The 262,029-nt window shown below is 33.9% G+C and overlaps 9 protein-coding genes across 12 annotated transcripts; 4 read left to right on the forward strand and 5 right to left on the reverse strand.

The window, feature by feature from the left end:
- The first annotated feature begins 1,240 nt into the window (after positions 1-1,240).
- On the forward strand, positions 1,241-21,698 carry LOC105329071 (rhamnose-binding lectin-like). The gene is made up of 8 exons (XM_011430226.4): positions 1,241-1,369; positions 1,534-1,569; positions 1,791-2,081; positions 2,611-2,895; positions 13,260-13,403; positions 13,605-13,631; positions 15,226-15,513; positions 21,615-21,698. The coding sequence occupies exons 1-8, from the start codon at positions 1,321-1,323 to the stop codon at positions 21,644-21,646; spliced, it is 1,152 nt and encodes a 383-aa protein (XP_011428528.3). The 5' UTR covers positions 1,241-1,320; the 3' UTR covers positions 21,647-21,698.
- A 25,867-nt stretch (positions 21,699-47,565) lies between these two features.
- Positions 47,566-50,956, reverse strand: LOC105329072 (transcriptional repressor scratch 1). The gene is made up of 2 exons (XM_011430228.4): positions 50,572-50,956; positions 47,566-48,482 (listed from the first exon to the last, which is right to left on the reverse strand). Exons 1-2 carry the CDS (start codon positions 50,729-50,731, stop codon positions 47,716-47,718), a joined length of 927 nt encoding a protein of 308 aa, XP_011428530.1. The 5' UTR covers positions 50,732-50,956; the 3' UTR covers positions 47,566-47,715.
- A 10,889-nt stretch (positions 50,957-61,845) lies between these two features.
- LOC105329073 (cleavage and polyadenylation specificity factor subunit 5) lies at positions 61,846-77,895 on the reverse strand. 2 transcript variants are annotated; one of them, XR_004604278.2, is made up of 8 exons: positions 77,740-77,895; positions 76,431-76,631; positions 75,498-75,561; positions 75,287-75,376; positions 74,889-74,964; positions 74,283-74,397; positions 64,811-64,920; positions 61,846-62,038 (listed from the first exon to the last, which is right to left on the reverse strand). XR_004604278.2 is itself a non-coding variant. In XM_011430229.4 (7 exons), the coding sequence occupies exons 1-7, from the start codon at positions 77,850-77,852 to the stop codon at positions 62,017-62,019; spliced, it is 681 nt and encodes a 226-aa protein (XP_011428531.1). In that variant the 5' UTR covers positions 77,853-77,895; the 3' UTR covers positions 61,846-62,016. The 2 variants fall into 2 exon arrangements, 1 of the variants encoding a protein (XP_011428531.1); XM_011430229.4 differs by lacking the exon at positions 64,811-64,920.
- A 233-nt stretch (positions 77,896-78,128) lies between these two features.
- Positions 78,129-94,349, forward strand: LOC105329074 (N6-adenosine-methyltransferase subunit METTL3). Its single transcript, XM_011430230.4, has 16 exons — positions 78,129-78,301; positions 79,864-80,161; positions 80,440-80,509; positions 81,276-81,325; positions 81,825-81,903; positions 84,314-84,403; positions 85,215-85,251; positions 85,582-85,701; positions 85,814-85,869; positions 86,045-86,170; positions 87,317-87,504; positions 87,960-87,998; positions 88,282-88,390; positions 88,791-88,856; positions 89,285-89,397; positions 90,961-94,349. Exons 1-16 carry the CDS (start codon positions 78,193-78,195, stop codon positions 91,076-91,078), a joined length of 1,668 nt encoding a protein of 555 aa, XP_011428532.3. The 5' UTR covers positions 78,129-78,192; the 3' UTR covers positions 91,079-94,349.
- On the forward strand, positions 93,666-95,599 carry LOC105329076 (uncharacterized). The gene is made up of 2 exons (XM_011430231.4): positions 93,666-94,241; positions 95,444-95,599. The coding sequence occupies exons 1-2, from the start codon at positions 93,666-93,668 to the stop codon at positions 95,597-95,599; spliced, it is 732 nt and encodes a 243-aa protein (XP_011428533.3).
- An 18,677-nt stretch (positions 95,600-114,276) lies between these two features.
- On the reverse strand, positions 114,277-154,455 carry LOC105329105 (uncharacterized). 2 transcript variants are annotated; one of them, XM_034482959.2, is made up of 80 exons: positions 154,343-154,455; positions 153,136-153,159; positions 151,906-152,469; positions 151,193-151,786; positions 151,037-151,078; positions 150,802-150,930; positions 150,476-150,637; positions 150,078-150,195; positions 149,602-149,744; positions 149,367-149,481; positions 148,973-149,112; positions 148,570-148,698; positions 148,396-148,422; positions 147,985-148,099; positions 147,194-147,438; positions 146,731-146,845; positions 146,221-146,480; positions 145,653-145,767; positions 145,266-145,453; positions 144,716-144,830; positions 143,861-144,045; positions 142,992-143,106; positions 142,075-142,292; positions 141,069-141,183; positions 140,647-140,885; positions 140,326-140,440; positions 139,758-139,978; positions 139,243-139,357; positions 138,907-139,081; positions 138,389-138,467; positions 137,949-138,063; positions 137,479-137,681; positions 137,195-137,309; positions 136,706-136,902; positions 136,285-136,450; positions 135,426-135,670; positions 134,963-135,077; positions 134,599-134,873; positions 134,297-134,411; positions 133,980-134,173; positions 133,384-133,498; positions 132,911-133,158; positions 132,341-132,455; positions 131,876-132,081; positions 131,367-131,481; positions 130,706-131,061; positions 130,159-130,273; positions 129,605-129,774; positions 129,030-129,144; positions 128,542-128,720; positions 128,207-128,321; positions 127,677-127,809; positions 126,302-126,353; positions 125,963-126,080; positions 125,587-125,846; positions 125,383-125,494; positions 124,790-125,131; positions 124,178-124,464; positions 123,955-124,069; positions 123,487-123,803; positions 123,022-123,136; positions 122,438-122,694; positions 121,784-121,898; positions 121,237-121,490; positions 120,928-121,042; positions 120,395-120,621; positions 119,916-120,030; positions 119,518-119,777; positions 119,092-119,226; positions 118,454-118,600; positions 118,151-118,195; positions 117,365-117,537; positions 116,841-116,998; positions 116,427-116,599; positions 116,081-116,131; positions 115,908-115,946; positions 115,673-115,790; positions 115,237-115,361; positions 114,874-114,988; positions 114,277-114,529 (listed from the first exon to the last, which is right to left on the reverse strand). In XM_034482959.2, exons 1-80 carry the CDS (start codon positions 154,398-154,400, stop codon positions 114,400-114,402), a joined length of 13,167 nt encoding a protein of 4,388 aa, XP_034338850.2. In that variant the 5' UTR covers positions 154,401-154,455; the 3' UTR covers positions 114,277-114,399. The 2 variants fall into 2 exon arrangements, with proteins under 2 accessions (XP_034338850.2, XP_065934769.1); XM_066078697.1 differs by lacking the exon at positions 151,906-152,469 and having other exon boundaries at positions 154,343-154,415.
- A 7,328-nt stretch (positions 154,456-161,783) lies between these two features.
- Positions 161,784-183,084, reverse strand: LOC105329078 (von Willebrand factor). 2 transcript variants are annotated; one of them, XM_011430232.4, is made up of 39 exons: positions 182,927-183,084; positions 181,948-182,508; positions 180,197-180,433; positions 179,448-180,011; positions 179,282-179,320; positions 178,845-179,150; positions 178,288-178,545; positions 178,143-178,172; positions 177,455-178,024; positions 177,274-177,306; positions 177,041-177,169; positions 176,202-176,339; positions 175,721-175,750; positions 175,292-175,409; positions 174,854-174,993; positions 174,507-174,621; positions 174,166-174,305; positions 173,791-173,928; positions 173,660-173,686; positions 173,157-173,271; positions 172,606-172,835; positions 171,977-172,091; positions 171,155-171,423; positions 170,403-170,520; positions 169,761-169,906; positions 169,373-169,487; positions 169,046-169,257; positions 168,777-168,891; positions 168,440-168,666; positions 168,093-168,230; positions 167,931-167,966; positions 166,998-167,027; positions 163,696-163,728; positions 163,390-163,500; positions 163,131-163,274; positions 162,765-162,882; positions 162,464-162,669; positions 162,107-162,230; positions 161,784-162,021 (listed from the first exon to the last, which is right to left on the reverse strand). In XM_011430232.4, the coding sequence occupies exons 1-39, from the start codon at positions 183,009-183,011 to the stop codon at positions 161,895-161,897; spliced, it is 6,387 nt and encodes a 2,128-aa protein (XP_011428534.3). In that variant the 5' UTR covers positions 183,012-183,084; the 3' UTR covers positions 161,784-161,894. The 2 variants fall into 2 exon arrangements, with proteins under 2 accessions (XP_011428534.3, XP_011428535.3); XM_011430233.4 differs by lacking the exon at positions 166,998-167,027.
- Positions 183,085-187,296: 4,212 nt separating this feature from the next.
- Positions 187,297-217,757, reverse strand: LOC105329079 (HEAT repeat-containing protein 3). The gene is made up of 16 exons (XM_034482963.2): positions 217,367-217,757; positions 211,288-211,460; positions 204,753-204,840; positions 200,559-200,659; positions 198,658-198,767; positions 197,572-197,715; positions 196,721-196,935; positions 192,885-192,978; positions 191,902-192,002; positions 191,121-191,183; positions 190,973-191,031; positions 190,351-190,487; positions 189,789-189,871; positions 189,388-189,543; positions 188,032-188,205; positions 187,297-187,578 (listed from the first exon to the last, which is right to left on the reverse strand). Exons 1-16 carry the CDS (start codon positions 217,505-217,507, stop codon positions 187,471-187,473), a joined length of 1,947 nt encoding a protein of 648 aa, XP_034338854.2. The 5' UTR covers positions 217,508-217,757; the 3' UTR covers positions 187,297-187,470.
- A 6,190-nt stretch (positions 217,758-223,947) lies between these two features.
- Positions 223,948-238,518, forward strand: LOC105339160 (uncharacterized). The gene is made up of 4 exons (XM_011444592.4): positions 223,948-224,186; positions 227,253-227,363; positions 230,716-230,838; positions 238,190-238,518. The coding sequence occupies exons 1-4, from the start codon at positions 224,021-224,023 to the stop codon at positions 238,393-238,395; spliced, it is 606 nt and encodes a 201-aa protein (XP_011442894.1). The 5' UTR covers positions 223,948-224,020; the 3' UTR covers positions 238,396-238,518.
- The last annotated feature ends 23,511 nt before the right edge of the window (positions 238,519-262,029 follow it).

Genomic DNA, 262,029 nt, shown 5'->3' on the forward strand with positions numbered 1-262,029 from the left:
TTTCAGATTTAGATTGTCATGTTGTGAATTTTGTATTTACTGCCACCCAGTGAATTCAAACTTTACAACAGGACAGATGTGTTTTTTTTTCTCTTTGATGTCGCTTGGTGCGTGTTTTGATATTCAAGTTTTTAAGTTAGTTGTTTGAGTTTCTGTCGACAAAGGGGAAAATATCAAATAGAGCTTGATTTATAAGTACAATTACAATATCATCAGATATATTAAAATTTTCTTGTAGCAATTACTACTAGCTAGTTTTTCTCACTTCTCGTAGCCACCTAATAGCAGTCTGTTACTAGTAGCAGCTATTTTACCAATGTAATATCAAAGGCCAGTAGTATTCCAAGGCAAGCCACTTAATATGTATAATTGCTGCAAATTCCGATTATTCTTTGAAAAAAAATAAAAGTCATCCGAAATAGTGCTTTTAATATACATGTACTATTTTGCTAAAAATATTTATGATAGATTAGTTGAACCACGAAGTAGTTTATTACTGGTTTCACAAGTGGATTGCATTGTGCATGCAATCTTAACTTATCTTAATCTTTTTTATATTTTTATGTGCTACTTTTACCAAATACAAATATTAAAATAATGTAGTCCAAGTTATTATTTTTTTTCAGCAGTAAATTTTAAAGTGTCTTTTGAGTTTATACTTGTTTGTCTGATCAATGAAATCAGAATTAACAGATAAGTTGAATCAGTACTTTCGAACGAGTCTCTACGAACAAAACTAGTGTTCATGTTAACAAAGTTTTAATTTGGCCGAAATTCTAGTTGACACTTATCTGCGATTTTTCATCAACAACGAATATTATGCCAATTCTTATCACTCAATTTTTTCATGTAAGTCTTCATAGTTTTGATACGCGTAAACAAAATAATATTGCAGGTCTAAACTAATTCATTATAAATACGTTGCATAAAGAGCAGAAAAATGCCACCAAGAGAATGACAGTTCGTCTAAATATGTTTGCTGGTTTACATTTGTCCAAACTTGCAAGATAAATAAAAATCAGCATACAAAAATAATATGTCTTAACGATCTCTTGCTTACCTTAACATTAAACATTACAAATGGTTGAATGCATCAAATTGTGACACACCGCATCAGTTACAATAACAAATTATAAAGTAATATTGACAAAATAAAATCAATTAGAATTAATCAGTAGACATTTTTTTAGCCACTGCCAGGTGCTTTACATTTTACTGGATAGGACTGTTACCTTTTGTGCAGACTTTTGATAGTATTTGGTATAAATGTAACTGGTAATACCGCTTCTCTCTCATACCCTGATCACTTCATATAACAAGATGTGGAAATGCTTGGTCCTCATTGCTGTGTTTCTTGTCTTCCTCCAAGGTAAAGGTTTTGCTATCAGAATTATTTGAATCGACAGTATTTCAATTATTTGACTGTAATATTGTTTAAACTGTGGCAATATCGTCCTTTTTTATATTCTTTCTGAGAGTGAAACATTTAGCTACCTGATGGAATGAAATTAAAATTTTAAATTGTTACCTTAGTTTCAGAAACTGAAGGATGGTGTGGTCGTCCTCCAGGTAAGAAATGAAAATTAAGATTAAACAAAATGAAACTAAAGGAACAATAAGAGGGAACAGTGATTAATGAGGGTTCGACATGACTACCTTCTATGCGAACAAAAAACCCACTTGAACTAATTTAATTATTCCATAAAGAATTAAAAAGAAAGATAAAAATTGATAAAAGGGGGACATTATAAAAAAAAATCATGACTATGTACTTTAATCTTTTTTTCAAGGTTATGCCCATTCCAAAACTGTTTGCGAACACAAACAACTGCATTTACGTTGTGGGAGACATAGACGAATCCATGTGGTATCTTCAATGTATGGGCGAACTAATAGACATACGTGTGGACATGGGCGTGTAGGGACTACAAGTTGCAAAGCAAGGCATGCGTCTTTTAAAGTTAAAAGAAGATGCAATGGGAAACGATCCTGTCGTATCAGAGCTTCTAACGGTGTATTTGGAGATCCATGCGTCGGAACCTTTAAATACCTGAAAGTTCGCTATCAGTGCAAACGTCCGCGTGAGTAGAATGTAGTATCGAAAAAAATCAAGTTACAAATTCAATTATGTTCTATAATTACATTTTTGGCCACCAAATCTTCCCATATATATTAATATTTGCATTTCCAAGAGAAACATCTTATTAATTTTGCCCAACTCTGAGCTTTGTTGCTACAAGTAATTTTAGCCAATACAAATACCTGAATCAAAATTATTCTAATGAGTCCAAGTTCATTTGCAATGAAATAGAACAACAGATTGCGTTAAAGGTTCTTTATTCAATGAACCAAATTTTGAATTGTTTAAATTGAGAACAAAAAATTAAACAAAATAAATTATTAAATAAAATGACAAATCACTAGTAATTTGCAAAGGTGGGGTAAAAAACTTCCACAACTGAAAGACCTTGGTCTTGAGCAACCCCACTAAAAAAAACCATTTAGATTCTGTTAAATTATTCCATAAAGTATTAAATAGAGAGATAAAAATTGATAAAAGAGGGACATTATAAAATAATCATGACTATGTACTTTAATCTTTTTTTCAAGGTTATACCCATTCCAAAACTGTTTGCGAACACAACCGGTTGCGTTTACGTTGTGGGAGACACAGACGAATTCATGTGGTCTCTGCAATGTATGGGCGAACTAATAGACACACGTGTGGACATGGACCTATAAGGACTACAAGTTGTAAAGCAGGGCATGCGTCTTTTAAAGTTAAAAGAAGATGCAATGGGAAACGATCCTGTCGAATCAGAGCTTCTAATGGTGTATTTGGAGATCCATGCGTCGGAACCTTTAAATACCTGAAAGTTCGCTATCAGTGCAAACGTGAGTAGAATGTAGTATCGAAAATAAATCAAGTTAAAGATTCAGTTATGTTCTATAATAACATGTATCAACTTTTTATTGAAAAAAATATTTCTGATCATGATACTTATTATTGTTGATAAGTATATTTGAGCCTTTATAATTTCAATATCTTCAAAATATTACAATCACGTTCGTTTCTAATTCAATGAACACTTAAATTTTGAAACCACAGTAAAGTTGATAGAGATTTAGTTATTATTTATTCATAAAATTTATATTATCATGCATATATGAAGCTTAACTTCTCTTCATATTTACTTGTAGGTAATCACCGTGGCTGAGCAAAGGAAGAAATAAGGTGGTTAAAAATTTAAAAAGAGTATTTCTTAAATAATACTTACCTCTTTTTTAAAATAAAAGAAGTGATAGCAATTTTTTGCTTGTTGTTTTCATTTGAACTTGTTTGTTCAACTCATGTCACAAGAATTATGCATATATCCAATTCTTTTGCGGTTTTCTTTGTATAAATAAAGATCAAGGGGCGTTCATTTAGATATGCCTAAACAAAATGCAATAGGTCTCCAAACTAATACCTTAATTTAAAAATGTTTTTTATTTGTTTTATGAAGTACGCAGATTTCATATGATTGAAACTGCTTACTGTTGAGTGTTGACATAACATAACATTTTGGATTTCCCAACAGATTATTCTTTTTTCTAATTAAGGAAACGACAAGTAATGTCGATATCAATGCGTTGAAAATATGATCATGTTTTGATCCTTTAAACTCGCGACAAAAGTATAAATAGCTATGTTAAGTGTCAAAAGAAAAACAAGACTTATCTTTTGACTTTTACTTATGAATATGAATTTTCCATTATTGATATTTCGATCATGTAAAACGATATCACTCAATTTTTGTACTAGCTCTCGTCTTTTAAAAAAGATAAGGAACTTTTGTTCAATCTAAATCATCTGATAATATATCGTTAGAAAGTAAAACAAAAATTAAAGTTTTGTTTCACCGAAATTAGGTTTTTGAAGTTCATATTAAAATTGGCACAAATAAATTTACAATTATCGACGATACCCTACACATGTAAATATAACATGCATTTTAATGAAAAATGTCAACTTTTTAGAAAAAGAAACGTGTGAAATTTTGAGCATATCAGAGCATAAACTTAAAGAAAGTACACCACAATTATTAGGGTCTTTCGTCTTCAGCGGAAGACCCTACTTTTATTCTATTGTTTCTTTTTCACTTTTCTTATTATTCTTTTTATTCTTTTTTAGGGTCTTCCGTCTTCAGCGGAAGACCCAACTATTATTCTATTGTTTCTTTTTCACTTTTCTTATTATTCTTTTTATTCTTTTTTTGTCTTACAAATTTTGTGCAGGCGATTTCTCGAAGATGGCTCATTCGATTTTTTTCAAATTTTGAGGGTTGATGCGTCGGTATCTGAAGTTTGTACCGCCGTTTCAATTTTTTGATAATCACTTCCGGTCGGAAGTTATCGTCCGTTTACGATTTTTAAAAGTCAATTTAGTTGGCTAGAGATCTAAAAAAACGAATAAAGATATAAGGCTGAAATTTTCAGTGAAGATAGACATCCACTTAACCTGTTGCAACATGGTCATAAAATCGTCCGCCGTCACTTCCGGTCGTCACCGGAAGGAAAGTTAAAAAATCGGTTTTTTTCAACTTTTTGCTTTATATATATTTTTCTAACGGGTTGATAGAGACTCTTTTACTCATTAAAAATATGTAATTTTTTTTTAAATCGATTGATGCGTTCCCGAGATATTAAGCATCAGATTCCTGAAGCGAGAGTCCGATTAGCTCAGTCGTTACAGTGGTGGACATGTGCCCAGGCGACCTGGGTTCAAGCCCTGGGTGCCGAATTTTTTTTTCCCTAATTTTTTTGGCGTTGATTAACAATTTAGTCTTAAAAGTGAAGGATTTTATCTCATTTACTCAAAAATCGGACGGAAGACCCACTCGTTGCTCGCAACGAGAACGATCTAGTCTTGATTCTATTATTCACAATGAACATGCTTGTTATGTCAAAAATGACGATGTATAATATAATATAATGTTCGATAATTCGGCGTTCATTGGTAAAGGGGGCGTCGCGATCATGTATAAGAAATCTCTAATGTATTCTGTAAAAGAAGTGACATGTTATAATACAAGACGAATTATAGGAATTCAACTCAATGATTATTCTGGTAACATACTACATAATTGGTGTATATTTGCCATCTCATAGTAATATTGATGCGTACACGCAAGAACTTAACGCAAGAGCATACTTGAAAATCTATACAGTCACATAGTATTCGTGTACGGGTACGGTACAGTTATTATTGAAGGTGACTTCAACGGCAGTTAAGTTGATTCATGTGATACAAACCTGATTTAGGCATATTTATTTTCTGAGTTTGTCTCAACCTTGACCCAAATGATCATAACTTTAACTGATCTCAATTTAGGGATGTAGCATTGTTTTAGAAAAGTGGCGGAGAATAGAAATCTTATCTAAAAAATCTTGACATGCAAAAAAAAAAGCACGGACGATTTCTAAATTCATAAAATTCCTAATCCGTAAGGGGGAGGGGGTGGAATCGCGTAGTATAACTATAAATCCATCGTTTAATTATCTTGCTTTAACTTCAATTGTTTATATAATCCCCAAAAGTGCAGGGGGGGGGGGGGCTCAATTATTGTTATCGTTCATTTTTTAGAACATCTACGATGTAAATAATTTATGACATATGTTTTTTCAGCTGTTGCTCCTAGTTCTTACTCAAAGTAGTCGCATGTCTAGATATGTCTCTTATTATCTTACCAGCTTCAATACTAACAGTGCGGACATAGACCAGGTACTCTTCTCGAGTTATGCTGTCCACTATAACGCTACGTAAATATTTATTCGAGGCTATCATTATTTCTCTCTTAGAAACCTTCAAATGTACGTATTCATGAGATTATCGACCTATTATTACAAATATGCATTATCTTGGCGAAAACTTAGTAAATGAGATAGGTAGAGTTTCGGTTATATTTTGAAGAGTTTTTTTTAAAGTGCTCTTTTAACTATTACAAAAAGTTTAAATGTAACATTTATTTTCGCAAAAAAATCTTAACATTTAAAAATCTATAAATCTGATTAGACTTTCACAAGAGTAACTTTGACACCATGAAAACTACATTTTCCCGTACTTTTCATAAAAATGAGTAGAAGACACCGATTTTCAAAAGTATTTTGAAAAGAAAACCATGTCCGCGGCCGTCGCTCATGATAAAATTTACAAAATACCTTTAACATGTGATATCACATGAAATATATTTATATAGTTTTGGGCTGCGGACATATTTTCACACAAAATTTAGTGTATTTTTTTTCGTCATTTTTTGTAAGTAAATCTTAGAAAAATGTAATAATGATGAAGTCTTTTGAAAATATAATAAAAGTAAATTACATATCTCTGTATACAGAGGTGTGTTCAAGATGGTATCCGTGTTTTCAGAAAATATAAACATCTTTTGAATATTAAGGCATATATTGAAAGAAACTGTGCCTTCTTCTTTTTGTTTTCATCGTGAGTTCCTAGTCTCCATTGTATTCAATATACAATAATATGGCATATCTTGGCTTGTCAAAGATATGCAAATATATCCAAGGACCTATAAATAGAATTTATGTTTTTCCGGAATTTTTCCGGTTGAATATACTCGCTTTAAAATTAGGCCTCTTTTTGCCTCATTTCTGGATTATTCTTGAAACTGGTAAGACTTTTTTTAATTCTCTGTAATAAAGTATACTCTTTAGATTAATTTACCCTCCCTTCCTCTCCCATTTCCTTTGCTTAGAACCACATACTGCTTTTCTTTACATTATTTTTTTCAGGTCAATTATCATAACCTTTGTGATACCTTCAGTTCCGGTGTGACACCCACATAATCTTTGTGATACCTGCAGCTCTGAACAAAAAAATCGTCGCAGTGACACTCGTTCTATTCCTGACATTGTCGTTGATTTATGGCGCTATCGTCGCACCCCAACTCCAATGGAAGAGTGCAATCATTCAAATTATCATAGGATACAGTTTTTTACTGTCAATATAATGTGTTTATAATGCTGTTAATGTGTGTGTTTAAAATGCTGTGTATTCATGCTTGTGCATTCGCGCATATACTTGCTGCACAAGAACTTTGACAATTTTAATGTGTTTTGAACTTTGAAACTTGTGCATTTGCGTTTACCTATTCGCACAAACCTTGTGTAAAACTTTGTCATTTGTATGTCTGTGCATTTGCACTTACCCACTGTATAGAATATTATATTTTGTGACGTTTGTGCATTTGCGCTCACCCACTGCGCAATGAGCCTATTGATGGGCCGTCACGTATTGTTGTATTGTTTGAATTGTTGTGAGGCAGCCCATTGGTAGCCTAAAGTCACTGCGGCCAGTAACGCCAAACCATAATAAAGTATTTAGTCCTAATCAATCTCTCTTAGTTTATTCATCAGGTATCTTGGATAACGTTGCTTATTTGTTTATGAATAGAATATTAGGTAACCATATATTGTACGTTTACATGCAGGTGTCAATATCCATCTAGATATGATGCAGCCTCAGTATTTCCTTCACCTTTAAGTCAAGATGTGACAAAGTACTTAAATATGATTCATACAGGACACATTGCTTATCATACAGTTTAACAATTAAAGTAAAAAAAAAAACAATGTCCCACGACATTTGACAGTCGTATGAACATTTTACTTTATCTTAAACACAAATTGAGTTTAGATTTTTCAAAATTTATTTTATTAAATGTCAAAAATGATCAATTTGGAGGTTTTAGATGCTCCGTTAAAATATAAATTTAAATATTGAGTAACAAGCGAGTTACAAATGTTATGATTATTTGTTTTGTTAAGGGGGATGTGCGAACATTTCTTGAACTGGCTTGTTTCTGCCCAAAACTGATGCCAAAAGACATAAAAACAATAAATATGAGATTCTACATGATGTTTTGTATGCAAATTATGCATACAAGAACAGGGCAATGCCTTTTTAATCACTTAAAACTGCACAGCTACAGTTTTGACGATTTAAAACTTTGAAAAAATATAGAAGGGGTTCCTTAGTGTCCTCTCTACTACCATTTGTTGAGAATACGTTTGAATCTAGTATATTTTGTAACTTTGCCTGAAAAAAGGGTACCCTTTTTATCAGTCAGCATTGGATCCACTTTTTAGAACAAGAAAAATCCAGTCTATACTTAGAATTTCTGTGTTTATGAAGACACATTTACGTTAGATTTTTATAGAAAAAAATAAATGTCAATTCAAAACAATCTGTGATGAATTTGATATACAAGTTTATACTTCTCTCATTTTTGTTAATTTGGGTGTGGGGGGGGGTCTTTAGTTCTTTATGTATAAATATATTTTGCAAAAAAGTAAATTCTTTTAAGAAAGGGGGTAGGTGTTCAAAAAAGCGGTTGTCTTAAATTGAAAAAGTAAATATCATATTTCAATGAAAATATATCTTAAATGTACATGTACCTTCACGGACACAGACAAGTATATCTTGTGGAAATTGATACTTTTTGACGCCCATTTTAAAAATAAGGTACAGCTGTATCCTACTTTGAGACAAAGTTACATCTTTTCTCAACAAATGGTTGTAGAGGGGACAACAAAGAACCCCTTTCATATTTATATCAGATTTTTTTTAAATCTTCAAAAAAAATTCTGTAGCTGCGTAGTTCGACTGTTGTTCTAAGTGGTTAAAAGCATTATCTTGTTCTTGTATGCATACTTTTCAAACAAAATAGCATAGGACTTCGTATTTATTGCTTTTATATCTTTTTGCAACAGTTTTGGTGAGTTTCTGGCAAAAACAAGCCAATACAAGAAATGTTAACATTCTTATCCCCAAATCTACAAGATAGCGGAACATCCCCTTAACAAAGTCTGTGTTCACATCTGTGTGGTTAAGGTAGAATTTCAATCTAATGTCGCTTTTGTGATTTATGAAAGTATCTATTAACACAGTTCATCAGTTTATCTTGTTAGCCTTGAGTCATTTTTTCAAAGAAATTGTAATTTTTATTACTTTACAATATTAGTAAACAAATATGAGACTCCAGCTTTGTTTACATGACATGGACTTTTTTCCTTCGTATCTCGCCTGTAACTTGACTTCTAACATTCAAATTTTCGTGAATCGTTCAAAATACACAAGTAAATCATTTTATACTAAAAAAATGAAAATATCATGTTCATAGCTTTCTTCAATTGGGTCTCGGTCCTTTTAATGGTCTGTCGAAAATATGTGAGGCCATAACTCTTGTTTGTTGTGTTTAGAATGATGCCACAGTCAAAGTATAAGATCGTGTGTTAATTGTTGTGGCGTCACAAACAGGCTTTAATGTTCACATGTATATGTGCATGTTTGTCTTTTGTTTCAGTACCACTATTTTATAAAATCTCTTAGGACATTCATATTTATCTTAAATGCAGCTATGGCAATGATACGTATCAATTTTTGCGGTGTTAATAAAACTTAAACCATTATAAAATCTAATTTTAGGCCATCTGTTACATAGATCACGTAATTCAAGAACAACATTACACCCTGTTTTACACATTTGGTTGTATTATAAAATTGAGAATCCATTTTTTTTTAAAAGAAGCAGGTTGTTTTTCATTGATTAAAGCAACATCGATAGATGGCTTTTCTTTATAATATTCGAATTTTTTGACAGGGTTTTTGTTTAGATGTAGATGCACCATGTGTATCTTTAGTTAACATTTAAATTAATGTTGTGAAAAACAATATGAATACAATAAATCAATATAATTAGGTAGCTGCATTATTTTAAAACAAGTGTTGAAACTCTGTAGATCACATTACGTGTTCAAATAGCCAACCCACGCATACTGCGTGCCTGCCTACATCTTTCATTCGTATATTTTAATATGTTTCTTTTGAATTTTGTCCTTATGTTCACTTAGAATTTTTTTTAACAGATTAATTAATGAAATGCAGACATCAATTTTTTTTAGTTCTTGCAATAAACAATAATTTAAATTAGATCCTAACTTTAAATTACTTTTTCAGTATTTTTACCTTTTTTTTCACTCTTCATTTCGTAAGAACCTACATGCATGAACTATCAAGTAAACTGTAAACCTTACCTAAAAAATTGCGTGTAGATATTTTCAATTCTCAAAACCATTTAATACGTTCTTAGTCCGGGAGATGAAACACAGATGAGACAACCATATTAACATGTTTTTTTAGTTTGCTCCCGCGATAAAAAATTTAGTACCACAAACTTTGTTGACAAAAATCTTTTAGTTTAACGAATTGTTATGATTTAACGAATATTTTTAACATATCAAATTGCTTATGATAGTTTGAATGTCAGTGGCTTAGCCACATTGAACACGTGCTTACAATTTTTTTGTCAATAATTATTTTTAAAAACATTGTAATTTTCAACGGCAAATCTTGACAACATAGTGTAGGAACCTAGTATGCTGAAACATTCTAAACAGGTTCGCAATAGTAGTTGGCTTTTCAAAATATTGACTGAGTTATAAGTTCACGATTTTTATCCATACAGTACGAACTAGATGCCGTCATTAGACAGTAATACCTGCAACAAGTGTTTGCCCCTAAATAACACTGTTTTGTACCAGTGTAATAATGCCGGCTTTAGATTTGCTTCTGTGTGCCTACATGTACATCATCGTGTGCACGGATTTAGAGAAAGGGTCCAGACCCTCCCCCCCCCCCCCCACGAAAGTTCATTTATATCAATAGTAAACCTAAGTGATCTCCCTTTGCTAGCATACTGTATCGTCATCTTTTTATGTTTAAATAAGCTTATTATCGTTACATATCCTATCGCATTTGTAAAGTTTTTGTCATTTTAATTGCAAAAGTTATATTTTTTCATTTGTCAGACTTGCACTATTGAGTTGACCCCATATTGACCCTGTAACAATTTCGTGTTAAATTTGTGTATTACATGTAAATAAGTGTAAAGACTTATCATTTCATTTTTATGTAAGTTATAATAGCGAGCGCAGCTCGCCGGCGCCCAGCGCCGGAGCGAAGCGAGCTCTACCGGCAAGGCATGTGTGAATAGAAAATTCGGACAAGTTGCACATTCATTCAACGGATTTTTTTGGCGTCAGATAATCGGACCAGTAATGCATTGTTTTAATCGTCCCAGTAGTTCCCTGTAATCATGGCAATTTTTATCACTTCACACTCTCACGAGAATCAGCAAGACAATATAAAAACAATAACAATTTATACGACATACAGTCAATGCTACCTCTAAAGTTCACGTCAGTACACTCTCAATCAAAAATAATCGAGTGACGTCACAAAGGTTTACACATTGATCCGATAGATTTTTTCGGCGTCAGTAAATGTTGACCCACAATTCATAGTACCAATGGTTTCAAACTTCACGTTCAGAGTACAACTTTTGAGAAGCAAATGTGTGTAATGTGTAATGTTAAGAACATCATGCTTTTTTAAGTGAATAAAACAGTATACTTCGCGTACTTTTATTTCTATGGGGAGTTTTAAAGAGTCATGCGACACTTAACCAACGTCAGCTTTGACGTCACAATAAGCACTGATAAGGGGAAATTACTCTAATTGAAGTTATTGTAAATCTGCTAAAATGACCAAAATCCTCTCAAAACCTTGCGAAGACTAGCTAAAGAACAGCTGAAGAATAAGGACATTTCTTCACATACAGGAAACAGTTATAAATTGCACTCATTTGGATGAAGGCTCACATTTATTTTATTCACTAAAATTACGGTAAATTCCTGGAACGTACACGTAGTGCTCATCGCCTTTTTTTAAAAGAGGGTTGGTGGGTGGATAGGTAAATGGCAGCCTCATCCAAATAATCTTTGCAAGCAAAAAGAAAAAAAAATCATGAAAATTCTAATCCTTCAGCTCTTTAGCAGTTCAATGGTTTCTTTATTTTCACTTCCATTTATTACTTGCAGAAGGGGGGACATCATGTTCTTTTAATATGATAAGCAAATTTTTTTTAAGCGTAAATTTAAAAAAAAAATAACATTATTTTTTTTATAAGTGGAGGGGGCAACTCCATGATAAGTCGATTTTCTATGTGTAATATGAAAAAAAAAATTTAACATTGGGGGGGGGGGGGCTTCTATGATAATTCAATTTTTCAATGGAAGTTTAAGAAAAAATGTCTACTGCAAAATAGGGGATGAAGTGACATACGTTACAATCACTTTAAAAGAGGAGATGGAGGCAATGAACATTTATATTAAAATCTTTATTATTCAACAACATTGTATTTGAGACGGAACTATTGTTCTATTTATAAATAAATAAATAACAAAGTCTTATAAACTGTGAATAATGTAAATTTACTGAAAAAAATAGGTATGTTTTATTTTATTTTGCAATCAAATTTATTTACGTTGTTAATTTTATTTTCATTGATTTATCATAATTTATTGTTTGATCACATGCTGCGCTCGCCCCAACGGTCGCACCGTAAAACATATTAGGAAGGAAGGGGTCTTTCTTTCTTAATGTATTATAATGCATCAAATACAATGTAGTTCATGACCCTATGGAATTGTTCTGACCCCATGAAACCATCCTCACAATGTGAGGGGCCCTGAGTCCACTCGTGGCCACGAGTGGACTCAGGACTACTGACATTGTGAGGATGGACCAATGATTATTAATTAATTTCTCATTGTAAGAGAGTCCATGATGAATAATTTTCTCTTCCCCAGTTTTCTTGGTATCAGTTCCTGTTTACAATTTGTACGAGTTTTTTATTTAGATCGATATCGTTCTTATCTAGTCACGGTTGTACAATGTACTTTAGTAAAAGAAAGATGCTGAAACATTACGTAAGAATAATCAAGACCAAACACCTTTTAAATCTTGTGAATTTTTGTCTACTTTAAAACTTAAACAAACTCTATTTATACATGAAAGTTTTGAATTAGTCTGTCCTCCTTGAACATTTGTACTCTTTTTTGTCATATTTTTTCTCTAATTTGTATTGTACATGTACCTCTGACTCTATATCTACATTTGTAAATGTACATGTAGATGTACCTCTTGTACCGTCACATTGACGGTTTGAGTGAATAAATTGAATTGAAATAATTGAACAAATGGTTGAATGCATTAAATTTTTAAAATTACAAATTGTAAAGTATTATTGACAAATTAAAATCAATTATGGTAATAAGTAGACCATAATCAATTATGGGCAATAACTAGACAATTTCCTAGCCACTATCAGGTGCCTTAAATTCTACTGGACAGGACTGATACCTTTTGTGCAGATATTTGATAATATTTGGTATAAATGTGATTAGTAAGACCAGTTGCCAAGCTCATAGCCAGTTCAATTCACATAACAAGATGTGGAAGTACTTGGTCCTTATTGCTGTGTTTCTATTCATCCTGCAAGGTAAAAGTTTCAAAACATATTTTTGCTCATAATTTGATATATCTACAATAATTCTAGAACTATAATTTTTTTAATGTTACAGGTTGAATTGCTTTTATTGTCCTTCTTGATTTTTTTTTATATTGACCCATTAAACTTCTTGAATGGTTAAAATAATTGATAAATTCTAATTTTGACCTTGGTTTCAATACTTAATTTCAGATACTGAAGGAGTATGCAGACTTCCAGGTAAGAATACAGTATAGAATTTTAAAAAAAAAACACAAACCGGAATTTAATTTAAGTTTGTCTCGTGCAATCATCTAAATAGTCCCAATGAGCCTCTGCACTTTAAAAAGCACTTGAAATGATCAATTGCGAATAACAATTGAATGGCCCTAAAGGGGGGATGGATTTCCCTTTTTTGTTATTTTCTGTAGTACTTATTTCAAACTTTTTCGAATTTTCAGTTTGAACCTATCATTTTGCTCTTGTAGTTTTATTACTAATCTTCAAAGTCGGCGAAAACAACATTTTCTCAGTAAAATGGTATATTTTTGCATGGTTTATGGCCAAGATATCCTTCAGAATCAGTCTGCCCCTAAATAAAAGATAAAAGATAGGTGTTGTTCAAAGGAATAAATTAAGATAGATTTTTAGGGGCACCCTTGCAAAAAAAACGACCAAAATTTGGAAACTAATTTCCATAGTGGTCTATATTTACAACGAAGAGTGTAATTTCTAGATAGCTCAGTGGGTAAAACCATTAACTATGTAACATGTGATGTTTTTGTGCCCTAGTTCGATTCCATCTATGGGCATACTTATTCTTTTTAAAAATTAACGGAATTTATAGACACCTTTTCTTTTTACGCAGAATTGTGCATTTTGTATATCTAATTTCGATCTCCTTCCTTAAATGAACATTTGCTCTTTAAATTAAAGATATCGATGGAAAAAGTATACACTTAACTACATGTAAAAGCAATCATCGGGACTGTACCTTAGTGGAAGCACGCTTAGTTTGAGAACAAGAATCCTTCACTCTGTGTTACTCAAAACAGGTACCACGTCAAACAAAAACATGCCGAGCAAAAGCTGTTGCGTTTGCTTTTCCAGAACATCTATCAGAAATGGTACAATTGTGGTACTGCAATATAGCTTCGGTTCGTTCGTTGCAAAGAATTTGTGCATTGATGCAATCATGGCTCTTTGAAATCAACAAAATTCATCTTTTGGCTTTTGAGCTAATACTACGCAATCGGTGGATATTTTGCTTGAAACTGCGTCATTTTAACTTGTTTTAACGCAAGAAATAGATAGCTACGCCCTACTGAAAGCCCAAGCTCATGGTTCTATTTGTACCAAAAAGTCAAAGGGTTTGCAACTTTTAACATCGCGTCACGCTAGACTTTCGATAGTTGCATATATGTCCCTGGTTGTAAATGAATGCAGATAAAGAACACGTATCGTAGTATAGATAATCAAATAAAACAAGCGGCCATAACTCAAACTGCTCGGAGAATGACTGTGAAACTATTTTTTTTCAATCACTATACATGTACATTATGAGAACTAGAACCTAAGAGTTTACTGCGTATGGCCTAAAATCAAGAAGTGGAGCACCTTTTATAAAGACAGAAACCAATACCGGCCCTATAGGTCAATTCAATTGTTATTCGCAATAGATCCTTTTTAGAATATGGTTACTATAGTAAAAATGTTAGATGTGTTGGAATTTACACACACTTGACCACAAAAAATAGAAAAAATACTATGAAATGATCTCGACAATCAAATCTACCTAGAAACGAAATAGCAATTATTATTTCTTATTTTCAAGGAACAATCCAGACTGCTTGCGAAAATAAGGGAATAATTTTACATTGTGGGATGCACCAGGTACTGCACGTGTTCGATGCAATGTATGGGCGGGAGGATAAGCATACGTGTTCACGCTCCGGGAAACACAAGAGTACAAGTTGCACCGCAAGAAATGTACTCAAAAAGGTTAAAAGCAAATGCAATGGAAGACGCAGCTGTCGTCTCAGAGCACGGAACTCTGTATTTGGAGATCCATGCCACGGAACATTAAAGTACCTGAGAGTTCGTTATGAGTGCCGAAGAAGATGTAAGTAGTGCTTTCAAACTCTTGTTTACAAATGAGATACGTGGTATATTTCTTAGCATTGATATTTTCAAAATTTAAATAGTAAAGCTATTTTCTTTAATTATTCCATCTTAAGAATTTTATTGATGATGCATTATTTATTAAGATAATGATGACCTCTGTAGAATAATGACCGGGGGTCAGGGATGGGGTAATGGTAATTTGTAATGGTAATTGAGTGTAATTAATTACAAATTTTGATGTAATTGAAAGTAATGTGTAATTGACACATTTTTCAATTACATGTAATGGTAATTTAATTAATTACTTTCAAAAAAGGCATGTAATTCAAATTACTTTTCAATTACTTTCAATTACACTGATGAGTGTTGATAGGAATAAGAAAGCTGTCCACGATCCATTGTCCCCCACACTTCCAATAGTATAAAACAATACAAATACAAGATCAAATTAGGAAGAGTACTTAAATGCATTTAACTTTTATCAAATATACATGTATTTTTTTTTTTATACAAACTTATTCACTATCTAATAATGAGGTTCCTAATTTTAATATGTCAGATATGAATATCAATCTTTTTAATATTTATTAATTTTGATGGTACACTCAATATCTTTTACCTAAAACTTTTATTATTCTATAGGAACAATTAATGTTTCCAATTATTAATTGAGTTTGATTAAAAAATATAGGTTTATTTTACAAATAAAATCAATGTTATCTGAATTGTATAAACTATTAAGTCATGCTTTTTAATTGCCAGTTTGCCTAGAGATACATGTATGGCTTCAATAAGGTTTTTAAGTTTTTGTTGCCAAATCTTGGTGGGTTTTCTTAATGGCCAATAGACCATTAGGTGTGAATTGTGTTTTGATAGCAATTATTGTCTGCTCTCAACCCCAGATTTACCTAATAACCTGTATTTTTCCTATTTTTAAAGAAGAATTTAGTTGAGATAAATGTTTACTTTCAGTGTCCCAGAAAAGACTTGCCAATGTAGACATGATAGGAGTAGGTTAACGATCTCCGATCCTTAGCAATCTTTGATAACTTGGATTTTTTTTTATTTGTACCATAGATCTGCCTTTTATATCTAGACAAAGTCTTGTAGTGTTAATATTACACTTAACTCTTTAAAATACTGCTTGGCTTAATGGCTCCACGGAGACCTACTACATACAGGTTAAGGGGTTTGAACCACCGATGCACCAGTACAACAGTCTTTTCCTCTAATTTGATCTCAACTTGTATATTTATTCCATATATTTATCCATCATGGCCAAAGTTGCAAAAACTTCGTAAAATGCATGGATACCATAAAGAAAATCTCTTTCTATTTTATTTCATTTTAATATAAAGTTTGAACGATAAATAACATTTTAATGATAAAAAAATATACTTTGAGGCTGAGAATCGGAGAACCTTAAGGAATACTGAACAATTAATAATCATTAAATGAAACTGTAAACATGTGTAGGTGTTAATTGTTGCTAAATAATTACCGGTAGTAAATTTTCATGACAAAATTTGTACATGTCATATCTGCTTTAATTCAATAGATGTATTTTTCTCAAATGTAATGTGTAATTTAATTAATTACATTTGCGAAGTAATTGTAATTTAATTAATTACATTTGAAAATCCTTGTAATGGTAATGGTAATTTAATTGAAGGTTTTAAGCAAGTAATTGTAATTTAATTAATTACTTTCAAATGTAATTGACCCCATCCCTGCCGGGGGTCATTATTCTACGCTGAAAAATGACCCCGGTCATTATTCTACGTAGAAAAATGACCCTTTGGTCTCATGAATAAGTGTCATTCCATAAAAATTAGCAAAATCCTCATCAAGAAAAGTGACCCTGAAGAATAAAGGCCCCCTTAGAGATTAAAGTTGTTGAGTATATTTTATTTTTTTTGTGAAATAGTCTTTACAATATTTTAACTTTTACTGCAGTTTACAGAAATTAACAAAAATGAAATTCATATTCAAATAAACTTAAACTGAAAGAAGGGGTTTATCTCAGAAATCAAAAATCCTCCCGTTATAACAAGATACTGACGTATATAGGTATATGGTTTTCATCTTAGGGAGTTACATTTACATGTATATATCTCATTATAACGAGTGACAACACATTAGAATTATTTTGAGATACAAGACACTTTAAAACAAAATTCGGTTTATTGGCGATAAAAGAGTAGACTCGATATTGTTCATGAATTATACTTACATTGACGATTTTTCCCTACTACAAACTCCTGGGTATGCAAGTGCATCACCAAGAATTAATGATGAAACCAAAATTATTAAAAAGTTTACTCCACTGTTAGGCATTATAACCATAGTGAAGTAAGCAGCCACTTACAGCAGCCATTCAATAAGGAAATCGTCAAAGTACTGAGAGTACTCGAATCGAAAATATATTTTACTTTATCATCGGCATACTATAATTAGCATGAAGATGATTAATACATCAATAGTTTGTAAGAGCATTGACAACTTCGGAGGCAGTAAAAATCGTACGCTCAAGAACAAGGGAGATTTTAACTCCTCGGATTTACCTGGTGGTACCCGTACAGGCCAAATTTGGGACCAGGAAATAATAGCCCTTTAGGTCTCCTGCACTGTCCTGTAATTTGTTTGATTTACACTGTAAAGAAAAGAAGATAACGGCCCACCATTCACCACAATAGCGTTGTGAAGAGTTAAAAAAAATAGCTTGTGAGCTAATTGGACACATTTAGATATGACAAAAGCCCTCAGACCCTTGTTATAAATATTAAGAAACTTTCCATACTTAACGCGTGTGTTTCTAAGTTCGTGTCATCAAAATCAACGGGAATATTAACCTTCAAAATGAGCCCTTAACCCATATCAACGATTTTGAAATAATCACTTATTATATTCGATCAGCGTTTATTTTTCTATTTAAGATTTACTATAATCAGGTTCTCTTGACACATTTGCTCTAAAAAAAAAAGTATAATCATGATCACAAATACAACATTACAACAAATGTTTAGAATATCGATGTATATTTATTAATATTCTATATTTATTATTATTCGTAATATATATAAATATACATATATACATATATATATATATATATATATATATATATATATATATATATATATATATATATATATATATATATATATATATATATATATATATATATATATATATATATATATATATATATATATATATATATATATCGCATAGCCCCCTTACTCCGTCACTACCCTAACTCCGTCACTTTCGGGAAACTCCTCGCCGTTTGAAATCAAGTACGATTATGACGTCATATTTTACATGTCAAAAATCTTTAATCAAATGTCAACAATTTGCAACGGTTAAATTTAAGAATGTGTCAAAAAATAACAGAATTAAACCTTGTTCATTTTATGCACCATTAATTGAGTAAAATCAGCTAAATCCTTTTCACAGGTGCACTAAAATATCGATATTTCTGACTTGGGGGCCCATTCGATGATTTACGGTGGTCAGTCATTTTTAGATAGGTCAAGATGAAACATTTTACATGTAATACATATTTGATTAAGGTTATTAATACATTTTTTTCAGTCCGCAATAGCCTTTATGCACTACTCTTGATGATAACGTCAAATCGCTCATGCCGATACTTTTGCCTTATACAGGGTATAGATATATCCGGTATATCGTAATTAAGAATGTGCTACATTTCTAAAAATGTAATAAATAAATAATATAATAAGTTATATATTAATTAATGATATAAAATATTTGAAATATGTAAGGACATAAATCAAACGGCATCCATAAATACTGAAAAGGCCATTGTGATTGCTGTTACATGGACCCGTTTTTATTCTGGCGATCATTTCATTTCGTTGAAATTAAATATAATTTAAACTGTATGCACCATTTTTACTTATTATAACTTGGCCTAGATACAAATTGAGTTTTAACTAAATTTTTAATGTGTCTTCATTCCCTGCCATATCATAGAGCATGTGGGTGACGGAGTTAGGTTCATAAGATATAATAGGCACGCGTGATAAACGTCGTATTCAGAGGGCTAATTTGAATAAAAATAAAATTATTTTTATTAATAATTTTATAAATTATATTGCTTCAAATTATATTTAGTGATTGCAAATGATAAAAACCACAAAAAATAATTTACAGAGAAACGCGAAAGGTTTTCTGCTTATGGTGACGGAGTTTGGGTACTCGGGGATATATATATATATATATATATATATATATATATATATATATATATATATATATATATATATATATATATAACGAATAAGTCCTTGGTATAGGTAACGATATAGAAAAAGGTTTTCAGTAGACGATAACACAATAATCCATTTCTCTCAAATTTAATCTAGAGCGCTTTCGCCTGATCGGCTCTTCAGTGGATTTCAAATTGTAACAGAAATACCAAACGTTGACGTCGTTATTATGACGTCATAAATAGACAACGTCACGAACAATGTAAACAATATTTGGAGATGGCGGCAAATATTTTTTACAAACACATGTAAACGTAGTAAAATATGTACAATTGATATTGTTTTAAAATAAGACATGATTAAAATGAATTGTTTACACTGTTCGTGACGTTTTCTACTTTATGACGTCATAATAGGGTATAGTCCACTAATGCATTTTCCATAGGCGGTAATGTTAACGTTATGGTTCATAGCTCCGGCCCTAATTTTCGTTCAGCAACGAGGGACCTCTTGAATGAAAGCTCATCAAATTGTCTCTTTCCTGTTAAAATTTCGTGGTTGGAAGTCAGATTCGTTTTCCGGCAAAATGCATCTGTATTGAAAAACTCTGGAAATGAAAGTAAAAGTAGGGAATTTCTCAGTTTGGAAAGGGTGCACATCAAACAATTTCATTTCTTTTCTTCAAATGATAATTCAATTTTGACACTTGTTTTTAAAATTGCAAAGCTCCTTTCTGACATGTGTCAGCATTCTGATTTAAAATGTCCCAATTAATGTATATACACTCTGCAAGTATAGGGACTATTTTGCTTAAAGGCGCTACTATGTTGTCCTACCGATTCTAAAAATAGTTAGTTCGTTAATTATCACACAATTTTATTCCTCAATTTGTTTTTCATTTGTTTTCTTTTTTAAACACGGAATGGCTTTGCAAGAGTACCACCATCGGCACAGACTTCTAAACGCACACGTGCAGACCTGGCAATTTGTTACCGATGCAATTGTAATATCGCGATATATAAAGTTAAGCAAGCTGTGCATACATTTTGTAAATGAAATATTGTCCTTCATTAAAAAAGCGATATAATGTGTTGTTAAGAATAATTCATGGTAAGAATCAAGTACAGTTCAGCAGATTTCTACTAAGTGCAGCGTTATTTTCCGCTAAATGTCGACGAGAGAAGAGACATAACTGTTAACAGTCGATCTGAGGCAATGTAACTGTGTTTGTGTGTGTGTTTGCTACGGATATGAAAAACTATACACCGCTTTTTCTTTACAAGTTCGGTGTTTACAACTTCAAAATCAACTGAACAGAGTGAAAATTCCAATAATTTTAAAGTCAGATACCTTGTCGAGATACTGGGTAACCAATTTTTATTCATGTTTACAGCGGGGGTCATTTTTCTTCACGTTTAATATGAAGAAAAATGACTTCTGGGTCTTTTTTCTTAAAAAAAAACAATTATTCTACAGCAAAGGGGGGGGGGTCATTATTCTACGTCAATAAATGACTCGCGATCATTTTTCTACGGGGGCATTATTCTTCATTACACCGGCTACAATTTCTACAGAGTTGGACATATAAGTCATGATGATATTATTGCAAGGGAGAGCTTTGATAACGGCGCATATTACTAAGCAAGCTAAAATATACGCTATTATTGTGATTTCCCTTCTTTTGTGAACATTCAAGTTTGTTGATAGGCTCTTTTAAAAACTTCTTTCATTATATTTGTGATTAACATTCAATGACTGTCTATGAAACCACAGTAAATTTAAAAGAAATCTCATTATAATTCATAATTATAGTTTATAAATAATTTTATCATATTAAACTACACTTTTTTATATTTTACAGATCGTTTCCGTCATGGCTGGTGGCACGGTTAGTAAGAAAGTGACGATGAAAAATAACTGAAAATTAAAAAAAATGTTAAGTGATTGTAATTTTTGTTTCTTGTTTTCTTAACAAGAAATTTTCTTGATTCAATTCAAGTTACCAGTACTTGGCAAAGGGCTTCAGCGATATCTGCCCAGTCTAATCGACTGATCTCATACTTGTGCTTTATTTTGAAAGTTGTGCGGACTCAACCGACATTTTACCCTATAGCCAACCCTACTAGTTAAATCTGTCAGTAAAATTTTTCCATCAATTAATGACACAAATTATTGGTTTCTGCAAACCCATTAAGAATATATTTATTAAGCATTTACAACTGTTTGTATAAGAAGGCGTTACCCAAATCAACGTAAGCAGGGTTTGGTTATTATTCAACACTTTATTATATTAATTTTTTTACACATATGCTTAATAACCAAATTGATACCAAAAAAGCTTTCTGTCAAAACTAGGAACTGGCCTTCAAAATATTTTATCTCGTATTATTTAAATTCAGTGTATATTTCCCCTAATTATATTTTGGAAATTTGCGACGTTCAATCTATACTACTATATTAAAATAATAGACTCGAATTTTTGGGCTTGAATACCGAAAATTAGAAGAGTACTGTCTTTTTTTCTATATTTTAAACATAATTGGTACTTGAAGATTATCAATTTGTTTTTATTTTTATTCAATCAAGCTTCGCTAATTAATAATCAACGAAAATTACTTTAAAAAATCTGAAAATCATCTTAATTTTTTTATTTTATAATCATGCGCATTACATTAACGCTAAATTACGGGAGGCTCTTTAGTTAATGTTTCCATTATATCACATTTGCATGGATAAACTCAGAAACGATAATACAAATACGTGTAAATTTTCATTGACAATTTACTATTTATTCTGTTCATCAGCAAAATACGAGAGATAACTCTAACTCAGTGCATTTAATATGAAAAATCCCCAGAGTGCTTAATGTCAACATGGTGTGTAAATTTAGTGTTAAATTCTTCATTAACATGAATTGAATTTTTAGATGAAAGGTATTTACAGACGCAAAATAGTTTGTTATGAATAATTTGATTGTCATTTTTAATGCAGCTTGATTAATTTTCTCGAAAATCGTTTCGGAGCGATTCTTCTTTTTTTTTTTGCTACATTATAGGTATATGAGAGGCATTTTAACTGTGGTGAAGGCCTGTCCCGAAACACAGTTAGATTATTCTAGCTAATGCCCCAGTCACACATTCACGGATCAACTCCACGGTTCTACTACGGAATATTTTCTACGGTTGACGCCGGAAAATCAAATAATCGTTAATGCCCTAGTCACACATTCACGGATCAACTCCTAGGTTCTACTACGGAATATTTTCCACGGTTGACACCGGAAAATCTAATGATACGGAGTTAGTATGGATGCACTACGGAATGGAAACAAATTGATACATACGAATTACTACGGATTTATACGGAGTTAAAACGAACTTCTACGTTCTAAAACGGTTTAGTAAGTTTTTCTAAGGAAGTACTACGGTGGTTTCATTCGTAGTGGAATTTTGAACATGTTCAAAAATTGTCGCAGCTATACAAATATTGATACGTTTGGATACGATAACAGACGGAAAAGCCACGGGTCAATACAAATCGCCACGAATGATTCCGGATCGCTTCCGTAGCTAATCCGGCATTTAATCCGTGAATGTGTGACTGGGGCATAAGCAGAGTGTAGTGAAATAAATAGCATTATTGTAGGCCTAAGAGCTGCTTAAAGCTTGGCTATATAAATACAGGCACGTAGCATCGATTTTGAAAGGGGGGCCAGACTCATCCAAAAAATCTTGACAAGCAAAAAAAAAAAAGGCAATTTCCCAAAATCTTAATCCGTCGTGTGTGGTGGGGGGGGGGGGGGGCGTAGTATATCTATAACTTCCATTTCTCTCTCTGATAATTCAATTTTTACTATGTAAATCAAAGAACATTATTTGCTTCGAGAAAAAGTGTGGGGGGGGGGGGGGGGCAGGCCCCCCTGATGCTACGTACCTGAAATATCAACAATACGGCCGGTGTATCGATGTATCTATTTCGCTAATGTCCGATTTCGTATGCATTATGTCAACCCCTGCACGCACGGGTCAAAGTCTCCTGTGAAAACACTTCGGCACATGAGCATAAATATAAACGCCATCACGCGGTTGGAATATATTATAATTATTGTAAGATAACCAGTTTGATATGTACTTGTGAAAAATAATCTTTAAATCATATCTATTCCTTAATTTAAAAAAAATATTTTTTTCTACAAAGTTGCTGTCACTATTGTTTAAGGGGATGTGCGGCCAACTTGTACATTTAAAAATAAGAATATGAAAATTTTTTGAACTGGCTTGTCTCTGCCCGAAACTGGCCAATAATGTTGCCAAAAGATATAAATTAAAGCAATACATACGAAGTCCTTCATGTCATCTTGTTTTAAAAGTATGAATATAAGAACAGAACAATGCCTTTTTAATCACTGAAAACAGCTGTCGAACTGCGAAGTTACGGATTTTTTTTGAAGATTTAAAAATCTGAAACAATATGAAGGGGGGTTCATTGGTGTCCTCTCTACAATCATTTGTTGAAAAAAATATCTAAACTTTCCTTTTTGCAGCTGAAACTTTGTCTCATAGTAAGGTACCCTATTCTTAAAATGGGTCTAAAAACCACAAGATATATTTGTTTGTGTCTATGGAGGTACACATAAAATAAACATAGGACAGGTATAGAAATGTATGTCAGATTCAAATCGGGTTGTTTTAAATTGACATTTATTTATTTTTTTCTCTATGAAAATATAACGTCAATGTGTCTCCATAGACACAGGAGTTCTAAGTATATGCATAGACTGGATTTTTCTTGTTCTAAACTGGATCCCATGCCGACTGATAAAAACAGGGTACCCTATTTTGAGGCAAAGTTACAACTTAAACAAGCAAAATTCAAACTTTTTCTCAACAAATGGTTGTGAGGAGGACGCCAATGAACCCCCTTCATATTTTGTCAGATTTTTAAATCTTCAAAATAGGTCTGTACTTGCTCAGTTCGACAACTGTTCTGAGTGATTAAAAAGGCATTGTCCTGTTCTTCTATGCATACTTTTCAAACAAAATGACATGTTGGACGTCATGTTGATTGCTTTTATACATTTTAGCAACATTTTTGGCCAGTTTCGGGCAAAAACAAGTCAGGTCAAGAAATATTTACATTTGTATCCTTAAATGTACAAGATGGTTGCACATTCCCTTTATTTTGCGGAAGCAACTGAAATAACATGTTTTATATTTCTGTTCCATGCATGTTTCATATCCATGACTAAGAGCGTAAATACTGAATTTAAAGCGACGATACACACATTCTTCATACAAAAAAAAAACAACAATAAAAATGTAAATATGAGCATTGAATGCTTGTTTTTTTATGTTTCGGTCCTATAACAGACATGCTATGCAAACAAATGAATGGTATTCAACTTGTATGCACGGTCTGTATCTGTTGTAAGACCGACGACATCCCCAAAAACATTCAATGCTTCATTGAATGCAAGTTGTTAGTACGTTTACGAAAAACGGTTTTAATTGTTCTGTGCAATACGCAGATTTCTTATATCTGAAACTGCTTGTAACGAACATTTTGTATTACTTTAATATTTGTTTATTGTATTATTGAAGACTGATCCATGATGTAAAAAAACAAACACTCTCGTATTTTTAAACAGGGTATTTTTTTCATAATTATAGAAACGACAAAAAAGACAGGTAAACGAATTTAATTTTGAACATTGTGCGACTTTTGTAAAGATGTACTCGTATAGAACGAAAAGTTATAATGTCAAATATGGTTTTAAAACAAGCAATTTCAATTATAAAATTAATGTCTTGGCGCTTATATTTGTACAAAAATATGAGAGGCTGTGTTATGAATTTTTCTATCTTGTGTAACATAATTCCCTTGAATTTCTTAAAACATACTACAATAATATAATCGTTTTATCAAAACCCCGAAATTATAAACAAAATCTTTAACCGCAGAGAGTAAACATAAAAATGATCAAAAGTAACGGCCCGAATGTAATTCCTTCAACAAATGAAAGATCTCAAAGAACAAACCTGAATATAACGAGAACAGAGGCTAACATTCCTTAACTGTCACCTGAGTACCACAGCCCATCCACAGATTTTAGGAATGGGGGATCACTCTTTGAGTATTATGAGGTGATAATTTTGGTCGAGGCGTGGTCAAATCAAATAAAGATTAGACCACGCTCCGACCGAATTTATCAACTCATAATCAAAGAATGATTTCAAGTACTTATTATAATAATTACATTATTCACAAAGGTTAGTTATTAATCATTAACAAACAAGAGATAAAAACTTCTTTAACTGTTACAACCCCCTACCCAAAGAACGTTTGCCATAGGCTTTCACAATATCTTAACTTTGAAGACAGTTGTATTCAAACATTACACCCCCACCCACCCCCACCCCCAGCCAGAACCCCTGTCTTGTGTTATGAACTTTGATTATAGATGACAGCTTAATGGTCGTCCTAATTATAGAGTTTCTCTTCTATATATGCAGTCAGTTACAATTTATTTTCATTAGGGATTAAGAAAAAGAAATTGTAACATTGTATATATTAACACTACATGACCATTTTGGCCCACCCCCTAGAGTCAGAGACTCTACCCCCCGAGGGACATGAAAGTTACATTTTTGATAGAGGGCTTTTTAGCCTTTTTTTAAGATGCCGTCAGTTTCTATTCAATGCAAGTAAGAATAAAGAAGAAGAATTATAAACATTAAATGCATTAACACTATACGGCCAATTTGTTCCCACCCTAGTGTCAAACCCCTATACCAGAGGACGTAAAATTTACAGTTCTTGCAACGGGCTTCCTGGTCTACATAATTTTGCATTCAGGTTTGTTTTCCTGTATGAATGTATGGGAGGAGAGAAGATTTTCAAACATTAACTGCATTTAAACTATATGACCATTTTGGCCCCACCCTTGAGTCAAAACCCCTACCCCGTGAACATGAAATTTGTAATTTTGGTAGAGGACTTACAGATCTATATCATTATGCGTTCCGTTTTTCTAACAGATTTGTTGGAGGAGAGAAGATTTTTTAAAATAGTCAAATTGTGTAGTTGTCTATAATCATCCATCTAGTTGTACTAACAGCTCCCATACTTTCCTAGCTTCGACCCTCTGCATCTGCTCTAAACGTGCTGAAAAGGCCGTTGGTTGATTCGTTGTTTCTCGGGTGTTCAGAAACATAAACGGCCTGTTTCAATCATTAACCATCATTATCGATCTCACTCCATCAATGATGTCGTTATTGTACACTACATATGGTCTTAAAACTGAATACGTGTATATCCTTGTCTCACCTCTATGGGCTCCGGGACACAAGCTAACCTCAGCGGCCTTTGCATGACGTTGCGTATGGTTGTACATTTCTTTTTAAATAGCTGGGGCATTTGCAGAGCAAGCACAGACGAGTCGATTTTCAAAATAGTTGATGTCAGAACAGCTAGTTGATATTTTGTTCGATCTTCATTTTACATGAAAAATTGTGAGGAAAGTCTAATGTTTTCCAGAATATAGCGTTAAAGTTCATGAAGTTTAAGAAGATATTCAACTTTTGATGAAGAACAAATACATGTACGTTAAAATGACTTTCCGTTTATCCTGGATCCGTCTAAAGTCTTCGGATATGTAGAGAGCAATCACCATCCAGACTTTTAAAAGATCCCAAACAAGCAAAAAAACAATGGGGTTTTTTTTCTAGCCATACAGGAAGAGCCTGATGTTGGCAATTATGTGAAACGTTGTACATGTATCTACAAACACAGATTGGCGTTCTATAAAAAACAATTTATAGAGAGAGATATGCATGCAACAACTTATCGTAATCACATTTTTTAAAGTCTAGAATCCGAAACCCATACCAAGTGATTATAAACCTAACAATTTGAATTTAGCTTTATTTTATTGATAAATGTACATCCAAACAGCATATCTTAAAGATAGTCAGGAATAAATACGATTATTAAGTCAGTGCAAAAGTTCAAGATTCAGCTTTCTGCGTCATTGTTATCATAGATTTTTAAAATGTTTGAGTCTATCACATACATTTTGTTAATATATTCGTTTAAAAAGACGATGAAGTAAACAATTAGTTAAATTTCAATTAGATTGTGTATTGCAATTGGAATAGCCCAACAAATTAGAGGAATTGTGATAAATATAATGATTCCTACTAAGTTACCCTACGCTTTTTTTTAAAAGTAGTCCGAGTATCGCACTACGTCATAATACGGATTTTACAATATTGGTTCGACTTTTACAAAGCGTTTTAGATACCCGGTATTGGTTTTGCTCTACATCGCTGTTGAAACAATGGCAATAATAAGCAATTAGAACGGTTATATATGTATTCTATGAGAGATAGAAAAGATTAATGTTCAGAAACTCGATTTTGTTAAAGTAAAATGAAAAACAAAGTTTCTGATTAACCAGGATCTCAGGTATGCTTATATCTTCTTTGTTTTGATGCCCCCCCCGAAAATTTTCTTTTTCTTTTACTAAAACCGGTTTAAATGTAGAGACAGATGCTATTTCGAATTTAATCAATCGTCAATTAATTAATGTTTAAATGATATCTTACATTCATGACATATCTAGGCAGAAAACTGTAGCAAAATGTGATTTTTACGGATTTTTTCGTCAGGGTCTACTTGGTTTAGAGCTTATAGCGTGAAAAGTAATCCGTCAACATATAATTTATTTTACCAAATCTTTTTTCTAAGATGTCAATCTATAGAATAAACACTATGAATTTAAGTTTGAGTCCATAAAATAGTAAAAATATTACCAAACGCGATACTAGCATTGCATTTTTTGTATTCTATTTTGATACATCAGGTCCATAAAGCGTTCTTACTTACAAAAATTTGCGCAAAATTGTTGATAAGATATGGCTTAAATAAATATTTATACTCTATTTGTATGTTAAGTTTTAATTTTCCCAAAATTGGTAATTATTTTTAGGAAAAACGGACGTCTGGCAAATTTCATAATTGTCAATAATTTTCGCAAGGAGGTACACCCGTCTGAGAGGTGATAAAAAAACAAACTAGCATGTAAACATGCATATTTTCTTTTGCATATGTATTGCTAGAATGTATATTTATCATTTAAAGCTACGCTTTTAATGATTGAGCCCATTTAGTGCCGAGTATAGGACTACCTTAATTTTATCTTTCTTTTAGTAAATAATGAATGTTGGAAGGGCAAAAAATTAATGTTTGATTCTACTTCAATATTCACTGATAGTTTGTTATTGTCATTTTTTCATGGAAGGCATCTGACATGCACATATGGGGATATTTTTAATTCAGATAACAAAGAATTTGATGAGTCTTAAATAATATACTATACTATCAAAAACATTTCATAATGTTGAATTATGAATTACCATCAAACAGAAAAATCAACAAAGCAATTATTTCAATATGTCAATAGTGAATATTGAAGTAGAATTAAACGTTTATTTTTTGCCCTTCCAACCTTCAGTATTTATGAAGTGAACGATAAAATTTAAAAAAAGCGTAAGGGTTACTTAGTAGGATTCATTAATTATATTTATCACAATTTCTTTAGTTTTGTACGGCTATTCCAATTGCAATACACAATCTAATTAAAAGTATTAACAAAATGTATGTGATAGACTCAAACATTTTAAAAATCTTTGATAACAATGACGCAGAAAGCTGAATCTTGAACTTTTGCACCGACTTAATAATCGTTTTTATTCCTGACTATCTTTAAGATATGCTGTTTGGATGTGCATTTATCAATAAAACAAGCATTCTGAGAGTATTGCATAAGCAATACACGTCCCCTACCGGTTTGAAGAAATTTGTGAAAACAATGCACTGTTATGCAGAATATCATTTCTTACCATCTTCTGTACCCCGATTCAACAGACCAACCCGATAACGAACCCGATTGTAATTAAAAAACCATGTCGATTAAATTTACAACACAAAGCTTGACACTTTTTTACAGAACCTATTTGTTTGTTAGAAAAAATAAAAGGAATGGTCCAAGTAATGCACGATATTATTACTGACTACATACTTTCCTTGTTTATCAATACACACCGAACCCGATCATTAAAATATTCGAATATTAAAAAAATGAATTTTCTCGAAAATATGTTAACAAGACGCTACAAAAGTGTAAACTTGATCTGTAGTTTAACACCTTGAAGCTTTTCAGCAAATTTCATTTTGTTTCTCAAACGCATAAAGAAAAAAATTGTGGAAAACTGAAGTGGGGCAGATAAACGGACAGACAGACGAACTGACGAACGCAGAGGAGATGGGAGGGCAAAAAATGAACGTTTAATACTACTTAAATATTCACTATTTACATATTTAAATAATTGCTTAGTTGTTTTTTCTGTTTGATGAGTAATTTATAATTCAACATTATGAAATGTTTTTGATAGTATAGTATATTATTTAAGATTCATCAAATTCTTTGTTATCTGAATTATAAAATATCCCCATATGCTCATCATGCCACATGCATTCAATGAAAAAAAAATGACAATAACAAACTGTCAACCATCTCAATAATCCATAAAACGAAATACAAATTCAAAACAGAGCAACACGGACCTCTAAAAACATAGAGGTAGGATCAGATGCCTAGGAGGAGTGAGCATCTTCTACTGACCGGTGTCCCGGTCACACCCGCCGTGTGCTCTTTGTCGTAATCGGGAAAAACAGAAAAGTTTGTAGACAATTGGGTGATCATGGTCTAACAATTAGTATGAAAAAACGTCAGTCAGCATGCGACCCATTGGAAGATTGTATTTGCCGACAAGGTCGTTGTATCGACCACAAAACTAACAAAAAGATGACTTCTCGGGTGTTCAGAAACACAAACGGCCTGTTTCAATCATTAACCCCAATTATCGCTCTTACTCCATCGATAATGTCGTTATTATATGGTCTTCAAACTGAATACCGTTATATCCCTGTATCACCTCTATGGGCTCTTAATCTTCGGGACACAAGCTAACCTCAGCGGTCTTTTGCAGTGACGACTTTAATGGATCAGCATGACGTTGCGTATGGTTGCCTATGGTTGTCCATTCTCTTTAAAAAGCTGGGGCATTTTCAGAACAAGCACAGACGAGTCGATTTTCAAAATAGTTGATGTCAGAACAGCTAGTTGATATTTTGTTCGATCTTCATTTTACATGAAAAATTGTGAGGCAAGTCTACTGTTTTCCAGAATATAGTGTTAAAGTTCATGAAGTTTAAGAAGATATTCAACTTTTGATGAAGAAAAATACATGTACTATAAAATGACTTTCCGTTTATCCTGGATCCGTCTAAAGTCTTCGGATATGTAGAGAGCAATCACCATCCAGACTGTTAAAAGATCCCCAACAAGCAAAAAAAGAATGGGTTTGTTTCTAGCCATACAGGAAGAGCCTGATTTTGGCAATTATGTGAAACGTTGTTCATGTATCTACAAACACAGATTGGCGTTCTATAAAAAACAATTTATAGAGAGAGATATGCATGCAACAACTTATCGTAGTCACATTTTTTAAGTCTAGAATCCGAAACACATACCAAGTGATTATAAACCTAACAATTTGAATTTAGCTTTATTTTATTGATAAATGTACATCCAAACAGCATATCTTAAAGATAGTCAGGAATAAATACGATTATTAAGTCAGTGCAAAAGTTCAAGATTCAGCTTTCTGCGTCATTGTTATCATAGATTTTTAAAATGTTTGAGTCTATCACATACATTTTGTTAATATATTCGTTTAAAAAGACGATGAAGTTAACAATTAGTTAAATTTCAATTAGATTGTGTATTGCAATTGGAATAGCCCAACAAATTAGAGGAATTGTGATAAATATAATAATTCCAACTAAGTTACCCTACGCTTTTTTTTAAAGTAGTCCGAGTATCGCACTACGTCATAATACGGATTTTACAATATTGGTTCGACTTTTACAAAGCGTTTTAGATACCCGGTATTGGTTTTGCTCTACATCGCTGTTGAAACAATGGCAATAATAAGCAATTAGAACGGTTATATATGTATTCTATGAGAGATAGAAAAGATTAATATTGAGAAACTCGATTTTGTTAAAGTAAAATGAAAAACAAAGTTTCTGATTAACCAGGATTTCAGGTATGCTTATATCTTCTTTGTTTTGATGCCCCCCCCCCCCCCCGAAATTTTCTTTTTCTTACTAAAACCGGTTTAAATGTAGAGACAGATGCTATTTCGAATTTAATCAATCGTCAATTAATTAATGTTTAAATGATATCTAACATTCATGACATATCTAGGCAGAAAACTGTAGCAAAATGTGACTTTTACGGATTTTTTCGTCAGGGTCTACTTGGTTTAGAGCTTATAGCGTGAAAAGTAATCCGTCAACATATAATTTATTTTACCAAATCTTTTTTCTAAGATGTCAATCTATAGAATAAACACTATGAATTTAAGTTTGAGTCCATAAAATAGTAAAAATATTACCAAACGCGATACAAGCATTGCCTTTTTTGTATTCTATTTTTATACATCAGGTCCATAAAGCGTACATACTTACAAAAATTTGCGCAAAATTGTTGATGAGATATGGCTTAAATAAATATTTATACTCTATTTTGTATGTTCAGTTTTAATTTTCCCAAAATTGATTATTATTTTTAGGAAAAACGGACGTCTGGCAAATTTCATAATTGTCAATAATTTTCGCAAGGAGGTACACCCGTCTGAGAGGTGATAAAAAACAAACTAGCATGTAAACATGCATATTTTCTTTTGCATATGTATTGCTAGAATGTATATTTATCATTTAAAGCTACGCTTTTAATGATTGAGCCCATTTAGTGCCGAGTATAGGACTACCTTAATTTTATCTTTCTTTTAGTAAATAATGAATGTTGGAAGGGCAAAAAATGAATGTTTGATTCTACTTCAATATTCACTGATAGTTTGTTATTGTCATTTTTTCATGGAAGGCATCTGACTTGCACATATGGGGATATTTTTAATTCAGATAACAAAAAATTTGATGAGTCTTAAATAATATACTATACCATCAAAAACATTTCATAATGTTGAATTATGAATTACCATCAAACAGAAAAATCAACAAAGCAATTAATGCAATATGTCAATAGTGAATATTGAAGTAGAATTAAACGTTTATTTTTTGCCCTTCCAACCCTCAGTATTTATGAATTGAAAGATAAAATTTAAAAAAAGCGTAAGGGTAACTTAGTAGGATTCATTAATTATATTTATCACAATTTCTTTAGTTTTGTACGGCTATTCCAATTGCAATACACAATCTAATTAAAAGTATTAACAAAATGTATGTGATAGACTCAAACATTTTAAAAATCTTTGATAACAATGACGCAGAAAGCTGAATCTTGAACTTTTGCACCCACTTAATAATCGTTTTTATTCCTGACTATCTTTAAGATATGCTGTTTGGATGTGCATTTATCAATAAAACAAGAATTCTGAGAGTATTGCATAAGCAATACACGTCCCCTACCGGTTTGAAGAAATTTGTGAAAACAATGCACTGTTATGCAGAATATCATTTCTTACCATCTTCTGTACCCCGAATCAACAGACCAACCCGATAACGAACCCGATTGTAATTAAAAAACCATGTCGATTAAATTTACAACACAAAGCTTGACACTTTTTTACAGAACCTATTTGTTTGTTAGAAACAATAAAAGGAATGGTCCAAGTAATGCACGATATTATTACTGACTACATACTTTCCTTGTTTACAATACACACCGAACCCGATCATTAAAATATTCGAATATTAAAAAAATGAATTTTCTCGAAAACATGTTAACAAGACGCTACAAAAGTGTAAACTTGATCTGTAGTTTAACATCCTGAAGCTGTTCAGCAAATTTCATATTGTTTCTCAAACGCATAAAGAAAAAAATTGTGGAAAACTGAAGTGAGGCAGATAGACGGACAGACAGACGGACTGACGAACGCAGAGGAGGTGGGAGGGCAAAAAATGAACGTTTAATACTACTTAAATATTCACTATTTACATATTTAAATAATTGCTTAGTTGTTTTTTCTGTTTGATGAGTAATTTATAATTCAACATTATTAAATATTTTTGATAGTATAGTATATTATTTAAGATTCATCAAATTCTTTGTTATCTGAATTATAAAATATCCCCATATGTTCATCATGCCACATGCATTCAATGAAAAAAATGACAATAACAAACTGTCAACCATCTCAATAATCCATAAAACGAAATACAAATTCAAAACAGAGCAACACGGACCTCTAAAAACATAGAGGTAGGATCAGATGCATAGGAGGAGTGAGCATCTACTACTGACCGGTGTCCCGGTCACACCCGCCGTGTGCTCTTTGTCGTAATCGGGAAAAACAGAAAAGTTTGTAGACAATTGGGTGATTATGGTCTAACAATTAGTTTGAAAAAACGTCAGTCAGCATGCGACCCATTGGAAGATTGTATTTGCCGACAAGGTCGTTGTATCGACCACAAAACTAACAAAAAGATGACTTCAAACGAGACTGTCGTTAGTCCTGTTTTATCAACTTGTTTGTCAGTAGCTTGCATGTTTCATAAATGTGCCGTAAAGTTGCAAGTTGAAATTTGACGTGCTATTAGGTTTCTATCAGGAAGATGAGTAACAATTATAATGTAGCAGTCCTGTTGACGAGTCGTTAGGTGACGTTTTGATCTTCATCGTCGGTCGTCAGCACTTCCAGTTGCAATGAATTTCCGTACAAGCCTTAAAATGGTTTTGTGGTTTATTTAAACCTCTTGCGACCTTTAATAAGTATTATAAATTGAGATAAGTTATCCTATTGTTTAGGACATGCAATATTTTTAAAGGTTATAAGTAAATATTTGCATCTACCAAATAAGATTCTCTCTATTTCTTACGGAAATTTATTGTAATTCGTGGATCTGTAGAAACTGACGTGTTGAAAGAACTGCGAATGCTAACGCCCGTTTCCAGCCTACATTTTCCATCCAAATATTTCGGAATTTTGTCAGATAATCAAAAACTTTTTTTTCCAAAAAGTATAATCAAATCCTAATCAATTTATATCAAAATAAAAGTAAACCCAGAAAGTAAACCCAGGGTTTAGTTAGGGTTTACTTTCTGTTAGGTTGGGTCTGATCAGTACTGTAGGTCTATAAACATATCCCCCCCTCCCCCGTGAAACAACAAACCCTTTGGTATAAATATGATATAAAGCAATATATTAAACCCCTCAAAAGAAATTTTTGTTTCACGGGGAGGGGGGGGGGGATTTATCAAAAAAAAAAGCAAATTTCATAGAACAATTATCAAAAAATGACTTTTAGTTAGGCGGTTACACAATGCTATCGTTCGCAGTCCTTTACACATCCCGTTTATCGATCGGTCAAAACTTACAGCAACCTTTGAAAAATCAAGGACTGCATGAAATAATCTTGATGATGTCAGACTCAAGTTCCAATATATGACTATTTGGCTGTTCCTTTTATCTTGTGTACTGATGTATATTGACAATATTTTGTTTCTTTGTATGAAATTTTCCGACAATTTATTAATTTGTTAAGAAAAGAAGTAAAACTAATTCAAACAATAAAATGTTTTCTTCGACGATTCATGCGGGTTATAAAGAAAGCAATGTTGCCACCTTTTTATCCCGCATGAATCACCAAAGAAAGTATTTATTGTTTAAATAAAGCATATATTGTGAAAGGAAGCACATTAATCGTGAACCGCGCCCTGCTTGGACCATGCCAATTGCTCTTGCACGTTCTTGGGCAGACTGTGTCGCATTTTACTCATTTGGTTAAATGTTTTTTATAAACAACTAAAGGCAGGGGACCGATTGAATCAAGCTGTTTTAATCACACACACAAAAAGCATTTGAAACTCGCAATCCACGCTTTTCAACAAGTACGGTCATGGTCAAGTAATTACTCTCTAAATTACAAATTTTTGACATGAAAAATTGAGCATTTTTAAAATCACCCAAAAGTACATGTAAATAAACAGTAAATAATGAAGGTGGGAAGGGCAAAAAATGAACGTTTAATTCTACTTCATATAATTCAACACTAAATGAAATGTTTTAAAAGTATAGAATATTGTTTAAGATTCATCAAATTCTTTGTTATCTGAATTATAAAAAATATCCCCATATGTACATGTCAAATGCCTTCCATAAAAAATGATAATAACAAACTGTCAACCATCTCAAAAATCCATGAAACGAAATACAAATTCAAAGCAGAGCTACACGGACCTCTAAAAACATAGAGGTAGGATCAGGTACCTAGGAGGAGAGAGCATCCTCTACTGACCGGTCACACCCGCCGTGTGCTCTTTGTCGTAATCGGGGAAAAAATGGAAAAGTCCGTAGGCAATTAGGTGGTTAATAATGGGCTTACCATTAGTATGCAAAAAAACGTCAGTCAGCATGCGACCCAGTCGAGGATTGTATTTGCTGACAAGGTCGTTTTATCGACCATAGAACTAACGAAAAGATGACTTCAAACGAGACTGTCGATAGTCCTGTTTTATCAACTTGTTTGTCCGTAGCTTGCATGTTTCATAAATGTGCCGTTAAGTTGCCAGTTGAAATTTGGCGTGTTATTAGGTTTCTATCTAGAAGCTGAGTAGCAATTATAATGTAGCGGTTCTGTTGACGAGTCGTTAGGTTACGTTTTGATCTTCATCGTCGGTCGTCAGCACTTCCAGTTGCAATGAATTTCCGTACAAGCCTTTAAATGGTTTTTGCGACCTTTAATAAGTACTGTAAATTAAGATTAGTTATCCTTTTGTATAGGACATGCAATATTTTTAAAGGTTATAAGTAAATATTTGCAACTACCAGATAAGATAGTCCAATCCACACTTTGCTAAAGCTGTTCCCCTTTGCGGGGTCAACCCAAAGGTCAAAAGGGAAAAAACAACTTTTCCCTTCTTTATGCAACCAAATATTTGGGCGTCCTGTGAAGAAATCTCTTTAAATTAAATGTATTCCTTCAATATGTGGGTTGCCCCATCTTGTGGCAATCAAAATTCACACCGAAAACGGATTTTTAATGTCAAATGACGAAGTTACAACCCTATAAATTACAAACTAAAGGCTACTGTGAGAAATATATGGGTTTTTCCCCAAAGATGGCGGCCAAGGGACATAACTTTTGTAAAGTGTGGATTGGTCTAATAGACTCTCTATTTCTTGTAGAAACTGACGAGTTGAAAGAACTGCGAACGCTAGCGCCCGTTTCCCGCCTACAGTTTACATCCAAATATTTCGGAATTTCTGTCAGATAATCAAAACTAATTTTTTTTCTAAAAAGAATAATCAAATCCTAATCATTTAATATCAAAATAAAATGTGTAATCATTTTATTAATATTAATTATAAACAAAGGTTTTGCTAAAGCGAGATATTATGAATTTTTTATTGAAATCGGTCTCTATGAGTGTGGAAAATATTATTTAGCAGCCGATATGTGCATAAAAATTTAATAATCACATTACTGTTTACGTTGGATATTCAAGTAAGTTTTCATTTTAATTCATATATGTTAATTATATTTTGAACGTTACAAAGCAAAATGCTTTTTTGGGGATGTATTTTAGTCTGTAGACATACTCCTCCCCCCCCCCCCCCCGTGAAACAAAAAAAAACCTTTTGTATAAATATGCTGTAAAACAATATATTAAACCGCTCAAAAGGAATTTTTGTTTCACGGGTGGGGGGTTTTTTATAAAAAAAAAGATGTCCGTTTCTTCTATTACGAAATGAGGTATTTTAACCCAAAATTCATAGTCATCTCTCTTTGTTTGAATAAATCATTTATATTTAATGAAAAAAAAAAGTAAATGTTTACATAATTGTAAAAAAAAAATTAATTTTATTAGACAATTATCAAAAAAAGACTTTTAGTTAGGCGGTTACACAATGCTATTGTTCGCAGTCCTTTACACATCCCGTTTATCGATCGGTCAAAACCTACAGCAACCTTTGAAAACTCAAGGACTGCATGAAATAATCTTGATGATGTCTGACTCAAGTTCCAAGAGAAGACTATTTGACTGTTTCTTTTATCTTGCGTACTGATATACATTGACAATATTTTGTTTCTTTGTATGAAATTTTCCGACAATTTATTAATTTGTTAAGAAAAGAAGTAAAACTTATTTAAACAATAAAATGTTTTCTTTGACGATTCATGCGGGTTATAAAGGAAGCAATGTTGCCACCTTTATATCCCGCATGAATCACCAAAGAAAGTATTTATGGTTTAAATAAAGCAAATATTGTGAAATGAAGCACATTTTAGAGAACTGCAGCCTGGACCATGCCAATTGCTCTTGCACGTTCTTGGGCAGACTGTGTCGCATTTTACTCATTTGGTTTTATGTTTTTTTTATAAACAACTAAAGGCAGGCGACCGATTGAATCAAGCTGTTTTTAATCACACACACAAAAAGCATTTAAAACTCGCAATCCACGCTTTTCAACAAGTACGGTCATGGTCAAGTAATTACTATCTAAATTACAAATTTTTGACATGAAAAATTGAGCATTTTTAAAATCAGCCAAAAGTACTTGTAGCAACGTCTTTAAAAAACTGATGCTAAGGTGTCTTGAATTATAAAATATTAAAAGTGGGGCGTTAGAAATTTTAGTGCCTTAATCTCCAGGATACAAGCTAAACATTAACTGATTTTGTTATGAAGACTTCAATATGTGTCTCGAATCAGCTTGACGGGGCGTACAATTCACCCTTCTCTTTTATTATATTGCATTTGGGGTCCTTACCGAGCAAGCACAGACGAGTCGACTTTAAAAATAATCTGTGTCAGAACAGTTGATATTTTGTACATTTTGTTTTTTGTTATTTTGTTTATTCTACAAGCAAGATTGTAAGGTAAGAGTACTGTTTCCCAGAATTTAGAGTGTTAAATTTAAGAAGAGTTTTCAATGAATCTTTTATAATAAACTTATACATGTACGATTAGTAAAACGATTTTTTATTAATCCTGTAGCAATCTAAATTTAGATTGCTTCTACACAGGTTTGAACCTGGGTCCTTAAGCACATAAACAAATCACTGAACAGATCGAGATATAAAAGGTTCACTCTACTAAGAGCTAGATGGAATGTCACAGAGAGAGTTTTGTTTAAAACCAAACAACAACTGAATTGCCTGAAGTTTGCAGATTTGTAACACAGATATATTGCTTCTGTTGGGTTTGCAAAACGGGTGCTCTGGTATATAAATAAACCACTCTCTAGATCAAGATAAACGGTTCACCCTTTTTCCAGCGCGCAAATAACACAAAGAGCTTTGTTTGAAATAGATGTATAACCTGTCGAACCCAATGAATGAAAAATAACACCAAAAAACGAACTTTTTCAACCTATTTGATTAATATTTTATGATTTATTTCAAAAAAAAGTACTGGTCGCTGTATCCATTTCATGTTAATGTGATATTTATAGCTCGCTATTATATTTTCCTTTTTTTTAAATCCAAGAGAGGAGTCTTTTAAGGTCCAAAATTAAAATAGTTAAATAAAATAACAATGTTCTTAGGGGGAAATTAATATGCTTACAAAAGATAGGCAAGACAGACAAGAAAAGGGCATGTCTGTTAAAGCTCGAATCAATATTTTAACGCTTAACAATGCACTAAATTTTAAAAATAATTTAACCTGAGGTAAAATGCACTTGCAGAAAACAGGAATATGTTGTGATGTTACTCTTTATCTTACCTATCTCCTTTTTTTCTCCAACCTTAGTATTTGTCGAGTCATCATCAAATTGTTTCTATTCTTATCGATCATCTGCCGATTTTCTATGACATATTCGTCTTCAGTGCTTTACCTTCTCAATTTGTTTATTCCAATCCTTATACTTTATCCTAGAATCTTTTCTCAAGTAAGTGAAGAATGGTAAAGGGACTTGGACACGATTTGAGCTCAAAATTTTTTATTTTATTTTTACATTTTTTATGTTTAGAATGGTTGATATGAGTATTTTTAATGCTTTATCAAAATTTGAAATTCAGATATTCAGTTATAAGCAAGATACAGAGTTTGGAATTTTTTGTCTTGTAAACAAATGTCATGTTGTAAATTTTGAATTTACCGGGTGGCAGTAAATACAAAATTTACAACATGACATGTTGTAAATTTTGTATTTACTGCCACCCGGTAAATTCAAAATTTACATTACAACATGACATGTTGTAAGTTTTGTATTTACTGCCACCCGGAAAATTCAAAATTTACAACATGACACAAAGCTCGAGCCTTGTTATTATTAACAAACGTGTTTTATTGGTATAAGTTTCAATCAAATGTTGCTATCTTCCATTGATAATATATTTTACAAACACATTGAACAAGTTTGATTTGTTTCTTACGAGTTATTTTTTCAAAGAAATGGTAATTCCATACTTTAAAATATTTGTTAACAATTATAAGACTCGAGCTTGTTTACATAACAGCGAATTCTTACCTCTGTATCTCTCTTATAACTTAAATTATAACATTCAAATTTTGGTCAATCATTTAAAATGTGCAAGTAAACCCTTTTATATCTAAAAAATAATTTTTTTTTATCTAAAATCGTGTCCAAGACCCTTTAAATTTGGTTCGAGAGTCACTAGACGTGACATTTTTCGAGTAATGTTATCCTTCTCGTGCCATTAAGGCGCATAGGGTCGTTACTTATCCGGGGGTCCCATGGTGGTAAGCGGATGAGAGTCATCGACTCATCTAACCCGTTTGATGGGTACCCAATTTCAGCTGGGTGGACTGAGACCATGGCAAGTAGATTAAGTCCATTGTTTAAGTGCACAAGACACAACATCAAATGACAACAGGGGGTTTAAACTATTCAGTTACTGGTCTACGCCTATGACCATCCAGTCATTTGCTCTTGGGTGATGTGGGTATTTATAAACAACATTTGTTGTAAAATGTTTGGAGAGAAAAAAAAATTATTAAGATTGTTTCAGAAAATTAGAGAAAAGGTCTAAAACTAGCTAATATTTTTGCGCGCAAAATGCCTCAACAGGCAACACGCGCAATCCATAGCTATTAGAGTGATACTTGCATATTCAGTATAGTGTTTTGAACCATATTTTTCAAGAGTACTTTCTTTTCAAAAAGTTTAGTAGTTTAGAGTACATTTTTTGTACGTGTAGTTTGGAGCTCTTAATTTGCAGACTTGTCCTCCCCAGTTTTTTGGAGCCCTTAGTTTGCAGACTTGTCCTCCCCCAAGCAATAATGCCAGTGCTATTGCTTTTTCTATCAACTGTTCTTTCAGTCCGTCTCTTGAACTGAATCTATCTCTGGTTCAGTTTGTATATCCATTAATTTGGCCAAAGTGCTGCTTTACCATGGTTCCACTCTTTCTACGAATCCTGCAGCTTAGTTTTTGCCTTAGTCTCTAATGTACAAGTCAACCAATGGTCTTTTCTCATAAATTCTACTTCAGTAGGATTTCGCTCCCTAAAAATTCATCTTGCTTCAATTAAACCATTCTCTGATGCTTTTGGTTGTGATACATGGAGCCACTTCATATACTGTTAGTAGTTTTGATTCCACGGTGTTAAAATTTCACGATTTTTCGAAAAATACCAATCATGGTGGTTTTAAAGCTGCAAGAAAATCAATTGATCAAAGTATAAGCATTAAAACGTTTTTAAAAACTAATTTTAGTATTCACGATAGGTTTTTTTCGCAAAAAAGTAATAAATCGTGTAATTAAAACCAGTATGATTATTTGCCAATATTCAGCATGTGTTCGAAGTTCAATGAAATAAACATTCTATTTAAAGTTGTTGTCTCTCTTTATGCACAGAGAGAGAGAGAGAGAGAGAGAGAGAGAGAGAGAGAGGGGGGGGGTTGTATGCGATCAACGAGCGGTAACTCGATCATGCTGATATCTCGCTCCTTATTGCAAACGTTTATAAATAATCTTTGTAGGTTACAGCTTTTCTTGGATATTATACGATTGTTCGAATTACTAGCAGAATAAAGGAATAATTTACAATAACATTATCAAGCTACTTTGACTTCATTTTATATAAACTCACAAAAATTGACTGATTTTATGGAGATCATATTCATTATGACACGCAGAGTTGTCCATCTTATCATGATATATACCATTTCAACGCCTGTCTTGTTTGTTGTTAGTCTGTACAGGTAAATTCAATTTTTGTTAATGCATGCTAACATTCAATACAAATTAATTCTACAAATTACAAAATATAGTTCCTTATCATGAACAAAATTCCGATACCTATATTCTTTTTCATTGCGTTGTACATGTTCTAAGTAAGGAATAAAGAATCATTCTTTGAGTATTATGAGGTGATAAATTTAGCCGGGGCGTCATCAAATCCAATAAAGTCCGAAAGGCTTTATGATAGATTTGACCATGCTCCGACCGATATTATCACCTCATAATATTCAAAGAATGATTCCATATTACTTACATTTATATAATTTTAAACCATCGTACGATTAAATATTAAAATATAAATAAGCAAACCCCGCTGGCGCCTCAATTTGGCTTCATTTGAAGTTATGGGTTTTATAGTACAAAATATATACGTAGTGTTATCACAGGCAAAGACACAGGAAAATGTAAATGTATATAACTATTATAAGCCTTGTACTGTAAATTCGAGTCGATGTCCAATTCTACAGGGAAAATTATGATATAGTTGGTTCACTGTTGATATACAGCCTGCTGAGAAAGTTCAACGAGATCGAGAGGGTGAACATCAGTATTGCAAAGTGAGACTTCTCTATCAGTGAGTTTCCTCGGAAAGAATGTTTCTTTTGAGAAAGTTTTGCGGTATTGAGAGGATTAAGGTGTTATGGGACACCTCCAAATTTTACGCTCTTCCTATCAAAATAAACAATAAAAGCAAGTATAACTTTATAAAATAAAAAAAGTCTTTCACAAAATTGTTACCTTGCAGCATAGCGCAGTGGGTTAGAGCATTAGCGAAACTGTTCAGTCATGAGTTCGAATACCGCTGCGGCTTTTATAACTTTTAACCTTTCCCAAAAAAAAATAAATACGTATTTTTTAATCAAATATAGTAAAGCTTAAAAATTCTAAAACGTGAAAGTATTTTGATTATAATGAACTTTTATCCACTTTAATATCAGCAGGTGTCCCATACCATTTTAAGACAAGTATTGCAAAGTAAGACTTCTTTATCGGTGAGTTTTCCCGGGAAGGATGTTTCTATGATGAGTGTCTCTAATCCTTTTGGAGGAACTATCCGAGAAGTGGTTCTATTGTGACACCCCCCCCCCCCCCCCCCATTTTCTATAAACAAAAATGAGTTTTTCTCCACCGTAATTGGTTTGAATTTTCTTCATTTTAATGTAACATTTATACTACCGAGTTTTATCCTTTAATGGGATTTTAAGGGGGTATCTATTGGATTTAAGATTGTTTGATCATGCGAAGAATATTTTGATTGGCAAGGTTTTTGTGTGTGTTAAAATAGAAGTTTGAGATTCTAATATTCTTATCACAACATTTGACAAATTTTTCATTTTTAAATTTAAAGTTTTGCCGATTTGATTGAGAATAAGGTCAGCTATTTATTTTGTCTGAGACTATCTCTGGCTCGAGAGCGTCTTTCTTTACCTTCAAACTTAGGCATATTATAAAGTTATATGTATATGCTTACAACAACGAATGTAAAATCCGCTTTTGGTTGATCTGTTTCCACTGACTTCTTAAATTGTTCGCTATAGAAATAGTGATAGAGACTAACGTATGGTGATCATATAATTACAAAATAAATGTACAACATAAAGGTAATTTTGTTGGGAGTTGTTTTTAATTGAAGCTGATAAAAAACATCAAATGTGACTTCGATTTGAAGACTTTTGAAATGACCATTATTTTTTTTTTATCAAACTAGACATAAAAGAGCTTCGAAAAGTGTGTCCAATGAAAAAGACCAAAAGGTTTGAGCTTTGAACTATGTTCGTCGTGTCAAACCTGGTCGCGGGACCTTTAATCATTCATCCCCCCTCTCAATGATAAAATCGTAATCTCACCTCCGCGCAAATACATGTACATATTTCGTTAGCCGACTACTGGTATATGAATAACCCAAAATACATTTGTATTCATTTCTTACAATATATTATTCAAAATAACCTTGGATGGAATATCAATCATACAAAAATCATAAAAAAAAGATACCTCAGTATCATTGAATTATTCATTTCTTTGTAAATAGTATTAGATTTTTATGTGATTTTCAGATGTAATTGGAAAATGGGTTGCCATGATGTCCTTTGCTTCAAATTGCAACTGAGAGTTTTAAGATCAAATGTTCTTTTTCGAATCTTTCCCACACCAATTTGATCAATTTGTGACATTAACACCTTATTAGGAAACCATCTCTTTTTCGAAAGTCTTTTCCTCCAGATCTTTTCCTTTCTTTTCTTTTTCAAAGCATACCAAACAGTGACGGATTTCATCTGCCAACACTATAAAAATGACTAGTGTAGGAACTCTATGACAATTAAATAAACATGATTACCGGAACTTAATTAGTTAATCGATGGAAATCCCCAACATCAACCTGTAGCTAGTCAAAAGAGAATCGGCGTTAGGGCCTCGTTATGGCAGAAATGTTATGTCGTTTGTCTAATAAATCGGATCCGGTGGAAAGGTAGATCCTCCATCTTCATGCCATGGGATTGGGGAAAAAAATCTATCGGCGATTGATTCTATCACTTGATATATATCCAGTCTACCATCACCTGACTACTTCCGATCTTTTGGTCTGGCCGTTTGCCATAAAACACAATGATAGAATTCCGATACAGAGAGCGAAATCAGTGAAAAGGGTTCAAAATGATGCCTTGCTACTCCTAACAAAGTGTTTCCTCGACTTTTTCAAAGCCTCCGTTCATAGAACCTTTTTTTGTTGAGAAAAATGTGGTTATGTCAAACCTTAATATTTTAATATAACAATTAAAATCAAACACTTCTACTTGGGACTTATATATTTTCGTTCGAATTTTCATGATTTCTTCATTATTTAACAATTAAATGCAGTCTGTGTGTAAAATACTCTTGTTTAAATTTTCTTTTGTAAAGTTGCACAAAGTGCAGCAGCAGTAATCAATTACACATATTGTGTACTCAGTGATCAATACTTTGCACTACCAAGGAGGAAAAAGAAGTATATATTGATTGGGGTTCATCAAATTTTCATACCTTCGAAAGCAGTTTTGGTTTTTTAAAATACATCGCAATGTACAACCTGTTGAAACTTAATAAAATGAACGAACATCAAACAATTGAAAAACTGTGGTCAATGTCTTTTGATTTTCAGATAGACTTCAAAAACATTTACGAACTGGTTTTAGACCCAATATTAATTATATTAATTACAACGACTCGCCTTGTCTCAGACACATTGGAAAACATTTTATTTTGCTTCATTCGGTAAATACATGCATTTGATACATGTGCGTTCTTTCACAGTTTGTGGGATTAAATATGTTGTGATATTTAAAAACGGGTGAGTCAAGACCCCTAAAACGTCTGATAAACTTTCCTTGAACCGAACTTCTTACATAAATGATATGACTTAAAAATCAATACTTCGATAAATGTATTGTTTACATGTATATTTTATTGAAGAAAAGAAAAAAAAATCGGGTTTTTTTTACACAATTTGAATTCTTACAATTTTTCTAGAAGTGCTTGATATACGATTAAATCGTACAGTATTAATGATATATCTTAAGCAGGTCTTAAAAAAGCTAAGTTATGTAACACGGGAAAGGGGTAGTTTTGGGTTTTTTTCTTCAAAGACGAGTGTATGGTAATTTGTAAGTATATTTTCAAGAATGCGTGGAAAAGCTAAAGACATTTGTTTTTGATGTGAAAGCTACTGATTCTTCCATCCATTGAGGCGACTTTACGTATAAGGTAAAAAAAAATGTAATTTAGGAAATAAATATAAGAACTATTTCATAATACAATTCGATTTTTACCCAAAACCGACTTCAATGGTTCACCTCATCTCCACAAAATGTGGCGGTCCGATCAGAAAACAGACAATGGAGACAAATACGGGATTTAAAAGTCTTTGAAATTGGTAAGGTTCTTTATTGGAAAACTGAATTGAATACGTTTTATTCTCATCAGAATACGTTCCGAGGAACCTTGTAAGCAACAGTTGATCAGTATTCTCTTTATCGATAAGTATCTAACGCAGTGAAAGCAAACCTCTTGCAAATATTGGAAAAATTTTAAATAATGTGTTTAGCTCCACAGGTACCCAACCGAGGATCGAATTTTCAATTTTAACGGTGAGGTGATATTTAACCAAAGATCGATATGCTCACAATAGAGGGCTTTGGGTCTCCTAGAAAATTTTGTATGGAACCCAAAACAGGTGCTGGTCGATATTGTGGGCAGTGTTTTACTGGTTGTGTGGGATAAGAGGGTGGACTAAGTAATTTGTATATTCATTACCACCATCATGTGTACTAATTTTTTTACGCTTTAAATTTATCACTCGATTTATAATAGGTAATTAGCTTTTCCGGTAGGGTATTCTCTCTCTCTCTCTCTCTCTCTCTCCCTCTCTCTCTCTCTCTCTCTCTCCCTCTCTCTCTCTCTCTCTCTCATCAAAGTTTGCCAAATACACTCTGTATTGTTACCAGATATTTCTGTATTTGCCAGCTAGCCAAGAAATCAGCTGTATTTTAAAGTGAATGATACCTGTTTTTAAATATGAAGTCTCGCACAGCCTCCTTATTAAGAAGTTACTAAAAGCATTGGTTTCTTTTAAGTTTATTTAACATTAACGTTGAAAAAGACATTCATAATACTGATAGCGGCTATTGCACAAGTTCCAGAAAAAATATGCCCCAGTTCCTATGTGAAGTCTGAGGAAGTAAAATATAACAATTTCAGACAGTGCATCATAGATAATGAACAGTGTTGCATAATATATAAAGTTACAGAAGAAAAGTTTTACAACAGTACAGTTAACTGTTGTTTGATATGATAGTTTGCCATTTTAATCGATGTACATTCTCAACAAAGATCTATATACCATCTACTGAAACCGACGATCAAGTGTGCAAAATGACAAAATGAAAGTTATCTACAAAGTCACAACCATTATGAGAGCATGATAAGAGCAAAACTATTTAACTAACACCAGAGGCAAGCAAAACATTGCGAACAACTTCCGTTTCGCCGCCATTGCAAATTGATAGAGAAAAAAATCAAGAATTGCCTGCACATTGAAAATCACATAATATTGCTTGTCTTCTCTTTTTGTATTTTGTAAACCTCAAAATTCTTGCTAACTTCATTGGTCAACGCAAAAACATTGTTTCTGCATGACTGACTAGACAGTTACAATCGACTAGATAACTCATGGTTGCTTTGGTACCAAAGCGAAGCAAAAACAACAAAAGCTTTACAGACACAACAACAACAAATGTTGTTCAGACACCTCTACGTGCAAAGTACAGATACAGACGGACATACATTCTTAGAAGGCAATTAAGAAGGAAAAAACAGTACTTAATAATTGACTTATCTCTATTTCCTTAAAACTGTTGTCACTAATAGTTAATCTACGAAAGTTATATACATAAACAACATTTTTGCAATACGAAGACACAGTGGTGATCAAGTTGACAATGAACAATTGTAAAAAATACTGTAAAATGTTCTACGAAAATAAGAAATGATCTTTTTTGATATGAAAATCTTTAAGATTCTACATTCAAAGATTAACAAGAGAGTGATAGGAAATCTAACATACACATATATTGGCACGGGGATTTCAGTTTGTATGTACTGTTAATTTGGTCAGAGTACATTTTAGCAGTCGGAATTACAAGAAACTTCTGAGAGGGCAGATATCTCGGATATAACAGAGCCGGTCTCGGATTCGGTTCCATCTTTTATGCAAGCAGACTCATAGTGCTTGTTCAGGTATGATTTTAGCGCGAACGATTTGTCACATCTCTTGCATTTGAAATGTTTGAAGGCGGAATGGGTCTGCATATGGGCTCGAAGATTTGATCTATCAGCAAAAGCCTTGCCACAATGCGCGCAACCGAAGGGTTTTTCGCCGGTGTGGGACCGCCTATGACCTTGTAGTAACCAGGGTCTGGAAAAAGCTTTGCCGCATATGTCACACTTATGCTTGAGTTCATGGGTGAGAATGTGCATGGATAGAGCGGGCATGCTGACGTACACTTTGTCACAGTGTGGACACTTCTTGGCGGAATGGCTATCCAGACTTCGATGTGTTTGCTTATGGCGTGAAAGATTCGATGACGTCGCGTAATCTTTCCCACACTCGTTACAAGTGTAACGCTGTTTCTGCGGTTTAGTCGGAATACCAAAGGCATTCTTGCGTGACCTTCCGTCGCTGACAAAAAATGCATCGTAGGTGTACCCTACTGTATGCAGACCCGGAATGGACGTTCGGACCTCGACTTCAAAATTATTTTCTGGGACTGGTTCCGGTGAGGGTGTCTCTTGAAGGCGCCTTTCCTCGTATCTGTCGCGTAAATCGACATCTGATAGGATGGTAGCAGAGTTCTGGGGCAAAGTTGGAACCACGACATCTTGAATGTAGCCTACAATATACAGAACAATACAGAGTATTTATCAGGCAATAGTTACTATAAACAATGTTCATCCTATTTTAAAATGAGAATCAATCTGAAAAGTAGACAAGGAAATAGACTTGGTAATTTTATTAATTTATTTCAATTTTAAGAAAAAAAGAACTTTTTTCTTTCTTTTTTTTTCTTTTTTTTTTTTTTTTTTTGATTTTATTATTATTCATTAATGGTGTCTTTTTAGTGTTAAACTAATGAATTAAAATTCAGATGCAATTTGAAAACAATATCATAATTCATAATGCTCTAATAAAGATGATGAGTTCTATCAAAACTCACAATCACTCAAATGAAAGAGGCACGACTGAAATATTCTTACTTTCCAAATTTCATTTGTTCTGAAACCTTTGGAGAACATAGCCGACTTCATCTTGACAAAGACAAAGATTAGATCAAGACAGTTTACTGTTGCTTGCTACTTAAGCAAGCTTGATGATCGTTTCAGTAATGATTAGGAAAGTTAACAATTGCAACTTATCTAACTCCTTTTACACGACTGGTCGTAAAGTGTGGGAATTATGTTACATTCATAACTCAATTAGATCAATATACTGACAGGGAAGTGGGATTACAGGGACAACAATTGCATCTTTGGAACATTACCATCCGACAGGCGAATAATTCACGTCCAGATCATAATATCAATTATCAACAGATTTAGAAGATGATGTTCCCTTAGTTATTTGTAAGTGTGTCTCTCTGCACAATAGGGAGCAACTGGCAGCTCTGTTGAAATTTAGCAATTTTGAAAGAGGATGAACGAATATTTTTTTCTTTCTGTTTCGTTACTTTGAATGCCTTATATAAAATATGAGACGGATTATTTTTTTATAATTCTAAAGATCAAAGCTTACATGTCCGATCGATATGAATGGACATGAAATGAATAATGATATTCGTATTTAAAGTCAATATGAATCAAAGTGGGTCTGATTTATAGCAACCGAACGGTCGTCAAAGTATCCTCGAGCACAGGAAAATTTTGAAAGATTCGACAGATTAAAAAGGCAACCTTAAATGACCCCAAAGCTAGCAGAAGACCAAGTCGCGCGTGCAATGGCTATCTGCAACAAAAAAATTAATAATTATGGGTAGGCTACCCACGAGAGCAATGACCAGAAACCCTCATTGCCCCCGCGTTCTCGTGTCACTGAACTTGGTCCCGCGCTCCCCCCGTTGTAATTTCATTAAAACCTGGATTATTCAACTCTTTCACAACAGAAGAATATATTATGCACAACTTTTGTTCCGACTTGGTAGTGCTCGGCTTCTTATGGTAATACGAACCCAGTTCGTCGTGGGTCTGAAGTGGTGGTTGCGTTATGTTACAAAAGGGTTGCATCTGTAGCGCGATACATTCTCGGGTGTGTTTCATTTCTTGACAAGTAACCTTATAATTTTAATTATTTATTAATGTCTTTTCACTTTTTTTTTGTTCCGGTGAAATTCTTGTCAAACAATAGATGATGCGGGTTATCAAAAATTGATTTCTCCTCTTCCGTTTCTACAGAAAAGAGTCTGACATGAAAACGGTGCATTGCACAGGAAAAGGGTCGGTTAGAAATTGAAAATGGAAATGATAGAAGAAACATGAAAAACCACCAAGACATTAAGTTATATGTATACAAAATTGATATTTTTTATACTAAAGCTTTGAAAAAATTTATATGCAAATTGTTTAATTTGCTTTGATGGTTCGTTGTTGTCCCTCTCACTAAGTGTAGCTTCAAGTATTTGTGCAGAATTTTTATTATGTGTGCTTATTTTTTAATTCTCCCAAAATAAAATTCAAGATATTCTCATGAAAAAATGAAGATATTTTACATTATATCTTTCTTCTATTAGACTTCTTAAAATATGAATTGTAAAGATTATTTTAATAATTTCTATATATTTGCACAAACGAAGAAGACCCCTACACAGTTACAAAAAAAACCTCGACAGTTAAAAGTAGTAAAATAGACGTCAAATTTTGTACTAACTACGTGTAGCAGTTTCTCTTCATTTTCTGTAAAAAGCAGTTTGACAGTGAATAAAAAGTTACCGTTGCTGATGCGGACTGACAGAGGCTGGAGGGCCGGGGTGAAGGGTGTGGCTGCTTTCAGACTGACCACCGAGTCCTCGAAGGCATCCCGGATCCTGTACTGATTGGGCTGCCGATCCTCGTCGGATTTTACTTTTTTGACTAGAAAGGACCTCGGCATCGTTGTTTTTCATCTAAGTTAAAGTCCCATGTCAAAATCCGAACTTTTTTACATTTTTTTTTTCGAAATTGCACAAAATTATTTTCTTGCTCCTAGTCTTTCCTTTTCTTTATTTCAGACGTATCACTTTTTGTTGAAAAAATTCTTTCATTGTTACTGAAGAGGAATGTTAGTATTTGCCTTTAAAAATGTTGACTTTCACTGGCACGAGTATGGGGCATTAGTCGTTCTCACGCTTCCATAGACCGTCTTATATACCCGGTCGTGTGCCAATCAGGCGGCACGCGCCTCCACGAATCGTTGCGAAGAGTCGACAATATTTGGTATGAATAATTGAACTCGACCCGAACAATGCGACGAAAGTGCTATAGCGCTTTGACAAATACAAACATTTACCATTATTCCATTGAATCGTTATTCTAGCTTCGTCATCTGGTTCTTGAATGGGATTTCATTATTTTAATTAGGTGGCATCGGGACGTTGCCTAGACATGCGCAGAAGAGTTTCGTTCGCGTGCTAGGAAACCAGAGATTTAAAAGATTAAGCAAGTGTACGAATTTTTGAATTATAGGAATCAGTGATTTAATAAATGAAATGAATGTTTTGTAATTGATAACAAATATTCTCAAAATAAAATTTCAAATTGTTGGATGGTTAATTTTATGTTAACCACGGCCACTAAATGTTTTGTGAAAAATTCAGTTTTTCCATTGTATCCTTTTGAAGTTATTTTAAACGAATAAATATTGGATACGGTTGGTGTATTTTACGCTTAAGCATAAAAGTTATCAATACCTTTGGCATGATATGATACCACGACGTTTTTGCTATTTGTCACCTGACAAACTTACCTGTATTTATTAATTATGAAGCAGGTCTTTAGAAAATGAAATACCGTTACCATTGATTCTTGTTTCATCTCGTTTCTCCTGAATAAACAACCACCTGTTGTGGAAAGTTCCCTGTCCACAGAAACTCAATAGTGTTCAGTCTACCTGTAGCAGAAATTGTTTGTCTATAACGATTTCCTTTGCAATTCAAACTTTAACGCAAATATCTTTGTGTAGTGGAAAACCCGCTTTTTTAAATAGGTTTTTTCGTTCAGATGTGTTTCACAAAAAGATTATTGCAAGTCCATTTTCTTTCAAAATATTACTATAATAATATCAAAATTAATGCAACTATTTGTTTACCAATTCACCAATTTACAATTAATTTTTAACAATCAAATTAAACATTTCTGTATTAACAAAAACAAATATAGTTTTTAATAAAACAAAAAAAAAGCAACTAAGAAAAAACATAGTTCTGCATTAAATAATTATACTAACCATGCTTTTTACATGTAAATCTAAGAGACATTTTTCAAGGGTTTTTTTTCAAACTCAAATATATTTCATTTTCAGAAGGATAAAATTTGATATTTGGACCATCGCGCAGGTGCCCAGCTCATCAAACCCAACAGTTGGTGAATATAATGCATAACATCTCATTTGCGACCAATGCACTCAGGATGCACGTAAATTGAAGCATAATTTATTAAGGGCAACAAAAGAAACCTTTGATGGCGGAAGACTGCATGCACCGAGGATGACGAGGAGAATCGGTCAGTTAACCTGCATCAGAGGGGACAAGCGCATAACAATTACACCGCGTTATGAAAATAGTCCACTGGACAATGCCAGGTCCTATTTATACCACTTAATCGTCTTGCACAAGAAAAAGCTCGGAGCTGCACCGGTTGCATGGTCTGCATGTCATACCCAGATTAGACCATCTGCCTTCCTGAATGGTTTTGTTCTTTGAATTATCCTAAAATTAACTCGGATATTATTCGACCGAAGTTTGTTACACAAAAAAAAATTCGCAACAAAAGGCAGGGATCAAAATAATTTTCCTTTTGTCGCAGTAAGGCTGTATCTATAACGGGTACAAGAGGAGCTGTAACAATATTTGCTTTATAGTCGTCGCTGGTTAGACAGACGGGTAAACCTTTGAAGTGAAACATTTCTCTGGCACGCGGCGTTCATCGTTTCGGGTCAACTTAGCCACGCGCGACGAGAGACCTCCATTTTGCCTACTAACCTTTATTTGAAGTTTTTAAAAGATTTCGGAAAGCACCCGGGACAATGATGACTTGTTACATCAGCTCGCGCAACAGTTGGGGGAGAATGGTGACAAAAGGAGGCCGCGGCGTTCGAATACAATGACATAAACGAAAACAGATGCCTGAAGCCATTGTTCCGAAAGAAATCGAGAGTTCAACAGACAACCTAACATTGCCACCCGAAATGGGAAAATTATGGAATCACAGTATTAGGTTTCAAATAAATTTTATGATGAAGTTGTAAGATAAATGCCTCATTTATTTCAGCATTGATCAAAAGACCATTAAAAGACGGCACAAAGTTACCGCTGATAAAAGTATTAAGAAAACTATTGTTCCTCGTTTTCTCTTTTAAAAGTGTTTTATTGTTATTTGTCGCCTTTAAACTTCAATATTTACTCTTGGTTTTTTCTTTCCTTACTTTGACATCCGATAACGTATATATATATATTTAGTTTTTGTTTGATATACACGTGCATGTCAACGAATATATTTCATCTGTCTCCTTGTTTTAATTCAGTCAGGAAAAAAATTGAATTGTGGTTGATATTCATCTCAATGTATTTTGATTTACATCATTTAATTTGTTGTTCATTTAACAACCATTTTACAAACAATTTTTCAAACCTTTCCTTGTCACAAGCAGTTTTAATAGTCTGATTTTTTTATTTGATGAAGTACATTAAGTACGCGTGAGTTACTTAATTTCAAGATGGGTTAATGAGTAGTTTTAATTGTTTTTAAAATTCTTTAATTACAAGTGATTGTGCTCTATTTGGACTTCAAAGTGTAATAATGGCCGACTTAACTAATTGTAGAAACTTAGAACATTGAATAGTTGAACGATTTAGCCGATTCCTCCTGCTTATTTGGAGATTAACTTTGAATCGATTCCAAATGAATCGAGATATCGGAAGGATAAGAGCAGAACTTTTATACAAAAACACGTGCCCCTGTCTTTCAGGATTCATATTTAATTTTATCATTATGATTATCATTAATACATTACTAGAAAAGATACAATGGAAGAGAGACAGACAGAGACATACAATTGTCAATTTCACTTGGTGAAATTCCGCGGGCAGATTCTTCCGCCACCTGCAGCAGACGATACAGTGCAGTCTGTCTTCTGCGAAGAATTCACTTTTATCTGATTTTGCTGCTACATTTTTTATCTTTCACTTTAAAATCATAATTTTCATGTACATATTGTTTGTGCATGGAGTTACGACAGCTGCAAGAGACTGGTTCACCTGGCACTTTGTAAATATGTTTGAACACATATTTTTAAAAAGAGCAATGCGTTTTTTGTGCATTTATTGGTCCTTAACTGTGTACTTGAAAATGACCTCGATATATGTTAAACATCATATCCCTTCCTTATAACAGCAAAACTAATATAACGAGGGTTGTATCCTTATAGGGACCTGCAAAAATGGTTATGCTATTCACTCTTAACGCATAAGCATTCACATATACACCTCAAAAAGTAAAATCCCAAAATCAAACGCATTATTTAAAACTCAATCTTCAAATAAGTTAATCTTAACAAATTTTAACACTGGATTATCTCAGATTTACTCTCGTAGAAATGCAAGTTTAAATGATGGTTGAAGATTTTATAAACTAGTAATTCGATTTTTTTTATTTCTAGAGATTTAAAAAAGGCCTGATAAATCCAATGGATTTATTGAACGATGTCCGGTGCAATTTTTGAAATGCTTCTTTAAAGGTTTTTCAAACTCATTCCAATAAGATGAGAGATGTCCAGAAAAATACTGCACTGTTAATTGCAAATAAAACTGCAGGCCTGCTGCGCCTGTCAATGCTAGAAATATCATTATTATAAATGTACCGACAATAGAATTTTTACGAATACAATAGGCACATGGCCAAGGAAGATACGGTTTAATTTGAAAGAACATTTAATATTAAAGAAACTATCTGTCCATGCGCAGCTGCCTTTGTCTTGTGTGAGATGTCCGAGCCGGACTCTTCATTTCAATAAATTATTCATACATTCGTCGAAAATCGCTTAATTTGATCTTTTCGCATTCTTTATTTAAGGAATTGTGTTCTGATTTTAACACTTAAGCTCCTTGAAAGTTAATTACGGCGAAGGAAGCTGGATTGTCACCGAGTTATGAATATTTAACGAACGCTCTACAAGTCCAGTCAACTTATATTGGGCAGCTGTTGCATTGTTCCAAGACGATTTATTCTTAAGACAGATCATTGGAAGAAATTACTGATAGATGGACGACATGATGGATAATTATATGACAATTCACTGTATCAAATAAAACTAGCAAATGGTTCAAAGTATAGCAATTAAAACACTGAAATATGTTTACTTCAAAGACTAATGCTCGGTTTGCACGCGATTTAATCTTTATAGGTCGTAAAAATTTAAGCTCAAATCACTATGTATTAAAATAAAAAAAAATTATCTTAATTTTTAAAACAAATTTTCTCTAATGTAACCAAATTACAAATGTTTTGAAGTAGATTCATTTTTCAATCTTTATTACGGAATAATAGTGTTTGCAGACATAAGTAAAGCAATACTACAAAACCTTAAGAATTCAAAAGACCCAAAAAGTCTCTTTCATTTAAAAGCAACACGAGCTGCATATTTCATGTCAGAAAATTTTACCGTAAAATTGCATGGTTTATATATAAACTCTCATTCATGTTTTCTTGAGAAATGTTATTTACCGTCTCTGGTTGACGCAAAATTACATTATTTTCATTTAGAACAAATAGTGGCTCTATTTTCCACAGTAAATGAATTATTCAATGCTTTGTGTAAGTTTCATTTTTGTTATTAAGTTTAAAGTAATCCACAGATCTAGAATTGCCGTTAGATAACGCTTTTGCAGCAATATAAAATCATCAGTGCTTTGATCGGCTGATTGATTTAGAATTTTTAATTCTGAGATATTAAGAGGGTTCAATGGTTGTGGCCATTTTCAGACTGTTTTGTTCTCCTTTAATAGAAGAACTCAAATTAATATAAAATGTAATAAAATGTAGAAAATAATCAAATATAAAAAGTGAAATACGTGAACTTTTCCTTTGCTAAATAATTGTGTGTGTGTGTGTGTGTGTGTGTGTGTGTGTGTGTGTGTATATATATATATATATATATATATATATATATATATATATATATATATATATATATATATATATATATATATATATATATATATATATATATATATAAACAATATCTTAAAATCTTAGGTAGATCTGATGGTTAATTTGTTGACCATTCAGCCTCCTTAACAAAAATGTTTCACCATTAAAACCAAGTAAAAATCGAGAGCCATGAAAGTAAATCAAACCTTGACCTCCACCCTCCTACAGAAAACCCCCATTGTCTCGGATCATTGTTCCCTTGTTTTAAGTTGTAATATAACGTCTTTGGAACCATAATAAGTTATTGAGACACATTAATTTTAGAAATGAAATTTTTTCGTCATATATGAGTAAATCCGGGGATAGCGCATTTAAGAAGGATATTTCAAGTTGAGAGTCAATCCCAAAAACTTTCAACGATTGTTTAGTTTTCTACGCGTTCGTTACCAATTAATTGCAACGATTACTATCAGAAATCTTGCTGATCTTAATTAAGCCATTTACTTCAAGTAATTTCTTATAAAATTTTAATTTCAAATGTTTTTCGAAAAGAAAAATACCAATGTTTTATTTGTTCAGAGAAAAAAACTTTCTCCCTCTTCTTTATATGTATTTTCAGACCCCACCTATTTTTTAAAAAACTGCCTGTAAAAAACATAATTAGTGAAAATAAACATATATACAGTGACGTGCCATAATTGATGCAACTTTTTCCCGAACTTTTTGTCACTCATTTTAAGTGAGTGTATACATGCATAATTATAAAATGAAGTGAATCAATCGGCAGAGTATGAAATTCGCCATAAATATCACGTAATGCATGAAGTTCCTTCTCGATTTCTGTCCAGACATTCCTCTCAAAAACAATATCTTAATTTAAAAACCCAATACGCCAACAACCAATACATAATAAACTTGCTTTAATTTCTCATTCAGCATTTGTTTAGTGAAAATGTTGTTAAACCGGTTGCAAAAACAATGTCGTCTCGACTTCATTTAATATCGATGGAAGATTTTTTTTTAAAGAGAAAACACTTCATCATCCGAGAAAACTGTAAGACCATCCGATATATTGCATAACATCTCATGCTAGATAAAAAGTTGATTATTTTTAAAACTATTTGACAGATTTGAGACCTTGGATATTTCACAGACGAGTCTGGGTAATGAAAAATGGGGAGGGAGGGTAAGTGTCTTCAAATGACAAAAGATGCATAGTTACATTGTATACTAGTATCAAAAGTTTAAAATTTATCAATTTAAACTTCAAATAGTTGAATTTCAAATAATAAATGTGAAACATTCAGCGCAACAAATTTTAGCTCTCCTAATATATCTATCAACGTGTTTCAAGTGCCAATGGCTTTAATGCAAATACGTCGGTCCTAGCTGCACAAGTGTGGTTAAGCATGCTTTATTTCGAACCAGATTTTATACCATTTTAAGAAAAAAAGTCTCTGTCATTTTGTACAGTATTTATGGTGGCATATCTCTGCCCCTTGTGTGCAAGTTATTTTTCTATCAAATATGTCGACATGCAAGATAAATATGTTGACATGCAAGATAACTATGTCAACATGCAACATAATTATGCAGACATGCAAGAAAATTGCAATCAGATAAGAATTATACAAAATCTCAAAAAATCTCAAATATCGCCCACCTGTGACATCTAAAATGCTAAATGCCACCTTTTTCTGTCGACATACAACTTATTTATGTTAACATGCAAAATCAATATGCTGACATGCAACTTATTAATGTCAACATGCAAATTATTTATGTCGACATGCAATTTATTTATGTCAACATGCAACTTACTTATGTTGACATGCAAGATGAATATGTTGACATGCAACTTACTTATGTTGACATGCGAGATAAATATATTGACATGCAACTTATAAGTTGTATATCAACATAACTAAGTTGCATGTCGACATAAATATGTTGCATGTCAACATATTCATCTCGCATGTCAATATAACTAAGTTGCATGTCGACATAAATATGTTGCATGTTAACATATTTATCTTGCATGTTAACATAACTAAGTTTTATGTCGACATAAAGAAGTTGCATGTCGACATAAAGAAGTTGCATGTTAACATGAATAAGTTGTATGTTGACATCAATAAGTAGCGTATCTTAAGCATCTTCGATGTCACATGTTGGCGATATTTGTGATTTTTTATAATTAATTTTACATTTCAATTTTCTTGCATGTCAACATAGTTAATATGTTGTATGTTGACATAACTATCTTTCATGTCAACATATTTATCTTGCATGTTGACATATTTGAAAGAAAAATGACTTGCACACAAGGGGCAGAGATATTTGATCATAAAATTTTTTTTTAAATATTCATAAAAAGGTAAAATTTTTCAAAATCTTTGGCGGGTTGTGAACTTTTGAGTTCCAAAACATTGAGCGTTAGCCAGTTTATTTTTCATTCATGTACATGTTCTTTTGTTACATGTAAGAATATACAAGGTGTTTATGAAACAATTGATATAATTATTAGTTGATTTATGTTCAATCGAGATTGTTTTCGCTGCGGTTAATAGAACATTTGAGGTATTTTGAATCACTGTTTTCGGAAGTTCGAGGTGAAGTGTCGATATGCACAGTACAAAATATTAACAAGTGAAATAATCGATTTAAAGAATTATTTCCTGTTTTATGTCCCATCGAGATTGTTTCTGCAGCGGTTAATAGTACCATGAGTACAGTGATTTGATGAATTTCTAATAACTGTTTTCGAAATTTGACGTGAAGTGTCGTTATGCAAAGTACAAAATATCAACGAATGAAACGACTCTTCCGCCATCATCAGTTCGAGTTCCGTCTAGATTGTTTCTGCAGCGCTTACTAGAACTGTCATTTGAGGTATTTCGAATCACTGTTTTCGGAAGTTCGAATGTGTCATACGCAAATGGAATTGTCCTACAGTCATCATCAGCAATATAACAATGTTATCTATACAAAACTTTAAAGAGGATATATCATACGTTATTATAAAAAAAGTTTGTGATTTAATTATTGTACTCGATGGGCTCAATGGCGTAAGCATGGTTCAAACGCTGTTCAATGTGTCTCTTTTATGCTCTAGATTTAATAATTGAAAGAAGACAAACTGTGTTTTAATAATTCGACATGATAATATATTGTATCATGTTATAATACAATATTGTATCATGATATGATACAACATCGTATCATACAATATCATATCATTGCAAAACCACGTACTGACTTCATTTTGTCTCTGATGAAAAAATTTTTTTTAGACAGAACAATTCATCATTCGGGAAAACTGCTAACAGATCTGACTTATTGCATAAAATGCTAGAATATGAACTTATTGGAAAACCATTTGATATATTTTAAACTTTGGATATTATAATTAGGTGAATCTAGGTAATGAAATAAAGAGGGTGTCTTGTAGTGACAAAATATGAGGATGCGTAAAGTTACACATTGGGCCTTTTATATTTAAAGTTTAAACTAAACTCTAAAAATTCAAACAAAAAATGTTAACAAACTGTAATTTTAGTTAAGTTCAAATTGTTAGATTTCAAACATTAAACGTAAAACACTGAATGCTAAGCACGATTTATTCCGAACCTGACAATCCCATTCTAAAAACGTTTCATTTTGTAAGGTATTAGGTCAGAAAAGCAATTTTCAAAATATTCTTTAAAAGGTAAATATTCTAAAATCCTAAGCGGATTTTAAACTTTTGAACTAAACGTGTAGTTAATTTTATTGTGTATTCCGATAGAAATGATGGCGTCATATATACCTTGTTTGTTTGTATAACCAGACCTGTTAAGCAATGAAATCATTTGCTGACATTGAATATACTTAGACATGTAGGTAAATAATATGCCGTATTATTGAACAGATATTTTCTTCTATCCAAACTAATTTTTAAAATAGTGTGCGTGTGGTTGTAACTGCTTCAAACGTATTTCAAAAACATTGAAAGTTTTTTTTAACACTCATGTAAATGTTCTTTTCTTTTATTAATGCAAGAATGAACAAGGTCTTTATGAAACCATCGATTTAATGATCGTTACTGGTTTTATGTCCCGTCGAGATTATTTCGCTTTTAGTAAAACGTTTAAAACCAATTGAAAAATATGGCCTGTGGGTCTGATGCAGATATAGAACTTCACTTTTCGACATGCACGTTTAAGAAGCTTAAGAAGACAGTGCTATCGAGACATGGGCCCCACGCAATTTTCAATTGGATAAAAGGCATTTCGATGGCTTTTTGGAGGGACGGTTATTTCCTGTTTCTAAGACAGTCGCTTCTGGGGGGTCGAGCTAACTATATATAAAATTATGAGACCCAGCTGCTTGCGAATTCTCAGCCTAAAAGATTTTATAATTAAGGCTCCTCCGAGTCAAATTCCGTGCACAAATAAAAAAAAAATTCACGTTGAGGTTCGAGGGCGGGGTGGAGTCCTAGACCATTTCTGGTAATACTAATTTGTGAATTTAAGTTTCAATTTTCCAAAAAGAGGTTAGGGGGAGGGGCAGGACCCCCGACAACCACCCCCCCCCCCCTTAAATCCGCACATGACGTATCTTACAAAATATTTCTTAAAACCAGCACCGAACTAGTTCAATAATTAAAGATGGTATATGTTGTTGCATGAAAGACATGAATAATTATAATTTTGAACAAAATTATGATTTTATCAAACCCTTCTCCGAAATGAGTGGATCATGAAGCAAGGGGAGCTGTAAGATTTGCAACAGTTTAAGAAAAATCAACATAGAAAAAAATATCTAAGCTAAAAGGTCCTGAACACAAGGTTGAAATTGATGTCAAACATTTGATTTAAAATGTCTCCATTCAAAAGAAAATAATCATGCAATATTTAATCATGTTTTCCACCCACTTATTTATTGATCTTTTTCTTTTTCGCTTTCCTTTTAAAAATCAAATGCCCAAAGTATCTACAATAGATAGTGTTTTCTTGCGTTGGCTGAAATTGGTCTGATGATTCACAATGTGTCTGAATGTAGGGAAAATATCAGCGGATGTATCAAAAATGATCTACTTTTCTCCAGATTTTCACCTAGTTCAGCTAATGCTACCTTGGTTGCTTTTTTATCATTTCCTGCATAGTATTACATGTAATTTCCATAACATGTTGAGAAAATCAAATTTAAATCAATTAAATTAAATTTTGTGCCAACTATCTGAAGATCACATATTAGTTCATTTGGAAACAAGTAATTAATGCACACATATATATATATATAAATGTCCCGGTAATCTAAACACAATGTACATTTGAATTCACTTTACAAATGCTTGTTGTCTAATTCCTCTCTTCTTCTATTGTTTTTTTTTTCATGGAAAATTAATAAATTATTCACACCCAGTAGGTTAATAATACAAAAGGGATAATATACCCTGGTATCTATAAAAATAGAAAACGAAAATATTTTTTAATATTAAAAAGTTTTTTTTAAACAGTTACAAGATCTCAACTGTTTAGTTATATGCATTCATGTATAATTATCTGCCCAATATGGGCTACATGTGAACTGACCCATTTAATGGTGACACAAAGTCTCTAAAAAAAAATTGCTAGCCTTGTCTTGAAATCATGGTGTGTTTCAAGAATTAAAATAAACCAGAGAACATGTGTAAATAACACTTCATAAAGAAGTGATCCATTCTTGCAAAAATTACTTTAACTACATACAAGTAGCTTAGCTGCCAAGTTGAAAAAAAATACATGTAGCTTTGCTACCAGTTAAAAATAAATATAAACTACTAGAAAATACAGTCTTCTTTCGTTGAAGGCATATCTGTCAACTGAAACAAAAGCAAAATGTTTGAAATTTTTTTTATTCCTCAATGAAACTTTCGACATGATGAATCATATAATTATATGATGATATGATCGTGATACAAAGTTGACAAGCCACAGCTGACAGTATTACAGACAGAGTAATAAAAAAAGTCACAATAATATTGTTGTACAGTTCTTCGCATCTTCCCACTCAATTGTATATGAAGTTGAACCTGTAAAATAAGAGAAAATTGGGTTAAAACTAGAATGCAAATCAAATTACATAAAATATGATTACAGGCTAAATTCATCACCCAAAATTACAATAATTAATGAACAACATGTAATTGTTGTTTTATATACATGTATGTTTTAAAAAAAAAACCAAACCCTTAGTGTCCAAACTCCAGTGAAGGACATTTTGCAATTGAAATTGTATAAATCTGATAGGATTTCCTTATATTAACAGATCATAATTGTTTTGATCTTGAACAGTTTAAATTTGTTACACTTCAAAACTACTTCAATATGGCGTTAAATGCCACAATGCCATCCGAACCCATTCAACAAATTATTGCCATGATGTGCTTTGAAACAAAACACTCCACTTTAACACCTCTTACTAGGCTCAACAGAACTAGTTTATTGTAACAGATGGGAACCAATTTGATAGCAGATATAATTTGCATTACAATAATAAAAATCATAATTCAACATTATAGCTTTTTACCCAAATCAATAAATGAACACTACAAAAATAGCATAAATTAATTATGATTAAACTGGGACGAAAAAAAAAAACATTATCAAAGGTTAATGTTACAAAATAAAGTCTTATCATTCTACAACATAAATTAAATCTGATAACAATAAAATAAAACAACTATATTTCCCTGTGAACTTCAAATACCCAAACAAGCAACACAAAAGCTTCAATTACAGAGGCTGCAACATGCAATTAACATCAATTAAATCAGTCGAGTGACCCTACTTTGACCTTTTCCATAATATCAATCACAGAGCCGAGATTTCATCAGAATGGGAGATTGCACAATGATTTCTTTTGTGCAGCGTTTGATTTATGTTGAATACCACAGTTTTACGTATCACCAGTGATGCTATTGGTGAACACTAAAAAGGGGTTTTTGCAATGGAGTGGGACCGATGATTGAATTATTCGGTGTGACTACTGGAGATCGCTGCCAACGGCAGCCAGTCCCAGAGTGTGGGGGCCATCTGTGGCATAGTTTGTGTTCCGTGTTGATTCTACTGAGGCTCAGTCAGTATCTGAATCCAAATCTAGTTTCAATAAGATTCAGTGAAGGCTGACACACCCTTGTAAATACTGTATCAGTGTATCACATGTAGAAGTTAATATTAACAGATGTATCTGTTGTTGAAAGTTAATTCCCATCTAATTTTATGTGTAAAGAATTTAACCTCTACTGATACGTTGTTATAAGTTTATTCCTATCTTATTACGAGTAAACTGAAATCATTTGTATACTGTGTGATGTTATCTATGACCAACAGATTATTTAGTGAATGACTTTCAATGAATATTAATACAATTGCAAGTTCAGCAGAGTTTCTTTAACTTTCCTTCTTATTTATGTTACGTTTTATTTATATAAACTCAGTTAAAAGAAATGAAGAAAAAATAAAGCAACACCTTTCTTATGATTTAGCTTTATGATAATTTTCATAATATTATTAAATTTAAACAGTTCAAAAGTACAAATGTATGTCCATAAAAGCATCTCAAATCATTGGTTATTCAAAGATGTAATCATTCATTATCTTATTAAGAGACTGCAAGCAAGAAAATCAAATCATGCAAATGTGCTAACTCTTCAAGTTCTTTCATCACATTAGAGAGAGATCTGGAAAATTATCAAGTTATGCCAATTAAACAATGGAAGTATATTCATTCCTGCAAAAAAAAAATAAAACCCAAAATTTGAAAATCGTTACGATTATGCTAAGCTGGAGAAAATTATTTGATCTCAAAACTGGATGAAAGCTGAATGTTCCTAAGCACTCCTTTAGTAATTTAAATTAAAGCAGAAAATTCAATTTTCTCCCATCAACCCCCATTAAAATACATCTCCTGTTCTTCTTCTTGAATTTTGCCACAAATCAAGAACACAAAACAGAATTAATAATTCATCCTACTAACTCGATCACAACACTATACGTGATGGAACACACAGTTACTTAAAGCAATAATTACGCAAGCTTCAACTTCAAGAAGCTTCGATTATGTCAATTTTCATTTTCAATTTTATTTCAACACATGTAAAACTGTTGACTTTTCGATTTAGGATTCTCATTTGTTCATCCGTAAATCAAGTCGAATAACTTCCTTAGAGCAAAATCCTGGTATGTTTGGATTTACAATGATTGGCCTATATGGTGTGAGTTTCTAATGATATCATTAAATGGTTCACCCATCAGCAGGGGAATACTATTAAATCCATTAAAATGCACAACAATAAATAGAGATTTATCACTTTATTTCCAAGTGAGGTTACCGATTCAGCTTAGTTATTATCATGTTTATTTCCCTTTCTCACTGATGTAACACCATTAAATTAAACAAAGGGCACTTTTTGCTTCACTCTTCCCAAATGGTGCACCATGACGCATCATAGTAACTTATTCCAAGACAAGATGTAGCCACAAACTACCAGGAAAAAAATCACTTTAGCCATAAAAATTTCAAATTTGGCAAGAGAACTCCAAACAATACCAAATGCGTTCAATTTATGTACCATATACAATGTGAATATTTTCTAATGGTTTTGGGATGAAGCTATAATATATTTACAAACAAAATATTTATTTGGGTGTTTTAATTTTAGTTTTGAATAACCAAATAGATTTATACAGCCTCTCACCTTTCCTGCAGGTGGTACCCTAAAATAACCCTAGGTTTGGAACCTTGTGAGGACAAAGCTCAAGCTGACCACAGTAGTGGTCAGTGTCGAAAACAGGTGGCTTACCCTGAACTGACCCCGCACTGACCAGGCTCCAGGTACAACAGGTGAGACCTGAAATGACCCGCTAGTGACCACTGGTCATCTGCCAGCACTGAATGGACGGACACTGCCCACTAACAGAAATAGAAAGCTCTTATTGACTTTGCCATTATGGAAATTTTGATTCCGAAATAATTTATCAGCAGCAGCTTTCACCTAACAGTCTCTTTATTATATATTTCCAATGCAAAGATTTTTGGAAGCTAATTGGAGATTATGTAACATGACTTTATGCTTCCTTCTGAGTATATACATGTATGAGGAACCATTTAGATCATGTATTATTGACTCTAATGTGAGTAGAAAAAAAACCTCACAATTCTCCCAGGAAAGTAGAGAAATAAAACATTTAAAATTGTGACATTGCAAAAATGAACTCATTTCTTGTCAAAAAAGGTCCATACCAAGAAATCAATATATCAATAGTATAGCTTATACGTTAAAACAAGAAATGGAGAAATTGAACGTGACAGGATCTAGGATTAAAATCTGACACTACTCCAACATGGAGTCTGGCAGAGATCCTTCCCTTCATACACTGACCAGAGCAAGCCGTCCTGGGATGAACTGTTGACCAGTGGTCAACACGTGAACTCGCACATCTGCTGTCCGCTGGGTGAGCAAGGGTGCATACCCCTATTGTGTCCATCTGATCTTTCACCTGGAGCAACTTTTGCTGGTCAGCTCAGGACGAGTGACCAGCACTCTCTAAACAGAAGTCTAGATTGGCTTGTCACAGAAGCAAGAGGTCAATGTGAACATGCAGCCATACAAATGCTTCTTGATTAGGCCGATATAATTTGCATGACTCCTGGCTTTTAAGTTCCACAGCCAAAACATGACTCTTGACCAATCCTTTTTGAGAATGTTAATCATCAGATAAATTTCACCATTTTGGTGGTTAAAAAAGGTAAAACATTCTATCTCAAAGTTAATGGGAGCAAAAATTAATAGAAAAGGAGATAAGACAAGTAAATTTATTTTATTATACCAGTATACGAAAATTAAGATTACTGCCCAATATCAGATATACAAGTGTACAGAAGTAAGAAAAAAAGAAATTTTTAAAATTATAAAATATCTTTCACTCATATTACCTGAGTGGTAATGATTATCTTTACAGTGTAATTCCAAGACTAAATTTGACATTTAAGAACCTCTTCAGCAGAGAGGTCAAGCTGGACTGCAGACCTCTGAATAATTTATTCAATGTATGACACCTGTAATTATCCAGCTTCTAACTAAATAGTCAACAGACCTGAAAATCTGTTCAGAGAAAGTGGAACTTGGGTCAAAATGTCAGCCCTATAGCCTGCAATTTTTATTAATCTAGGCTAATTTGATAGAGAAGATTCAACATGGTCATTAGTGTCTTCAAGACAAATTAATCTGGGTAGATTCAATGATGTCTGGAGGTTGAGGGTGCTGTGTGTGTCTCATTTAACAAATGTTTCTACTGTAGGCAAGAATTTCAGAAACATCTAGATTAAAAAGCTCAAATCTTTGATATTAGTTGGCTGAAATAAGATTGTACTGGTAATCCTGTACAATGTTCTTCTATTTTAAACACTGGTATGTATCCACCAAATAGTTTATATGTATACACATAACCTACAAATTGATTCAATTAGTTCATTAAAAATCAAGTTGATTTTTAGCTGTGATTTTTAGGGTCATATTTATCTTAGTCTATTAATATTGGCTTAACTTGGTAATCCACAACAGTTCAAATTCCTAGAGTTTAAACCAAAATTTGATTTATATCAAGCAGACTTGAAATATCATTTCCTGACTAGTTATAAAATTTGTTACTAAATACCACTGGGATATATCTAGGGGAAACCTAATGTCTAATACATGTATTGTTAAATGTCTCAGAGATACATGTACAAAATTTAAACATAATATCAGTTCTTAATCGTTTATAAAAATAAGGACATTAATTATCCCAAAACCATCTTTGTCATACTTTAAATTATTGGGGTTTACAGCATGTCAAGTCTATAAGTACAAACCATCATTTCATTATTTAAACTAGAATCTATTTAAGGAGAAAAGAAAAAATGAAGTATCCAGATAAAAATCAAGGCTCCATCCCCCAAGTTCCCCAGGAAAAGAAATGGAAAAGCGTTGGCTTAATTCAGATTGACAGAGGTTCCTGCTTAACAAAGGAGCCAAAAGGAAGGTCGAGAAATTATCAATTGTCACCGAATGACTTGTCTTTGTTAGGCGATGACAAAGATGTCTTAATAACAGGTTGGAGACTCAACAGAAACAAGGAGGGGTGCGGCCTGGGAGAATACTATTAAAAGATGTTGTCTTAATATTACAATCCTGGTTATAAAATGGATTAAACCTTTCTTTTTAGCATCCCAAGCGCCATATTTACATCAATCTCTTAGACCATCGAGATCTTTGAATGTGATCAACTATTTTAATATTTCTCCACTTTAAATTCTTGCAATTTCATTTTCTTAATTGAAATTTATAGGAAACCAAATTAAAATGGACCATTGAGCAAGACCAATAGTCTTTCTTGATTTTTAATGTAATCTAGATATTACTTGAATGAATATAGTTAAATACTAAAAAAACAAAATTTCAATTTAATAAAATGGTACAATGGCTTATTTTATTACCGCTTGGTGTCAAGTATCATATTAAATCAGGTCTACATGTTAAACAGTATCAGACTATCCCTGTAATATCAGACTATCCCTGTAATATCAGACTATCCCTGATTCAGACTATCCCTGTAATATCAGACTATCCCTGTAATATCAGACTATCCCTGTAATATCAGACTATCCCTGTAATAATTTATTGAATATCATTTAATCACCTAGTACATGTACCAGTGTACCATAAATATGAAGTATCATATCTTATCATGTACACATGTGAATCAGTACACTCAAGACTATCCCTATAACATTATATTAAAAATAATTTGAATTTAAATTCTTCTGTCTGCAAGAATTTACAAACAAGTATAAACTTGGCTGCCTAAAAACCTAATCATGAACTACAGTTTATTTTCATAAAAGCAACAGGCAGTCTGCTTTGCCCACCTTGAGTGCAGAGCTGGTATTGATTTCCTTGCAACATTACCTGCCTCTCTACAGGTATCATAACAATTACCTGAGCCAGCTCAGGTATTTGCCAGCTGTCATGATCAGGTAATCATTCAAGGCTAATGTGCGGTAATCATGGCAAATCTCTCTGCTCTATTACAGATGACTCTGCTGCTGTCAGCATCAAAACAATTAGACAATTATACCTCACTACAGCTCAGGTGATTGAGGGCAAACAAGCTACTATATGTAGCATCATGCCCCCCCCCCCCCACCCCCAAACCACAGCAGAGTTTATTGGGGAGGGGGGATTTCCCAAATATCTGGGGTTTATCTCATTAAATTATTTAAGTTTATATTGGCAAATACCAGGTACCGTAAATACTGAATAAACATTTATAGCATGAAAGTTCTTAAAATGTCATATTAAATTTACTATCAGAAGTTTTATATACTTTTAGCAAATATCTCAAAAGACAACATCCTGTGGTTGAATTCACTACAAGTATATTGAATATTTTGTTGCTGTTTTTTTTTTTCAAACTAAAGGTTAAATTGATATCGTATGATAAAATTAGTCCAATTAAACAAAACACTGATAGAAAAGTACTATGGTAACCAATTGTTCTGAAATTTCTTATATTTTTACCTACAACACAGATTTCGTTACAGGATCATTATTTTCCAATGAAAGAGTCACCAATTCAGAGACAGAAAAATTAAATTCAATAAGTAATGTGCACAACTGTGGTCTAATATCAAAGGAAAATACCTGCAAAATTTCTTAACATTTTGTTGTATATCTATGCAAATTTCTTCCACTTTCAATATTTATTGCTATGATGTGAAAAAAAAAAATTTCATATGCAGTGAAAATGTTGAAAGATAATGTACAATCAGCCTGTCGCTACCTAAAACAATCAAAATCTTCACTCTATTCATCATTCTGTATCAGCATCTTTATTTTGAATCATCCACAGGTATGTTCCACATTAATCACCTGTCAATTACCGATTGGGATACCTGAGCAGATTACCTGTCAATGACAATGGAATGTTTCCCAGGTGTTACCCAACCTTGACACAAATTACCCATAATTCCTCAGTGTCTGATTACTTGAAGAAGAAAGAAGCCAGCCAAGAAGATTCGTGAGGCGCAAGGCGGCAGGCTGGTGGGCTTCAATAAAGGATGTTCAATTATCTCAATCAAGAAGACTGTTGTATTAATTCTTAATTAAGGAAAATGATTCATAATCTTTGCACCCTCAGAAATTCTGCTTTTCCATGAGTGACTTCAGCTCTTCAGAAAGAGAGAAAGAAAAAAAAGCTTTCGCCTGATTTGCATACAAAGGAAATTATCTGCAAAATGATTTGTAGAAATTTATGGGGTATTGTGTCTTTTGACAATGCTCAGCTGTAAAGACAAATACCCTAAGATGGCTGACTCATTCAAACTCGCTTTTTGTTTCTCTTACAAGAAAGATGACTTTCGCTCTGGGGGGGAAAGGATTCTTTTTTTTAAACGACGGCTTCATTTTAATTATTCCAGTAACCTGATACATCTCTAAGTTTGGGATTCCCAAAATACGATGGATGAACAATCCAAGGAACCTAATGTATGCAAGGGTATCTCTTTGTCTCTTAATGTTAAATGCTTTTTTTCTAAAACAATACATTAGGTTTCTATATAGAGACAAAATAAACAACAAATGTTTCATTGTATAAAAATTGTTAAATCAAAACGAATTTTTTAAAAATAAATTTATTGTGTTTTGAGATCTTAATTTAGTAAGAATATTCAATGAAATGAGGCATTCTCCATAAAAACTTTTTATGGCCTTTTTTTATTTCAATTTGTGTGATTTATTTTGTTTATCTTAATATTTAATATTTATCTTAATATTTGTCTTAAAAATTTGGCACACAAATTTAACCCTTGATCAGTCTCAAAAACAAAGAAAAAACATTTTAACTTCTTAAAAAAAAAAATCAATTGGATTAATTATCAAAGTAATTATTCTTAATTTCTGATTCAATTTAAAGGAGCAAACACCGAAATAGGATAATGGTAAGAGAAATATAACAAAATAAAGGACCCGGAATGAAAAAAAACATTGAGAGCACAAACATTTACTGCCAGATGGGTACGTAATGAGTCACAACTGTTAAGCCATGTAAAATGTTACAATATCTTTTCATTGTATGCAGATGAGCTATAATTCCTTCATTACGCCTCACCCTTGTCAGCTCTGGGAGACGGCACAAAGACTTGTTCTTTCATAATTATCGAAATCAGCACACACTCACTAATTTAGAAAAACGAGAATGGTCTGTCACTTTCGTTCCTGGCAATAGACTGGTGCGTTTAAGAACGTCTGAGTCACTCGAGTGAGAAAAAGGACCAGGGGGTCGTAATCATGAGGGCTCAGAGAATCGGGCATTTTCCCCAAAACTCACAGCTTAAATGGCTCTAATTAATATTTTCTAGATTAATTTTTTCCTTCTTGGGATTCAGATTCAAGAAATCTTTTGTATAGCGTTTGCTGAACACTCGAATCTCAGGAAATTCAACTTGGATGACTGCACACTGAATTCAATATAACCCAAATGAAGATGTTAACCATTAATTGCCACATAACCCCATCATCCTAATAGGAATTCAAATTCACATGCAGGTGCATGTATGGAGAAGTATTTTTTTTAATCACATGTAGGAGTTCTCAGTTTGTTTTCTTTTTTACAGGTTAAATGTTGGTTAATTCTAAGCATTATTACATTGGTAGTGCTAAATGAGTTAAATTTCAAACTGTCTACAGGAATTGATTACTTGAAAATACTTAATGAACAAAGACATTCTTCAATGACAAATTTCTGTGTTTCTGAAATAGCCTAATATTTTGATGGGAAAAATAAAAAAAACTTAAAAACTGTGAATTGCATTTACTTTATTTCACAACTAGGCCACTTTTTACCAGATACATGAAAACTGCGCTGATCAACACAATGTTAAAATGAAAAGAAAATAGTTTCTTATTCTCAAAATTACAACATGGGTCCAATATAGATGAAGATTTCAAGATAACCAAATAAATTCTTCATCTACAGACATATGTAAAACCCCTGTCACACCAGAGCTGCGTCCTCACGGCATTCCCGCTGCGTCCTTAAATAATGTAAAACACCAAGGTAAACGCAGTAGAGTATCCTACAGCACCGTAAACACGCAACGGCATCTTCGTCCCTCGCGGTGGGATCGCCTTGAACATTTTAGAACGCCATGCGACGGCACGCATTTTGAACATGCACAAAGTACATGCCGTGGCTCTGCGTTCTGATAAACACGCCGTAGAAGCATAGTGAGGTCGCCATGAAAGCGCCGTAAGATCTCCAACAGCGCCACGAAAGCTCCGTCGGCGTGCTCAAGGAACGCAGCTAATTGCAGTGAAGACGCAGTGACCTCATAGAGTCCTATGGGATCTCACTGCGTCTCTATTACGCTCTCACTGCGCTCTTACTGCGCATCCACAGCGTTTGAACATAAAATCAAAACGATTTTTTAATCATTTATTTGCTAGTTGTAAATTCTTGTTTGTTTCCCGTACAAATTAATATTAACCTACCAAGAAGTACAGAACGTCTTGTGCAGCAGTCAGCGAGCAGAGCACGCCGTGGATAAAAACTCGGTAAAAACTCCTAGCATGTCATGAGCGCTCTGCGGAGACTCAGTGAAAGTGCAGTTAATGCCAAGTAGAACTCCTTGGAAACGCAGTTACACGCCGTGAGAGCTCTGTAAGAACCCCTCGGTCGCCGTCAGCTTTGTGTGATAGGGCGTTAAACAAAACTTTCCCATGTTTGTTGGAAACAAGGAATCTACCCTATTTTAATTCTTGTCACTGTTTTATTCCCCCTACCGTTCATAATTTTTCAATAAAAATTAAAAATATCCAAACATGTGTCAGTAAATGTATGATTGTCGGTTTATAAGATCAATGAAAATTTATGTTTAATTGGTTGCTTGGAAAAATTTGCCAAATTTGCCCTCATTAACAGAGCTCAAATTTTAAGCAACTGCAAACTGCAAAATACTTTCCTTCAACCATAACTGTGTTCAGGGAAATTCAAAGGTAGGCAAGCTCAAATCTTGGCAAATCTTTTACAACTGTGACTCGGCGAAAATAACACTGTGCAAAAATAATCGAGTATAGAGTAAGGTCAAGGTCAGTTGTGTACAGGTCATTTAGTCCCCTTTTTTATATTTTTAAAATAGTTCTGTATGCAAGGCTGGCATAATTGCTTCAGATCACACAAAAAAAACCCACTTAACTTCATGGCCATGGTTAACCTTCAGGAACAGTTGAAGTATATGATAAAAAATAACATGACACTCTCTATGAGCCAGATAAACAACTTGGAACTATTTTAACAAGACCATGGATTTTTAGTTGCACTATCTTTTTCATGTATCAAAACAAGTTCAAAATGACACTAATTTCAAGTGAAATATGCATTGATTGTTATTCTTATTCCAAAAGCCAGACAAATCATGTTGATTTCAAAGAGCCATGGCTGAGTGGCCAGCAATGAAATAGACATGCCTACATCACATTGCTGTTTGACACAACTACTTAACGAGGCTGGGGGGTGGCTGCCATATTAAAGCGTTTTTATCTCTACACAAAAAAGATTTTCACTTTAATGTTCTATAACTCTTACATCGTACTGAAATTGTTTTTGAAAAAAATGGATATGATGGTACTGAAGCATTATTTCAAGAGTCAATTGATGGTAACCAAGGGATACAAGATGCCAAAAAATCATGTTTTTCAGCACCTTTTTTACTATTCAAAGGGAGGTAACTTGTAAAACTCCAAATATTTTGTTCAAATATTTTCTTTCTTTTTATTTTTTTTTTTAATTTCACCATCAAAAATCTTTTTTAATGCTCAATCTTTATTACCTATGTAATGATTATTATCCTGTTAAAATTTGGAAATAATTTTGTGGCTACTTTTTTTTTGCTTTACATATTTGCATTTGTGTGTCAAATATATTTTTTGGTAAAATTGTAAAATTTTTCTTTATAACAAATAATGTTAAGTTTTTGTTATTGTGTAAATTTTTAGTGATGTTATTGGTATCTTTTTTTTGGCCTTTAATAATTTTTCTTATATTTTTCATATTTTTTTTTTTTACATAATGTGCAATTGTTTCAGATGCAATAAATGATAAAATTAACGATGATTGTGATTTGGTCTTTCACATTAAAATGTAAATTAAGAGTATATGAGACATTTCTGCAAATTTGGACCCCCCAGCCTCCTTAAAGTCCAAGCTCCTGTTGAAATGGTTTTAATATCTACGTAGTTTTACAGTTTGATTCACGTCACATGAATAAAAGTCCATGCAGTGATTTTAAAGTAATACTGAATACTCGGTAATTGCGAAGTCCTAAGGATCAGTGGATGTTCTTCCCTGTATCTACAATTCATTGTATTTATATAACAAATATCGTCATAATAGCTACAGTGAAATTGCTATATAAATGTTTTCCTTCATATGACTACCATTTTTGCCTATTATACTTATATAGGGTGAAAAAAAAATACCTTCTATGGAGACTAAAAATAACGGATGAAAAGTTGAAGGATTTAACGCAAAAATGATTTTTTTAAACAATAGGTCAATCAATTTTTGGATGGCTGACTTGGGAGCTACAGTTCCACATGTCTTAAAAAGTTGCAATTTACAGTGCAAAAATATTTGGACTGATTAACCACTGATAAAATAAAAGTGACTGTAAACCAAGCATGTTATCCAGAAACAGTTGTATACCTATTGCACCCTTCATCAATATACTGGGCCCATCAAAAACCTTTAAAGTATGTGTTATTTTAAATCAAATTTTATAGAAACATAAGTTAAACGACATAATAAAAATAATTCTGTTGCCTCTGAATATGTCCTTTAAGTTCTATCTTGATAATCAATGAAACATACATTACTATAGGTATATAAAAATAAAAGCATTAGTATGAAAAGGCATTTAAAATCCTTTCACTTTTCAAAGGGGATAATAAGATAAGGATATCGCTATTCATGATTTGTGGACATTTGAGGTCCAAGAGAAGTAACTCTAACAAAACACATCAACTCATTCTTGGACCTTTAAAAAATTCCGATTTAAAAAGGTCACCTCTCTGTTAAGAGGCAATCTTTCAATATTGAAAATTGCATTAAACTCTATGATTTATTAGCTCTGCTTGAAATATTATATGGAAGAAATCAATTCTTAAGCTTCTACCATTTGATACATGTATACAACTTGAAGAGAGCTATGCTCATGTGCACGATATATGTACTTACCGACTTAGAGCTTGAGGTAAACTTGAGATGATTGGCCCATATCCTGCACTGTTGTCATATAGTTCAAACAAGGGGGCGGCCACAAGTTTATAATTTCTAGGAACAGCAAACAATGCTGTGAAAAAGAATCAAATATCTTTCATTACTAATGTCTCCTGCTAACAAGTGCTGGGTTAAAACATGAATTAATAGATAATTTTTGACAGAATAAACTTTGATCAACATCTTCTGTTCCCTAAACTCTAAAAAGACTTGACCATCTACATAAAGAAATACTATTAAATACTTCTGTATAAAGGCAGCTTAAAAAAATATTTTCTCTGGCCAAAAATTTGAAATACAAAGTGGCAAGCAAGCATTATATTTTTAATTTTTATTTCAAGATTTGAACAGGGAAATAAATCAATTTTTATTTCTTTTAAATTAAAATTAAGAAAATGAGCTCTTTTCCTTTTTAAAGGGCGATAAAAATAATAAATACGGAAGTATTTGACACAATGCAGCAGTGCCAAGGATATTATTTTTTTTTTCAAATATTTTCTATTTTTAAACATCATGATCCAGGAGATAAGTGATCCCAGTCAACACTAATGTTCAGGTACTCACCCTTTTCTGGTAGCTGTACAAGGAAAAGTCTTTTGTGTTCCTTGGGTTTTGTGATGTGTGCTGGGATGTAAGGGTACTAAAAGGAAATATAAAAGCCTGACATTACAAACTGATATGATTATAGCAACATAATAACTAAGATGAACTGTTGCATTGCCACTCCATGATACCATTGAGCCACAGATTTAGTTGTTGATTCACATGTCATATGATCATTGTGAATATAGTTCACATATTTTAACATAAAAAATCTACGATACAAACAAATTCCAGATATTCAAGAGGTATCAAACATTTCTAAGGATTAGACATCAGAAAGTTTCAATCAATAAAACTCTTTCTTAGCACACAAATTGACTCTCATAATTTTAAGCTTTTCAAATTGGATTTTTTTTCACCTGTGGGGGTTCAAAGTTTGGTCTCCACCAGTTCCCTATAGTATCCTCCACTACCCACTCCATAGTCCCACCATCTTGTCTTCCCAGGGTCTAAATAATTTAAAACATTGGGGTTTTTTTTATGTTAAAACAGTCTTTTAGTCATTTATATAATACAAAGTCAGGGAATCTTCATTATTATGGGTTTTTTTTCAACCTTAACTACAATTACCTCTGTTAATAATCTTTTCAAGCCTTCTACTTGATCCTCGCCTGAATTCAACTCTCCCCCAGGTCTGAAGTATACACAAGCATTCAAAAGATATTATAAAATGAAACAAAGATTTTATGGTAATAATGTAAATATAAATTGAAAGTTATCTGCAAGTACATGTAAGTCACCTGATTAAAGCTTGTAGTATAAAGTCTTCATGGTATTTGAAATAAAATAATATTCATGATAAAACTATAAGCATGTTATCCCATTTATTCATGTACTTTCCATTGCTTACACAAACTACAGCTTAAAGGGACTTGGACACGATTTGACTTAAAATTTTCTAATTTTATTTTTCCATTTTTAATGTTTATATTAATAAATATAGAAGTTTATAATGTCAAAATTTCAAAGTCAAATATCAAGTTATAAGCAAGATACAGAGTTCATAATTCTTTGTCTTGTAAACAAAGCTCGAATATTGTCATTTTTTACATTTGTGTTGTATTGGTGTAAGTTTCAATCAAATGTATCTTTCTTTTGTTGATAATAGTATTTATGAAGATACTGAATTAGTTTAAATTGTTTTTTACATATCATTTTGTCTAAGAAATGGTAATTCTCTACATTACATTTTTTGTAAACAGCTATAAGACTCGAGCTTTGTTTACATAACAATCAGTTCTTACCTCTGTATCTCGCTTGTAACTTGACTTTAACATTCAATATTTTGGTCAATCATTTAAAATGCACCAGTTAACCATTTTATACATAAAAAATTATAAAAAAAAAGTTGATCTCAAATCGTGTCCAAGTCCCTTTAAATTATCTACTTGGCTGAGCAACAGATAACCATAAATATTTGAACACTAACAGAGACAAGCTACTTTAGTTTTGGATGAGCTAACTATATGCATTCCAAAGCTATCAATGATAAAAAAAAATTACAATTTGAAAAATGTGGTCCCTAGTTGTAGAAGGAGAACGTGGGGAAGTCCGTGCTCGTGTACAATTAACACTCCCTCAACAGATCGCCTCATTCCAATCTTCTCAAACTCATCTCGCATACGCTGAAACCGTGCTGGGACTGAGCTATCCTTCTCATACAATGGCTCTTTGGTTCCAAATGTGTAATTTGTTAATGGGTACCTGAAAATGCAGAAGTAAGAAATTTTATATTGCTGACTTTGCTGTCATTCTTTTTCCTTTATCTACCATGAGCAATAAGCCAAAAAAATTATTTTCTCTTTAGAGAAATGCACGGGCAAAGCCTTCATCAACCTCTCTTCCCAAACTCACACGAGTTTTCCAGAATCTAAAAACAAGGGTTGGTGAAGAGAGGTAGATGAAGGATTTACCTGTCCTCTTGATAGAGGACAGGTAATGCTCTTGCATTCAATTTTACACATTTAACAGAATTAAAAATGAGGCTCTGAAAAAGAAGTCGATAAATGGTCATTATTTGATGCTATTCATTTCAATACAATAATAATACAGGCAAGTATAATCTCTTGATTAAGCTATATAGTTTGAATTAGAGCTTTATTATGCTATCAGGGTATCTTGGTTTAGCTATTTTGTCATCCTTTTTTCTTAAATGTGTAATTCTTTCAGCATGTATAAAAAATTGCACTTCGGTGCAGTGATAGTTTTCAACTTTGAACTGTTCTGTAAACAATGCATGTAAAATTACTCTGTCTCATCAAATTTTGCCTTCATAAAGGTCTTATACACACCTGGAAAAGGTTCTGCATACAATCCCATTCTTTTTAATTACTTTAGAACATTCATTTTTAGCATGTGTTTGACTTGAAAATGACACGCAAAAAAAATTATTGTTGGAGAAAAAATCAACTTTTTCAAGTTCACGGCTCTTCGTGTTAACATGATGCGCATTATCTAAAAAAAAACGTAATCTGAGTTGAACGAAAAATGCGTCCCATTTAGTAGGTAAAATAGGTATATCATTTAGGCATTTAACCATCAAATGGAACTCAAACCACCAAACTGGGGTTGGTACCCAACCTGTGTATTAGAGACTTCAAATGACCTAAATCAAACCTTGAAATCAAGAGGAAACATTCATTATACAAAGTATGGGAATACTAAGTACATTATACAAAGTATATATAAATGATATATGATCAAGGCAAATGCTTGATCAGTTGATGCATCTCCCGTGTAGATGAATGCGAGCAAAGAATACCCCAAACAAATATAGTTATGCAAAAATGCATCAGTTTATATGAATACATACAGATTGATCGGGCGATCTAACGTAGGCGAAGGGTTCGTTATGCCATATTTAGCTGCATAAGACACTGGATTTGTTCCTTTTGGCCAGCCACTAGTTCTGCCGTGTGTGGTCATTGTCCTGCTTATGATCAATGTAACAAGTGCGCTTGCATATAAATCAAAAATGCTAATTAAAAACGGTTGACTTATTCCGGAATAAGATATTTATTTCCATTTATAATCATCAAAAATATTGATTGGACATGTGCTTATGTTACATTACCCTCTAAAATATTTAGCAAAAAAGAAAAGTTTTTAAAACATCAATTTTAAAAATATTTTGCTTTTGTAATCCGGAATTTACCCTTCAATATATTTTCTTTTTATACAGAACTGACAGCGTCTAGTCTTCAAAACGCTTAAAAATCTTGATTTACTTATTGAATGTTGTAGACGAGCATTGAAAGTAACCACAATGTCGATTAGTGGCATGCGAGCGCGTATGCTTCAGAGGAAAAAGGAGAGAGAAGGTTTAGAAGCAGAAATATCAAAATCAGTTTCTAAATCACAACCGTCTGTCTCGGGTATGTTGTGAAAATATGCACACCTTTCATTTATGAAATACTTTCTGGTTGTCACTAATAAATCAATCTTATCGTGTATTAACAGTACAATGTTGTATACTATGCACGTAACCGAATGCATTGTAAGGGTAATTGCATGACAATAATGTGATGACATATAATTTTGAATTATATATTCTACTGTCAATAGTTAACATTTAATATAAATAGGCTAAACACTGTACCAAGTTTTTGCTTCCACCACTTTATTTTGATAATCATAAATACGTTTGTACCCAAACTACGATCGACTAAAATGAAAAAAGTCCAGATTATCTGTTTTAAAGTTGAAACACTCCCTCCACCGCTTCATATACGAACCAAAAATAAAAAGTCTTCGGAGATTCATCTTTGCAAGCCAAGGGTTTATGCTCCTATACTACTACAATCCACACTGCTTCTCTACTACTTGAAGTGGAGCAGAGTGGATCGTTAACCCTTGGCTAGCAAAGATATTTGAGATTTTGCATTGCAAATTCTAGATAGAATGTTCTATCGTTAAAATGACAGATTTCCTACGGACCCGGTTTAACGATAGAATTCGTCCCATATACTCGCTTTGTAGCAAATAAAAAAATTACATCGCACTGTATCTTGCCTAAATTTTCATATTATTGGTCTCAAATGCCTTCAATGTTTCTCTTTTATAATCCCTTATTACCACATTAACTGTATTTGCAAAGAAATCATTGCCACTTTTAACATCGTGTTTCAAAATTCGCTGTTTATGGTCGCCATGTTAATGAAAAAAATCCGAGACATTCCGAGTGCGATTTCAGACAAAATGGCAGGCAAATTCAAACGTGTATTTTAACAAAATGTCTCGGTAAGACACATTACATGAATATTTTGTGGACTTAACTACATATGCATGTTCAAAAAGGTTTGTAATGTATAAAAAAGTGTTTTTCCCCTGCAGATTATTTTTAACAGACTTAAAATCGACGCAAAGCTGATCCGCAGCTGCTACATTGCAAGTATATGGGACAAATTCTTACTGTGACCTGAGTGTAGCCTGGTCACGGTAAGATTATTCTTTCTATGCAAATTCATGAAAGTACCCAGATGATAATGTTGAAAAATTGTGCGAGGTACATTTTTATTCCAAGTGCTTTGGAGAAAGGAAGTAAACATTTTCCATTATAAGTTTCTGTTTTTGTTCCTGTGAATTTTTCCCAGTGAACATTAATAATGTGTCAATGATGATATCTAGGATATTTTCCCTTTTGTCAATATCAGTTGTACTTTTTTCACAGGTATATGTAATTTTATTTTAAAAACGTCCAAATGTGATGGAAACAATAACTTAGAACAGACTATAGATAATAGATTGATTGATCCTGCAGTTAATAACATGAGTACGGTATCTTACAATCAGATAATATCTGAAGCACTCAATTTTAAAATTATCTTGTTAAATGTTAGTTGAAAATATATTTTGAGTATTTAACAGATGATTTCATTTTGATAAGTGTCTTTTGTCCTTTTGTTTTTTATTTTATTAATGATGTTATTTTGTAAAGATGGTCCAAAAACTGATAGTAAGCCAGAAACAACCACAGCCAGTACATGCTCTGCTCCCACACCAAAGGTAGCAACAGTCTCAGTCACACCAGACATAGTGAAAGACAGCCAGGAACCGGTCAAAGTAGACCCAGAGGTTGAAAAGAAGGTTCTGATGGTACTATGTGATATTAATCTTGACATCCCCTGTAATGCAGCTGTCATTGCAGACCATACCACAAAGGCTCTGGGAAGAGGCATCACTTTGGCTTCCATTGAGATCTTACTACAGAACTTTGCTTCTCAGCAGCTAATAAGGTTTGGATGAATATAACTATTACAATGTATTATATATGATGAATTAAAGATTACTTGCATATCAAAGTATGTGTTTACATTTCTGTGAATTATATAAATTAAAGTATATATAATGCAAGATTGACATTTGCTAACAAAATTAATGGGTAAGAATTTATTTATTTCATTTCTTAGCTAGAGTAACAATTTGATAAATACATTGTGAATAACAAATTTAAGTCTTTGTAACAGAGAAACCTTCTCCTAGTATTCACAAAGTCAGTATTTGTTTTATGCAGCATTATCACTGAAGAGAATCCTTCCTCTGGAAAAAGTAAATATGTTGTACAAGACCTAGATCTGACAAAGGTAAGATTAAAAATATTACATATAAATAATATGCAATAACTTTCTAATAAATTAAGGGTTTACTTTAAATCTTTATCTGTATTATAATGACTTTAAGCTGGTGGTTAAGTACGCGTTTTCTATGGTCAAACAATACGCTACGGCGTGGTTGGTAAATACCAGGTTGAATGATTTACCATTCTAAATTTTTGATTATTTTATTATATGCATGGGGGTATTATGCAGTTGTAAGCTTACTGCGTAACTTGTGTAAATTTTCCCCACATGTAAATAACTACTTTTACAGCATACTACATGTTCATGTACACATGTAGTAGTGTAACTGACTATCTATGTAATAAGTCCACTTGACAATAGGACCAAAAGATTTATTAATAAATGAGAGGTACACAATTTTGTGTATACATTTTGTCATATAATACAATAATAATATAATATAATATTATATTATTATTATATTGTTATTATATTATTATTATTATTATTATTATTATTATAATACAATATGTAATGTATTTTGATATACTGTAGAAACACATATTTTCGTTGGGTCAAAATTTCGTGTTTTTTTAACCAAATAAAATTCCGTTGGCATTTAATTTCGTTATATTTTTATCTTTTTGTATTCATTAATACTTTGGTTAAAAATTCGTCATGGATTTAATTTCGTTGATTTATACTGCCAACGAAAATAACGAAATTAAATCCTCAACGAATATTTCTGCTTCTACAGTAATCACTTTTTATTGCCTTGTTGTATTTGTAGCTTTTAGCTGTGATTAAAGACCCAAAATCAAAGAAAAGAAAAAGAGAAGAGTAAGTGACTGAGAAATCACCTCGATTATTATTTATCTTTTTAGTGATACATGTATGTACACCAAAATAGAAGCTGCAGATTTGTAGCTCTTTGGGATAGATGACCAGAGAGCTACAGTGCCACCCATTATTAGTGATATTTTGGGATTGCAGCTTAAATATATAGAGAAATAAATCAAGAAACAGGACACTTTTTTAAAATAAATATACACACTTTTCAATGGGTGGCACCGTAGCTCTAAGACTAGTGAGCTGCGGATCTGCATCTAGTATTAACTCTCAGACTCTTCTCAGCAATGTCATGCTGCCACAGGGCTGCTTTTGAAGATATGCCAAAAGAATTATATCGAATGTTTTAATAATGCATTCCAAACTGATTTAACTATATGTAGGTCAAACTTTGAGTACGTACATTGTATTTATTTATAAATGCAAATTTTACCACATCTGAAACGTTTTCACTGTATTATTGGTTGATGGGTTGTTTTTTTGAAAACAGAGAGGAAGATTCAGAGAATGAACCACCACACAAGCAGTCCAAACAACAGGGTGCCGAGGGAGGGATTGATGACATTGAGGTACAATATAACAATGCTACATGTAGCTCTTTTAAAGTCTCCAAAACAGATTTCTTTAGACATTTTGATTTTCTAGGTATAGTTTCTCAAAAATGGCTGTTTAAAATAATACAAAACTCTAGGAGTTGAAAGAACCTTATTTCTTTTGTGCAACTTTGTATTTTTGGGGGTGACCATGTTTTTTGGTATTTTATTTTTGGTTAGGGATGTGGGATCTAAAATTCAATACTGAAACAAATTTTAAATTATATTGTACTGGGAAGTGGTTTTAGTGTAAAAAATTATCAAAAATATTGACTTGGGATCTTTAAAAGCAATGTATATCGGACCACAGGCAAAATTTGATGTGTTACCTTGAACCTTGTCCCTGGCATTCTTGTTCTTTGTGTCACGATGCCAGGGATGGGGTAATTGAAAAAAGTATTTGTAATTGAGTGTAATTAATTACATTTTTCAAAGTAATTGAAAGTAATTGGTAATTGAGCCTGTCTTCAATTACAAGTAATTGAATGTATTTAAATACATTCCAAAAATATTGTGTATTTTCAATTACTTTTCAATTACATCTCAATTACTTTTCTCCAAGTTTAAGATATAATAAAGGTATCTTATAATGATAAATAGATTTTATACATGTTTGGCATGGACTTTTGTTTATACAATAATTAAATGTCCCATAATGTTTCATATGTTTATACAGTATGACACACTGCCCAGAGAAATAGGTAAAGATCTAATTTTGTGGAGGTGTGAACTCCTCCAATACCCAAGAACCCCAATTGATTTTAGACTCAAGGGAATCAAAATATCTCATTCTTGTGAATTATAGCAATTATTATTTATATACTGATATGCTGTAATGCCAAAAGTTGTACTTTCTCAATAAACATAGTTTTAATATGTGAATAAAAATTAATTCACTATAGAGAAAATATTATTCTGAACCAAAAATGAACTCAATGGTACTTAATGAATTTAATGTTAAAGAAAATTTTCAAGAAATCTGATCTGAACTGAACTATACAACCTTTAAAAAAAAATAACCGTACATAAATCCCTGTATATCTTTATGTCGTTAATATATGTTCTCAAGATTAAAAAAAATAAAACTAAAGTAATTGAAATGTAATTAATTACATTTATCAAAGTAATTGAGAGTAATTAATTACATTTTAAAAAATCAATGTAATTGTAATTGCAAGTAATTGATAAAATTGGCAATGTATTTGAAAGTAATTAATTACTTTTCAAAGTAATTGACCCCAACTCTGCACGATGCATTGTGATCAGTTGATATGTAGGTCATGCAGGGTTTGACATTAATTTTTTTAATTACTAGACCAGTGGTGCTACCTCAGCAATTTTTAACTAGCCCTGACTCTTTTACTACTAGAATAAATTAAAAGTAATGACAAACATAAAATATTAAATACCTGTTTCTGTTTAATTGTATTGGTTTATCTTTACCAATAATGAATCATTCAAACACTATTTAAGATTTTGATTTATTCAAAATGTACTAATAATAAGATAAGACAGACTCAATTAATTAATCACAAGAGGGTAAACTGAGTTTGTGAAGACGTCTTTAGAATTAAATAATTATCATTTTATTGCCCTTGGGGTTAATTTACACTATTATGAACTCCGTGTAGAGGGCGATTTAACTTTTGGTTTGGAGGAAATTACGACGAAGTTACCGATCAAAAAGTGAGTATTTCCCCCACTTCATCCTCTAGGTTAGTCATTGGGTTGTACTTAAATTACGGTTTGTAGAATTTATGCCTGTTATGAAAAAGTGTTTTTACTTCTATCAATATGAATATTACAGAAAAATTATGGGCACACTTTTTTTTCACACGACTAGTCGGGCTAGTACACAGACATTTTACCCCGACCGGACCTATCGTTTACTAGACAAAGTCGGTCAGACATGCCTTAGTGTCAAACCCTCTCATGAACCCTTGGAATTACCGTATTTTTCGGATGATTTCTTAGACAACATGCCCTCACCTCAGGAACCAAAATTAATCAACAACGTTAAGATTCCCATCCATAAACTGTATATATATCTTTGTTCCAATGTCATGGCCCATCAAATGATGCAAAGGTCATGGGAACTTGGGGTCACCAGATCCCCACCCCTTGGTAACCGGAAATAATTAAATATTTTGAAAGCAATTGAAATCCCTACCCCATAACAATGATAACCATATACAATATACCGGGATATTCTTATTGTGAAATGCAGGTATTTTGTCATTCCTCCTCATAAGCTTATGTACAGTTGCATAACTCATACACTGGTCATTTGAACAAAATCTTTATGTACATGATTTCTATGTAAAGCAGTGTAACTATGAAAATCATTAAACCGGTACATGATTGTGAATGTATTTAATATTGACAGAGTTTACTCTCCATGCAATCAGCCAAGGAAAGAGTCAGCAAACAAGTCAATGAAGAAATTCAGCAGCTACTTACACACCCTACTGCAAAGGTACATGTGCACCGTAAAGTCTTTCCAAACATGTAACTTCCTTTTGTACAAATCCTTGTTACTAACAAACTTGGTTTTGACAAAATTTGGGAATGTCTAGCTTCTGAATGAATATTAGTCTAAAATAACTATTAATAATTTGCATTCTTCTCCTTATATTAAGAACTGCGAATGCTAACGCCCGTTTCCCGCCTACATTTTACATCCAGATAATACGGAATTTCTGTCAGATATTCAAAAAGTTTTCTACTAGAAAGTATAATCAAATCTTAATCAATTTATATCAAAATAAAATTTGTAATCAAATTATTAATTTTTAAACAAAAGTTTTTCTAGCGCTGGGTCTTAAAAAAATTTCATTGAAATCGGTCTCTATGAGTGAGGAAAATATTATTTAGCGGCCCATATGTGCATAAAAATTTAATAACCACATGTTTACGTTGGATATTAAAGTAAATTTTCATTTAATTTATATTTGTTAATTATATTTTGAGATGAAGATGTTTTATAAAAAAAAAAAATCCGTTTTCTGTTAGTTTCTATTATGAAATGAGCTATTTTAACCCAAAATACATTGTTATCTCTCTTTGTTTGAACAGATCATTTACATTTAATGAAAATATACATTAATGTTTACATTATGATTAAAAATAAATTTAATTAGACAATTATCAAAAAATGACTTTTAGTTGGGCGGCTAGACAATGCTATCGTTTGCAGTCCTTTGATTTCTGTGTTTATATATTACTATGATTGTACAAAGTTCATGTGTATTTGATTAGTCTTAACATTTCAAATTTTTTCTTTGAAGGAACAAATTTTGGTATCAAGATTCAAATCTCAAGGAGGTGAGTTATTTTTGTCCCAAAAATTGTTGAGGTCTTTTGTTATCATTCACATGCAGATATGCCATGTATGCCCAAGAAAATATTTATTGCAAACATTGTACAGTAAAACACGCTTATAACGAAGTGCCAAGGACAGGCAATTTTGCTTCGTTATAAGCGTAATTCATTATATCCATTAAGTTTACAACATCTAATAAAGTCACGGGGAATACAAATTACTTCGCTGTAAGCCTCAATTCCTTATAAGCATGTTCGCTATAACTGTGTTTACTGTACTTATATTGACATTTATCATACATGTACATGTATGCTGTTTTGAATTTGTTGTAGGTGTTGCATTGCAAGAGTTCTGCCAGTATGGAACCAAAGAAGAGTGTCAGAAATTAAATGAATCTAAAGAGAAATGTGAACGACTTCATTTTAGAAAAATCATCCATAAACACACAGATGGTAGGATTGTATGATTGTACTTCTTTTAACAATGCCATTGTTTTTGTGCAGTACTGTATGAATTTTTAAATAGTAAATACAGTTATCATATTATCTGAATTCTGGTTTGTAGAATCCCTTGGAGACTGTTCATTTCTAAATACATGTTTTCACATGGATACATGCAAGGTTTGTTTCATATCAGTCTAAAAATCTTTAGATAAATTTTTGTAATCTTTAAACATGAATAGAATTTTGAGTTACTGGTGTGTATTTATGGTTCTTTAATTGAATTCTTTATAATTGTTTCACCTTGCAGCTGTTGATTAATAAAGTTGTATATGTACTATAATGGTTATTTCAGTACGTTCACTATGAAATTGACTACCCAGCCAAAAATGAAACAGCGGGTATGAAGAAAGAAGCCTTGCTGGCAAAGTCTGCTCTGGATAAAAGCAATGAGGGAGAAGTCCACATGTTTCCTCCCCAGGTAACTCATATTCTTTGTTTGACAACAAAGAAGGCTGGATGTGGTAGCCATGTAGAATAGCTGCAGGACTGTAGCTCCCGGTCTGAAAAAATTCGGATGGACGACCTGGGAGCTACAGTGCCTCCCATAGTAAAAAACTGCAATTTACGGCGCACAAAAAATTGCGCTAGTTTTGGACTTATTAACCTTATTTTCACACAAATTCTGTAACAAAAATTAGTACCATTAAATTCTTCAGCAAATTTACTACTGACATCGTCACTTAACTTGTCTCAGATTTTCTCTTAACATGATAACCGACCTCGGAAAATAAAGTATGTTCATTTACGTCGAGATCGAGAGTCGCCATTTTTAAATGTAAACAAACTTGCACCACTTCAATTCACAGGGCTGGTGATGGTGTTTAAAAGACTATCAGAAGTAAGTGAAGTGACGATATCTGTAGTAAAATGTCCGAGGAATTTTTTGGGATCAAATATTTGAACAGAATGTGTTCGTAAATGAGATTAATCAGTCCAAAACTAGCGCATTTTTTTGTGCGCCGTAAATTGCAGTTTTTTACTATGGGAGGCACTGTAGCTCCCAGGTCGTCCATCCGAATTTTTTCAGACCGGGAGCTACAGTCCTGCAGCTACCATGTAGAATATATATTAATTTCCTTAATATGGAAAGCTCTGAATAAATTTATAAAAAACTAATGAGATTTTAAAGTTGAAATACATGTGTTTGGAGTACTTTTTTTCTTTTATGATACATTGTAATAGTTTTATGGCTTAAGAAACTCTTGTCTAAAATTGTACGGTAGATCTTATGGTACCGTAATTTGTTGACTATCTAGTCTTGGTTTAATATTGAGTTGTGGGAAATGTGTCATTGTAATAAAATGGCTTTGTATAATATAATGTAATTGTTGCAATCTGTAAAGCAATAATGGGTGTGTTGAAGCATAAATGTAATGGTCAACAAGTTGAATATAAGAATTTTTCTTCTGTGTATAAAAAAACCCCACAAACTTGCAAGCATTTAAAAGATGCAGTAAATCCAGAAACAGATATGAGAAATTGTTTTGACTGTCAGAGTCTTGTGCAATCAGATTGTGGTAGGCAGAGTTAAGAATTTATCAGTGTTTCTATTTTGATATTGTAGTGGGTACAATGTGACCTAAGAAACTTTGACATGTCGACCCTGGGGAAGTGTGCAGTAGTCATGGCAGACCCTCCGTGGGATATCCACATGGAACTTCCCTACGGAACCATGCAAGACGATGAAATGAGAAAACTAGATGTTCCAGTCCTTCAAGACGATGGATTTATATTCCTCTGGGTTACAGGAAGGTTTGTTAACGTTATTGCGTAAACAATATTACATAGGTATTATTATTATTAAAACGGATTTGGTGTGCTTTTTCCGATAGCGTCACATTCAATTCTGTCAGCAATTCTGTGAAATCCACAAGCTCTGGAATTGCGTAAGAGAGCATAGTTAACTCGATCCGCCTAAGAAAACGAGCTGACCAATCATAAAGTTTTAATATCAGGAGTGTGTATTGTTTATGCTTGACGTAACAGACAGAGTTGATTGTGACGCTATCAAAAAAAGCACACCAAATCCGTTCTGATAATAAATATCTCATGAAATATAAATACCAGTCAAATGCTGGTATCTGTTTGTTCTGAAATTTGTTCAATGTATAGTGTGAACGACTACCATTTAGTACAGTTCTGAAATTTGTTTTCAAGCAAAACATCATTATCTTATTAATTGTAAGCCTTATATTACTGTGTTCCAGAGCCATGGAACTGGGCAGAGAATGTCTTGACCTGTGGGGGTAAGTTAAATTGTGATTGTTTTCTTTTGAAAGTACTGGTAGTAAATAATGAATAGTACAAATCATGTACATTGAGTACATGTACATTTAATCAAACTTTAATGGCCCTATTTGTTTGACAGCATTAGAATTATCAAAATTCTTAAACCCATTTACATTATATAATACTTGTAAAACTCTTCTAATTCATTGATTTTGGATTCGTTTTTCAGGAAATAACAAATAAGCTTACAGGTTATAAGATATATGCACTAAAACATTGATTTCATAAATTTATCAACAGATACAAGCGTATTGATGAGCTGATTTGGGTGAAGACCAATCAACTGCAGAGAATCATCCGAACGGGGCGAACCGGGCACTGGCTAAACCACGGCAAAGAGCACTGTCTGGTCTGTTCTTATGTCACATACGACTCTTTGAAATGAATGCTTGTTGTATTCCATGCAGTGATTCCTTGTTGATTCAGATTTTTTTGGATTCAGATGTACTGTGTATGCATTGAATCTCAAAGTGTTAAATGAGCATAATGTAAAAGAAAATTGAGGTCTTCATGCACGGTCACTTAGCAAGTAATTCTTCCATGTTTCCTGGTGTTTATTTTTCTTTTAATGTATTTAAACACTATAAAAGTAGAGTTTTGTTAATGGTACATGATATATGAACATATGTACTACAATGAAAATGTTTCACTGAAAGATTTCCTATTGATTTAAAGAAAAAAGAACTTTTATCAACCTGTACAGCACTTCCCATGACCTCTTCTCAGGCATGTTTTACTTTTTTGTTTAGGTTGGTGTAAAAGGGAATCCCAAGGGAGCCAATAGGGGTCTAGACTGTGATGTGTTGGTGGCTGAGGTAAAATACTTCAGTACATTATCTTAACATAAAGAATGTTTTTTCTGAGCAATCAATCATCATAATGGTTAGGCCTATAAAAAAAAATTGTGTGTTAAGGGTAACACTGATGAAAAAATTAGGTTAGGTAGGTAGGGATTTTTTTTTATTTTATCATATTTTTTTCTGCATGAATCCTAAGAATGTTTGTTTGTGTCACATTTAAAAAATGATTTTTTATAGAAATAATGTAAAATTCACAATCAGATAAAAATTGACATCTAAAAATGGTAAGATAGGGGCATTTTTGTAGGTTAGGTCGGATTACCCTAAACACACAACTTTTTTTTTTAGGCCTTATATATATATGTACATGTACATATCCAAAATCCATGGATTTTGGAAATGAGATTTTTCCACACTATAACATAGGGGTATTGGTTTTGCAGGTGAGAGCAACCAGCCACAAACCAGATGAGGTGTATGGTATCATAGAAAGGCTTTCCCCAGGGACTAGGAAGGTGGAGCTGTTTGGGCGTCCCCATAATGTTCAACCCAATTGGTGAGCAATCTTATTGGATCTGATTTAACTTAGAATACTTTAAATTCCTAATTTAATAAGAAGAATCATTAATATCTGCATACGATCACCAGAAGCTCCCATGGCGGATTTAAATCTTGGTATTATTTTTCTGACAGTTGTAGACTATTGTACGTGTATATAAAATACATGTATATTGAAACTTTGTTGTTTGTGATTTTGCATGCATGTATATTATCTTGATATGGATACAAAACAGCGGTATCGCAGAACTAAGTACACATGTAAAATAATGAATCTCATTATTTTTATATATGTTGAACCATTTAATTATGGTTCTTCTTTCCACCATACACAAAGATAAGTTTCAGTGGTATTAATGATTTTCCAAAAGAAATCAAAGTTTTGGGTCTTATGATAAATAATGCACATTACCAGTATTAATTGGAAAATATTTCAACTGAAAGACATTTTTGAAGAAATAAAAGGGAAGCTTTTTTTTCAAGTGTACTGCTTTTGTCCAGTAAAAATCACTAATGGCATCATAGTACAGTAAAATTTGGTTATAGCGAAGTCCTAGGAACTAATGGATTTACTTATATCCGTAATTCGTTATATCCATATAACAAATTCCTAATAATAATTATTTCGAATTCCCTATATACATTTTTTCTTTCACCAGACTATAATTTTTTATTAATTGAGGAAGAAATAAAAATAATTTGATACCTTTAATAGGCGGATTGTGAATTGAAAAATTAATATGAAAATAAATTCATTCAAACTTTTATGTTAAATGGCAGTGCAAACTTTTTAAATTTTAAAGAAATTCGTTATATAAGTATTGAATTTCGTTATTATTCTACTCAATGGGACTCAAAATCAGTTCACTATATCCGTAATTCGTTATATCGGAATTAGTTTTACCCATAAAATTTTGCAAAGATTTGAAAAGAATTTTATTGGGGACTTAAATAAACTTCGCCTTATCCGAGAATTCGCTATATCCATGTTCATACTAAACAAGTTTTACTGTACCTAAATTCCTTGTAAAACAAACACATTTAATAGGATCTTTGCACTGTGACTGTAATGATGTTGGAATAAATTTCCACAACCAAAAAAAACACAAAAAGGAAACTGTTTACAAGATATAGCTCACTTAATTGTTGTCATATCATAAGTAATTTTTTGACCATTTGAAAACTGGCAGACCAGACGCTATACCCCATTTAGCAATCTATTGAAATTAAGCTATTGAAAACATCAAATATTGATATATTTGAGAAAATGTATCAAAATTCTGATGATGTAATTTTATAAAGTTTACAGATGTGTATCTTTTTTAACAATCTGGTTTTTATCCAAATACTGGATGAAGCAGTAGAGATATCTCTACAGCAGTCCACAAAAATCTCACTGAATTCTTTACCTTTGGCTCTCTTTCATTTTACCTTACAATTAATGCATTTGACTTCTTTGCTTTCTTTTGCTTTTACTGGTGGTTTCAAATCCATAATTTCAAGCCACATTGATAATGGTTTTCCATTTTACCTACATTAACACATTGCATTCCTGTTACAGGATTACTCTTGGTAACCAGCTAGAAGGAGTGAGATTGAAAGACCCAGACATTGTGAGCAGATTCAAAGAAAAATATCCAGATAGTAATTGCTTGGAACCCCCCAAGCCAAAGACCTGAGACTACCCCAGAAGAAGTTGAAGGCTCAAATTTCATGTACATGTACCTGACTCCATAGATAAATAATGGTGTCCAGGCTATTCTACACCTTCCACAAACACATACATTTGTTTGTACTTGTGTGTATTTGAGTGGGGGAAGCAGACAACTAATTGTTAAGTTGTTTTGTTATGAATCTTTCTGTTTGATGTACATTTCTTGGTTTGCAATAAATATACATTTTGTGTGTTGCAGGGAAGACATAATGTGTTTCTCTTTCTGTCCTTTAATATTCACTAAGGTTGCTTATCATAGGTAGCTAATGCATTTTCAATTTTAAGAATGTTGAATTTTGTTGGCCCTTCTACACCTTCAAAGGTGACACAGTGTCAGAGAATAACTAAGAGATACTCTGTTTAATTAACACAGTTGTTTGAAAATTGTTTTGAATTTACCCAGTCTTAAATATGCCCACTTACAAGGAGGATGAAAGGGGCAAAAATAAAATGGGTGAATACTTCCCTGTATACAGTAACAAGTTAAGAAATAGGATGTTATTAATGATAATACAGGTACAGTACATGTAGGAATTTTTAAGGGTGCTAAACACAGCTTATATGTATGATGTAATTGAATGAGGGATAAGTAAAACTGACCCATTTAGTATGAAAGAAGGATGTGAAAATTTCAACATAGATATCTTAGGCCACACCAATATAATTTTTTGTTTGTCGGACATCCAGTGAAAAAAGGTTTAACGAGGCCGGGTCTAATTTGTTCTGCCCTAGATTTTTAACATGAATTTCTACTGATATAATTATTATTTTAAGATAAAAAAAAATAAGACATTTACCACACCGTTTGTTTAGGAGGGCATCTCAAAGTTTGTTCATTTTTAACATAGGACCCTATGGGATTTTGCTTGAAATGTATAAATTTTGCACATTTTTTACATTTTTTTAAAACTTCTGCACTAGGGATTTCTTTTTCTGTTCTACATATTAAAGTTATTGCTAAAAGGTATCAAATAGTCAAATAAAAAAAGCCTTTTACCTCCTGGTTTGTTCCAGGGGTCTTAACAAAGTTGTTTTTTGTATGCCCAATTTCCCAGATTTGTCAGATAATGGCTATTTTTTATTTGACAAAGGCGGAAATGGTGATCTTTATAGTATTATTAAAACATTCAGACGTATTTAAGTAAAAAATAAATATATAACATCACATATTAAGGGTCATTAATATAAAATACATGGTTACTGTCTTGTAATATATAAATTAAACTATAAGCTATATTCAGGCGGGTTAAGAAAACGTGATAAAGGGCTAGGCTTGCTGAACCCTCTTCACGTTTTCGACCCGAGCCCAAATATAGCTTATACTTCGAGACAGTTATGTTTATTCCACAATATAACATTAATTTTACCCATCAAACGAGCTATTTTTAACAAATTTTGCTGAATATCTGCAGTTGAAACTATCACGCCATGGCGTCAACCAAGCAAAAAGATGACGTCACAATACAAATGAAACACTGCGCGAAAGCGTGCATACTCGTTCTGTACTCGGCCTCGTTAAGCGAGCGAGCGATTGTAAAGTTAAAAAAAAATTTATTTCTAGGCGATAGTTTTAGGTGGTACATAAATAAATTTGTGTGGACAGTTATATTTTCCCTACTTAATAAAACAGAATTACCTGGATGCGGGAAATTAAATAATAATATTATTGTATAGTTTTATTTAAATACAAGCGTGCTTGGTTCGACAAACAAGAAATTTTATTGGTGTGGCCTTAATATCAATGGAAAGTCACAAGAAGAGCTGTCACTAATGTGACAGCAAACCAGGTTTTCTTTTGGTTGAACAGTAACCATAATCCATTCATCAACCCTGAATTAATGAACACTACATATCCAGAGAAATGGGGTTAAATAACCAAGTTCAACAGCTGGTATTTTTTTTCATAAATAACCTGAAATTAAAATCATAGCAATATGCACACCTCTTATATATGTACAATTGATCTGCAAAAGAACAACTTTCTATCTTGAAAACTGTAGAGGGAGTTATCCGTACAAGGAATATATTTCAGCCTTCTTGGAAAACGTAATTTAAAGTCGGAGAGGACTATAATATTTCAGCTACAATACATTGATAATGTTAGTGATATGGTCCATGGGCCTCTTTAAATTTTTTAATCCCCAAAAAAATTCGAGTACCAAAATGATGCATTAATTTTATTTTTTCATGCAGTTTTTTTTTTAGTTATTATTTTTTAAATGTAAAATGCAATAAGCATTACTATTACACACTTCTTAAACATTGCGCAAGTTTCGGGTAATTATACTTGGTTCTTAAATTCCACGTCTCACAAACTCTTGTTATAGATGAGATACGATTCGGCCGAGGTGTGCCGAGTGCTTATACAATAAGAAAGTAAGGTGAAAAGGAAAATGGAAACACCGTGAAGGTTGTCTGAAATGTCTGTCATGTAGCTTAATTGTCGTTTTTCGTTATTTTCAAGTATGATTTCAAACTGTGTTAGGACGAAACTTGTGCATTCCCGAGTAAGTCCGAGTTTTACTTGTCTGATACATACCTCAACGATCTGCATGAAAGATCACTACAAGACATTGCAAGTGGAGTCAGATGCATCTTCGACAGAAATAAAGGAAGCATACTTGAATTTATCAAAATTATACCATCCAGATGTGAACCCGGATGAAAATGCGAAAAGAATGTTTCAGGAATTAACAGAAGCATACGAAGTGCTTGGAAATGAGAAAGGAAGGCACGCTTATGACAATAAATTTATCATGAGATTTAAGGAAATTCGACACAAGAGTGCCAAAACCAGCAAGAAAGACCCTGATCGCCGTAGCAAGAAAGACCCTGATCGCCGTAGCTATAAAGAAATTCATGAAAAAATCAAAAAAGTATATCAGAAAGATGAAGAACTGTTCAAGGAATGGGTACGTAAAGATGAAGAAAATATTAGGAGGTTTTTTGAAGAACACATGTATGGGGAACGTAAAGATGAAATAAGAGAAAGGGAGAGGATAGCTAAGGACAGACACAAGAAGAACGAAGATTTATATAAGGCTATGAATGAAAGAGACCAGGGGAAAATGGAAAAAATGGAAATAAGATTAATGAAACAATTTGCAAAAGTGCTTGCAATAGGACTCGTAGGAGCGTTTCTTCTTGAAAAACTTTCAGAGTCATAAATGTTGAAAACAGTTTCATTTTTTTTAATGGAGTATATTTGTTTTAGATTATTAAAATGGAAGCTTTGATCTCTAGTTTTATTTAAACACACCTACTGTTTTTCATGTTTGTCTATTTTGTTTGACGCTTTGTAATATTTTTAGCTACGTGTAACTACCAAACCAAATTTTACTCATTCCTTGTTAAAGGCCAAGATCTAGTAAATGAAAGGTGCCTACAGGTTTATGAAATTCAAGGTATTAATTCTTTCAATGATGCTTCAAAAGAATAGCTTTGTTTGATAAAGTGTATCGGGACTTAAATTTTTGTTAAACACAATGGAAAATCATGTTTTGAAATGTCATTTTCTACAAAATATGAAGTAAATCAGGAACAAATCTCAGAGTTTTGTCCACATTTTTATAAAACTTCTGAAATATATCTAGAATGCCTACAGTCTCTCCAAAAATGGCATCAAACAAGCTCCTGACCTCCTCTTTAAAATGATATGTCAAATTGAATCTAGGTATCAGGATTACTTTTTCATGATCTGATTAAGAATGTAAGAAACTGTTTTATTTTCTGTATAATTCCTTTCAAGGGGAAAGTTACGGGAAAATTTTCATGACATCAATTATGACACCATAATGGCTCTAGCATCAAAAAGACACTCTGGAATCATTTACTGGTACATGTGTAAAAAAAAAAAATACATTATATAATATATCTCTAGATCTATTACAAATTAACTGCTAACTTCAGGTTCTGGGTGGGATTAAAAGTACTTTAGAGGAGGTAATGTTAAAAAACATTATACCTCCTCTCAAGTACTTTAACTTCCACCCAGAACCCAAAGTTACCAGCTTAAATAATATACCGGTATATCCATTCCAAATTGTTCCACCATAAGCTATTATTTACCAACTTTTTCACAGAGTCAATTCACCCAAAATGTGAAAAAAGAATTTTTGAGAAATGCAAAGTCAGTTATTTTGATGAATAATTGTATTATCAATTTTGGAGACGATCGATGTGACCAGTAACATCTGTAAATGAGAAATTGCTTTTATGTATCATTTCTCTTTGTGCCTGGTTATGAGTTGAAATTTTTTCACCCATTAAGATAATTTTGAGGGTTGTTTTTGTTCTACATGCAGGTTGTCTATCCAAATTTTTTTTTTAGACCGGGAGCTACAGACCTGCAGATAAGAAAGGCCATAAGGACCTCGTATATTTCATGACCCCAACTGTAGGGGTTCTGATTCCAGGGCATCCTCACATTGTCAGGGTCCTGAGTCCACTTGTGGCTGTGGGACGTCAGTGGATTCAGGACCCCTGACATTATGAGGATGATTCCAGGGTGTCATATAGTATGTGTTTATTCATATAATGTTTAAAAGTCCTCTAATTTACTTCAACTGATAAGAAAAGGAGTGCATATTTAGAAAGACCATAAAACACACGTCTTCTAAAAAAAGCCCCCCCTCCTCCCCCCAAGGTTTGGAGGTGCTACAGTGTTTGAAAATGTCATTCTATTGTGCTGCTATTGAATTTGAATAAAAGATGAAGAAAACACATTTAGAGAAGAGAGTGAAGCTCTCTATCAAAGTTAAGAAGATGTCATGATAGTCTTTAGGGCAAGAGTTTGGGAAGTGGGGGGGGGGGGGGGGGGCGGGGGGTTATTCTGTTCTTTTTGCTGACATCGAATGAAAAGAAAATTTAGAGAGGAAATAATTAAGGCAGTCTACCAATTTTTCTTAATTCTAAATGAAGTGGGGGAAGGGTATGGATTTCAGGGGTGGTGGTAATACTATGGACTCGGGTTACTGTTAAGGTTTATCGACCTTTTGTACTCATTTGTATATGGGGGAGGGGTTATAATTGATTTTGGCGTAAAAAAAATAATATTGGATTATGTAAGTGCATCAATTTCGAGATGACGAATAAAAGTAAGACGAGCTACATAATGCTCACAAATATCGGATATGCTTTAATAAACTACTAGTAACATATCGCCTTTGTATGCGATGGATCAGCATGTGCGGTTCCATGTTTCCGGAGCAGGAGGGGTGGGTCTGAGGAATATTTAGATATTTTTGTCGGAGACGATGCCTCGAAATCTTTATATTCACTGCTCCAATGACACCCCTGCTAATGTTTATAATTGTCATTTAGATTTTAGACCAAATGGTTTTATTTAACCATTTCAGTTTCGCAGTAAAAATCGTACCTCGTATTTATAATCTATTTCATAGAATCTAGGTACTTGTAATCAAATATAAAATCAAGGGGTTTATTGATTTGAAACTTTATCTTCATTACTGTAATTGGTGGATAAAATGTGTTCTAGAAATAAATGTGACAATAAATGTTGCAACAATTAACATGCTTAGTAGAGATTCCCCCTGAGGATAAGTTTTCGATCCGCGCCTGACCTAGTAATAGTATCAGTAGTGAAACAGACTATGCTGTTTTATGCAGAATGTTTCTTGAAAATGGTTCAATTTACCAAGTTTTTATGCAAAATAGACACCCATTATTTTTTTAAAAACTAATATTGCACACCACAAGTATCAAACATGACTATGATTTTATTAAGTAATCCAATGTTTATATTTTCAACCACTCTACATGTGGTTGAAAACGAACGATAACTCTGTTCTGAATATTATTGTTTAATATAAATAACCGCTATATGGTGAAATAAGACATACATCTTAAAAGATTGTCATGTTTTAACATCAAAATCAAAGTAGGATATGATATGAAAAACGACCAGTATTTACGTATTTTGAGAAGATTATCCGAACACTTTTACTTCCGCTCGAAATTTTACAGGAACTGAACAAATCTCGATGAAGTCTCGTGGACTTTCATTCGAGCACCTCTGGATTTATTATATACTTAGCAACGATAAAGAAAACATTCCGAACACATTCGCAGGGGTGAATGAGTACGTCGTCAGAATGTTATGTACTCTTAACAGCGGATGTGCCATTGAAACAGTGAAGAAAAAGTAGATAAAATCAATTGTACTATTTTTAAAAGATTTAGAAATTTGTTTGAACAATTTAAGATAAGTGTACTGCTGTACGCACGATTTTTTTTCAAATGAAACCTATATATAAAAAAAAAAGATGCTTGTCAAGTATAGTTTATGATATAAGCTATGTCTAGTTCTTTGATGATAAACAACAGAGATTTAGTGAAGAAACAGTATATGCCGTCATATTTTGCCGCCACAAAATCAAATATTTTATTATATTTACATCTACCGAGTTCGATTCCCTCTGTTCCTTACAGAAACCTATAGAACCAGCCAGACTGAAATTTACATGTCCAGTTTATCGATCAGTGGTCAAAACCTATAGCGACTGAAACTGACAGGACTGAAATCTACACGCCCCGTTCATCGATTGGTCGAAACCTAGCTACAGCGACCAAAGAAAAATCACGGACTGCAAGAAATAATCATGATGATATCAGACTGAAATTCCCATAGCTATAGGAGACAATTTGGTAATTTCTTTTAGCTAACGTACTGGTGTACATTAACAGTAATGTAGTGAATTTTACTTACTTTTTACAATCAATTTATTATAATTTGTTAAGACAGATGTAAATATAAACAATAAAATGCGTTCTTTTATTATTCATGCGGGTTATGTAGGTAGCGATAATTCCAGAAAAAATTTATATCACCCGCTACGGCGGGTTGTGTATTTTTTTCCTTCTATGTCGCCACCTTCATTTCTCGCATGTATTGATGAAATGATTTCTTCGAGGATAACTGTGGGTTATGAAGGTAGCGATCATTGCAAAAAAAAAAATACATACTAGTAACCCGCTATCGGGAGTTATGTATTTTTTTTGCAATGGTGCCACCATATCTCACACGAATCACCAAAGAATCGTTTTATTATTTTGTACAGCTGAATAAATAAAATGAAATTCGTTTTAGATTGCTCCACAATAATCACAAAGTCTTTCTTGTATTGGGATAGAGAAGTGTCTACCATTTTCTATTCCATGATTGTGTGTACTTATATCAAACTGTCTCTATTTTTAACTCACCTAAATGACCTTTTTTTTTATTTTTGCATTGTCACTCTTCAATTCATGCAATGTATGTTATGTATTTTTGGGAGTTGATTTTAATCAACTCTCCTATGCATTTACTCGGGCAAACCAAACGTGAAACAGTGTTTGGACCTAAGCACAAATCAATACCGCTGCCAACACTTAGTTCCTGAAAATAATCGATAAAATTCGATGCAATGTATTCTGAAGCATTGTTTTTCAAGAAAACTCATTTATCAATACCATGAAAATTGTAAGATTTTAAATGGTACAAACAGTTTAGATATTTTTTGAAGTCGTATGCATGTATACATACGCTAGACTTCAATGTACTAGTCTCGTTCAACCAGACGCTCGGCTGTCTCCGTTAATATGCGACAAAACAGAGAGTCTCTCTTGCTTGTCGGAGATAAACGGAGACAGTCGAGCGTTTGGTTGAACAAAACTAGAGTTTAATCTTGCCTGGATCCATACAATTTCTCAGAAATAGTTCGATTACTGATACTACTTGCCATGCTAAATCACATATCATTGATTTTAAAATAAACGATAATCGATAAAATCAACTCCCGTCAGCAGTTCAGTACTTTGATTGTTCATTTGATTTTAAAAACAATTCACCGGGATATGAAGTTGGTTGGTCACGTGATCAAATCCTGTGAAACCCGAAGGGCTTCTCGGTAGATTTGATCACGTACCAACCAACTTCATATCCCGGTGAACTTTTTAACATTGCTGTTTATTACTTATATTTACGTTTGAAAAAGAAAAATCGTCCAAAACTATTAAAATTACCGAGATTTTAAGTTTACAATAAAGACAAGCGATAAGCGCATGCTATGATCATTGTGACGTCATGAAAAAAGATCATGCAGAATTGAACGTTTTCGCTATTCTATAGGTTCATATACAAATGTAAATATAATTTTGTAATTTATGCAGTTGAGAGAATAAAGAAATTGTCATTGTGTATTTTTTTTATGGTAATTGCTGGGTGTCATCCATTAACAATTTTAACTTCATCTTGAAAACCACATGGTAAATTGTCACTTAGCAATATTGAACTAAATATGTGTCTATTTTAGGAAATCTACTTAAATTTCCTGCATTGTATGCTCTTAGAAATAAACTCCACGCATTTTTTTTTAAGTATAAGTGAAACTGAAAATTATAAAAGATGATTTATGGCATGCGGGTCTCCTTTACCAAAAGATGTCAAATCCAGTTCTCTCCCATCACCCACCCCCCTCCCTTTTTATCGATCAAATTCGCCGCCCCAGTATGAAATACCTTATAGTTACTCCCCTCCAACTGTACAGATAATTCCCTCTACAGTTTTCCAGTATAAAGGAAGTTGTTGTTTTGCAGATCCATTGTAAATAAATCAGAGATGTGCATATATTGCTTGAATTTTGATTTTTGATAATTTATGGAAAAACACCCACCTGTTGAACTAGTCATTTTTTGCATAATATTGCATATAGGGTACCTGAGTTGCACGGTTAAGCTCTTCTGCAGTTTTCAAGATAGAAAGTTGATGTTTTGTAGATCAATTGTACAAAATTATATCAGAGATGTGCATAGTCCTTGGATTTTGATTTTTGATAATTTATGAGAAAAAATACCACCTGTTGAAATTAGTAATTTTTGGCAAAATATTGCATATAGTGTATCCCTATTGTATGGATAACTCCTCCTACAGTTTTTTTTTCAGATAGGAAGTTGTTGTTTTGTAGACCAGATATTTGCATATTATTTGAAGTTTGATTTTTGAGAATTTACAAGTTTAGCTTCTTTAAAAAGAGCTTACCGTCTTTATCGCAAACTCGTGACAGCAATCGTTTAAGTTATGAAAGAAAATTTAATTCAATGTCGTCTTTCTCTACATGCCATGGCGTCGGAAATGAAAAAATACCGCCCGTGGAACTTATTTATTTTTGGGCAAATTATTGCATAAGAGTACCCTGTTTCTCTGGATATGTAGTGTTGATTAATCAATTCAAGGTTGAAAATGGATAATGGACTGGCACTGAAACACATTCGTACGTACGTTCACACAAAAGAAACCCCGGTTTGTTGTCACATTGACAGCTTTTCTCTTGTTCAAACATCAAATAATCAAAGCGGGAGTAACAGTCAGAAGAGTTTCAGATTAGGGTTAAGACTTCACAATGAAGCTTAAAATGCAAACATGATACTCTATGACATGTAATCTAAGGGTTGTGGTACTTATAGTGACCGTCATAGCCTGTGAGCCTCTCCACACCGTTCAACTTCTTAAAATTTTAGCTTCAATGTATTAAGTATGTTCGTACATTCTTCTTCTAAACACTGGTATTTAATTCTTTGTTTTTACGCTTGTTAGAAGTGGTTTTTTAAATTTTAATATCATATTCCATTCATGCATCTCTTATTTATTTCTTATTTTTTAGCAAATTATCGGGGCGGCGGTCGCCACTGTTCAGACGCCCAAGACTGAGTAACTACATCCCAACAATGACTTTGAAATATACACCATTCTTATAAAAACTTTACTGTAGCTTAAGGGAGGCTCGATCCTATGTCGATGGTCAATAAATTACCAATCAGGTCTAATTTTAGATACTAAATACTAGTAAAAAAAAAATCTATTTTTTTTTATTTCAATGTTTTCCTATATCTTTATATCATTATAGAACTCTTCTTCTTTAGGGAATTAAAATAGAATTTTAAAAAATGGTCACATCCATAGCATTGATACTTAATTTCAGCATATCTCTCATTTCAGGTCATCCAGATTTTCTAGTCATTAGTTTTTCAGGAGTGTGGCCTTCACCCTTATGTAAGTCATTGATCAGTGTTACACAAACGCTTATGAATGACTTTCGTTATTAGTAAGTGACCGTCATACGGTTATTCAAATATGACAAACTTCACAAAGTCATTAAACTGTGCTGCGTCAAGATTGGCACATCTACGAGTAAGTCAAAACTTTGCTTGTCGAATCCACACAACTAACAGATGTATGAAAAATTACTACAGAACGTTGGGACTGGAATACAATGCAACTGATCACCAAATAAAACAAGCCTACAAGAAACTAGCAGTAAAATACAGCCCAAATAGAAATCGGACAGAGAGGGGGGCAGCGATATTTCAGGAAGTAACAGAGGCGTATAAAGTGCTGGGAAATGAGAAAAACAGGCAGGAATACGACAGTCGACTCCCCATGAGATTAAAAATTTTTCTAGCAAACCCAATAGCGGCTATCTCTAGGCGTGTGTATATTAACGCAGATGAAAACGAGGAACGAAGAAAAATAAATGATAAGGAGAAAATAGAGAATGAAGCAGTTTCTAAATATTTTTTAGTTGTGGGTCCATTCTTTGCGTTTTTGTTAATACTGAAATATTATGGATATTGAAATACCGTGAACCACCAATTTTGCACTTTATTGAGCAGCTGTTGAGGCAGTAGGGATATCTGCCTGCGTTGCTCTATAAATACTGTGAAAGTACAAAGTACATTTGGTTAAATATTCTATATAGCTTTTTATGTATGTACTGCTACTGCTAAATGATACATCATGCACGAGATGATATGTATGTATGTATGTATGAATTAATTTGATTAATAAATTTAGAAATGATCGAGTGATATCTTGTCTATAAGCTTTCTAGTTGGCGATGGTGCATCATTTTACTCAAATGGACCATAATGGCGATCAATATCATATATGTTAAATATGTAAATATGGTACTGGTAGCATGTTAGTTTTAATTTAAAAATCTGTTCATAATTTCTAAGGTGTTTGCAACTCTTATTTTTGTACTGTACCTGTCTACTACCATTCATGGTTTACCGGTGTATATTTTCATTTACAATATAGCAAGTAAATGTGTGGATAATGGGCCATTATGGGAGGGGGGAGGGGGGATTCAGGAACCTTCCTGGAAGTGGAAGCCACATATTTTTTCATTGCATGCAAAGGTATTTAATTTCTAATGAAAAAATAAATTACTTAATATTTACATTTTACCACTAAAATAAACTTCAATGGATGCGGGCTTTAAGACCAACATTCCCTCTGGCCCACCCCTTCTAGATCCATACATGTGTCGGCCTTATTTATTTGTAATCTTCCTTGGTGTGATTGACTGCCCAAGTTACATGTATATAGTTCTCAACACATTTGATGGTTTTTTTTACAAATTAAAACATGTTAATTAAGTGCAATTGAAAATTTGAAATAGATGTAAGGGAAAAAATCCAAAATTTTGTCATTGACTTATCAGTTTTATGTGCCTACAGTCTCTCCAAAAACCTCGCACAAATTTTGAAGAATTCAAAGTTTTACAAAAAAGTATGACATATCACAGAACACTGGATCTTCTTTAAGGAAATGTTTGATTTTAAAGTACATTGTACAATACAACACATTTAATGTGTTGCATTATACAATGTACTTTAAAATCAAACACATTTTGACTTTTTAGTGCACTCAGTTTCCTACAATATTAATCAAATTCTACATCTGAACTCTATTTCACATGCAGATAGGAATGAATAGAAAAAATAAGAAATCTGCAAGCACACATAAGAAATATGGTATGTTATTATTTATTCCAATTCCTACCATAATAATTCATCATAATTATTTTATAATTTTATAGATAGTTCTAAAACATTAGATTTAAATTAAGGTGGTATGGGACACTACCTTCTATGTTGTGACATACTATTATTCGAAATTAATAAAATCAAGTGTTAAAATAGTGTCTTTCTTAAAGTTATTACCCAACAGTGTTAAGCACAGTGGGTTTGAGGGTTCACAACAAATCTGTATGTCGTGAGTTTAAATCCATCTCGGAATGTCACAATCTTTACCTTTCCAAAAAATTTAAAAATAGTTTTAGCTCACCTAAGCTGAAAGCTCAAGTGAGCTTTTCTGATCACCTTTTGTCCGTCGTTCGTCCGTCCGTCTGTAAACTTTTCACATTTTTAACTTCTTCTCTAAAACCAAAACTTGTCCAATTTCAACCAAATTTGACTCAAAGCATCCCTATAGAAAGGCGATTGTAAATTGCAAATATGAAAGACCGATCTTTATTTAAAACGGAGAAAACCGCGAAACTGTAGAAAAAGGGGGTTGCATTTTAAAAAATCTTCTCAAGAATTACTGAGTCAGATTCAACGTAATTTTGCATAAATAATCGTTATGGAAAGGAAATTATAAATTGCAAAAATTATCAACGAATTCTGTTTCAAATTTGAGTAATTTACGAAAATAAAAATAAAGAGATAATCGCTGTCAATCAGTTTATAACTTCGGGTTCAGTATTCCATATCGAAAACGAAAGTTCATTGTTAGTCTCGTTCAACCAGACGCTCGGCTGTCTCCGTATATCTCCGACGAGCAGACTCTGCTCGTCGGAGATATACGGAGACAGCCGAGCGTCTGGTTGAACGAGACTACATTGGTTTATATTTCTGAATAGATTAATTATAAAATAAGAAGGCACAGTGGTGTAATGGAATTGTGCTGGAGTGGGGTCTCAATTTAGAATTGTGAATCTAGAGTGATTCTATCGGCAATGGCATAGCTCATTGACTGTGCCTTAATCATTATGTATCTACTGTAATTTCAATTTCGAAGAACCATTGGTACTGTCATGCAGCAATCGTATCTTCTCGGGCCTTTCCGACAAGCTCGGAAAACATATCCGGGGTTGTTTTCCCAGTTTGAAGTAATTTTAAGATAAAGCTAGCTATTTATTATAAAACATTGTATTTAAAATAACTTTGCATTACAAGACCTAAGCTACTGTTAGGTGTTTTTTTACATTTACAATAAACACACAAAACTTCAAGTGAAGATTATAAAACGAAATTCAAATAGTACAGTTTATCTACAGTAGTACAGTATTCCCAGAATCCCCTACAATGGAGTCGAGCATGCGTATTCCAGTGAAAAGGACTAACGTAGTTGCTAGCGCTCGAGAGCGGTAGCAATAAGGCAGTCATGTATGAATGTTGACGCATGACAAACGGATCAAACTGACAAAGATGATTTTGCTTGTTGTGCAACAGTTTACGTGCGAAGGGATACATGAAACAATTGCTAAATATATTTGTGCCGATTTCGTGAAGTGAATTGAGGTTAAATCTTTAAATGCGTTGACATTTTCACTCGTGACCGTGGATTTAGTTCATTTACGTTGTTTTGAATTTCGTTTATGCTTTTTAACTTGAGGGGAAATATCGCCTGTATTTTGGAATTTTTACATATCGAATCAGATATAGACTTTGGTAAACCAGACAGTTAATTGTTTACCTGCGCAAAAAGAGCAAAATCTGATGCACTAACAACATATTATATTATAAATACTATACATTCTATTGGTAATTCGGTACGATCTCTACGTTATGGTTGATTATAATGCAACGTGCTTTGTTAAGATGCTCTGCATTTTCAGTCTAAACGGAGATTGTTTTTTCTGCTAGAGATATATAGGTATATATATTTTACATGTTTCTTCTGTTTTAATTGTTTACAATTTTCTCTTTACTAACCATTTTCAGCTGTGTCAAGTTTCGAATTATAAGCAGGATACAGAGCTTTTGCTCACACTTTTGTTCATTCTGAATAGGAAATTATAAAGTTGAATGTAATTAACTCTTGTGAACAAAAAATTGACTCAAACCAAGCAGAATTATGAGATTTGTATATTGCTTGTAATTCTACGATTGACGCTGAAATTTTGATTTATCACTAGAAAAGTCTCACTAAACGTTAAATACTTGTACAGAAAAAATAAAGGATGATATGCTCTAACTACTTTTTGGTGCCCCCTCCTAATACGATGAATCTACACCAACTTTGTTGGTTTTTCAGCCACAATTAAATAAAAACGACCTCTTTAAAACAGTTTAAAACATTACTGTTACGGGGATAAATGTATTAAATTATCGCTATTCTTAAGAAAAAATTACAGCGGAAAATCATCTTGATTTGTAGCCATTTGTTAACGTTGATTTTGAATAAAGATGAAAATAAAGGGTGGGCCTTAGTAAAATAGAGCGATATGCCTGTCAATGCATTGCAGTCTGAGGCTCATTGAGAAGGGGGGGGGGCTAGACCTTATATGAAATCTTGACAAGCAAAAAAAAAAAAAAAGAATTTGAGTACGGCTATGTCTAACTTTGCAAAAAAAAGTGTGGGGGGGGGGGGGGGGGAGGGCGACCCCCTCCCCCTCCACCCAGTTCTGACGCCTATGCATTGATTATTCATCGATCAAGTGAGTAAGGTTATAAAACGTAGCACGAGTTCACGCCTGGTAAACAACAATCGTTTATAATGCGGAAGACCAATTAGATTTTTTAATGTTTTTAATTTGAGCGTCTTGAGGTACAATTTTCCTCTTTCACTCATAGGAATTTTTTTTAATAAAATCAATAACTAGCTAGTACAATGCAGTTGAAGATGAATATGTACCTATATGCATATTCTCATATATAATTTGATCGTTTTATAAAGTGAAGGGGTAGAACTAAAATAAAGGGAATTGGAAGTTATGAGTGTACCCCTACCAAAAATTTAGTTTTATATTTTGCATATGGTCTTATTTTTGGTAAAAATGGTATTTCATAAGGGTACCATATCAACGATTAAGTGTAGGAAAATAAGTGTAAAATTTGGATACAGTTTATTTTATGGTAATCTTTTTTTGTTTTTCTACCGAGGGGCCTTTGGAACAATATTCTTTGAACACCCATATTAAGCCATTGTTGCTCAGGTGAGCGATGTGGCCCCATGGGCCTCTTGTTTGGCTAAGTATTGTATTATTTGAAAATTCTAAACTGGTGAAAGTATTTATAATTGAAATATAGTACTTTAATTTACGTAAATATCGTCAGATGTTCGAATTACCATCTTAATTCTCCTGTTAGCTCCATTTTTTTTTCATTTGGGTCAAATATTGTGTTTAATCAGTTTGAGTAAATGTCAGACATATACTGCCTGGTTTTGCTACCAATTCAACTATACATACTTTTCCTTTGACCATCAGGCTGATGGGCATGCAATTTTTGGTTGATTTGTCTCTTGGGTCAGACATTTAATAAAAAAGGAGAAGTTACTACATGTATATAGTTGTTGAGACTAAATCAACTGAAAAGCTCAGTAGTAGCTACATCTAGCACATGCAGGCTGGGGTCTAAATTTTGCTGTAGTGATTCGGGCCCATGAACAACAAACTTTCCCTACACTTTTCCTATGACATACCTGCAAAAGTGTATAAATAAGTTGAGTGACTATTGTGATAAGTATTGTGTAACTGTCAATCTTAAAAAATCAAAAATTATAGTATTTTGTAAAAATAACTCAAAGTCGGTTCAAACATTCTTGTTTAAAAATCATGTAATTGAACAAGAGACATCATATAACTATCTAGGAATTGTGTTTAGCTCCTCAGGTACATTTACAAATTGCCAGGTTGATCTCTACAAAAGAGCTTTAAAAGCATATTTCAAACTTGTAAAGTCTTTTGGAAATATTAAACCAAGTGTCTACACTCTAATACATTTATTTGACCATACTATTAAACCAATTTTATTATACGCTTGTGAAATTTGGGGAACAATAAATACAGATGTAAATTCTACTAAACGCCCCAATTATTGTTTAGACAACTTCTTCAATAAGATGCATTGTGAAAAATTGCATGTTAAATTTTTGAAATATGTAAGTGGTGTACATAAAAAAGCTTGTAACCAAGCAGTTGTTGTAAACTTGGTCGTTTTCCTATGTTTGTTGATATCATAAAGTGTAATCTAAAATATTTACAAAGAATTGAAGCTCTCCCTGAACATTCTTTATTAAAAAATGCAATTGTATGAAAACAATTTCTTATATCAGAATAACAAAAGCAGCTGAAGTAGCAGGATTAATTTTATCCTAGATAAACTACAGTTACAACACCTTATACATGATAGAAATATTGCGTCAATAGCTTCAAGCAAATTTTGTGAAATATATAAAAACACTTGGAGAAATGCACTTCCAGACAACGCAGATAAACAAATTGGTAAACCCAGAATATATGCCCTTTTTAAAACAAGATTTTGTAGAGAAAAATATTTTTCTGTCATTCATAATCCTCATGTCTTAAAATGTTTTACCAACTTTAGAATTAGTTCTCATTCATGTAAGCCATTGAAACTGCTCGCTATAATAAAACTCCTGTTAACGAAAGAAAATGTACTGTTTGTAAATCTGAGGTAGAATATAAATTCATTTTGTATTTTCTGGTCCCTCAAATTAGGGGTCAAAAGGGCTCTAAATTCTTTCTTCCATAGCACTTTACTGAGAAATATTTTGTGATACATGTATGTTTAAGAAGCAAAAATGTTTATCTTTCACTTATAAAACTATACATTATAAAAAAAAATTATCATGCGTTACGTAATTAGGGGTTTTAAGGGGCCAGAAGTCCAAAAACTTCGATCAATTATATCTCATAAAGGACAAATATTTTGAAAAGAAATATAGAATAAATGATGCTTTAAATGATGTTTAAACAATATTCAATCATAAAAGTTTCGTTATATGGCCCCAATAAGGAGATAAGGGGTCGGCCCCTAAAACGTCCTATCCCAGATAGCCCAAAAACGGCAAAGAATTTCTAAACACTTGTTGAACAAAACATCTTTGATATCTAAAGACCTTTCATATAATGCCAAGAAAAAGGGGCTGGCCTTTTAATTTAGGGGCCAAAAGGGCTGTAAAGTCTTTCTTTCTTCCATAGCACTTTACTGAGTAATATTTTGTAATATGTTTAAGAAGCAAAAATGTTCATCTTTTACTAATAAATTTATACATTATAAAATTTTTATCATGCGTTACGTAATAAGGGGTTTTCAGGGGCCAGAAGTCCAAAACTTCGATCAATTATATCTCAAAACGGACAAATATTTTGAAAAGCAATATAGAATAAATGATGCTTAGAATGATGTTTTAAACAATATTTAATCATAAAAGTTTCGTTATCTGGACCCAATAAGGAGATAAGGGGTCGGCCCCTAAAACGTCCTATCCCAGATAGCTCAAAAACGGCAAAGAATTTCTAAACACTTGTTGAACAAAATATGTTTGATATCTAAAGACCTTTCAAATAATGCCAAGAAAAAGGGGCTGGCCTTTCAATTTAGGGGCCAAAAGGGCTGTAAAGTCTTTCTTCAATAGCACTTTACTGAGAAATATTTTGAAAAGCAATATTGAATAATAAATGCTTAGAATGATGCGCTTGTCAATATTCAACCATCGAAATTTTGTCATATGGCTCCAATAAGGGGATAAGGGGTCAGCCCCTAAAACGATCTTAACAAAATAGCTCAAAAACGGCTAAGACTTTCTAAACACTTGTTGAACTAAATATATTTATAAAGACCTATCTTTATATTTTTAGGGGTCATAAAGGCTCTGAAGTCTTTCTTTTATAGCACTTCACTGAAAAATATTTTGTTATATGTTTAGGAAGCAATAATGTTCATCTCACATTTATTTAACAAAAGGTTATAATTATTTGTTCATGTGTTCCGTAATTAAGGTTTTATTAAGGGGTTTTAAGGGGCCAGAAGTCCAAAACTTTGATAGCATATTTCAAACAGAACAAATATTTCTGAAAGCATCATTTTGAAAATCAATATAGAATAAAAATGCTGAGAATAATGTTCCTAACAATATTCAACCATCAACATTTTTTGTTGTTGCCCCGATAAGGAGATAAAGGGTCAAATATCAAAGTCAAGGTCATGTAACCTTAAAAAAATTGCACGGAAGACCTCCTCGTTGCTCGCAACGAGATCGTGTCTAGTTATTATTATTATTTTTTTTTTTTTTACATGTACCTTTGTATGCCCAAAAAGGCCCAGAATTTAGAAATAAAATTATCTTATCTTACAGAATGATTTTGTAAATTTTCTCGCGAAGGTGCCAAAAGTGTTAATTCATAGGCATGGAACACTACTAGTTTATGTGAAATGAGACAAATAAGTGTGGGTAGCTAATGCTATACTCTTGCCATTGGCGTCAGGACCTGGATAAAGGTTTTAGAGCAGGTCCTGTATTTAAATTACTGGTCCTATCTCCATCAAACTTGCATGGATGATGCATCTGGCCTACTTTTGGACTTACCAGATTTGGACGCTGAATCTGAGCCATAAATTTTAGATGCAATAGGAGGTTGAGGTTTTTTGAGCAGGTTAAAGATTTTAGCTCACCTGAGCTAAAATGGTCAAGTGAGCTTTTCTGATCACTTAATTTTTGTCTGACGACTGTCTGTCCAAAACGTTTTCAGTTTTTACCTCTTCTTTAGAACCACTGGGCCAATTGTATCTAAACTTGCCACAAAGCATCCTTAGAATAAGAGGATTCAAGTTTGTTATTAATATGAAGGGCCACACCCTTTATTAGAAAGAGATAATATATGGAAATGGATTTGAAAATTTGAGGACATTTTAAGACATTTTTTCAAAAACCGTTTGTGTGGAATCATTCATAGGTAGTACTAAGATTCAAAATTGTCCAGATCACAATCCCCAGGTTCAGTGGGGGGTTGAATTAATTTTTACATAGGAATAATAGAGATAAATCTTTTGGCTAGATAACCTTTTTAACTTTTACATCACAAATGCATTACAAATAGGAAAATCTTTAAAAATTTCTTATAAAAAACCATTTTTCCAGAAAAACTGACACTAGTGTGGAAGCATCATCAGGTATTGAAGATTCAAGTCTGTTCAAATCATGATCTTATATAATATACTTTCTTATATTATACATATTGTACCATATGATACTATACATATATTAATATATCATATAATACAATTTCATGTGATATAAGATATTTATGTAACATTTTTGAATAAGTTTTCTCGTTATGTCACAAATGAGATAATTTTATAACTATGCCCTGAAAATTGCTAACTCACACCGGAAATAGTTATATCGTCGACGTCAATTTGGTGTACAAACAGCTTGCGTAAAAATGCCAGGGAAGTTTATCAGAGAGGGAATATATAAACACGGAGCGTTTTATAAACAATAATAATTCATCACATGATGGTTTTTATTGTTTCTTTGATATTTTTTATATGTACATATATGATAAAAAAATCATAACATGGCAATTTTTATATCGCATCCTATATTAGCCCTCGGTCGCTTTATATCAGCCCTCGAGCCTGACGGCTCTTGGGATGATATACAGCGACCTCGGGCTAATATAGGATGCGATAAAAAATTGCCATGTAATAATCTATATATATTATATAGAAACCAATATTGTACCATAATATACAATACTATACATAACAATATCATGATACAATATCAAATTATGAAATATCAAAAAGTGATACAATATCATATCGTACCATTGTTACAATATAACATATGATATTATATTGTACGTATCATTATAAACAATAGTGTATTATATTATACAATACTTTATCATAGGAATCATGTTATATCATTTAACAACATACACATCTATCTATCAAGCAGGTTTGAGTGAGGTAGGAGCTCTTTTAGCATCCTTGATAATGGAGATCAGGCTCTGCATCTGAAGCTACCTCAGCGTTTCATTTATAATATATTTAAATCAACTATCCGAGCTGTTATCTATAAAACATGTGACCTGTTCCAAAAAACTAAACCTCATCCAGCATCCGAAACCTATGGCTCAGATTCAGCATTCGAACCTGCCATGTGCATCAGTATCATAAGACGCACCATCCATGCAAGTTTGGTGAAGTTAATTAGGACCAGTAATAACTATAAGATATCATCATCAGAGGGCACCTAGCTATTTCAAAAAATATAACCAGATCTAAAAACCTTAACCTCCTCCAGCATCCGAAACCTATGGCTCACATTCAGTATCCATGCCTGTCAGGTGCATTAGTATCATAAGACACACCATCCATTCAAGTCTGGTGAAGTTAGGACCAGTAATAACTATATAAGATAATATATTTTTAAGCATCGTACCTTGATAATGGAGATCGAGCTCTGCATCTGAAGCTATCTCTGCGATTCATTCATATTATAGTTTAAATTAATCAACTATGCAAGTTTGAAATAGTACTACTATCTATATATTAAACATGTGACCTGTTCCAAAGAACTTAACCTTATCCAGCATCCAAAACCTATGGCTTAACAGATTCAGCATTCTTGCCTGTCAGGTTCATCAGTATCCATGCAAGTTTGGTGAAGTTAGGACCAGTAATAACTAAGATATCATTATCAGAGGGCACCTGTTTCAAAAACTTTAACCTACTCTTTAAACCTTAACGTCATCCAGCATCCAAAACCTTTGTCTCAGATTCAGCATTCAAGCCTGTATGTTGGATCATTTCTTAAGAAACACCATCCGGGCAAGTTTGATGAAGTTAGGACCAGTAGTAACTAAAATATAATCATCAAAGGGCACCAGTGATTCAAAAACTTTAACCAGCTTTAAAAACCCTAACCTCCTCCAGCATCTGAAACCTTTGGCTCAGATTCAGCATTCAAGCCTGGCTGGAGCCTCATTATCATAAGAATTTAATCCATGCAAGTTTGGTGAAGTTAGGACCAGCAGTTACTTAGATATTGCTATCAAAGGGCACCTGCAATAAAACTTTAACCTCCTCCAGCATCTGAAATTTGGGACCCAGATTCAGCATCCAAGTCTTTCAAGTCCATAAGTAGGTCCAGATGCATCATCCATGCAAGTTTGGTGAAGATAGGACAAGTATTAACTTAGATACAGGACCTCCAACAAAAACTTTAACCAAGTCCGGACGCCAATGCCAACGCCGGGGGTATAGCATAAGCTCCCCTTGACCTCGTCTCGGTGAGCTAAAAAGTTATTCTAAAAATTGATTTGGCAGGAAAAGCTTTAAATTTGGTGGAAGCATCTTCAGGGAGAGTAGACTAGATTCAAGATTGTTCAAACCATGATCCCCAGGGATACAGTGGGGCCAAAATGTGGGGTTAGGTTGAACTTTTACTTAGTAAGGAAAAGAGAAAATCTTTAAAAATCTTCTCAAAATTGAAGCAATTGAAGGGGCTCAAAGTTTTACATTTATTTAGAATATGCAGAGAAATATTTGAAAATCATTTTAAACAAGATTTTTTCAATTATGTTGTCCAGATATTTTGCATTTTATATTTTACGGTGGCTCTATACACCACTTTTTGATGACGCAGAACGCAAAAAAGTAAATCTGGAAGCATGCAATTCCGGTACTGGCTGATTTAAACCGAGGCGAATTGTATGGGGACCGCTCTATTAAAATTTGTTTTAAATGTATAGTCTAAATTTTAATTTGTTAATTGGAAAAATCATTACTTACAAGTAATGTGACACCTTCACGTTGTGTCGTATTATTTATCGTAAAAAACAATAAAATCAAGTATGATTTTTTAAATAGGTTCTTTCCGAATATCGATATCTTACAGAGTAGCATAGTGGGTTCACTACAAACCTGTAGGTCATGAGTTCGAATCCCGTAGAGGACAATAAAATGTTTAACTTTCCAAAATTTTCTAAAACGTATTTTTTGGTTGAATACTTGTTGAATACTGTGAAAGAAAATTCTAAACCGGTGAAAGTATCTTAATTATAATATACATTAATATTGACAGATGTTCCTAACCATCATAGGGGGATAGGAGGGTGAATTTCTCTCAGGTTGGGATAAATAAATCCTATTCGTTAATTTTCCCCTTTATTTATTTGACTTTTTTATTTGCATTAAAGCGAATAAATTCACATATATAGGCCTATAATGAAATATGTATTTATTTATCATTCCATCGTGATATTTAGGAAATTTTCTTTAACTCAGAAATGAAAAGTCCACAAGATGTTTGGGACTTAGGAACGATAACTCTAACCTGAGGAACTTTCATACCAAATAAAATTTAAAATATTTTTTGTGTTTATTTGCAATGATTTTTATTCAATTTTTTATGTCACAGTTATTAAAATATATTTTCTTATAACATGCATCAAGCAGCTTTTTTCAGATGATTTGTCAACAGAGTAAGAAAATATGAAAAATTATGTTTTGAGAAATACTAAAAAAAATTGCAATAATAAAATTTTTGAATGTTAAGAAGTAGGTGTCCGAAGGAAATATCCATCATATGACAAAAAAATTTCTCTCAATTTCTTAATAGCTTACATTTTAAAAATTATTTTACAAAAACACGAAAAAACATTTAAAAATTCTTTAAAAATACCTATTGTATCCCTATCATCATTTTAATATTTGATAAGTACACTTATATGTTTTGTGGTCTTCTATTGAAATTTGGAATAAACTTTGGGTGTAAAGAGCCACCTTAAAGCTGATTTGTTCAGGGTAATGGCTATTAATGCTAAGGTGAGCGATGTAGGCCTTGGGCCTCTTGTTGTAGCAGGTGCCCTTTTATGGCCGTATCAAAATTATTAAAGGTCGTATCTTCACAAAACTTGCATAGATGGTGCGTCTTATGATGATATGCACAGGCTTGGATGCTGAATCTGAGCCATAGCTTTCAGTTGCAGAAGGTTATGGTTTTTGGAGCATAAATGTTTTGGGGCAAGTGCCCTAAGTCCCTGATGCTTTCAGTTGCAGAAGGTTAAGGTTTTTGGAGCATATATGTTTTTGGGGCAGGTGCCCTAAGTCTCTGATGACCTTATCTATATCATCGTTGGTTTCTCAGGTTTGATCAGTACCAACCAAGTTCATATCCCAGTGAACTTTTTAACATTATACAATTATTGCTGTTTTTGAGGTCAATACAATGATTAGTTACCTGAGAAGTACAATCATTTACTCTGCAGCTTATTTTACTTTGCATGCAAAACTGTATGATATAGTTCTTAAGATCTTAATAAAAGAAAACAATACATGTCATAATAACAAAATATAATTTTATTGTATAATAATAACTAACAGTACAGTGTCTTCATGCACCGAATAAATATAGTCTTTGTTATCATTGCACTAAGAAATGATCAAATAGAAGAGGAGTGTTTATTCTATTTTGTAACCAGGGGGGAAATTGATTTGGACATTGGAGGGACATTTGGGCTGCGGGCAGCACAACCCTGGGGCAGGGGCCTGGAGAGAGCACACACTTGGAAGGTTAGGCCAGCTCAAGCATCTACAGGAAAGAAAAAAAAACATTTGATATATAGTACATTAGTACGAATAAGTAGCAACATACAAGTTTCCAGTGGTAGCAAAAGAATTTTACTGACTGATTGGCACTTAGATTGTAACAGTAACATGAGTAGTAGAAATAAGAAGCAACATACAAGTTTTGAGTTCTAAGGAATAATATGACTGATAGGGTTTAGATTGTTCACTGTAGTATCTATCATTCCTTTATAAAAATCTGGAATCTGCTGCTTTATTGAAAATTTGTTCTACACCTGAACAAGATCTGCCATTAAGGTTCATAAAATTGCTCGATTCTGGAGACGTTGCAGTTCAAAGTGGACTTACTTTGGATTACACTGATATCTGCCCAAGGTGGCATCCAGACAGGTACACTTGTACTGACAGCCATCATCCCATTGCTCTCCCTGGGAGTACACATCTCCTTTGTAGTAACACAAACCTGAGGGAGATAAAAAGAATTTTTAATCCATATCCCTAAGATTAAAGACTTTTGAATATCACTGAATTTATTACCAATCAACATTTGATCAAATATTCGATCTTGTTGGCTTCCAGTTCCATTTGTTTACACATTTAAAGATATCCCTTTCTTGCATGAAAAATGCTTAATGACAAGTTTATAAAAAGTAAGTGCATATCAAAACGTAACTTGATTCTATCAATATATTTTGAGCAGCCTTCGGTTACCTCTTTCTGCTGGGTTATTGCTGTTGGGGTTGTAGACATGGTTACCACAGTTTGGCACAGCACAACAAGATCCAGGGCTCTTCACCAGGGAGCAGCCTTGTGGGAGTTGTGAATAGGTTGGACATCTGAGAAAGATATTGCTCATATTATAATAGCCAGGCAACATGCAAGTTTTGTCAGATTGACAAAGAGTCCGACAACAAAAAAATAAAAACATGTAACTTTTATATATCTCTTTGAACGATGGTACAAAAGTAAAACGTAAAATATTGTACAAGTCGAAACATTATCATGACATAGCTAGTGCATATTACAGTGTAAATCCCTATCTTTATTAAATCTGTATGTTAAATCCATGGCTCCAGATCTGTACTTGTTTTGAATCTGCTAAAGTTATACCCCTTCTAAAGCATCAGTTGATATCTAACATACTTACAGTTCTACACATTGATAGTTTCCATTTCTGGCATCTGTGCATGTACAGTTATATTTACAACCGTCGGTCCAGGAGTCTCCTTGGTTGTAGACCTTGTTATTGTATACACAAGCAGCAGCTAAAAGGAAAGTGTAATAGAATTTAAGAACTACTCACTTTCATTGAATTTGAAATAAATGTGGGAATTAATTTAATGAAATATAAAAGCAGAGAAACAAAATATGGACATGCTTACTGTTTGTGACTTGGAAAGTGGGTCTCACAGTGACGATGCCTAAAATATGAAGAGGAGAAAAGAATAATATTTCTTGCAAAATCACCGGTGTAAGATTGGTTTGTCCAGTTATTTTCCATTCTTTTTTTTTTTTTTAAATGTAAACAAAACAAAGTTTCAAAAAATCTACTCACATGTTCCATGGTGGCCCATGATAGCAAGAACATCTCCAGTTCCAACTTGGGCTGCAAAAATGAACAGAATCATAGATCGTTTCTATTTATTTTGTGGTTGACTTCTGATAAAATTGATGGTGGTAAATAAAGTTTCTCTATATTATAAAGTTTATGTTTAAAATTTAAATGAATAAATCAAGACATCTATACTATGTTAAACTGATTTGCAGCAAGAACTTAAAGTGACAACATAGTTTGCAGGATTTTCTTTCATGCAAATAAAAGTTGCCAGACATTATATCTGCCTTTTAATTTGTATTAGTTAATCAGCAACAAAAAAGGGAAGCTCTTAATTTATTCTCACTCTGTTCAAAGTGGGAGGATGTTTGGCCAGGAGAGTAGAGGAAGGCAGGCTTTCCACCAGCACTAGCCTCAAATGGACAGTTGTTCTGGGTGGAGATCATGATCCATCCATAGGTATCGCATTGAGTGTTAGAGTGCTGACTCATCAGGAACTCCCGCCCAGTGTTGGTGTCACTACAAATAGCCACAATTCCCTTTGAGGCAAAATTCTTATTGACCTGTAATTTCACATCAGTTTTGGAAGGAGGAGGAGGGGGAGGGGGGTTTACAATTTCTTTTCTCATGTCAAGGGACTTCTTGCTTGTTTTATTGTTTGTGAAACTAATATCACAATGGTTGCAAAAATCATGTGAAAAATAGATTGTTGTGAAAAAGTTAATAATGTATATAGGGTAATGTTTGTATGTATACACACCCCATCATGCTGAAAACTTCCTTGGCTGCTGTCTTGATGTCTGTGTAGCTGGAAGCAATGATTCTGCTAGGATCAAACCAGTTGTTCTGATTGGCTCCAATTGAATTGAACTCGATCCATGCCTTCTCTTGTCCATTCTTGTAGATAGACACTCGAATCTGCATAGAGGGATATCAAATGAGACAACATTGATCCTGAGAAGTACACGTACACTGTATCTGAACTGTCAAGAGTTACATTTAAAATGTTAATGATTACAACTTACTATAATCATTCATCATTGATAATTCAATTCTTATTATCTACATAATCAATGAATGATGTCATAGTTTGATTTCATATATTCAAGCACTATATCAAAGGTTTCAAAATAACCATGTATCCAGCATGAAGTATATAAAATGCATTCTAAATCCCTACTATTCCTAAAACATACAATTTTTTTTCTTTGCAGTTTTTTATATTCTAAGGGTAATAACATGGAGCAAGGAGAATGTGTGTAAGAAATAAACTTGTATATGTACCCTATCAAGACACATGCTGTTCCATTGTGACAGGTCAGTTTTGTAGTGACCCTTGAATGTGTTGGTAAGATACATAGCCTGTTGGTTGTTGGCGTTCATTGTAGCTGGGCTGGTCCAGATCTGGTACATGTCCCCTGGCACTCCGGCCACACCCTTCATCAGAGTTGTGTACCCTTCAACAGACATCACACGCATATAACATTCATTTTCATGATTAAAAAACACTGTGCTAGTATTCTACTGGTCATAGACCAATTCTCGCAATGAACCACTTCTTGCCAGTGAGTGAATTCCTACATCACTATATCATACATAGAATTATATGATAGTGATGTAGAGATGAACGAGAGAGAAATGGAAATTATACATGTATGTCTCTACTTTAACCTTTCATCTCTTACTCAAATAATATGTTTTACAATGACTACTTGGGATGAGTGAAGAAGGAACTTTAACATATCTTGTACAATTGTCAACTATATCCCAAAGACTTGCCCCAACCTAAAACAACACTGCTTTCTCTCAAATTCTTTTACCTCCACTCAGAACCCAAAGTTATAAAATATTTACTGGTATTCCAAAAATTTTCCTCTGTTACATAAATTTTGTTTATGAAGTTGTACATTTTTGTGTACTATATATATGTTGTAGGCATATTCCCCCATTGTTTAGGTGTGTGAAATCCCATTGACCATATGCAATTTATCTTCTTATGTATTTTGCAGATATCACTATGAAGTTCTCTATTTTTACAGTGCTAACACTTTTTATAAAACTATTACTTACCTGTGGGAGGCTGAACTTGGAAGTTAATGACTGATCCGGTGGAACCTTTAAAAAAAAAACATTCTCAAGTATTCAACACTGCAATAGTCTTTTTCTATATTTACATTCTTAATAGCACATTTTTTCAAAGTAAAGTAAGGACATTTTAACATTTGTAAAGAGTTTGTTAAACTCATGTAACATAAAGAAAATGACTTTTGAGTTCCAAGTCCTTGTTTCTAGTCTTTTAGTATACAGTACATCAAAAATACTTTTAAAGCAAACTTATAATCATAGTATTTTCAAATTTCTGATTTTACGTACTACAGAATCCACAGTAGAAACGGCAGTTGTCACGCGCCCAGGGTTCAAACTGTCCGGTACAGCTGGATTTACCATATGCCTGACAGTTGTCGAGCTTATCCTGGCACACAGTGCTTGGGGTGGGGGCAGGAGTGGTTGGAGCAGAGTCTAAATGATTAAACAAACACATTTTATTTCTAAGTCTAACATTTGTATTAAGTTTGAATACGGTTTACTTTATTCTTCTCACATTCAAAAATACTGTGAAATACTGATTCCTAATTAAAAATAAATAAATCAAGATCTGCATTTAATTCAAAGAAGCGTCCCTTGCTAATTTTAGATTCTCACTAACATTATCCTGACAGATATGGACCGTATGAGATTATAATAAAAGTTTGCATTGGCAATTTTTTTTATTCCTGCAATTTGATACAAATCAACAGAATCATCAAATAAAGTACTTGTTTAAAATAATCAACAGTATATACCAAAAACTTCTAATCAAATATAAAAAGCTCCCATTATAACTTACATTTCAAAGAATTTCTCTTTTTGTCAAATGTTTTGCTAATGTGAGTACATGTAATAGGAACTTCATAATATCAAATATAAAATTAATCAACTTATCAATAAAAAAAATCTCATTTTGCACTCACTTGTACATAAGTTGCAGTATTTTGCACAGTTGTCTGTTGCCCAAGGTCGGTAAGTACCAGTGCAGACAGATTTACCATACAAATCACAGTTGTTGATACGGTTGGCACAAACTGGTTGCACGGTTACAGATGGCGCTAGGGAAAAAAAAACAAGACTTCAATCACTTCTCACCAATTAGATATACACATATTAAAAAACAATTAATTATAATGTCATCTGCGTTTCTTGTGACAGCTCAGTATGAAAAAAGAATAGAAACAATTATATCATTTATCTTTTTGACACGACCTTAAGCCTGTTCAACAGAGCGGATGGGCTTGAAAACTTCCATTAAAGAAAAGGGAATTTGAACGGGCATTTGCAAGCTACCCGCTCTACTAAACAGGCCTCGCATGTTTCATTTTAAGTACAACTGTAGTCCTTACTGCAGAAGCCACAGGTCAGGTTACAGTGCGATCTTGCCCATGGTTCATAGGCTCCACGACAGGCCACCTCCTTCTGGTAGTTTTTGCAGTTGTCGATGGTGTCGTGACAGAGTGGATCAAGATAAGGCCTAACAGTGGGTCCACCAATGACTGGGGGTGTGGGTGAGCTCTCAGGGGTCTTGCAACGGACCTCTGCACAACACTCACCAGGAACATCGTACATTTTACAAACTGAAGGGAGGGAGGTGTAGGTCTTACATCTGTGGAAAACGAGAATTTGATTACAGTTTCTGCAGTTACATGCATAATCATTACGTAAGACCTTGCACAGCTACAAGCATAAAACACACATGGAACTCCTTAGAAAAACTTATCCTAACCGTCCACTGGTTCATTACCTGGCAGTACACTGGTACATTCCCTTGGACTGATCCACGCAGGTACATTTGAAGTCACATCCATCCTCCCATGTCTCGCCTTGTCTGTAGATGGATCCCTTGTAGATGCAAACATCTGGCAAAAAAGAATTGGTTTATTATTAAAAATTCACAATCTAAAACTGAATTTTTTTATAAATACATGTACACTGCTCTCTATTGCAACGAAGTACACAATTTGCTATTAATTAAATGATGAAAGATCCTGTTTATGTACAAGATCAATTTATTAACAGTCTTTTAAGTATGTTCATAGCATGTTCATATGGTAATACATTGCAACTGTAGATTGTAAACAGCAATATCCATGTAAAAGAAGACATCCCTTACCACACTAACTTAAAAATAAAAATAATCATCATAGTCTTAACTTGTGTGAGTTAGTGATCGAAGAGATTTCCCTGTGTTGAAATGAGAGACAGATACGATGGTAAACTTACTGGACTGATTGCTGAATGAATTGCTGCCGGTGGCGAATGGCTGGCTGTATCCCGGTCTGAATCCAGTGAAGCCTCCTGGGTAGGTTCCGTACACTGGGTACTGGGAGCTTGGGCTGGTCAGTGGGTTGATGGTCGATCCGTCGGGGTTTCTGCACATTGGTTGTGGGCAGCAGTCTCCACCAGCTCTCATCAGATAGCACTCGGTGGGCAGATTGTAGTTGGGACATCTGGAAACACAGTTTAGTTTTATTTAAATTCTGAAATTATTCTAAAGACTTCTTAATTCATTTATCAATAAAACATTGTAAACATACTATATTTAGCGTGTATGATATTTGGCAGAATATAATTTCAACAAGTGAGCGTGGATTTGATTTAGCACATTTCTAAATGTACCTATTTATCTATTTATATATTTTACATTTGGTAATGTACTTGATTTAGCAGACGCCATTTTCTGCCAAAAACACTAAATAGAATACACAGCCATATCTAATATGTTTACAGTACATGAGGTAAGCAAAACGTCTTACTTTGGACTACACTCGTAGTATCCACTGTTTGCATCCTTGCACTCGCAGGAGTATTCACATCCATCATCCCATTTGTCTCCCTGGTTGTACAGTTTATTCTTGTAGATGCACAAGTCTTGACAAAGAAAAATGTAATTCAAAAGAGAATCAATATATGCTATTAGAAAAGGAGAATGTCTCTAATCTTTGATCTGTTTTGTAAACCAAGGTTTTCAGTACTTTAGGTTTGGTTTGAGAGAGAGAGAGAGAGAGAGAGAGAGAGAGAGAGAGAGAGAGAGAGAGAGAGAGAAATGACCATGCAGAACTTACTGTTTCTGCTACCAGTGAATCCTGAGGCCACAGTTCCAGGAACAACCTGACTGCCAGTCACACTGGGGTTGTATCCTGGGTTGATGATCTGGGGTACCTGAGAGGGTTGGATCGCGGGTGCTGGGGTAGGGTACAGCTGTGGGGCGGGGTTGTAGTTGCCGAAGTCTGGACTGTTACAGCTGAGAGTTGGGCAGCACTGACCAGGGACGTTGGTGAAGCTACAGTAGCTTGGCAGTGGTGGATAGGATGGGCATCTGTCAGAGAAATTAAATATATTGCACTGTGTTGTATAGAACTTATGTTCATTGGTTTCATTTTATTCATTGATCATCAATTTTCACAGACTTTGTTGGTTTGGTAATCCATGAATTTTAAAGTTAAATATTTGTAACAGGAACATGTATTATCAAAACGACTATTGTCCATCAATTTATGTTTCCTTAAAACTGTAAATTTTACTTAATCCACATAAAATTTATACCCACAAGTATTAGTTATATAACAGTCTTCATTTGAAAACCAAACCTTTAACCAAAATAGTCCTTACTTAGATGTACACTTGTAGAGACCGGTGGATTCCTCCATACAGTTGCAGACATATTTACAGCCATCATCCCAGGACTGTCCTTGGTGATACACTGTACTCTTGTATACACATCCACCTAGTACACAAAACAGATTTTATAATACCAGTAGTCTTCGACATTTGAAAATGATTAAGTAACCTAACCCTTTGTTTTAGCTGACTGAAGCTTGTTATTTCTATGAGTTAAATGAAGAATCTAGTGTTTTCATGTCATAGATACTGTAAATTCCTTATTAAACATGAGGAATTAATATCTGCCTAAAATCTTGAAAAGCATCCTTCGTGGATTTTAAAATCTCACCATTATTTTCTGAGAGTTCAAAACTATAAGAAATAAGGAGAAAAGTTCAACGTTCGCTATTTTATATTCTCGCGATTTGATACAAACCAGCGGGATCGCGGAATTAAGTACTCGTATAATATAAGGAAATTACAGTATGGCTCAATACATATTGTATGCAAAATATACAATAAATCACTTTGTAACTTATATTTCTTTCTCAATAACAAAGACCCTTTCAGAATCCTTTCAGAATCCCTTAACTGAGGAACCCCTAATTAACAACTGTAAAACAAAAACATCAATTCATCCATCAACTCTAAATTTGTCCTTACTTCTGGTGCCTGAGGTTCCAGGAGCACCACTGATGGGGTAGCTAGGCTGTCCAGATCCAGTGAACACCTGGTGGGTTCCCACGGGGATCACATGCTGAATGGTGGGTGACAGGGTAGGGGAGACTGTTGGTCCGCTAGGAATCTGGGGAACCAGCACCTGACCGTTGGGGGCTGTGCATTCTACTTTCTCACAGCACTGATCGGCTGGATCAGGGACCAAGTGACAGTAGGATGGGAGTGAGGAGTAGGTCTTGCATCTGTTATCATGATGAGAAGTCCATACACACAAAGTTACTTTAAGAGATATAGGCATTTGAAGATATGAAGTTATATCAATGGTTATCAATTTTTTGCACTCAAGAATTGTCTCATGCCTCAATCCTGCCATGATGTTTCATTTCCTTTACAAAATGTTCAATAATTGACTTTTTGGGGATTATTCTTTTATCTAATACCGAGCTAATAGCAAACACACATTTTATTTTTAATTTTTGTTTAAAGAACATGTCAATCATATTTTTACCTTTAGCCTCATTAAAAAACTTTAAAAATAAGGATACTATTTGGTACATAACGACACTGACCTTGCCTGACATCTGTAACTGTTAGACATGGCATCCACACAATAACAAGTGAAGTCACAGCCATCCTGCCATTTAGAGCCCTGGGGGTGGAGACCACCCTTGTAGAGACACATATCTAGGGGGAAAAATCACATTTCATTAATCAAACCCTCCTTTTTGTAAAACCAGGAAAATACAATAATTTGCCCCCAAGAATGTTGAAATTTCTAATTAATAATAAAAACATTTAAGAGAACTCGATGGTCATGGCCATTTCTAGACTAAAATACTCTCCTTTAGAAAAAAAGCTCTATATAAAGATATAAAAAAAACAATTAAATTAGCTAAAATATTTGGAATTTTTTCTTTACTTAATGACAGTTTATGGCTTAAAGTATCATATCTAAAAATTTTAAGTAAGTTTCTGATGGATTATTTGTTAACCATTCCGCCTCCTAAGTCTGGACGCTGAATATTTTAACTTACTTGAGGGTTTGAGTGTGGTTTGGGAGCCTGTGTTAGAAGGATTGGTGTTGGGGTTGATGACAATGGGGTTCTGAGTGGTCTGTGTCCCAGTGACACCTGGGTTTGTGTTGGGGTTGATGATAATGGGAGCTGTGGTCTGTGTTCCAATGACTGGAGTGTTGGTATTGGGGTTAATGACGATCGGTGTGTTAGGGGCTAAAGTCACTGTTGGACCATAGGTTGGTATGAATGGTGTACACTTGGCGACTTGGCAGCAGACATCATTGGGATCACGTTCGTAAGAGCACTGGGGTGGAAGTGGTGGGTAAGTGTAGCATCTGTACGAATAAACAATAATCTTAATTTACTCAATCCAACCATTACCCTCTCCTAAAAACTACATGTAGATTATGAAGTATCATGCAGTACTGAATGCATGTCAAAATCGTAGGTTGTTTAATGGATTTGTTCACTGACAGAACCTCTTACCTGTCGGTACACCTGTATTGTCCTCTTGAAGCATCAATACACTCACACTTGTATTGACAGTTATCGTCCCATTTGTCTCCCTGGTTGTAAGCAACACCCTTGTAGATACAGGCCTCTGTTAAAAAAAAGGAAGAGTACATGTACTTCCTAAAGCTAAAAAAGTCTTGCATATTGAGAGTATAAAACAAAATCTCTCTCTCTCTCTCTCTCTCTCTCCACTAACTTGTAGATCCAGTGATAATTGTTCCAGGGTAACTTGAGCCAGCTCCTGGGACGATGCCACTTCCAATGAAGCTACCAGTGGGAACAGGTGAGGGGTAAATCATCACTCCACTGGTGCTGGGGTTCATCTGAGGGTTGAGGGTGATGCCACCGGGTCCTGGTGTGGGGTTAGGTTGTGGGGTAGGGTTCAGGATGTTAGGATTGTTACAGTCTGGGGCCACACAGCAACTGTCCTTGGGATCTGTTCTAAGGACGCAGCCAGCTGGTACACTATTGTAGGTATGGCATCTGATTGGGAGAGATAAGATTTAAATTAATATCATGACTTATTAAAACTTCTTAGAATAAGTTCATTAGAAAATAAAATGTAAAGAAGACAAGCCTACAAAATTAAAATGTCTTTACAAAATCATAAAACTATTCATTTTTGCTTTGCACCATGTATCAAACATTTTAAAGCAGATAAATTCTGTGAAATGTGCTTTCTATTTTTATCTATTTTTAGCAATATATTTAGGTACTTGCTCTTGCAGATAATTCCAGTTATATGGTACTAGTTACGCTTTTGAATTAAGGTATTAGACGTGTGTTTAAGTCCAGTTTAAGGTCTGACCTTGGATGGCAGCTGATGTAGCCAGTGGTGACATCGTCACACTGACAAGTCTTGTCACATCCGTCATTCCAGGTCTGACCCTGAGAGTAGAACACACCCTTGTACACACAGGAGCCTGGGGGTGGGGCTCTGGTGGGGTTAGGATTTGGGGTGGGTACAGTGTTGGGGGCCACAGAGGGGTTTCCTGGCAGTGGTGCTGGGGTCATGATGGGCTGTGGCGTTGGGATACCGTTGGGGAATGGTGTGGGATTCACAAAGTCGCAGTATGGTTTCTGGCAGCATGGATTGGCAGTGTCTTGTAATAGGACACAGTGGCTATCCAGATTTGGGTATTTGGTGCATCTGAAATGGAATGAATGAATTTTTTTTAATCTAAACTAACTAGCGTAAAGAGCAATTTTGGAACAGAAAAGAATAATCAGTTGTAAGAGGGTAGGATCAAGATGGCAAGGGAGGTACCTACAGCCCAACAATTTGGCAAAAAAAGAGGAACAAAATCATAATATCAAAAGTACAAATTAATGGCCTTTTTTTTTAAACTAAGGGATAAAAAATTTACAAAAGATATGCAAAACATAGCCATCAAATCTTACTTTTCTGTACACTGGTACTGTCCAGACATATCATCCAAGCACACACAGTCAAACTGGCATCCATCGGACCAGGTCTGTCCCTTCTGGTAAACGACTCCCTTGTAGTAACAGCCTACAGCAGATGGGGAAAGGCAAGCCAAGTCAACGCATTTCATGTACATTGTCTTTCAAAAATGGATCAAAATAACCCGAAACCCAACTGACCTGCTTTGGGTAGAGGTGGTGAAAGGGTTGGTGAAGGAGTGTTTCCTGGAAGTGGGCTAGGAGTGGGCTGAGATGTAGGTACAGGGGCAAGGCCAGTCAGTACTCCAGGCTTGGCAGTGACCGGTGTAGGTACATATCCTGGTGTGGGCACTGGGCCGGCTGTGGGCTTAACTGGGCATTTTGGTACCTGGCAGCAAGAAGGATCTTTGGGATCGGGAACCAGAGTACACTCAGCTGGCACGCTGGTGTATCGAGCACATCTTAAAAATTGAATTAGGATACAGATATTGAATCATGAATTGTAAGTAAGTGTATCATCTGTCATTCAGTTATTCACACTGATCTCGCCCCTCTGTAGGAGCACTCTCAGGTTTACCTCTCCTGACATCTGTAGTAACCGGTGGCAGCATTCTCACAGCGACATACAGCATTACAACCGTCATACCATTGCTGGTCCTGTCTGTAGTACTGGGTGTTCTTGAACACGCACACATCTAGAAGTAGCATATTTTACACAATGATGGCAAAATGTACACACATTTTTATACTAAATAAATAAACTTTCCTCCCCCAAATAGCATTTGATGTGATACTTCAAATGAATCTTAAATAACGTTCTTCATCCCATGATTGTGACTTAAGTTTGCTATCTTCAAAAAAAAAAATTGCGTGAAATTATCACCACTGCACCTCTGTGTCAAAATATATATATTACCTTTAGGCTTTGGAGCTGGTGTTGGATTCATGTTGGGTCCTGGGTTTGGTGCCTATTGTAAAAAATATAAAAGAAATGTAAAAAGGCAAACAAGAGGCCCATGGGCCACATCGCTCACCTGAGGAACAATAGATATGATAAAATCAGCTTAATGGAGTCATAATACAAACAATCTGGACAATGTACAATAATACATGTAGATCCTGTATAAATAAAATCCATTTTTCCCCCTGGATATTCTTATGTTTATAATCATTAGTCCCTTTTCTAACAGGATGATTTTATAGTCATATATCACATGGTGAGTATTGCAGTTCTCAAAAAGATCCTTAACAATTGTTTATATATGGGATATAAAGCTACATCAAACTCTGAACCTTCTTGTGAGGCCGAAAAATTGTCCTGGAGCCAAAGTCTTAACAATTATAAAGAATCATCTGGCTGATTAGTTTCTGAGAAGAAGATTTTTAAAGATTTACTCTATATATTCCTAGGTTTATATTTCCCTGGGGGGTAAAACTTCGACCCCCCCATTGTGGCCCCACCCTACCCCCAGGGATCATGATTTTCACAACTTTGAATCTACACTACCTGATGATGCTTCAACACAAGTTTCAGCTTTCCTGGCTGATTAGTTTCTGAGAAAAAGATTTTTAAAGATTTACTCTATATATTCCTATGTAAAACTTCGACCCCCTTCACAACTTTGAATCTACACTACCTGAGGATGCTTCCACACAAGTTTCAGCTTTCCTGACTGATTAGTTTTTGAGAAGAAGATTTTTAAAGATTTACTCTATATATTCCTATGTAAAACTTCGACCCCCCCATTGTGGCCCCACCCTACCCCGGGGGTCATGAATTTCACAACTTTGAATCTACACTACCTGAGGATGCTTCCATACAAGTTTCAGCTTTCCTGGCTTTCTGGTTCTTTAGAAGAAGATTTTTGAAAATTTCTTGAAATTTTTAATTTCTAATTATCTTCCCTTGAAAACGGTGTGGCGCTTAATTTTCACAACTTTGAATCCCCTTTGCCTAAGTATGATCTGTGCCAAGTTTGGTTGAAATTGGCCCAGTAGTTTTTGAGAAGATGTTGAAAATGTGAAAAATTTACGGACAGACAGACAGACGGACAGAAGAACGACAGACAAAATGTGATCAGAATAGCTCACTTGAGCTTTCAGCTCAGGTGAGCTAAAAAAACCAAAACAGTTTTATCATAGTAGTTTATCCATTGTAATGAATCTGTTCATTCATGACATCATTTTCCTGTTTTTGCCATCAAAAAATTTACCCCTTGCAGTCCAATATTGGTGATCATTAACACTCCAACTCTGTTCTTAGAAATTCAGAGAAGAAATTGCATGCTTACCACTGTGGGTGATCCATTGGGTGATGGGTTAGGTGTTGGGTTGGGGTTCTGGCAGTAAGGCATCTGACAACACTGGTCATTTGGATCATTCACCATTGTACAGTATGGTGGCAATTGTGGCACTCTGTTACATCTATTATACAAAATTTGAATAGGCGACTTATTTTTGTTGTTTACTTTTCTCCGACATTCGCACATGTACATATATGAAAGTAAAAAAAGAGAACACATAAATAAGCATTTGCATTTTGAAGAGGTAACAGGTTATATTGCATTTTTAATAAGATAAAATGCTTGTTTAGGTAAAAAAAATTCTAATATAATGTAAACAGAGTATTGAATACATCATTGTTTTGGCTAAACAAATCCAATTCATTCTGATTAATTTCCTTGAGCAAATACCCATTTTTCTCATTTTCCCTTTACATATGCACAGAAATAAATTATTAGTTAGTGATAATGAATATATCCCCTATATGAGGTTGCAGGGCAACGTCACCAATATTTATCCCAGGTGTTAGTGTTCTCACCTTTCAGTACACTGGTAGTGTCCAGTGGTGGAGTCCAAGCACACACAGTGGTAGGTGCATCCATCGTCCCACTGCTGTCCCTGGGTGTAGATCTTGCCATTGTAAACACACACATCTACAAGTAACCAATCAATACTGCACTGAAGAGCACCCTGAGGTTTCATTCATTAAAAGAAGGATGTCTTTTCATCAATGTAAATATCAGTAAGTAAATTAATATGGGTTTTTTAAAACTGTAATATCCAAGATGTTTCTTAACAGGTCTGACCAAATGGGAAGTTAGGAGGCGACTCCAAAAATATTAGAAGATTTGGGGTAACACAAATTTTCCTTACTTCTAGTTCCACCGCTGGGGGATCCCGGTGAGGGAGGTATATTCTGACCATTGATAGTACCGCCGGGGCTGTATGGCACCAGGGTAGTAGAGTTGACACAGTTTGGCACCTGGCAGCATTTGTCGTTGGGGTCGGTGACCATTGTACATCCACTCTTGAGGGGTGGGAAGGTTGGGCATCTAAATTAATAAATCACATACAATATGTTACTCGAATACCAGCGTCATAGTCCATGGAAGTAATAATATTGCAGCGTTTTTGATATGCTCATTTTCAATTGGAAGATCTAACTTTATAGATTTAACTCGAGAGATGACAACTGAAAATATTAAAACCCACAAAAAAGCAGGCCAAGTTTTAAGATCAAGTTTAGTATAGACTGCACATCTATTCGAAGGAGACTTCAAGGAAAAAGAAACCAAAGACAAGAAAGATGACACAAAATTTTTTTTATCCAACTTTCATATGTAAACACATAACTGACTGACCTGTCCTTGCAAGTCACATGACCCAACATGCCGTTCTCACAGGTACAGATCTTGTCACATCCGTCCTCGAATGTCTTGCCCTCCTGGTAGGGGATTCCATTGTAGATACAGAAACCTACAAAACAAAGAGAGGCGAATCTCAAATCAGGCCTTTATCTTAATGTCTACAGTATTTAGCTGAAATTAATTTTTCAACAAATTAGCATTGAATTGGTTTAGGGCATTTCTGTATCGATTCATTTAAATGCTTATGCAAGCATTTAGAGAAATACTTTATATATTGTAAATTGCTCTCCATTTAACAGACACACCCTAATGTAAAATGTTTACTGTAATTTTCTACATAAATTGAAAACAGATTCAATAAATTCCCTGGTTTTTTTTTTCTATTCAAACAATGTGTTTGTCAATGTAACAGTTATGAACTCCCTTAGTCAGTATTCTCAAACTTATATCCTTTCAAGATGATTTTCTTTGGAGTAAAATGAAAAATAAAAATTTAATCATGCATGCAACCAACAATTTTCTCCTTTCAGCTGTAGCTGTACATTACAAATATTGTATAATTTACATACTTGGGGCTGGGGTGTTGGTTGGACCTGGTGTGGGGTTGACTCCTGGACGTGGGCTAGGGGTCAGGACAGGGAGAGGGGTGGGGTTGCTGCAGTCAGGCTTCTTACAACATGGGTTGGCTGGATCATTGACCATTACACAGCCTGCTGGCAAGTTGGGATACCTTGGACATCTTTGAAAACACAAAAGTTCATTTACAACATTCAGTCTGTCAGCAATTAGAGACTAAACCTTTATACATTTCTTTGAATGAATTGTTCTGTTGTGGATAATTTGTGTACTTAAAAGCATTTTCCAATTTCAGATTGCAAAATACTAGCTATGAATAAAGTTTATGTAAACATTAACCACTATTAGTTAATATTCATAAACTTTTAAGAATCTTTATTAAAGATCAACCAATTGTAACTCAACTCTTTATTTCCTAAACATAGTTGGTTTACAAAGGCTTCACTGCCTATTGCAGCTGATTGAACATGAAAATGACACCCAAGTTTTTTTGGACATTGAGTAGTAAATCTTAATCATTAAGCAAAGTATCAAGCTAAGCACTTACATTTCTGTGCAGACATATCGTCCTGTCATGCCATCTTGACACTCACAGTTGTAATCACAACCATCCCTCCATTTCATTCCCTGGCTGTAGGCCTTGCCCTTGTAGACACACATATCTACAAAAGAGAAAATGATTCATGTACTTTATGAATGACAAATGCTTTTTGTGAGATTCTTTACCGGTACTACATCCAATTCTACACCTATCATTAGCATATATACGTGTATGATGTGGTTTCATCAATATCTGTTGAGCAAAATTTTTTATGGGTATTGATTTATGCTGACAATAACAAAATCAAATTTTCATTGAAGTTAAAGTACATGCATGCCAAAAAAATTGTATTGGGGAGAGTCATTGTCCACAAAGTTTTGCATTTGTGGATTTCTAGCAATCCATGGACATTCATTTCTCACAATCCATGAACATTAATGCCCAGTAAATTACTGGAAAAACAGAACACAAGTTGTTCTATCGTGCTTAATTATTGAATAGCTTCAAAATTGAAGAAATAAAGAGATTAATTTCATTGAATGCATAAACTTACTTGGCTGAGGGGTAGGTGGCATGGTTGGTTGTTGTGTAGTCTGCATTCCTGGGGCTGGAGTATTGTTAGAATTGGGAGATGGGATCATGTAAGGAGGATAGGTGCCTCCTGGATATGGTGTTGGATATGGATAAGGATTAGGATTGGGATTGGGATTTGGGTTTGGATTAGGGTTTGGAGATGGAGTGTAGTTAGGAGTTGGTGCCAGTGTTGGATTGGTGCCAGTGATACTGCCAGTTATTCCCGATGGCTGGTTAGGATTGGTCTGGTCACACTGTGGGATCTGGCAACATTTGGGATCATTGGGATCTGGGACCATGATACAGCTGGGGGCAATGTTAGGATACTGAGCACATCTGGAACAAAATTTAAATATGCTTTGAACTATAATTTTTTTAATAAATGGAATAGAAAGCATTTTTTGAAATTAGCCATCAGTTTGTACAGGTATATTTCTATTAAGATTTCACGAAGGTCCAGTGATTATTTCATCAGATTTAGCTAAATATTTTACAGATGATTTTTTAAGCTTATTATAAACTATATTACATGTAAATGTACAAATTTTCCTGTATCTTTTTACAGAGCTCTTTTTCTTCAGGAGATTAATACAGTCTAAAAATGGCCACCACCATCCAACTCTCTTAATATTAATGCTGACCTTGATCTACAGGTGTAGTGTCCAGTGGCTCCATCATCACATACACAGATCTGTTTGCATCCATCATCCCACTGCTGTCCTTGGGTGTAGGATTTTCCATTCATAATACATGCATCTAAAATACAAGTTAACGAATAGTCACATGCCATTGGGTAAATGTTTACAAATTGTTGATTAAAACCATGATGCTGACAGAGATACTGACTCAATACTAGGACTGGTCAAAGCTGATAACAAAACCCATCAACAACTCATACAAAGGAAAGAACTCAAACGATCCCTGTCAGCAAGATACTATGCTCCAACCTTTGTTTTTACATATTTGTATAAATTGCATTTTATAACTTGGAAAAAAAATCTCCAATATGATTGCCAGAGTGAAAAAAAGGAATACTAATCAGTCAGGGGTTTGCAATGATCTCAAAATTTCTGCAGAAATTTGTATATCTGTTGGAAAATTACATCCCTGTAGTGTGTAAACAAAAGCTGTAATGGGCAGCCCTACTCACTCTTGGGTTGCGGTGGGGTGGGTATGGGTCCTGGGGTGACAGGAGGCATCAGTGTTGGTGGCAGGGTGGATCCTGGCAGTGGGGTGGGGGCACCATTAGGCTGTGGTGTGGGGGTGACAGTGTTACACACTGGTGTCTTACAACAGGGCTCCATGGGATCCTGGGCCATGATACAGTAGCTTGGGATCTGGGGGAATCTTGGACACCTTTTCAAATTCAAAAATATTACTTTATTGTCTTGAAATATAAATCAAGCGCCAAAATAGATTTCACATTATACATGAAATGTCAACTGAAATTATATCGATCTATCTCAAAATTGATGTTAATTCATTGAGAAATTAAAAGGCATCTAGATTAAGATTAAATGTGCACATAGATTTATCTATAGTCATGGCAATTCACTTTCAATCAGGAACAAAATTTTGTTATTTATGATCAAAGCTACATTAACTTTTCACATACTTTTCAGTGCATCTGTACTGTCCAGTTGAGCCATCAATACATTCACAGTCGTATTGACATCCATCTTGCCATTTCTGTCCAGTGGTATACTTCATTCCCTTGTAGTCACACACAGCTGCCAAATTCAGAAATGCAAGTCAGTTCTTAAATGGATCTTTTATTAAATTCAGTTTCACATCTTATTTTTTCATATTAAAAATTAATACTAGAGGTACATGGAATAAAACAGAAAGATTTTTTTCTTGTTTTGTTAACTATTCAAAAATTACAGAAAATGAGTTGCAAATTGCCATTAACAGTCAAACATCATTATCTTAAACTTGAAATGAATTTATGAAAAAAATAACCAGATATCCGACTTATCCATGACATTCAAGATATTAATTTTCAAGACATCAAATTTCAACTGCTTACAAGTATATTTAGATTCACTCAAACTCATCATAACATCAATATAATTTATAACATGTAGATGTAAATTACTTTATTTAATTACATAACAACAAAAGACTTAACAACTTGTACATAAACAACATATCACCATAATTATATGATCTACCAAGTACTGACCCCTGAGTGGGGGAATCTGAGGTTGACCCACAATGGTTCCTACTTGTCCTGTGGGGATGGGGGATGGGTAAGCAGAGGGAACAGGGGTGGGTACTGTTCCTGGGACCACGGTGCTCACTCCTGGCATGGGGGCAGGTGTCTGGATTGGCGCTGGGGTGGGCACCACAGTGCAGGAGGGTACCTGACAGCAGGGGTCATTACGATCCGTGGTCATTACACAGCCTGGGTTCAGTTTGTACGATGGACATCTACAAGGAAAGGATTTGTATCCTAATTTCAATTCGCTCTTTTTCTACATCTCAACCTGCTTATCCGTAGTTGTAATTTGAAGGATGGAACAAAGCATTTTCATTTCCATCCCAAAAACTAATATCTGTCTGTTTATGGAGACAGTAAAGCACTACAAGATATTGTACATGGTTTGTCTCATTTGAAACCTTTTTCATGTAACCCATCCTGATATAGACTTTTACCTGTCAAAGCAGGTATAGATGTTCTTGCTGGCATCGTCACATCGACATTTCTTGATACATCCCTCGTTCCAGGTATCTCCTTGTTTGTAGGCCACTCCTTGGTACACACAGACCGCTGGAAATACAACACCAGACACATGAAATAAAACTACTGTGAATTCATCATCGGCTGTCTTAATCAGGAGAAACTTTAGATGAAAATTCATCAATATTTGATAATGCACTACATGTCAATGCATGGAGACTATAATAAAACAATTTTTATTTTTTTTTTATTAATTTGGTGAGATTTGAAATGACTTGTAGTTGCAATTATTTTTCACAGTTTTTTAATATGTCTTAATTCATTTCAGATTTTAAACATTTTAAACTTGACATTCAGAGCAAATGCTTTAGTCATCACAAACTATTTTATCACAAGTCAATTGCAAAAATGAATTTGTCTCTCATAAAAAGTTGGTTCAGAGTATTCTATTATTGTTTATAAAATACATATAATAAAATATTTATAATATTAACACACTTGCTAGACGTGACATGTGTTCCCACACCATCAAACTTTTCATTCTATGTTATGTTTGCTCAGAGGAACTCACCATTGGGGTTGGGTGCTGGTGTGGGGTTGACATTAGGGCTAGGTGTGGGCTGTCCTGGGAGAGGGCTGGGGGTCACTGGTGGGGGGATAGAGGGAGCCTGTGTCTGGTAGTTACACAGGGGCTGTTTACAACAGAAGTCGTTGGGGTCCTGTACAAGGGAACAGTATGGTGGCAGGGCTGGGTAGGCTGCACACCTGTCAGGTGATAAAAGAGAACCCTTTAATATCAAAAGACTACAACAAATTCAGAATAATATTATCAAAGACTACAAAATAACACTGAAAGTTATACAATTGAAGAGGTAAAATAAAGCTGACCTGTCTGTACACTTGTATTTGCCAGTCATTCCATTCTCACAGACACAATTGTAGGTGCATCCATCTTGCCATCTCTGTCCCTGAATGTACTCAACTCCCTTGTACACACAAACATCTACATAAAATGAACATAAAAACAGAGATAACAGAAAGAAACCATGTCTGTTGGGTCAATATTATTTGAATTAAAATTAGCATGAAAAGATTTACAAAGCTGAACTAGTCATGCAAGCATCAGCATTTTGAGCAATCTGAAGGCCAACTGTCTTTGGATTTAGTCAGAACATTACTACAGATCTAACCTCTGGGAGCTGGAGTTGGCATGGGTTTGGCGGTGGTTCCTCCTACAGGCACTGGGGCTGGGGTGGCAGTGGGCGTCGGCTTGGCGTATCCTGTGACCACACCCACTGGCACATTTGTGATCAGTTCTGGAGCCACGGTGGATCCGTCAGGTCCTGGGGTAGGAGTGGGGAATCCGTTTGGTCCAGGAATACAAGAGGGAACTTTGCAGCACTGTGGGTCATTGGGATCAGCCACAAGAATACAGTTCTGTGGTACGCTGTCATATTTGCTACATCTGAAAATCAAAGGGATGATTTAAATACACCATGTATTTATTACATGAATTAACTTTAAAAAGAGCTTGTGATAGTCGGAACTACAGACCTATCTTGGCATCTGTAAAATCCAGTGCTTCCATCCTCACACCTGCAGATTCTATCACAGCCATCATACCATTGCTGTCCCTGAGTGTAGGTGCGGCCATTCATGGTACAGATGTCTGAAATCACAAATGTATCACAGGTTAACAGTCAGTTAGGTTTCTGATATCCTGTGTTAGGAAAAGGGTTACAACTGTAACAGTTTCAAGGTGCTAGATTGATGAACAGCTGTTGATAATGTTTATAAAAACTGGTGCTGGTTCAGTTTTTAAGTTTTCAGTTGATGGTAAAAACTAACTTGTATTTATCTCCTATTTTTTGTTTGATAATAAAATACAAGAGTAAGAAAATTTCAAGAGAAAAAATAAAAATATTTTGTCAGTGGTATCTACAACCACTTTAAAAGCTAACAATAACTGTTTAAGCTATTCATGTTCATCTAATTGCAATTTTTTTCTCATTCTTACTTTTAGGTTGTGGAGCTGGTGTTGGTCCTGTTGGGTTGGGATTAGGTGTAGGATTAGGGTTTGGATTGGGATTAGGGTTAGGATTAGGTGACAGAGTAGGATTGATTCCTGGTGCCAGGGTGGTTCCTGGGTTTGGAGCTGGGGTGGAGACTGGATTTGGCTGACAGAAGGGGACTCTGCAGCACTGGTCATTGGGGTCATTGATCAGAGAACAGGATGAAGGTAGGCTGGGGAATTCTCCACATCTGAAAGTGGATACAGTGTTACAATTGTATTTTTAAATGCCACAATGATAATCAAAAACAAGAGAATACAAATATATCATATATCAACTATTACCTGTATATAGGCAATTATGATTATGAAGAATTAAAATAAAAAGTATTAATCAACTTTTATCAACATGTTAGGAATATTTTTATTATTGTGATTATTTGTCATTGTGGACAACTGTATTGTCATGCAAAGATACAAGTTTGTTGTTGTAAACAATTTCACATCAGTAGTAGTTGCTTAAGCTTACACTGTGGATTCCTTATTTTATGCAACTAATTAATTCTGCAATCCTGCTGTTGTGTATAATATTGCGAACATGGTACTTTTATCCTAATATCTTATAGTTTTCAACACTCAGAAAATAATAGCCAAATTTTAAAATTTGCAAGAGATGCTTCTCTCGCAATATTATGCTAACAAAAAATCCCTGCATTTAATTTGGAATTTTCAGTATTTAGTTAACAATTTTTTAAAGAACCTCAGTTTTCAAATCAAAAATGGCAAATACATGTACGTCAAAGAATTGAATTTCACATAATGAAAATGAAGAAATCTCATTGATATGATATGTCAGTACATGTACCTCTTAGTGCATTTGTATTTTCCAGCACTGGCATCGATGCATTCACACTTGTATGTGCATCCGTCATCCCACCTCTGCCCCTGAGTGTACTGCACACCTTTGTAGACACAGACAGGTACTGGGTTGGGTGCAGGGGTCTCACCTGGTTTAGGAGTGGGGGTCACACCTGTGAAAAGATTGTATATTAAGTCATAATTGTTATTCAACATCAATTAAAGGAAGGAAATGGAAGCTCTGAGGATTTGCTAACTGAGCATTGCTGATTCCCTTCAGGACAAAATCCAATTCATGGACATAAAAAGTAATGAAGCCTTAAAATATTTTTTACTCTCTTTGTAAAACCTTTTCCAATTCATGGACACAAAAATTAATGAAGTCTGTATATCAATGTAATGCATGGAATGAACCCAATCTATCCTACCTATTCCAATGATGGATCCAGTGACAACAGGGACCTGAGGTGGGGTGGGGTTGGGGTTTGGAGTGGGGGCGGGGTTTCCAGGCACTGGGGCCAGTGTGGTTGCTGGCTGTGGGGCACAGACAGGGATTCTGCAACAGCTGTCCTTGGGGTCTGTTGTCATTGTACATCCAGCTGGGACAGAGTCATAGCGGGCACACCTGTCATCAAGATAAAACGTTCTCATCATGCATGTATATATGTATGACATTCTTGTTGTATATTCATGTAAGACATGCTTCTTGGTTCTAGCTTTTGGAATTCTTTGGGACTGCTATTAAACGGTATTTAAAGTTAACACTTGCTCAACAAGTAGCACAAAAAAATAAACATTGTAAATTTGCTGATCATAAATGTCAGCTCTCCATCACTTGAAGGGCATGTTTTTGGAAACAGAAAATCAGGACCCATACAAAGCTTTATCATGTGTGTCAAGATTAAAAAATAAAATACCTTTCGTTACATCTGTAGAAACCTGTCTTTCCATTTTCACAGACACAGTTCAGAGAGCATCCATCTTGCCAAGTGGCTCCTTGTTTAAACTGGACTCCATTGTAGACACACACCTCTGAAATAAAGCATAAAAACATCACATCAAAGTTTTGTAACTTTAGAGCTAAAGGAGATAGTACCAAGTGAAATAAAAGCTTATTATAAGTTTTATCTTTCATACCAGCAAAAGGTAAGAGACAAAGTGACTGACATATTTTCTAAATTTAAGAACAATGAGGGCAAACCTGGTGGAGCAGGGGTAGGGAACAGAGTTGGTCCGCTTGGGTTGAGTGGGTTAGGAGCAATGGTTGTCCCCATGTTAGGAGATGGGGTATTAGTGACCTCAATTGTCACACCCTGGAAGTTACAGTAGGGCTTCTTACAGCAAGGCTTGTTGACATCAGTGACCAGCTGGCACTGTGGTGGAAGGCCATTGTAGTTGGGGCACCTGGAGAAAGTCATGTCATGTACTACTTTTATAACATACATGTACAATGCATCAAACATTATTAGTACATGTATTTCATTATTTATTTTTTTCATTATCAAAAAGCATTACATACACCTAAAGAAGTTCTGTCATATATTACAATTACCACATACATGTACATATATTTCCCAGAGTAATATTTCATCTTTTAGATAAAAAAAAAAACAACAACAAAAACAAAGCACAAGTCAAACTTTCAAAAAAGGGGGAATCCTGTGTACATACATTTCAGTGCATTTGTAGAATCCAGTCTGAGCATTGGTGCATTCACAGTTAAAGTCACAGCCATCTTGCCATCTCTGTGACTGTGAATACTGATTTCCCTTGTAGATACAGACAGCTGAAACATTTTTCAATCTCAATAAATAACCATGTACTCATCGAAGAGATGGAGAATACCATATACAGGGAAATATTCGGCTCAGATATATTTTGGCCCCTTTCACTCTTGTTGTCAGAGGATGAATCTAGGATGAGGAGAATTTTAATATCTCAAACTATATCTCTTTTCACACAACTATGTCTTGGCGAATTCACAATGGGGCTTAACCATTATAAAGTGTAGAAGGGCGACAGTAGCACTGTATACAATACATTGGTGGCCATTTACTTTTCTTTCTTCATACATACTATAAGATGCTCAGAGTGCTTTCTGACTGACTTACGTGTGGGAGCTGGTGTAGGATTGAGTGTAGGATTGGGAGTTGGTTGACCTGGGGCTGGGTTTGGAGCCAAGGTTGGTGCCTGAAGTATCAACTCAAAAATATATTATAACTGCTACAATATCAATGTACCTGTATTTTAATTAATTCTAAGATAAAAAATTAACAATCTCTAAATATTTGACTTCAAAAAGTGCATCGATCTATATATTGCATACAGTATTATAGTTATTAGTATATAATATATACTATATATATATATCATATAGTATTAAATTCAATAACAATTAATTTAAATCTGCAAATTTTTTATCAAAATCATTAAATACGTGTAACAAATATTCATATTTTTTTTCTCTGTTTGGGGACATATTTGCAAGCATTTCAGTTTCAGAAATTCATCATTTATTGGTGAGAGTTACCAACAAATTCCATGAAAAGGTACCACTACAAATTCTATTCCACAGTATATACATGAACAAAATTACCATAAAAATGGCTCATTCATTGAAATCACTGACCTTTGTGACAGACCCTCCAGTGATGACTCCTGGGGGAGGGGTAGGAATGTTGATGAAGCCTGTCTGGTTGCTATACTTGGGTGGGACCTGACACTGAGGCACCTTACAGCACAGAGGGTCTTTGGAATCGGCGACAAGGCTGCAGCCTGGGGTCATTTGTGGATACTCAGTACATCTGTCAATGTAAAATGCCTGCATTATCTGTCTACCTCCCTTTTTCCAAGTTTTACATAAACTTCTAAAACACTCAGTATTTCATAATTCGCAATACATGAGGAGAGTTTATCTAATTCTGCATCAAGTTTATAGAGGGTGGAAGATTTAGGAATAGATTACCTCTTGCTACATCTGTAGACTCCTTGCATGGCGTCCTCACATGTACAGGTGTAGTCACAGCCATCGTACCACTGCTGGCCCTGAGTGTAACTCATTCCCTTGTATACACACACAGCTGTTGGATAAAAAGACACAAAACTGTACAATTGTAAGAATTCAGTTTCTGATTAGAATTCTACTTCATAAAACATTTTATTAGGTATGTAAAAAAAAAGTGAATTAAATTGAACAAAAATCAAGTTTTAGCTTCACAAAAGTACATGTATTGACTTATGTTCCAACAGAGTCCACCTACTTAATCTTTTTTAATTTTATTTTTCAGCTAAAAGCAGTCTCTGTTCTTTTGCCTTTTGCACAATTCTAACTTCTTTTTAAAAAACAGTGCTCTATATTTTCATCAAAGAGTGCACAATTATTGGTAAACCTTTGTACAAGCTGTTCCGTGACCTTACAAGTAATGATGAGTTTTAAAGAAGAGTGAAACTGATTTTGTAAAGAAAAGCGAGACTACTTGCCTTTGGGGAGGGCAGGAGTTGGGAATGGGTTGGGATTTGGCATTCCAGATGGCTGAGGGGTAGGGGCATTGGTGGATCCAGGGAGGGGAGCTTTGGTAGTGGGAGCGTTGGTGAATTCGGCCACATTAGGGTTGAAGACACATTCTGGTTTCTGGCAACATGGGTTGGCAGGATCCTTTGTGAGGTAGCATTCACGTGGCAATTGACCATATCTTGGGCATCTATCAAAAAGTTTGAAGTTAATTTCCAATCAAAACTCAAAAAAACATCGTAGGGGCCTATATATTGTATATCTGAATTTCATTGCAAATCATTAAATTTGTTGAAATGGTTTAGATCCATAACCCTTTTAATCTAGTTTCTAATAGAATAGAATATTATATATTTTGCAATGTGAAAGTGACCGCGAAAAAGCAAAAAAAAAGTGTTGCATAAATATGATTATCAAATTCTCCGTTATCTGAACTTGCCCAAATTTTACTTGATACTGTCAGTTCACATGTGGAAAGAATAAATAAAATGATCATCACTATGAAAATATAAACAGCATAGAAATTTCCAATTTTACTTCTCTGTGCAGTCATAGTGTCCTGTAGTTCCATCAGTGCAGACACAGGTGAAGTCACAGCCATCATCCCATCGTGACCCTGTGGCATACTGAAGGCCTTTGTAAACGCAGAAGTCTACAAAAGTCATCACAAACATTAAGATCAACAATTCTCATACAATCAATTGTTCGGTTATTAAACTTATTTCTTTAGTTTTCGAATTCTATTTAACAAAAAGCAGTTTTCCATTTAAGTTTTTTGACTAATCTAGCTGAGGGGGTGGATGATTGCATTTTAGTTAAGGGGAGGGAGGCTGAAATTTTTTGAAAGAGACATCTTACTAATTGGCTTTGGAGCCAGTGTAGACTGTCCTGGAGCCTGAGGCTGAGGAGTTGGAGTATTGGCATAGCCTGAAATTACACCAGGTGGAGCCAGTGTCGGGATCATGCCAGGGGACAAGGTTCCAGTGATGTTGGCCAGCAGAGAAGGAATGTCACATTGGGGCTCCTGACAGCAGGGGTCGGTTTTTGAGGTCACCATTCGGCACTCCTTGGGGAGGGCCTGTGTGTACTGAGGGCATCTAGAAGACAAGGGCTAGTTTTGAGCAGTGGTAATCAATTTTTCACAAATTCTGCTACTTATCAACATGAAATGATATTTGGAGGGTTTTTTAAAACTTCTTTGAAAGCAGTTTGAAATTAAACCAATCAAACCAACTGCTAAAAAATCTTGACTTCCACATCATTTAAAAGATAGGAGTTACCTGTCGTTGCAGGTGTACAGTCCTTCTGAGGCCTGGTCACACAGACATTTCTTGTCACATCCATCTTCCCATGACTGTCCTTGGAAGTATTTCACTCCCTTGTACAAACAGTAGTCTGAAAATTAAAAAATGAAAATCATAGTGCAAGAGGTTACTGAATTATCAAATGGCTTAAAATATGCATTATAGCAATGTACTTTGAAAAAATTATGCACTTTGAAAAAAAAAAAATTCAAAGTGTATGAAATTTGGGACTAAATCAATGCACTTTGAAATGTTTCAAAATATGTTAAATTTGGGACCAAGTCAACACACTTTGAAAAACATTTTGAAAGTGTGTTTATGAGTGTACATTAACTTTTTTGATCATGGAGACACTTTATGCACTTTGATACAAATATGTATAAATCACAAATTCTGGACCTTGTTTATATTTCTCTGCATACACCAATGAGCACTATCTTCTGTCATTGGTAATGGGGAGGGAAACACCAAATATAAAGTCCAATATTTTTCTTTTGAAACATTTTAGGCTTAATGTAAAAAAAGCTTTGCTATAGAAAAGTACAGTCATATTTACAGAAAACAAGCTGACCAATAATGTGTTCTCCAGTATATATCCCAATGAGCTTAAACAATGTTAAAATAATTATTCATCATTTGGACTTCGTCTCAAATCAAACGCACATGGAAAAATTTTTTCAAAGAGAACTATTTTTCAATGTGTGTTGAAACAGTGCATCAAAGGGCCTACAAAATACATAAAAACCGTTATGGTATAGAAGAAAAACCACTGCAGTTTTACCAAAAGCTGATTACTCTCTGATAATTTGCTAGTTTATGATTATAATGTTAACCTTCAGATAATAAAAGGTGATAGAAAAGCTAGCTATTTTTTGACACCTTAATACTCAACTTGTAAAACTGCACATTAAACTTTAATACATATATAATCCTTAGCAAATTTTGAGTTGTCGATTGATTCTGATTAAAAAATTGCTCTTACTGAGAACAGGTACTCCTATGTTTGGTGTAGGGTTGGGGTTGGGGTTGAGGGGGTTTGGAGAAGGGGTAGGCTGTCCTGGCATTGGAGGAGCCAGGGTATCCTGACCGCTGATGGAGGTCAGAGTTCCATCAAATCCACAGTCTGGAACTTTGCAGCAAGGGTTACGGAAGTCAGGGATCAGTTTGCACTGAGCTGGAAGGTCACTGTATCTTGGGCACCTGTGAAATACCAATTTTAAGAGTTGTAAAATTAATCTCTTCTTTGAAAAATATGTATAAAGACATCCCAATATTATGTGCTTTAGACAAAATTCTCCATTTAAGTTTAAGCGGTATACCAATACATGTATATTTCTTGCTTTGTTTAAATAAAACTCTTAGACTAATACAATACTTGCACAAATGCATAAAAGCTAGTACAGCATGTAATGGATGCTTTCAACATTAATTATTTTTTATCTTGTCTAAAACAAGAGGATGGATTGTCTCTGGAGAAACAAAGTGTACATGCAGGGTTGTCTCCAAGACCCGAGGGGCGGGGAATTCCCCCGCCTATAATGCCTTAATTACCCGTCTATTATTGCACTTTAAACACAATGTAGCTATAAGCAAAACCCCCCAGACCCCCATTCTACTTTTTTATTTCTTCCTTCTACTTCAATTTTCAGAGACAACCTTGACATTGATAGTAAACAGCCAGTTAACCACACAACTCCAACACAATTTCATATCATAGTGTGTACTGTAGCATTTTGTGAATAGCTGGGTCATGTAACTTATGAGTGACCAGAATGTGTACAATATATAGATAATAGAACATGACCTCTAGACATTTAGAAAGCATAAAATTATATAAGATACGGTATGAGAAAATATCACCGAGTCAGACTCAAAATTGAGATATTCCAAAATACTTACATATCAGAACAGACGTATCTTCCAGTGCTCTGGTCTTTACATTCGCATCTGAAATCACAGCCATCATCCCATCTTTGACCTTGAGTGTACTGTTTTCCTTTGTACAGACAAAAACCTGGGAAACATAAAGAAAGGGTTTTAATATCCTATCCTCATTAAGCTGTCTGATTTCAATTTTATGTGTAAAATCACTTAAAAATTCTAAACTTTCAAGGGACGGGAAAATTTTCAACAAAAATGTTTTTGAAAAAATTAAGGAGTCATTTATTTACAAAAATTAAAGACATTCTTGGATAATATTCCAAACAGACTCCATAAAAAACACCAATATTTTCAATTCTTAGGAAGTACAGGTTTTCGTTGCTTAAACTGTAACCAAACAAATAATTTTTATAAAATTTATAAGGATTTATTGAAATAAACACTTTCTTCTTAATTCACCCAAACAGATTTTTATAAAATTTATAAGGATTTATTGATTTATTGAAATAAACACTTTCTTCTTAATTCACCCAAACAGATATATGTGTACATATATACACATGTATAGCTACATTGTGTGTTTTGCTTATAGCTACATTGTGTTATTGAAATAAACACTTTCTTCTTAATTCACCCAAACAGATATCGAATAAACTTTGGACAATTTTATCATTGAAATTCTATTCTTAGTGGTTCAAACTTTGTGTACTTGAACATGTAGCTCCAAATTACTGGTAAGGCCTAACAAACTGGTAATATGTTCTGAATAATGACCAACTTTCAGTGTCATTCAATATCATGCTGATAATTCAATGCTAACTCCGGTACCTATTTCTTACAAGACTCTTGGGGCTCTGTGTATGTTTATTTTAATTTATTTATTTTACCGATGTTGACTCCGGTGCCAATTCCTTGGTAGGTTCCTGGAGCCAGAGTGGACACGCCTCCTCCCTGTCCGTTGACTGTGTTGTTGACCGGGGTGAAGTTACACCTGGGCATCTGGCAACAAGTGGGGTCACTCTGGTCAGGTACCATAGTGCATACATCAGGGACGTTCTGGTACACTGGGCATCTGGACACAGAAGTAATAGTGCATGTTAATTCAAGGTACCTCATTACATTAAAACAGTTTAAGACACTATGTCATAAGATGGCAGATTTTGACGATTTGTTAAACTGTTTGTATCGATCGATATGGTTGAATAACATCTATGGTCAGTCTTTAAAGAAACAGGCTTTTATTCATATTTACTACATAAAATTGTTGTACATCATGAATTATCCATAATTTCAAATATTTTGCTATCTGACTTTTAAACATCTTATGCATTATGCTATCTATCATATCCAAGTAATTTTTCTGCTGATTTGAGAAACTTTTTCAAAGTATAGTGACCCACCTTAACAATTTTTTTTTTATTTGCAACATTATTTGGACTATAAATTTATTTATTTATTTTTTTTTTTTTACACATTTCATACTTTTTATTGACTACAGGTTTTTAATCAATGATACATGTATGATTGTGCGAAAACTATTATGTTTTATACCAATTCATCAAAGAATTTATTTCTAAATTTTTCCTAAAGATGAAGGTGTATACAGCATAGTGAGTGCTCACAACTACCGTACTTGTTAAAATTTGTATGACAGGTATAGGAAATTTTGACGAGCCCTCATTAGCACCCACTCTGGTGAACATGTGCACCTCAGGTGTATAGCTTTAATATCAAATACACACCTGTTGACACATCTGTAGATTCCACCATAGGCGTCATCACAGGTACATTTGTAGTTGCAACCATCATACCAGACTTGTCCTTGGCTGTACTGTTTGCCATTGTACACACAGACATCTGAAAGGAACAAAGGAATGTTATTAAAACCAAAAACTTACAATTAAAATATCAAAGATTTACACACATATTTGGAACATTTTTGAAGTGCTTAATTTGTAACTTTGTTCCACAGAAAGTAACCTATAATCATTTTGAATTGTATTAGTTGAATTTCTAATCTGATTTATTCAAATAATAAATTCATTTAGCACAGAAAATTTGAAGAAAAACTTTTCATATAAATGTAGTGAATAGTTCTAGCAATTTTTATATATATTTTATAAATCAATTTCTCCTTTGATGCTGAATAAATATAGATAACGATAATCAATTTTTGTCATCTGCAGTCTCTAAATAATGATGCCTAAATCCAATTTTCATTAAATATAAATGGTTAAGAAAACGCTATCTAACAAATAAGCATGCTATAAATAGAATCTCAGAAACACTTACTAGGTTTGGGGGTGGTGGGGCGGGGGGTAGTTGTGGGCCTCTGAGTGACGGTAACGGGGGCTGAGTATGAGCCACTGTGGATGTTTGTGCTAGCGGTGAAGTCGCACTTGGGCGTCTGACAGCAGGCATCACTTGGATCCTGGATCAGGTAACAGTAAGGCTTGGGCAGATTGGAGTAGACACGGCATCTGTGTACAAACAAAACCCACAATACTTTTATTAACAATATCAGTACCTCTAAATGTAACACATAGTACATTAACACCAGTTTTCCCATTGCTTCAAAGTATGTATTTTAAAACGAGCTATATTTCTATTAAAATGTCTTATAATTGTTCAGAATAAAACAAAAAAGTTTGCTTCAAAAAAAAAAAATGTTTTTCTGACCTCTGGGTACATTTCCACTTTCCTGTTGAGGCATCTTCACAAGTACAGATGTAGTCACATCCTTCATTCCATTGCTCTCCTTGTAAATGTTTCTGTCCATTTCTCAGACAGTATCCTACCAACAGCAAAGGTAAACCATGGAACAGTGCTATTACATGTACTGTGGTTAAAATTTTTCTAACACATAAATGTATTAACTTTACTTTGAATTTACAAAACAGAACTTAACACAAATTTCTGTAATCTTTTCTATCTTCTTTTATAAGTTAACTATTTATCAAATATTGTATTTATTTAATAAATTAGGAATCATTCTTTGAGTATTATAAGGTGATAGTGATCAAATCCAATAAAACCCGAATGGCTTTATGATAGATTTGATCACACTCCAACCGAAACTATCACCTCAGAATATTCAAAGAATGATTCCTACTTATATTTATAAGCAATCCCAGCTTGCACCCAATGATGTGCTATCGCAGGCAAAGGCACTGATAAATGTAAATATTTTCATTTTGACTCAGTAAGTCCTTCCATGGGCTAAAAAGTGTTTCTATGGGCCACTTACCAATGGGGACAGGGTTTGTGGCAGAGGGTGCTTGAGTGGTTTGTCCGGTGTTGTAGATGACAGTGTAAGGTATGGGACTGTAGTTCTGGTACAGGTCTGTGGAGCTGGGGGGCTGGACTATTCCGTGACCAATGTTACTTTGACCAAATGTGGGCACAATGGGCGTGTTGGGATCTGGACATGTGGGCTTCTTACAACAGGAGTCATTGGGGTCTGTTACAAAGGTGCATGCAGCTGGCAGGTTGAGGTAGGTTGGGCATCTGTTATGTATTTATTAAATAAATAATACAGTTATGTACATAACTTTTGTAGATAAACTTTAGCCACTGCTAAATCATCGCATTAAGGTCAATAATTTATGTACCTTCACAACATAAAAATTATAAACTTAACACTGACATACACGTAAATTAACATCCAATCTGTGTTTATCATTTTATTTTTCTGTATTAATTTTGAAAGTCTTATACACCAAATGAATAAACATGAACAAAATAGACAATGACCCACCTTTCATTACATCTATACAATCCAGTGCTGGCGTCCTGGCACTCACAAGTGTATTTACATTCATCATTCCAAATCTGATCCTGGATGTACATCACTCCCTTGTACAAACAACCCTCTGTAAGAGAAATTCAAAATAAAAACTTGATACACTTGTTTTCCATGTTATACTTATTTTTGTTGAAAAAGAATAATGTACCTCCCACTGTTAATTTCACAAATTGGCATGAAGTTAATTTTAGATAAGTTTTTCAATGTAAGGACAGTAATTCAAATTTTGAAAGAAAGAAAAACTTTTCAATTGCAGGGAAAGGTCTTTAAAAAAATCCCCAAAAATTTCTACAAATACAATAGAAATGATATCTATAAACCAACATTCAGCATGTTAATTTTTTAGCATGTAAACTAACATAGTTTTCGGTAATTCTAGTTCAAAACATTAAACCCTTCATGAACTTGGACGTACTGAGTGATGGAGCCATGAAGCCAGTTCCTCCGGTTCCTGGGAGAGGTTGACCTCCACTGGGGAGGGTGGGGACAGCCTGGGGGACAGGGGGGTGAAGGACACTGATCAGGCCTCCGCTACCAATAGTCCCCAAGTTGTTCGTGGATGTGAGTAGAACTCCATTCTCACACTGTACTGTTGGGCAACACTGGCCAGCTTTCTTTACTTCATAACATCCCTTTGGTAAGTTGTTGTATGTGGGGCATCTATGTAGGAAAAAATGAGCATATATCAGCATTTTCACATATACCAGTAAATACAATAAAAGAACCATTATTTGAAGTTGAGTACTGTAAACCAACTTATATTTGCATGCGAGAAATTTTTGTGAAATTCCTGAGATCAAGTCTCGTTGCTGTGAATATTTCTCATTGTGAACCATTCCTTGTCATTCACGGTACTTGTTTTAACATCACAAATGTTCATAAGGCTTGGTCGCAAAAATTAGTCGTCATGAACCAGTTTTCCCCAGTACATAGCAAATTTTTTTCTATCTAGGTTTCTTGTATTTATAATTTTATTTTTTTAAATATTTTTTCCCACAGCAATTTTAAGAAACAAAATGGGAAGGGCTATGTCATTGCAACTAGTGCTTAAGGTCAAGGAGTTTGACAAATTTAACTTTTTCTTACCAATAAAGATATACATGTAAGATTAGATCATAATGCTTCAATATTTGGAAAGAGTAACCAAACATTTCTAAGCAAGTGCAAATATATTTTACTTGTTTGTATAATTGGAAATGGACATACGTATTGGTGCATCGGTAGTATCCATAAATAGCGTTCTCACAAACACACTCTGTGTCACAGCTGACCTTCCAACCTTGACCCTGGCTGTAGGCATGACCCTGATACATGCATCGGTCTGAAACAAAGAGTTAACCAGTTCAGAAAACATTTTTGTTGATACACTTCTGAATACATAACAAAGTATATCAGAAAGGTGGGACGTTCCAAAGAACTGTGTACTACTCGAGTGATAAGTGTTGTAGACCTATATATAAGTAATGACTAGATTTCTGGTACAGTTTATAATTACACTGCAACATTTTCATTGAAATGGAAAGATATATATATGTATCAAACAAACCAATATGTCACATCCTCACTGAACTTTTTGGAACAAAGTCAAAAGGATATATATCATATAAATTTACTCACCTGTTGGTGCAGGTGTTGGTTGAACATCTGCGACAGAAAGAAAAAAAGATATTCAATGTACACATAGTTTGAAACACTAATAAAACTAGTATCACAAATAGCACATTTAATAGTATTTCTAATATGAAACAAGCATTACTAAAAGCCTAATTGTTAAAGGCATTTTTCACTTACTGCACAAATTGCAGTACTTTCTGCAGTTTACGGAGGCCCAATTAGAGAACCCTGAGCAGACATCTTGTCCATATCTCTCACAGTTAGATAGCTGGTTAACGCAGGGTGGTGGTGTGGTTGGTGTTTTGCCTTTATATTCAGAGCAATTGAATATATATTCATATATACAGTCAGAGACATGAATAACATGTTATTCATGTCTCTCAGTCTGATGCAAAATCATTACCAAGCATACTTCCCGCGCAAATGTTAATGTAAAAAACGAAGTTTGAACGTATATGTACTAGACAACTGGTTCCGGAATATTCATAAAAAAAATCTTTCTGCTGTTATTTATTAATTTTAGTGATCAGAACGCATAAATATTAAGCTGAATCACGTGATCACGAAACGGAACACCTACCAACTCCGCCTCCACTGATGGATCCGGTTCCTGTAAAAGATCCGCTCTGTGTGTTAAATTCGCAACTTGGCTGAGCACAGCACTCTCCGGCCTTTTTGACCATGTGGCAATATGGAGGGAGAGACTGGTATTGTGGGCATCTAGATTATTGACAAAAAAGTACAGGTTGTACATCTTACGTATATTGTCTTGTCTCATCCATGATCATTTATTTGGAAAATCAAAAATATGGGTTTAAAATCATGAAAAATAATACTGAGTGCGCATTTCCCCATTTACAATTTAAACCAATACGTGAAAGAAAAAATGTGGAAATTTTAAATCTGAAAGGAACTAAAAGATCCGACAGTTCACGAAGATTATTTCTACCATTAGAAGACTCGTGGTAACTCACAAAGATTGACATTTGTACAGTCCTGTGTTTCCGTTGGCGCAAGTGCATTGGTAGTTACAGCCATCCTTCCAAGACTGACTCTCATAGTATTGTTTTCCTTTGTACACACATACACCTACAAAAATCAACCATTGTTTCGTAACTTTTAACTTGGTATATATGCAATATACAACACAATGTGTGTGTGTGTGTGTATGAGAGAGAGAGAGAGAGAGAGAGAGAGAAGGGGGCGTACCGACGCCTGTTGGAGTTCGGGCAGGACTAGTCTGCTCGAATGTCTGGAGATTCTGGTTGAAGTTGCAAACAGGTCTTTGACAACATTCCTGTGGGTCTCGGACGAGCGTACACTCAGCGGGCAAGTTGTAGTAGAGAGGACACCTTAAAAACGGAGCTTTGGTTTATAAATGGCAAATACTTCGTCAACCATTAAAGCTCCTATTTATTCATTGAAATTTTCAACCTGCATTCACGGCATCATAGAATTTTTTGATTGAAACTACTGTCTCGAGCAAACGCAGTGCATTCCAATACATTTTTAGAAGTAATCTAAGATATTTAATATCAAATACTCATAATTGCGACCTGATATATAAACAAATAGCAGATCGAATTTTGCTGAAAATTTGAGCATCTGTATTTATATCCATCCATCAACATTCCAATCAGGTATTCTGCTTGGACAAAAATAAAGTGCTTAATATAATCATGCACCTGTTGTAGCATTTGTAGCGACCGCTTGCTCCATCCTCACAGATACACTCATAGTCACATCCATCAGTCCATTTCTCTCCGGGGTTGTAAGATTTTCCTTTGTAACTACATTGTCCATCTGTAAAGACGTACGAAGAAGTTGTCTTTGGATTACCTCATATTATTCGAACACGCACACGCATTACACGAACACACATTACACGAACACGCATTAACCCCGAAATATTAACACATGTATTTGCTAATCTAAGAACCAAAACTTCCGATCAGATTTATCGTCTCTGACAATTTTTAGCACTGTTTTTTGCAATGTCAAGCGACAACCGATGTAACGATCAGCGTTCATTGAGCAAAGATGGCTTTAATAATATTAAGTAAATGTCGGAATGAAGACTCACAGAATCCTACAGCACTGACACTAGGTCCGCAGAAGCCACAGAATTTCCTACAATTGTCCTTGGCCCATCCTTGATACAGGTTGTTGTTGCAGACGGCAGATCCGTAGTTAGGACAATTGGAGAGGAGATCCACGCAAGGTGGAGGAGCAGTGGTGTACAGAGCTACACAAGCGATATCATGAAATTATCAGTATATTGATTCCATAACTCTTTTTTGCAATAATGGTCTTATATATTCATTTTTCTAGACTATTTTTAACTATGATGTGTATTTGACGTTTCCATACTTAACATTAATGTGTGTTTGAAATGGATTGACGCCTTACGATTACAGAATCCGCAGTATCTTTGACAGTTGTCATGGGCCCAAGGAGCGTAGTCAACACAGACGCTCTCTCCGTATCGTTTGCAGTCAGCAAGAGAGTCTTGGCAAGGATCGGGTGGCAAGGTGCCTCCTGGAAAGGTAAAGGATTTTTTAGTTGTAAATTTTACATCATAGAACTTTAATTGCCTACATTGAATTTGAAGAAAACTCTCATATAACAGCATTAAAAGACGCACCGGCATTGTTGTTACTGGAAACTGGAGGGGCTGTTGTTCTAACTACAAACAAATTGAAACTTCTGTTCAACAGTGTCATAATATTAACTCTTTTACCAAACAAATATTTATGACTTTCATAAAATATCAAAAGAAGTATGAATGCTTGGATCTAACCTGAGCAAGCTTTCTGAATGATCTGGGCAGTAAGGGTGTTGAGCTGATCATAGCTGTTCACAGTAAACGTGTTGGAGCTGTCTGGATCATCGGCGATGCTGTGGAGTTCATTGATGTCGACACCGTTTCCGACGCCAACAGCGATCAAGGAGATGTGGTTCTGACGGGCCTGGTCGGCGGCGGTAGCGGTGGCGGCGGAGCTGGACGATTTGCCGTCAGTGATGACCACCGCTATCCTTGGAACGCTGGGACGAGCACCGCTTGTCTGGGAGAACATCTGCTGCGACATGTAGTCGATGGCGCTTCCAGTGTTGGTGCCACCGCTCATGTAGTTGATGTTGTCGACTGCCGAACTCAGGTCAGCCTCGTTTGTGTGCATATTGAGCGGGAACTCAATAGACGGGTAGTTGCTGAACTGCTCGACACCAACATGAATCTTGTCAGCGCCCACGTCAAGCTGACTGGTGATACCCTTCAGGAAGGTTTTCAGTTTGTTGAAGTTTGTTGGTCCAATACTTCCACTTCCATCAATAAGGAACACGATATCAGCCTTCGGAACACATGCTTGTTTCTGAACTGACGTCAAAGGAGCCTCTGCGAATTAGTAAATTAAATCAAGTAACATTTTTTGTGCATCTGTAAGTAATAAAACAGTAAAACCGAGAGGAATATAATACGAAAACAGTAATTTTTTTCATGTGGTATTTACATACCACTCATTGTTCGGTATGCGAGTGGATATGAAAGATCGTTAAGGGTCGAGTAGCTATCGGCCACTAGAGAATAGCGGCTGTATGGTGAGCTAGCAGCAGTGGCGAACTGTTGCAAATGTCCACCTGTCCCCACTCCCACTGTGTACAATTTGATGCCACTCGCTTTAACCTGTTGCGCCGTTTGCAAAAACGCATTTGTATTGGCCGGTAGCCCGTTGGAAACCATGATCCCGATGTGTGGCACGTTGTTTCGTCCACCATGCAAGGACATGAAGCTGTTGGCCATCATGTACTTGAGGCCCTCGGTGGAGTACCGATGCGGGGCCGGGGTGTACTGTATATTGTCTATGGCATTGAACAGCGCTGCCTTGTTGGCATACTGGTTGAGGTAGAACTGGTTGTAAGCACCATCACTGAAGGTAACCAAGCTCACTCGCGTGCATTGGGGTGCTATATAGTAGTTATTTATAGTGGATTTGATGAAGTCGAGTTGCATTCTGAAGTAATCGGCTCCTACATATGATGATGAATCTACCAGGAACGTTACATCCTCAGGGATGCATTCTGTAATGTGTGTTTAAATAGTTTATATAGATATTTCATTGGTACTGAGGTGACATAATCCTTGACCAACAAAGACAGCAGAAGCATGAAATTCGTTGCAGCCAAAATGAGGCAAATTTTGCCATGCTTCAAAGGCAATATCTGTCAGTGTCTCAGATGTATTCCAGTCCAAAGAAGCTAGTGAGTTTGTACATATGCGAAGAACGTCGGTAAAGCACCAAAAAGCGAAAGTTAAGCTCTGAATTCTAACGGCTGTTGTTCAGCAATGAAAGCGGATTGAAACTTGAAAGCAACATTTCCAAACGGATTCCACCAACAGTTTCATCTTCGTGTCCACGTAAGTCCATTCACCACAAATAAGCACTTTTTTCTCTCCAAAGCTTTGATAAAGTCAATTGCTGTAGTCAAAGCCAAGCTCTTTTTTGATTTTACTAGGTTTTTAATTTGTTTTTTTACCCAAAGCTATGCTTTATTTTTAGATCACTACCAAAAGCATCGCCATTATGTGCGTGAATGTAAGCTGAAGCACACCTCTTATGTAGAATAAAGCAATTTATTTGACGCTTTATATTTTTAACATTTATTCATAATTTTGATATTTTGTTGCTTGATTGAATTTGTAAAAAAAAAAATACTCAGGTTAATGTTTATTTTAATCATACTTACGTTGGGAAGCTAGCTGCTTCCGCACTGAAATTAAAATTAAAACAAACAATTAAATATGGTAAGGAAATGTCGGTCATATTCAATTAGAGGACAAATAGTTCAGTTCATAAAAAATGTCATTAGAACCATTCCTTCTTTTAGTTGGTGTCATGTGACTTGTTATCTATTATGTAAAAAGAGATCATGGGTCACTATATTATCAGTGATTCAATGTGAGCGCTACACGTGACATGGTATTTATGGAAACTCGCTATCATTCATTTAGTGCACATTTATTCCTTTAACTCAATTCATTCATTTTAATTCTTTTAGAAATTTCTATGATATTTGTTCCCCCATTTTTTTGTAGTATGTTCACGGAAAAATAATATTTGAATTATTTGTAACATTATGATTAAGCTCAGCCAATATGGGTATTATCGTCGTAAACAGTTAAAAAGGCTAGTAAGAACTGACAATATTGTTTAGTAAAACGATTTTTTGATAGCCAGCATACCGTCCAAGCCACATTAAAATATTAAACGAAAATCAGTGGCAAACATGAATCGCTATACAAAAATCGTTTTTATAAACAATATTGCCATACTATAGGTGAGCGAGGTTTGTGCGTGTCTACGATATAGTGTACCAGAGATGGTCAAGGCTGATTAAATGTCTCCAAGTCTGAGAAGTGTCCAGACGTTATGTCACATAAGGCACGGATTGATAGATACACTATATAGTAGCATAATTATCAGATATCCTCCTCATTATATTGGCATCATTTAATCTAATGATACTGATTGAGTTACTCTACCACTGAGTATAATTTGTAAAATATTTCGTTGGCTGTTGTTGTTAAAAATTAAATATGACCGAATTATTTCTATTTCAATTACAATTTTGGAAATAAAATTGCATTAATATTTCTATCAATGTACACCAAAATGTTGAAAGTCTACATAATATTCTACGGATTTTATACAAACATAAATTCATGTCAATTAGTGAAAAAAATAAATGATTGCATAACTACAATTCGCTAACCTTATGGCCCAATATAATTTCAATTTTAATTACAAATTCGGAAGAAAAATAAATCAAATTTTTAAAACTGTATACATAAACTTTTAAAGGCTATGTTTACATAACAATATACGAATAGATACCATACAAGTAAAAGTATATAGGTCAATTAGTAAATAATAATAAGTGCTTGCATATTTACCATTCGCTGCATGAAGCACTACGAAAAGTGCCAGAAGAACGCCGAAAGACCGGTACATCCTTAAGGCAAGTCGAAACGAAAGAATAAACTGTCCTTGGATAGAGAACTTTTATATAGACCTAACCAACAGGGGGCGCATTGCGCTGGAGGATTGGGTCTGTAGTGACCTTACACCTAGCGTAGTCCTTATCTTGCAGTGGAAATCAAGCAAAATGCCGAGTCTTGAATACAATCTGTGAACTTTTAATATACGCTTCTTCAAAATTTACGCCATACTCAATTGGACAACAAACTAAAACAATGTAAATAGAAGTGGGGGTGTACGGGGAAGGGCCATATGTCTTTGCCTCCCGAAGCTTCTATTTTTTGGAACTTGCGTAATTCAGTGGTTTGGGATATTGTGAGAATAAAGTTGAACGGCAACTTCACGTTACCGAATGTATTATAAGGTACTTTGTGTATATGTTCTCTGGAACCATTTACAAAACCTCAACTTTCAGACTTTTTTGTAGAAATTCATATTAAACATGCATATTGTATAACCAATATTCTCTTGGTATGCCGGAATCAAGTTATACAACTGTATATATTCGTTCTTTCGTGTTTATTAATACTACATGAAGTACATGTACATATACAGGTTTTGCAATTGTCATGCAATTACGTTTAGTGTACAAAACGGGTTTTCTATCTAACATTTTAAAACACTTGATAAAATATCTGATCACCGACTCGTTGATTTTCAAAGTTCGATTACCACTGCTAGTTTCATTTCATACTCCAGCTAAGCATTTGATAACACAAAAAAAGACAAAACAAGATGTGTAGCATTAATAACCCTCTTTTCTTTCAAAGAATTTTTTATTGTGTCAGTTTTCAAGATATTGTTACTTAATTATAGTCGAAGTCGATCGCATGGCATACGTAAGAAATGCAGATAGAATTTGTTAAAGTTAACTATTGTATTTTGTGCTGAAGTGCCAAACTTACATCGACCAATAAGTAAGACTTTATGTTCGTTTCGAATGATGGATTTTGTTTTTTGTGTGTTTTTGTTGTTGTTCTGTGTGTGTGTGGTTTGTTTTTTTGGGGGGAGGGAGGGGTGCGGGTGGGGGTGGGGATTTCAAGCAATAATAAATTCAAATAAATAAGTTATTTGTCATTATCACAATTGAAATGCGTTGGAAATCGTTCAATAACATATCCATGCATAAAATGAACAGTTTTTCTGATTTATCGATCAAGATCTCATTTAGTCAATTTTAATAACAATCGATAGACTAGATCGACTCTGGAGTCGTCAAAAGTTGCAAACTACAGGAGGCTCGATAGTCAATCTTAAAATTTTTGATACGATTTCTGACGCAATAAATTATCGTTACAGAGAGAAAAGTTCCAAATATATAAGCTTTAAAATTGGAATATATTTCTACATTAGTATACAGGGTTCTCCAGGAGGCTCAACATAGTCTGAAAGTGGCAACAACCATCCACATGATCCAGCTCTCTTAAGCCGCTGACACTTGCTACTGTCTGGCAATAGTGCTTGCTATTTCTGACCCAAATTCTTCAGCCTCAATATATTCTCATCTAAAGGATTTCAAACTGTTATTTTCATTTTCATATACACATAAAAGGAATGTTTTCGTGTTTGAATCATGTTTAAAGGTGAGATTTCTCCAAATTGATGTTGAACTACATTGGGAATGACTTAAGCGGACTAGGTGGTCGTGACAATCAGTAAGACTATATTTTACGAAAATTATGGTGGAGACCTCGTAAGTTGTCAAAACTTGTGTCCGAATCCTTTATATTATTTGACATACAATAAAACTTGTTCAAATCAAATCAATTTCCTGAAGAAGAAGAATTCTCTATAAAAGATATACCCAGGTATTCAAATTGTAGAGTTCAAATATTTTTGTTTTCATTCCTTAATAATAGTTTATAGCTATTCAAATCATTTTGAAACATTTAAGGTAGATCTGATGTTTAATTTTTTGACCACCCAGCCTCCTTAAAATTGAACCTGTATCGACGTGAATCAGGTAAGAAATGGCTCTGTCTCGGTGAATAACATTACATATACATGGATTGTTTAATGGGGTTGTCTGTTCCTTTAAGGCCAGCGACACGGTCACAAAGGTACAGGTTTATCAATCAGTACATGTCCTCTCTACAGTAGATCTCTGCCAGTACATGCTTCAAGAACCGGCCCATTTTGTATTGTATTGTTGTGTTAAGTGTTGTCAGTACATGGAAACATGTATAATCATATAATTTTAAAATTCTTGTTCTTCTGAAGACGGATTTTTTTTAACGGTTTTAATATAACAGAGGCCTCCACCTCGTATAGCATTTATCTAAGAATTATTTATTCAAAGTACAGGTAGCATGTCTTACTACGTTACATACAGTTAAATGTATTGGAGATATATCACAAAGATACATGTACATGTAAGTAAATATCTGTCCCAGATACAAGGTATAATAATTGACCCAATATAAACTATTCGCTGATGAATATTGATAAACAATGATTTTGTTCATACTCAATATATGAGACAAATAATACAACAAGATGTAAAAATGAAGAGTTTTACTTTCCAATTTTATCTTATTTACCGCTCAAAAAGTAGACGTAAAGATGAAGAGTTTTAATTTCCTATTTAATCTTCTTTACCGCACATCTTACTCTTTACATATTTCATGACCGTGTAGGCGCGACCTGTTATCTCAAAATCATGTTATCTTATATAATTTTCTTTTTCGCTTTATAACATTGACCGATCCTAAAATTAAAATATTTAGAGACTGTATGAAAGATACGCGGGGGGGGGGGGGGGGGGGGGCTTAAGGCGAGAGCGATAGATGGAGCTCGACCATGTACTGTATCTCTTAAGTACGTGTATTCTAAATGACTTGTATTATGTCCTTTATAATGACCGCAATAATTTACATGTGAACTTAGATAGTATTTAAAAATCCATCGGATTGTTCTTCAACACTTTAAGTTTTACACTCGCAACTAAAACGCTGAATGTGTTCGACGTGTTACTAATTATGTGATGATGCATTCAAATACTTTATCGTTCTAGTATCATTTGTGCATTTTAGTAAACATTGAAAGCGCTAAAGAAAGCTAGAGACATACATGTGTATTTCAATCATCGCCACAAAATAATGTACGAAATCATTTAGTACAGTTTTGCTGTACGAAACTTCCACAAAAGTGTGTCCTGTATCGTAGATATTGTACTATTGTTTGGTAGACTTCAAAGGAAAACATACCGAATCGTGTCAGAACCTATTGGTCCACATAAAACTGGGGCTATGGTATGAAAATTATTAAAACTAGTTTGTCTCTTCATCAGTTTTGCTACTAATATTCTCAATTTTCACAAGAAGACCAGCCCCCATCCACTCTGACCCCAGGGTGTTTACAATTTAAATTACCTTTAAAAAAGAACATTTTTAACCATATTGGGTTTTTGTAAGCAGTCTCTTTTGTTAATTTTCATGCTCATTGAAATTACATTCACAGGTAAATGTTGATCTTCTGCAGTATGATATTTTTGCCCCTTTGGCCGCCCTTGTAAGTTAAAAGAGCCAAAATCAATGTAGTGATAAGACGTAGAAGAAATACATTGTAGACCAAACGCACAAAGTTGAGTGGTGGGCGCAGTTGCAATACTGATCTAAATCTACGCGACATGGAATTATCTCGTCAATACGATTCCATTCTGACTTTTTGTAGTGCTTGACTGTCTGAATATTATAGATAAAATTTATCACTAAAGTTCACGCAGCGAGATTGCACATTGGATTTGAATTATGGAATCTCCATGTCCACTACAGGAATGGCCCAAAAATCGAGTCTTTGTCACAAGCACTTGTTTCTGAGAGACTTTTGCCGAATAGTATCGTTATAACTGTTATTATTATACTATGCAGTAGTTTTTATCTCAAAAGTCAGTTGCAAGTGACTGTTGTCTCTTTTGCAAAAATCATAATAACGTTTTGCTGCGATGACGTTGACGATGTCCAATCAAGAGCTTTATTGTTCTTAAACAAGAGTAAGAACGGATATAAAATTTTAAAAATAGTAAATATCCAGAATGAAATCACAAATTGCTCCGATTTCTTTCAATTGGAAAATCATATATAAACTTTAATCAATAACAAAAGTGTTTGCCAAGCCGCGAAACGTGGATTACAAGTGTTATCGATGACTTTTACAAACTAACAATTGACGATCAAAAATGGTAAAGTAGTATGAGTTGGATACACACTTTTCTTTTTAAATGTTTGTGTTTTGGTAGAGATTTTATTCTTTCAAACGCCTATCAAACTTATAACAATAATTGTGATATTGAAAGCAATTTCTTTTGAATATACCTTTGCGTTAAAACTGTGAACGATTTTCTAGAATGCGATTCACTTCTGTATTGCAAAACGCAAACTGTCTTAGAACTGCAGATTTTTTTCAGAGATAAACACAGGTTGTAATATCACGATATTTATACACGGGCATGTATATGCAATATGTAACATGAAAGATTTATAAACTTTACCGTAAACATCTTTTGATTTTAAACTTTAAAAATAACAAACATAATGTACATATGTATGTAAAAAGGAAACGTGTATGCAACGGCTTTACATATTTGTTAATTCATGATATTTTTTTTTGGCTGTCCTGGCACAAATAAACTTCAAATACTAAGTGTCCTTCCTGATATGTTTTATTTTACAAATAAAATCTGCAATTTTAGTAGTCATATTGCAGATTTTATTTGAAAAATAAACAATGTCAGGAAGGACATTCGTATAGTGACATGGTACTTGTAGAATAAACAGTTCTTCAGATTAACTTTTAAAAAAATACTTTGATCATTTCATAATAACTTTAGGAGGGAGGGAGATTCATGTAGTTATGCTGTCTTGGATAATTATTTGTCTGAATTTAAAGTAATAGTAGTTTGACTAGCGAAGGAAAGACAACCAGCAGGTCGTTATAAAATGTATTGAATATAGATGTATGATTTGTTTAATATGGAGTATTGTTTTTCGGCCCTTTAATGATTAATGGTAGAGAAAACGGTTTTGAATTTCTCTTTGAAAAATAATTCCACTGTCTGGGAAAATTACCACAAAAAAAAATGGAGGCTCTTTTGTCAACAAATTTAAGGGGATGTGCGGCTATCTTTTACATCTGAGAAGAAAAATGTAAACATTTCTTGAACTGGCTTGTTCCTGTCCAAAACTTACTAAAACTGTTGTCAAAAGATACAAAAGCAATAAATATGACCTTCAACATGTTGTTTTGTATGCAAATTACACACACAAGGGCATAACACTGCATTTTTAATCACTCAGAACTGCGCAGCTTCAGACTTGAATTTACGATTTAAAAATCTGAAAAAAAATATTAAAAGAGGCCATTAGTGTTCACTCTACAACCGTCTGTTGAGAAAAAATGTCAAAGCTTCCTTATTTTAGTTAGCTATTTTGAGACAAAATTCCTACATAAACCCGCCTTTTTATTAAACCTGTAAAATTTAACCTTTAAATTTCTCAACAACACATGTAGAGAGCATACCTATGGTGGCATATCTCTGCCCCTTGTGTGCAAGTTATTTTTCTATCAAATATGTCGACATGCAAGATAAATATGTTGACATGCAAGATAATTATGTCAACATGCAACATAATTATGATGACATGCAAGAAAATTGCAATCAGATAAGAATTATACAAAATCTAAAAATAATCTCAAATATCGCCCACCTGTGACATCCAAAATGCTAGATGGTATCTTTATATGTCGACGTTCAACTTATTTATGTTAACATGCAAGATAAATATGCTGACATGCAACTTATTTATGTCAACATGCAACTTATTTATATCGACATGCAACTTATTTATGTCAACATGCAAGTTACTTATGTTGACATGCGAGATGAATATGTTGACATGCAACTTAGTTATGTTTACATGCGAGATAATTAAATATGTTGACATGCCACTTATAAGTTGCATGTCGACATAAATATGTTGCATGTCAACATATAAATCTTGCATGTTAACATAACTAAGTTGCATGTCGACATAAATAAGTTGCATGTCGACATAAAGAAGTTGCATATTTACATAAATAAGCTGCATGTTGACATCAATAGGTACCATATCTAGCATCTTGGATGTCACGTGTTGGCGATATTTGAGATTTTTTGCAGTTTTCTTGCATGTCAACATAGTTATGTTGCATGTTGACATAACTATCTTGCATGTCAATATATTTATTTTGCATGTCGACATAATTAATAGAAAAATAACTTGCACACCAGGGGCAGAGATATGCCACCATACACACCAATTAACCCCTTTGTTTCTTTTTTAGAATTTTCAATCTTCAAAATTAGTCTGCAGCTGCGCAGTTCTACAGCTGTTCTTAGTCATTTAAAAAGCAATGTTCTGTTCTTGTATGCATAATTTGCATACAATACAAGATGTAGAACCTTATGTTTATTGTTTTTTCATCTGTAGACAACAGTTTTTGCAAGTTTTGTGCAAAAACAAACCTTACCAAGTCAAGAAATGTTTACATTTTTATTCTCAAATGTACAAGATGGCCGCACATCCCCCGTGACCATCCGATCTACCTTAAATTTGTTGATATAATTCATTTAGCTATAAATTATTTAGCAAAGGAAAATTCATTTTGTTTACTGTTTTATAAATTCATTTTGTTTACTGTTTATACAGAGATTTTTGGTTTGCTCTTTTAATAATTATATAATATGCAATTACATTTTATTTTGAACTTCTCTGTACTTTGGACATCATCATCAATACACTCGTAAATGATGTATATACAGAAAAGAAACCCGGTTCTTATTGTATCGTTTAAAGTCCGTGAAAGTGGACGAATTTGAACTACTGGGCGTCATTGAAAACTTCAAGACTACTTTTTAAGGACGTTGGCTGGTAAACAAATTAACCATCAGATCTACCTAAAATTTAAGATACGCCTTGATTAAGCAATAAAAATTCATTTGGTAAATAAAAAGTCCATGAATCTTTCCTTTAAAATTTGGGTATTTTCCTATAGTTTTAGATAGAGCTCTCCTTCTAAAGGAGATCAATACAGTCTAAAATGGCTACGACCGTTGAGCCCTCTTAAATTACTAGTTATCTTTAACCACGACTGTATAAGGGCTAGTTATTTAAAACGGAGCGAAATCATTAATATAGTTATGTTTGAGCTGTGAATAAGCAAAATTGACACCCACCAGGCAAAAATAACCCAGTATACAGTATGTATTATTTCTTAATGTTTCAGTTACTGTGGTGACTCTCTTTTATTTATTTAAATCAATTTGTTCTTTTACAGAATACTAGCTATGGAAATGAAAAAACAACAACAACAACAACATATATTACAAACCTTTCACAGTATAAATGTATTCAATTAATAAACACTCGATACAAATACAAGAAATACTTTTATTGATGTGATTTCTTGACACTTATATTAATCTAACTGTTACTGCTCCACGTAGCCAGGGGGATAGTTGATGACGTATCCTTGGGGACAGTTTGGCGTCTTGCAACATTTACCTGGGGCAGGTGGGTTCAGTGTGCAGACGGGGGGCAATTGCCAATCAACACATCTGTCGAAAAGATTAGATACTCATTTATAAAATAAAATTAAAAAATTATATAGAAAGTGAATTTGAAGACATTTGAAACTCTTACTTGTTCTGACACGTGTAATAGCCTCTTGATGCATCTGCGCATGTGCAGGTGTATTTACAACCATCGTCAAATTTCTGTCCTTGTTGGTATAATGTTCCGTTATAGAAACATCCTGTTCCTTGGCCTAGAGAAATATACTTTTTTACTTAGCAAAGTATTTAACATTTAAAGGCTTTAAGATAGACTGACAGAAATCATCAACTCAAACTTCATTCATTGGAAACTTAAAAATGAATGAAGACCTGACAAAATATTTCCAGTAGAAGTTTTAGTTGTGTTGTTGGAATTGTTTCTATTCGTTTGCAAGCCTACATGAATATATTAAACAATGTTTCTTTCTACATTTTTTGGTGATACCTGTCATAGTTCCAGTTCCGGTTCCTGTTCCTGTCATAGTTCCAGTTCCGGTTCCTGTTCCTGTCATGGTCCCAGTTCCGGTTCCTGTCATAGTTCCGGTTCCAGTTCCAGTTCCGGTTCCTCCTGTACACTGAGGTTGTGCACAGCATTGTCCAGTTGGCTTTACAAGAACACATCCTTGAGGGAGGCTGGTGAATTGGGGACATCTAATATTTGAACAAAACAGAAGATTAGAATAAAACAATTCAAAACAGATGCTTGGGGGAAATTTGTAGGCAATTTTTTTTTCTCTCATACTTACAGTGCCCTGCATACGTAATAACCACGTGATGCATCAGAACATGTGCAGTTATATTCACAGCCGTCGTTCCACTGTTCACCTTGTTGATACAGTTGTCCCTTATACAAACATCCACCTCCTGAAAAAACATAATAATCGCAGCAAATAATATGCTTTGTAAATATGACAAAAGGAGAGTTATTAAAAAAAAAGAAAAGACAGAGGAAAAACAAATGATACGGTTTGAAATTTAGGGATGCACAGTTTTATATTTTAATAAATTAAAATTCACTTTAATACCGAAGCAATCGTTATTTCCAAAACAAAAACACTTAGATTTATATTATCTGGTATAATAAAACTAGTTTATATAACATGGTTCCTTACCAACTCCAGTGAAAGAGCTTCCTGGTACGGACGTCACCATTCCAATTCCAGTCATGCCTCCCTGTGTTCCGGTTCCGGTTCCACCAGTTCCGGTTCCAGTCATGGATCCTGTGTTTCCAGTTACAATTATTGTACCATTGGGTCCTACAAATTCAGCAAAACATTTCTAAGCCCATTAGTAATAGAATCGCTTTTGCATGCATCTAATTGAATGATGAGTCGTTATTAGAACCATTCGACCGAATGGCGACTGTCTTACCACAGAAGCCACAATAGGCGGGGCAGTTCTTGACAGCCCAGGAGATGTATGGCTCTACACACGAGGACCTAGTGAACTCAGCACAGTTATTAATGGTATCCTGACACGCTCCTGTGTAAAGAAATTATCAGTCTAGATTTCATCTTGATATGAGCAATGCCATTAGAACTGAAACTTTGATTACTAATATGAACAAAAATAACTGTGAGAGATTTTTTTTATAATTAAAAAAAAATAATTTCAACTGTAAACGTTAAAATCACAGACAGAGAGAAAAAAATTAATATTATGTGACGTCAAACTGACCTGAGCCTGTGCCGGAAGTTCCAGTTCCGGTTCCTGTGTAAAAAAAATATATGGTCAATATGAAATAAAATGCATCTTTGTCATTGATTTTAGAATATAATGCCTAATATCATTGTCTTTCTGACATTTTTTAAAATTTAAAATTTTTTGCATTTAATATTACTAGTTAAAAAAAGGGTTAGCCTAATATGAATTATCGCCAAAAGGGGATTTGACCTTAAATGATTATTCAAATTATGCGAATGAATTGCATAAGTTAAACAGTGAAACTTTTTAACATTGCATGATAAAACGAAAAGATTCAATTGTGTAAACACATTTAAAAATTATAACGCATTTATAAACCGTTTATAATTTCCATATACTTTGCTACACTATCAAAATGTACTATACGATAAAGAAATGTCAATTAAATTCATTTTATCTGAACAAGAGGCCCACGGGGCCACATCGCTCACCTGAGCAACAATGGGCGTTCAAAAGATATTGTGCCATATGGCCCTCGGTAGAATAACAAAAAAAACAAATATTGTATTAAAGTATTCGAATTTTACACTTATTTTTGCATACACGTAATCTTTGACATTGTCCCTTCATGAAATACTGTTTTTACACAGAATAAGAAAATCCTACGCAAGATATAGAACTAAATATTTGGTAGGGGTACACTGTTATATAACTTCTAATTCCCTGTATTTTCGTTCTGCCCCCCCCCCCCCCTCCCCTACTTAATTAAGCGATCAAAATATATGAGAGCATATAGGTACAATTTCTTCCTCAACTACTTACTAGTTATTGTAATTTTTTTTTTAAATATAATAGTTATTGTATTTTATCAAAAAATCCTACATGTATATATGTGAAGAAGAAAATTGCACCTCAATGTGCTCAATTTCTCAAATTAAAAATAGTCAACAATTTAATTTGTCTTCTCCATTATAATTAAATGACTGTTGTTTACCTCACGTAAACTCGTGACTTTTATAACCTTACTCACACTTGATTGATGAATACACTGGAATGAAAAATGTTGTCACGTGACATGTTAAAGAGATATAAAAATCAATGTTACCGTATTGACAGGCACATCATTCTAATTTACAATGGCCCACCTATTATTTTCATTTTTATTCAAAAATAACAAATGGCTACAAACCAGGATAATTTTCCGCTGTAATATTTTCTTAGGAATAGCGATAATTCTTTTATCCCCGCAACAGAAATGTCTCAGAACTATGGAAACTGTTTTAACGATGTCGTTTTTTTTTACTCACATTTCACATTATTCATTGTATAAAGAGGGGGCTCAAGAGAGTAGTTATATCCAGCATATCATTCTTTAATTTTTTTGTGTACAAGTATTTAACATACTCTAATTCATATAGAATTTCTAATGATCAACCAAAATTTCAGCGTCAATCGTAGACTGAATTATAAACAAGATGAGCTCAAAATTTTGCTTGGTTTGAGTCATATTTTGTTCACATGAGTTTATTACATTCAGCTCAAGATTTTTAACTTGGTATTTCCTATTCGGCATTTAAAATGGAAAAAAATGAATGGCCTCAGATCTGTGTACAAACATAGAATTGTGAGCAAATCTCTGTATCTTATTTATAATTCGAAGCTTAACACTCAAATATGGTAAGTAAATAGAAATTGTAAACAATTAAACACAAGAAACATGCACTATAACAAATAAAGAACACAATTTATTTTTTAAAATGAACCATATACATGTATATACCTACATATTTCCGTCAGCAATATTAAACTCTATTTAAACTGAATAAACTCGAGAAAATGCCGAGCATCTCAACAAAACATATTGCATTATTCTACCATTACGCAAAAGATGACACCGAATTACCGATAGCCTGATTGAATTGCATTTTAGTTCTTTCTTAATACATCAGATGTTGCTTAATTTCCGCAGGTAAACAGTAAACTGTTTGATTTACCGAAGTCTCTGTTTGATTTGATACGTAAAAATCGTGAAATACAAGCGACAGTTCCCAGGTTAACGCAAAGCATAAATGAAACGAAACGAAAATCACAAAAAGCTAACACCATCGTCATATGTGAAAACTGTCAACGCATTGAAATATTTAGCCTCAATTTACTTCACAAAATCGGCACCAATGTATTTTGCATGTTTCAAATATTCCCTTCGTACACGAACTGTTGCACAACAAACAAATTCATCATTGTCAGATCGACCCGTTTATCATATAGTGTCATGGCTGCTTTAAACAAAGAACCTCATTTTAGAATTATGGAATACGAGTCTTGGTAAAATGGGTAAGCAAACCCGGGCCGGGCCAAAATAAAAGCCGGAGCAGATCGGCAATCTTCAATTCCAATTACGCATTATTTTGCAGCACAATTTACAGCAAAAACAATTATACTGGTCAATTTTAATGAGATTGGCAGATTAATAACTGTCAATCTTTTGTTTTGCCCTGGCCCGGGCATGCCTACCCATTTTACCAAGACTCATGGATGCTATAAATTGCTTGAGACACGCCTTTTCTTTCTTATTATTTTCGTAATAACTCAGATGTGGAACAGAATTAGCCCATAATTTTTGCAAAATATATTTTCCTTCCCATAAGGATTATTCATGCTAAATTACGTTGAATTTGCCTCAGTAGTTCTTCAGAAGAAGATTTTTTAAAATGCACCCCCTTTTTTTTTTTTTTTTTTTTTTTTTTTTTACAGTTTTGAGGTTTTCTCCGCTTTCAATGAAAATTTTTCTTTCATTTCTGCAATTTATATTCATCTTTCCATAAGAATGCTTTGAGCCAAATTTGGTTGAATTTGGTTAAGTGGTTTTAGAGAAGAAGTTAAAAATGTGAAAAGTTTACAGACGGACAGACAGACGGACAGACGTACGGACAAACGGACGACGGACAAAATGTGATCATAATAGCTCATTTGAGCTTTCAGCTCAGGTGAGCTAAAAACAACTCAAGTAATATGCATCTTTAAAACAAAATTCACACGTAATTTTCTTCTGAACGAAATTACAATTATGTCAGAATAAGTGAATTTATCATTTTTCATTTTTTCGCACGATTTAAAGAAAAGGTTTGTCATAGACATATATATTTGCCAAAAATGAAATATATAAACTGAACTCAATATGTACAGTCTTTAAATATAAATTTAGGCAAAGAAAATTTAATTCAATTTATTATTTTTCAGTAACCATGTTATAATGGGGAGAATCTGAGAGGGGGTTTAAAGATGCTGTACACAAAATTGGTTGCCAGAAAACTTCCAATTGAGTTTAATCTCACCAGAAATCATTGATGGTGCGACTGGAGCTCCTGAACATGCAATGGAAAGGCAAAAGCAAATAACATTTATGACACAGCACACACATAAACACACGCACGAATGATTGGCACACACAAGTATCATTTGTATGTGAATTTTAAAAATGTGAAGTGAAGCTGTGACAGTGAGTTTTTTTATTAACCAAACATTGAAAGAAAAGGAAACTTTGGTTGCTGTTTTTATCAGGTAGTCTCCCTGCTTGTGTTAAAGGATACTTCTGTATAATATTGACTAAGATCTTCTTAATTTTAACCAAAATTTTAACCAAAATCCCAATGCATTGCTGCATAAATTGATATCACATGATTGTTTGCATACACATAAAAGCATCCTTATTTGCCGGGTTTATCGCATGATGAATGATGAAAACAAACATAAAAACAACAAAAATGCTATCGATAAAGCATGAATAGGCTGAACATAATTTTTTTTTGATTAAATAATTATATATATTTCGCTATACCATCAAAAGCGCAAGGCAAGCAAAACGGTGCCCAGGGTGTTAAAATAAATGCTTTATTGAATTTGCGGCAATATAGAACCAATTTAACAAGAGCTTGGCCTTTGGGTAGTTGTGTCAAACAGCAATGTGACGTTGACCTATCTTATTTCATTGCTACCCACTCAGTCATGGCTCTCAACAAGATTTGTCTGGCTTTTGAGCTAAGACTACGTAATCTGTGTATATTTCACTTGAAACCAGCGTAATTTTTAATTTGTTTTCAGGCAAGAAAAAGATAGTTACATCCTATACCGAAAGTCCAAGGTCTTATTAATATGGTTCTGTTTATATTAAGCACAATTACTAGATAAAATTAGTCAAGGTAATAACATAGAGTTCATAAAACTCAGAATAGGAAGTACACATTTGTAATATGCCAAAGGACACCTACCGGTCATTGTTCCAATGGTTCCGGTGCCAGTTCCACCTAAACAAAACACAAAGATATGCGACGGTTTATCGTCATGGCTAAAAATCACAACAACAACAAATTAAATTAAGGAAAACGTGTGCTTACAAAGCCAAGTTCATCATTGATGTTGTTTCCACTTACCACAAAATCCACAGGTCTTGGGGCAGTTGTACTTGGCCCATCCAGCGAACTGTCCAGAGCAAGACTGGGTTCCGTAATCCTTGCAGTTAGGAATTCTGTCAGTACACATTCCTGGGGCCGTGGTTGCTTGGACTTGAGCTGAGCAACAAAAAAAATTATCATTGTTACTAGCAATGAACAATGTAAAAGCGTTAATACAAATTCTGATACATTTTTAAAAAACCTTCGCAAGCTGTACTCTACGGAAGAGTTTACTAATTAGGTCATAAGTATGTTCTCTCGCGACAATCATAACAGACCGAATAATAAATAAACAGGTATTCAGAAATAGGTATAAATATATTTACTGGATGTGGTAGTGTTTCCACAGAATCCACAGAACTTAGCACAGTTGTCCTTGGCCCATCCGGCGTAGGGCTCGTGACAAGCGTAGTCACCGTAAGATGCACAGTCGGGTTTGACGTCACGGCATGCACCGGCTCCAGTTGGATTACATTCTGGTTTCTGACAACACTGGTCGTTGGCGTCGGGAACTAAGTGGCATTCTGCGGGGATTGTTCCATATCTTGGACATCTGTGAGAAGACATGATAATTGCTTTTTGTTTCATTTTCTTACATTTCAAAATTTTGTTTGGAAAAACAATTCTATTGCACAAAAAATTATCAATATTATCGCAATTGACCTGTCCGTGCAACGGTAAACTCCCTTGGATGCATCGATGCACTCGCAGTTGTAGTCGCAACCATCTTGCCAAGTCTGACCCTGAGTGTAAATTTGGCCCTTGTAGATGCAGTTATCTGTTAAAAATAAAATTTAAAAAAACCCATCAACATACTACTGTGCGAGAGCTGCAAGACACAAAATGTTTGTTCAAACAATAAAAAATTAGTACATTTCAAATAAAAATAAAACAATTGAAAAATTTTAAACAAAATATTTTCTGGCACGTACTTGAATATCCAGTCACTGCACCGGAAGTTGATCCGGTGGCGACCTGGGGTCGTCCTTGTCCCGTGAAGCTTCCGGTGTAACCCGCCGGATTGAATCCAGTGACGGCCTGACCGGTGCTTCCGGTCACAGTGCATTGTGGGACACGGCAACAGGAGTCATTGGGATCGGTGACGTATGTACATCCGACGGGAATGTTGGAATATTGGCCACATCTTGTAGACAAAATCAAAGTATGTTTATCTCTAACTGGGAACTAAATATTTCTCTATATCAATGAGTAGATTACCTGCCATGACGAAGTTTATTAATTGTGATGACGTAGTTTACCTTTCAGTACATTGGTAGTATTTATTTTTAGCATCTTCACACCGACACTTGTAGCTGCAGCCATCGAACCATTCCTCTCCCTGGTGGTAGTACTGGCTCTTGTACACGCAGTAGTCTAAACAATTTCAACCAATCACTTAAATTCCAACATTTAGTTTTGGAGCTTCAATGCTCAACAGAATTACCAGTACCCGTCAGGTCTACATTGAAATTCAAATCTTATTTTTTAGTCATAAACAATATATTTTAAGGATGATAAAATCCTGATTTTTTAGGTTAAATAATACATCTTCAGATATCATTATACAACGGCTTTTGTGTCAAGGAGATGAGATTAATAACGTCTGATAATGATTACGGCAAACAATTTAGCGTTCGTAAAACTTACCTCCTGACCCTGACGCAGGTGTGGTTCTTTGGAACAGTGGGGCAGCCGTGGTGACAGTTTGGTCACAAACATAGGTCTGGCAGCAGGAATCGTTGGGGTCCTGGATCATGCGGCACTGAGGGGGAAGGTTCTGGTAAGATGGGCATCTACAAGTCAGACAAATGCATGGCTTTCAAAGTTTGAGCAAAACTTAGGATTTCGTGTGAATTTCAAATCAAATTGTGTTCGATATTGAAAAAAAAAATGATTCTTAGTAATATCGTCCAAAATGAAATTTATGGCCAATTTGCATATATTTTATATTTGCTTGAACAAAACAATGTACGCTTCAATAATTGTCAGGCTATGGTCAGCAATTTCAGGGGGGGGGGAACATTTCATTCTTTAGACGAATCTTTCTAGAGTATATTTTTTTCAAATCAGTTACAAATACATCGAAATATATATGGTGAGCATGATTTACAACATTAATATATCGTACATTTGTATATTTATGTAGTTTATTAATTAGTGGTTGCTCATCGTTTCCATCTGATAATTTCAGGCATGGTTTAAATGGGAGTCATGTGAATCTAAATAATATTTTGAAATAGTTCACTCCTGTGTAAATATACAGTGTTTCAGACCAGAATTTACCATTACCTGTCGGTACATCTGTACTGGCCAACGGAAGCGTCCACACAGGTACACCTGTAGTCACACCCATCGTCCCATGTCTGCCCCTGTTGATGGATCTGACCCTTGTAAATGCAAACACCGGCTGAAAAAAAGTTAAAATGTTGTTTAGACAAACAGACAGTTAGTAAAAACAAGTCAAAACAATTAGGAGACAAAAGTCAAGAAAATAGTAGAAAAGACAACTCGTCGTTTACAAAACATCGGCAGAAAAAAGCGACGAATTGTTTAGACAAGTAGACAAAAAGAAGGGAAAAAACCAAGACAAAAATACAAGTAGTAGAGAGGTAGACTAGTTGTTTAGACAAGAAAAAGAGGGTAGGCTAATTTTTTGAAGAGTAGTACATTACATAGGATTCAAACATAACTAATTTCATCATTATTTTTAATATAACTTCATTGGATACCACATTAAAACATGGACATTCGAAAGACGCCAAAATGGCCCTTTAGATAGTTTTTTTTTTTATTTCAATAACGTTTTAATAATAAAAAGTAAATTAAAGGAATTAATTCACCGAAAGCATGCATTTTTTTCGCGTTGATATGTTTTAACATCTAATAAAACCATAAAACCAATTTTACATGAAACTTTGAATAAAATAAATTATATAAACATATCTACAAATCATTTTCATACACAGAAATATTGTATAGAAGCATGAATTATTCGAACTGATTTGAAAAAAAACCTATTAAGACTATTATCATAAACTCACTTGTTGATCCCTGTACGGTGGGTCCAACTTGACCAAAGCCAGTAAAGGATGATGGAGTTCCGGTTCCGTTAATTGAAGGTCCGGTGCTGCCGGTGACGGTCATGGGGGGATAGGTGGCAGTTCCGTATCCGGTGATTCCGGGTCCGTATGAGGGGACCGGAACATTGGTAAGTGTGGCGTTTGCAGGACAGTTCGGGATCTGACAGCATGGATCATTGGGGTCCTCCATCAGTTTGCACGCGGCATCCAAGTTGTTGAATGTCGGGCATCTAAGCGATGCAAAAAAAAAAAACACCACAGAATGATTAGAAAGTTACTTGTTTTGTTGGCGTTTGGTCATTTTGTGTCCTTGGATTAATTGTTTAGTTTTAAAAAAAAAAAATTACAATAGTCGTGAAAAGGAAAGTAGAGGAGTGCCGGTTTGTGTCATCTTATGAATCAGAATTAAAACAACGTGAAAGAAACTCGGCTCTTGCGGTACATCATTGATTAGATGTGTTTGATTTAGCTATAAAAACACAAACAAACACTCCCATCTCACTGCCAAAAAGTTATTCAGGTCGTTATGATTCGTTTAAATAATGCATGTACATTATGATAGTTCAGACAACAGTCCTGAAAACCTTTCTTATCCGATATCATTCAGAGTATCTTCATGCATATTAGGTTCTAAATTCAATAACTTTAAACTGCGTACACTGAATATAATTGCAAACTACACACATAAGCCTATACGATCCCCAATGATGAACCAAGGACGTAAATGAAGTAGTCTCTTACTTTGGAGAACACCTGTAACACGTAAATAAAGTAGTCTCTTACTTTGGAGAACACCTGTAACGACCGGTCTTAGCGTCGTCACAAACACAGGAGTACTTGCAACCATCCGTCCATCTCTGCGACTGCTGGTACAACATTCCATTGTAATAACAGCCATCTAACACAAACAAATGATTCTATAATTTGAAATTTTCTTAGAATTTGAAATCAAACATCCATCTAACGCAAATTAACAAAGATTTGTTTTGAAAATTTTCTTAGAATTTGAAATCCAAAAGAATAGTTTAACCATTTATAATTTTCAAGACATAAAATTCACAAGGTCTGGTCCTTTCCTTTTTTTAAATTTAATATTTCAATTCTAGATATCGAAGGCATCGAAAAAAACATAAAAGGGTCGGGACTTGGTTGATTCATCACCTTCCAATTCGCATTCTGTTTGTTTGATATTCCACTAGCAATGCATTAAGGAGGCTAGGTCGTCAATGAATTAACCATCATATCTACCTTAAATTTTTAGAAATTATTTTCAAGCTTTAAACAATTATTTAGTAAGGAAAATTTTCATATATTTTATCTTCAAAAATCTTCAATATTTTCCTATTCCTTTATACGGAATTCTTCTCTGGCCACGGCAATTCCACCCCCTTCACAGGTTTTGTTCTACTTACCAATCTGTTTAGGAACCAGTTGTGGGGCCACGGTAGGAGCGCCTGGGTTGAGCGGGTTGGGAGCGGATGTGGGTTTGATGCTGGGGATGGGGTATCCTCCGAGGGTGGGGACGGTACTGGAGCCCACGAAGGTGCCCGTAGAGCCGGCAGAACAGTTGACCACTGGACAGCATTGGCCGGTGACCTTGACCATGTTGCAGCCAAGAGGAAGGTTAGTGTAGTCTGGACATCTATAGGTGAGGTAGAGAAAAAATGACATCTAACTACTGTCGATTCTTTATTTTACGCGAGTTCTTAATTCCGCCATTCCGATGTCTTGCAAATTATTGCAAGCAGGTATTCTGATGATAGTTTCATATAGTTCACATCTTTTAGAAAAAAAGGCGAGATGTTAAAATTTGTGAAAGGTGCTTCTCGCTAATTTACAATGTCTCACCATCACTTTTAAAAAATTTAGTTTCGATATGGTTTTATGCCGTTATTTTTGTAAATAATTCATAGATAGAAATCATGATCTCAAGACTTAAGTATATGGTAAATTGTAAACAGACCTCTTATTGCATCTGTAGTATCCATATTTAGCGTTTTCGCACATGCACTCGTATTCGCAGCCATCATACCAAGTCTCTCCTTGCTTGTGTGTCACACCCTTGTAAACACAGACATCTAGAGGGACACCAAAATGCAGTTAAATTCTCTTGAACTTTAATCTGTTGACGCCATGATTGATATTATTTTAAATATATATACTTTCAATAACTTGAATTTAAATATATATACTTGCAATAACTTGAACGTATTGAAGTCGATCGAACGGTGTTTCGCAGAAAGAAATTGCATGTGCATTTATAAACACGCAAAAAAGAAGTTTCCGTAGATAAGCGTAAGTGTAATAATATTATTGAAACAAAATATATAATTTTCATTTAATTATATCCCCTTCTACCAATAATTTGCAAGCATGTGTTGTTTCAAAAAGCATGAGTCAAAATAGCTTCTATTCGTAGACGAAATTGTTTTACAAATGTTTGCAAAATCAAATAGTTTTGCCTACCATTTGGTCCAGGTTGGTTCAGTAAAGCTGCAATAGAAAAAATGAAAATCTAATAATATGCCAAAAAAATAAAGCTTATTATTTTTTTTTAAACAAATACATTACCGGTTACCAATATAAACTGTACTTACAGCAGAATCCACAGAATTTTGGACAGTTGACCAGAGCCCAGTCTCGGTACATTTTGTCTGTACAGGTTGCCAGCTGATATTGGTTACAGTTGTTGATTTTATCAACACATGGGGGAGGTGCAGTAGGTGTGGTGGTGGCTGCAATCAAAATCAAAGTACTGAAAGTACTGACATGCATAGCATTTATTTGAATGAAAACAAGATTTGATTTGATACAACTTTAAACGGCAGGAAGTGATGACTGAAACATTATTTGGTATATGTATTGAGACCAATGCCTTCTTGGAAAAAGGCCGCTTTGTCTGTCACATAAATGACATTGCACCAGGAATTTTTCATTAATACTCATTCATGTTGGACAAATGTTTTGAATACCTGTTCCATTTCCGGAAATTGTTCCAGCTCCGGAGAAGGTTCCATATTGATTACTGAAGGTACACTTTGGTTCCTGGCAACATTTTCCAGGTGGAGTTTCCAAGCGACAAATGGATGGGATATTCTGGTAAACTGGACACCTGCAAAAATGTTTAATTCATAATTAATACACAATGGTATTTTTAATACATGTATTTCAATACAGAATCATTCATGCCATGGTGTATATTTGACAACATGTAATATAATTTGTATCATTCATAACATTAACGATAATATCTTAAATGAAAAATAAAAACCGTTGGTGAAAATATAGGTATCAGCTGAAGGGGAATGCTTACTTAGATTGACAGCTCCACATTCCAGCGCCAGCATCGACACATTGACAGTCATATTCACAGCCAACAGACCAGGTCTGGCCTTGATAGTAGTTCTTACCGTTGTAGACACACATGTCTGTGGGAGAAAGAAAGGGATTTCAGAAGTCTTTATTGTCAACTCAATATCTGATAATTCAATCATTTGATTGCTGAAAAGGCTTTATGGAGAATAAATACATGTAAAAACTAGAAAGTAGTTGTGACATCTCACAATTTTATATCCTTAAAGTTACATTTTTAAACTCATATACTGATTTTTTTTAACTGATTCAAAATTTGAGTTCAATTCAGGAAATGACGTCACTTACTGACTCCGTTGACGTTGACGACCTTTTGGCCTGTCTGTGTCTGGTATTGTGGATTAAAATTACAGACGGGCTGCAGGCAGCACTCTCCTGTTTTCTTGGTCAGTGTACATTGAGGTGGTAGATTGTAGTAGGCGGGGCACCTATGTGATAAAGAACAGGTGACAGCGTTAACAAAATTTCTTTTTTTCACGAAAAGAAAAAAACCCCAAAATATTATATTGGTTTCCATCTCTTACAAAGATTGTGTTCAGGTTCTCCGATTCTCATCCTCAATGTATTTTTCTCATAATAAAAATGTTATTAATCCTTCAAACTTTCCGGATTCCAGATTAACGAACATTGCTGAGGATACGAGATCGTCAAAATTTTTTTAAAAATCCATTATTTACGTGAGGAAGGTCATTGATCTTATTGAGGAACATTTTAGGGTGATCTTACTTGTTGTAGCAACTGTATTTTCCACTGCCAGCATTATCACAAGTGCATTCGTATGCGCAGCCATCAGACCATCGCTGTCCCTGAGAGTATGTCTTGCCATTGTAATAACAGCTTCCGTCTGTAAAATAACGACCAAATAACCGCTTACAAAGCCTTCAAGTGAGTTCAACTTGATTAAAAAAATCTACTCGAATAAGCAAGTTTTATTGTCATTATTTAGGGTTATCATATAAAAAACGAATTTTTATTCTGCATTTCACCAAGTTGAATTGGTACATTTGTATACTATAGTAATTTACACAGTAATTTACATGAAATGTTCTTATGCAGGTGATACGTGAGTGTAATTGATCGCATGTCTCATTCATTAAATCAACTGTCATTATTGCATTTACAATGTATATATTTACTTATTAAGTTCATACTTACAGTATCCGGTGACCCCCTTGGCATCTGGGCCTTTGATTAAGAGAAAAACAAATCAAGTTATAATATCGGAAACACTTTGATTTAGATATTATTAATTATAGCTATAATTGCTCAATACTTGTAATTCTTCGTGTTCTGTATACAAACAAATTTTCGACCTTATAGTCACAGTGGACAAATCTAAAATGGGGCTTAATTAATATTCAAATCTGAAACGTCTCTTTAACCACATCTGTATAAGGATAAAATTAAAACATTTTTAGGCGAGAATAACACGGGGCGCAAATAATTATGCCTGTATACAGTACAAAGTTATAAAATTCATTGAATTATCTTATTGCATAGTAATTGATATTATCATCAATCCAGATCCCTCACACTTTTGCGATTCAATTGATAAATCTAAAGGGTAACGGAATAGAACGGTTGTCTGTAACAGCCATGGGATTTCATTGGCGTCTTTCTATACTACAATACTTACTGCAATATCCACAGAATTTCCTGCAGTTAGCCTCAGCCCATGGTTTGTACTGAGTGCACACATTGGGATCGAACTGGGAACATTGCTGGGGAGCGGGAAGGTCATCTGTACAGGGGGGAGGTGGGGTCTTGATTGCGGCTAGAAAGAAATATTTATAAATCGTACTTATACTGATATCAAATATCTTTTTTCTAGCTTTTAAAAGAAATAGATTTGTTCGTTATAATTTTTAAATTGTATTTCAAAAGTTCTCGTCAAAACACTTCATTGTTTGTAGCATTGCCTTCGTTAGCATTTTGTTTTTTAGTTTCAGTTCTCTTATAATACCAAAACGGCCCCACAGTAGTAAAAGCACAATACACTATTTGACTTATTAATATAATTTTGTTTGGTATCATAATATTGGTCCAAAGAATTTCTTAACCATTTTCTTTTATTGTTCTTTTAATGAACAATTCGTTCAATTTCTGTTTGTACAATATAAAAAATCATGTTGAATAAATTTTCCTAAAGCATAATGATTTATGTACGGTAGATTCCTAATTAAAAAGAGGAATTAATATCTCGCGGGTTTTAAAATCTCGCTTTTATTTTTCGGATAGATTTAAACTTAATGAAACTATGATAAAAATTCGACGTTCGCAATTTGATGCAAAACGGTTGAATCGCGGAATCTAGCACTTGCATAAAATAAGGATTAACAATGACATAAAACTGCTAAATGCTTTTTCAATACGAACACACTTAATTATAACATAAAGCAAGTAGAAAATGCTGTTGCCTATCAAAGTTCGTCTAGAAAAGTTTTTTTTTTTTCACTGAGAGAAAAAATATCTTACGTTGACAGAATTGACAGAACCTCTGACAGTTAATCTTGGCCCAGTCAGTGTATTGTCCGGAACAGGAAGATACGCCGTACCTGGCGCAGTCGGCAATGGCGTCCTGACAGGGGTCGATCAGAGGAGCAGCTGCAAAAAGGAAGCAATCGTACTTTAATCTTTAATAAAAGAGATTAATAATTCAAAGCAATTTTGTTTGCGATATGAATTATATAAATATCTCGGTCACTTACGGGTAAGGTTAACTCCAGGAGTTGGTGGAATAACTAAAAAAAAAAATCAATGTGAAATTTAATTAGAATACCGAAAATCCGAGCGCATTAATTTTCTTCGTCTATCATTCCTACTCGTTATAAATTTACTTGCTATTAAAATAATGATACTCTTTCACGTTTAATTGTTTCTGAATCATACCGTTGCAAGTCTTGGCTTGGAAGGCGCCTTGGATTTGCGACAACTGGTTGAAGTTGGTGATGGTCATCACGTGTTCGCTGTCGGGATCCGAGGCAATGCTGTTCAATTCTGATTTAGAGATTCCATTTCCAATACCAATTGAGAACACGTTGATGCCTTGCTGGTGAGCATTGTTGGCCTCTTTGACCGTTTGTGGGTGGTTGTTAGAGTTTCCATCCGTCAGTACGATGGCAATGTTTGGTACGTTAGATCGGTCACCGTTGGCAGGGGTGAACATTTTGGTGTACATTGTGTTAAGAGCGTCTCCAGTGTTGGTACCGCCACTCTTGTAGGTAACCTTATCCAAGGCGGTCAGTAGGGCGGCTTTGTCGGTGTGGGAGTTCAGTTGGAACTCTTGGTAGGGACGGCTGCTGAATGTTTCCAATCCGACACGGATCTTGTTTGGTCCGACGTCAAAGCTTCGGACCATGTCCTTGACGAAATTGATCATCTTGTCAAAGTTTGGTTTTGTGATACTTCCGGAGGAATCCAGAACAAAAACGATGTCGGCGACGCTTCCGGCATTGCAGTCTGGCGATAAAATATATATTTGAATTAGGACACAGTGAGTTTGTCGAAGCCGAAAGCAAAGAATACTAATTTCGGTAACGATATTGTTGAAATTATTGAGTGAATCAATTCCACTTACTTGGTGCAGGGGCTGGAGTTGGTTTGGCCTCTAAAATTCAATGTAACAAGACAAGTTAAACAATGCCAAAAGAAGTTAAAATCTGAGTACTATTACATGTGAATCAATTTCATTGGGTAAAAAATGACGCATGATTTTTCTTTACGTTCGCATGTCTTTGAAGACAGTGATCCCTTGAGGGAGGTCAAGGCATCGAAGCTCTCGGCGTGGAAGGAGTATTGGCTGTCGGGGTCCGTTGCGATGGAGTGAAGCTCTCCGTCGTTGATTCCGTGTCCGACACCGATGGCAAACATCGTGATGCCGTCCTTCCTGGCTTTGTCGGCCTCGGCTGCCGTCAGCTGTCTGTTGTTAGAGTTACCGTCCGTAACCACGACTGCAATCTTCGGTACGCCTGGTCTGTGACCTTAAGAAAGGAACAAGTGGTGTTATAAAATCCCTCTTTGTTCAGGTATGTTATTGACTACTAAATGTAATTGTTTAAAGATTAATAAAACACCACAACTTTTGATGCAAAACAATTACTCCAAAAACGACTGAAGATTATTGAAACTGATTTGGACTGTTCAGGATATACCATATACATAAATTTGTCACCATGCAGCTATTACTGTGAAATGGGCATCGAACAATCTTAAATTTCATAAGAAAGACCTGGCTTTCAATTATAGAGATGTTCTCTGTTTGGTGGATGAAGTTAAATACCTGCAGCAGATGTGAAGCTGTCGGTGTGCATAAACTTGATGGCTTCCCCAGTATGAGTGGATCCAGACTTGTAAGGAATGTGACTGATGGCGGATACTAAGGATTGCTTATCGAGGTGAGAGTTCATGTGGAATTCGGCCTTGTGGCTCGTTGAGAAAGTGTCTACTCCGATCTGAACATCATTTGGCCCAATGTTGAAGTCCTGTGCAACGCCTTCAACAAACTTGAGCATTTTCTGGAAATTGGATGATCCGACAGAACCGGAGGAATCCAAGAGGAAGACGATGTCTGCCTTAGCACCACACCCTGAAGAAAACGATAATCATGAACACCTTGGATAATCATACTGTATCGTTTCCTGTAATTTGAAGATAGATTGGATGATTGTGAAGTGTTCATTTCAACTCCTCTTAGACAATTCATAGAATGGTAAGTACCTGTTCTGTTGGTTGGTGGAGGGGCTGTTGTGGCTTTAACTAATCAAATAGAAATGATAAAAATATTACAGGTATTATTATATCAATCAAACTAGTATTGTACAATTTGTTCCATGAGCCAAAAAAAAAATATCAATTTTTGTTAATTCCTGTCAGTGCTGAATACCTTCGCAAGCTTTCTGGGCCAACTCTCCGTTAATTTGTTTAAGAGCATCGAAATTGTTGACGACGAAAACGTGCGAATTGTCGGGATCGGTTGCCATAGCGTCCAGTTCCTGCTTGTTTGCGGCTCCAACGCCGACAGAGAAAACGGTTACACCCTGTTGTCTCAGTCGCTGAGCCTCAGCAGAAGTGGCAATACTGCTGGTGGATTTTCCGTCAGTGATCACAATGGCAATCTTGGCGGCGTTGGATCTGGCACCATTCACATTCTGGAAACTGGTCTCCCTGGCATATTTCAAGGCATCAGCGGTATTTGTACCTCCAGAAATATACCTAATGCCTGAAATGGCTTGTTCAAGTGATGTCTTGTCACTGTGGGCATTCAAGTGGAATTCAAGATGGGTTCGATCACTGTAGGTGATCACTCCAACTTTGGTTCCGGTTGGGCTGATGTCCATGCCGTTCACCATGTTTTTAACAAAGCCGAGCATTTTTTGGAAATTTGTGTTTCCTACACTACCGCTAGAATCCAAAATGAAGAGGATGTCGGCGGGAACGACACCACATCCTAAAAGAAATCGACATGAAATCAGTAACCTGCATGATCAATAATTATTTTCATGTGAAAAATCTGTAATAACAAATATTGTTATAATAAATACACAGCACACAGATTTGAGACCAAGTAAATCGATTAACTTAAAGTGAACAAAAAATACATATTATTTACTTTATAGAAATAGACAAATCTACCTGGAGATGGGGTGGTAGTTGGAGGGGGGTTGGTGGTTGGGCGGGGAGTGGTGGTTGGGGGTTGTGTTGGACAGGCCTTAGTGTTACAGGTTGCTGTTTCTCTGGCAGCTCCGACACAGTTTTTGCCTCCATTGGCTGGTGGGGGGTTGTTGCAAGATCTCTCTCTGTAGTGAGTTCCACCTCCGCAAGATTTGGAGCAGGGGGACCAGGATCCGTAATTGCTCCAATGTCCGTCAACTGTCAAAAAGAAGACAAGTATTTCTTAGTCTTTAAATGACTCTCTCTCTCTCTCTCTCTCTCTCTCTCTCTCTCTCTCTCTCTCTCTCTCTCTCTCTCTCTCTCTCTCTCTCTCTCTCTCTCTCTCTCTCTCTCTCTATTTGGAGCAGAGCATATACTGGGGATTTGCATCATATTAACATTTTAGGACATCAAAAGCGCGAACGTATGGGAAATAAACACCATTTAAAGGACCCTCATTCTACATTGAAACAAATTGAAAAATGTTGTGAAATATATTTGTCAGTTTTTAGGGGTTATTAATTCAATTCCGTATTATACCAAGGAAAAGCTATTGAATACGTTTACTACCAAACACGGCTGGCATTATCTATTCTTTCGATTTACATTCATATTTACATGCATTTCTTTATTAAAAAATATATACTTAAAACTTTGTTGTCATTAATAAGCCTAATGTATTAAGTTTATGATTATTATAAAAAAAATATGTATAGTTTTTATTTGTACATAGAGGGACCTTAAAATAAACACAATAGACAGGTGGAAAGATGGATAAATAGTTATTATGAATAACCGGTAGAACAAACTTCAATAAGTTTACTCAAAATACAATAACATTAAACATAGTGTTACATTTTGATATCAATTTAAGATAATTGACAGACGATTTGTTTGTCGACTTGTATACATGTGCTAGTTTTATGGGATCTCTTTGGGGCGACATGTGGGACTAGTAAGGCTCTATATATACTACATGTTGTGTGGGCACACCTCTATACCAGACATTTGGTGGTTTTCCAGACAAGCCTATATTGTATTGTTATACTATCTACGCCGGTAGAATTCGGTCTATATCATTGATAATAAGTATGGGCCGATGTGTGATCTACGGATTTCTTCTATATCTTTGCATGCATTGGAAAGGGTTAAAGGATGAGTTATTAACATCCGAGCAAACGAGAGATATTAATTTAAGTTGTAGATCTTGCTTATCAATCGTTGTAAAAAAAAAAGTAAAGTTCAGTTTCAGTTTAAATTAGTGATAGTATTTTTTAATATAAACTGGTTTTTGGGGGTTTTTTTTGGCCATATTGGAAATCATGCATTTTATTCACAATATTTAAGTTTTAAACCATTATACACCTAATTGAACAAAATAAAAAAATGTCAGGATGTAGTGCATTCTGAAATAATTTTTTGTTCAATATATGTACATCCGATGTACATATATGTCGGACAAATATACATTATCTTTCCAAAATATCATATTGAGTAAAAATAAACATATTATTTGGGGTTTTTTAAAAAGCAGATACAGCTGAAAGTTTAGACGAATTTCTTGCTACAAGCCTATTTTAATTAATAAAATCAAAGTGAAAAATGTATAGCACAACGTTTTATGTATCAATTTTTAAACTGAAATAGTAATGAGAGAGAGAGAGAGAGAGAGAGAGAGAGAGAGAGAGAGAGAGAGAGAGAGAGAGAGAGAGATATGTTATATTATAACCTACCTTCACATGCCGTCTTTTTCAGCTCCGCCTGCAGTGTGTTCAGGGCGTCGAAGTTTGACACGGTGAAGACGTGTTTAGCGTCAGTAGCAATATGCTCTAGCTCAGCATGGTTAATCCCACTCCCGATGCCGATGGCGAAAGTTTTTATATTCATGGTGTGAAGTTTGTTGGCCTGAGTGGTGGTAGCCTGTCTGTCGTTGGACTGACCGTCAGTCATCACAACCAGAATGTTGACCACGTGATCTCTGTCCCCAGCAGCCGGCTTGAAGTCATGGTCCATGACGTATTTCAACGCCAGGTCAGTGTGGGTTGATCCCGACTGGTACGGCACGCTACCGATGGCGTTCAACAACGTGGGTTTCGTTGGATATTTGTTCATGAAAAACTGGTGATGGGGCGTCGTTGCGAACGTCTCCACACCAATTTGGACGTTGTTGGGCCCAATGTCAAATGTATTGGCAAATTTTTTCACAAAGTCTAACTGTTTTTGAAAGTTTGCTGATCCCACTGATCCCGAAGAATCAAGTAAAAACACAATATCTGCTGGGACAGTACCACAGGCTGCAAGCAGAGAAAGAACTCCATGCTACACAAAATGGCGACAAAGTGTGTAATGTCTTTAGTACTTAAGGGTACTTTTTTTCTTTTTTGATTTTTGAATACTTCTTCTTTTTATGAAATATTCAAAGTTACAATCTTTAATCAATCTTATTAAATAATCAATACTCGCATTCAACAAAGGTTTGTTTTTCAAGCTTAAATAGTTTTGGATAAAAATCACCCTTCTGCAAGAGCCAAAAAAATTGTTCCAAAGTGTCAGCAGCTTATTCAAAAGTTTAAGGATTCAGGCGACAAATGACCAAATTTTTTTGTTTACTTTAACAAATATTTAAGAAAAAAATGAAAAAAAAAACCAAAAAACTTATCGATAGGTAATCACCTATGAATATATGTTTATAACCCCAGAGGTCAAACTTACTAGTTGAAGGAGCGGTAGTTGCAGCGCCCTGTGAGCCTCTCAGGCTCACAAGAGCACACGAAAGAAGAATCAAAATCCGCCGCATGTCGGCCAAGGACCCGCTGTAAAATGCGCTAATCTCGCCCGATCTGGCCTTTTATCTGACGTCTTGACCAACTTAGGAAATTCTTTGATATCTAAGTGTAGGAAGATTTTGATGCCTTCTAGCCTATCGCAGTGAACGGATGCTTTTTAAATTGTTTCTGTATACAGTAACTGAGGCTTCGACTATGGGCCAGTTACAAAACTGGCCTAAAAAGGTTCTTGATTTTGGTGCTTTATACGAAATGACGAAATAGTTAACATGAGTACGATGCATGAAGGCGCGTGTATAGCTTATTAAACAAATTATAGATGAAACAAAATAATATATATATATATATATATATATATATATATATATATATATATATATATATATATATATATATATATATATATATATATATATATATATATAAAACGATGAAAGTTTTTATATTTAAGGGCTATAGAAGATTTTTTCGAAAAGTTATTCAAGTTATCTAATACAAAGAATTTATAGAGGTGCATGTAAAATGCAATAAGAATTAGTTCTATCTTTAACGCTTTCAAATTGAATTATGGGTGGAGGTCATACCGGCATGTCATTGCTATTAGTATTGCCATAATGATTTAGAATATGCAAGGAAATGTTCGGGAAAAGACTTTGTTATACTAGTACTATCATATTATGTTATTCTTTAAATAGGACAAGACTACTCAGTTTTTCAAGTTAAAATATTACATATGAATAGAATCTATAAACGAAAATTGTCTTTTCGACATTAACCAAAATACGCCGAATTAAAAACCAAAGAGACAGATATAACGCACATATTAACTGGATTAATCTACACGATAGCGGTGATTAAAATGATATAAATTTAAAAAAAAAATGGTATTTAATGGAATATATATATAGGGTTTCAAATGTGAAGTAATCTATCGAATGAAGTTGTGCATATACATGCATGTACATCGAAGGAATAGATAGTGGCAGCAGTGCCTGCTAATAATAGAGTGAAGTTAGTCTTATAGTTCAGCATTCTCGACCCTTTCACCAATCCCGTTTTTATCAGCCGCCCCCTGTCAGACCTTCCTTATTGTTAGTCCATAACATATACTAACGGTACATTTAAAAGTTTTCGTGTACTAGTATGTATACGTTCGTGTATTGTAAACAATCGCTCACTTCAATGGAGTTAATGGTTATCTGGCTATGAACATATGTAAATAATGTACTCGTTGCAAGACGGATCACTTTTAACCTTCTTCGTCTCTTCCTACCTTTTCAGTGTCAAGAGGCAGTTGAACTTAAAACTTTAAAAACATTTATCATTTTCTGGGAGTTGAACTTATGTTCAATTCATTCAGAACTTTTTGCAAACACATCTTAGTGATTTTGTACGAGTTTTATCGAGAGGGTTTGTGTGCGCTGATTTACTCAAATGTATATATTATACTATTTGCATCAGCAGATAAAATTAAACAACTCTATGATAAACTCTGCTGTTTTTATTCTACAGCTTATATAGAAAATAGGTTTAAAAGAAGCAATTATTGCATAATGTATTCTACGTTAAGATATCGACGCTTTCGTTTTCATGAGCATCGATGATACTGCAATAACGTAAGTCACTTTGATCATTGTGGTTTGAAAGTTCAAATTTTGAATTCTGACTCCCCGGAATACTTTTCGTACTTTGATTATTTTAGTAAATAAAACAATCAAATGTCATGCTGTAAATTTTGTATTTACACCCATCTAGTTAATTCAAAATTTACAACATGACACAAAACTAATTTTAAAGTATTTCTGTTCTAAGTAGTTGTTGCATTTAACCTTGAAGTTTTGGTTTCATAAACTTCAAGAAAATTTGCTTGCACTTGATGTCGAATGTCAACAGGTAGTATGTTAAGGTCATTGTGTAACCGTTTAGCAAACCTTAGGTCAATTTTTGTGTAAACTATTTTGATAACAACTTGTTATCACATATAACCGTCGACGATTTATACTACTTCGGAACCCCCAGGACAATCTGCGGGCTTCGTATCTGGGTGATTTCAGAATCTGTCTCAGAGTAAACGACGTCTTGAGGAAAATGGAGATCTTAGTTGAAATAAAGAAGACTTTGTCTGATTATGGTATGCGCTTATCTAGACCATGCTTCGTCTTCTATAAACTTCCTAAAACGTGTAACTTGTGGTTACAATTTATTTACGATTAGAGTATAATTGCAACAAACGTTTTGTTTATTCGGCTTTTTCTTTTTTACGTTACAATTAAAATTAAATATAATAATTATAGATACACTTTTTTCCATATCACAGCCTTCGGCCCTCGGGATGATACTGGAGTACCGGGCTGATACAGGCTGTGATGTGGAAAAGGGTATATATTATTCTCTGCGTATTTTACTTCATCGCTTTATATGAATACATCTTTGAAAATTCCTGTTAAAAAAATAAAACTGAATAAAGAAATAAAACAAACATGCATAATAATAAACATGCATAATAAAGAATTTTCCTCTAATTTTTGTTTTACTTATATAAGTCTCCGAAGCTTACTCCTTATGGCATTGGCTCTTGCTTCAGGGCTGATGAAACGACGATAGTGCAATTTAGTACATGAATTAAATACTGCAACTTGTTTGGGTTTTTTCTAGATAAAGGAAAAGTTCGAGGGAATTAATTTTCATAAGTCAGAATTACATTGAGCACATATGCTTCTCGAATACCAAGTTGCTGTCCATCTTGGTAGGCAGTGACCTTTACTTTTGCAAAAGACAAATGACATGGTTTTAGGTCAGTCAAAGGACGAACTGTAATTAATTGTCTGTCCCAAGATAATGTCCCACCAACTCTTCCTACCTGTGAGAAGATAATGTCCCACCAACTCTTTATATCTGTGAGAATATGATAACATGTGACGAATCTAAAGTATCAGTATTGGGCGGTGAACATATAAGTTTTCCAAACGACAAAAATCTCGTCATTTTTCTCTCCTACTTTTATGATACGAATTATTTTATCTTGAGATATCAATGCAGATGAAAGTACATCAAAATGAAATATACATGTGATCACCGAAACAGTTTTAATAAAATCTCAAATTGTACAAAGTTGACCATAAAATGCAATTTAAAATTTCTTTCAGAGGGAAAAATGTTAACGGTCTTGCGGGTTTCGAACTTGTGACTTGCAGATAAATATAGCTGCCGCCTTAACCTATTGCACTACGCTGTTAGATGTCAGCGTATAGGTTGGCAAAGAAAAAATAGCATTAACTTTAATGTTGATTTTATTGTTTGTTTGGGAAAAAGTGCACCACAATATGGAGGTGTCTCATACCTCCTGAAGACTTTTATAAAAGGTAGTTGTGAAATGAAGCAGGTGGATAAACAATACAAGTGTTTCCAAGTGACACTTGTGAGGATACACACAGAGAAGGTTATCAAACGTTTGTTTAAGGACCTCATCTGATAAGATAACAAGTTGAACGTTTCCGTGTTGTTTGTCTACGTAAAAACAGTATCTTTCTTCTATCTTTGTTTAGGTCTCTATCCAGTTATCTCCATTTGTATCCACTAGTGGTCTCATTAGAGAATTTCCCAAAGTACTTCAAAGTCACAGAGTAAACCTTATTCAAAAATACAGTAGTGTAGTTTGATCAAGATGTATGCAGATTAACATCAATCAAATCGAAAGATTGTTCAACATACCGGTAGCTAACTTGGTGTATCTTTTCCCATCTGATATTATATGAAATATAAATGCTTAGCTCTGCATGGAAGAATGTCTCTTCCATTTGAAAGAACTTGTATGTCATTCTAAGAATACTAAAATCCTCAAAGTTTACAAACTTTAACATCAGATGCAGTTTGAACTAACATAAGTCTCATAGGCTCTAACAGTGACCGGAGTACCATAGCCCATATACTGTGGAATCATTAGAATTCGTGGTGGCTCAATTTTGATGGTAGTCGTGGGTAGCTCTCGCCCACGAATTTAAATCCTCAACGAAAAGTAATTATAAAAGGTTTGGTTTACCTACTGAAGCTGAAAACTGACTCATCCACGAAATTAGATCCCCACGAACAAGCAAAAACCCACAATCCACGAAAATTGGCCCCCACGAAATTAAATGATTCCACAGTATCAGCCAAAAAGTCTCAAACTGGATTATTTTATAATAGCTAAATACATGTAATCTTTTTAAAAAATGCATATATTTTCATTCAATTTATTTTTTATCCCCCATTAACATTCTTCTTAACTTCATCCACCTTCAAGAAAAGGAAAACAACTTCTTTCTTATAATAGGTAATTTATTAAAACAATAGCTTTATACAGCACCTGTATCACTTCATAAACCATACACAACTTTTGTATTGCATATAACTAATATCAATACTTGAAGACAGTAAAATTTCATAAAATGTCAACAATCCAATATGAAACATAAATGCAATAAAAATAGTCTATGACTTTTTCTTAGAGAGTTTATATTTCACAAATCGAATCAGGTTAGTTTTAGCTGTAGAAATCACAGGGTAGTGCTCGTCTGGTTTTCTTTTTATCAGGTTTACCTGTGGGCAAGAAGAAACAATTAACATTTTTCAATAAATATTAGTATACCATATTAAGTTAAATTATAAGATGACGAGAGAATATCTAATTCGCTAATTTTCCAATGAAAAGGTCATTTGACCATTTTCAGCAAGCAATGAGTCATTTTATTTATTTCATACGAAACTGAAAACTGGTCTGCAATAATAAACGCATGATTTTATTTGGGACCAGGGTTGCTTGTGCTTTTTAGCAGATATTTTTTCATATAATACAAGACTTTGTGTAATATGGTTGAAATTCATATTCTTCATTCCATAACTGTATGTAAATTTCATACCGGGTTTCTATTTACGTGATTAACAAATACTTTAAGAATCGAATCAAGAATAAATAAATGTCAGTTTTCATACAGTGCTCTAAGAGGGCACCTTATTTAAATCAGCATATACATGCTACATTTTCTCACTTACTCTAGATTTCATTTCAGGCACGAATTTTGACAGTCGGTCTGTTAGACAAATGTCATGGTCGATGGAGTCTAGATGATCCTCTCCGAACACATCAAACAAGCTATCCAAAGCCTCGGAAACAACCCATAAATCCTTGTCTCCACAGACAATGGTCAGCAAAAAAATCCCAATATTCTGTTCAATAGAGAGCACAAATTTATGAATAGATACATTTTGAAAAGAATTTTACCCCATCCCCTTCTGCTAATCTTTTCATCATCTCGATTCATTCAAAGGAATAAATGATTTAATTAAATCATCAACTTTCATGCATCTTCAAAACAAATTTGAGAATTGACTTTTTATTTCTATGTTTACTATATTTTATCTCACAGAAAAACTTACCTGGCTCTATACACAGTATTTTTTAAATTATATGTAGATAAGATTTACATTCAGTGTACATTTCCTTTTATGTTTGCACTGGAAATCTGCGACGTTCAATTTTCTATGAATACACTTTGCTAATTTATGCACCACGAGCACATATATAAACGTCTTCACATGTTTTGAGTATATTTATTTTTGTAAGATTAAATGAAACTTTCAATTTTACATTAACAATTTGATATGTACTTTATCAAAAATAATCATTAAATTATATCTACTCCTTAATAGAAAAGATTTTTCTCTACAAAGTTTCTGGCACTATATGTTTAGTTATGGAAGCAAACTAAATAACATGTTAATATTGCTGTTCCATTTATGTTTCATACCCCTGACTGAGAGGGTATATAATAGCTTAACAGCAACAATGCACATATATTTCAAACAAATAAACGTCAGTATGAATATAAATATCAGCATTGAATGCTTATTTTTGGATGTCGTTAGTCCTGTAAGATACCAAGCAGTGCAGACAAATTATCATACCGTACCTATTCAATTTGTCTGCACCGCTTGGTTTGTTACAAGACTAATGCCGTCCAAAAATAGGCATTCAATGCCTAAATACTGTAGATTCCTATTTAAACATGAGGAATTAATATCCGCGTAAAAGTGCATCTCGCGAATTTTAAAATCTCGCTTTTATTTTTTGGACATATGAAAACTACATGAAGCTATGATCAAAATTTGGCATTCGCAATTTTATGTTCTCGCGATTTGATCGAAAACAGCTGAATCGTGGAATTAAGTACTTGCGTAAAATAAGGAATCTACAGTAATTGCCTTTGATTTGACTACCACATATCTAATTTACAATAACTGATAAACAAATTCAACAATTTAAATAAATAATTTTGACTGGCACAGATGGTGATGCTTAATATACTTGTACTTGATAAGTGATAGATGTCTTTATCAAGAACAACCAACCTTCAGGGTGTCAACATTGGGTAAATCAGCTTGCTTGCTGAACACTACACCCACTATGGCTACGATTCGTACAATGTTGACCCTCACATCAGCCAGCTGACAAGAGCGACCAATGCCGAACAGGAACTGAAGGTCAGATACTGAAATCTCTAGCAGCTGAAAGTGAAAAAAAATATATTCCCATTAATAATTTACTGACACATCCTTGGTGTTTTGTTTGTATATTAAATCAAAAGTTCCTCCAAATTACTTCACCAAAATCTACAGTTTTTAAACTTGATAATTCACATCCATAGTATCGGTAATTTTTCGACAGAAAGTAAAACTTTGTAATCACTATCACAGTATTTTTTATTAGCTAATACATGTATAGCCTGCACTAATTTGTTTAGTATACACACCTTCTGGGACCCAGCACTAGAGAGTTTCTGTATCACAGCCCGCAGTGCACTGGTTGTAGCCTCCAACAACATCTCATCAGTCTCTGTAAAAACAACCAATAAGTATGTCAGTCACTCATCTCATACTGTACATGTAGAGTAATAACTAATCTTGGTCATAGAAATATTATAAAAGACTGTTCTATGTTTAGCGTCTTAACCCATGACATCAAAGAGAAAAAAACAAATTCCATTAATCTATGCCCTCTTTTAAAGTTAAAAAAATATGTGTGCAAGATTGTAACTAGAAATATGTCCAGCTGTATAGCAAAATGCTATAGATGGAATCTTGCTGTTTTTTAATTTGCTATGCTGGTATACTATGATGTTTCAAGTAAACAGAGATCAGAGTCATACTAATACCATTAAAATAATGCCTTTAACCATTCCTTTAAACTAAGATGCAGAACCAACTAGACACAACATAATATAACATAAAGCTACCCTTACTATAGCGGACAAAACCTTAACTTAAACGTCCAAATAATGAGTTTGGGCTACATGGTAAGTTTTCCAAACTTACTATCAATGTTTGCCAACAGGGAGGCTAGGCTGCTCCAAACTTGGTGTAGTCTGTCTGCTCCACCTAACAAATCCACGTCCATACAATTCACCATATTGTTCATACACAGCAGAGCATGAGCTTGCAAATTCACAAAGCTAAAAATGTACATGTAGATCCCATCTTTCAGTATTCATTGAAATTGTATAAAATACATTATAACATACATGAATAGCATTGATGAACTATCACTGGTCAAAACTGGAATAACTACAAGAGATTTATTTTAGAAAGACAATGGTATAATCATTGGAACACAGGGCAGAATCAAATAACAGTGATACTAAGTGTGGATTAATCTAATTCTGTTGGCATTTATCTTACATGAAGATGCAGACAGTTGTTTAAACCAGATTATGCATAACACCAATGATGAATTTATAAAATCTTCCTTAAATATTCCACCTGAATTTGTATGTGACAATGTAAAACTTGAGCACAAGATAAGAGATTGCTAACATCACAAAATTTCCTGTTCATTGTGTGGATGTATTTACAATTCAATTCACATTAAATACTAGTAGGGGCACATTTGTAAACCTGCTTTTACATTTTTTCAGACTCAAGATTGAAACAAACAAACCTTTTTGAAACACTACTGGGAAGACCACAGCAGTCCACAGGGGAACACTTCGAACACACCTGCAAAACAAAAACACAATTATGCATATGGCTGAAACATGTCAGAAAAATGACGTTCAGAATGTTTCAGAAGAATCATTGACATTTACCTTTTCAAACACACAAAATCCTTTGACAGCTTGTTGAACTTCAGTTGACACACAGAGGGAAGACTAAAGATGAAAGTGAAATAAGAAAACAAAAACCTGAAGGGATACACAGTAAAACATGCTTATAAGGAAGTGCCAGGGACATGCAATTTTGCTTGTTATAAGCATAATTTGTTATATCTTACCTCCTGCTAAATTGTAAGAAAGTTATTGGCTTACAGCAGTCACGTGGAGACTATGTATATTCCATACGTAGTCAGTAGAAAATATTACCCCCTTTGAGCATTATGACGTCACTTTAGGTACTCAAATTGAAACTTTTAGTATTATTACAAAAGCTTGACTTCATTGTTTTATTTACTTTTTATCATAAAAAAAGACAGTCGGTAAGATATAATCGCTACATGGTTTGTAGTTGACCTAATATGGTTTATACATGATCAGTAAATTCCATATTGCCCCATACACTCTTGCCCCATATGGAATTTACTGATCATGTATAAACCATATTAGGTCAACTTCAAACCATGTAACTAATATTATCCGTCTAGTTTACAACATGTTATAAAGTCACAGGGAATGAAAATCACTTTTCTGTAAGCATTAACTCATACAAGCGTGTTTGCTATAAGCATGTCTTACTGAAGGTAGTTTCCTTCATTTCTTAACTAACCTGAACCAACAGAAATACTTCTCTTACATATATTAAGCTTTGTTGCCTTACAAAACTTCAACATTTTACACCCCCTCTTTTTCCATTCAGCCGTCCAATTCCACTTACAAACATATCAATGGTCTCCTGATCCATGTCCTCCTCTTCTTCTGCTGTTTCTTCCTCACAGCTACTGGATTCACTATTTCCCATATCTTCCCATCCATCATCTGTATGTAGAGATTGATCCTTTGAGAACTTCAGTTAGCACATTTTCAAAGGAATCAATGTCCATCAAACTCCTTTCTCAAATCTCAGTTTTATCCCTGCATACAATTAGGGCTGGGCCAATATATTGAAATATCGATAATTTGGATATAATGTGCGGACGATATGTGTACATGTATATTGATACGTGTGCATAAATATTGATGCTAAATATTAAATTCCCATCTTTTTTTATTTTATGCTTTAAATTTTATTTACTTGTAAAATATTGTTCAATATGAACTCACAATTTTATAAACCTCACTAAATGGCATAAAAAGGTGATCATGTTAAAGGCAGTATAATAAACTTTGTTCCTTTCAGGGCTTAATGTTTAAATATTGTGAGTAAAATTCATTATTTTTTTATTGAAAGGAAAATATGATGATACATATTGTAACATCACACAAACTTCATAAGATATATCAATAGATAAAACAATGTATCATCCCAGCCCTATAAATACATGTACAATGCACATATAACCATTTCATAAACCACTACTATGTAACTGTAGTTGTAGAAGAAATTACATCACATTTCTAATCTAAAACGAAAACCAATTAAATTTCTTTTACAAAAAATGTTAAATTATTGTCAAGTACACAATTATTATTTTTGAATTTCTTCATCCACTCCATAAGGTTTGTCTACCAAAAAGCTAGATCGCTGAATGGTTCAAACCTATCACCAAGTCCTTGGTAATAATAAATATGAAAATTGCTGGAATAATTTTGACTGCTACATCTTTATCTTTTTACCATACATTGTAAATGTTACATTTTTCAGGAAAATTGAATTATCTAAAATATTAAATTATTGTGTCATTTGGTCAAGAAGCTTACCATCTGTACAGCATATATTGGCTACTATTTCCATTGCTATTTGCTGAGCAGTTAACACATTTTGAACATCCCTAAATGTTTCCTCCAACTCTTCCTGTAAAAATATCAACATTTAATAGGTATTTTCAAATGCCTCATATTAAAAAATCAAAGGCTTGAAGGGCCAAAATGGCATCGAGTTGAAATTAATTTGAAGAGTACAAACCTGAACAATTTTTTTAAAAAGTCAAAATAATCTCCATGCACTTAACAGAAATAAATATATATTGTTTTATTTATGGTATTCCATCATTGATCACACATACATTTAGGTACTATTGATTAAAAAAATCCTTAAAACAAATTATGATTCTGTAACTCTTAAGAAATGTATGTACTACAATAACATGAGACCAACTTTTCTTATTGTTTTGCTAGAAATTAATTTTTTTTTTTAAATTGAGTCGGGTGGTCAATTTAACACAAATAAAATTTAATATAGATTTTATGCAGTCAACTAAAATAATAAAAATATCAAAATGAAGTGCGATTTCTTTTATTATCAAAAATCATTCTAATTTGGTTATTGACCATTCATTTAGAAACTAGAAAACTGACCAGTCAGGAAGGGCCCCGCTATGACAATTAATATAGAGAAGTGAAAAAAACTTTGAATTCCATCCTCTTTATATTAAGAATGATGAAAAATAAATGCCCGGCAGAAGATGTAAAGAACTGGAATATATAGGATCTCGTGATTTGTAGTTGGATATGATTTTCATCCAACAATTAAAGTGTTTTTTTCTTGAGCCTTAGTGAGGGGATAAAACACACAAGTTGGATAAAAATCATATTATACTACAAATCATGAGATTCTATTTATCCCATATTTTATACACCGCAATCAATGTTTACACTGTTTATAAAACTCTACATTATTTTTACTTCATTATGCCTAGGCAAATCCCATTGGAAAGTCACAACTGTGGAATATCAAAAAAATATCCAATGAGTCATATCCACGGGATAAAGTGGGTTAACATGGGATGAAATAAAATTTGTTAAAAAAACAAAGAATTGATACCAATGCAATGATACCTAGGCTTTGCCTCTATTCAATAAAACTATCATAAATCATTGTGTACGGTATTTTAACCAAAAAAAATATGAATATTATATTTCAAATCCATATTTCAAAGAATGTACACAATACTACACATCATTCAAAATTGACCTTAACTTCAAAACAAAGTTCATTTGCAGACACAGGCAGTGCAGTTATTAATCTCAATGTGACAGATAAAGATAAAGCTTAGGATTTTCTTCCTGTGGAAGGTTAATTAATCCCAAAGGACAAATATTGCACAGCCTTCCATGTATACAATGGTAACATTCTCAGCAGTTATCTCTCTTTGCCCATTCATTCTCAGCAGTTATCTCTCTTTGCCCATTCTTCTTATGCATAGTTAGGAATCTACCCCACCACCCCAGCTCCAAACCAGAAGACATAGAGAACCAAACTTAGCATCAAAATATGTATTTCTGCCTACTGAACTACCATACCAAATTTGAACTTGATTGGGCAACCATAAAAAAAGTTATTAGAAAAAAACAGGAAATTTGTGGACGGAAGAGTGACAGACGGACGGACGGACAGAAGGACGGACGGACAGAGTGATTACTAAAGGGCACCCGCAAATCCTTGCGGGGCCCTAATTAGTATCAATCTTACTTACTTTTTAATAACAAATATAAAGACAAATACATTAGTCAACTACTTTCAAATAAATAAAAATTATGTGTTTATCACAAAATTAATCAAATTACAATTCATTACAAATTGACTCACCTTATTCCTAAAAAGTTTTAAATGTTACTTAAAAATCTTAAGTTATAGAAATATCCTTGAGGTTAAAAAATTGTAGATAATTTTTTTCTTTATTTAAATAGAATTAATTAGTATTAAAATTATAATTGTATTTAATTCTATGTATTGTATATTGCTAATAAAAACTCTTTCTCGCATTATCACCCGTGTGAGATCGGTTTGTCCGCTGTGAGACAGCAGTGTGAGATTTTTCTGTCTTACACTGTGTATTACTACGCCGTTTTAAAACGTAAACAAACGTTGTCTGTTGTAGGGAAATGCAAAATGGTGCATTGAAATTATCCATTAAGTAATTGTGTTGCTTAATTAATTACAATTTCTCATATTTTTAATTAAAAAACTGTCATATGCTCTCATTTTGACTTGCACTATTTGAAGCATGCGGAGGGATTAACCGAAAGTAATCTTTTGAAGGTCATAACAGAAAGTTCTCAAACATCATTTTTTAAGGTAATATAATGCGAGAATAATAATCATTCATTATATAATCGTGTGGGATAGTGAAATTCCACCTCGGGGCCAAGATTCACGGTCTAGGACTCGGCAAAGCCTCGTCCTAGACCGTGAATCTTGGCCCCGAGGTGGAATTTCACTAAGCCTCGTCCTAGACCATGAATCTTGGCCCCGAGGTGGAATTTCACTATCCCACACTTGTAATAATGAATGATTCTATTAGTCTCTTATTATCAATTGATTTAAAAAATCACATGGGTCCAAATGACACGGACCGAAAATATCAGGGGTAGATATAAGAAAGCACCCGTTCACATCGTTTAGAGTCACAAATTACAAGTGAAAGTAGTTGGTTTAAAGTTTCTTTAGGTTGTAGATATATTTGTCGCTCTGTGCAGGAAGTTTTTTGTTTCTTAAGGTCAGACAACACGTTCCTCGAGAATATTTTTTGTAACTCCTCGTAATAAAGAGTTCCAATGAAAAATATTAATTTCATAATTATTCTAAAAAATGATTAAAATTTAATTGGATGTGGTTATGTGTCTAGATGGCCGAGTGGTTAGAACCGTGGCCGCTCACTGCCAGAAGCATATAGGTTCTAAAGGTCGTGAGTTCAAAGCCCCGCCCTGGCCGAGACAGAGTTCCAATATAGTGAATTTTGCTGCGCTGTATATGTATTTATTTTTATATCAGCAATTCAAGTGTATTTTCAAGAAGATTAGTAAATTGCATACTCTAGTATTTTGCAGAAATGCCTGGTAAGGTACTCTAATTTTTTGCAAGAAAGCTTGTCAAAATAGTAGTAAACCATCAACAAATTCCTGGAAAAAGTTACATAAAATTGAGGAACGTGTTGTCTGACCTTAAAGATCAAGCATTTATACATTGTCAACATTCGATATGGATACAAAATAATCTGTTTTGCAGGCAGGTATATTTCATAAAAAAATTGAATATGTAGGCCTAACTATCACATGTGTCTCTGTGCAAGTGTATTCATCCGCTGAAACCCAGACATATTGTTAACAATAAAATATGAACATTGTCAAAGACATCAACTATTTTGTTATCTGCCTACTTGTTAAATTGACGTAGAGTTCTGTTCTAAAGGGGAGTATATCTTCTTTATTCCTCAAATACATAAAAAAACTTTGGTCTCATTTCCGCAGATTTATTGATAGCATGCATTGTTCAGCTCCTAACACTTCCTGTGGTTGTACGATCCCTAGATGGCTTTCCAGCTTTGCTCGAGACCATAAAAAATTCCCTTAATTTGTGAAGAAGTGTTGCAAAATTGCATATCATATTTTGTTAAATCTTAAAAAGTTTCTCTTTACTTGCAGTAGGTGTTTTGCAGTAGAATAGCTGTGTTTGTTGCTGTGATTTATTTATTTAATGTCTTATGAGTAGTATCACTCGGAGGAATGTGTTGGACTCCTTTTTTGTTGATCAGATATTTAAAACATGATCCGTAATGATGAGCCATGTCTTCAAGGTGTACAAAAGAGACACACACCTGACCAATATTTACAGTATGGGCTTTGCCCTCTTCTTCCCCTTCTGTAACCATGTCATCATCTCCGTTTTGTGAGCTGCTGTCATCAGAAGCAGATTTGGGGGCAGCATCCAAGGCATCCAAGGTTAAAACGTCGGCGACTGCTTTCAGTAATGAAGGGATCACACTTCCACCCTCACATCTACCACTTCCACAGCGTACATTCACCAGGATTCCTGTCAAGTTTCAACAATGAGATGACCAACTCTTTATTTCATGATATACCCATTAATTTTTCTTTCTCGATATTGTTAGTTTTACAGGGTGTGATCCAATTGACTGGATCACCTAACAGTGGTTTTCCAAATCCATATCACCCCTCTCTGAACCTGATGACATAGTACACAATAAATATCGTTTGCTTTTTAGTTGTTTTAAGGGTTTGTTTTAGAATGGCTTTGTTCCTTAAAAAAATCTTTCTACAATTGATTAATAAAAAGAAAGTTTTGTCATTTTAACTTTTCAATGAAAGGGAGTATAATAAATTTATCATCATAACAGTAACTTGATCCAAAGAGCTGGATCACATTTCGTTGCCAAGCATGGATCATGAGACTAAAAGTGATTGGACCCTTTGGATAAAGTTACTGTTGCAATCACATATAATGATAACACGATATTTTGCTTTGTCTGAATATATCAATGCCAACATCTTTGTAAACTACCAATACAGTATGCGCAGTACGCACATAGTGTTTGTAGAGTTGCTGCATGTATCTATTTTAAAGAGAGGCGAAATGGAAATTATTGCCAAAATCTATTTTTTTATGGCGTGTGCTGAAGCTGCTCTTCTCTTATGTAAAATTACCAACCTGTTGCAAGAGTTTTCAGAAGGACTAGATCAGAGGAGTCACTATTAAGTGAAACCAAAGAATTCAGCAGTTGGATAACATCTGGGTCTTCACAGATCTTTATGATGGGAGCATTATCTTCAGTTATGGTGTAGAGACAATTAGCTGAAAAAATATTAAACTTCAGCACAATGCTTTTAAAATCATCACTAAACAAGTGGCCAATGGGCTACTTCGCTCACTTGAGCAATAATAGAGTCTGACATAATAAAATCAGCTTTATGGAGATCTTAAGCAATCTTTGCATGAAGTAAGAACTTCCAATGTCTCTCAATAAGAAAGATATTGACCGGACACAAAAATATGCACTTTTTCTGCATGTGACCTTGACCTTGCCCAAATGACCTTTGGTCAAGGTCATGACACACCCTCAGATCATCAGCAATCTTTGTATGCATAAGAACTTCCAATGTCTCTCTATAAGAGAGATATGGACACGAATTTTGCATTTTTTTTCTACCAGTGACCTTGACCTTGCCAGGATGAGCTTGAGTCAAGGTCAAAACACACTCTCAGGTCATAAGCAATCTTTGTGTGAAGTAAGAACTTCCAATGTCTCTATAAGAAAGATATTGACCGGACAAAAAATATGCACTTTTTGGCCAGTTAAATGTCATGGCCATGTCCAAATGACCTTTGGTCAAGATCATGACACACCCTCAGGTCATAAGCAATCTTTGTGTGAAGTAAGAACTTCCAATGTCTCTCCATAAGAAAGATATGGAGGAGACACCAATTTTGCACAGACAGACGGACAGATGAAAAAGGTGATTCCTACATTACCCCCCACCCCCTCCCATTCGGTTTGCGGGGAACATAAGTTATAACTTATATGTTTGATCCACACAATATGGAAGAAGTTATATGCTTGACCTTCATAATATACAATAAGTTATTTGTTTGATCCATACAATATCTTTTTGACATACCCAATAAAGAATATAAATTATCTGTTTTACCTTCACAATATACAATGTTATATGTCTTGACTCACACAATATAGAATATCACGGTAGTTATTGGTTCATGGATTGATGGTTTACTTACCAGCAGTGATGGCAAGTTCTGCCCCATAAACACTGTACTGTAAGCCTGCACACACAATGGGAAACAGGTTCTCTCGGTTAAATATATCTAAAGCCTCTTCACTGCTTTCACTGTAAAATCCAGAAAAAGGTACTGTGCATAAACTGTTCTTTAATAAACAAATACAGTGGGGCCTCAGATATCCGGACGCCAGATAACCGGACGCTTCAGTTTACGGACGATTCTATTTGGGAACAGACTTTTTATACGTTATTTTGTCTCATTTATCCGGAGTTTCGTGTTCCGGATCCGGACGGTCTGTTTTTACCACAAAACACTGATTTACTACTAATCTTGCTTCATTTAACCGGACGGTAAAATATGATGATACCCTACTCAGTACAAAAGATTACCCCTGTCGATTAAGTTTCACACCTTTTTTACGTGCTAGACCCTCATGAGTAGCTTGTATAAATACACTGACTTCCCAAATCACTTTCAAAAATTGGAAAATTGTGAACAACAGTGTATCACACACATATCACACATGGACACAAAGAATTTAGCTAGATTTGGTTATCATTATTGTCCGGTTAATATTTCATGACAAAATAATAAAATAAAGCAGAGTTCTTTATCTCTTAAAAACGTTCATATCAACAGACAACTCTAGCATGTGTTACTATATGGTATGAAAGGCAAAAAAACCTAGTATCAACACTGGGAGCCATTGTATACAAATACATTATCATTCATTACAACAATAGACACATTTCAGATATCCGGACGCTTCACCTATCCGGACGATTGAACTCGGGAACGAAAGCGTGTGGATAACTGAGGCTCCACTGTATACCAGTACACATAAAATTCCTTAGCTTGATTTAACATGTTTGCAGAGGATGATATGGTTTTTACTATGACAGAATTTTAATTTTACACAAAATATCGTATATCAGGTTTTTTTTCCGCGTGCATCCAATTCCGCTTTGTTTGTGACAATTTCTGAATCGCGAAAAATAAATCAGCGTAAATTTGATACTAAGTTTTGCTTTCAAATAGAGTTCTCTCTTTCTTGATAAAGTAAACAGGTAAGTAAAAGTACAGTGAACTATGCTCAGTAAGTTTAGTTAGAGGTACAAATTGCGGGATCGGAGGACAAGCGCCAGATAATAGATTTGTAAGCCTCATTGTTTATTTAATAATCCATTGACAAGCTAATTAAAATGGTCGCTTTCCTTGCGTAAACCGTTGTCTAATTATACCAGAGCTACTTGTATATGTAACGGCACATGATCTATTTATTTATGACTGTTTGCGTGCCAGAAAATAATTATCAGTAATTATTTCACATTAAGGAAATCGTGTAAATGGTTTCATTGTCCGAATTTTTCATTACAAAGAGCGACAATTTAGATCCTTTTCCCCTCTTACCTCACAAGTTAAAACAATCGTGAATTATATTTTCAGTTTACTTTGAAATAATGAAAATTTGATTCGCGTAAATTTTATATACTGTTCTAGGCTCTGGTTCACGGAAAAAACATGACGCAGAAAAAAGCTTATATATGGTATAATTCATAAAGATTCATATAGACATTCATAGAAGGTGTGTACTGTAAATTCCTTATTTTACACAAGTACTTAATTTCAAATTAAATTGCTCTGCATCAAATTGTGAGAAAATAAAATCTCAAACGCCAAACTTTTATCAGTTTCATGTAACTTACATCTGTCCAAAAAATAAAAATGAGATTTTAAATTCTGCAATATGTACTTCTCACATATCTTCTTGATGAATATTAATTCCTTGAATTTAGCCAGGAATCTACAGTAACAACTGGCAAATTTTGCAAAGCAATTTCCTTAACTGCAAAGAAGGTCATAGTATGTCAAGTATCATTACTTAAAACAGACCATACCATAAATTCCACAATAGATGAACAGCTTCAGTAAAAATAGAAGAATTTAGAGATTTGTGCTTCTTTCCTGTTGGTGGGTCTGGCATCCAATTGCAACCATACTGAAAAGGGTACAGCAGAGGTTCATATCATTGTAGAATACAAGTCTAGACAGATAAAACAGAGGCCCACAGGAATTCATGCTCACCAGAGTACCATACCCAATAGCCAAAACATAGATCTGCCAAGGAGTCTTACAATCAGCTTTATATTCAGTCTAGAGTCTTTTGTGCAAAGCTTTCTAATCCTTCTTAGAATCAATTTTTAAATCTCGATGTCTTTGCAATGCATTCTCCGATTTTAAAACGGATTTCAAATTTGAATTTGCATGATATTATACAGGTAGATGACGACGAGAAGAACATTTTTGGTTCTATTATTGATTACAATTTATTGCTCAGTAAAGAGTTATAAAAAAAGAATTTAGATCCTTTCTGGTACCTAATTGAAGGGGTCAGCCCATTTTTTTTCAACACCAAATGAAAAGTCTTGTAAATATGAACATATTTTTTTTTCAACAAGTATTCAGGATTTGTTTTTTGTTCTGGAGATATCTTAAAAAAAGGTATTGGGTGCTAATCCTTTAACTCCCTACTGGAATTCAAGAATTCAATTAAGAATTAATAAAATATTTACTCTGTTACTTCATTAAAAAAGTAAAAAAAAAGTAGTATGCACCTTGACCTTTGACCACTTTGTCATTTTGACTGATCAAGGTCAACCTTTTAAATTGAAGTGGTAAGATGACCCTACAACGTAGAGTTTAAAAGTTATAAGTTTTTTTAACAAATTTAGAAACTTTCAGGGGCAATAACTGCTTTAAGGTGACATCGAATCATTTTGATATGAATGGATTGACGTCGATGTAACTATTTGACGTCATACTCTGAGATCAGAGTTGAACGGTGCATACCGAACTCTACATAACAATAGCAGATGATTAACAGAAAGGAGTGTGATATAACATCCGAAGATTGGCGGAGAGGGGTGTGATATAAGATTTATATCAGGGTTTATATCACAAGGGTAGGCGAATTTTCAGTTTATATCGCACAGGGCATAAAAGGGTATATTTTCTATAAGTATACAATATTTTACAATATTATATGAAACATTATCATGGGATACAATAATATAAAATTCAATATCATATTATTCAGCATTGTATCATAATGTACAATATGATACTATTACTTATTAGGTTAGTTACTGACTCACTACGGAAATATATTGGGTTGATCAATCTCATAGATGGCGAGGCGAAGCCGAGCCGTCTATGAGATTGATCAACCCAATATTTTTTTTCGTAGTGAGTCAGTAACTAACCTAATAAGTGTTTTGTTTTCCCGAAGAATATCAAGCGACATATTCATTCACAAATAGCGGTGATCTACGCTAAGCCATGTACAAGATGCCTTACATCTCGTCCAATTAAACTCATTTAAACTCTTCAAAATTATCAATACCACCTTTCAAATACGCTTAAAAAATCTTCGCTTCACCCATATTACTTACAATGTTTTGTTGCTATTTAATTTTAAACCTCTGCAGAGATTTGAGCAAATTTAGACGCTGCCATTTTGTTCTGCTCCAGACACAACAATGTGACGTCAATATTCAAAGGGCAACTACTCTAATTTTAAAAATAATCCCAAAGGGCCACTACTCTAAATGTTTTGAGGACTTACTGAACACGATTTCTGTGTTAAATAATATGAAATATCGAGATAAGTAGGTGAGGCGGCGGCCAATGACGGCCATATTGCCTAATATTAATCCTCAAAGAACCTACATAGAGATATATGAGGCAATCACGTGCCATGTTTAATCCAATGAAAATATGACATTTCAGTCCGAGGGAAAACAAATTACTACATCATGATACAATATCATATCATTACACACAAAAATTGATATCATATTGTACCATATTTTTACAATTTAATATATGATATAATATTGTAGCATATAAAACAATAGTATATCATCATACATCAATATTATATCATAGGAATCGTGTTATATCATTTTACAAAAAACACATCTATCCAGCAGGTTTGAATGAGGTCGTAGTTTTTTGGCATCCTTAATAATGGTGATTAGGCTCTGCATCTGAAGCAACCTCTGCGATTCATTTATATAATAGTTGAATCAACTATGCAAGTTTGAAATAGTACTGTACTTATATCTATTAAATATGTGACCTGTCCCAAAAAACTATACCTCATCCAGCATCCGAAACCTGTGGCTCAGATTCAGCATTCAAGCCTGTTAGGTGCATCAGTATCATAAGATGCATCATCTATGCAAATTTGGTGAAGTTAGGACCAGTAATAACTCAAATATAATCATCAGACTGCACCTGCTCTAAAAACTTTAACCAGCTCCAAAAACATTAACCTTCTCCAGCATCCGAAACCTATGGTTCAGATTCAGCATTCAAGCCTGTCAGTTGCATCAGTATCATAAGACACACCATCAATGCTAGTTTAGTGAAGTTAGGACCTGCAGTAACTTATCAAAGGGCACCTGCTCAAAAAACTTTAACCTGCACCAAAAACCTTAAACTCCTCCAGCATCTGAAATTCATGGCCCTGATTCAGCATTCAATTCTTTCAAGTTCATAAGTAGGTCCAGATGCATGATCCATGCAAGTTTGGTGAAGATAGGACAAGCAATAACTTAGATACAGGACCTGCAACAAAAACTTTAACTGAGTTCGGATTGGAGTAAAGCATAAGCTCCTCCCGACTTCATCTCGGTGACCTAAAAAATTTATCAGTAACTTTATAAACAAAACAATTATGAAAACTCATTAATACAAAGATTTTCAAATGACCTTAACCTTTGACCTTTATGTCATTTTGATCGGCCAAGGAAGACGCTTCAATTCCAAGAGGTGCGATGTCTCTAGGAGGAAGAGGAAAAAGTTGTAAGTGTTTTTATGGAATTTTAAACACTTTCAGGGGCAATAACTGCTTAAAGGGGGCCTCTGGTCCTTTCGGTATGAAAAATTGAAGGAGACTCTAATTGAACTTAACACATTAGTATAAGTTTCAAGTCTCTACCTCTTACGGTTTAAGAGGAGTAGCGATAACAAGGTTTTCATACACAAGGGCAATAACTTTGTAAGTTCTAGGAGTTATCAAGCAAAGGGTCATTTGTTACCATAAATTTGGTCAATTACATAAAGAAAAAATTGTTTCAATATCTCTAGAAATAAAAAAGATGTTCTTGGAAAAAAAGAGAAAACAAGGGCACCGCAAAGCAGAGCATCCCCTCGTGACATGACTTGTTAGAGGGAAAATGCATTATTTAGGAAAATACATGTAAATTTTTCAGATCAAAATGTATCAGATTAAAATAAATATGACACAAGTATTTCTAAAAACCACTTTGAATTCATAATATCTATTTTCTCCAAATCCCCAAGCTTTGTGGTGTATAAATTGGGGGGGGGGGGGGGGGGGGTTGTTGTTACATGTACATGATGGCACAGTTTTCCTATTCCTAGCAGAAACTCAACACAAGTACACATATGCTTTAAAGTTCAATAATTTTGATTCATTAAGTGACATTCATTCACTTAAAGTCAAACAGAAAATTACATGAAATGTCTATTGTCAAGTCGTACATAAAATTCATGTTTTAACTTCGCTGTTTTATGATAATTTAAAAAGTATTGAATCAATTGACTTGGAAATCATAAGGGTTTGTCCTTTTACCATGCCAAAGAAGTGTACAAAGTTTGATGAATATTCATTAGAGGGTTTTTTTTGGAATTTCGATAAAGAGCTGACAATGGACACACACACATACATACATACACACACACGCACAGCAGCGATGGTATATCACCCTCGCAACAAGTTGCGCGAGGGGATGAAAAAAAACCCACAAGAAATACAAAAGGTCTTTCACCTAAAAGGTGAAAAGACCTAAAAACATAAAGAACACAATCTTTCACCTAAAAGGTGGAAAGACCTAATAAATGGAACTATGGAAATTAACATTGTTTATGACGAATGAATTTTTGCATAAACCTTGATTTTTATTAAATGTCCATTTTCTAGTTATTTGTCTAGAGTAACTTTGTGTAAAATTTTAAAAAGCCCAAGATACATGTACTATAAATTGGATAAAATAAGATTTTACCTGTTTGAGAAAAGCCACAAGTGGTGTTAGAACATCCTTTTTCACCATCTCTTGACATACTGTCTCCCCACCGTCTACACTTAAGTTTCTATGAAGAAATGCCAAAGGTCAATGAATTTTTATTCTTTGAAAAAAAAAATTACTTGTCATAATTCATTTAATTTTTAAATGCATCTACTTGCATAAATTAATATGCCTCATTTTTTCCACACTCAGTAAAACATCAAACAATTTTGCAAAAGAGATACAGGTAAGAGTTAACAACATTTGTCATTAAAGGTCATATGAAACGATATCCTGACCATATTGAGTTATATACAGGAATGAGTTCATAAGTGCCTATTTAATAAGACTGACATTGTTTTTTGAATATTTTATGCAAAATGTGAGCGCCACAGTCGATCAAAATCACTTAACCGGGAAAAGGAACATTGACTTACGCAGCTTAGCTACCTTGCTTATGACGTCAGGAAGACCAAATGGTCTTATAAAGCTATGTTGTGAATACAAATATCCATGTCATTTTGTAGCATTTAAAAAAAAAAAAATACTATTTTATATAAAAACTTGTATAATTATACAATAATGAACCACGGCAGTATTTTTTCTCTCAAGAAATGAAATCATGTGCGTCTATATTTGATAGCGTGTACATATTCAGTTTAGAGACTGCACGGAGAATGAATGATTTTCTTCATAGATCTACATGCAAGTATAATATAATTTTAATATAGGCATGTATATATGTTTTATTTCAATCTTTTTAATGAAATTGTCAAATTCAAAAATAACTGATCGTTTTTCCCATTTGCACGTTCATGCAAATTATTAAGATTTTTTTCTTCTAAACAACTTATAGGCCTCGTGGTGTCTCATTCGCTTCACGATTAAATCGTTTGTTTCGCTTTCAAATTCACAAATATGTTACCATTCAATTATTTTTAGTCTAAGAGAAATTTCTTCAAATGTTTTGATTTTGAAACGTGTACTTGTATGTGCGGTGTTTTGATTTAATAACGTCTATGTGCGGTGTTTACTCACAGATCCCTTCGATCTCACTTTCTTCTGCAATTTTTTTTCTCGTTTTTTTATTATTACTGATGCTTGTTCTTTATAAAATTTGTTGATTATATTCACAGTCGTTCACAACTATTTTTATCAAACAACCGATTTAATTTACCGATAAATTTCTAAATCCCTAAATGTCATATTTCCACGATCTAATTTAATAAAACGTATATACATGTGTACACAAAGTATTTTCTAAAGATATTGCTACATGCATATATCAATAAGTCAGAAATTTATATAATTTTAAGATAAAATTTAAGAATAATTTTGTGGCATTTTACAGAAGCTCTTAAAAACAAACTATGTACACAATGCCTCAAACATTTTCATTGGCTTATACTTTTTTATGTGACAAAATAAATTAAATGAATTAAAATGCTTTAATTCCCTTTAAATGTAGCTCAATCATTATACGTATAGAAGAAGAAAATGATGTTTCTCTTTCAAAAGGATTAGGATAATTCATTAATCAGCTGTTAATGTTGGAGCATTTCTTTCGTTAAATTTTCACTGCAGTACGGGAACTTCACGTCTTCATCATGATCTTATTCTGGTGAGAAGCTGATATTAGATTTATTCATTAACGACCAATTAAAACTAAGTCATCTGTACTACGAAATCAAATGATCTCATTTGAAAAGAAAGACACTTTCATATATACAAAAACTACTAAAATCAAATCGATAAACTACTGTAAAACTAGTGGGTATTGTTTTTTTATACAAAAAAACACATGTCTCCCCTTCTCCCCAAGGATTGTAATATGGGGCAAATATAATTAGTGAAAAAGAATGAAGTCAGCTATATGTTAGATATCATCCATATTTGATACAAGTCATTATTGTAAGGAATATTTTCATGATAATTGACCCTGAGAACCAAAAAGGTCAAGGTCAAAAAGTTGGGTTTAGTTCACTTTTTCGCTAGATCGTCAAACTATGTTTTAAATTTAAAGTCTCTCTGTCAAAGAATTTTGAAGTTATGGTCTGGAAAAAAATGAACCTTTTTCTTAATTTGGCCTTGAGTTACGAGTCTGGTCAAGGTAAAAAAAAAATTAACAATATGTCTCATGGTATTTTAGTTCTTTGTTTACAGTTTGAAGTCCTTCTGTCGAAGTATATTTTAATTAAGGACGAGAATGTTTTTTCTTATTTGACCTTGAAAAAAATATTAGGCCTAGGTCAAATATTTTGGTGGGTTCCATCTAAGTTACTTACTATCTATCTGTGATACAAGTTAAAAGTCTGTATGTTTAAGGAATCTCATGTTATGATTCGTAGAATATTTTTTAGAAAATGAATTAACTTGAGACACAAGATTGGTCAAGGTCAAAAATTATGGAGGCGTGCACTCCTTCTCAATACCATCTACCTATGTTCCAAGTTTGAAGCCTTAATGTCAAAAGGTATCTAAGTTACCACCCAGACAAAATTTAATTATTTTTTCTTAATTTGACCTTCAGTAAAACAAGGTCAAGCAAATATTAATCAATAGTACACCTCAGTGTATCTTTATTGTTCTTTGTGTAAAGTTTGAAGTCCTTCTGTCAAAGAATATTTAGGAGGTGAACAATGAATTTTTTTCTAATTTGACCTTGAAATAAAATTTTTAGGTCAAGGTCAAAATTTTTGTTAAGGTTCAACTAGACTATATACCATCTATCTATGATACACGTTAAAAGATTGTATGATGAAGGAGTCTTGTGTTATAGTCCAGACTATATTTTTTATAAAACGCTTGACCTTGAAAAAGAAAATAGGTCAAGGTCAAAAAATTTAGTGGCATGCACTCCTTCTTAATACCATCTACCTATGTTCCAAGTTTGAAGTCTTAATGTCAAAAGGTATTTAAATTACGACCCAGACAAAATTTAATTATTTTTTCTCAACTTGACCTTGAGTAAAACAAGGTCAAGGTCAAATATTTATGAATAGTACACCTCAATGTATCTTTATTGTTCTTTGTGTAAAGTTTGAAGTCCTTCTGTCTAAGAATATTTAAAAGGTGAACAATGAAGTTTTTTCTGATTTGACCTTGAAATAAAATTTTAAGGTCAAGGTCACAAATTTTGGTAAGGTTCAACTGGACTATATACCATCTATCTATGATACACGTTAAAAGATTGTATGATGAAGGAGTCTTGTGTTATAGTCCAGACTATATTTTTTATAAAACGCTTGACCTTGAAAAAGAAAATAGGTCAAGGTAAAAAATTTGGGTGGCATGCACTCCTTCTTAATACTATCTACCTATGTTCCAAGTTTGAAGTCTTAATGTCAAAAGATATTTAGATTACGACCCAGACAAAATTTAATTATTTTTTTCTCAATTTGACCTTGAGTAAAACAAGGTCAGGGTCAAATATTAATCAATAGTACACCTAAGTGTATCTTTATTGTTCTTTGTGTAAAGTTTGAAGTCCTTCTGTCAAAGAATATTTAGGAGGTGAACAATGAAGTTTTTTCTTTTTTGACCTTGAAATAAAAATTTTAGGTCAAGGTCAAAATTTTTGGTAAGGTTCAACTGGACTATATACCATCTATCTATGATACCAGTTAAAAGTTAGGATGTTTAAGGAGTCTTGTGTTATAGTCCAAACTCTATTTTTTATAAAACGCTTGACCTTGAAAAAGAAACTAGGTCAAGGTCAAAAATTTGGGTGGCGTGCACTCCTTCTTAATACCATCTACCTATGTTCCAAGTTTGAAGTCTTAATGTCAAAGTGTGTTTAAGTTACGGCCTGGACAAATTTGGATGAAGAAGAATAAGAAGAACTAGACACGATCCCGTTACGAGCAACGAGGAGGTCTTCCGTGCGATTTTTTGAAGGTTATATGACCTTGACTTTGATATTTGACCCTTTATCTCCTTATTGGGGCAAAAAAAAAAATTGATGGTTGAATTTTATTAGGAACATCATTCTTAGCATTTTATTCTATATTGATTTTCAAAATAATGTTTTTTAAAATATTTGTTCTGTTTGAGGTATGTTATCAAAGTTTGGTACTTCTGGCCCCTTAAAACCCATTAAAACCCCTTAATACGGAACACATGATAAAATAATTATAATATGTTGTTAAATAAATGTGAGATGAACATTTTTGCTTCCTAAACATATAACAAAAAAATTTTCAGTAAAGTGCTATGGAAGAAAGACTTTAGAGCCCTTTTGGTCCCTAAATTGAAGGGCCAGCCCCTTTTTGTTGGCATCATACGAAAGTTCTTTTGATATTAAACATATTTTGTTCAACAAGTGTTTAGAAATTCTTTGCCGTTTTTGAGCTATCTGGGATATGACGTTTTAGGGGCCGACCCCTAATCTCTTTATTGGGGCCAGATAACGAAAATTTTATGATTGAATATTGTTTAAAACATCATTCTAAACATCTTTTATTCTCTATTGCTTTTCAAAATATTTGTCCTTTTTGAGATATATTCGATCGAAGTTTTGGACTTTTGGCCCCTTAAAACCCCTAATTACGTAACGCATAACAAAAAGTTTTATGATGTATAGTTTTATTAGTGAAAGATGAACATTTTTGCTTCTTAAACATATGACAAAACATTACTCAGTAAAGTGCTATGGAAGACAGACTTTAGAGCCCTTTTGGCCCCTAAATTGAAGGGCCAGCCCCTTTTTCTTGGCATCATACGAAAGTTCTTTTGATATTAAACATATTTTGTTCAACAAGTCTTTAGAAATTCTTTGCTGTTTTTGAGCTATCTGGGATATGATATTTAAGGGGACGACCCCTAATCTCCTTATTGGGGCCAGATAACAAAAATTTTATAATTGAATATTGTTTAAAACATCATTCTAAGCATCTTTTATTCTATATTCCTTTTTAAAATATTTGTCCTTTTTGAGATATATTCGATCGAAATTTTGGACTTTTGGCCCCTTAAAACCCCTAATTACGTAACGCATAATAAAAATTTTATAATGTATAGTTTTATTAGTGAAAGATGAACATTTTTGCTTCTTAAACATATTACAAAACATTTCTCAGTAAAGTGCTATAGAAGAAAGACTTTAGAACCCTTTTGGCCCCTAAATTGAAGGGCCAGCCCCTTTTTCTTGGCATCATACGAAAGTTCTTTTGATATTAAACATATTTTGTTCAACAAGTGTTTAGAAATTCTTTGCTGTTTAAGAGCTATCTGGGAAAGGACATTTTAGGGGCCGACCCCTAATCTCCTTATTGGGGCCAGATAACGAAAATTTTATGATTGAATATTGTTTAAAACATCATTCTAAGCATCTTTTATTCTATATTGCTTTTCAAAATATTTGTCCTTTTTGAGATATATTCGATCGAAGTTTTGGATTTTTGGCCCCTTAAAACCCCTAATTACGTAACGCATAATAAAATTTATAATGTATAGTTTTATTAGTAAAAGATGAACATTTTTGCTTCTTAAACATATTACAAAATATTTCTCAGTAAAGGGCTATGGGAGAAAGACTTTAGAGCCCTTTTGGCCCCTTATTTAAGGGACCAGCCCCTTTTTCTTGTTATCAAACGGAAGATCCTGTAAATATAAATTTTATTTGCTCTATATGTTATGGTAAAATATTTTCAGGAAAGGAGATAAAGAACGAAAACCATTAAAAATTACGTCGTTTTTTTAAACTCGATTTTCGGGTCCAGGCGAGCTTCGACGCCTTTGAAGCCAGACACCCACAAATGCCTTTAAACACATCTACAATCTTTTGTCTACAATCCCTGAAAATTTAAATTCAATATCTTTTTTCGTTTAGGAGGAGATAGCAGGACAAAATGACCCTCTAAAAATCACTAAAACGTCAATATCTCCCGAACGGAAATGACGTCATTAAATTAAAAAATTATATATAAGGTTTTTATCAATATCTACAAGATCTGAAATTTTCACGAAAATCGGTAGTCGTTTTCAAAAAATCGCTTGTACAAAAAAGCGTAAGAAAAAAAAAAAAAAATAAAAGGGAAAAAGAAACAAAGCAATAACAATAAGGTCTTCCGTTGGAAACAGAAGACCTTAATAAGAAGAAGAAAAAGAAAGTCGACAAAAACAATATGTCTCCCCTTTGAAAGGGGAGACATAATTACACTAGTTTTAATACATTGTTTACATCGGTGGGTCTGTGTGACGTCATAAATCCACAAAATCAAGAACGATAAGTGGGGAAGAATTTTTTCAGGTACTGAGTTTTCATGGTTATTTCTCAGAAATGCATAGGCAAAAAAATCTTACTTCACATATTTTAACATTTGTTTATACCAAGTTTTATAATTATGAAAGAAAATCAGTGTTAAAAAAATCGTTTCAAATGACCTTTAAATTTTGGAAATCATTTTCTAGTAATTGTAAAACAAATCATTTGCATGACTAAGGCTAAATGTATTTACTAGTAATCAAGCATCTTAAATAACCAAATATCATTCATTTAGTACATGTATTTAATGCAACATGCGATTCTAACCTCAGTGCCCCAAGAGCTTTGACTTGAATCTCAGGGTTTTTGTCTAAAATTACTGGAGCTAAGATTTTTACAATGTTGTTCTGCAAAAGAAGTTTAACAGCACTAGGCTGGGATACAAGGTTAGCTATTGTTGTGCAACTGCATTCTCTTTCCTCTTCAGATGGCCCATTTAGCTAAAAATACAAAAAAAATTAAACTAGAAAATCTGCATACCAGTTCTCATTCAAAGAAATTTTTTATCACAAAGGGAACAGGTTGAAATGAATGCATAGTCACCAATTTAGGGGTGCAACAATACACTTGCCTCACGATATGATACGTATCACGGTACAGACAATATGATACGATATGTATCGTGATACTTTTGATGTGCTTTAAAAAAATAACAAATAAACAATTACGCATATCACCATGGTCACTGTGTAGATAATCTATAGACATGTAAAAGTGGTTATCTACACTGGTGGTAAAGAACGCATTTTCGACCGTTAAACATTACGTGTGGGTGTTAAATATGCAGTCGCGTGTTCAACCGTGTATAATTTATGCGGTCATTGTTTTAATCATCTTGAATGAGTTATTCCCCTTTGAATACTACATAAGTTAATTAGTAGTAGTTTTGACGCATGAATAAATGATGAGTATTTATTGAGAACATCTGAAGTTATTGTTACATTACAGGACTAAAACCTGAGTATTGAAGAATCCCAGTCAGTCAAGATGTCTATTTTGAATTATTTTAATGTTTCGAATAAACAAGAAAAAAGATGTCACCGAATCCCGATCGAACTCCAGAAAAACGGACCTTAATTGAAAAGTGAAATGAACTAGAGGTACTGTGAGCAAGCTCACAATCGATACCCCCCGCTAAGAAAAATTAAATATTTAAACATTTTAAATTATTGGTATACTGAGCCGGATTTTTACCAAAAAAAATTTTTCCACAAATTTTTTTTTTCCTAAAAAAAAAAATCATCAGGGCAGGCCATTTTCATAGCGACGGGGATGAGAGACTAAAAATAGTTTTATGTGGCCTGAGACAGGCAAGTTTTGTGTCAAATTTTAGCTTCTAATATTTCAATTAATACAAGATATGACACGGACAGAATTAAGCATTTTTGAAACAATTACCTTGAACTTCATCAATTGACCTTGGGTCAAGGTCATGACACACCCTTAATTCATAAGCAATCTTTGTGTGAAGTAAAAACTTCCAATGCTTCCCGTTAAGAAAGATATGGACCGGCCACAAATTTTGCATTTTTTCTGCCAGTGACCTTGACCTTTCCCAAATGACCTTGGGTCAAGGTCATGACAAACCCTTAGGTCATGAGCAATCTTTGTGTAAGGTAAGAACATTAAATGCTTCTCCATAAGGAAGATATGGACCGGACAAAAATTTCGCACTTTTTCTGCCAGTGACCTTGACCTTGCTCGAATGACCTTGGGTCAGGGTCATGACACACCCTTAGGTCATAAGGAATCATTGTGTGAAGTAAAAACTTCCAATGTTTCCCCATAAGAAGGATATGGACCAGACACGAATTTTGCATTTTTCTGCCAGTGACCTTGACCTTTCCCAAATGACCTTGGGTCAAGGTCATGACACACCCGTAGGTCATAAGCAATCTTTTTGTGAAGTAAGAACTTCCAATAATTCTCCATAAGAAAGATATGGAGCGGACACAATTTTTGTATTTTTTCTGCCAATGACCTTGACCTTGCCCGAATGACCTTGGGTCAAGGTCATGATACACCCTTAGGTCATAAGCAATCTTTGTGTGAAGTAAGAACTTCCAATGTTTCTCCATAAGAAAGATATGGACTGGACACGATTGCACAGACAGACGGACGGACAAGGTGATTCCTATATACCCCCCCAAACTTTGTTTGCTGGGGGTATAATAAAATGCATTGGGGCGGCCCATTTTCAGAGGGGCGGGCAGGGATGAGAATCTAAAAATTAGTTTTATGGGGCCTTTGTTTATTTATTTCACAGGGCTCGACATTAACGCTTGTCCGGTACCAGTTAAAAAATATACAGACAAGTGAATATTGCTTGCCACTTGTCCGTCTGGACAAGTGCATTTTTATTTAAAGAAGTCTCCAACATTTTAAAAAGTAAAGAAAGTTTTGTGATAAGTTTATCCGTAGTCCCGTTATAAGTTTATCGATTAGTTATTTTGAATTTCGATCCCGACTTCAAATTGAAATGCAATTGAGTTACTCTTGATCGGGATTGAAGTTCACTAATTACAAACAACTTTCAATATTGAACTGTAAAGGTGTGGATCTTAGTTCTTTCAAAGTACCAAACACACAAGTTATCAAAAAGAAAGGAAGAACAGGTAGCAAAGATAAACTTAAGGATTATGGAAAGAAATGTAATTTATTTTAGGTTTCATTCATCATTGATAGACTATGATGACCTTCCATGTTTAGTTTAAAAAACAGCTGAGAAATCAATATACATGTATTTTAAAACCTGATGCTAAATTTAAAATGTCTTGTAATTTGCCATGACAAAGCTACAGCTGACAAATCATATTTAATGTTATATGGAACCAATACATTTAGGAAAGACACTAAGTTTCCATTGAAGAAGTCAGCTTATTAAATACGGCAAGAATAATCAATAAATGACTTTATTTTAGTAATACAGAACTGTAGTTTTCAAGTTGACAATATTTGATCTTTAATATTGAAATTTTTTTGGACAAGTGAAGTTGAAGTTCGGACAAGTAAATATCTTGGTCACTTGTCCGAATGGACAAGTAGGAAAAAAAGTTAATGTAGAGCCCTGCTTCAATGCATGTAAAACATTCAAAAATCTGTTTTTCGATTTCATTTTGTCATTAACTTCTTGTTTGTTCTATTATCGTCCACTTATCTCAACAAGATTCATTGAAACTGCAAAATTTTGAGGGATGTCTCTTCCAAATCTCTGCATGTGGGAATGAATTGGATAATTAAACAAGTTCATATTTTGTGGGATTTAAACCATTTAAAGGGACTTGGACACGATTTAACTTAAAATTTTCAAATTTTATTTTTTCCATTTTCAATGTTTATACTGATAAATATAGAAGTTTATAATGCTATGTCAAAATTTGAGATTCAAATATCAAGTTATAAGCAAGTTACAGAGTTCATAATCCTTTGTTTTGTAAACAAGGCTCGAATATTGTTATTTTTACATATGTGTTGTATTGTTGTAAGTTTCAATCAAATTTATCTTTCTTTTGTTTATAATGGTATTTATGAAGATACTGAATTAGTTTAAATTGTTTTTTTCATGTCATTTTGTCTAAGAAATGGTAATTCTCTACAATACATTTTTTGTAAACAACTATAAGACTCGAGCTTTGTTTACATTACAACCAATTCTTACATCTGTATCTCACTCGTAACTTGACTTTAACATTCAATAATTTGGTCAATCATTTAAAATGCACCAGTAAACCATTTTATACATAAAAAATAAAAATAAAATTTTTGATCTCAAATCGTGTCCAAGTCCCTTTAATGGTAGGAAATAACATTTTACGTTGATAGGAATTTAAAACAATGTTCAATAAAAAGTTGAAGCTGGGAGTTGATTTAATTCAGCATATTTCTATCGGAACAGCTCGCCAAAGTTGGGGCAGATTTTATTAAATCTATGTGTTGCACTGTTCTGAAATTCGACAGGAAACCCACGTGAACATTTTTCAGTCTCGACGAATCTCCCTAATATTATCCTATATTATTTCGTTGCATGTCTAGGGACTCTACCTCGCCATGCTCACATTTCAAACATAGTCTACGTGAATTAAACGTTTGTCTTGACTGATGTTAAATGACCATACAAAGAAAGCAATAGTGTGACAAGAATCAGTTAAAAATTCTTAAAACTCCGATCCCGATATTATATACACTTGGCTAAAAAAATATCCACGTCTAGTTGGGCATTCGTACAAACAAGTTTGTTTGCCCATGCCAAAAGTTATGCGTCTCGGGCATTCGGTTCAAACTAGATGTTCGAAAATACTTCTTCACAAACCGAGTAGCTTACACATGGATCAGCCTTCCTGACTATGTTGTATCTGCCATAAAAGTCAAGACATTTGAAACAGGCTAGACAGATACTGGAAGAACCATCCAATGAAATACAATTACACTGCAGATTACGGACCAGTAAGGGGAAATGACCAAGCTATTAGGGCTGGGACGATTCTGTACTTTGCCGATTCGGTACATATCACGATGCATGAGATGCGATGCGATACATATCACGATACATTGCAACTAAATGAAAACATGAATAAGGGTTAAAAATTTATTCAATCTGTCGGTGTATTACCCCATGTCCAAAGTTATTTTGATATATTAAAAATGAGCACTGCACAATTTACAAATTACTTTAGTCTCATATACACTACTTTTTCATAAACAGGTAATCCTAAAGTTGTCCACACTCCACATTTAGCTTCCTAACAGTTTTGACAACTTTACGAGGTTTTCCGCCATCTTTGTACTTTCATATTAGGCACACAGACTAAAAATAGCCAATATATGAAGCTCAGATATTTTTGGAAAATAAAAAAAAGTTTGCCTAGGTATCGTTGTATTAATGGTAAATGTATCGATCCAAATATTGTCAAAATAAATACCGTGATGCACCGGTGCATTGGTGGATCATCCCATCCCTACAAGCTTAGTGACACAGCCTGATGAGACAACAGAGATGAACATAGAGGAGCAGCAGCCCCTGCGTTCATAAGGAACGTAGTTAAACGCAGGTATCTGGTAAACTCGGCATTAAGTAAATTTAGCATATGGTGATTTCGGCATCCAAATGCCGAGTTGACTTCTTATCTATTTATTTTGGCCCTATTATCCAAATGGATGAATTCAATCAAACAGGTTGGGCACCAACCCCCGTTTAGTGTTTGGAGTCCCATTTGGTGGTTAAATGCCTGAACGGTATACCTACTTTACCAACCAAATGGGACTCATTTGTTGTTCAACTCGGATTACGTTTTTCTGGAGGAAAGGCGCATCACGTTTATTACCGGGGCAAGTACTCTGACATGTTTGCTTCATGATTAAACATTCGTTTAAAAAATTTTATGTGTCGATTTTTCCGCACACGTGTTTTAAAAAAGGCCGTGATGAAATGCTCCTCGGAAGTCGCATATAAACAAAGTGTTTATGTCTTCTAAAAGATCGATTTTAATCAAAGTACGACATGGCCTCATTCCTTGAACTCTGTACTTTCGATTTCTATCATCCAGGCAAGTGAAAAACAATTGCAGCCAATTAAAAGAATGATCTTTAGGTGCGTGTCATAAGCTAATTTAGGTATGGAGCCCCGTTCGCGCTTTATTAAATTTCTCAGTAAAACTGACTTAAGATCTTAACTAACGAAATTTGTTTTGTTATAACATAAATAGTGACTTATTACCTTGTACTTTCGGTATTATTTTCATAATCATACTTTACTTTTGTCCAGGAATTTTACTGAAGAAATGTACGATTGGGCCTCCAAACCTAAATTGAGCTTTCGACGTACATCACTTAAGAACACCGATTTCATTTACTGCAATTGTTTTCCACTTGCCCGGATGATAGAAATCGAAAGTACAGAGTTCAAGGAATGAGGCCATGTCGTACTTTGATTAAAATCGATCTTTTAGAAGACATAAACACTTTGTTTATATGCGACTTTCGGGAGCATTTCATCACGGCCTTTTTTAAAACACGTGTGCGGAAAAATCGACACATAAAATTTTTTAAACGAATGTTTAATCATGAAGCAAACATGTCAGAGTACTTGCCCGGTAATAAACGTGATGCGCCTTTCCTCCAGAAAAACGTAATCCGAGTTGAACAAAAAATGAGTCCCAATTGGTAGGTAAAATAGGTATACCGTTCAGGCATTTAACCACCAAATGGGACTCCAAACACCAAACGGGGGTTGGTGCCCAACCTGTCAATGCAAAAATACTTAAATGGTGTCAGCACTTAAAAAAGGAGAAGAAGAAATTTGATTCGTTGTGTTATCGCAGACAATGACACTGAGAATCCTAAAATATACCTTTTCTATCAAGGACTGGACGATGCCACCATTTGACGAGATATTATCTTGCTCCAACTCATTTTCTGCCTCTTTCACACTGATTAAAGCCGTTGGTTTAGGTCTGTCAATTTTAAACTTTTTATGTCTTGTTTTCCCCATAATTGACAAGTACGACACCTTTTTTTTTTACATCGTTTAAATCATTGTAAAAAAAAAACTATGTCAAAACCATGTGCACAACCCCATCATGATCATGATGATGTTTTCCCTATCACTTCCGGTATAATACTCAAAACCGTTCTTTCGCATTTCAACTAAAAGAACTCTATCTTTTGCAGGTAAAGTAATTAAAAATGTTGTAAAACATTTTCAAAATATCGTTTTTGTTGTGTAAAATATTGTGTAAATATGCAGAATAACCTAGAGCAATCGCAACTTCTCGGGCCTTTCCGGCAAGCTCGGAAAAATCGCTGATACTAAAACAAGTCCCACGGAGAAAACAAGTCCCACGTAAGTCCCACGCAAGTCCCACGGCAAATGCGGCTATATATCAATACAACAGTTATTGATTATGTATAAATATGATAAAATAATCATAATTCACAAAACAAAATATTTTAAAAGCTTTTATTACGGATTAATCGACGAAAAATCAAAGATGTTGGTAAAGATAGATAACTCGTACGTAGAATTCATATGTACATATTTATTGATTAACATTAAATTAGTAAAAAAAACTTACGCAGAATCCATAATCTGAACGCCTGCCTGAAGGCTAATTTTAATTTCTATTTTTTTTGTACGTTAATCTTTTATTTCACTGTACTAAAAATATTGCAAAGATTGCAAAGATAGAATTATTCATATCTTTACGCAAATTTAGAAAAAAAAACGCGCGAAAGACAAAATGAAGGGAAAACCTTAACGCAAAATTCTTACGACTGTCGATTTAAAATGCACGCCTGCCATTTAGTAAAGTCATTTTTATTTGTATAAACTAATTCATAAATCATTTCAGATGGCTATAGAGTTAACATTATGTTCAGAACTCCACTTATTGCTGTGATTAATTTATTATATTACATGAAGTCGGGTGATATGAGTTTTATATATATTAATCGGTTTATAACCCTTTTTAAGTTTTACCCATTTTTTAAAACTAATTTAACATAAAATTTTGATGATTATGCCTGTCATTGAGGCTCTTATGATAAATTATAATACAGTGAAAGTGAACAAGTCGATACGAAACACCCAAGGAATATGTATATGTGTAAATAGAGGATATCTATATTGTGTGATTTTATATTTGCTTTATCCAACGAGTTGAAATGGTGTATATATTCGCGAGGCTTGCCGAGCGAATATAACCATTTCAACGAGTTGGATAAAGCAAATATAAAATCACACAATTATAGATGTTCTATTTATCTCATACAATTTGATTTATATTATGAAGCTTTTGAGACAGTCCCTTGTGTGACCCAAATTGTTTTTTTTTTCAAAGATTAAAAACGATGATGCAACGTTGTGTTATGCGGCTATTGTGACCTTGCGCAATACAATTTAGTACGTCATTCCTGAGATAAATCTAACTGTTTTAATGTAAAGTTTCACTGAAATAAACCTTAAAATAATTTTTTAGCTCTAGATAATTTTTCTTAGGGCTTTTTAACTTGATTAAATGGAAATTCCGATTAGAAGACTTGAATAATCAAGTTTGTTGACATACACAAAGTTGCGAATGCTCGTTAGTTTGAATTGACTCGAACGAGGAACAGGTGTTGATGCATGATGTTTAATAAAACAAACACTAGGCTAGCCTTATGATTCAAAATTGAAAATAGTGAATAAGGATGCTTACTGGTGGTGGAATAAAAGTCTCATGAAACATTATTTCGGTAAGTTCTTGTATGTAATCACAACCAGAGCGCTCTGTTTTCATCGCGTCGTCAGGATGAACTCCTTGATAGTTTTTGTAGTTTTATAAATTTCACAAAGCAAATTGAAAGTTGGAAGTGGGCTAAATTTATGAAAAATCTTGACAAACAAGAAAAAAAGGGTCTTGTGGTTACGGTTATGAATAACTTTGCAAAAAAGGTGGGGGGGGGGGCTAACCTCCCCCCCCCCCTCACAATAGCCCCCCGGTTCCGACGACTGTGCTACGCAGTTATGTGTTTTCCTTCATATTTGTAATTTAAATCTTTGACAAAATCAATTTTATATTAATTTTTGTAGTAGATATAGTTATGTTGAAAGTACTAGCAAATCTTCAAAAAATAGGTCACTGAAGCGTTGAAGCGAGGGGCTGTGTCAAAAGTAGTTCCGACCGGAAGTATTTGATATAGCATCACCCGTGTGATATAGCAAAGGTTTATCACACGGGTAATATACACCACACGTATGAGATAAACATGTATACGCATTTATTTATCCGTGTCGAATACCTATATTAATGAATGATATGCATATGATTTTTTCATTAAATGAATAAGAATTCAATAAGATTTTTGATACGTAATAAGAACCATGCGTTCATCCAGAGTATTTTTGAGGGGGTAGGTTTGTCGGGTGAGGGGGTCGAGGCATATTTTTGGTAATTTTCCGACGAACATTTAAGAAATTTGATTATTTTTTCTAGGGGGCGGGGGACTCCACCTCCGAATCCTATCTAGATCAGCTCATGAAAAAAAGTATGTGAGTGAAAATCTCCTACAAAGCCAAAGAAAAAAATCTTACATCCACTCCAAAAAATTAATGAATGGTGACTGAAATAAATATTTGATGGAAGTCCATGAGTTATACATGTACTAACATATACTAATACATGTATTTGTTATTAAATTGGTATTGTCAGCAAGAACATTTTAGTCTACGGCAGCTTATACTGTTCATGAGGCTGTTCCACGATCATTGGGTCTACAAAGAAACCAACAGAGATCGTCATATTAGGAAACCGAGTAAAAAAAAATTATAATCGAGAAACAGTTTACCAAGTTAGCCGAGAATTCGGTTCTTTTTAAAAATATCTCCCATTGAGCTTTAAAAAGTTAAATCAATTATTTTTTATATATATAAGTATCAATTATTTCGACCAAACCCTGAGCAATTTTTTTTCAAAGTGCATTAACATCGACGATATCGACGCACTTTGAAAAAATAATTTTTAAAGTGCGTTGACTTGGTCCTAAAATTAACGCACTTTGAAAAAAATAAATAAATCACACTGAACAGAATGAATCTAAGATCGAGAAATGTTTTACATTTAATAAAAAAAGGGTCAAGAATAATGCATGCATTAATAAATATTATTGATACTTCAGTGTATATACATGCATTAATTGACATATGCAGATATTTTTCATACGACAATCAATCATTCACTTCACTTTCCCTTAAACGGGACCATCGTCACATTATCTCTACAAATCATGATCATGTACTAATTACAAAATAACTTGCTCATTATTTCCGTTACAATATTTGGAGCTAGTGGGGGGGGGGGGGGGGGGGGGTACATGTCCAAAGATGATTGGTGATCGTTGACTCTACCTATACACGTGTATACACGTGTTAGTTTCTTGTATATTCTGTGTGAATTGAACGGTTTTTTGTCCCTTAAGAAACAATAGGCGTTTACCTACCTGTATATTGGAAGACGACCGTGAAGCACGCCGTGTACACAACCCCACTCCCCCCTCTCTCTCGCACGCACGCACGCACGCACACACACACACACACACACACACATGTATAGCGTCTGAACGTACACCTTATTATTAACTACATGTACTAAGTGTTCAAAAGGACTATTATAAACCTTGTAGTCCGCTTTTATTATCCCCGTTGATAGAGCAAGGCCGCTACATGCAACAGGATTATCAGAGTTTCTGGCACCAAATTGAAACTTATATGTAATCTATATAAGGAATAAGGAATCATTCTTTGAGTATTATGAGGTGATAATTTTGGTCGGGGCGTGATCAAATCCAATAAAGCCCGAAGGGCTTTATGATAGATTTGATCACGCCCCGACCGAAATTATCACCTCATAATATTCAAAGAATGATTCCTTATTACTTATGTTTATATGATTTTTAGCCATCGTACAATTAAATCTTTAACTATAAGTAAGCAAACCCCACCGGCGCCTCAATTTGGCGTCATTTGTATTATGGGTTATATAGTACAAAATCGATACGTAGTGTTATCACAGACAAAGACACTGGATGATGTAAATATATGAAATTGAAGGCGAATAACACTTTATCCTTATACTCGTATATCATGTACACTTACACTGAAAACTGTTATAAGCCAGTGTTTTAACTAGTCAAACTTAATTAGTCTCTACATAAAACGTAACATTTATATTGTCCATTCATAACCGTAAACATTTATACATTTGTGTTATCATCTTTGAGAACCTTATATAAAATACTAAAAAAAAAACAAAATTGATTTTGTAAGGGACATTATAATTCAGAACCAAGAGTATTGCCATGTCACTGAGTTGAATCATTTTACAATGTTAATCATTGAACCGGGTGCTTTTTTCTCCATTGAAAATTGAGACCAAAAAATACCGGGTTTACATCCGTTACATTGATATCATGCAAAGTAACAAAGAAAGTGAGCGCACAAGATGGTAAGTTTGCAGGAATCCTCGACACGAATCAATTGGGATTTAAATGTCTATAACCTCGAAAGGCTATGTACAGGTTTCAACAAAAATATATTATGTTGAGAGTCGAAGTACATGGCTATTCCGGTTATTAAAAAACTCACAAAGCTTTCAAAAAATGGCAATGAGAGGTAAACCGATAACTAGTTGGAAATGTTAATGCAAACATATTTTAATGAAGTTATATTGTGTATATCCTAAAAAACTAGTAATAAGAAAAGATTTTTTTATAGTGTTCATACAGCAGATCTAGAAATCAATAATAACAAATTAAAATATACCGGTATATTATAATTCAACATCATGTTATAATAACAAACATTTAAAACAAAAAAGTTTATTTTAAAAAAAAAGACAACCAGTTGGATTTGAACCCAAAACACTGAAAGTATGTATTCACTAATCCAGGACGAAACCACTGAGCCATGCGAGACTTGTCAATATATGCTCTATAAAGTACTGTTTGAAACAACACTGTCATATCAATGGACTGTTTTTTATCCCTCAAAAAATAATTTGAAAAAGTACATAATTAGTCATCTCTGGGTCATCTCTCCATCTTTTTTTAAAAAGCGACATTTTAAATGTTGAAATATGTTATCTTTACACGTTTCAAATTTGTGGAGAGAAGACCCAGAGACAACAAAATCATTTAAAAACAGTTGTAAATAAGTAGGATTTTGCATGAATTGCATCCTGTTGCTATATTTAGACCCATATTATAATAAAACCTTTTGCATTTCAAATATTTTTCCACTCATTCCACATCCAACAGAAACCAAATAACGGTTATAATTCGAAAAATATTCAAAATTAATTGATGAAATTTTCACTCTCCTTGTGCGCCCAGATTCCTGCCGAATCTACATCTTAACGCCCACATTCTTTCTACATGCAGACTTATGAATGACGAGTGTAATATGTTTTTTCAAGAAACAGAATCAGGACTTAAAGATTTACATATAGTTTGGCGAACAAGGCAGTGAAAGTCTTGTACCTAGATATGAAAAAGAACAGGCTAACTTGCTTGCGTAAGCATTCCAGATTTTATAAATATTTGTTCTCCTAAATTCGTAATTCTAGTAAATGTAAATGGAGAAAGATTATACGTTTTAAGCAAAGTGCATGGACATTTTTGTACACGATCAGTTCTGTACAATGTTAGTAACTGTTTACATCTTGAAAAACTTTGAGTATATGTAAGTATTTTTGTTTGGCTTTGTAGATGATTTTCGCTCTCCTACTTTTCATGAGCTGATCTAGATAGGATTCGGGGGTGGAGTCCCCCCCCCCCCCCGTGGAAGAAATCAAATTTCTTAAATCTCCTCGACCCCCCCCCCCCCCCCCCCCTCAAAAATACTCTTGATGAACGCATGGTTCTTATTACGTTTTATATATATCATTAATAATCTAATGGTTATTTGTTGTATCGTTTACTTGGTTACGTTAAATGAAATCAAGATCACCCATTTTTGCGACAGGCGAAAAAAGTTATGATAATATTTGATAGTAAACTCGTACTACTTAATTTAGTTAGTAATATTAAGTAATATCTGTAAACCAGTAGGTATGTATTATAACAATTATAGAATATCTGTAAATTTCACAATATTAATTCTAAACATAAAAATATACAGCTTAATTATTTGAATAATATATGCTTCACGGATGTATTTCCTATTATCATGATTAGGCCTAGGCTATACAGTAGGCGTCCATGACAACCCCCCTTTTTGTAAAACTTGAAATAAATAGAACACATTTTACGATCTGTTGAGATGTGAGCTATACTTCATTAAAGTGAACGATATACACTAAAATATAACACAGAAGCGACATAACAAGACTGTCTAGTCGATACTTATGGGAAGCGACTCCATTTTGTATAAAATTCGAACATCCGGTGATTAATGTAGAGTGCGCGAACGGAATTGTGGGAAGGGTACCAGACTATACCTTGCTCTGCCAAGGGCATAGGAATCGGGAAAATGTATGAAAACATATTTAACGATGTCGTTTCGAGAAAAAAAAGGAAGTGTATAGAAGAGCCCACGAATTGGAAGGAAATTACAAAATATTATGTGGTTTATGGAGACATAAGAAACAATACTTTAAGAAAGTTTTACATTCTCGGCAAACTGGGATTCATTAGTGGTGAGTAAACTCGGACGTTATGCTATATCTAATGAATGGACATTTATCATACTGCTATCATGATAGCATGGCGTTATTTTATCAGATGTATCATACGATTTATAGTCTGTCTCTAGTTATTGCTTCCATCACATTTTGATGATTTTAATTAAAAATACACATACAGGGTTTGAAATTGACACTAACTTTTTAACCTTGTCAGGTCCAGCACAATCTCCTGATTTAGCTATTTAGCTTGAAAAAGCTATATAGATTAAAGGACATATCGCATGTTTCTAAAGTATGGGACATTTTACATTTTTTGGCTTCCTTGTGTACCAAATAATTACTTCTAACAGTTTGTTAACGGTAGAAAAGCGGTAATTACTAAATTAGCCATAATATCAATTTTAAGGTGGTGCAGAACACCTGCTTATTGTGATGTTTACTTCCTATTGAAATAAACAATGAAGTATGAATATAATATTTTCCCCCAAAATAATGTTGCCTTACATTGAAGCGCAATGGGTTAGAGCAATTACATGTCTGTAAGGGCATTGGAGTCCGAGGTGTATTTTTGGTAATTTTACTATTGATATAAATGTTCATGGGGGAGGGGGGGGGGGTAGGGGGAGAGAGAGAGTCTTGACCCCTCATCCCACCCCTTTTCTAAATCTGTGCACACGATTATGTACATATAGGTACACAGAAGCAAATCTAAAGCTGGCAACCACCGCGGAGATGGGGCATAATTTAATTTTGTTTGTAAATATTATATACTAGACCATTATACTTTCTATGACATGAAATGTTAAGATTATTGATTAACTTAAAATTCACATGCAAACAGTTCAACCCCAAATTGCACGTAAAGTGCTGCTCATGTGTATTATCATATGGGAAGGGATCTTATCCTTCAGTTATGCAAATTATAATTATTTTAATTAAATGTATTACTGGAACTTACATGTGGCCTTCATTTTTAATTAAACTGGTACTAAACAGTGTTATTTAGGGGCAAACACTTGGTGCGGGTATTACTGTCTAATGACAGCATCTAGTTTTTGTATAATTACCTAGCTAAGATTTTTTAAAACCTTAACTTCGCTTTTCTTCAAGAATTAATACAAGTTTGCAAAAGCACAATTTCTAACTATATTCTGTTTTTTTATATATATATATATATATATATATATATATATATATATATATATATATATATATATATATATATATATATATATATATATATATATATATATATATATAAAATGATAAGGAAAAAAAAAATTGCCTAAAATTTTGGTGGTTTCGAACCCATAATATAAAAACCCTAGATATATAGGATTGGTTTATGTCAGGTGCTCTGACCACTGAGCCATTTCAGACACAAAAAAGAAGGCTGTTTAAATACTATGTGTGACTGGCCACGAATTTACGGAGTTGAAGTATTTTTTCAAAACATTCAATTTTTGGACACAAAATGATATTTTTAATGTATAGTGGGTCATTTCTCCACGTTTTTGTTGACTGAAATCAGATTGTTATCCACTAGACCTAGCTTATTTAGACTGTGAGAAAAATATGGAGCACAGACCCAGTCTATGAGAGACAATGCCTCGAAGTTAAAAAAAATATGACACTATTTATTAGCAGGTTTTGATTCTGTTTGAGTCAACATTTACTGAAATTTACTGAAATCAGATAAACCAGTATTAAGTAAATCGGACAAACTAATATTAACGAGGCCGGGTCTAATTAGTTCTGCCCTAGATTTTTTAATGAAATTTTTTACCTGAATTTCTACCGATATAATTATTATTTTAAGATTAAAAAATAAGACATTTACCACACCGTTTGTTTAGGGGGTCATCTCAAAGTTTGTTAATCTTTAACATAGGACCCTATTGGATTTCGCTTGAAATGTATCAATTTTGCACATTTTTTAAAACTTCTGCCCTAGGGATTTCTTTTTCTGTTCTACATATTAAAGTTACTGCTAAAAGGCATCAAATGGTCAAATAAAAAAAACCTTTTACCTCCTGGTTTGTTCCAGGGGTCTTATCAAGGTTGATTTTTGTATGCCAAATTTCCCAGATTTGTCAGATAATGGCTATTTTTTATTTGACAAACGCGGAAAAGGTGATCTTTATAGTATTATTAAAGCATTCAGACATATTTAAGTAATAAAAAAATAAATAACATCACATATTAAGGGTCATTAATATAAATTACATGGTTACTGTCTTGAAATATATGAATTAAGCTATATTTAGGCGGGTTAAGAAAACGTGACAGAGAGTTAGGCCTGCTGAACCCTCTTCACGTTTTCGACCCGAGCCCAAATATAGCTTATACTTCGAAACAGATATGTTTATTCCACAATATAACATTAATTTTACGCATTAAACGAGCCATTTTCAACAAATTTCGCTGAATATCTGCAGTTGAAACTATCGCGCCATGGCGTCAACCAAGCAAAAAGATGACGTCACAATACAAATGAAACGCTGCGCGAAAGCGTGCGTACTCGTTGTGTACTCGGCCTCGTTAAATAAGATTCCAACTTTGGGATGAAATGAGATTTGGGTGCTCAAAAATAATTTTTGGCACTCGTGCATTGGATGCTTTTGCTTTTGGGGTAAAGTGACGGTAGTCCTGTCTTTTGTAAATTATTTGTTTTTAAACAAAACCATGTATTGTGTCGAAATTTGTCACAATATCGTATCAGTATTTTTTGGTTTTTTGCCAAATTTCTAGTACCAGTAATATGGGTATCAATGTTATATTGATAGTGAATCAATTGTATAATATAAAATTTCGTTGTGTGCCATTTTTTGCAGTTTGAAATTATATATTTATTTTTGATTTATTGAATTTACATGCTGCTCTTCAGTACGTCAGTACATGTAGATGACATTAAGCAACTTAGCCAGGCTACAAAGGCTACTCTATTCAAATTAATACAACTCATGGACATAATTAGGGATTCATACAGTCTTGCCTTAACATTATTGAAAATGCAATTTATTTGAATCATGTTAACTGATTTATGAATTGAATTAACTGTACATGCTCTGTTTGCAGGGTTTAGTATTGCCGCCAGTGAGACTTACATTCATCCACATCCCAAAAACCCAGCAGGTGGCACTGCTCGTTTCTTTGCATACAGCTTGTGGAAAAGAATACCAGTCGGAAGTAAGTTGAACTGTATAACAGGCAGCTCATCTGGTAGAATGAACCTTTATTGTTCTTTTAATCCAAATTATAGTACGGTAATTATGTCCCCCTTCGAAGAAGGGCGGGCATATTGCTTTGCTGCTGTCGGTCGGTCGGTCTGTCGGTCAGTCGGTCCACCAACAGTTTCCGCTCATTTTCTTCGCAGAGGATGAACATATTGAAATGAAATTTGGTATACAGGTTTATCATGATAATATCTAGGTCAAGTTTGATATTGGGTACGATCGAGCAATTTTTGACAGAGTTATGGCCCTTGGACAAAGAAAAATTCTAGTTTTTTGCAGTTTCCGCTCATTTTCTTCGCAGAGGATGAACATATTGAAATGAAATTTGGTGTAAAGGTTTATCATGATAATATCTAGGTCAAGTTTGATTTTGGGTACGATCGAGCAATTTTCGACAGAGTTCTTTGGACGTAGAAAAATTCTAGTTTTTTGCAGTTTCCGCTCATTTTCTTCGTAGAGGATGAACATATTGAAATGAAATTTGGTATACAGGTTTATCATGATAATATCTAGGTCAAGTTCGATATTGGGTATGATCCAGCAATTTTCAACAGAGTTATGGCCCTTGGACTTAGAAAAATTCCAGTTATTTGAAGTTTACGTTCATTTTCTTTGTGGATGTTTCCAAGGGAGGGGGCATAAGTGTTTCACAAACATCTCTTGTTTATATTAGATGAATAATGCTGAACATTTTCTTTATGATTTTTTTGTGATATAATGTATGCGAGATAAACTTGATTAATAGTAAGTCTAGAAAGGGATTTTTGTGATCAGCTTAAGGTGGGTCGCGGGTTTACCCCATAAAAAATCTCACGAGAAAACATACCCTGAAAATTTGTCAAATCGTTCTGTAGGATTTACAGTTCATCATTTAAAATATTTATCAAATTTGTCTACGCAGTTTTTATGCAGTGCCGCCTTGAACTTGGTATTGTTAATGGTGCTGTTTTGAGGCTTTTCTAATAAATACATAGGAAAATGAGCATTTTTCGAGATGGAGTTATTATGAGAAATTGCAAGTAACTTTTAAACAGTTTAGACAAATTTATCAACTGTTTCTGTGCGTAAGAAACCGTGATTTAAAATAAATTTATGTTAAAAAAAAAATGATACATGTTCTCACTAGATTTTTTGCAATTTTATCTTAATTTGGGATAATTTTACCAAAAATTGCCGTATTTACGTATTTGACGTCGTCAGTACGAAGTCTTTTATTTTTAACCCATTCCACTTATTTAGTGATAACATCACTTAAAAATCAAATTTAGACTTCTTAAGTTTAAACTAAAAGCTTGCATTTCTGAAAAAGCAATTTTGGGGAGTATGAAAATAATACGGAGATAAAAAAGTATATTTTTATTATGAATTCAAAATTATAAGGCCTCCTGTGTACCCCCGGTTAGCATTGGCCTGTAAACAACAATAATTCTTAATGAACTAGGTACGGTATATGCCAAAAATGGCCCTATCTCTAAATCAAACGATTTTTTACTAAAAGGTAGACATTATTATGTAACTTCATTAAATAAAACAGTTTTGGTAATTTCTTCATAATTTTTGTGTGTGCCACTGCTCAAATAGTGTGTCATTGTAGTCACGTTATAATGACGTTGCAGTTAGCATCGTAACGTTATACACGTAAGCAATGAAATTCATATGAATCACATTATACTGGTAACTTTAAATAAGACGGTAAGTTGTATAATGGCCATTATTATATACACATAATTATTAACATATCTATTCACAGAAAATAAAAAGTCCAATATCTCGTGTGTTTCTGGAAAGTTCAAATTATAGTGCTCCATTTTTAAATCAATGTCAACACATCTACCTTTACAATTACGTTACATCATTTATACTGTCTCTTTTGAAAGGGTTGATATTCAAAAAATAATAAATATTGTAAATTATTAAAGTCTTTAACAATTAAACATAATCTGATTAATTTCCTTATTTCAATTTACATCCAAACTATTTTCGTTAGGATTTAGGCTCGCAGTGTAGTTTAAAAATACGAAATCGGGATTTTCTTGAAAAGGTAACAGCTTGTTTTTGTTATTGGGTGTTTGCGTCTTCGCATTCTCTAGCATCAACGATGAGTTTTGTTTGAGATATGCATGCCTAAAATCGTTGTGTATAAATGTATTTATGCCATAAACAATCCGTTTGTCTTTTTTCATCTTGCACTTTTCGCTCATATGCAGAATTTTTGTGTCCCCTGTAATGAGACATGGAAAGAGAAAATAAAAAGCGTCGCCGTAATCAATTTACTTCAACGTTTTATTATTATTATTTTTTTTGTTATTCCCGAAAGGCAAACAAAGTTGCGATAAGTAATTACCGTTGATATTTCTATATAATTTAAATCAACACTTACCTGCGGGAACTTTCTTTTCCATTACACATATTTTAAAAACAATGGTTTTTTGTAAAAAAAAAAAAAATTGAACAAGACATTTGCATGCAGATTTACATGTACCTAGCCTTTCGGGATATTAACAACCAAACCTCAAATTAAAGTCAGTAGCTAAATACTGTTTATTATATCTTTATGTTAAATACATTTATACCATTACAACCGTACCTAGTTCTTTGCTTTTGTATTATAAAGACTTTCTTTTTAAAAAATTAAAAAGATTTGTTAAGTTGCTATTAAGAATATTAAATTAAAAAGACCACTTTTGTCCTCTTATTCTAAATCAGAGAATGCAGAGCATAGTATTTTTTTATATCTAAAATGTAGAGGAAAGGGTGGTACCAAATTTTAAAGTAGGTTTCCAATTTCCACATTCTCTTCGTCAAATGTTATGTTAAATGTTAATGTAAATATATGCAAATAGTCTCCGATTTAGAAAACGGATGATATTTGTAAGATATGGAATTTTATACTTCAGTATTTCATTATTCATTAATGTATTTACATTATAGACCTAAATCGAATTACTTTATTATAACTAAGAGCATTTGACGTTAGAAAATGTGAAGTGGGAAACCTTGAGATGTCTCCTTTATGACGTCATAAACAAATGTGCACAAAACAGTCAGTCAAGTTGTCTAAATTGAGTACAGAATTTGATGACGAAAGCAAACCCGCGACCCACCTTAAGCTGATCCCTGTTGTGTTTTTATGAGGCATCTGGCAAATTTTACTATTTGTGCACACATAATGCCTCGCACTACTAGTTCACCATGCAGTGACAGCTTCATGTAAAATTTTTATCTTATTACATGCATGTTCAACTGCTTTTCTTTTCAGCAAAAAGAGTCAAACTCAAATCATTATACATGTGTCTCTTTTTCAGTGTTTGGTTTTTTAAGCTTTGGAGCCTATTGGTATGCCTGGAATACTTTCTTTGATAATGACAGTTTCATGGGAGTGACTTTTGCATCTCAAGCAGCATGGGTCACAACAGCTGGACCCATCAGTAAGAGTTGACAACTTTTACCTTTTTAAGCTCATCTTAAGTGGGCTTTTCAGATCATCTTTTGTCCAGTGTTGTCTGTCTGTAAACTTTTCATATTTTTTTTACTTTTTCTTTAATAAATCCACTTGGCCAATTTTAAGCAATTATTTATCACAAAATACACTAAGGTAATGGAGGTTCTACTTTTTTAGCTCACCTGAGCTGAAAGCTCAAGTGAGCTATTCTGATCACATTTTGTCCATCGTCCGTCTGTCTGTCCGTCTGTAAACTTTTCACATTTTGAACTTCTTCTCTAAAACCACTGGGCCAATTTCAACCAAATTTGGCACAAAGCATCCCTATAGAAAGGTGATCATAAATTGCAGAAATGAAAGACCGATCTTTTTTTAAATGGAGAAAACCTCGAAACTGTAGAAAAAGGGGGGTGCATTTTAAAAAATCTTCTTCTCAAGAACTACCGAGTCAAATTCAACGTAATTTTGCATAAATAAAATTTATGGAAAGGAAAATATCAATTGCATTTATCGGCAAATTCTGTTTCAGATTTGAGTAATTTACGAAAATGAAAATAGAGATAATCGCGGTCAATCAGTTTATTACTTCGGGTTCGGTATTCCATTTCGAAAACGAAAGTTCTTTGTATAAAGCAGCCATGTTTGAATGTTGACTCAAAATATGACAAAGGGGTCAAACTGACAAAGATGTATTTGCTTGTTGTGCAACAGTTTAGGTGTGAAGGGATAATCGTAACATACTAAACATATCTATATTTGTGCTGATTTTGTGAAGTGAATTGAGGTTGAATCTTTCAATGCGTTGACATTTTCACTCCTGACCATGGTTTTACCTTGTTTTGAATTTCATTATGCTTTTTAACTTGAGGGGAAATATCGCCTGTATTTTGGAATTTTACGTATCGAATCAAATATAGAATTCAGTAAATCAGACAGTTAATTGTTTACCTGCGCAAAATGAGCAAAATCTGATGCACTAACAACATATTTTATTATAAATACTATACATTCTATTGGTAATTCAGTACGATCTCTACGTAATGGTTGATTATAATGCAACGTGCTTTGTTAAGATGCTGTGCATTTTCAGTCTAAACGGAGATTGTTTTTGCTGCTAGAAATATATAGATATATATATATTATGAAAAATAAATTGTGCTCTTTCTTTGTTTTAGTGCATGTTTCTTCTGTTTTAATTGTTTACAATTTTCTCTTGACAAAATAAGCAAGATACAGAGCTTTACTCACAGAACTGAGGCCATGCTTTTGTTTATTCTGAATAGGAAATACAAATGTACCAAGTTTAAAAATCTTAAGTTGAATGTAGTTAACTCTTGTGAACAAAAAATTGACTCAAACCAAGCAGAATTGTGAGTTCTGTATCTTGCTTATAATTCTGCGATTGACACTGAAATTTCGATTTATCACTAGAAATGTCTCACTAAACGTTAAATACTTGTACAGAAAAATTAAAAGGATGATATGCTGTAACAACCTTATGGGGCCCCCTCCTTATACGATGAATCTACACCATCTTGATCATCTTGATTTGTAGCCATTTGTTAATGTTGATTTTGAATAAAGATGAAAATATAGGATGGGACTTAGTAAAATAGAGTGATATGGCAGTCTTTGGCTCAGTGAGAGGGGTGGGGAGGGGCTAGACCTTATCAGAAATCTTGACAAGCAAAAAAGAAAAAGATTTCGAAAACGGCTATGTCTGACTTTGCCAAAAAAAGTGGGGGGGGGGGGGGGGGGTACCCCCCTTTCACCCAGTTCCGACGCCTATGCATTGATTATACATGTAATAGCTAGCTCTTTAACATATCACATATCACATGATAACATTTTTCATTCGAGTGTATTCATCGATCAAGTGAGTAAGGTTAGAAAACGTCGCACAAGTTCACGTCCGGTAAACAACAATCGTTTATAATGCGGAAGACCAATCAAATTTTTGAATGTTCTTAATTTGAGCGCCTTGAGGTACAATTTTGAAATTCTTCTTTCACATGTAGGAATTTTTTTGATAAAATACAATAACTAGCTAGTACAATGTAGTTGAAGATGAATATGTACCTATATATATGCGGTAAAGTGCCAAACTAAATCGAAACGAAACGAAACCGAACGAAACGAAACCAATCAAAACGAAACCAAAAATCGAAACGAAACAAAAAAAACCACATAATAAAGTAAAAAACTGATATACCGTACATTATAATATCAATAACTTTTTGTACGCACTTAAGTTTGGAGAGAGAGAAAGAGAGAGAGAGAGAGAGAGAGAGAAAGAAAGAAAGAGAGAGAGGATGCTTATACTGTAAACGTATTAAAAAAAACTGTCTTTAGTCCTTTGGCCCTGTATTATATTTTGCGTTTTTGGCAGAAAACGGCATCCGCAAAATCAAGTACATTGCCAAATGTAAAATATATAAGTAGATAAAAAGGTAAATTCAGAAATGCGCTAAATCAAATCCATGCTAACTTGTTGAAAAAATATATTCTGCCAAATATCAGAAACCCTAAATATAGTATGTTTACAGTATTTAGGGAGACATTCCAACCACACGATTTTTTTATATTGAGATGAAATATTGTAAAAATGAATCAAATACAATGTGCGTGCGCATGAAAGGGAGAGAAAGAGGGGATTATGTTTGATATAAGGTAATACACAGGTAAAAACCTCTTTATAATGCAATTTAATTTTGTCAAATTGCGACGTCCAAATTCATGCTATACATGTTAAAACAATTCTTATCAGATGTTAGAAACTGGTTATTGATAGAAAGAAAATTGTTGTTAGAATACCTCCTTCAGTATCATCATCATCATCATCATCATCATATCTATCCCTGTATCTCCTTTTCTTTCTTTCTTTCTCTCTCTCCCAAACTTGTGTATATACTTTGCTATGTGATGTCGCTGATAAGTTTTAAGGCATCTCTCTCTCTCTCTTCTCTCTCTCTCTCAACGTCTGTATATCATTAAATGAAACAAATTAGAAACATTAAAAGGTATTGGAATGTACATCAGTTATTTACATAATTATATAATTTTTGAAAATTTAGGATAATCGGCTTAAAAATTTACAGCGGCAATCAGAAACATACAGATAGGTATATTTTATGGTTCAAAAATTCATTTCAATGAATTTATTTTCACTTTTATGTAGTCAAAATTGATATTAGTTTTGTTTAAATTCCATTTTGTTTTGTTTCAATTTTTGGTTTCGTTTCGATTGGTTTCGTTGCAATTTCCTTTTGCACTTCACATGCGCCCTATACGAGGGTTGTCCCAAAATAGCGTAGACAAGTGGCGTTATTCAGTTATTCGAAGACAAAGGAAGATGAAATTTGTGCCACAAAGGGCTCAAGATATTTACATTCAAATAATGTTTTAAAATTAAATATTGTTTGAGATTAAATTAGTGAAATGAAAGCATGTTAGATCAGAAATTCGACATGCGGCGCAATGTCAAAAACAAAAAGTTAAAATCAAAATAATGAAATGAAAATTTGCGAGGAAAAGTACTTTTTGAATGAAAAAATTCAAATAAAACATACATTGATATTTGATAATAATTCTATTAGTTACTCAGAAAATGTTTTGGCGATAACAAAGCTTTTAAATATTATATAGCGCGTTTTGTGACAAGTTAAAAAGTTAACTCGTAATAAAATGACGATGTCAGTGTTTAAGGCGGCGCAGCAGTAACTGATACAATTTTGTAAAAACCGTGAAATAAATCCTAAGCGGCTTTGGAAGTAAATGAAATTAACAAAATCGATTAGAAATGCGTTTTGTGAATACTAGGTAAGTAGTTAAACAACATTGAAAATATTTGAACAAGTATGATGACAAAAAGTGAAAAAAAGAAACACCGAACGATATCAATGGACGTCAAAATGCAGAACGACACATTTCGGTAAGACGGACGTTAGACAACATGTAATACAGGACAAGTCTGGAGCCGACATATCGTTTGTACTTAGAAAATATTTTAAAAAAAACAACTAGAAATATATGTTGAATGTGCACTCAGGGTACATGTTCAAAGAAGATATTTTTTCTAAGATATTTTCGGAAATAAAACGTAAATGTTATCGTAAAACGATGTGGAGGGTTTAGCAACAACGTAAAACTGGAAATTTTCGATGTCGCACATTGCGCCGCCTGACAAAACTGGTTGTTAATAATTATTTATTTTCTCGAGAAATAAATAAAGTACAGATTTGAATTTTTCAGTATTGTTTGCCAAAGGGTCATTGAAGAAAACATAGAAGTCTAATGAAATTGCAGTGAACAAATGATAAATTATGTGTCCTGTCTACATTATTTTGGGACAACCCTCGTATATGCATATTCTCATATATAATTTGATCGTTTTATAAAGTGATGGGGCAGAACTAAAATAAAGAGAATGGCAGTGTACTCCTACCAAAATTTTTTATATTTTGCATAGGATCTTATTTTTGGTAAAATTGGTATTTCATAAGCGTACAATGTCAAAGATTAAGTGTAGGAAAGTAAGTGTAAAATTTGGATAAAGTTTATTGGTATTCTTTTTTTTGTTTTTCTACCTAGGGGCCATATGGCACAATATCCTTTGTACACCCATATAAAGCCATTGTTGCTCAGGTGAGCGATGTGGCCCCATGGGCCTCTTGTTTAACTGGAGAACCACATCCTTTTCAAATGAGAAATAATAATGGGGACACAGTAAATGGGTGAGGGTTCGAAATTTTACTTAGTAATAGAGAAACGTCTTTAAAAATCCTCTTAAAAACTGTTAGCCTAGAATAGCTATAACTTTAGTGAAAACAAACTCAGATAGTGTAGATTCAAGTAAATGTCAAAATCCTAATCTTCAGGAAAGGATGGGGCCACTTTGGGGGGGGGGGGGGGGTCCAAATTTACATAGGAAAAAAAATTACACTCAAAAACTGTTATAACATATGGTCTTACTTATATGCTGATATGCAAGCATTATGACATATTGTTGATTCTTTAAAATTTTAAGGCTGTGGCTCCTGGACAATTCTTGGGTTGCACAAGGGGTTCACCATTTGATATATGTACAAATAAACAATGTTCAATGTGTGATATGACTAAAAATTCATCCTGTTAAAAAAGGCTCAATGTTTAACATAAGTAATGGAAAATCTTTTTATACAGATCTATTCTACAACAATGTCCTGACATTTTGTATTTGACCCCATAAAGCTGATTTTACTCTGGCGAATGTTCTCAGGGGAGTGATGTTGCCCATGGTCCTCTTGTTTAAATTAACATAGAAGCAAGCGAAAGTGAATAATTTCAAGTAATGTCGTATTGAATTCTCTGAGGGAAAGAGAGGTAACATTTAGGTTGGGGTGAAACAGGGAATACAGGAAAGTTCGTAGTACATGTTTTCAATTTCAAATGGAATTATATAGAAAACAAGAGGCCAATAGGCCTTAACGGTCACTTGAGTACCATAGCCCATATACACACTTGTCAAGGAGTCTCATATATGCATTTGTTTCATTCTGGAGTAAAATAAATTATGATATTGTAATGACAACCATCTTCCTGCCTGAAATCTTTCAAAAAGGACAATGAAACCTAAAATTTAAGCGAATATTTTATGAAGATCATAATAGAGTGCATGACCAAATATTGAAAAGGAACAAGAAAATAGTTGAAAATAATTTCCCCATATTTTGTTAACTTTCAAGATAGGTTTTATATGAATATGTTTTCATAGATAAACTAAAAGGAATAAATAAATAAATCTTAAAAAAATCTTCTTCTCAGAAACTAATCAGCCAGGAAAGCTGAAACTTGTGTGGAAGCATTCTCAGGTAGTGTAGATTCAAAGTTGTTAAAATCATTATCCCTGAGGGAAGGGTGGGGCCACAATGGGGGGGGGGGGCAAAGTTTTACATAGAGTAAATCTTTAAAAATCTTTTTAAAACTTATCAGCCAGGAAAGCTGACACTTGTGTGGAAGCATTCTCAGGTAGTGTAGATTCAAAGTTGTGATAATCATGATCCCCTGGGGTAGGGTGGGGCCACAATGGGGGGGGGGGGGGGGTCGAAGTTTTACTTAGGAATATATAGAGTAAATCTTTAAATATCTTCTTCTCAAAAACTTATCAGCCAGGAAAGCTGAAAATTGTGTGGAAGCAATCTCAGGTAGTGTAGATTTGAAGTTGTAAAAATAATGACCCCCGGGGGTAGGGTGGGGCCACAATGGGGGGGGGGGGTGTCGAAGTTTAACATAGGAATATATAAATAAATCTTTAAAAATCTTCTTCTCAGAAACTAATCAGCCGGAAAAGCTAAAACTTGTGTGGAAGCATCCTCCGGTAATGTAGATTCAAAGTTGTGAAAATTATGACCTCCGGGGTAGGATGGGGCCACATTTGGGGGGGGGGGGGGTGTTAAAGTTTTACATAGGAATATATAGAGTAAATCTTCAAAAATCTCTTTCTCAGAAACTAATCAGCCAGATGAGATGATTCTTTATAATTATTAAGACTTTGGCTCGGGGACAATTCTTCGGCCTCACAAGAAGGTTCAAGATTTGATGTAGCTTTATATCCCATGTATAAACAATTGTTAAGGATCTTTTTTAAAAACTGTAATACTCAACATGTGATATGACTATAAAATCATCCTGTTAGAAAAGGGACTAATGATTATAAACATATAAGAATATCCAGGGGGAAAAATGGATTTTATTTATACAGGATCTACATGCATTATTGTACATTATTCTATTGTTTCTCAGGTGAGCGATGTGGCCCATGGGCCTCTTGTTTAGTTCACCTGAGCTGAAAGCACAAGTGAGCTATTTGTCACATTTTGTCTGTTGTATGTCCGTCAGTACTTGTCCCATCAGGACAGTTCTAGTTCATATTTGGCTCTGCCCATGGTTCCCCCGCGGTGGTAGAGCCATGCATTTCACAACTTAGATTGTAGTTTTCAAAAAGTTAAAAATGTAAAATTGTTAATGCATGATGAAGACCAATTGCATTACGTCACCTGAGTGACTCAGGTGACCTGAAAAAGTCATGAAAAAACCAAGGCTCTAATTTGTGATAAATTGTTTCAACATTGTTCAAAATTGATCAGATGGTTAGCCCTAGGATAAAATTATAAGACCACTTTTTAAAGAGGGGATTGGTGGTTTGGATTTTATTTGATAAAATAAACTAGTTAGCTACCTGTGTCAAATTGGAAATATTATGTGGCCCATGGGCCTTTAAGAAATAAATGAAGAAAAAATATTAGTCAATTATATGGGCAAGTGCAATCTGTACAAAAAATCATTATTTTTTTTTTCAGTGAAAAGATGGACTAATACGTATGATTTTATGCCATGGGCCATTTTATTGGGATTTGTCCATCTATTTCCATATCGTCAAGATTTAGCAAGACGCAGGCTGACTCAAATTAAGCTTAGCAATCCCCATCATTATGAATTCGATATGTTTGGAAACTATATCAAACCTTTGACTGGCATCAATTATAACTTTGATGATGATGTTTAAAGGAAATATTGGGGATCTTGACTGCTTTGTGGACAATAATTTGGCCAAAAAAGGCCAGTAAAGAAAATACCGTTCTTTTGTTTGAAAAAAAAAATATCTTGATTAAATGATCATAAAACAATATATGTATTGCTCTTTGTTTTTTTTTACAATAATACACAGCAGGTATATGATATACAAATTACATTGTATATAATCTAAGGCAAATATGGAACCTTTCGTCACTTTTTGTCTGTCGTCCGTCTGTCTGTTTATAAACCTTTCACATTTTCGACATCTTCACCAGAACCACTGGGCCAATTTCAACCAAACTTGGCACAAAGCACTCTTAGGCAAAGGGGATTCAAAGTTGTAAAAATTAAGGATCAAGTACTTTAACAAAGGGAGATAATTAGAAATTATTGAAAATTTTTGTGAAATCTTCAGTGATTGAGAAAAGCAATGAGCTAAATGTGACACATTTGCATGGATAAACTCACAAACGATATCACAAGTACGTGTAAATCTTCATTGAAAATTTGTCTTATATTCTGTTCATCAAAGGGATACGGGAGATAACTCTATTTCAGTGCATTTGATATGAAATATCCCGAGAGTTCCGAATGTCAAAATGGTGTGTAATTCGAAGCGAGTAAAAAATTTTGGTGAAAAAGTGTTGAATTCTTCATTAAAATGAATTAAATTTTTAGATGGAAATTTGACTGTTATTATCAATACAACCTCATTAATTTTCTCCAAGATCGTTTCGAAGCGATTCTGCATTTTTTTTGCTACTTTACGGGTATATGGGAGGTATTTTAACTGTGGTGAAGGCCTGTTCCGAGACACAGTAAGATTATTCTAACTAAGCAGAGTGTAGTGAAATTTAAAGCATTATTGTCTTAAAGCTTGGTTATGTAAATGTCAACAATACGATGTTTTGATGTTCCTATTTCGTAAATGTCCGATGTCATATGCAATGTCAACCCGTGCACGCACGGGTCAAAGTCTAGTACATTTAATTAATATATTATAGAAATATTTGGTAATGTTTAATGTTACACAAATGACAAAAATGAATCATTATCAATTCATATATGACAATAGATTTAAACTCACCAGTCTCTTATATTTTGAATGAGCTTGTTTAAGAACACATTCTTCAGTGCAGAATAATTGGTGATATCCACTGTGAACCTATGTCTATGATATTCAAAATGATCTCCAACCTTTTCCAATGTGTTTAATTCTTCTGCACGATGAGAGCTGAAAACCTTATCACCAGATTTGTAGGATTCCAAGTCAGAAAGGCAAAGGTCAATAGAAATCTGCATTAGAAATATGAAAATACGACATTCAAGGATCAACAAATTGAAAAATTGTAGTGTGACTGTCGGCGTCTTTGAAAATAAATATACCAAAAACCCTCAGCATCAGCGAGCAGAGTATATGCAAATGTTGAAACAATTTACTAGATACGATCTCGCTACGAGTAACGAGTATGTCTTCCGTTCAATTTTTAAATGATACGATTAAAATATCAATGAAATTTCTGAATTCCTCTCCACCACTCCCTTTCAGATAATGTATACGGTTGTCTATATCCTTTAAAATGCTCAACAAAGTGTTTTGCTTTTTCACATACAGTATAGCACTTTAAAGATTTAAGATTTTAGTCCCCTATAACCCCTAATTACGCCATCAATGGGTGTGGCAATGAGTTTTACAAACTGATATTGTTACGATCAACAACTTTGTTTCTATATGTATAATCATTACAAAATCTTGATCGTTTTTAAGTTATCTGAAATAGAGTTTACAAATGTCTTTGCCCCTAATTTAAGGGGCAATCCCCTTTTACTTGAGTTCATTTGAAAGGTCTCACGAATACTAACATTTTCTGTTCTCACACCTATCATAAATTGTTGTTCATTTTTGAGATACAAATGATTGAATATATTTTAGGGGCCAACCCTCTAGATCCTTAATGGGGACAGACATTGGTGTTTTGACTAATGGGCTCGATTAAAATCATCAATGTAAACCTTTTCTTTTCTACAATGTTTCACAAAATATGTCTCCTTCTCTAGATATATTGCGTCAAAGTTTAAGCACTTTGGCCCCAAAAAATCCCTAATTACGTAATCAATGGGCTTGGCAATGATTTTACCTGATAGATATTGTTACGATCAACAACTTTGCTTCTATAATGCATTACAAAATCTTTATCGTTTTTAAGGTATCTTTAATAGAGTGTACGAGTGTCTTGACCCCTAATTAAAGAGGCAAGCCCATTTTACTTGAGTTCATTTGAAAGGTCTCACGAATACTAACATTTTTTGTCACGCCTATCATAAATTGTCGATCATTTTTGAGATACAAATGATTGTATATATTTTAGGGGCCAGCCCTCTAGATCCTTAATGGGGACAGACTTTGGTGTTTTGATTAATGGAATCGATTAGAATCATCAATGCAAGCATTTTCTCTTCTAGAAAGCTTACCAAAATATGTCTCCTTCTCTAGATATATTGCGTCAAAGTTTAAGTACTTTGGCCACTAAAAATCCCTAATTACGTAATAAATGGGCGTGGCAATGATTTTACCTGATAGATATTGTTACGATCAACCACTTTGTTTTTATACTGCATTACAAAATCTTTATCGTTTTTAAGGTATTTGTAATAGACTTTACGAGTCTATTGACCCTTTAAATAAAGGGGCCAGTCCCTTTTCCTTGATTTTGTTAGAAAAAAACTTTTCATATTCTACGTTTATTGTTATGTATGTTTTAACAAAATATCTAAAGCTAAAAAGATACCGACTGAAACGTTCAAAATTTTTTATTCAAAATTCATACCCAATTTTCGTGCCTAGCTGAGTTCCAAGAAATGGCGCCAATGGCGTTAAACAAAATAATAGTGCACAACTTCAAACTATGGTCTACCTATCCTGAAAATTTCAAAGTCATATCTCTGATAGTTTCTGAGATCAGCTCTGCATAAAATAGGTCGTAAAAATTACAAAATCGGCCGTAAATCAGGACCGGATGTGACGACAACAAAAATTTCAAAAACAGATAAAATTCAGATTGTGTCCCATCATCTGTGAAAAAATTGTTGAGATTGGTGGAATAGTTTTTGAGAAATCGCGTGCACAAAATTTGGGGGGGGGGGAGTAATAACTAGATCTCGTTACAGGTAACGAGTAGATCTTTCGTCCGATTTGTTTTTATATGATACGATGAAATTTCGATACTCTCTTCCAAATCTGAGATCCTGTTGAAACAAGGTTATTTTGTTTCGCGACCGGGAACGGACGAACGGAAGTGATTAATGACAATAAAAGGTGGTATTTCTTGAACATTTGCCTAGTGTACATTATCGTTTTTTGGGTATGTAAAACACCCAAGGAGTCTGTTAAACTTACCCTTCCGGTGAGTACCGGAAGTGACGGTTGACAAAATAAAACACGTTAAACACAACTTTAATCAAATGTCTATCATTCATAAAAGTTTCATGTATCAATCACTTACAGTGACGAAAATCTCGCGGGCACAAATTTGTAAAAAGGATAGCTATTTAAGATATTTGATATAACTCACCGGAAGTAGAATATGTTTCAAAATTTGAGAGAGAGAGAGAGAGAAAGAGAGAGAGAGAGAGTTTTATAGTGTTCATGAAATCAGTATATAAGCAACATATGTCAATAAACGCATGTATAAATTCATATGCACGTATCTATATATGTGAATAAATACTAATCCATGTAGAATACTTAAGACGTGGGTGCATTTGCATTGCTAAATATGTGTGCATACAGTCATTGAGATTGCGGCATTTCCTTGATAACGGTGTAATGAAGAATAATGACCCCCGTAGAATAATGACCGGGGGTCATTTTTCTACGTAGAAAAATGACCCCCCGGTCATTATTCTACGCAGAAAAATGACCCCCCGGTCATTATTCTACGTAGAAAAATGACCCCTTTGCCTGAAGAATAAGTGTCATTTTCATAAAAATGAGCACATTCCACATGAAGAAAAGTGACTCCTGTAGAATAATGACCCCCTTGTAGATTAAAGTTTTTCAGTATATTTTTTTATTATTTGTGAAATAGTCTTTAAACTATTGTAATTTTTACTGCTGAAGTAGAAAGTAACAGAAATTATAATTCATATTTAAAACTTAAGAAGGGGTATATCTTAGAAAATAAAAATCCTTCCGTTATAACAAGATATTGACGTATTGCATCGGGGTATGGTTGTCATCTAAACAATTACATTTACATATATCTATGGTGTTCCGATAGGGCCACTTCGACCTTAGGGCGAAGATGCGAAGTTGCAAAGGCGATAGTGCGAAGGCGAAAGAGCAAAAGTGCGTAGATGCGACGACGAAGCGCGAAGATGTGATGCCTAAAGTGCGAAGGCGAAGGAGCGATACTTCTATCACTCCTTCCCAACTTTGCACTCTGGCCTTCGCATCTTCGCACTTTCGCCTTCGCCTTTTTTGATTGCATTCAGCAAGTCTCGGTCGATTACATAGAATTTAATACAGGCACCGTACTCGCCAAGGTTTTCCAATTAATCCATGCTATTATAGGTACGCATGCGATAGTAGGCCATCGCGCTTACTATGAATGTTTATAAATATTTTAATATGTACATGTAACATCTATGTTTACCAGTGCTGGCTATGCCTAATCATTATCTACTCCACACAAAATTTAATGTCCGCCATAATGTGTACATATGCACTTCCAGACTCCTGTCACTTACCAGCCGTCTCTTTACCGTGGACCAAACACAGTAACAATGTAATTTCATTATGCGACACTCCTTGCTCATGCATGGATCTAGAGGGGGATAGGGGGTCCGCCCCCCCCCCCCCCCGGAAAATTCAATATTAATAATTTCACGCAGTAAAAGGGGAGAGGGAGTCCGGACCCCATCACCCTGGATAATTTTATTTTATTAATTTTATAAAAATAAAATTTCCAAAATATGCCTCGGAACCCTTTAAACGATGGAGAGCTCCGCAATTATAAAACATAGGTAATCACAGATTACAAAGCTCACCGAGACGAGGCATCACCTTTATGAGGCATCGCCTTTTTGAGACCACCTTTATCATATTATATGAAAACCATCCTTTATGATCTTGGATATTCATGGATTCTGTTTTGAAACAATATCGTATATCATGATCATCTGTTAAAAAATTGTATGTTAATCATATGTTCATATGTTAATCAATACAATGATATAAAATTGTATAACGCACGCTAGCGAGTGTCTGCACTCATTGTTGCAGTTATGATGCCACATCTTTCAAAAAATAATGATTCAATGCTTATATTTACGTTTTTTAAACATGTATTTCCTTCCCGCAAATATGATTTTTTTTAAAAGGCTCTGTCTTATTCAATAAGTAATGCGAAATTAACAGAATGGCCACTGGAACAGCCACAATATGCTGACAAAAATAGTACGCAGCGTTTTAAATTCTAATAACACAATTTTATTTTTCTTTCTGTAATTTAATGAATTTACTCTTGGTATACTAAGAAATTAATCAATTGAATTCATTTAACTGTCAAAATATATTTACATCAATGAGATATTTATCAGCGTAAGTATAATATCAGGTCGTTATCCGGTTTGAAGTCGCGAGAAGAGTCAGTTTTTGTTCTTCGAGAAATACTGAAGAAATACTGAAGCATTCATACGCACCAGATTTGGTGATTAAGTCTTCTGTGTTGTGTGTAAATATCACTAAAATTAACCAGGGCAATTTAATAGAGGGAAAGAAAGTGAATGTAAACATTATAGTTTGATATTGTATTGTATGAGACTGTATCATATTTGATACATAATATGATATTGTATTGTATGATACAATATAATTTGATAAACATTGTATCATATCAAATGAAACAATATCATGGGATAAAGTAAAATATTATATAATACAATCATACTATACACATTGTATCATATGATACAATAATATATATTAAAATCTTATAAAGTACAATTTCATGTGATATGATAATATATCATATCACCAATATCATATTATTCAATATCGTATGATACAATATTTTATAATATTACAATATCATAGGGATCATGTTACATCATTTAACAACAACTACATCTATCTATCAAGCAGGTTTGAGTGATGTAGGAGATCTAGATCTCTATAGCATCTTTGATAATGGAAATCAGGCTCTGCATCTGAAGCAACCTGTGCGTTTCATTTATAATATAGTTAAATCAACTATGCAAGCTATCTGTCTAGCTATAAAACATGTGACCTGTTCCAAAAAACTAAATCTCATCAAACCTATGGCTCTGATTCAGCATTCAAGCCTGTCAGGTGCATCAGTATCATAAGACTAATCAATGCAAGATTGGTGAAGTTAGGACCAGTAAGATATCGTCATCAGAGGGCACCTGTGTCAAAAACTTTAACCAGCTCTTAAAATCTTAACCTCCTCCAGCATCCGAAACCTGTGGCTCAGATTCAGCATTTAAGCCTGTCAGGTGCATCACTATAATAAGACGCACCATCCGTGCAAGTTTAATGAAGTTAGGACCAGTAGTAACTAAGATATTATCATTAGAGGGCACCTGCAACAAAAACCTTTACCTCCTCCTGCATCCAAAACCTATAGCTCAGATTCAGCACTCAAGCCTGTCTGGTGTATCATTATCATAAGACACACCATCCATGCAAGTGTGGTGAAGTACGGACCAGCAGTAACTTAGATATTGCTATTTAAGGCACCTGCAACAAAAACTTTAACCTGCTCCAAAAACCTTAACATCCTCCAGCATCTGAAAGTTAGGAACCAGATTCAGTAGGTCCAGATGCATCCTCCATGTAACTTTGGTCAAGAGAGGACAAGTAATAGCTTAGATACAGGAACTGCAAATAAAACTTTAACCAGCTCCGGACGCCGACGCCGGGGGTATAGCATATGCTCCCATTGACTTCGTCTCGGTGAGGTAAAAGGCGAAAGCGCGAAGATTCGAAGGCGAGAGTGCGAAGTTGCAAAGGCGAAGAAGCGGTAGTAGTATCACTTCCTCGCCTTCGCAACTTAGCACTTTCGTCTTCGCGCTTCGCCGTCGCATCTTCTATATTCTTCATATTGTTCATGAATTATACTTGCATTGATGATTTCCGCAATACAAACTGCTGGGTATACAAGTGCATCACTCAGAATTAATGATGAAACCAAAATTATGAAAAGTTTACTCCACTCACTGTTAGGCATTATAACCAAGCTGAGGTTATAGCCATTACGCCAGTAGAGGTTAACGGCCAATAAGGAAAATCGTCAAAGTACTCGTACAGAAAATATATTTTACTTTATCCTCGGCATATTTTAGTAAGTTTAGTTAATATCACGATTAATAATGCATCAATAGTTTGTATGAACATTGGTAAAGTTGGATACAATAAAGATCGTGTGATCAAAATCAAGCGGGATATAAACCCCTAACATGAGTCCTAACCTCTTATCAACGCTTTTAGAAACAATCTTTTCCTATTATAATCGATCAGTGTTTATTATCTATTAAGATTTACTATAGTCAGGTACTCTTCACAAATTTGCTCTAAAAGAATAAAGTCTATCCATGATCACAAATACCTCATTACAACAAATGATGTTCATGTATTACGTAGAAGAATACAAAACTAACGCAGAATGCTTTTTTTAAAAAATCACTTTCCCCAAGAAATGTAAATAAGAAGTATTCATTTTTCTACGTTACCCCCCCCCCCCCCCCCCCCCCCAGTCTTTTTCCATAAAGATATATACATGTATCATTCTTCGATTGACAATTCATTCACCAATGAATATTTGAATATTGCTTATATTATTACAACAATTATTTTTTCATGATTATTGTTCGTTAATTATCACACAATATCCTCATTGTGTATGAATTTTTCTTTATATGCGTCATTTCCCGCCGTTTGTCGACGAAAGAAGTAACGTAACTGTTAACAATCAATTTGTGGCAATGTAAGAATGTTTTGCGTGTGCTTGCTACGGATAGGAAAAACTATATACAGCGATTTATTTACAAGTTCGGTGTTTATAACTTCAAAATCAGTTGAACAGAGTGAAAAATAAAGTAACTTCAAAGTCATATCTTGGATACGGGGTAACCAATTTCTATTCATGTTTACGGGGGGGTGGGTGGGTCATTTTTTATGGGGGTCATTTTTCTTCAGAAAAATCCAATTATTCTTCAGCTAGGGGGGTCATTATTCTACGTAGAAAAATGACCCCCGGTCATTATTCTACGGGGGTCAATATACTTCATTACACCGGCAAAGCGACCCAGCCATCTCTACTGCAGTCGTACTGCAGGGGAACTTCAGGGGCACGTCTTTGATCTGTCGATGCGACAAGCGTTTGAATTTAGCGAACTGCTGACAGAAACGAGCTATCTATTTGTACTAAAAGAAAGCTGCTACTATTTTCATTTATAATAAGAATAAAACGGAAAACATCAAAATACATCATTTTAAAGATAAGATCGTTAAACTAAACACAATTAAGGAAAAAACAATATTCAGTACTCGGGGACTGAACCCCGGTTGCCTGGGCACAAGTCCAACACTCTAACGACTGAGCTACTCAGACTCTCGCTTCAGGACTTTGAAGCCCAAAATCTCAAGAATGCGTGGATCGATTTTAAAGGGACTTGGACACGATTTGAGATCAAAAAAAAATATTTTTATTTTTTATGTATAAAATGGTTTATTGGTGCATTTTAAATGATTGACAAAAATATTAAATGTTAAAGTCAAGTTACAAGCGAGATACAGAGGTAAGAGTTGATAGTTATGTAAACAAAGCTCGAGTCTTATAGTTGTTTACATAAAATGTAATGTAGAGAATTATCATTTCTTAGACAAAATGACATGTAAAAAACAATTTAAACTTATTCAATATCTTCTTAAATACTATTATCAACAAAAGAAAGTTACATTTGACGGAAATTTACACCAATACAACGAATATGTAAAAAATGACAATATTCGAGTTTTGTTTACAAAACAAAGAATTATAAACTCTGTATCTTGCTTATAACTTGATATTTGAGTTTCAAATTTTGACATAGCATTATAAACTTATAGATTTATCATGATTAACATTGAAAATGGAAAAATAAAATTTTAAAAATTTAAAATTTTATGTCAAATCGTGTCCAAGTCCCTCTAAGACAAATTTCATATTCTGAAGTTATTTGAGCGTCTCTATCGAAAAGTAACATAAAATATTTAAAAAACAAAAAAATTGAAAAATTAAGGTTAAAGAGAGAGAGAGAGAGAGAGAGAGAGAGAGAGATATTTTAAAGCCATGAAGAATACTTAAAACATGTGTGCATTGCTAAATGTTGTGTGCATACAGTCATTGAGATGGCGGCATTTAATTGATGCCGGCAAAGCGACCCAGTGAACTCTACTGCGGCCGTATTGCAGGGGAACATCGGCGGACTATCTTTGATGCCGGCTATACGACAAGCGTCTGAATTAGAGATTTTATGAGGGCATATTTCCCCGAAATGACATATAGATTATATAAAGAAAACTCAAAAGATATAACATTGCAAATGCCTTTCTAATTTTATCTCAAAATCAGCTGTTTAAAGTGGACACCCATATAAAAATCATTTAGACTCGTCCATACAGGTGAATAACACACTTGAGTGACCACCCATCAATGCTTTCAATTTTTGCCATTATTTAAAAGGAGAACACTTACATGTATACACAAAATTCACTTTATAAGACATAATTTAATCAGGATAATATACATAAAACAGGATCCCGCAGAGACCAACTGGCATCATCCATCAGATTCTTCTACAAAAAAAAGAATATGCATCAATTACATGATTTGTATTTAAAATCAAATTTTTAATAACATCCCATAAAACTCCATTATATGGGAGGGATGTGGTGGGATTGCAATGTTATATCTTATGAGTTTTCTTTATATAATCTATATTTCATTTCGGGCAAATATGCCCTCATAAAATCTCTAAACATCATAAGATATAACATTGCAGGTTCAAAGCTACAAAAATTATTACATGTATACTAACCTAATTCCAACACTGCTCTAGAAAACTTATTTGTTCCATCTTTTAACATGCAATAAAATTGGAAAAATGTTCCAGCATTAGTCCAATCTGCCATTTTAATAACATCATCAACAGAAACACCACTTCTAAAGGCTTTACTTGTACTGGCCCCTCTTGCTAAATGCGCTTTAAATTTGGTGGTATCTATACCAGCGAGGGTCATCATATCTTTAATCCAATTTGAGACTGTATTGCTAGTTAAACCTTTGTGAGGTCTAATAATTGTTCTCAATAATGGATCAATCGAATGATCAGGATTTTTGAAAGCTTTAGTTCTCTCAAAATATTCCGTCAAACAATCAATAACACGATTTTTGATTTTCTTCATGCTTTGCATAAAAAACTTCACAAGACTTGCAGTCTTTTTGTGTTTTTGAAAGACCAGGTAAGTAAAATGTTATACCTTGTTGGGTTCACCCTCATAAATTTCTACTCTAATCTAGCTATTTCTGAAACTCTTTTAGGAGTTGTAATCGCTAAAAGTGTAGCTAGCTTTTTAGAGAGTAGCTTTCGTGAAAGGTCTTTGTTATCTGGAAGAGAGATCAAGAACCTCAAAAGAATATCTATGTCTCATGTGTCCTTGTATCTGGGTAAAGGGGGGTTCCCTCTAAGAATCCCTTTCATTAGCATCTTAACTAAATGGTGTTGACCTATAGGTTGATTATTGAAGTAGGAGAGAACAGAAGAGATATCCGATCTATGTACATTAATTGTTCTATACTGAAAACCTTCATAGAACAAGTAAGTCAAAAATTCTTACACCCGAGTTACAGGTGCTGAAAATGGATCAATTTCCCTTCTATCACACCAGCTACCCCACTTTTTCAAGGCTGAATTGTAAGAAGCTTTTGTGCCCTTCCCCCATGAGTTATAGATAAGGTCTTCAGCTTCTTCTGATAATTGCATTGTTTGTATGGATCCTCTGAGACAACCCAACCTACTAGTTGAAGAGAATTGTTCATTACTAGAGGGTGGGGATCCCCCTTGTCCGATAACAGAAGATGAGGAAATGTTGGGAGGAGAATTGGATTCTGAATGCAGAGTTTCAGTATTGTTGCATACCAAGGCTGGGCTGGCCATGCTGGCGTTACTAGAAGGATAGTTGATTTCTCTTTCTGTACTTTTGCTAGACACTGGGATAAAAGCAAAATGGGGGAAATGCATAACCCTTTATTCCCTTCCATGGATGTAACAGGGCATTGTGAGCTATTGCTTCTGGGTCTGGGAGCCAACTGATGAATTGCTCCAGTTTTGTGTTTAACCTGTTTACTAAAAGATCTACATTGCAATCTATTGTTCTGTTCATTAAAATCTGAAATATGTATGGATCTAACCCCCAACTGCTTGAGTCCTGGTAATGTCTGGACTCCCAATCTTCTAAAACATTTTCCCTTCCCGGAATAAATTCTGCCTTCACTAAAATCTCCCTTTTTATGCACCATTCCCATAGGTCTAACGCTAATTGATTGCAAAGACTGGACACTGTGCCCACCCACCCCCCCCCCCCCCCCCATTTTGTTCACATAGGTCATTGCTGTTTTGTTGACTGTTTGAATTAGCACAACTTGATTTGATATTTGTTTTAAAAATGAGTTCACTGCATGTGTTCTAGAATATTTATATGATACTGACTCTCGTTCTCTGACCAAGTTCCTCCAATTCTTAGATCTTGACAAACTGCCCCCACCCTAATTTGCTGGCATATGTTTGAATGATTATTGACTTCTGATCTATTAACTGAACTATATTCTTGCCATTGGACTCTTTCAGGTGGTTGGTCCACCATTTTAAATCTTCTTTCATTGCCCGAGATAGAAAGACTAGTGCATCGTAATTTTGGCCATTTGTAAATGGCGATAATGTAATGGGGCTTGGTGAACAGCTTGTAAACTTGCTATGACCTTTGACAGTTTTCTTACAGATACTCTGTCTGTCTTTAAGACCCCTTGACACATTTTTATGATCTTTTACATCTTTTCCTGTGGTAGATAGATTTTCATTGTCATAGAATCTATTTTGAATCCTAGAAATTCTATTACTTGAACAGGTGTGAATATTGATTTCTTGAAATTCATCATGAACCCCAAACTTTCCAGAATCTCTCTCACTTTTATGCCATTTAACACTGCATCTTCCCTTGTCTTATTCAATACTAGTATGTCGTCCAAAGTAAATCACCATTCTTAACCCTAATCGGCGAAGATAGCTTTTTGGGACCTTCATCAATTTTGTGAAAACCCAGGGAGCTACAGTTATTCCAAAGGGCAGACAGAGGAATTGGTAAATCTTTCACTCCCAGGGAAATCTCAGGTATTTTTGATCTGCTTTGTAAATTGGAATCGTAAAATAAGCATCTTTCAGATCTATTTTTATTAACCAGTCCCCCTGTTGGATTATGTCTTTTACCTGATTGATGCCCTCCATCTTGAAATGTCTGTAAACCATGAAACCGTTTAGATCCCTGAGATTTATGATAGGTCTGTGCCCCCTCCCTTTTTCTCTACCAAAAAAAAAATGGGGCTTATGAAGCTGATTTCTGACTTTAGTTGGTTTACTTCGCAAATGGCTTTTTTCTCTAACATAGATTCTATCTCTTCTCTCACTATTTGGGATTATATGGGCAATTTGATAATTTTGTTTGGACTGAGGGAATCTGAATGAATTCTAATTTGAGACCTTTTACTGTTTCTAATACCCACTGATCCTTTGATAACTTTTCCCAATTGTAAAGGAAATGTTTCATTCTTCCCCCTACATGAATATTTTCCTCTCTTGGTTTGTAAGACATTGAACTCAAAAAGTTTACCTGATTTACTGATTCTTTGTTTTTCTTGTAATTGTTGCAGATCTGGGGGCTCCTCTGTAGCCCCTCCCTCTCTGGCTGAACTGCCCTCTGTAATTGTGGCCCCCAAACTGGAATCTGTTTTTCGAGGGCCCTGTCCGAAAAAAACTGCTGAGATTTGTCACCAGATCTAAAAAAGTCTTTCTTATCAGATGCATATTTGTCAGATGTAAAACGTTTTCTTGTTGGAAGAAGTTCGGACAATTCTCTGTTATCCTTGCTGTCCATAGCGAGTAATTTTCTAAATTTATTTCCAAAGAGTTTGTCCTTTGATTTACGTAAGGCTTTTTTTTTTAACCAGAACGTACTGTCATCTATCAAATCAACTGATTCTGGGAGCAATTTGCTTAGTAATGTCTTGCGACGATCTGACATATAAATGTAATGGGCATTCCCTATTAACACTAATGCTCTTTGAACAATGTTTATAACATCATTTGGGTCAATGTCTTTATTCGCGGACTTGAGTTTTTCAGCTTCTTGCCAGATAATAGCCAATGGACCAGTAGCATCTAGGATTCGATTCTGTGTGTTTATGATAACTTTCTCTTTCTTATTTGACATTGGGGTATTAAACTTCTTTCTAAAGAGTTTTCTAATGAATCGATCTGTTTCTTTTGATTTCAGTCGTTTTGAGTTTGTTTTTGTAATTTCTTGTTTTGTTGTTTTAGAGATTCCACCGTTAGCAAATTTCTCTATGTACTTGGAAATTCTGCGATTAATTTTCTCACCTCCTTTGTTCTGTAAAACTTGAGAAGGATTAAACAATTCTGAGTCGGAGAGCTTCACCTTTGTCTGAATCTGAACTAGAATCTGAATCTGAACTCTCGGTTTGTTTACGTTTCTTCTTACTTACATTCTTTTTTTTTATAATTTATTTTTTTTGTTTTCCATTTTCACAATCATATATGATTTCATAAAGAAGGTAATAAATATAAGAATATTTTGGCATTCTCACTTTCACACTATTTCTCTCCCTTACATACTACATTCTCTTCAGAGCAAACATAAAGGATATATATATACACATGCATATACACACACATATATAAATAGAACAGTTGTTTACCATGTTTAAAATTATATCTCAAATATGTTTTTCCAATTTACCCAGAGTTTATTAAATTTTGTAATCTCACATGATTTGATAGCTATATATTTTACAACTTTATATTTGAATGATAGATGATGTAACATTCCAACAATGTCGGGATTTTTATCTTGTTTTGAACAATTAAAAATGTATTGTTTGGAGTACAGAATTATAAAATTAACTACTTTGTTGTAACCACTGAATAGTAGTTCACCAAATAGTATATTTTTAACATTAAAGCCAACTCTATTTAAAGTTTTTCTATAAATATACATACTAAGATTATTCCATATAGGTAGTTTTTCTGAACATGTCATAAATACGTGCTGAATTGTTTCCATATTTTCCTTACAAACAGCACATACATCATATGAAATAACATTAATCTTTCTCAAATAATAGTTTGTTGGAAAAATTCTGTGAAGAATTCTGTATTGTAGCCATTGTATTGAAGTATCAGTAGTTGTCTTAAAACAAGCTTAAAAAATCTTTCACAGAATCATTTATATCTAAGTGAAGTGATAGTTCAGTGTTCCATTTTTGAATTGCCTTGGGAACAATATCTTTACTAATAATGAGTTGATACAAAACTTTGGAACATTTTTCATTCAACAGTATATATTCAAAGTAAAAAGGAATAAATGGTGAAAAATCTTCCCTCACATCAAATCTTTTAACTGACATGGTCTTGAACAACTTCGATATTGCACTGATAACACTATAAAATTGCATGGTACAAATATTTGTCAAGCTAAATTGCTTTTCAAAATCATTTTGTGATAAAAAAGTTCCATCATTATTCAAAAAGTCACTAACTATTTTTACACCATGTTCATACCACATTTGACATAAATTGTTTTATTACCAACAGATATATTTGTATTGTACCAAACTGGCATAGAAAAGAATTTTTGCTTAAATTTTATGTTATCCGAAGCTTGAAATATTGTTAAGTATGACTGAAATACATTTTTCCAGAAAACATTACTATGTTTCATAATATTATGCATATATTTGTCACCAAAATTAATATATTTTTTGTTACCTCATTGCCATGGATTTCAAAAAAGATGTCCATCCATGATTTCATATCTTTAAAAAGTCTCCTAATCCAGGAGCATTTTAATGACTTTTTAAAAATTGTTAATTTCTAGCATTTTAAATCCCCCTTTTAAATAATCTTGAGTGATAATTTGTCTCTTCATTTTTTCAATCTTTGAATTCCATACAAATTCATAGAAAAGATTACTTAAAAAAGATAAAGTTTTTTATCCGGGTTTGGGGGAGAAATAAAAAGATGGTTAAGCTTTGGAGAAAGTAATGTTTTGGCTACAGTGACTCGACCAATGGGAGTAAGTATTCTCCTGTTCCACGGTTGTATCATAGCTTTAATTATACCCCCGCTCCGAAGGAGAGGGGGTATACTGTTTTACCCTTGTGTGTCTGTCTGTCTGTGTGTCCGTCCGTAACAAAAATTTCTGTCGCATTTATCTCACCAACTATTTATCGCAGATGCTTGAAATTTTTACACAGTGTTTGTTAAGGCATTCTATATCGTGGGATATATTTTTGTACCAATCGGACGTCAACTTTCTGTTAAACGAAGACGTTGCTTATTTTTTAACCAAAATTTTCAAAAAAATTTTCGTCAAAGATTTCTCAGCAACTATTTATCGCAGATGCTTGAAATTTTTACACAATGTTTGTATAGGCATGCCATATCGTGGGATATATTTTTGTACCAATCAAACGTCAACTTCATGTTAAATGACGACTTTGTTTATTTTTAGCAAAAATGTTCAAACAAATTTTTGTCAAAGAATTCTCAGCAACTGTTTATCGCAGATGCTTGAAATTTTTACATAGTATTTGTATAGGCATGCCATATCGTGGGATATATTTTTGTACCAATCGGACGTCAACCTCATGTTAAATGACGACTTTGTTTAGTTTTAGCAAAAATTGTCAAACAAATTTTTGTCAAAGAATTCTCAGCAACTGTTTATCTCAGATGCTTGAAATTTTTACCCAGTATTTGTATAGGCATTCTATATCGTGGGATGTATTTTTGTACCAATCGGACGTCAACTTCCTGTTAAATGAAGACGTTGCTTATTTTTAAGCAAAATTTTCAAACAAATTTTTGTCAAAGAATTCTCAGCAACTGTTTATCGCAGATGCTTGAAATTTTAACACACTATTTGTTTAGGCATGCCATATTATGGGATATATTTTTGTATCAATCGGACGTCAACTTCCTGTTAAATAATGACTTTGTTTATTTTTAACCAAAATTTTAAAACAAATTGTCGTCAAAGATTTCTCAGCAGCGATTTATCGCAGATGCTTGAAATTTTTACACAGTGTTTGTTAAGGCATGCCATATCGTGGGATATATTTTTGTACCAATCGGATGTCAACTTCCTGTTTAATGAGTACTTTGTTTATTTTAGCCAACATTTTCAAACAAATTTCCTCAAAGATTTCTCAGCAGCTATTTATCGCAGATGCTTGAAATTTTAACACACTATTTGTTTAGGCATGCCATATTGTGGGATATATTTCTGTACCAATCGGATGTCAGCTTTCTATTAAATGTCGACTTTGCTTATTTTGCATATTCACATTAGAGCGGGGGTATCACTAGTGAGCATTGGCTCACAGATATCTTGTTTTTGGTATTTGGATATCATAATTTAAGTTAACTATTTTTTCCAAATCTACAGAAAATTCTACTCCCAATAAACTAAATGTTGTACATCCCCACACTAGTTTCCATCTAGTATGGTGATATACTTGCTTAGAATTTTTTTTAGCACCAATCCAAATAATTTTTGTTTTCGAGCTGTTGATCTTAAGTCCTGAGAAAGTAGAAAAAAATCATCAGTGTCAAGTGCAGCAAAAACTGATTTTGGTGAATCATCAAGTACTAAAGTTGTGTCATCTGTATATTGGGTAATCTTTTGTTCCTCATTAATAACCACAATACCTTTGATACTTGTATTTTGTTTTATTAGAATTGCTAAAATTTCTGCACATAGAATAAATAAATATGGAGCAATAGGATCCCCCTGTCTACATCCTATATATATATATATATATATATATCAATCTGTTCTGATAGGAAACCACACTCCAAGATTGATGCTTTGATCCGTGTATTTTTATCCATGTAATCATATTTTCCCTAAAACCCAAATATTCTAAAACTTTATAAATAAACTTCCAAGATATGGAATCTATAAGCACAAGTAAAGCAGGTAAATTTTTTGCTTCAGTGAAAGACAGTAGATCATAAACAAATCTGGTATTTTCTCCTATGTAACGACCTTTTATGAAACCAGACTGAGTTTCTGATATCAAATAATTAATAAATAAATAATAAATAAATAACAAATTTAATTTTATAACTGAGACATCCTGATATTAATTTGCATAGTACATTCAACAAGGTAATTGGAAGCCAGTTTTACAGATATTGTCTGGGTTTGTCCCCTTTTGGTAGACATGTAATAATTCCTAGCCTTTGTGATATTGGGAGCTCTTTTATAACAAAAATATGGTTAACAGCAGACATAATGTAATGTTTACACTCTTGTTAACTCGTACGTTTTCTTTTTCAGTAACTCGTTCGTTGAGCCATTCTCTTTCCTCGCCTTCCGAAGAAGACTCATTGTGACCCTGTACGGATGATACGCTTGGTCGTTTGTCTTTGCCCTGTCTTGGCATATCTTTTTTGCCCTGTAATGGCGTATTATTAGTGCCCTGAATTGGCGAGTGTGACTCTTCTTCCGAAGATAAGTCGGATATCCGTTCATTTTCTGACAAATTTACCTGAACATTCAGTCTATCTGAAGTAGGCGTATGTCTCCCGGTAGCTTCGGGAGTAAAAAGCTGACTTTGTGCCATAACTTACTCAGGAAAAGGACAGAGAACATGGAACACGTCCACGCACTCTGAGAGCTAAAAATGAAAAGCATTGATGGGTGGTCACTTAGGTGTGTTATTCACCTGTATGGACGAGTCTTAATAATTTTATAGGGGTGTCCACTTTACACAGCTGATTTTGAGCTAAAATTAGAAAGGCATTTGCAATGCAAATTATACCTTATGATGTTTTCTGAAATATAATTTAGCGAACTGCTTACAGAAACGAGCTATATATTTGTACTAAAAAAACCCGGAAACATTGAAATCCATTATTTTAAAGATAAAATCGCTAAACAAAACAGTTATATTAAGGAAGAAAAAATAATCGCCACTCGGGGACTGAACCCGGGCGCCTTGGCACAAGTAACGAGTAGATCTTCCGTCCGATTTGTTTTATATGAAACGATGAAATATCAATACTCTCTGCGAAATCTTAGATCTTGTTGAAACTAGTTTTTTTTGTCTCGGTACCGGAAACTGACGAACGGGAGTGAATAATGAAAATAAAAGCTGGTAATTCTTGTACGTTTGCTTAGTGTATATCACTGTTTATCAGGATAGATGAAACACCCAAGAAAGTCTGTTAAATCTGTTTAAAACATGAATTAATTGAAACCTTCCGGTGAGTACCGGAAGTGACGGTTGATTATAACTAATTATAACCCATTTAACATACCTTCAATCAATTGTCTATCATGTAGAAATGTTTTGTGATATCTTGATATTTGAGATATCTTACCGGAAGTAGAATAAGTTTGCTTATTTAACATTGTTTACTTAACATATACAAGATTTTAGACTGATATATTAATTCCATGTAAAATAAATAAAATTTAGTCACCGTCTTTGAGATCTCATGGAGTCAATGTTATTTGTCAATCGATAGGAAATGGACAAACGGAAATTCTTTATGGAAATTTAAGTTAGTATTTCTTGAACATTAGACAGCTGTACTTAATTGTTTGGAAACGGAACACCTTAATAAGAAACTGTACGAAAACTATAAGGTCTTCCGTTGGAAACGGATGACCTTAATAAACAGTACTTGAACGATAAGGTCTTCCGATAGAAAAAGAAGACCTTAATAAACACTACGAATACAATAACTTAACTAGATACGATCTCGTTACGAGTAACGAATAGGTCTTCAGTTTAATTTTCTAAATGATACGATTTAAATATCAATGATATTTCAGAATTCCCCCTCAACCCCTCCCTTTTAGATAATGTATACGATTGTCAACGTCCTTTAAAATTCTTAACAAAGTGTTTTGCTTTTTCATATACAGTGCTTTAAAGATTTAAGATTTTAGTTCCATAAAATCCCTTATTACGTGATCAATTGGTGTGGCAATGAGTTTTACAAACTGATATTGTTATGATCAACAACTTTGTTTCTTTAGTGCATTAGAAAATCTTATTCGTTTTAAAGGTATGTGTAAGAGACTTACACCCCTAATTTAAGGAGCCAATCCCTTTTTTCTTGAGTTTATTTGAGTTTATTTGAGTTTTAAATATACTTACATTTTTTGTTCTTACACCCATCTAAAATTGTTGTTCATTTTTTAAAAACAAATGATTGAATATTTTAGGGGCCAGCCCTCTAGATCCTTAATGGGGACAGACATTTTAGTTTTGATTGGTGGAATCGATTAGTATGATCAATTAAATTTCTCTTCTACAATGCTTAACAAAATGTTTCCTTTTCTAGATATATTGCCTCAAAGTTTAAGTACTTTGGCCACTAAAAATCCCTAATTACGTAATCAATGGGCGTGGCAATGATTTTTTGTAATAGATATTGTTACGATCAACAACTTTGCTTCTATAATACATTACAAAATCTTTATCGTTTTTAAGTTATCTGTAATAGAGTTTACGATTGTCTTGGCCCCTAATTAAAGGGACCAGCGTCTTTTTCTTGATTTCTTTGAAAATGTCTTAAGAATACTAACATTTTTTGTTCTTACACCCATCTAAAATTGTTGTTCATATTTTGGGATACAAATGATTAAATATTTTAGGGGCCAGCCCTCTAGATCCTTAATGGGGACAGATATTGGTCTTTTGATTTGTGGAATCGATTAGAATCATCAATGCAAACATTTTCTCTTCTACATTGCCTAACAAAATACGTCTCCTTCTCTAGATATATTGCCTCAAAGTTGTTAGGATCAACAACTTTGCTTCTATATTGCATTACAAAATCTTTATAAAAAAAAAATCAGACAGGAAATGGAAAAGAAGTTTTCAATGTGCAATACAATATGTCATAAGATGGATGCATATTTTCCATTCACACACCAAATATGAAAATTTAAGGAAAACACACAATTGAATTCTTGTTTTATGATTAAGTTCAAGAAAAACTTCGGAAAATTTTAACTTTGAAAACAAACTAAATGCATGAACAATTAGATTTAATGAAATTTATGAATATTTCATAAAAAATATCAAAATAAACATAAATACAGTCAGATGTCTAGGTATTTACATAGGGCATAATAAAATAGAGTGTAATGAAAAAAAAATGGCTATGTAAGCTGAGAGAGTTCGAAAAAAATATTGGACTCTTGGCGAACAAGAAAGCTAACTCTTTTCGGAAAATGCCAGATAATTAATTCTTTAATTGTTTCTAAGCTTCTTTATGTCGCAACAATACTTGAAAACCCTGATCAAACTATATTCAAACAAGTAAACAAAATGATTTTCTCGTTTCTAGGGGGGAAAAGAGAAAGAATAAAGCGTTAAACTCTAATAAGACATATATTAGATGGAGGGATTGGTATCACTGATTTTGAATCTAATGTCAAAGGTTTAAAAGCATCGTGGATTTCAAAACTTATTCATTCTAACAATGATTTAAATCAACTCAGGAACGCTTGTAAAGAAAGATATAATTTAGATATCTCTTATCTACTAAACACTAATATTACAAACGCACAAGACCTAAATATCAAATACCTTCCAAATTTTTATAAAGAAGTAATATACGCTTTTAATAAGTGTAATAACATTGATCGAGAAAATATTCAGTTTCAGAATATATGGTTCAATAGAAATGTAACGTATAAAGGAAAAACAATGTCTTTTTCCAAATTGGATTAAAAGCGGTTTTAAGTACGTGAGTGATTTATTCAATTCAAATGGATTCAAACCAATAAACGAAATCAAAGAGAGTCTGATATCTACAAACAATTACCTATGTGAATATATAACTCTAAAAAGTGCCCTTAGAAAAAAACTTACAGAATATAACATATAATAGAAGTACAAAGTTGCTTTTCAATTTTCATGGCTCTTTCGAACATGTCGAAGGAAAAAAATCTAATTTTTTTTTACCATATCTTACTACAAAAGAAAAAATTCAAAAGAGCCTAGAATTTTTTGGTCCAAACTTTGTTGTATTGATGATCGTCAATTATGGGGTATAATATCTACCAAGAAAAAGTGAAAAGGATATTTGATAAAAATGTACCAGAATTTAATTACAAATTAATACACAATATTTTATCTTGTAATAAATGTGTAAGAAATTGGAAAGAAAATTTAGACAAAAATTGTCTGAACTGTAAAGTAGAAGAAGACATTAAACATCTAATTTTTAATGTTGTATATCTAACCCCATTTGGAAGAAAGTATCTGATATCTTAAATATAAATGCGACATGGAAAGTTATTATTGGTTTTCCAGCACATTACACATATCTACCAGGGAAATATATTGCTGTTACATGTATTAGCTATATATATATTATGATATTTTTTTCTCTATTTTTACATCACCAGAGACAGCTTATAGTTGAAAATTTACTTGTAAATGAATGCCATTTTGTTTAAAATATTTTGTAACGGAAAAATATAATTCTAAAGGTGACCAGACCTTCAGATTATAATACTGGTAGGGGATTCTCTGGACACTTATACTGTTATCCCCCCTACGCATCTAACAGAGAAATATACTGTTACATAAACCTGCTAAAAACTTATGTACAAATCAAATATATATGTATGATACCTATATATTGTAACAACCTGTTTATTTTGTTTTCCTTCTATCTTTGCTGTATTAATGACATACTTAGCATTAAACATTGCATATGCGGAAAACTTGTAAATGAATATTTTTCTTTTTTTTTCGTGCTAAACTGTAGTACAAAAAGGTTCCAAAATGTATGTTGCACTAAGCCTCTGCGCAGGCCCACTACCTTCTGTTAAGTTACATATATATGATTAAATAAATGTTTGAAAAATGAATATTTCTTATGCGTTACACCAAAGACTGTTTTCTTTTCATGTGGTTGTAAATATCATATTTTTATAGATTTTCATTTCATGTACTGTTGGCAACTTTAACAATTTTAACAATCAAGCAACTTGATATGCCCAAAACAAAATATGATAAATCCATTCTGGTTGTAACTTGTAAGTACTTTATTTTTGATCAAGTGCTACTTGAGAAAATCCACCTTTTTTTTAGAATGCCCCTTCTACTCGATTGAGAGGGGGTTTAAATCATACAGACGGCGTTTTATTTTTAAATCATTTGCGTTAATTGAAGTAAAACATTTTCTGCTTTTTTTTTTTTTTTGATTATTATGAAAAAAAAATCTAATACCATTTTTATAATGACAACAATAACTAGTACATAATGTTCATTTTCTGTATACGCAATGTCGGATAAAGATAGTGCTTGCACAGATATGAGATCATGGTGTAATGTGTCGAGTGCATGGATTAGTGTATATTATTAATTTATCAGAAAATGATGTTCTATATAATACATGTACATGTACTGATGCACATTTTCATATGTAAAGATTTTTTTATATGTTCATATACCATTTCAAAATCCTTGGTACGGGGGGATTTACCAGGCCTTGTACGCTCGTCCTTTAAAATCAAAATTATGAGGAGTAGGGTGGGGCCACATTGGGGATCCAGTTGTACAAAGGAAAACATTTTAATTACTCACAAAAATGGAAATGTTATCACATATGGTTTTACTTATGTGCAAGCATTTTGACATATTGCTGATTCCTTAAAATAGTTTAGATTCTGGCCCCTGGACGATTCTTGGGCCTCACGAGGGGCTCAGAGTACGATGTAGGTTTATATCCCATATATAAACAATTGTTTAGGATATTTTTTTAGAACTGCAATGCTCAACATGTGATATGACTTAAGTCATCATGTTAGAAAAGGGACTTATAAATAGGGTTTATAAATATAGGAATATTCGGGGAAAAATTAATTTTTATTTAATATACAGGATCGACATGTATCATACCACATTGTTCAGATATTTATATTATGACTCCATTAAGCTGATTTTATCATGCTTATTGTTGCTCAGGTGAGCGATGTGGTCCATGGGCATCTTGTTTCTCTTTGCATTGCAAAAGGGTTCCCCTTTCATTCATAGGTATCTCATCATCAATTACAGATTGCACTGTGTGACCAATGCTTCAACTTGATAAGCTCTGTAATCTGGTACAGCAAAACTCGATTATAACGAATTTCAAGGGACCATTGACAAGTCTTCGTTATAGTCGTAATTTGCTGTGCGTTTATAACGAATTCGTAAGAAGTGTTATAGCGAATTCGTTATTAAAA

Source organism: Magallana gigas, chromosome 3, assembly GCF_963853765.1.
Source record: "Magallana gigas chromosome 3, xbMagGiga1.1, whole genome shotgun sequence".
In the NCBI taxonomy this organism is placed as follows: Eukaryota; Metazoa; Mollusca; class Bivalvia; order Ostreida; family Ostreidae; genus Magallana; species Magallana gigas.

Coding starts and splice junctions, on each gene's coding strand:
- LOC105329071 (XM_011430226.4), top strand. CDS start 1,321: ATGTGGAAATGCTTGGTCCTCATTGCTGTGTTTCTTGTCTTCCTCCAA. Junction 2,896..13,259: donor AGTTCGCTATCAGTGCAAAC/GTGAGTAGAATG, acceptor CTGGACAGGACT/GATACCTTTTGTGCAGATAT. Junction 13,404..13,604: donor GTTTCTATTCATCCTGCAAG/GTAAAAGTTTCA, acceptor ACTTAATTTCAG/ATACTGAAGGAGTATGCAGA.
- LOC105329072 (XM_011430228.4), bottom strand. CDS start 50,731: ATGCCGAGGTCCTTTCTAGTCAAAAAAGTAAAATCCGACGAGGATCGG. Junction 48,483..50,571: donor GTCAGTCCGCATCAGCAACG/GTAACTTTTTAT, acceptor TGTATATTGTAG/GCTACATTCAAGATGTCGTG.
- LOC105329073 (XM_011430229.4), bottom strand. CDS start 77,852: ATGACCACACACGGCAGAACTAGTGGCTGGCCAAAAGGAACAAATCCA. Junction 75,562..76,430: donor GGGACCACATTTTTCAAATT/GTAATTTTTTTT, acceptor TGTATACTTCAG/ACCTGGGGGAGAGTTGAATT. Junction 75,377..75,497: donor TGAAAAGATTATTAACAGAG/GTAATTGTAGTT, acceptor TAAATTATTTAG/ACCCTGGGAAGACAAGATGG.
- LOC105329074 (XM_011430230.4), top strand. CDS start 78,193: ATGTCGATTAGTGGCATGCGAGCGCGTATGCTTCAGAGGAAAAAGGAG. Junction 78,302..79,863: donor ATCACAACCGTCTGTCTCGG/GTATGTTGTGAA, acceptor TATTTTGTAAAG/ATGGTCCAAAAACTGATAGT. Junction 87,999..88,281: donor GAATGTCTTGACCTGTGGGG/GTAAGTTAAATT, acceptor ATTTATCAACAG/ATACAAGCGTATTGATGAGC.
- LOC105329076 (XM_011430231.4), top strand. CDS start 93,666: ATGAAAGATCACTACAAGACATTGCAAGTGGAGTCAGATGCATCTTCG. Junction 94,242..95,443: donor AAGTGCTTGCAATAGGACTC/GTAGGAGCGTTT, acceptor TTTTTTTTTTAG/ACCGGGAGCTACAGACCTGC.
- LOC105329105 (XM_034482959.2), bottom strand. CDS start 154,400: ATGTACCGGTCTTTCGGCGTTCTTCTGGCACTTTTCGTAGTGCTTCAT. Junction 136,903..137,194: donor TTCTACAGATGTAACGAAAG/GTATTTTATTTT, acceptor TCTTGATGACAG/GTGTGCCCGCTATGACTCTG. Junction 133,499..133,979: donor ACCAGCACCCAACCCCAATG/GTGAGTTCCTCT, acceptor TTGTATTTCCAG/CGGTCTGTGTGTACCAAGGA.
- LOC105329078 (XM_011430232.4), bottom strand. CDS start 183,011: ATGCGGCGGATTTTGATTCTTCTTTCGTGTGCTCTTGTGAGCCTGAGA. Junction 176,340..177,040: donor GTTCTGTCAATTCTGTCAAC/GTAAGATATTTT, acceptor ATTTCTTTCTAG/CCGCAATCAAGACCCCACCT. Junction 168,231..168,439: donor TGGAAACACTACCACATCCA/GTAAATATATTT, acceptor TTTGTTGCTCAG/CTCAAGTCCAAGCAACCACG.
- LOC105329079 (XM_034482963.2), bottom strand. CDS start 217,507: ATGGGGAAAACAAGACATAAAAAGTTTAAAATTGACAGACCTAAACCA. Junction 189,544..189,788: donor CTAGTGCTGGGTCCCAGAAG/GTGTGTATACTA, acceptor TTTCACTTTCAG/CTGCTAGAGATTTCAGTATC. Junction 188,206..189,387: donor CCAATGTTGACACCCTGAAG/GTTGGTTGTTCT, acceptor TCTATTGAACAG/AATATTGGGATTTTTTTGCT.
- LOC105339160 (XM_011444592.4), top strand. CDS start 224,021: ATGTATGAAAACATATTTAACGATGTCGTTTCGAGAAAAAAAAGGAAG. Junction 227,364..230,715: donor GAAAAGAATACCAGTCGGAA/GTAAGTTGAACT, acceptor TCTCTTTTTCAG/TGTTTGGTTTTTTAAGCTTT. Junction 230,839..238,189: donor CACAACAGCTGGACCCATCA/GTAAGAGTTGAC, acceptor TTTTTTTTTCAG/TGAAAAGATGGACTAATACG.